Source organism: Camelus bactrianus, chromosome 22 (assembly GCF_048773025.1).
Source record: "Camelus bactrianus isolate YW-2024 breed Bactrian camel chromosome 22, ASM4877302v1, whole genome shotgun sequence".
Lineage (NCBI taxonomy): Eukaryota > Metazoa > Chordata > Mammalia > Artiodactyla > Camelidae > Camelus > Camelus bactrianus.
In genome coordinates, this window is record NC_133560.1 from 18,928,251 (window position 1) to 19,172,043 (window position 243,793).

General features: G+C 38.9%; 1 protein-coding gene across 3 annotated transcripts; it reads left to right on the top strand.

The window, feature by feature from the left end:
- The first annotated feature begins 36,728 nt into the window (after positions 1 to 36,728).
- GABRB2 (gamma-aminobutyric acid type A receptor subunit beta2) lies at positions 36,729 to 243,437 on the top strand. Of its 3 annotated transcripts, none has more exons than XM_074350327.1 (11): positions 36,729 to 37,016; positions 37,676 to 37,901; positions 38,058 to 38,149; positions 39,141 to 39,208; positions 99,567 to 99,787; positions 134,600 to 134,682; positions 199,106 to 199,243; positions 201,067 to 201,219; positions 204,442 to 204,686; positions 209,137 to 209,250; positions 237,438 to 243,437. In XM_074350327.1, exons 2-11 carry the CDS (start codon positions 37,825 to 37,827, stop codon positions 237,783 to 237,785), a joined length of 1,539 nt encoding a protein of 512 aa, XP_074206428.1. In that variant the 5' UTR covers positions 36,729 to 37,016; positions 37,676 to 37,824; the 3' UTR covers positions 237,786 to 243,437. The 3 variants fall into 3 exon arrangements, with proteins under 3 accessions (XP_074206428.1, XP_045364145.1, XP_074206429.1); XM_045508189.2 differs by having other exon boundaries at positions 37,692 to 37,901; XM_074350328.1 differs by lacking the exon at positions 209,137 to 209,250 and having other exon boundaries at positions 36,803 to 37,016; positions 37,692 to 37,901.
- Positions 243,438 to 243,793: the final 356 nt, after the last annotated feature.

Here is a 243,793-nt window from a genome sequence, read left to right on the forward strand (position 1 = left end):
ATAAGTGTTTTTTCAGGGATACATTTTGTCAGTTTTTCTTTCCCCGTCTGTGGCTTGCTTTTTTATTTTCTTACCAATGCTGATGTATTTTCAAATATTTGGAGTTTTCCTAGATAGTTCATTGTCACTGGTGTCTAATATAATTCCATGGTGTTTAGATAACACAGTCTGGGGTTTCAGTGAATGTGCTATGTGCACTTGGAAAGAATGAACATCCTGAAGGTCTTGAGTGCAATGTTCTAAATATGTTAATTAAATCAGAGTGTTTCATGGTGTTATTCAGATCTTCTTGCCTTTACTGATTCTTTTGGCTGTTTTTTTTCAATTACTGATAGGAAATGTTAAATCTCCAGAAGTATTATATGTTTCTCTCTTAAATTCTGTCAAATTTTGTTTCACATATTTTGATGCTCTGCATACAAATTAGGATCGTTATGTCTTGCCAATTGAACTGACCCTTTTTTATCATTTAAAAATGTCTTGCTTCATGAGTGGTGAGGCACTATGTAAGGACGTTTACTTTATCTGACATTAGTATACCTAGCCTAGCCTTCTTATGATTAGTGTTTGCAAGGTGTATCTTTTTCCATTCTTTTATTTTCCACTGACCTGTTTCTTCATATTTAATATGCAATTCTTACAGAAAACACAATGTCCCATCTTGCTTTTGTATTCAGCCTGATAATCTGTGTCTTTAATGGGCATGTTCAGTCCATCAATATTTAATATAATTATTGATATGGTTGGATTTAGACCAACTATTTTGCTATTTGTTTTCTGCTTGTCCCATCCAAGGTTCATCTAAGCTTATTTCTCTTCAGCCAGAACTTCCTTCAGCATTTCTTCTTACGCGGGTCTGCAGCTAACAAATATATATATATATATTACTTTTCACAAAATGCTGTTACTTCTCCTTCATTCTGGAGTTCTACTTTTCTTGGATATAAATTTCTGAGTGACAGGTTTTTCCTTCTCTTAGCACTTTAAATACATTGTTCTTCTGTCTTTTTAAAGCCATTGTTTCTGGTGAGACTTTGGCAATAATTTGTATTATTGTTCTTTTGTTATAATGAGTCATTTTTCTCTGTACTGATGATGATTTTTTCTTCATCTTTGTTTTTCAGTAATTTGACAGTGATGTATCAAATGAAGTTTGCTTTGTATTTGTCACTCTTAAGATTTGCTAATGAGCTTTTTGAAGCATTTAACTTCTGCCTTTAATCACATTTTGAAAACATTTTTTTCTGCCCCATTCTCTCTCTTCGGTAACCTCAAGGCTCCAATTTACACATATGTTAGACCTTTCCATATTACTCCACCGATCTCTGGGTCCTTGTACAACATTCTTCCATTTTTTTCCCCTGTTTTTCAGCTTGGAAAATGTCTATTGATTTATTTTCACCAGCTCTTTCTTCTGTCATCTTAAATATGCTATTAAATGTATCCAGTAAATTTTTTGCTTCAGACATTGTAATTTTTAGACCTTGAATTTCTATTTGATTCTTTTTATAGTTTATAGTTTTCTGCTGATATTTGCTATCTTTTCATGCTTTATGACCTTACATTCCCTTACATCTATAGTTGTAATAGCTACTTTAAAATGTTTGCTAATTCCAAATTCTGGGTCATCTTGGGTCAAGCTCCATTGATTGTATTTTCTCTTGAATATGAGCCATGTTTCCCAGTTTCTTTATATATTGTACTTTGGATTATATCCCAAATATTGTCAATAATTTGTTGTAGAGACTCTGGATTGTACTATGCTCTTATCAACAGTGATTACTTTGTTTTGTTTTATCTGGTTGCTAATTTGCTGGATTCAGACTCCACACACTGTCCCCAGTCTCTGAAATCTCTATTCAATTATTTTAGCCTCGCTAGTAAGCTTGCAGTTCCTCCCACATATGCATAGTTCATGGTTACCTAGATGGTTGGAGTTTATATGACATATAGTAGATAGTAAGGCTCAACAGATGTTTTGAAATTAACAAATAAGTGAGACTAAACCACACATGAGGCAGTGCAGTCAGGCAGACCTTAGTTCAAATTCTTTTTCTGTATTTTTGTTGTTGTTGTTACTTGATACGTCTATCTTGGGTTCTCCACCTACAAATGAAGAGAATAAAAGCTGCTTCTCAAGCTTGAGTTAGAAATTGAGTTAACTAGATAGTGTTTGGCACGTCAGCATGTGAGGACTCTAATTATTATTCCAAGGTTGATCAAGAAACGTTTCATGAGAAGAGTGTACTGTGGAGGGGTTCAGAGGAGGCAGCAGCAATTTTCATTTGGAGGGGAGACTTTTTGGAGTTATTTGGTATTTGAGGTAGGCCTTGAGGGATGGAAATTATTTAATTCAAAATATCTACTTCTAGTTTTTCAAATTTATATATTGTGTACTTGTTCATCTCTGTAGGTATATATGTATGCATATGTATGTATTTATATCTATATTTCCTATAGATGTACCTATAGGTATGAATATCTAGGTATCTCTATATCTTTCTATATATACATATAGTTCTATAGGTATAAAGACAGTATACACATAGATATATGTACATATGCAAGTATGTATATATAGAGCTGTAGCTATACATGCAGTCATGGATATAGATTAGATGTGTCTATGGAAATACAGAATCAGACACACATATGCATTTAAGAATAAACAAAGTATCAAAATGTGATTTAAAAAATAAGTCAAGGACAAAGTCAAAAGTCCTAAGACGTTTGCAAAGCTAAAGATGATGAGGAAAGTCACGAAATGTTTGGGTTAAAGCACTTTCCAGAATTATTACACTCCCTCCGTCAGAGATGAGCTAAAATCAGAATTAGCATTGTGTCTGACACTTGAAATCTGGATACAAACTTCCTTGTTCAAAAGAATGACAAAATGTGTGCCGCAGAGCTGAGCTTTTGCTATGTCTGGAGCTAATCTGATTGTGGCTTCAGATGATGTTCGAAATCCCACTGGTGTTGCAAATAGAATGGTTTATATGAAATATGTAGCTCTTCCTCCTCTGTCATAACAGATTACACCTTGACAGTGTTCTTGATGGTCTGGGAAGCCCTGGTACACTGATGTAAGAGATTGCTGACCATTTTAAGGCAGTGAGAGCTGATAACAGGGAACTACTATTTTGGAGTTCCGAGTTCTAGTGTTGGCTCAGCTACTGGCAGTGCAAACCTACTTAACTGAAAAAGGATCTCTTGTTCATTCCCTTCTGGTTAAAATTGGGAGCAGACAGGGGGCACTCTCATTTGCCTTCTAAATAATATTTACAAAAATGAATTTGTGAACAGTCTACAAAAAGAATAGGTATGTACTATCAGGCTGCAGTAGGTAACAATGATCATGTGGTGCTTTTGGAATTTTTTTTCCTAAATTATATCACATTTAGTAACTGAAGGCTAAAAAATTACTTTTAACCACATAATTAAAAAAATAATGTGTAACTATTAAAAGAAAAATTAAGTCTATTTTCAGTTAGTGATCGATAAGTTCATTAAAACAGAACTTGTAATCAACAGCTAGGAGAAAATTGCTGTTTTGACATTGAAAGAAATCTAAACTGGTTTACATAGTAGCGTTTGTATACTGTCAAAAATGCAGTTTCAAATATACAATGTGTTTGCTTTTACACATAGATCCAGTAATTTTTCTTGACAATTTTAATTTGTTTCTTTTTGATCAGCTCTCTCTTTTGGAAATTTCAAAGTGATGCTTAAGGATCAGGAATGGGGGGGAGAGGGTACAGCTCAGTGGTAGAGAGTGTGCTTAGCGTGCACGAGGTCCTGGCTTCAATCCCCAGTACCTCCACTAAAAACAAACAAACAAACAAAACTTAATTATCTCTCCCCCCCCCCCAAAACAAAGAAACAAACAAACCCTCTTAAAGTATTTCCTTTCATCTAGGACTTAGTTTGGGTTAACTTTCTTAACTGTGATCATCTCTGAATCTAAGCCTGAATTGTTCTATTAATGGCAAGACTACTGAGTTCTATTTTTAGAACTGATTGCAATGAAGAATGATTTGAAAATGTTATCAATGATCCTGATTGCAGAATAAAATTGCAAATTGTTTGCAGAGCTGAGTTTAACAACAGGCTTCTCTCAACTGTGCCCGGAATGATCACAACTACCTCGTCAACCCTCCCTCCTGCTGCTGTGGCTGAAGAAGAATTCATGACTCTGGAACTCTTCTTCCAGAATTTGTCATTGCCTAGCTGTGTGACCTTGGGCATGTCAACTAACTATTAGCTTTTCTGTGTCTTGATTTTCTTCACCTGTAACAATGAGATAACACCTGCCTTGCCTAAGTCACAGGTTTATTGTGAAGATAGGATGAGTTACTATTTGTGAACATGTTTTTTAAGTCATAAAGAGCTATAGAAGGTATTTTATGATCTTGGGTTAGCTTTAAAAAGATATTCCAAAGAAACAGGATCACAAACGGGTCTTTTATGGAACCACTAACTCTAAGGAAGTTCACATAAAAGTAAATGTATTGCAGGCACTAATTCAAGTCCATGAAGTAAGTTTAGCGGTAAAGAGTTAGGCTCTAAAGTCAGAAAGAACTGTTTAAGTCACAGTTCTGTCTTTTATTGACTCTTTGACCTTGAACAAATTAGAAAATCTACTTGAGCCTTCATCTTATGGGTAAAGTGCAGATAGTATCTACTTAATAACCTATTAATTAGGATAGGCTAGGTCAGATTATGCTGAGATAATAAACAACTCCAACATTTTAGCTGCCTCTACAACAAAAGGTTTGTTTTCCACCCCACTTCAAGGGGTCAGCGAAGTGTAATCCTATCACAGACCTTGGAGGAGAATTGGAAATATCTGAAGTCCTACCCTAAATATTGCTGCAAACAAGTTGTTTTAAAATGATAAAATATGAAATGCTTATCCCAATGCCTGGACAGATATCAAGAATTCAATTTTTTTAATGGTGTATTTACTATTATCTCAGTTCATGTACGTTTTACACACAGAAATAATTTTGAGATTTCCATAATCTACACTTGCAACGCCCTGGCCAATGAAGCAGAAAATCAGAGACTCTAACAGAAACTTGGTATCTAGGTTATTCTGTAATAAGGGATAATAATTTCTCTCCCCTTTAAATATATGTTTTTCTCCCCTAAAAAATAGTCACAAAGAGAAGTACTGTGACTGTGAAAATATTATATGATATTGCAAAGCAATTTGAGCTTTTAAGAAGTACCTGTGTGATACGCAGTGAATCTATTTTTTATTGAAAGATAGCCCAGAGCTATCATTCCTGATGCTTCAAAGAAGGGATAACACTTGCAAATAGATCCTGCTTTTAAAATGACTTTGTGGTCCGTCCCCTGGAAGCCCTCTGACTGTTCTTCCATTCTGCATGGAGACCGTGATTCAGGTTGACCCTCTGTGATCCCCAAAATATCCTAGCTTCTAATCCTGATGACAATTACAGATAAGCACGTCAGAGGGAGGAAAAATGAAAAACAAAGGCACTGATGGAGTGACCAGCGTAGTTCTTTGGCACATTCTACACTTACCGGCCATTGCTGTGTACCCTAGATGGTCTGCATACCACCTCTTTAGTTTACATTTAGTCTTACAGTTGTCCATTCTTTCTGAAACCTGATGCCAATTATTCTGGTTATATAAGAATAAATAGAAGAATTACATAAGAATAAATACCCAAGCTCTGTAGGTTTTTTTTCTGTCCAATGTAAAAGTCTCCCATACAAAATCACAAATATATAAATTAATACTATTAAATAAAAGTAATGAATTTTTGGAACCATAAGGCCCATTAAAGGAGAAATGGGTCGTGCTTATTTACCAGCAGCTATCCCAACCTTCATTGCCCGCTCCCCTCCTGCACAGCTCCAGCACAGGCTAAAAATGTTCGCTGAAAAATGAAAGATGATACTTAATGCCAACTCAGGTATCTGGGTGGTTATGAAATGCGAGACAAGCTTCTTGAATATGGTGCTCCAGACTGGGGTGGCAGCAAATAGTATTCTTAATCAGTTTGGAATGAGGAGTTATAAAAGAATGGTTATTATATTCAGTTCCAGCAAGCATCTTCATATTTCCCAGCCTCCCTGCCCCGTGACCAGATGTGTTTAACTATGAGCCCCTTCAGACACATGCACTGGTTTTGAGACGCTTTGGAAAGGACTATTTTGGGGGCGTGGGCACAATTAGATATTCAGTTTTATGCAGGTGTTCCATCTCTGACAGGCTTTTCTTTTCTCACACCCCCCCACCTTCTTTTCTTTTTATTTTTGTAAATCTATTTGTTGAATAGAATTCTGGCCTGGAGAGCCACAGCATTTGTCAGTGGGAGAAGGTGTGGGTGGGAACAAATGTATTTTTCGAGTCACTGCCTCACTCTGCACTCGGAGCACGACTCCTACTGTCAGGATGGATACCTGTGAGCATTCTTCCCTCAGGGGCAAGCTTCGATACTTAATTTATGGATGAGCTCAGCCTGGTTTTAGAAAATACCTCGTGATATAAGACTAAGAATCAAGGAAAAAGATCAAGCTCTCACAGTAGCTGCTTGCTAATTAATCCTGGTGATTAACCACCTGAGAGAATCATCTAAGAATAGCTGTATTGGGCAGTCTTTTTTTTTTCCTCTATCTTTTTTCGCCCTCTATCTATGGCTATCCACAAACAGGAGAAGACAGAGGGTATTTGGAAGCGAACATTTTGACAGTTCCAAAGCAATAATCAAGGCTGGAATGTCTTTAGGGATTTTTGCTTTGGTGGACTGTTCTCTCTCCAAGAGATGCCTTTCTTTTCATTTGCAGTCTTGTTTTCCTTTTGAAATAATTCTGCTTGGGATATCTTCAGATGTATGCATAAAGCCATAGAAAAGATTTGAGATTTTCATAAAGTCCAAACTCTGGAGGCAATGTAATTAATTCTAGATAGCATAATCTATTTCGTTATGAAGTATGTAACCCAAACAGGACTGAAAATTTACAAGTAATGCTTTCATTATATAGACAAAAATCTGAATTGGTCCATTTCAAATCATCTAAAGTATGTAATAATTTATTAAGTAGTCTAAAGAGTTCTACTGCAGGTATATTTGTATACACACATAAATTATAAATAAAACAGACAAAATGTATTGAACACTTGGTCTACGCTAAGCATTATATTATATTTATACACAAACTCCAATGACTTTATGTATTACATTGTATATTCATATATTTATCTTAAATCTAATGATGAATGAGTTGGCTAAAATGGTCATAGAATGAAACTTACTGTTCAATAATTATGAGATGACATAAAATTCTACCACCCAGCGAACTCTGAGAGCATTTCACTATAGTTCACTCCAGATATTTCTGTCTACATATATATATAGAGAGAGAAAAATTTCAAAAATGGGATCTACAGACCATTTGGAAATGTAGTATGGTTTAAAGAGCCTAAGTATGGATTTTTTTTCTCAGTTGTATTACCTTCGTTAATTGTCATGACTATGCAGATGTTTACTCTTTGTGGTCCAGATTCTGCCCTCTGAAAGATCAAGTACACAGGTGTTTCCTTTGAAAGGAACTGCCCTGAAGTTCATCATCCAGCAGTTCATTAGTTCCCTCTGCGGTACAGCAGGAAGATGGAAGAAGCTTAGAAATTCTCCCACTAACTAGACATACGACCTTCAGCAAACATTACCCTTCCCTGGAATTCATTATGTGCATCTATTCAATGAGGGAATTAGAATAAATGACTCTTGAATCTTAGTGACTTCATCTAATCTCTCCAGGGAGGTCAAGGCTTCCTCTCACATACTCACAACCTACCCCTTGGTCTGCTGAGATGGGTCCTGGGAGAAAGGGGCACAAAGGAACCCACTTCCATTCTTTCACTCAACAGAACTTCACTAAGCTCAGCTTCTGTGCTAAGTACTCAAGATATAGGAGTAAACAAGCAGCTATGATTCCCTGTCTAACAAATTGTATGTTCTGGATACTTAAACTTTCCTCTAGTCTAGATGTGAAGGTCACTCTGAAATTCTGGAGGCTCATATTTTGAATATCCAGGCAAGAGGATCAAATAGGTAGGACTGAGAGATAAAACCTAGCTAATAGCAAAGGAAAGCCGTTGGTCTGGCTTGTTTTCTGTGTATCACTCAGTTTGTAATCTATTGTCGTGGTTGCTGATGAGATAGCATTCAAGGATTTAGAGATCCTGAATCTGGTCACGTGCCAATTTTGTTCTTTGCAGCTCTAAAAGTCTATCATATTCAGCTAGCCTTAATATATAAGGAAATTTTCAGTTGTTAAGTATTTATTTAAAATCAGCTACAATACCAGTCAGCATTTCCAGCACTTGGCACATTGTTAGGAATTAATATTATCTTTGTTCAATGAATTAATTTCTCAGGTTCATCTCTTCTTAAAGTGCTCACTCCACACACTGGAACACAAAGGTGAGAGGCAGGGACTCATTTGATCTACTTAGATCTTAGCTAGAACATATGATATGCCGAAAGTGGAGGCAAATTAGAAAAGGAAAAATAGCCAAAGATTACTGTTTGCCTTCTAAATCTGGTGCCTGTACACCCTCCACTGTACTGACCCTGAGTGTTCCTCGAGTTGAGGATAGAACAAAGGCTCTATAGAATCAAAGTTTGGTGCTGTGTTTTTTTTAAATTGATACAATCATTTGTATTGAGCACCTACTATGTCTTAATTATGTTCTACATTCTGCAAATTAAGAAGCAGATATGTTTTTCAATCCCACCCAGTAAGATCTTTATACAAAAATAATCCAAACAAAGCTCAGTTTAGAATGAGAATAGGATAAGAGTGTTATCCCAAAAGTCTTAAATAAATGTTTGAAATCACATCACTATTTTCAATATCATCTGCAATTATGTATCAGAAGACAATCGTATTCACAGATTCGGATAACAGGGTGTTCTGGTCCTTTATTTCATTGCTATGCTTGTTCTTAGCTCTCTGTTTTTCCAAAACTGGTCCTTGATATATGTATTAGGTCCTAATATATACATATTAGGAAGAAAACATCTCAGAAGGTGAAATTGCTGCAGTATTTTTCTTCTCAACCATGCATAATTCGTTTCTTTAGCTGTGTCAGTTGCCTAGGAAACCTTAGTAGGGTACCATTTGATTGGCTGTCATCTTGGACTTATCATGAGCATTCTGAACATAGAGTGAGAGTATCATAGCCCCGGATAAGTTGTTCCGAAGATATAACAATGCATCTCTGTGCTTATTTGCAAGCAGATGCAAACTATACTGAGTTGGAGGTGACATAATGTTTCAGGAAGAACTGTGCATGGTATTTTAAAGACTCTCATAACAGATACTATATAGCACAATCTTCTCAGTACTGCAAACTTGATCTCTTAGCAGGTAGCCAAGATTTGTTTTCTAACCTGTAGTCTGGGATTCGTAATTTAAGGTCCAAATTTGAGATTTGGCGAGGGGGGGGGAGGGGTGGTAATTAGGTTTTTATTTATTTTTAATGGAGGTACTGGGGATTGAACCCAGGACCTTGTACATGCTAAGCATGTGCGCTACCACTGAGCTATACCCTACCCCCTTGAGATTCTTAATTGTAATATTTAGCCAGAGAAGTAGAGCTGTTTATTAAGCCAGAGTATTTTACCTGCTCGTGGTTGAGGATTAAAGTACCTATGATATATTTTCCAGTACTGTCACACTCATGACATAATGTATTTAATAATAATTTTAATATGAGTAATACACTACAATTTATTACTGTTTTTATTTGGGGGGTTAATTAGTTTGTTTAATTTAATGGAGGTGCTGGGGATTGAACCCAGGACCTCGTGCTTGCTAAGCATGTGCTCTACCACTGAGCTGTACCCTCTCCACAATACACTACAATTTATAAACTGTTTCTGGAGCCTATGACCTAGGTAGAATACTTTTAACTAGCTCACTTGAAAGATGAGATATTAAAGACCCAAACACATGAAGCTGTTCGTGTGTGATCACCCAATGGAGAAGTAGCAGAGCTGAACTCATATAGAGGTCGGCTCTCTCTATAAGATTTTCAAAGTGTCCATATCTAACCAAACAGCAAGTCTTTGGTACCTTCAGCTCCAAAATACATCTGAAATCCATCTGGTTCTCTGATTCTCTGCTATCTCACTTTTTTTTTTTCCTTCCAGACCTCCACAGTAGACTCTTAAATGGTTTCCTTGATACAACTCTAACTTCCTAAAATTCATTCTCCCCACAGCAGTCAAGTATTTTTAAAACTTTAATGTAGGTGTATTTGAAGTAAAATTTACATGCCACGAAAGGCACAGATTGTAAAAATACAATCCAGTGAGTTTTGGTAAATATATACTTCACGTAACTACTACCCAAATTGGGATACAGAACATTTTCAGAATTCCAGAAATTTCTCTCATGCCCTCTTCCCATCCCCATCCCTATCCCTCAGAGGAAACCACTATTTTGATTTCTTTCATATGGAAACATGTAAATGAAATCATGCATCATGTACTCTTCTGATTCTGGCTTCTTTCCTCAACAAAGTACTTTTGAAATGCATCCACGTTGTTGCATGTGTGAGAAGTTTGTTATTTTTAGGGCGGTTTAGTAGTCCTTTGGAAGCACTCATCTAAATTTGTTTATCTATTTGACTGTTAATGGATTCTTGAGTTATTTCCTATTTTTTATTATTATGCCACAGTAATTTTTTAGGTAAAATCTTATTTTAGAATAGTTTCCGACTTAACAGAAAAGTTGTGAAGATAGCAAAGAGTTCCTATATACCCCACACCTAATTTACCCTATTGTTGAAACCTTACATTAGTGTCATATATTTGTCCAATAATAAGCCAGTGTTGACACATTATTATTACCTATAGTTCATACTTTATTCGGATTTCCTTAGATTTTCCCTAATGCTATTTCTCTATTCCAAGATTCCATCTGGAATCCAAGACTCCGGAATACCACATTATACTCAGTTCACATGTTTCCTTAGGCTTCTCTAGGCTGTGACAGTTTCTCAGACTGTCCCTGTTTTTGATGACTTTGAGAGTTTTGAAGATTAGTAGAGAGGCATTTTTTAGAATATCTCTGAATTGGGTTTTTTTTTTTTTTCTTATGATTAAACTAGAGTTGTGGGTTTTGGGGGGAAATGGCCACAGATGTAAGGTGCCATTTTTTACTGTATCTTAGCAAGAGTTCATGCTACCCGTATGACATCACTGCGGATATAAAATGTGATCCCTGGGCTGAGTTAGTGTCTGTCGGGTTTCTCCGCTGTGACTTCTTCTTTTCCTCCTTTCCAAAATGTCCTCTTTGGAAGGAAGTCATGGTGCACAGCTCATACTTAAGGGCTGGAGAGTTATGCCTACTTCCTCCCCCACCTTCAGGGGGCAGTTTCTACGTAAATTATTTGGAATTCTTCTGCAGAGGAAACGTGGCTCTTCCCCATTTATTTATTTAATCACTTATTAATATATAAGCATGGACTCATGGATATTTATTTTATACTTTGTTACAATCTAATACTACGTTATTCACTTTGTTCCTCGAACTGTTCCAGCTTTGTCCATCCAGAAGCCTTTCAGCTTGCTTCTGTGCCCTTTGGCATACGTCCACCGTTGTGTATGGCATTCTGTTTCGTTCTCTTTTGTTTTGTTTTCAGTTCTTCTTTGCTTTCTGGCATTACAACATGCTCCAGGCTCATCTTGCATGTACCTTCTCCGGTTCTAGAATCATGCTTTTCTTCAGAGAGTCTCAGCTCCTTCTATGGGGAGAATAGTATTAAAAACCAAGAGCTTCCATAAGCCCATCTGTGTCATTCACAGATTAAAATATTTTAATTGTAATAACATGTAATTTATCATCTTTTTTTTTCTTTCCTGGATGTGTTTTTGATGTGGTGCCTAAAAGGTGATCACCAAACCCAAGGTCACATAGATTTTTCTTCTGTGTTTTCTTCTATTATGTTTATAGTTCTTCATTTTACATCTATGTATATAATCTATTTTAAATTAATTTTTGTGTGAGGTAAAATATCTGTGATTAGGCTCATATTTCTATATGGATGTCCAAATTTTTTTTTCAGCATCATCAGTTGAAAAAATTACCCTTTCAAGCACCACTGGTTGAAAAGACTATATTTTCTCCATTGAATTGCCTTGTGCCTTTGTTAAGCTAACTAAATTTGTGTGTGTCTGCTTCTGAGCTCTCTATATTTTCACATTGATCTATGTGTCCATTCTTTCCCCAAAACAAGGTTCTGTGATTACTGTAGCTTTATAGTTAGTCTTGAAGTATGGTAGTTCAGTCATCCAATTTTATTTTGCTTCTTCAGTATTGTGTTGGCTATTCTGTGTCCTTCGCATCTGCATATAAATTTTAGAATCAGTTTGTCAATATCTATGAAACAGCTTGCTACAATCTTGACTGGGAGAGGGTTGAATCTATAGATCAAGTTGGAGAGAACTGGCATCTTAACAAGACTGTGTCTTACAGTCTAGAATATACAATGCATTTCCACTTATTTAGATCCTTTTCCATCCAGTATTTTTTTAGTTTTCTTCCTACAGATCTTGTGCATATTTTCTTATATTTATACCCAGCTACTTACTTTTTTGAGGGGCTAATAGAATTTTCTTAAATAGGATTTTTTTAAAAAATTTCAGATTCCAGTTTTTTTATGTCTGGCGCAAAGAGTTAAGTTTTGAAACACTAAGCAATGTCACGTTGAACCACTGCACTTAAAATGCAAATTCCTTACTCTGGCCTATAAGACCCAGCCAATCTCTCTAAACTAATCTCAAACCAGGTTACCCTTTGATTCTTAAAACTCAAACTCACTGTCTTTTAAGATTTCATTTCCAGCTTTTTCATGCCTTAGGGCTTTTGGGCTTGTCCTTCATTTTGCCTGTTTTTTTCTTCTTTTAAGTGGTTTTCTGTTTGGTTCTGGCTCCTTTCATCCAGGTCTCAATTCAAATTTTACATGTCAGAGTGGGCTTCCCTAACCATTCCATCTAAAATAGACTCAACTTTCCTTCCGTCACTCCTCTTCACTTATCTTTCAAACCCTTTATAGTACTTATTACTATTTGGCATTATCTTGTTTATTTGTTATTCTTCCTGCTTATTATTGGTCTTTACCCAGATGGAACATACTCTAGATGAGAGTAAAGATTTTGCCTTCTTTACTCACTACCTTATCCTCAGTCCTTGTTACCATGTCAAAAGTATAGTAGATGCCCATGTGAACCTCTTTCAATGAATGATTGCATTTTCTTTTAATAAGAAAGACGCACCAAGATCAAATGCCTCCATTTCAATGGAATCTTCCTTGTGTCCCTAAACTGGAAGTGATTACACTCTGCTCTGTTTCCCTAAGAATGTATTCCTTCTTATGCAATAATTTATAGTTCTGCTTGTTTATATGCATCTTTTGTCTCCTACTGTGCTACAAAAATCACTGAGAACAGGGGCAGTAATTTATTCATCTTTGCATTCTTCATATCTTTTAAAAGAGTATCTTAATTTGAATTTCTAAAAATTAATAGATAGAAAGCGAATGGGCTGGTAACTAGAAGATCTTGGATCTAGTCCATACAGATTTCACCAATTAATCACATAACTATTGAAAACCATCTCACCTCAGTGGGTCTTATTTTACATTGAGAAAATTAGGCTGGACTGGTAATTCTTTTTTTTTTTTTTAATGTTGTGTTAGTTTCTGGTATACAGCATAGTGATTCAGTTATATATATGTATTATTTTTCATATTCTTTTTCATTATAGGTTATTACAAGATACTGATTATAGTTCCCTGGGCTATACAATAGGACCTTGTTGTTTATCTATTTTATATATAGTAGTTAGTATCTGCAATTTCAAACTCATAATTTATCCCTTTCCCAAGACAAGCGGTATTTTTTGAGGAACTAGAATCTGGACAACATATGGAGAAACTGGTCCAAAATAGAAGGGATTCCTCCTCTTATGTCAATGATAAGAAGGGAAGAGAGGATTAGATTGGTAAGTCTTAAACTTTTTTTTTTCTTTTGAAGGAGGCACACTGTCAGTGCTCTACCTGTTTTCCCTGGGAACTCTTTACCACTTCCATGAACATCAGATCCTAGTGAGCTTTTACTCCCAGCAGCTGGAACTTTCCTCCCTTCATTAGAGCACTGCCTTCAGGCTTCCTGAGAAAACTATCTGCAAACTGAGAAAATCAGAGTTATAACCCCCATCCCCACCCCCAGGAAGCCATGGGCCAGTGACTAAGGATTCATGGTATAAATGCTCCACCTTGTTAGGCTTCTGATACCCACAGCCCTGAGTGACAGTTACCCAATCTCCAGAGCTCCCCTATACCATGGACCAAAGGAACCCTCGGTAGGACTCTGATATCTCACCCCTGCTTGGCCTTCTTCCATTCCAGTCTCACTTCCTCACTTGACAACTTGTTTTTCTTCTAAACGTTTCCTAGTGCACCGCTTTCACATGAATCCTCATCTCAGAACTGCTTCTGGGAAACCCAATTTGAGACTTGAGACAGCGGATCAGAGACTCCTTTGAAATTTTGCTAAAACACATGGCTTCTCTTCAGAAAAGAAAAAAAAGTATTCTCTTATTCATGCAATGTTATTTATATAATCCACAGATTTCAATTTAAGAATCTAAATTAACTTCTTGTTCTTAAATTCATTCATTCCTTCAAAAATTTTTACTAAGAGTGTGCTCTATACCTGTCATCCTTGTCATTCCTGAGGACACTGGAGTGAACAAAACCAACCAGAACCTTGCATCTGAGAAGTTGATCTTCACATGGAGGAAAATGATAATGAAATGGGTAAGAAAAAGCTCAGGGAATGGTAAGTGTTAAGATTATTAAAACAGATAGCTAGTGAGCAACTACGTTATGTCTGATGAGGAGAGGAGATCTCTGGGAGGATGAGGCATGTAGGCTGAAATTGGAATGACAGGCAGGAGCCAGCCTTATACAGATCAAGGGTGGTGATGCAGGCTGAGAGGACAACCAGTGCAAAATCTCTAAGTGGGGAGCTTGGTTAAGTCTGAGAATCGAAAAGGTCTGAGTGTCTAAAGCATAGTATACCAAGTAGAGAAATGGTGTGAGATGAAGCTGACGAAGTACTCAGGCACCTGATGATGGAGGGTCAGAGTGAGGAGTTGGGATTTTGTTCTAGGTAAAAGGGGGAGTAATGAGCATCAGTGCTGGTCTTTGGGAACATTTCACTGTTCAGTGCTACAGTGTGGCGTTTGGACTCTGTATTGTAATCGGTTCCATTTTTACCACCTCTTTACTTCTCTTTCCTCACATAGCCCTTCCTTCTCACCTGCCTATAATTTAATTGGTCCCTGGTTCTTCCTAGCTAAGTCTTCCCTTCCAGGAAAAAAAAAAAAATGTAATTGTATAAACTAAAAGTCATCTCTGAAGGACCCTAACTCCATGAATGATGAAAATTTCCCTGAATATTTACACAGATAAAATGAACCAATCTTGACCTCTAACTAGGTCTAGAGTTAGACTTCTAATCAGAGGATAATCCCTTTAAGGTGATAAAATCTTAGAGCATCCAGGATATGTTCCTGCTATCTTCACTTTTATTTACCTTGGGTGGGATGGAAATTTGAATTGATGGCCATTGTTAGCATTGATTTCATATGGATTTAATTTCAAAGAAAAAAGCTACAGATTCTCATTTGCTTCAGTCCCTCAAATTCAGTGGAAGGTTGTCTAAAAAGCACAGTAGATAGGAACAGAATCTCCGATCCAAGCGAAAAAAAAAAAAAAAGTCACACTATGGCTTCTGAAACATTTTTTATTCCAGCTCTTTCACTGGCACCATCATAGTTATTCTACAACTCATGCCCCTTAACAGGAAAGGAGCCTTTCTGACAAAGCAAGCTTGATAAGACAGCTGGAGTTTCTTGGAGAATGTTGACCACAGTAATTACTCTATTTCTGACAGCAGCTGTAAAGTTTCTGTTGCTAGGAATTTAACCCCCAACTAACTGAGTCCAACTAACTGAATTTATATTTTTGCTGACACACACATGAGGATATTACTTTAAAAATATGAGCTATTTAGAATTGGATTAAGAGCATAATGATTTCTTCCTTGATACCCTAGCTTCAAAAGCACTGCAAGTATTTTATATAGCAGATGAAGCAAAAGTGACTCTCTTTAGTGGTCTGCTTGTCCCTGCTCTGGTTTCCATAGTTGCAGGTACCCCTAACATCTAGCCCACTAGGCAAGCAACAAGACATAAGCTGCTTTTAGAGACAATTAAGCTTGACACAATAGGAAGGTAACAGACCAAAATGCAGTACCTTCTCTGATCCCCAGATTGCTAACATTGGATCTAAAATTTCTGTCTCCTACTCTTCTCCTAAATCATCAAAAGTTATTGCTGTCCAACAACCAGCTGCCACGTATTTGCTGAGTACTGTTTGTAAGATACTAAAGACTAATGGATTACAAAGAAATATAAAACACAATTTCTGTCTTCAGAGTTTATGCTACAGATGCAGCCCTGAGCTATGTGGAAAAGCAACTATCTCGAGTAGCTAATAAATTCACAGGCATTGCCATGATCAAGTGTTTTGTATTTAGAGCCTGGCTGCTGTGCAGAAGGCTTCTGAATAATATTCAGATAAGCGACGTGCACCATGTTGTTTTAGGGATTTTGCTGATGTCCAACTGCGAGAATGCAATGCTGCATTGATTAAAGTGAAAGTGTTCACGGGAGTCTTAATAGTTGTAGGCGAGCAGGTAGGTATAGGAGCAAACATTTACTGATCAGACACTACATGCCACGTGCTATACACTGATTACTCCTGGCGCTCTCAGCCATCCTAGGAAGGAAGCGCTATGAACCACGTTTTTACAGAGGAGAACTCTCAGGCTCTCAGACATCCCAAATTAGGAATTCAACCAGAATCACCGGTCGGGACTTCCTTGCCCTTGCCATGATGCCCTGAAACACATCCAGGCAGGCTTCAGGGAGGAGACTGGATCAAAAATAAGTTTAGCACGTGTGAAACCTGATTAAATCACTGAGCCCTAAAGGAAGTATGCATTTATTTTCTGTAAATCAACCTAAAACCTTTGTTCACAGTTCCCCAGCAAGTGGGACCTCACATTGGTTATTTTTATTCCCCCTCTGGTCATTTGTACAGAGGTTGTGAGTTTGTGAAAAAAAAAAAAATGGGCAGGACGCAGTCTCCCCTCTTTCAATGAGTAAGATTTTCCAGTTTACAGGCCGAACTTGGGGTGCTGGCATCTCTGGCAAGGTTGGGAGCTCTGGTGCTAGGGTTCCAGCACCCGAGGGACAACTCGCAACTATCCCCTCCGGCCTGTGGCCCTCTCCAACCTCCATCCCGTTTCCAGGCAGGGGGTTCTCCAGCTGCTGCTGCTTCTCAAAGAGCCAGACTGTCTCCTCCCTCCCCCACCCCAAGAAACCCAGCACAATTCTTCTCAATGGCTTATGCCTCAAGAAAGCAAAAATCAGACTAGGATGTGTCTTGCAAGTCACCTTTTTTTTTTAGCCCAGAAGCAGAAATTGCTCCTGAGACAAGGAGACACACAGGGTCATCCTATCCTTGTGAAATGCATGGAGGATGGGAGGGGACCATGAGGAAAGAAAGCAAATGGGTATCTCATGGAATCATTCTATCCCATAAGCATCACAGACAAGTAGGCATGCGACAGGCCAAGAGAGCTAGACAGGGCATTCTAGTTCACCTGAGATTTTACAAGCCTGCACGTAGAGCCTTGTTGCCCACGTGTGGTTCTACCACCAGCGACGACTGTTTGAGTTTGTCAGAAATGTAGAACCTCACCGTGATCCCACCCCAGACTAATGAACACTAATAAACGTGTTCACTAATAAATGCTGCTAAGTATATATTTTAACAAGGTTTCTGGGGGCTATGTATGCATATTACAGTTTGAGAAGCACCAGCATAGAAGGCAAAAAGCACAGTGTATGTTTAAGTACAGTCAATAGATCATGTGGCTAAAACCGAGGGTTTGTGCGAGAGAAAAAGTGTGACATGGTGGCTAGAAATGGTGGCTGAGCCAGCCAGCACAGAGACTTGACAGCCATGTTTAAGGAATGAGATATTTCCCTGTAGTCATAGGGATCCACTAGAATTTTTTGCACTGAAGAATGACACATTGGAAGGATGGCTTAGGGAGATTTTTCCAGCAATATTGGAAGGAGGATCTGTAGTCTCAAATTGTCTCTGTTAAGATCCCCCCTTCACATCCATCAGACACTTTCAAGCAGACATGGGCTTTTTCAGGCTGCTGGGAGACTATTACATGTACTAACACTCACCATGCAAAGATGTTCCTATTAATAACTTGAAAGAGTGATTTTAGCTTTTGGTGTCACTGGGTTCTGCAAAGAGGCAGTGGGAGCTGTAATCCCAGGGATAAGAGAGGTTGGATGTTCATGGCCACTTAGAAACTAACACCAAATGGACAGAAAATGTAGGGCAAACAGGGTCCTGGGAACACAGTAGACCCATCTTTCAGGTTCCTGAACGCTGCAGCCTGCACCTTCCTTCACCTGCCCTTTGGCGGTTTCACCACTTATTTGAATTCTCACCTGAGGTAGTTCAAGATGCGCCGTGGAGCTCGATGCTGTCATCCTCCTGAAACAGCCTCTAGGTCAGTGGTTTGCAGCCATCACTGCACATTAGAATCACCTGGGAAGCTTCAACGCTTCCCGCCGCCCAGCCATATCCCCAGACCGATCGAACAATTATTCCCGGTGCTTCTAACAATTGGCCAGGTGTAGCTAGAGTCAAGTAAATGCCTTCCAACTGGACGTTACAGTAAAAGAGCAAATACTCTTCCGGTTCAGTGGGTGGGGTGAAATATAATGGTTGCCTTTTGTTAAGTCCATGATAGATGACAAACACTGAGATCTGTGTTTCACATGCATTATCTGAGGCTCAAAGAAAAGAGTGCACTTGCTTACTCAGGAAGCAGTCCAGCCAGGATTCAACTTAAGGGAGAAAGACTTGGAGCCTGATCCTTGGTCCAAATCACAGATTCTGAGAATTCTTTGTGAATTCATTCATCCTGCCTACCCTGAACCAAGGCTCCTGAATACAAAGTATTTTTTTTTAATATTCTGAAAATAATGTATTCTGTGATTCAGTTTGTATATGCTCAGATGTGGTTTGGCATGATGGGTCATTTCTAAATGCCATCAGTATATAGTGTGGTGCCTTGGGTGTTGCAGGCATTCGATACCTGCTTTGTCTTAAGTGATGGAATACGGGATTTCACGGGACTTTGTAAAAGAATACAGAGGCATCTGATTAAATCAATCCTATCACGCCAATCAGCATGGCGATATCTTTTTAACAGCCATTGTCAGTAGCTCCACCTTATTTGGTTCACCTGCTAAATATGGACGAGTCTCTGTATTTTCCATCTGACCTGCTCACTTGACTCAGCCACAATGGAGTTCCTCAGCCTCGTCGGTGTTTTCCTTATATCCGAACAGGGGAGATACCACATTTGCTGTTCTCTCCACTGGACTCAGCTCCTCCTCTCCCCTCTTTCCACCCCGACACCATCACTGCCACTCAGTGCCTGGATAACACCTTCAGATTCCAATTTAAATGTGATTTTTTAACAGCGTATAATGATTTCTCAACACCCCCTCTTCCCATTATTTCCCTGCACTATTCCCCATCCTTTCTTAAAACACATTATCACAACTTGCTTTTATGTATCTACTTGTAGGTTTATTTATTGAACAACTGGTTCCCCACTAAAATGTGTCTTCCTTGAGCAAAGGGTAATGTCTTGCTTTGCACTGTATTTCTAGCACCTAAAAGTACCTTGCACACAATAGGTGCTCACTGTAAGCACTGAATATTAAGTGTTTTTAAGTAGGCAGTTTCATTTCTAAAAATAACACTGTGTTTTTCCTAATTCCCAGTCTTATAAGGGAGCTCGTAATATATACAGCAGCCCCCACTTATCCATGGTTTCCCTTTCAGCAGGTTTAGTTACCCTCGGTCAATGGCGGTCCAAAAACACTGAATGAAAAATTCTAGAAGTAAATCATTCATAAATTTTAAATCATGCACTATTTTGAATAGTGTGATGAAATCTCATGCCATCCCATTGTGTCCCGCCCTGGAGGTGTATTGTCCCTTTGTCCAGCACATCCCGTTCGTTAGTCACTTAGCAGCCATCTGGGTTACCAGATCGACTATCACAGTATTCGTGATTATTTTAATCAATAATGGCCCTAAAGCACAAGAGTAGTGGTGCAGGCGATTCAGATCTGCCAAAGAGAAGCTGTGAAGTGCTTCCTTTAGTTGAAAAGGTGAAGGTCTCAACTTAAGACAAGAAAAAAAGTTGTAGGTGATGTTGCTAAAATCTATGGTTAAAACAGACCTTCTATCTATGAAATTGTGAATAAAGAAAAATAAATTCATGCTAATGCTAAACAATCGCACTCTGAACTGTAAACGTTACGGCCATTGGTACCTGATAAGTACTTAGTTACAATGGAAAAGGCATTAAATTTATATGGTAAGATATTCTGAGAGAGACCACATTCATATAACTTTTATTTTAGTATATTGTTATAATTATCATATTTTATTATTAGTTACTGTTGTTAATTTCTTACTGTGCCTAATTTATAAATTAAAGTTTATCATTGGTGTGTACATATAGGAAAAAACAGTATATATAGGGTTTGGCACTATCTTTGGCTTCAGGCGTCCACTGGGGTCTTGGAATGTATCACCTGAGGATAAGGGGGTACCACTATAATTGTGTTTTCTCACTTTAGTGTTTTCAAGTGTTGCTTAAAAATAAACAGCCAACTCAATATGTAGTATTTCCATTCTGTAGCGTACTAGTTTTTTTTTTTTTTTGAAACCCACTGAACTGTAGGAAGTCAGTTAACGTCCATGTAAAATGCAAGAATATTCCCCAGAGGGATAAAGAAATCAGGGGGTGAGTCCATTTTGAGGCAGGAGTTTTGTGACATGTCCTGTTAATCTAGGGAAAGAATATTTTACTTCAGTCAACTTCCTGGAATTTTTCAAGAAGTTTTTAAAGAACTGGTTAATTTTCACATATAACTACACTACTCTCTTCCAGTAATTCACCTTAAGAGATGTACAGTGATGACTCAGACTCCGTATTTGTTTGCACAGCAGATTCCATTCAGTGCAGAACCAGTGTGTACTCTCCACAACTTTCTATGTTTTTTTTTTCCTGATTTTTATAATCTGTCTATTCATTTAGTCAGTTTACTTCAACGAGCTCTGATAACACGTCTGCAATGTGCCTTACCAGTGCTCCTTGCTATTGGAATGCAAAAGAAACCTCTTACAAAGTATTCAAAGAACTAACCATATCAAGATTAGAGGATAAAACCCATGATTTGGAGTTGGGGAGAGATCGAAGTGGAAAAGCATAGGAGACGGTAATAAAGTGAGATTCGAGCATACAAGGACCTCACTTTAGTATTGTGACAAGCCCACAGCTAACATCGTATTCAATGGTGAAAGGTTGAAAGCTTTCCTGTCAAGATCAGAAACAAAATAAGGGTGCCCACTTTGACCACTGCTATAGTACTATGCAACATAGCACTGTAAGTCCTAGCCAGAGCAATCGGGCAAGAAAAAGAAATAAAAGGCATCCACATAGCTTAAATGACAACCAGCTTGGAAATCATCTGAACTTTGTTTAAATTCTGGTTGATATTTATTAGCTTTGTCAGTTTCCATGGGCACATTAGTAGTTACCTTGATGAGTAGTTTTAAGGATTAAAAGATGCAACGTGTCTCATATAACACTTCTCAAAAATGTACAACTGTTATCTCTGATTAGTGTAAGAAAAGAGCGGTATTAAATTAACAAAGATCCGTGGAGAAGGAGAGGTTTGAAACTGAGTCATCCATTCAGTATACATTTTATTTTAGCCCTATTAATGTGTCAGATCCCTTGGATACTGTGTTGAAGAAAATAGACATGATTTCTTGAATTCTAGGTTTTAACAGGGGAAAACAGACAATAAGCAAATTAAAGGATATAGTTCAGAAGAAAAGACCATGGAAGGCTGTAATGTGATAGAAGGAGACTTGGCCGGAGTTGGAGAAGCACAGGCGCAGACACTCTGAGCAGGTCATGTGTGAGATGAGACCTGGACATGCAGCTCACCACGGGAGGATCCACAGGAAGCGTGTTCCAGGCAGAGGGACGGAAAGGGCAAAGCTCAGAGGCAGGAGCCTGCTTGGTGTGGATGGCCAGCGTAAATGGAGGGCATGGAGGAGAGAAAGTCATTGAGGTGAGGTTCCAGAAGTAATTCTGGGCTCTTAACAGTGAGCTCCTGGAAGACTATGGAGCAAGAGGATTTGATTAGATGGACCTGTTGTATTGCTTCAAGTTTTGCCAGTAAATTATCACTGAAGGGAAAAACTGAATCCCAAGCAATGAGACAAGGAAAAATGAGCATGGCTGAAAATATAAAGTCATCATTTGTCTCAGTTTTTCAATTTAGCAAAGGAAATTCAATGCCATGGTTTTTAGTTTTATTTAAAAGGTACCTATGTCAACAGAAGTTCATCACCAATCCTAATGCCTTCCAGGACTTGTTTCTTCTCTTTGGATTCAGTTTTCTTCCTAATCAAGTCTTAGCCAGACGATTGTGAAAAATCAAGTTCTTATTCCAAATGTATTATATTCTACATGGAGAACCCTCCTAAAAATAAAGTATTAGGGAGGCAGAATTTATATATTTAAACAGCCTGTCTGCTTCGAACTTTTTATATTATTCATCAAGAGACCTTTTAGTTTTTTCCTCTAATTTTCCTTACACTTTTCCAATCTCAGAGGCAGCTTCAGTGGTTTACATATCTGGAATCCACATGCATAGTATTAAAATGTGGTGAGGAATATTATATGCCTCTTTCTAAGTGAGTGGTTATTATTTAAACAATAGATGTTTTCCTGATATCCTGTCCCTTCGCTTTCTTTAAATCAATTTGCAAGAAAAAATAAAATTTTGGAGCTTTCCTAAATTATCAGACCTTTTTCTTTTATGAGTATAACAGCACCACTTTATAATGCACCTTTTTTTTTTAAAGTTTATAGTGGATTGCCAACATGCTTCCCACTGCTTACCCACATTATACTCAGTCTTCCACCCACATAGTCATAGAAAAGATAACTGACCTCCTGGATCTCTGTTTCCGTATGTATGTGAAAAGAAATGAGCTAATGTATGTTAGGCTAGGCACAGTGCTCAACACAGAGTAGGTGCTCAATAAATGAGGATTCCTTTTCCATAGTCCAGAAATTTTCTGCTTGAGTCAGTTTGCCTTACATCTTATATGCTAATGAAAGGTGCTGGAGTTAATAGATCTTTTACCCTGTCTCAGTCCAGGTACTGTTTTGGACATCACAAACTTGTCCCCAAATCCCTGAACTCTATCAAGCTTCTGAGCAGGATAAATGTTTATTTCTCTACCTTGATGACTGATATCACCAATTTATTCTGGGCCTTGTGGACAAAATTCCTGTATCTTCACCCTGTTGATCTAGATTCATCACGAAGGACTGATCTCCACTTGGCAATCTACCTCTTCCTTGGATCACAATTAATATTTGAGATTTTTTTCAATTGCCTTCGCCGTTTGGGTTCTTGTGTAGGATTAAAACAAGAAACAGGCTGACATGAGCTGGAATCTTTATAATATGATTAACTGGTCAAGTGGCCTTGGGCAAGTCCCTTAACTTTTTCCAACCCTTGTATTCTTCTCTGAAAATTGTAGGCGGTAAACCCAAGCCCAGAGACAAATGTGAAAATTAAATGAAGTAAAGCATATTAAGCACTTAGAGCAGTGGCTACCACAATTATGTTCTCAGGCAGTTAGTTAACAATGGCAATGTAACACACACACACACACACACACACACCCACACACACACATAGACAAAGGGAGACAGAGGAAGTGGTATAATCATATTTCAGACCCAAACACTATTACCAATGGTAATGTTAGGATATCTGACCTGGGCAGAATAAGGAATGTTATCACCCACTTTACCTACAGGAGGAAAGGAGTTAAATTACAGCTCTAATGGCCAGAACCAGGGATTTGAGTCAAGTTCATTTGATATGATTGTCAAAGCATTGTGAAGTGCAAAATATTTACCAGAAAAGAAAAAAGAATAAAGGAACAGGAATTCATATCAGCGACCCCTACTCCTCCATGATCTAAATCCTACTAATTATTTAAAAAAGATAAATTGAAAACTGTCTCTCCATCCTCTCCTTTTTGGGATGTTCCCTTCTTCCTCAACTTACACCAGTATATGCACTTTTTCCATCCAAATGAGTGTTCACTTCAATGGAAAAGGATACACAAATATATTTTGAGGGAATTTATGTCAATGTGTTCTAAAACCAAAAAAAAAAAAAGAAAAGAAACAACAACAAAAAAGACAAAAAAATAGATTCTGCTGCTGATGCACTGTAACATTGTGGATTGTCAAAAGTAAAATTGCCTACTCTTGGCATCTTCATTCATCACGTTGCCTAAGCAGAACTGCAATCTCAGAGGAAGTGGGAAGGGGATGAGAAGTGAGAAGTGACATAAAATGATTAGTTCCGCTCCACAGACGCAGAACGCTGGCATGTGAGGACCAAGTCAAGCATCTTAGTTGTGAATTTGTTTGTGAACATGTCTGTGATTTATACCATGAGGAAAAAAAAATATGAAAAGAACATGTAACCACATTTCAGGACTGCCTGTGTTGGTGAAAAAATAAGCAGGCTGCATTTTTTTTTTAACTTGGTGTTATTGTCTTAACAACTTCGTTGAACCTGCAGACGCCCCCGCCACATACTTCCACATGTGTTCCTGTTAATGTTAAGCCTGCTACTAACGACAAAACAAACACAGCATAGTTACTATGAGTCAGAAGAATGTGACATTCATTTTCATTATGGCCTCCCCAAATCAGGGCAGCTCAGCACTGTGGTTAAAAGTGCTGGACACAGACTGGCTGAATGTGAATCTCAGCCCTGTCATTACTTGTCCTGTAAACTGGGGCAAGTTACTTGACCTTACTTTGTCTCAGTTTCCTCATCGGACTCAAAAAATGTTGAGGATGATCATAGACCTACTTCATAGGCTACTCAATTCTGTAGTTGTAGCAAGAAAGCAAGCCTGGACAGTATCTAAACTAATGAGCATGGCTGTGTTCTAATAAAACTTTATTTATAAAACAGGGGGCAGGGCTGGATTTGGCGAGTGAGTCACAGTTTGCCAATCCCTGGCTGAGCTCACAGAATGTTAGGTCTGGGAGGAACTTTAGTGGTGACCTAGTTTGACACCCTCATTTTACGTATGAGACAACAAAGAGACAGGAAGAGGCTGCAACTTGTTGACTTCCTTCTTACACCTCTCCAAAATCACACAGCTAGTGTTAAAAACAAAACAAAACAAACAAACAAACAAAATACTTATTGTTGTCTCACAACTTAGCATATCATTCTTATCTTCAGAGTTCCAATAATGATGTTTTGTTTTCCAGAAGTAAAGATTTCCCCTAGTATGCATCTCAGAGTTTCCCCTGGTCTTATGGCCCAGAAGCAGACCAAGAGAGGATTCACCAGCAAGTAACAAACAGGTAGGGGAGATAAGACAGTGGAGGGAGGGTAAACTCAACAAGGGTGGGGTGTCAAGCAAAAGCCATTCAGAGGGTAAGTTTGAGTCTAACTCCACAAGGGACTTCCGGAGTCTAAGCTGTTTTAAGAATTGCTTTATTTCCCACTGCGGAGTCATTGGTTAATGGGCATCCTGCAGGCTGCAAGCTTTCCAGGTACCTCCCAGCGGGCCAGAGCTGCCACAGCAGCCAGAGGGTAGTACATTAAAGAGGCTGCATGCAGGACTGGCCATAGAATTCACTCCCAAAAATGTGTTCTGTATGTGTGTTGGGCTGGGTAGAGGGTGGGCGCGGATGGAATACAAAAATGATCTAAAGGAATTTGGGCAGAGCACTTCCATTGTCTTCTGCATGACCTTAAGAGCAAAAAAATAAGTACATTAACCTGTTTGAAGTTATAGACCAGAGATCCTTCCCGCAAGCTAGATATTTAGTTAAAATTTCTTGCTTTATCTCTAAAAATGTATATGAATTTTGTATTTTACCTTAACATCTCAATGTTTACTGGAAGGTCTTTCCAGGTCTATGAATTTGTTTTCTATGCCTGTGAGCCTGTCTCTGTTTGCTAAGTGAGTTCATTTATGTCTTTTTAATTTTTTTAGATTCCACATATGAGTGATATCATATGGTATTTTTCTTTCTCTTTCTGGCTTACTTCGCTTATTATGACGATCTCCAGGTCCATCCATGTTGCTGCAAATGGCATAATTTTATTCTTTTTTATGTCTGAGTATTCTATTGTGTGTGTGTGTGTGTGTGTATATATCTCACAACTTCTTCAGCCAGTCATCTGTTGATGGATATTTAGGTTGGTTCCACGTCTTGGCTACTCTAAATAGTGCTGCTATAAAAACTGGGGTGTGCGTATCTTTTTGTATTAGAGTCCCCTCCAGATCCATGCCCAGGAGTGGGATTGCTGGATCACAGGCTACGTCTATTGCTTATCTTTTCTAATGTTCCATTTATACTTCCCTCTGCAAATAGACGGATGAAAGGGGCCAACCAGCGCCTAAGTACCACCAACCCTTAGCTTCAAGAATGAAAAAACAGTAGATGAGCATTTATTTTGGTATTCAGGTTTCTTACACTAAATTCTTAAGTGCTTTTCCAATCTAATTTTAAAAGAATCTGGGATATAGGGTTTCTTCCCCAAGTCAGTTCAACTTCCCTCTAAGATTAAAATGATCTATGATGCCATGCCGTTCCCTTCTAAATATTCTTGTGCCCCTTTCAATACGGAGATGACATAAAAGACCCTCTTGAATCAACAGTGCCATTTACAAGATAGGCAAAGTATTTTGTTTGTTTGCTTGTTTGTTTTCTCTCCTGGTAAAGCTCTAATTATATTTTCCCAGTAGGGGATTTTTTTTTTTTTTTCCTTCTCTATGGCTCCGTAATCCACGATTCCTCTTTATTGTTTCGGTCTGTCTGTGGCTGCTTTCATGCTCCTGTTGCAGAGGTGTAGCCTGTCAAGCCTAAAATATTTACTATCAGGAAAAGTTTGCTGATTTCTGATTAAAATGATGTGGCGACAATTACATCACTGATAAGTGATTAAAAGGCGACTGGGCTCTGGAGTGCTCTACTTCTATCTACATAATGTGAAATCCTCATCCTAATACCGAGGTTCTCCACATCTTGGCTGACGTTGCCAGCCATTCCATCTCTCTACTTTAGCCAGACACGGATTTCCTGATGAAGAAACTTACCTCAAGCTTCCCCATCGCCTGCTAATAACTGCAATAATATTTTACCCATCCTTCAAGGTTCATTTCTATTAGCATCTTTCCAGTAAAGGCTTTCCCTTTAATTCCAGCCAGCTGTGATCTCTTTTTCCTGCAATCTCCTTGGATTATGCTCTTCTAAATTTATGCCTTTCTTGTGATATTAATATTCTGTGGCTTAATCATTTTTGCTAGCCTCCTCACCCTCACCTGCCACAATTTAGCTCCTTGCGGGGAGGAATGTAGTTAATTCACCTTTCTGTCCCCTGCAGAACTGAGCACATTTCCACATGAATTGATACTCAGTATATTCACTGAATGGCTAAATTAGATTCTGACATCCTGTGTCATAAAGATGACCCTGTTGTCTAAAGATGTCCCGGTTCACCTCACATCTCCTGGATACTGATCACTCACACTAGTGACTTCTGATGATCACAGATTCCTAAGAGTTAGGAGGCCCTCTCTTCAGCCTCAACTATGACAATTTGTCTCACAGAACTTTGGCAGATTGTTCCTGCCCGAGTTGTTTAGTCAAAGATTGCCAAATGTTCGCACACTGCCTATGTTATTTTTGTCAGACCCACATACCACCTGCTCTGCTGTTTTATCAATATTTCCTTTTATTTGCTCACCTTTAACTTGAGGTATTTAAAAGAAAGATGATATCAGTACGTTTTATGGAATTCTAGCATTGTTGGCCATAAACGAAATACAGTCATGATGATAAAAACCAATGATCTGCGTCTAAAGACTTAACTCCTCTCAGTCAAAACGGGCAAGTAACAACTTGGGGAGGAAGGTTGATGGCATCTTGGCATCAAACTGAGACTTTCTTATCTATGAATATCCAGAATCATCTCTTAGACTGTCCAGGGTCTACATGCCAACTTCTAGATGAAGTGCATGGCTGGAGCATACCAAATTCCCAAAGCACTCATTGATCCTGGTTGATACATCATTGGCTCCGACAGCTAAATCTTTCCATTCTAAACTGTTAAGATAAATTACGTTTTAAAAAGTGGATATTGATAGTTATTGGTGGTTGGACTTTCTGGCCTGCAAGGGACTTCATTTTATAGAGCAACCACGTACCATAGCCCTCAGCAGGGACACTTCCACTCACAGGTCTTCATCATTTATTTGAACCTAAAACCCAAATTTGTCTTCTCAGGAACTAGGGGCAAAACACGTCTTCACATAGTTTCTATTATGGGAGGATTATGCTCAAACAAATGCAAGGAGAGAGTGGTTACTATCACCTCCTCTTTAGGTTTCCAATTAAAAGAAAATCTTCATTCTGACAGAGTTTGACTAGTTTTTCTCCATTTCTTTTTCTGAAGAGAAGCTTTTCTTAATCACAATGTGACACTTTTAGGATATTGTGAAATGAGGATAATATTAGAACTTACCTCATAGTATTTTGTGAAAATTAAATGAGGTGTAGGAAGGTTAGCATATACATACCAGGAAAGGTCATTTAATAACAGCAGTGGCTTAGGTGTTAATTAAATAGTAAACCAAGGTGTATTTTTATTATAAAGGTGTATTTTTTATTATCTATTACTAATTAAGAAATTATGGGAATTATTTTATATAAATGCTTAGAAGGCAAAGAAGTTTGTTGTGGAATTCATTCCTTCAAAAGTTCATTGGTTCAACAAATACGGTTAGGTCTTATTATGCATAAGTGGAGCTAACTGCAATTATTTGACATTGATGTTACAGTATTTTTTTTACTAATAATAGGTCTCAGTTACCCAAATATTCAATTATTGAGGATCTTTTACCCCTTGCTCTTCTCCCAGTCATTCTTGTTCATAATTCTTTTCATAATGAATTTTCCTATTGATTCTTGCATGTATTTCTTTAGGACTATTTTTAAAGTTTTCAGGGTGATTGTTTCACTCATGGCTATGTGAGTTGCTGGAATGTGAGTAGCAGTTATCTACCCTTGACGTGAATCTGAGAAACCTTGATACATCCATTCAGCCCTTGTTGACCAGTTGCAAGGACACTCATGTAAGATAGATACGGTCCCTGTTCTGGTCATGTCCAAGGCTCCATGTCACAATTTCTTAATCAAAAAGATACGGTTAGTAATACACCTATTCTACCTGCAGTAGACATTGGTGGCTCTTCTCTATTCAACATTCATTCCTCCTCTTCCTGGCGCATTAGCATCTTTCTTTGGATAATTGTTCCTCAGCCATTCCCAGCCCACAAGGCTTGGATATGGCTCAGGACCAAGGGTGAACACAAGCCCATCAATGAGAGCAAGTGATAGGCTGAGGGTAGACCTGTCGCCCAAGCTTCCACAGTGTCCTCTCCTGTAATTTTACCGGAGTTACTGAGTTGCTAATCCTCTCAGGGTTGCTAAACCAGAGCAACTGATGGTCATCTTTGGATGAGAGCCTGTCTGAGAATAAAGCCAACTTTCATAAAACAGAATTAGGAGGTGAAGTAGTTTAATCCTCTGAATCCACCTGTACCCAAAGCTGAACAACATTAACTTTTTCTGTTCACATGACCTTAAAATAATCACTTACTTTAGCTAGTTTGAGTTTGGTTCCTGTCACTCTCAACCCCCAGAGCACTGAATAATACATTTCAAAGAATTAAATGAATAACTGTTGGTGTTTATCACAAAGTGGGCCAGCTCGTAAGCAAGGACTCAGTAGGTATGAGCTATCAATAATAACTGAAATTACAATGTATCAATTACTGAGTGCCTCGTACAAGTTAGATAAATGCACTGTGCTTGGGGAATAATAAAAAAAACAAGAGTAAAAGTTCTTGTAGAATTAGCCAATGGAGATGTTTCCAAAGGGGGTTTAAGGCAAACAAGAATAATACAGAAACAATAAAGCAAGACACTACAATTGGCAAGAAGTGCGCAGAAGCAGGGAAAGTAACTCTGCCTGAGGCTGGAGACAGCTGGAGCTTTTAAGACCTTCACATGCCAAGTCCTTGAACTTCTGGAGGACCCTTGACATATAATATAAAGCATACTAAAATCTATCTTTCCCATATGAAATTTAAATTTGTATAATTACAGACATAGGATTAAATTTTTATAGACATTTAATTAAGGATTAATTAATTTCAACACTGCAGTTTGCTTTTCTAAATTTGGATCCAATAGGTACATTTTTCAGAATTCAAACATTTTTTATGGGCCCTCGCTCTGAAGGCTTGTAAAGCCTCGGCTTTCTAACTGAGGCATCAATTAGAAAAACCAATCCTGGTAGAGAAGCAAGAGGAAAGGCCTCAGATAGTGTGAGCCATATTCTGGAAAGCTCCGTTCTGCACATTGGATTAGCTATCTCTGGCCACCTCTCACTGGCCATCCCTAAGAAACCAGCCTGAGAGAGATTCTGAGAAATTATTCCTTAGGACCACCAGTGTCACGGCGTATACATCAGTTTTGCTCATTTATTTATATTGAGAAGCACACCTCTCTTCCCCTGTGGGTCTGAAGAAGCAGTTGGTAAAAAGGACTTCTCTCCCTTCCCGGCATAAGGGATGTGGCGTTTCCTTGCTGCTCAGACTGCGCCTGTCTCTAATTAGTACCCCCATGGTGTCAGAGCTCAGGTAATTTCCTCCTCTAATCATTTTACCTCCATCTGGGGCATCGGTAATTTCATTTTGTGCTTTGAGGACCACTCTCCTGTACTCTTGAAGATCGATTAATTTGAGGTGGTGCTAAAAGGTATTTTCCTTCAAAAGGTGTCCAGTAACCCCAGCTTTTAAAATTTCCTATTGGTCGTTTGCTAAATCAAATCTTTCTTGCATACAGAGATCCTTTTGTCTGGGCTAAAATTTTATTTCTGTTATATTAACTTAGTGGGTGAGACAATCTGAGAACTGTGGAGTGGACAAATCTGCAGGAGTTTTATATACAAGGTCACACTGTTATCAGGAAGAGCCTGATCCCATTAATTTTTTCTTAAAACCTGTATAATCTTATAGCTACTTAATCTCTGCTTCTGTTTCCTCACACATAAAATGGGGATAATAATAATGAACATTTCACAGCCACATTGTGAGAATTAAATATGTTACCATATATAAAGCATTTGGACTAGCATCCTACACACTGATATTATTATTTTATTATTATTACTACATGTTATATTTTAGTTAAATAGTTTAAATTGATTTCTATGTCATCGGATTTACTGTGGTCAAGAATTCAGTGCTACCTACTGAAGGAGAAACAGTCAGGACTCAGTGGGCATAGAATTCACCTTTCTAATTCTGCAGAGTAGAACCTCATTAACCTATAAGCCCATAATTTGGAATTTATGGTAATTTATGAGAAATTTCAATTTCCAGTGCCTGAGAAGGCAGAGTTTACCAGACAAATAAATAAAGGGCATTTTTGACTAGCATAGGGGAATAAAATTTGATAAAATTAAACTACCCTACGAATATTCTTCAGCACACAAAAATAATTAAAGGTGCATTCATAGATAAGACATATAGAGAGGTTATTTTAAAATGTTCCTTGTTTGTATATTACAGTTGGTCCAAGAAGCCACATACTGGACAACACTTTACCAGTAATTAGTAAATTTGTACTGAAAGCAGTTAATGTATATATTCTTTCCATATATTATTTCTGACTTTCTCCCTACTTTTCCATATTACTGAAATTTCTGCACACTATTTAAAAAGACCCCAATCAATAGTTAAAGTGAGAGATTCATTATTCATTTTAAAAAAGGATAATAAATACAAAGGTTTAGTCCATTTGGCAAAACTTGGCCCATGTTCCTCCTCCGTCATCATCACCTCTGATGCTGCACCAGCAGCAGGAGGTCAGGGAGGACGACCTGCCACCTGCGGGCATATGCCCCACTTGTTCTTCAACAGGAGAAAGGCTATAGCCTTGAACACCCCCTTACCCTCCTCCCAGCTGAACTGTGTGAGGTTCCAGGGAGGGAATCAAGGTGGCAGAGGCACACAGTGGCGTGCCTTTTGAATTTTATACTATAAGCATATAATATCTATTCAAAAAATTTTAAAACATTTTTGATGATTTAATACAGTTGTGTAATCCTTCTCCGTCAGAATATTGTCTTTCCTTGGCTTAAGTCACACCACGGTGGTTTTCCTCTTCCCCTTTGGACCGTTTCTAATTTCACTCTTCTGATTGGCTGTAATCGTCCTTTTCCAGAAGATTCTCTCCTAGATCCTCTGGTCTTATTCTGTTCACCCTCCCTGCAGAAGTCTCATATATTCCCATGATTTAAGTTGTTTGCATCCACAAGATCATCAAATATAGACGTATTCAATAAAATATATGTATTAGGTTTCTACTCTAGGGACTAGGAATTAGAATACAGCAACTAGCAAAACAGACAAAATTCTTGATTTTTCTGAACTTTAATTCCATGCGGGAAGATAGAATTACCATGGACAATGTTAAATATGTTAGATTGTAATATGTTCTAAAGAGAAAAAATCAGACAGAAAGGGAAGTAACGTGTCAGGGTGGAATATGGACATTTGGTCTTGGCCCCAAGTCAGCCCTCAGTTCTGAGCTTAGGTGAATATATCAAAGCATTCAGTGCACCTGAGACGGCTGGCACCTTAAACTTACGATGACCCGAACTGAATGTACTATCCCATCACCTTTCTTCTACCATGACCACTGAGTTGCTCAAACCAGAATGCATGAGCCATCCTTGAATCCTTCAACTCCCCCACTCCCCATATCCCATGTGTCAGAGTTCTCCCACACAACTCTAGATACTTCTTTCTGTCTGCACTGTCACTGGCCTAATTCAGACCAACATCACCTCTCACCTGGATTCCTGCAATCAGAGATCCCTTACCGCCATTACCACCTTCCTCCAGTGTGAGTAAAACTCATCTTGTCACTCCTCTGCTTCAACAGGTCAATGGCACCAAATTGCTCCTGTCCAGCTCCCCCACCACTTCACTCTTGGACTCACTCTTACCCTTGTCCCCTAGTCTTCCTGTTCTTCCTTCATTCTTCATTTATGCCATCCTCTCTTGGGTCTTGCCAAGGATACTTGCACGTACTATTTCTTCTTCCTGGATTATTCTTCCCTCAACTTTTCATCAGGTTAACCCACCTCTCAAATCTCAATTAAAATATCACACCATCAGGCAAGTTTTACCCAAATCTTCCGAGTTGTTTGCATTAATGATGGATTATATAATATCCTATTTTTTTCCCAAATACATGCTACATCTGTTACGACTTCTATATCGCTCTTTACCGCACTGGCATGTAAGCTTCAAAAAGATAATGACCATGTATGTCTGCCTTTTCAACACATCATCCCCAATGCTTGTTAAATAATGTTTGATGCAGAGTTGGTACCCAGTCTATATTTACAGAACAAATGAATAAATGTTATAGCGAAGACAAATAGCAGATGATTAGTGATTGTTGTTACTTGGCATTTACATGCTTCATACTCAGGGATGATTTTGAATCATGATCTCTTAAGAGTACTCACATATTGCCTTCTCCTTGTACATCTGGGATCACGGAGGATGCTCTCCAGCAGCTGACACATTTCCAGAATCCAGCAGTGCCTTCCTTTGCACATTATTGTTCCAATTTTCACATTCCTAGGCAGCACTGTCAGCCAAGTCTTCCAGAGGGATGTCCTAGAGTTGATTCTGCTGTAAAATAGAGACCCACTTTAGGCATAAATTGATCTCAGATTTTGTAACCAGTAGGGATATCTCTATCATTATATTAGCTACAGTTATTATTAAGAAATAACACTGAGACGTTAACACATAAAGAAAATAAATATGATTTTGTCTTTTCTCCTTTTGATTGCTGCTAGGGCCTTTAATACGTTTCCTTCTTAACCTTACCTTAATTCCCTTGAAATATCTGCTCCTCTCTTCTCAGGCTAATCTATATGCCTTCTCAGGATAATTGCACCAGATTTATGTCCACTCTTTATGTCCTTTATGAAGTCTATTAAGCCTTGTTTGCTTTCTTGTTCACTCATTATCCCTTATTCATTAAGAAGTACTAATATTTATTAATCACATGCCAACCACTACACATATATTTATATCATTCTACAACAGCCAAAGGAGAAGACAGTATTATTATTTTAATTTTTGCAGAAGAGGAAACTGAGGCTTAGAGAGCCTGCTCAAGTCACAGATACTAAGTGTTTGAACTGGGATTTGAGCCCAAAGGTCTGCCTCCAGTTTATTTGAAACTTTCAGTGTGCACTGTGCTATTGTCTTACTTGCTGAGATGCAAGTTGCTTTGACTTTAACCCTTTGCCTTTCTTTTCTTGAATTTTCTGTATAGATGAGGTCTTCAATAAATGTTTAACCTTTCACTGGGCTATTATTAATAGCGGATGACAAATGATGGTATTCATGGTTTTGTTCTGTTTATGGAGTTTTGTCCTTTCAACTCAAGCTGAACTGGGCCTAAATAAGAAAGGCTGGTGATGCAGCAAGTGCTACGTGGACAGCTAACCGTCAGAAGGAAACCCTGTTTTAAGGTCCGGAGGAAGAAAAGCTTTCTAGGGCTTCACCAGGTGGTGAAGTTCAAACTGCGCTGGGAATCTTCTGGCATAATGTTAATAATCTAAACTTTACCCCCTTCAATATAGTAAGTTTGTGTAAAAGATTCCCATTGTGTGTGAGTCAAGAGAAAGAGGGAAATGGGCAGTTTTCTTGGGCCACAGGTCTGTATTTTGATTCCTTGAGTCTCAAACCAAGTTAGTACAGACAGGAGAGTTACAGATTTCCATTTTCCCTTCCCTCTCTCCCTACCTCCGTCCCTCCCTGGCTCGCTGTCGCGTGTGCACGTATCTTTGGATGGACTCTAGGACTCGCAGTCGGGTAGCTCGCTACGCTGTGCGCGTGCACAGTCCAGGGGGCTGTTTTACCTGTCTCTAATCCAGAAACTCCCTTTGTCGGTGAAGGCACACACTCTGCCTTCCTGCTCGCCTTCCACCCTACTCGGATTCCCGCCTCTCAGCCCTCCCGCCTCCACGCTTCCCCTGGAGTCATTCCCCCAGCGGCCTCAGAATGACCTCTGACCTTGGCGGAGGAGGAGGAGGGAGGTTGTCAAGAGGCCACTAAGTCGAGCGCCAATCGGACCCGGCCCATGAGGAGTCCCGGGTGCAGCGGCGGGCGCCCCCTCCCCTCCGCAGACTCGGGGCCCGGCGCGCCGGGGGCGGTGCGCGCGCCCGCGCCTCCCGCGGCGGCCGGGGGCTCCACGGGCCCGGGAGCCGCGCTGCACTTGGTGCCTGCGGTCGGCAAGGTCGGGAAGTGGGAGTCAAGATGGTCTGTCTAATACGGTGGCTCTGGAGTGCAATCTCGGTTTTACCTCTAGTCATCTGGGTGACCTTGGGCAAGTTTCGTAGCTTTAGCGCGCCGGTTTCTAAATCCATAGTACAGGGAAAGTGAGATGCTATGCTGGCTAAACCTGGGCTTGCAAGAATGAACTCATGAAGCAGTCCTGGCACGTAGTAGGTACTCAGTTAATATTGACAATGATAGGAGGAGTCAGAAGTTATGCTTTGGGGTCCGGACGTAGGTTTGAGCTCTGAGTTTTCCAGTTATTCACCAAGGAGAGGGGGAGGGGTGGCGGGAGCACCTGCCCTCCCCTCCCCTGCGCCCTCGTTGCCGGATAAACTCAGGAGAACCGGGAGAATCCTTCGTCCCGGGCCGGGGCGCCTTCAGACGGCCCCGCCGCCGGAGCCCGGTGGCATCTCCTGGCGCCCGCGGCACGTCTCTTTCCCTCGAGCTGAGGGAAAATTTCTTCCGTGAGCTGAGTAACTACCTCCCTCTCCAACCCCGGGGCTCGCTCGCTGCTGCCGCTGGGTCGAGCCTCCGGCGGGACGGAAGAGGCAGCCCCGGGGTGTGCGAGTTCTTCCCGGCTCCGGGCAGAGGAGCGAGGACGAAGTGGCGCGGAGACTGCGGGCGGCCCCGGGGCTCCCCCTCGTTTTGCCCGCCTTCTAGGGACTGCTAGGGCTTTGTGCGCGCCGAGGCACCGCCAGGTGTCCGTCCTCACCGCCCGCCCACCGCGGCCGGGGCCGAGGGGCCGGGGACGCCAGCGCCGCGCGGCGGGAGTGGGCGGCGAGCTCAGGCCTGCGAGGTAAGGAGGGGCGCGCGGAGGGGGCCGCACGTGCGCGCGCCTGTGCGCGTGCGCTGAGGGGGCGTGGGGGGCCGGCCGGGCGCGTCCCGCCCGGCCGCCCGCCCTTCCCGCACGCGGTCGCCGCGGGAGCGTCCCTCTCGCCCCGAGCACCCCCAGGCCCCAGCGTCCCATCACCCCGCATCCAAACCCCACCCTTCCTACCATAATTTCCCAGTGCAGCAGCAGACCTAAACCTGGAGAGACAGCACTGCCTTTCTGCTCCCCTCGCCCGCCCCCACCACCTCCTGCTATAAATAATCCGGACTCGCGGGTCAGGCACGTCACACGGCGAGAAACCGGGACCCCGAGGTTTTCTTCTCTGGGAATAGGGGGCATAGGGTGAGGAGGAGGAGAAAGAAATCGCCCGTGAGTAGTGAAGAAAAGCTTGCTCCTTGCCTCCTATGAAAGACCAAGCTTCATTTTATTCTTTTCTTTCTTTTCCTTATTTTTCCGTGTCTTTCTTATTCTCCACGCTACCTCCCCACTCCACTCCCGGCCCCAAATCCAACGCATTACTTAGCACTCCTCCCATTGGTTTCTTCCCTCCCCCCGCCTTCGACTCCTGCTCCCACTGTCCCCTACCCTCCCCCAGCCGCACAACCCCCACCTCCAGCACCCATCTCGCCCGAGGCAGGGGATGCCATGGAAATAAAGTTCAGACTCCTCTCTTTGCCGCTTGCCGAGACCAGAAGTGGGCTCCTGGGCACCCATCTTCCCCTAGCACTACACACCTGCTAGACCTTACATTCCTAATCTGGTTTTGCATATTTAAGAGAAGACACACACACACACACACACACACACACACACCCAAACCCCACAACCCGCGAGGTGCAAAGCTGCCATCTGCAACTACCGAAACTTACCAGACGCTTTCGTTGTTTTTGCCTTAAAGAAAGAACAACAAAGATTTTACTCTGGCTTCCTCCTGTGGGGTGACTTTACTATATTATTCAAATACGTATATATTATAGATATATATGTTTTTTCTTTTTTCCCCTTTAATTTTTTTTTCCTTTAACAAGAAAATCTCGGTCCCAGGCAACCGCTGCTGCCCCTTTGATGTTTTGGTACGCCGTGCGCATGCGCCTCACATTAGAATTACTGCACTGGGCAGACTAAGTTGGATCTCCTCTCTTCAGTGAAACCCTCAATCCCATCCAAAACTAAAGGGATGTGGAGAGTCCGGAAAAAGGGCTACTTTGGGATTTGGTCATTCCCCTTAATAATCGCCGCTGTCTGTGCGCAGAGGTAAGTGTGTCTGTCGTTTCTTTTCCGTTTCTCACTTTGAAGGGCTCTGCCTGCATACCTCTGTGAGCAGGGATCTGTAGTGAGGATGAGATAGATGCTGAAGACGCTGTGCCTCCTGTCTTACTGATGCCTGTTTATTGTCTTTTCTCTCTTTAGTGTCAATGACCCTAGTAATATGTCGCTGGTTAAAGAGACGGTGGATAGACTCCTGAAAGGCTATGATATTCGGCTGAGACCAGATTTTGGAGGTAATGGAGTTCCCTTGGAAATAAGCTACAGCCCAAATGTCTTTTGAGCTTTGTGCGCTGTCTTCCCTCTCCCTCATTGTGGGTTGCATGTGGTGTTCTGAACGTGTCTCTGTGTTACCATATTGAGAAACGGACCCAAACTTAAGGCGGTTTGTCCCTATCCAGCACTTAGATGGTCTTTCAGAGAGGACACCCCCCCACCCAACCCCACCCCCAGCTTGTATTGGTGACTGCTGTCCTTCAACTTCACTGCTTAAATCCTTTGCTTCACTGTCTTTGCCTTGTTGAGATACAAACCTCCTAAGTTTACTTAATGATGTGCCCAGTGAACCTGGCTTACTGAAGGCCATCGTGAACATTTTTGAGGACAAGATGTGCAGACTGTTGGTTGAGAAGTGGCATTAACCCCCTGTGCCCGCCTACTTTGGAAGAGTTCTGGCCGTGATTTAAAGTGGCTGGTGTCTGGATATTATCCAGTCCTGGAAGCCTCAGTGCAGGGGGCAGTGGAGGGTGGGGGAGGGTGCGGGGGTTTGGGGGAGGTGGGGGGGGGCAGGGACCTCTCTTGGTGCAGCCTTAGATACACTGATAAAATACCCATTTAATTTTGCTTTAGACTCTAACAAAGCTCAGAGGGTTAAAACCTGCACAGAGTGGGGGTGCGAAGAATGAGGAGGGGGTTTCAGTACAATATAAAATTCCCTGGGGCTCTCCTGATACCCAGAGCTTTTGTGAGTTGTGTGTATTCTCACGCTGAGACATCTGCATATGTAGACTAAGCTGGAATCCCTCACCCATCCGGACACGTGCTTGTCGGTTCAATAGAACATTTCCCAGAGGAGTACCTGTCACCCTTAAAAAAAAAACAGAGTGAAGAATTTGAGGGTGAGCCGTGGGGAGGGATTTGGGACAGTGTCTCCCGTGCCCGGGACTACTTTTGCTAAGAAAGATTGAAGTTCTGAGAAATCACGTGGCTGGCCATTTTGGTTTGCAGGTCCCCCGGTGGCCGTGGGAATGAATATTGACATTGCCAGCATTGATATGGTTTCTGAAGTCAATATGGTGAGTATTGAGGTTTATGGCTGTGTCTCCGCAGACCTTCATTTGGGGACAGGAAGGAGAAAGGATCCAGTCGGTGGGGGTGGGGTGCGCGTGAGTATGTGTGTGAAGTGGCAGTGAGAGCAGGGGATTTTGCTTTGGAACCCACTGTCTTTGAGCTGGCTCTTTCTGGTCCCTGAGGCTTTTTCCAGCCTGGTTTGAAATCTTGGGACTTGGCATAGAGGGAATAAAATGCATTACACGTTCACGTGCAAAGCGCAGCCACATGCAGGAGAACCCCTGCAGAAGTCACATTTCCTATGGTTCAGTGGGAAACCTGCTTCATCAAGTGATTTTCTGGGTTTGGGGTGGCGTCTCGGAGGAGGGGCGAGGGAGGGTTTTGATTCGACATTTCACGGAGGCTATAACCTGCAAACTAAACTGTAGCAGAGAGGCCGAATAAACGATCCTGGGATTCTGAGGTCCACTTGTTGCTTTTGGAGATGGCCTCTTTATAGCTGATGGCAAACCACCTCCCTCCCCGCACCTCCATCCCCCACCCTCAATTACTCACCTGCTCCTTTAACCCCTCCTGCCTGCCAAAATGCATAAAATAAAAATTGGCCACACTGTTTTCAAAAAGCAGGCTCAGACCCATGTGTCATCTCTGGTCACTTCTGCAATGTTATTCACCGCATGTCCTAAGCTTGTGCAATTTATGGACAGCAGCACTCCTTAGTGGCTACCTCTTTGGACCTGGGGCAAGTGTTAAGAGAAAAAGCCTCCGTGTTCCCCTCCAGGGAACACTTGTGGGGGGTTTGCCTCATGCAGGAGCGCCCCCTGCTGCCCATGTTGGGGCACTGCAGACACATAAGACAATGACAAGTGTCCCAGATACCCCTGCTTACTGGGTCCATTTCTCCAGTGACTTTTCTCCTCTGTGTTTTTGAAGTTTTCACCTTGGGAAAAGTCTCTCTAGAAAGGCCACACTTGAATGTAAGATGCCAATATTACTTTCAATCCTGACAGCACACAGCACATTTTAGAGGATTGTATTATGGTGTGGTCCTGCCTAGAAATGGAATGCACTATTAAAGAAGAGGGTGTCGTGTGTAAAGTTTTATACAAAGCAGTTGTTAGCCTGCCTTCAGGACTTGAAAGTTAGGACATTTTTTAATTCACTCAAGAGAGCCAAATACTGGGTAGTGGACATGCTCTCAGCATTTCACAAACTTTCATCATCCCAGAATTCAAATATAGAGGAAGCTCGAATAACCAGCCCCGCCTCTTATAAAATGTCCAAAGATAGGTGATCATCTCGAGGTACCACGAGCTTATGAAACATCTTATGACTACTCCAGAGGACGTTCATCTATTTCAGTTATGTTTATAAATGACATCTACCTTATGTTTTAATTATTGGGAAAGTTTTTTATGATACAGGCTATAAACACAGCCTCAAGACACTATTGGATGATTCAGAACCACAGATTTCCCACACATTTTGAGACTCCTGTGTAGGTACAGAATATTTCTCTCCTGGGAAACTATTTAACTTCTCAGATATGCAAATACTCACTTCTGTGGGATTTTGGAGGGTTTTTTTTTTTGTCAGTTTATAGTTTGAATTTTATCATAAAAATGCAAAATGTCCTAATGTGGGTACCTGCTAAAGTCCCAGGTAGTTGAGTCTAAATTGTTTTGCTAAAAACAGTGATATGGAAATCAGGTGTGGTTCTGTGTGGCCTCTCTTTTGAATTTTGATTTATTTATGCTTTTTCTTCTGCTACATTTTATTTTGTCGCCTTCCTCTTCAGAGTGTCACGAAAATGGGATTTTATGGCAAAATTAAGAAATATTTAGAATCTAAGGAGATGATAAGATGATTGGACGTTGCTGCAATAGAACTATATCCCAAAATGGCTTAGAGCAGCAGTACTTTTTTCCTTCTTCTTAAGTTTTGTTCATTTTTCCCTGGTGTGCAGCATTTTGGAGAGGTATCAGAGCTGGACACAATGCCAAGACCTGCTAGTCAAAATATAGACCCAGCTAAGGCAAGGTGTTATCTCTTAAGGCTATTTACTGTTGCAGAAAAATCATGGGATGTTGAAAGTGCAAAATACAAATGTCAGGTTGTAAATAGGCCAGGACTGCAGCATTAATGATTAGAACCAAGTGTTAAAATTCCATGCTAGGCCCCCTTCTTAGCCTGCTGCTAACACACGTGGACTTGTCCAGACACAGCTTTACTTGTTGAAAAATTTAGCACTTATATGATTAACAACCATAGTGCTTTTAAATTAATCCTTCAAAGAAAAATTTTGTGATAGACGCCATTTTTAAAGTATATTTATTTGGTGTGAAGCAACAGGTGGGAAGTTCCATCACTGGTGTGTTAATAAAAGAAGACGTCTATGGCATTTTGCCCACTGTCGACAGGTCTAAATTGGTTGGGGTCTTTTGATTAGATTCAGTTGTGAAACAATCGTTGATTGATTATTTAAGTGAAAACTCAAAATTGATTAACACACATGCTTCTGCATTTGTATCCTTTGTGGCCTGCAGCCTCTGGCAATTGTAGCTTGCTTGCTTTTATAGTAGCCAGTCTTCCTTTGATGAACGGTAGGCATTAGGCCATTTAGGTTGTCACTGAGTCATTGGTACCGAAAGGAAAAAAGGCCCATGTCGATGCGGTGCTCCTGGTAAATGACAGTAATAGAATTGAATCCTAGTTGTGCTTCTGCTGCTCAGTCAACCTGAGGGAATTCACAGTCCGAGGGGGCTTGATGTCCTTGCCTGTTAAGAGGGAGTAGTAATCCCATTTCATGTATCTCAGGTGACTACCAGAATTAATAAAGTGATGCAGGTGGAAGTATTGGTGTTCCATCAATGCAGCGTGTGTAAAGGACTGGCTGTCACTAAGGAGACCCAGTGTCCATTCTAAGCCGCTGCCCTGAGCATTCTGGGGTCAGTAGCTTCCATTACATGATCTCAGTTTCCTTATGTTTGAAATCGGAGGGGCATGCCAAATTCACTTCCACCTCAAAGTTACACGTGTCTCTGGTTTGGTTTATGATGATAGCTCTATTGGGTACAAAGAAATTCCAGGAAAACTTGGAAATCCAACATAAGTGTAAGAAAAATGCGGAATTCCTCAATGGCATGCAGTTACATGATCTTAGGAAGGTAGTGATGGTATCTAATTGAGCCATGTGACTCAGGTGACTGCTGGCCTCATGGAAGATCTTTGGAAGAACATGATCTCAATTAGAATGTTCCTGAGCAGAAAGCTTGGCTGTAGAGCGAAGCATTTTTAGATGTCTTGGTTAAATTGGCAGGAATCTTTTTGTTAAGATTCTTTGATGAAAAGTGCATTTTAAGATCCAAAATTGGCTCTTGAGGATTAGGGACTGAAATAACTTTCTCTTCGTTTAAAGATTTCTCTTCATTTAAAGTTGTTTCTTCTTGAAACAACACATTTGCCAACCAACGAGTGAAGCAATATTTCACTTTGGAGGAAAGCATTCTAGTAAACACATACACAAATTACCTTCTTATGGAATGGCGAACGGAGAAAAGGGCTGCCTTTTTTTTTTTTTTTTAACCAGATGTTTTCTTGCATCACCAGCTGCACAGTTGAAAATTCAATTCGACACAAATATTGTTTAGCAGCTACTATGATCCAGCCATGTGTTAGGCCTTAGGGACAGAGCAGTGAGCAAGACTGATTTGTCTCCTGACCTTGGGAAACTTAATACCTAGGCGTTTGCTGTTGTTAATTCTACGTGGGGCCCTAGTATACTTATTTTTTAATATGAATTTTATTTCACACTGAGATTCTTTTTCTATTTTTAAACATTGTTTTGTGGGGGAGAGGAGGTAGTCAGGTCTATCTGTCTATCTATTTATTTTAATGGAGGTGCTGGGGATTGAACCCAGGACCTCATGCATGCTAAGCATGCGCTCTACCACTTACATTGTTTTTATGTTTAACATAAGTATTTTCTCTAAAACTTTTTCTGAGCAGCCAGTTGAGTACTTAGTGATCTGTATCTCCTTTGTCACTTGTTGGCTTCACCATTCATTTGTGATTTGATATTTCACATTGCCTGATATGTTCCATATTCTGTCTTCCTAATTCATGTGTATAAAATACATGCAGACAAGGTTATAGTCTCTCTCTCTCTGTGTGGTTTTGCTCTGTACACAGTGGTTGGTGGGATGTTTGACTCCTGGTGAATGCCACAGATACTGGGTGAACTCTTCATTTTCAGAGCAGTCATTTATTATTATTCACGAGTCATGGTACCATCTATGTGGAAAAACAGAGCATAGGAACTCTTTAGGTTACTATTTGGATCAACCAATGTAGAAAGAATCACAGTGTAGGAATATTAAGTCCTTTGAAATCAGAAATACACAGGGCGCATTGGGAATACAGAGTCCTGAGGTATTATGTAGAAGTTCCTAGGTGGAGATGGGGGTTAGAGGTCTGTGGATAAATATTCCAAGCAGGGGAAAAAAAACAGGAGAATTGCGTGGGATTAGGGATTTGCAATGTGACTTTGAACGGCTGGCTTTGGGAGTGAGCGTGAGGAGGTGGTTAAGAGTTGATATTGAGATCACAGGTGGCGATCAGATGACAAAGACCATTTTTGTAGCCTGCTGAAGTTTAAATTTTGCTCCAAGGGCTGTGGGGTCCCATGGATGGAAGGATGTCCATAGAGGAATTGCTTGAATAGATTCCACTTCTGGAAGATGCTTTTCAAGTATGGAGGGTTAGCAAGACCTCAGGTTGAGAGATGAGATGGAAATCCACTGTAAAAGTCCAGAAAGAACTATGAACAGAGGCAGGGATGTAAAGGAGAGGATGCAAAATCAGGGCATGTACAAGGCAGAAACGACAGGACTTGGTGAATCCTAAGTTTCTGATGGTACCATTTATTGATACGGATGGAGAACACTGAAAGGGCAGCCAGGTTGGGAGTGGGGTGGGGAGTGGGGCGGGGAGTGAGGTGTGTGGGCAGATAGTGAGTTCACTTTGGGGAACATTGACTTTTTTCCACACATGGACTCTGTGGATGGAGACTAGAAAGTATAGGTCTAGAGCCAGGTAAGAAGTCATGACCAGAGAGATGAACTTGGACACTGTCAGAATATACGTGGTACTTAACTGTATGAGTGGATACAATAAATTATGTAGATTTTGGGGGGGTAGTAATTAGGTTTATTCACGTATTTTTAGAGGAGGTACTGGGGATTGAACTCAGTGCCTTGTGCATGCTAAGCATGCACGCTGCCACTTGAGCTATACCCTCCCCTAGAGTAGATGCAATTAAAAAGGGAAAGTGAGACGGCAGCTGAAAACGGAGACCTGGTGAGCACTGTAATTTAAGTGGTGGAATGTGGAACAGGAGCCCGCAAAGGAGATTAATTAAGCAGCTGAGTGGCAGTCAGGGAGCTCAGAGGAGAGCCTGCAGATAATAATGTCTTTGAAGCTGAGGCACAGGAGAGTTTAAAAAGGAAGGAAGTGGTCAGCTGCCTCACATGCCACAGCGATCCACTGAAGTACGTTCTGGAACCTGTCTCCCACGTGTACTAACAGGGGCGCATTGGTAAACGCAGCAAGATGAGTTTCAGTGGTTGAAGACAGCTCTTTTGAAAAGTGTGGATCTGGAGTGAAGTGGGGAGAGGGCAGTGGCTCCAAGCAGTCATATAGCATTTAGAGGAGAAGTTTCTGTTCGAAGGGAGTAGGTTGCAGATACAAAGCCGGAGGTAAGGTGGGGTGGGTGGGATGGGGAGTGGTGAAGCGGGTGAGAACACTCACTGACCCAGGCTTAATTCCCAGCAAACTATGCCTAGAAGCTGTCCTACCCAATTTTAGCAAGCGGTTATGTTGTCTCCTCCTTCCCTCTCTCTTCCCCCTGTCCTCCTCTTGTGCAGTGCCCAACATTTTCCACCATCATTACACTAATCTAAAACGTAATCCCAGTTACTGCTCATTGAGATCTTAACTTGGGTAGGTACCGTACTGATGTACATTGTCTCATCCAATCCTCCTATTAAAACAGTGGTATGGCTGCTACCCACCTGCTTACAAAACAGAAACTGAGGCCCAGAGAGTTTAAGTGACTTATTTAAAATCACACAGCTAGCAAATGACTGACTTCACATCCCTCAGTCTCAGCCATCTGGTTATACTGCACTTTTAGATGTAGCAAGTCCTCGTTTTTAAAAATCATTTTTATTCCTTAGGAGTCTGCTCTGTTGTTTGTTTTTATTTTTATTTTTGGAAACAGTGGGTGGATCAGATCAACTCATTCTCTAAAAGATGTTACTGTTACTCCTCACTCTACCTTGAAAAAATATTCTCATTTCAGGAACATGGTTTTTTTTTCAAATAAGTGCTTTATTTAATGTGTGTAGAATGTAAGATGTGGTTTCTGTCCTTGAGAAATTTATACTTTATATTACATCTGTTGAGCACAGTTTAAACCTAGCAATAAAGGAAGATTTATTTAAGATCCTGAAGAGTTGAGGATGTTTCTTGTATCATAATTTCTTTCATTATGAATGGTGTTGTTACGTTGTCTAATAATTTTTCTGTTGCTCTAGCAGAATGTCATAGAACCATGAAAGCCAATAATTGTCACAAAACGTGGGCTGATGAAGTTCAGGAGCTGTGAACCGTGTCAGTGGTTTTGGGCTATGGGTGGACACTTTGTGAAATGACCCTTTCCCTTTTTCTGTGTTTTATTTTTAAGACCTCATTTTCAATTGAATTTTTTTTTCCAATTGCGAATGCATTTTTGTGATTTCTGATAAACCACTCCTGCAAAGAATTCTTTTAAAGGTGGTTGAGTGTTGTTTCTTCTCTTCCCAGATCTTCACTCCCTCTACTCGGCACAGTATAAATGCGGTTCATTATAAAGATTACATCTCAATAATTACTTATTCATTTGTGTCTAAACAGTGGCGCCACATGATATGGGCAGTGTATGAATCTGTTTCTCTTGGTTAACTCTTAGGGCAGATCCTTTGCTGTTGCTTTGTAGGACTCTGAACAATGCAAGCTTGACTGTGGCATGAAATAAAGGTCTGACTGTGCACTTCCCCTGCAAGAGAAGGAAAGGGAGTGAGATCACTCAAGTTTCATATTTTAGAAGTACCTCAAAGTGTGCTTTAGTGTTCTCACTCCCACCTCATGGTTGAATGCTCTTGGGAATTTCTGTAAGAATGTAAATCAGAGAAAGTGTTTTTCTTAATGTTGTGGTGGGGAGTACTGACTCATTTCTGGGTGGGGCACTGGCTTGTTTTGTGATCGTGCATTGGTGATTGGCGCTCTTGGCATTTGGGGCCAGAGAATTCTTTGCTGTCATGTGCATTGCAAGATGTTTAGCAGCATCCCTGGCCTTTACCTACTGTATGCCAGAGGTCCCCCCGCAGTTGTGAAACCCAAAACTGCCTCCAGAAATTGGCAAATGTGCCCTGGGGGTTGAACGTGTCCCCAGCTGAGAACCCTTGATGATGCAGAGAATGGTGATGTGCTTTTGTCTCCAAGCAACTTGAGAAAAGAAGGAGATTTTCTCATGGAGTAATGGATTTTGGGCTCAATCACCATTTTCATTTATGTTTGGTGGTGCATGGTGACAAAACCAATTTAAAAATACCAACAAACATCAGAGGCAAAAATTATCCACATCCCCATTACATCATTACAACTGTGTTTTAGTTTGCCTATGTTGCCTCCTAGTTCTTATCTGTTTGCTTACCTATTCTTTACCCATTGTACTTTGTCATTTTGCAGAGAGAATGTTATAGTCTGCATTTTCACTCAACAGACCATCAATATTTTTATAGTTTTATGCTTTCTTAAAAAGAATACACACCTCTACTGCTACCAGGGTAAACTGGCGTGTCTTTTTCTATGCCTCTTGGTGATCTTATAAACATGAGTATGCTGGCACTTTGTTTTACTCTTTTTTTTTTCAAAAGGGAATTTTAAAATATATTTTAGAGATTATTAGTCATAATTTTAGCTTTAGACTGTTTGAAAATAAACATTTATTTTTACTTATGCACTATTAACAGTAGAAGTCATATATAAGGTAAATAACTGGGTTTAAATAGCCTATAAATGGAAACTTTTAAAACTTTGCATATCAATTTGACTCATATTTACACAGCTGCTTTTCACTCTGTTTCTATCTTGATATTACTCAGTTTTTCCAAAATCAACTTACATTTTTGGATGACATAAAAATAAGTTGAAATGGACAGTTAAAAGAGGAATAAAAAAGTAGAAAGTGATGAGTTTTTAAAAGGTACAAACACAAGTTCTATGTGTTGCTTCCAATTGTGCATTTCATTTGCAAAATACGTATTTTATTAAACAAGGAGAGATGTGGGCTTATATGATTCTGTCCCTATTTATGTGGAAAAATATGGACGTGTCTTTAATCCACTGACCCTTGCTGGTGCTCATTTTGTAAACATTCTAGTGGCATTTTTTATTGCCAAGTCTCATTTTCCTTGCTCTGTCGTTTGGCACCTACTGCCCGCTTACCTGCCAAGAGGCCTTAACTTAGAAGTAATTGTTCTGGCAATTGAAGATGAAATAACTTTTTTCCTTACACAAGAGCAACAATTAATGAAGTTTTTAAGGTGAAATCTACATGTATCTTAGAAAAGAGATCCACGAATAAGCCATGGAAAAGTATCAGAGATTTTGAGGTGTGTGAACGCAGGGACAGTGTCCGTCTGTGTCCCCAGTGCCTTGCACACGCCCGACAGTTAGTAGGAGCTCCACAAATAAGGGGCGAATGGAGTTGTCGGAGGGGCAGTGGAAGGACTGCCCTGCGTCAGGCTCCCAGGAAGCATTTATTGCGGGCTGCTTCACCGGCACCACACCAGCGAGGCTGTTTTGTGGAAGGGCATGAAATAGTTCTTCCACTGGACCTAAGACTCACTCTCAAGTCGAGCAAGATTAATCTTAATTGCCTGAAGGGGGAGGTGAGGGCTGAGGGTGAGAAGAGTGTCCCAGATGGTGTGAGGAAAGGCTGGCGTATCTTTGTGGTGGAAGAATCAAAATAAAAGGTGGAGATCTAAGTTTTTACAGTGGTCCTCAGACTTTACTGTGCAGCAGAATCCTCAGGGTCTTATATTCATGTTAGTATTTGAAGGACTTATGACCAGAGTCTGATTCAGTAAGTCTGGGATGGAGTTCAGAAATCTGCTTGTTTAAAAGCTCTCTATTCCATTTTTTAAAAAAAGGGGGAAAGGGGAGGATAATATAGCTCAGTGGTAAAGCACATGCTTATTAGCAGGGAGGAGATCCTGTGTTCCATCCCCAGGACCTCCATTAAAAAATAAAAATAAATGAAAGCTGTCTATTTGACTGATACAGGTATTATCTTGGGGCCACTGTTTGAGGAATATTGGTTTTATCGTGAAGGTGGAAGCTAATACAATCACTAATCAAGGAATCTGACCACAGACTGTCCTCTAGTATTAATATGGGTTTTGGGGACAATAAAGATCCAAGTGGTCAGAGTAGGTGGGATTTGGAGAAGACCTCAGGGAAGAGGGAGAGTTGGATTAAGCAAGAAGGATCCGTGCCACACGAATGGATGGAAGATAAGAACAGTCCTGTGGGAGAGTCAGTGGGGGTGGAGACAGTACGGAGAAAGGCATTGCATATTAGCGACAATAATACTGCAAAAATCAAAATTCAGACCTGCAGACAATATTTCACTTTAATGTTCACCAAAATCCAGTGACCTAGGTCACCCTATTTTTTATCCTCTTTTAAAAATGTAGAAAGAAGGACGAGAGGGATTGTATGATTTCTAAGACTGCATAGCTCATATAACTGGGTAGGCACGGCAGGGTGCCTAGTAGGGCAGGACTGTGTCTGGTGGAGCTGAGTTGCATAAGACCTTGACAGCTGGGCAGAGGAGATGCTGCAGTGTCTTGAGTAGGAGCTATGACATGATGAGAGAGTCTTAAGCACCTTCACAAAAAACCAAGGCAGGGGGCGTTTACTAAGTGTAAGTGTCAGAGAGTTGAAAAACAACCATCCAGGTTGGATTTTTATGTTGACAAAATACCCTTTGGAACCTCCACACTGATTTTTTTTTTTTTGACACAAATGATGAAAATAATCATAAATCTGTATTAAAAAGGTTGTGAAATGAGGGGAGGGATGAGCACCTAGGGCAGTGTTTGATGCTAAGAATAAGTAATACTTGCATTGGTTATTTAGTTTTAAGATACCTGAAGAGATCAGAAATACTGAAATTTTAATATATATATTTTAGGATAAATATGGTATGAGTATTCCTTCCTGTTTAGGAAGATAGCTATTTGTTTCGTGGTTCTAGTAGTAAGGTACACTTAACGTGTAGGAAGAATGCCACTGAAATAGCTTCCTACAAATTATTTACGGCTGCCTAATTATAATTCTTGAAGTATATGCTTAAATTTAAGGTCTCAGTGATTAAACGTCTTGATGTTGCTCTTCTACATACAGATCAGTAACTTAGTGCCTAATTGGTTCAAGACCATTGAATCAAAATTTTAAAAAAAAATGTTTATCTGCTGACTTTCACATGTCTCTCTTTTGATTAAATAAGTCATATCTAAAAGTCACTTTTTACTCTGCTATTTAATTATTTTAGGTTGAAATGATGGTTGCACCATGAGAGTTTAACCTCACACTACTTGACTTGCTCAGTAAATGAGTATCTGTTTATTTATGGTCCAATATGTAATGTTTGTTATAAAACATACCCCAAATTAGAGATTTAAAGAATATTTGATAAAAATATATATAAAGTTATAATTTTTTTTATCTCATACTTAAACCTTGATCCCGTGAACATGAGAATATAGTGAATAATAATGGAAAATTAAAGCCTGTTCTGTCCTGCATTTTATTTTGTTAATGGGAAATATTGGATGGTAGGGCTTATAATATAGATAATTCAAAGGTGACTGTTGCCCCGTTTATTCCTACCTTGGAACGTCTAAAGCACCAACATGGGAAAAATAACTTTTTCTGGAGTGTGCCACTCATCCCTTCCAGGAGGGAGCATTTGTTTTAAAATAATTACTGAATCTTCCCGCTTCCTAGGATTGACCAAGGACTCTATTTAACTGAATTGACCAAGGACTCTATAAACAGCTGGCTTTAAAAAAATATGTATACAAAGATCATCTTTAAATATTGTTCATTTTTGTGAGAGTGTTGACATCTTACTGACTATAAATCTTTCAAAAAAGTTTTAAATATTCATCTTAAATGATTTATAGACCATTTTAAAGAATATCATAAAATAAGCAGAAATGTTAAAAAAGTTTTAGATATAAGTGAGTAAGGGCCTTGCAAAATCAAATTACCATTCTGTGTTTTAGGGTGCTCTAAAAAATGAAATTTAGGTACCTTTTCTGTTTGTTTTCTTTGACCTACGGACAAAGAAATTTCAAGACTTATTTTGTAAATACTTATTTCTGGTTTTTATTTTTTCCAAATGAGTGTTTGAGTTAATAGACTGAACACTCTTGAAGTGTTCTCTGATCAGTCAGCTGTGTGAACCGTTCCTCTGGCAAGCACTGTTAAGCCAACACTTTCTTTCGACATTGATGGGGCTGATCTGCTAGGCTGTGTAAATTTGCATCTGGCTTCTGTGTTGGAAGAATGCTCATAAGTGTTTACTTGAATCACAGCAGTATGCCTCTGTGGCAAACGATTTTTCTAACAGAATTCATTAGAGAATGATACCTTTGTTATTCTGAAAGTCCTGATATTTTAAGTACTTGCCAAGTTTACAGACGAAAAGATCTGTAGAATTATAGACAACATGGAAAACAAAAAATTTATTTCCTTTGGACTTATTAGTTGCTTTATTTTAGACTTCAGGTTTTGGAGGCCAATTTTCTATCTATTTAATGAGCCAGTTTTGAGAACCACATTTTAAAATGGCTTTATCTTGTTATTTTTCCAAACTGACTGTGATCGTCATCATCACGGAGACCATTTAGGTGGAAATTTGTTGTAATGGAACTTTCTTTACTTAGGATGCTTTAGTCAAAGTGGCAAAGGTTATAAATGTGCTCTGGTTGTAAAATTCCCAGATTTGGATAAAATACCTCCTAAGTGTTTATGTTCTCATTAAAAAAAAAAAAAACCCACAGTTCTAGAGCTCTGGGCTTCCGGTTCTGTTGTTGTTTCAGTGCACAGTGCCATCATGGCAGGAGCACAACCCGGTGAAATTAAATGCTGCTTGCGCTGCTGGGCTTTAAAGAGAGAAAGAAAAACAAAGTGAGACCCAGAGAGGGAGATGGAAAGAGAGATAAGACATAGGAGGTTCTTGTCCTTGAGGAGGTTGTAATGTGTCTTCAGTAGTTGGGAAATAGCAGAAAGCCTTTTTTTTTTTTTTAATCAAGTATCTGGGTTTTTTGTTTAGTATAAATGAATATCATATAAAATACGCAAAAAGGATTTGCCATATAAGACTGTGTATATAGTCAGGGACTGTCCTTTTGAATTTATATGAATGGAATCAACAATATCAAAGTGCATGTGGATTCTCTTTGTTCTTTTAAGCATTTGATAGTTTGTAAACAAATGCTTTTAAAAAGGTCAGTGGAAAACAGGATTTGAAAAATTGCATTGCACCTTCGACATGTAACTGGGGTGTACTTTATTATGATTAATGACACTGCTAAGAATCACTACCATTTATTGAGATATTTTTACGAAATGAAATGGAATTTTTCAATGACTTACCATTTACTTCTCTAAAGCCTCGATGAAATAAGATGTATTACCACATTTTACAGATGGGTAAACTGAGGGTTAGAAGATTTATGTTAGAACTAAGACAATACAGCCCTCCCTTATTTTATAGCAAGGAAGTGCTGGAACTGTAATTAGAGCCCTATCTGTCTCCTATCCCATTTATTTTGTGTTTTTCTCAAGTTAAAGGAAGGAGAAATTTAAAAACTTGAATGGACCGGCCTCCTTTGTAATCTCACAGAGTAATTGTTAATTCTAGTTTCCCAGATGACTTTTGGGAAACTTACAAAAGTCAAACAAATAGAACATATAGGAAAATCTATAATATACAAAAACAGCCTACATCATTTAGAAATCAATTAGTAATTACCAGTGTTTTGGCATCATTAGGGCTTGTGGATAAACTGAAGATTATGATTTACTTTTTTTCTTGGGTTTGTGGATAAATTGAAGATTATAATTTACTTTTTCTTGGTTATAAATCACCTTTTGCCACTAGGGAATGAATTCAATTCTGGCTCAAAACAGAAATCTGCTCTGAATAAAATGTATATAGTAATCCTGAGAATTAAGAGCAAAATTAGATTTTATGAGAGATTTTGAGAACCAAGGAAATATCAGCCCTTCATATCTTACTTGTTCTTTTAATGAGGTAGAACATATTTCAGAATACTCAGCAAAATGATGATTAGTATTTGTTTGAAATAAAAATTGTGATGCATTTCAAGGTCAATTCAAAAGGCTTGAGTTTGAATACATTTGTGATCCTCAAGGTTGGGAAAAATATGTGGCTTAATGAAAATGTTTCTCTTCTCTTTTTTTCTATTTAATCAAGTATACAATTGAATTGATAAAAATTATGAATCAAATTAGGCCAGCTATATCATATATGTCTAAAAACAATATGTATGACTATGAATATACAAACAAATATAATTTAAAAATAATTACTCAGTTCTGTATTTCTTTTGAATGCAAGCAATCCTTGGACTAAAATATGCCATTGAATTTTTTTTTGAGATTATTTCTATAGTTATTGTGAAAGGTCAGTATTTACATCAGAAGCAGGGACTGAGAAGTTCTGGATTTGTCCTGAATTTGTCACTGATGATAAGACTTTGTAAAAATTTCTTAACTTCCAGTCCAGAGTTTCTATATTTGAAAATTAAGGCAATTAAAGGAGAGAGAAGGTAACTGCCAGCTGTTTGTTATGTTTGCTTTGTAAAAGCAGGTAAATTTGTCATGTAATTTTCTCAAGCGTCTGCAGTTTTTAAATCTGAATTGCTTTTATTACTTATTTCTATCCATTATAGGAAAGTAGGTAATAAACTATAATAAAAAGCAAAGGTCTCTATTAATATCATCACTCATATATATACACTGTCAGCAAAATGATCACTAAACCTTCAGTTTCCTTGGGAATTCACATGCATGTACATGAAATAGATAGTATCATACATTAAGTTTTATAATATGATTTCTGCACATTTTGTGAACATCTTTTGATGCCATCTAAAATTTTTCTACAACATAATATCCAATGGTTGAATAGAATTTCATTGTATGGCTGCACCATGTTTATTAAATCAATCCTCTCTTGATGGACATTATGATTATTTGGGGGGAGGTTTTAATATTATGAGTGAAACTCTATTGAGCCATCCTGTATATTCATATTTGATGCAATTGTAAAGTTTTCCCCCTAAATTCTTAGAAGTGGGATTACTGGACCCCAGAGCTGGTCCATTTTATATATTGATACCTATTACAAAGCTATACTTCCTCTGAAAAACTGCTAATTTGGCAAGTTAAAAATAACGCCAAAATAATAGTGTTGTGGTTGTAACGGCACTGAAATTTACTGAGGAATTTGGAAGGAAATTTACTTCTTAAAGTATTGTTTCTTCCCATCGAAGAGCATACTATGTCTCATCTCTTATACAGATTCTTTTATGTCTTTCTGTAAAATTTTACAGTTTTCTTTGTGTAAGTCTTGCAGATTTCTTGTTCAATTTATTCCCATAGGCCCTACATAATTCTTGTTAAATTCAGTACTTCATAATTTTTATAGTTATTGTGAATGGGATTTTTATATCCAATGATTATTTTTGATTCCTGGCCAAAAGAACAAACGCATATAACCATCCTAGCAGGGGTGTCTTTTAATTTTATAACTCAAGAGTACCATTTCCATTTCAATTTGTGCATGAGGTGCCTTGGATGTTCCTAGCATATTCAAAATGTATATGCAGAAACATTGTGCATTTTTGGCAGTTTGTTATATGTCCAATTAATGTAAACATTTAAAAAATGGTTGTTTTATTTCGGCTTCAGTCTTCTACATAGGATTCATTTACTTTGATCTGTAGAAGCAACACAAATTACCGCGGAGGGCATAGTCTTAAAGGTTTCTTTTCTTCCTTTAACCTTATTGAGTAAAGTTTAGATTTAAAGCAATAAACTCTGCTTAATATATTCCGTTTTTTATTTTGAACATAATAACTTTATGAAAATAAGAATTTTTGGGGGATGTAGTAAGCCAAATTAACATCTAAATTCTGGTATATATTACATGAAGTGTGGTTGACTTAATGACAGATAATTGAAGAGGGGCTATTCCATGTTGAGAACAGTTTTAACACCAGAAAATAATACAGCATAGCTGATACAGTGTGCATGACTGTTGCCACAAATACCTGTTTCAGAGTGAAGAGTTTGCTAGGTTTAATACTACATCTGATGATGGCTTATCCACAGACTCGATGAGCAAAATTTGAGAACTATAAAAGCATTTGCATTATGGCAAATTCTAAATTATGATTGGTTTGACTGTTTTAAATACACTGACTTGTCAATCTGTACAATTGTAATGATCAGTCTTCAGCTAGAATAGTTCAGTTGTGCATGAAATTGAGATTTCTAGAAAATATCTCAATGTCTGTTACAAGTTTGGAGAAAACATACCATATACATTTTGCTAGATTTAGTGACTCCTTAGCTGAATTGTAACTTTTGTGTTGGTTAAGTCAGGCGTGCCATTTGAGAAAAAGCAAAAGCTCAGAAGTTGTAGGAGAAAAGAACTCTTATAAACTAGCCTCACATTGTCAGTAGTATGTAGTGTTTGGCTGTCACACACAGACATACGCACATATATGCATACATACGAAATATAAAACTGAGGATGAAATGGCTATTTTTTTCTAAGTAATTATTTATTACTTATCACCAAGTGTCCACTTATCAGGTTGAACATTTTAATACTGGTAAACTTAAGTTCGATGCAATGAATAGACTGGGATAAAATATGAACTAGCAGTGCCACCTACATCAGCTTGAAAAGACCGTACATCCTTGGGCAGGAAGATGTGCTTCCTGTGACTCAGTGTAGGCAATCTAAAATAAAGCTGGAGTTCCATGCTATTTTGCATGAGTTTACTGAATATATATTTTCCTGTGCAAAGTGAAATGTCCGTATTAGGTGGATCTTTTTGTATTAAAGTATTGCTGTGCTACACTTCAATAAATTCAGACTTGACTGATGTATCAAGAGAGGTTAGATCTTTTGACAACTGTCCCTAAGTTTTGTATATTTTAATAAAAAAAATATAGTACTATCATAAAAAGAATATTTCTTACAGCACAATTGAAAGGGAATACAGATTTATTTCCCTTCTTAAAAGATAATTATGAAATTTTATCTTTAAAGAAACACTTCAGAATATTTTTAAACTGGATTTTAATAAGACATGCATTTGACGATGGTGCTTTTTTTTTTTGGCTAGTGTTGGCAAAAAATATTGATATTTTAGAGCAGAAGTAAACCACATATGGCTGAGTGCCTATGTTTAAGAATAAGCTTTTATTGGAACATAGACATGCCCATCTGGTTATGTATTACCCCTGTCTACCTTTGCACTCTAAAGACAGTTGAGTAGTTACAACAGAAACCATGTGGCCTGCAAAGGCCAAAATATTTACTGTGGGGTCAGTACAGAAAAAAAAAATTTTTTTCTGCTGTTTGTTTTGGAACAATAAGTTCCAAATGCTATGGATATAAACCAGTAGAAGATGTAACATATGAAATTCCATCTCACTACTTGGTTTTCCTGCTTGTATATCTGTTAGGACTTTACTTGAAAAAGGAATGTTCAAAAAAAAAAAAAAAAAAGAATGTGTTAAAGGTGTGCCTTCATGGAGAAATACATTTTACTAAAGCATAATAAGGAAAACATTTTGAGTATTAAGACTGAAATAATTATGGAAAATACTGTGAGGCTCTTTGTCTCGTATTAATTATCTCAGATGTGCTTTTCAACTGTCAAAGATAGTTTTTAAAAAGAGTGATAGCAACTATGTTCAGGTTTGTTTTGTAGCAAATTATGAAGTTTTATGAACTAATAACATACGGATGCTTTTGAGATTGATATAAGAATTCGAATCAAGAAAATCTTTTCGACTCTGGTCTTTGAAAAATTTGAGAAATAATACCATAGTGATGCTTCATGAGGTCAGGGCTTTGTCTGTTCTCTTTTTCCTTTTTTTCTTCTTCTTTTTTTTTTAAATTGAAGTATAGTCGATTTGCAGTGTTGTGTTAGTTTCCGGTTTATGGCACAGTTTTCTTGATTATTCCAGTGACAGCCAGGTCTAGCTCAAGAAGGTTCTGACTCATGGAAGTTACATAAGAAATGAATTCAACTCATGTTAGAATAACCTAAAATTCCTTCTGTTAATTCTTCTTGCCCTTAAGAAGTTGCAGTGCAGCAAAATCATTGTTTTGTTCCGAAGTCTTTATCTTTGCTTACATTCAACCTGCAATTTTTATTCAAGGGTATTTTCGCTGATTTTTCAGAATTTGCTTTTGGAGGTGGTTGTACAGCATGGTCACAGTAGTCCCACAGTTACGTCAGGGTCTGCATGTCAGTGAAGATGACTGTAGGACACACAGAATTCTTCAAAGAGTGCTCCCCAACCTGGCATCTTCAAGGCAGACAGCATTCACTCCTGCAGTTTGTATACTGGAATCATAGCTAGGATTAAAAACCAAAGAGCAGAGACCAGCAGGAGTACCAGATTGTACATAAAGCCAGGTATGAACGTTGCGAATTAACACTTAATAAATATACCATAATATTACATGTAAGGTGAGCAGGAAAAGTAACAGTGAATTAATTTCTCCTATCAGACAAATAAAGCCAAGTTTTAACCTCATTCCTGGAACATCATTATTAATACTGTCTTTGAAGTCGGTTGAAATGTATTTAAAGAACAGAATGAAACACAATCTGGTTTTTATTGCTTGATTGGAACTAAATGCATTTGGTTGTTACTTCTCCAACTGGTAGCAATGTAGTTTTCTTTCCTAAAACTGACGAAAGCAGGTTTACTCGTGAAAATTGATGGGGTGTCTGTTTCACTTCGATGTTTTTATAAACCCCGGCGGCATTTTGTAATAGTTGAAAATCCAGAATCTAGAATTTTGGTCTTCTAATAATGAGCTGTGTAACATGGTCCAAATTACTTAATTCGTTAAGCTGTCCATTTTCTCATCTATGGAGTAGGAGTAGTAATAATATTAGCCTTAAAATATTAATTAAATTATTCTAAAAATTAAATTATTTAATATACACTGAAGGCTTAGTAAAGTTCTTTGCACATAATAAATCTTGATAAATAATATCTATTAATGTTACACACACGTAAATTTAATTTTGTCTGACGCCACAAGACCTCTGACATATTTGTGATTTCAATTTGTACAGAATGGACAGCAAACCAAGGGTAATGCTATCTTTAAGATAATTCTTTGACCACGATAATTCAGTTGTCAAAGAAGCTGTGTGGTAGAAAGGAATTCCAGGGCACTAGGCTGTATTCTAAAGCTGATCACCTACCCTCTGGTGTGTGATCTCAAGTAAGTAATTTTTTCCTCCTCTCTGGACCAGAGTTACATGTCTCTTTGGGAGAGTGGGGAAGGATTGGGTTACTATATCCTTCCAGCTCTGAAATCCTGAAAATTCTGAGTCTAAAAAATTAAAAAAAAAAAAAATTTAAAAAAAATTTTAATTGTTAAATTTGCAACCAAAGTTGGAAAGAACTATTAAAAAAAAAAAAAAAAAAAAAAGAAGGAATTGCTTGTTAGGCCAGAAAAGAGCCGACAAATAGTAGTTGTATTGTTTCTCAGGAAGTGTGCTTCTTTCCCACTGAATGTTTTGCAGTTGTTTTGCAGAAAGAAAACTACTCCTGTAAAGAACTGAGAGTAGAGCTGGCGCTTTGCTTAAGTCTGTAGACCTTTGTGGGCAGAACCCTCCCAAGGTGTTCTGTCTGCAGGAGGAGGTAGTATTTCTGTGAGCTAGTATTTCTGTATGCTATTATCTGTTCCCTTTTCTGAGAAGAATGTTATGGAGGAGCTAAAATGTAAAGCAAAACGCCAGCTCTCCTCTCAGTTCTTTACAGGAGTAGTTTTCTTTCTGAATCCAATGTGTCTAGCCTTAGAAGTGTGATAACACCTCGGAGGCTGCTAAATGTACATACAAGTCAACAAGAGCTTCGTCTTCCAGAGACAAAGATCAGAGGCTCGTATATAGAAAATGACACCCTTCTTTTTGGAAATAGCATGGGATTTCACCTTGGGAAATGCCAGTGCCCTTTACAGCATGACTTTGTAGCTTCCCTTTGCCTTCTGTGACAGAGGACGAGAAAAGAACAAATTGTACGCTTAGTAGTGCTGGAAAGACAACTCAGTCTTCTCCGATACATTTGGAAGTCGTTGTCAGGGTCGTTCTCAGAGTGTGAAAAATTAGAAAATAAAACACCTATGTTTGGAATGCACATCCCTACCTACCTTCAAAGGTTGATTTACTTGCTTTGCCAAGGCAGAAATCTATGACTTTCACATCACAGAGTTGCTCGGATCTCAACACCCATAGTTTGATTTAGATACGGTCTTTCAATTTTATTTTTAATTAAATGTGTGCCACCAAGGCTCTTTCCTGGTTGAGTATAAGTAGTTAGAACAATGATAATACCAATACTAACATTCCGCATTTGAGGATTTTTAGAAGCACTTGAATGTAACCTACCTCATTTGATCCTCCCATCATTTCTGTGGGGTGGACATAACATGTGTTTGTGTATCTTTCCTTCCCTCCCTCTCTCTTTCTTTCTCTTTTTGAAAAAAATCCAGAGTTGCTAAGTGACTTAGTAAAACTTACTCATATAGTTAACTAAATAGCAGAGTTTGAGGTAGAATCTTGATTTTATAGACTCAAATCCAGCATTCTACATACTAATTTAGGAAGCAAGTTAGTACGAATGTATGTATGTATATGCATCACTGGGACATGGTGCTGTGTACCAGAAATTGACACATTGTAACTGAGGGTACTTCAAAAAAAAAAATAATGATAATAATGATTAAAAAAAAGAAGCAGGTTAGTGGAAGTAGAATCAAGGAAAAGATTTGTTAAGGTATTAAGAAAGAGTGATGGAGGGTTTGATGACCAGGGTTAAGGTACTTGGAGCAGGCACCAAATACATTCCTTTAAAAAGCCGATAAACCTAATAGTTAATCCAAAAGGAGCAGCTTGAATTTGCTAAGCATCGTTTGATTTTAATGCCTTGAGTAATCTCGGGAAACCGCTAAAACCAATGGTCCTCCAGCTTTTCTGTCCCCATGAGATTTGCCTAGCTTTGAAGGATTGGCACACTTAATCAAGCATCATAAATCATAGATGTTTCTAGTTACAACCAACAGAGCCGATCTCTTGCAGACAACCCCCCCAAAATCAGTGAATATGATTTGTCATACCTGTTTTCTGAGGCAGTGTATTGCATTGGTTATTGTTTGGCAAGTTTTATTGATCATTGAGGTCTAATGTGGCAAGCTGTGATGAGTTTAGCCATGCTCCCTTTTTTGTTCATTTCTCAGAGGCAAATATGCTTTATCCATGGTCCTAGAGCCCATACAAAACAACAGAGCTTCTCCCCTGGCACTAGCCAGGGTACCAACTATGATAGGATGTATGCATTCCTGTGAGTGGTTTCATAGTCCATGGTCTGGACACGGATGGACTGCATTAACATCTCAAGCGTGTATAAACTTAGGCAAGTTACTAGTTCCTGAGCCTCAGTTTCCTCATCTGTACAGTAAAGTAAGTGTCCTCCTAGAGTTATCACCAATTAGATATGATGGTCTTCAACTTTCTTAGGATACTTCCCGGGTGAAGAAAGCATTCAGCATTCATTAAAAATCAGCTTTAATACATACGAATGTTGGCGATCACAGTATGCCAAAAAAAGAGGGACACTCTTCCCAAAGCAGCTAGGGGAAAAAGAGATGAGATAGTGTGCAGCTGGTAACTGAATATTAAGAATTTGAACAGACTAAAATAAGGAAAAGAGTCTTTTCATTTTGTAACTCCAGAGTTACATAAAGACTTGTTCTTTGTTAAATTAAACCATGCAAATAAAAGTTAGCAAAGCAAAAAGGCATCTTACAAGTTCACCATGTCCCAATCTCCCGATTTTATGATGAAAGAGCTGAGTATCAGTTAGGTAAGCGTTCAAGGTCATAGGTGACTCCAGACAAGTAATCTGACATCCAGCTCTCATAAGCTTCTCCTCCCTGCATACTCTTAGAAACAGCTGCAGAAATACTTCCTAATTATACAGCTCACAAAATCTCGTGGCCAGGTGGGAGGCTTGGTTATTTTTTTTAAGTTGTGGGGAAGTTTTTTCTCTTACCCTGAATGTCCTTATATTGCACTCGATGGTAAATTATCCTAAAAGCAATTCGCTAAGGCCTATTTTCTGCTCCATTTTAATGCAAAAGCTAACATCAATACTGGCTAAAGAGGGAAAAAACAACATTGGAAAAAAGAACTATAAAAAGGAAATAAGATTATGGTATTAGATGCCATTTAAAAAAATCAAATGTATTTTCTGTTCCACTTTGACCTTGCTTTTGCTTGTTGGAAAGATTTCTTTGACTTAACTTTTGTATCACAAGATTTGCAGATTTAGAGAACAAAAAGTGCAGAATGACTTGCAAAATTTTATCTTTCCTCACCTTTGTGCACTTCCAAATCATTTGTCTTCTTCAATTGAGATATTATTTTTTTAAATTTTAGTTTCCCATAAAAATGTTACTGGGACTTTTCTGAATTTAACCCTGTTCTTTTAATCTGCATTTCCTTTAGTAATGATGACCCATTGATTGATTGTCTTTGTGCTTTATTTTATTGATGCCTCAATCTTTGACAGGACTTACAGCTAACAAAATTATTTTTTAGCTACTTTTGTTGCATCTCCAAGGTTTCAGCATGAGGCTCCATTGATTCCCCCCCCACTTCATCAGTAGAGATGGGGTGTCCACTCTTAGTGGTAGAATGATTCTCAGAAGGGTGGGTACCCAGAAGAGATATCATAAAGCCTTCGGTGTAAATTCATGGGTGTGTTTCTAAAAAGAAAAAGTGTACCTGTTCAAAAAAGGGTGGTGTCTTAGTGTAGACCAAATATAATCACTGTACTTCAAGAAAGCAATTTAGAAATTGGAAGGTAATTGAAATGAAGGTATGGTGAGTGCACTCTGTTGGTCTGTATGTGTGCACGGATCAATTTGTAGTCTCTTTTTAAAATGTTACCAGTTCATCTGTGGCTCGTGGTCTCCAGAAGGAAACCTCTGACCTGTCTATTCACCTGTTTTCTAGTATGTGCTAAAAGGTCACAGCAGCTTTCAGAATAGTGACATCTGAACTTAACCTTTCTTTGCAGACTCTGAAATGGCCGTCTGAGCATGTTCCTTACCACTTCACAAGTTCTGCCCTGAAGCTGCATACGGTTCTTTGTTAACCTTTATAAAACTCAGAGTTCGTTGTTTCTGGGTTGGTGTCTAAGAAAACCACCACGACTGTTTTCCACAGTGATTTGTTTCAAGAGTTAATAAATTCCACCTGGAACTAGGTTTTGATACTGGAACTTAGATCAATAGCTTGCGTTATAGGTATGACGCAAAGAATTCTGGTTTAGTTTATAAGTAGTAGTTGGTAATATGTCTTTTATTACATATCTTCTCAAAATACCCAGGGACTTTATCAGTGTCTCCCTTTTTTTTTTATTACCCTGCATGAATCAGAACATGTCTCTGTTATGTGGGTATATTTATAGCAACTTCCAGAAATCTTTGGTTTCTGCAGGATGCAGTGTTTATGAATGGTGTGCTATCAATAATCAACAATAATTTTACGGTCAAGTAACATCACCTATAAATGATTGCTTTATGTTGGGCTCGTAAATATAATAGATACATTTCCAACTTTCACAAACAGATATACTCTTTACTGTATTATGAAAGGCAGGGAAATGCAGAGGGGTTTAATTCATCATTAAAAACATTAATCTCGACTACCTGTTTTTCAGTTAAGTTATAGTCCCCTGGGGTGGTGATGTCCCCAGCTGCAGATCTGGGTGAGGCCTCCTTTTTAGACAGATTACACCTTGGTCTTTATTTTCCTTATAATTTATTGTTGAGATCACTGGAATTTTTCTAGATCAGGAACTCCCATTCGCAAAGGGATTCTTTTCATGCATGTTTTATATTTTGTGTAAAATATTGAGACAATGATAAGCTTTCCCCACGCGGTCCAGAAAGCTTGGCGACAGCTCTTCTCTTCAGATCTACCTCAGTATTCTCTCATGAACAGATCGCACATTTGCAGTTTTATTTTGTCATCTCTGAGTTATTTCAGTCACCCTTACTTCTCGCCAAAGTTTGGATAGGTTATGTTCTAGACTCGGCCCTTTAAACAGACCCCTGTGGCATTAAGGCGCGATTCTGTGACTTAATCTGACCCATTTGGCAGCCTGGATATAAAGAGCGATGCGGTCGGTGGGTCCCTTTAAGTGCAGCAATGCTCAGCCAGATTACACTGGGCATCCGGAGAGGGATTTTACATCCGTTTCCCCTCCAGGTTTTCTTCCAGGCTACAATGAGGATGAGCGGCACAGACATAAAAATGCGTGTGTGCTACCTTCTATTACCCTACGTGAGTTCAACCAAAGTCGCTGGGGAGAACTGTAGTTACCCGCCATACTTATAAGTCAGGATCAAAGTAAATTAACTCTTTAAAATATAACTCATATTTTTTTTTGTTGTGACCTCATCCTTTGTTACACAAATTTATTGTCAGAGAGAAACTCAAATTTGAGTGAATCCCAGCCCTGAGGACCCAGTGTTATATATCCTGTGAGATCTAGAGTCTTTTATGTTGCCTTTGGCAGATATGACCTTATTAATTCTTGCAGAATGATGTGGGAAGACTTTTTTTCTCAGGGTCGCTGACCTAACTCCTTGAGAGATTTAAGAGGGAAGTTTTTCTTCCTCTCAAGGACACTGTCATGGTGACCACATATACCCGATATTATTCATCTTGTCCCAGTTCTTCCTCCATCACAGCTGTCTTTGTGAAAAATTTGGGCACAGACATCTAATGCATGGTTCATAGAATGCTCCTCATCTTGCCAATTTCTGCCCTGTCAATTCATGTGTCATACCATAGTAACTGCCTGACCCATCAACATTCACTCCTAGGGCCGAATAGGGTCTAGCAAGTTATCTGAAAAACTGATTCTGCTTTACAGACATGGAAAAGGTGAGCTATTGACTAAGTGAGAGGAGGTGAGATGTTCTCCTAAGTATGGATTGTGGCTAGGGACGGAAGTAGAGACATCTCAAGGACTAGGAACTAATGGATGTGAGTGACGGTGCTTTTCAGTCCCTTGAGTCAGAGCTTCATTTCTGTCTTTGTCTCTGTCACCTGGGCTATCGATAGCAGTCTGTTGTGCCTTTTTGTTTGGATTATTTGAACATGGATGGAGCAAAACATGTTACAGGACAAAGTCAATTGCAATTCCTTAGTAAGAGTATTTGGTGAAGTGTGCTGGACAGTGATGCTTGCAAGAATAAAATCCATTGTGTTGAAATCTTCCTCACAGACAAGAATTAGGTCTTCTCTTTCTTTGTAAGCTCCACAGCACTTATATCAGAAGAGTGTGGCGTATTAGAAACAGCATTGCTCTTGAAGTCATAAAATAGCTGAGCTCAAGTTCAAGTTCAGTCTTCTATGAATTACGTATGTTTATGTATGTTTGGGGAGGTTTCATTGCCTTTCTTATCCCCACTTTTCTACTCCATGATTTGGGCACAGAAGTGATCACCTTTGGTCACTGTGATGAAATTGTACATGTCTTCTGCAGAAACCACGGTATGTTTCCACGTAAGAGGAGTTTGGAAGTCCGGCAGTCCCGTACCAGCTGTGAAGCCACAGCTGATTCACATAGTTTCCTCAGCTGCAAAGCTGGGGTAATGATAATATCTACCTCATGGGATGGTTGTGACGATTAAATAAAAGAATCTATATAAAGCCCTGAGTACTTTACACTTAGTAACTATTAAACATTCAGTACATATTAGCTAAAATATCAAGCAAAATATATGGCAGAGCAGGTAGGATTAGTCATCAAAAGTAAAAGATCTTCAACTTAAGTACTTGTATATTCGGGTTATGCTGGTGAATATTATTTTGCAGATGAGGAAAGTGAGACTGAGCGATAACGTGCAACTCATATAGCCACTCCACTAGGAAATGCTAGGTTCAAGACTCAGTCTTGCAAGCAATACTCCGTGCTCATTTACTAAAGCAGCTGCCGCTTGACAAACTCCAGGAAGTAGCAGGCAGACGAGTTACCCAGGGATCAGGCCAACCTTTGCACACCGGGTTAGCCCTGCCCTGACTTCCTCACCTTCCTTCCCAGTGTGCTGTACCGTTTGCTCTTTCATTCTTCTGAAATTACGACGTCTGTTTTGGACGCCTGTTGATTATTTCATAAACGTGTTTTCCTACCTATAAAGCAAATATGTTAATGGGTTTCTCCTGAAGCTATTTGAGAATTACACGTTTAGTATATTGAAAATGATCTTAAAGAGTTCCAGCCACAGAGTAGGAATTCATAAATTATTTTTGTTATTAACAGAGAAGAGGCAAATTCCTTTATCAGCTCTTCTGCATGTGCTTCTAACCTTTAGCTCTAAGAAGCTTAGTTAATACATTTGCATGGTAATTAAAAATCAGTGACGTTTAAAGGAACTTAAATCCAGTGTGGGATTAATGGGCTATGTGAAGCATGCCAGAACTTAAATATTTTGTTTAGCTAATTACAGTGCTTAGGAAAAAAAAGAACAGAGAAATCTGTAGTAAAATTGAGTTCCTCACAGCTACACTTGTATGTAATCGTATACTTATTCATTTCCCAAAGTACAAAGCTCTGTTTTGCAAATTGTCTCCTGGGTAGAATGGAACATATCTTTCAATGATAGACTCATATTGCTGAAAACAAAAGTTTTATTTTAACTTTGATTTTCTTTTTGCATTTTAATGTTTGTTTTTGCACTCACAGTTAGTAGAAGTTTAAATATGGTTTAGAGAAGTCTTGAAGATTTTAATGTAGAAGTGATTAGGAGGATACTTTTAGGTTTTAAAAAATGTCACTTAAAGAAGAGGTTGACTTAAGAGACTGAGTTATCTTTCCAAGCCATATTTCAAGTGAACTCAGTAGCAGTGGAAATTAACTGGTCTAAATGGATAGAGTATTACTGCATATGGCAGCATCAACAAATATGGATTAATGATATTGTGATGGTTAATTTCATGTGTCACCTTGATCCTAACTAATGCAAGTATAACATCTACCCCTTAATGAACATTTGCTCTGCTAAGGCCTTGGGTTAAGATACATTGCCTTATTTAAAAGTCATTAATAATTCTGAGACTAAGGTGTTTTTAATGTGAAGAAACTAGAGGCCAGAAAGAGTAAGCCATCTCCTACGCTCACACATCTCATAAATAGAGGGGACCAGTTTGGCCCAAAATCTAAGCTAAAGTTTGAGATGAATGGAGTATGGAATGGTGGGTGGATGTTAACTTTGGGTGAGGAACCTGGGAGACGTCAGAGCACTATAGAGTTGTCTAAAAGGTCAAAATTCGACCGTGACTCCTCTGTACATAAGTTTCATAATTAGTGCACAGTATCTTGCATGCACATTGAGGACTATTTTCAGACAGTCATTTTGTAAGAATGACTCCATTTAAGTGTGTATGTATGTATATGTATATATATATATATATATATATATATATATATAAAATTTAATGATAGAAACAAGGAAAGAAAATTTACTTTCTCATTTTTATTTTTATTTATTTTTTCAACAAATACTCATTAAGCATTTGCTCTAGGGCAGAAACTCTTCTATATGTGTTTTATATTTAGGAGGTGAAAAGATGAACACAACAGACCAGATTGTCTATATTATGATATTTCTTCTAGTACAGGAGACAAGCAATAATCAAGTCAACATGCAAATAAGAATGTTATACATTATTCTGTGCAGGAAATAAACAGGTGGATGATGAGAGAGTAATTTAGGGTGGAGGGACTGTTTTGGAATAAGGAGGGTAAGCCTTTCCAAGAGGTTACGTTTAAGCTTGTGATGCAGGGTTGGGAGGATGCCACCACTGGGAAGAGTTGAAGGAAGAGTGTCCAAAACTGTGGTCAAATAATTAGCAAACACATCTGCAACTGTGTAAGCAGCAGTGTCAGGTGATGAGCATATCATTGTGTTCTCTGGAGCTGCCATCATGACGTTCTGGAACAAAACCACTCTTGGCTAACATTTTTGGCATAGAAGGAATATAATTATATGAAAAACATTTGCCTTTTTATTTTAAATGAAATATAGCTCAGAATGCCTGACTTTGAACTGAATTTGTCTTTGGAAAAACAAACGATGAGGAACCCAAATTTCAGTAACGTTATAGGTCATCTTGAGCCTCAGTGTAGTAGGCATTTCCAGTAGGTGTGCTTTTTTTGTTGCAATTTCTTTCCATTGATGGTTGGTTTTTGTTGAGATCTACGGCTACCTGTTAAAGATGAGAGTAATAGAGATTTATCTAAACCCTAGTATGTTGCTATAAAATCCTGTTGGAAATTTAATGTGTTTGGTTTGGTGATATTAATCGTTAATTTTTCAAAATAAGAAATATGTAATGAACATATGCTAAGAATAGTGTTTGGGAGTATTTCCTATTCTGGAATATTATTTTGCGTTTGTTGGCTCTGTTTGAATCGAATGCTTTTCTTTTCAATTTAAGTGATGAGGACTTTTTTGATTCATAGCTTAGTAAGAATAGCTTATGTATTACATAACTGGATGATGGGAATTATCAATGTTTAAACTTTGTGCACTTCTCTATACTTTTGAAGTTTTTTCCCAAAGACTTTGTATTTAACAGCCTGAAAAAGATATACTTTTGAATGCAAAATAAAAGTCATATAATCTATATAAGAGCAAGATTATTCAGATGTGTTGATCTGTCTTTTTAACCTTCCTGTTTCTTTGGTTTTGATATACAGTAGTGCAGTAACCTCTGCCATCAGACGGAATCTACTCATGAGAAATACCCCTATCATGATGTGTTTAGTGCATGTGTGAGGTTGCTACTTTCTCAGTCATTGTACACAAGCCCTTTTGTTTTACCATGAAACTAGCTATGGCGTGGTATGAGTACATACAGTCAAAGTCCCGATAGCAGGATGGTTGTTACCATAACCTTCTAATCATTATCTTAACAATTGTGGGGTGTAAGGGATATGTTTCTGAGCCTCTGGCAGTTGTTACTATACCCTTAAAAGACCAAAGAAACACGTTAGAAGATGCAAACATTTGGGCATATTCAAGTCATCATAAAAAATAAACTTTTCTTCCGTCTTGACTTCTTTCCATAATGATTATTTTTTAGCAAAGCTTAAGTGTCAGAAATAGTATAAAGTTGCAAATTAAAAAAAAAAAACAACTAATATCCTGGAGGCGATAGTGGAAATCTAGGCTTTAAATAATTAAAATTCACAAATACTGTGTAGGAAAACTTTTTAAAGAGTTTACTGGAAGAACCTTATATTTTTGATTCGTAGTAAAAAATAAAATGATTTTCTGAGAAAGTAAAAGCCAAGCTGAATCTCAGAAGAGTAATCATAAATTCGGGCCATAGACAAATGATGCCAGGCACAACGCGAAGAGGGAATTGAAGGGGGTGGTATTAGAGGCGGGGAGGCTTTAGGAAGTAATGCAAATGGCTGAGTAGAGATGATGGTGGCCTTTCCTAGGACAGTGGCAGTGGGGTATTTATCCAGTGGGCACTAGCTGTTGAAGGCCAGTGCTTGTTCTAATTGGCCAGTTTGCATATCATACCGAGTATAATAACTTTAGCATGATTCTTGAGAAGAGGTGATGTGAAGAGAGGATGGAGAAATATTTAGGAGGAAGTGTCAAATAATGATGCTATAAGCGCAGTCACCAGCCTGGGTATGTGCAAGGCACAGCTGATCCTAAGGAAAGAGTCATTAACTCTTTCTGAGGGTGTTAGAGAAGACTTTTCAGAGTGTGGTGTCTGAGCCAGTTTTCCTCATGTGAAAAATGAGATGAAGACTTCCCAGGGAAAACAAACAGCAGGTGCCCTCTTTGCAGAGTAACAAGACTGAGTGTGATACTCAGAGACGTGCACGTCTGGTGGGCTTTGCTAAACCGCACTGTACTCAAGAAGAAGGCATGGTAGAGATGTCACTGGAGAGCTGTTTTATCTTGTGCAACATTGGGGTAGATGAAAGTCATTGACGTTCACTCTGCTAATTATATTTAAAGCATTTTGTGTCTGATATGTACTGGTTGCTGAGCTGCTTTCACAAAGAGTGAGTTGTCCATGGCATGTTTCGTGTCTGTTATTTTGAGGCTTAACGCAAAGTGAATGAAATAAGAGCGATCTGGCACTCCATTTATGGAGTGTTGCCTCATTTCTTTATATAGCTTTCTGTAATGGAGTTAAGCATTGCTGGATTAAAAAGGAGCCACAGAACCTCTCCAAAGAGAGAATAGCCTAGAGAAAATTAGGTTGCTCTGACAAATTAACTCTACCTTACTTATACAATGGTAGTGTACAGATTTGCATGCCTTATGTTGATTATATTATTAGAAAGCTTGGTGATTCCAGGGCCACGTACAAAGATGACCAAAAATATGACATGTGAAACCAATGAAGAATGGAGAGGGGGATAATTTGGCTCATGCTATTTATTCTGAATTGGTGTCAGGGCCAGATAAAGGGTACTTAGCTCTTTCTCTACTAACTGCATCCTTCAGGTCTCTGTGTTCTGCATGGAAACCACAAACTTGGTCCTATTTTTTATTTAGAAACCTGGACAATTTATCTCCCCTGCTGTATAGTTAATTAAAAACTACTTATTTAAATTTGTTTTAATGCCTGTCTACTGGCTAAAGTGACAACTTGAAGGGAGAGATGTTGCCTTGGGAGATAGGAAGTCTGGTATTCTTTGGGGCACAATAGTGCAGTCATCAAGGATTCTACGCTTTGGGTCAGAGAAACTGGATCCAAAGCCCAGCCTCCATCTCTCAAGCCTCATCTATAAAATGGGGACAACATTGCTACCCACGTCAATGTTATCTTAATTTACTTATCACCCCTCTCCCCATCCAGAGCTCAAGCTTTAGGAGAACAGGGACATTGACAATGTTTGTTACATGCCTACAGCTTTGCTTGGCACACTACAGGTTCTTAACTATTTGTGGAATAAATGAATTAATAGGCAACCTACATAGCTGTGTAGTGTTTTGTGAGGGTTAAATAGGTTTATATCTCTAAAGCTCTCAGCACAGTGCCTCTGACGGAGTAGGCATTTAGTAATGGGAAAAAAAGAATCTGTTTTTATTTAATAGCCAGTATTAAAACAATTTTTCATCTTAAAACAGCCTTTGAATTTTTTGTTCAAGCCTTTTTGTGCAGGTATGTTTCCATTGCTCTTGGATAAATGTGCATTCCTAAGTGGGGTTAAGTGGGTCTTGGTGTGGCTGCATGGTTAACTTTACAAGAACCTGCCAAACTATGCTCCAAAGTGGTCATTTCATTTTACACTCCCACCAGCAGCGGATGAAGACTTGGTTTGCTCTACATCCTTGCCAACCGCTGGTGTCATTCTTTATAAATTTAGCCACTCTGGTGGGGGTGTCGTGGTATCTCACTGTGGTTTGAATTTGCATTTTCTCTGGTGACTAATGCTGTGGAGCAATTTTTTCATATGCTTATTGACTAGTTTGCATATCTTCCTTTGTGAAGTGTCTGTTTTAGTCTTTTGTTCATTGTTAATTGGGTTGTTTGTCATTTTATTGAGTTGTGGCAGTTATGTACACATCCTGGTTACAGCCTCTTCCAAGTTATACATACATCCATATGTGAATGTGTATGTATTTTTTTTTTCTCCTAGTCTGTGACTTGCCTTTTCATTTTCATAGCAACCTTTTTTTTTCCTCTCAGTAGTTTTATTTCAAAATAATTTTAGATTTACAGAGGAGTTTCATAGATAGTACAGAGAGTTCCCAAATACTCTTCCTCTAGCTTCCTGTAATGTTAACATCTTATATAACATTTCTCAAAACTAAGAAATTAACATTGGTACAATACTATTAAATAATCTGCAGACTTTATTCAGATTTCCCCAATTTTTCCACTAATGTCTTTTTTTCTGGTCCAGAATACAGTTCAGGGCACCCCATTACATTTCATTTTCATGTCTACTTAGTTTTCTACAATCTGTGATCGTTTCCTGGGCTTTCTTTGTCTTTCAGGACCTTGGAAGTTTTTTAAAGTCTGGTTATTTATTTTTATGAATACACCTCAGCTTGGGCTTAACAACTTTTTGATGAGCAGAAATTGTAAATTTTTGGAGTTCACCTTATTGATGTTTTCTTGTCCAATCAATGCTTCCTGTGTCCTGTTGAAACGGTCTTTGAGTATCCAGTGGTTGCAAAAATATTCTCCTTAGTTTTCTACAAGGAGCTTTATAGTTGTTGCTTTTATGTTGAGTTAATTTTTCTCTATGAATTGAAGCAGGAAATCAAGGTTCTTTTTTAATGGATAACAAGTTTTCCAACATTATTTGTTGAAAAAAATTGAATTGACCCTTTTCCATTGTATTGCTTTGGTGCCTTTGTCAAAAACTAAAATACATAAGTGTGGGTCTCTTGCTGGATTCTGGTTTGTTCCATTGCTCTTGTTTGTCTCATGTGGGTATCACCACTGTGATTATTGTGGCTTTAGATCAGGGGTTGATCAACTTTTTCTAAATGAGGCAAATAGTATTTTGGGTTTGCAGTCCAGGTCTTTCTTAAAATTATTTACCTCTGTTGTAGAGGGACAGTAGCCACGGATAAATAGTTAAGTGCGAGGCTGTTGCTGAGTTCCACTGAAACTTTATTTACAAAAGCAAGCAGCCAGCCTGTGGGCAATAGTTTGTTCCATCCTTGCTTTAGAGTAGGGCTTGAAATCAGATCATGCAAGTCCTCTGACTTGGTTCTTCCTTTTCTTAATTGTTTTGGTTTTTTCTAGGTCCTCTGCAAGTTCATATAAATTGTGGAATAAGGTTATTAACTTCTGGAAAAAAAAAACTGCTGAAAGATTTATTTTGATTGCATTGAATTTACATATCAATTTGGGGAAAATTGATAATATTGTTTTCCAATCCACGAGCATGACTTAATTCTTCATTTCTTTTGGTCTTCTCTGATTTATCTCATAAAGGGTTGTGTAGAGGTATTACACGTGGTTTGTTAAAATGGTCACTAAATATTTTGTGTTTCTGATAGTTTTATAAAGATGATATAACTTTATTTTCCAGTTGTGTCATTTTTTTTAATTTTAATTTTTTAACTGAAGTATGGTTGATTTATAATGTTTCAGGTATATGGCAAAGTGTTTCAGTTATACACATGTATGTATGTATGTATATATGTATATATATATACACCTATATATATAATTTTTCAGATTCTTTTCCATTATAAGTTTTACAAGATATTGAATATAGTCCCCTATGCTATACAGTAGGTACTTCTTGTTTATCTAGTTTATATATAGTAGTGTGTATCTATTAATTCCAAATTCCAAATTTGTCTTTTCCCTCCCTTCCCCCTTCATATCAAAAGTTTGTTTTCTATGTCTATGAGTTTCTTTCTGTTTTGTAAATAAGTTCATTTGTATCACTTTTTAGATTCCACATAGAGTGATATCATGTGATAATTTGTCTTTTTCTGTCTGACTTACTTCACTTAGTATGATAATCTCTAGGTTCATCCATGTTGCTGCAAATGGTATTTCATTCTTTTGTATAGCTGAGTAATATTCCATTTTCTTTACCCATTCATCTGTTGATGGACATTTAGGTTGCTTCCATGTCTGGCTATTTAAGTAGTGCTACTGCAAACATTGTGGTGCATTATCTTTTTGAGTTCGAGTTTTCTCTGGATATATGCCCAGAGGTGGGATTGCCAGATTATATGGTAAATCTATTTTTAGTTTTTTAAGGAACCTCCATACTGTCCTTCATAGTGGCTGCATCAATTTACACCTCCCACCAACAGTGTAGGAGGGCTCCCTTTTCTCCACAGCCTCTCCAGCATTTATTATTTGTAGACTTTTTGATAACAGCCATTCTGACTGGTGTAAGGGGATGCCTCATTGTGGTTTTGATTTGCAGTTCTCTAATAATTAACGATGTTGACCATCTTTTCACGTGCCTGTTGGCCATCTGTATGTCTTCTTTGGAGAAATGTCTATTTGGGTCTTCTGCCAGTTATACCATTGTTAACTTTGCCTTCTGTGAGTTTCCTAAATTCCCTTATCAAACTTAGTACTTTTGTTTGTGGGTTCTTTAGGATTTCCTATGCACATAATCATGTCATCTGTGAATAAGGACAGTTTTATGCCTTCCTTTTTAATCTTTATGATTTTATATATATTTAACTTAGTCATTACAGTGGCTTCCATTTCCAATATAATATTTGATATGAGTAAAAGTGATGATAGCAGAGACCCTAGCTTTATTTTCTGATCTTAGGAAAAAATAAGTAAGTTTTTGAATACTAAATATGATATTATCTGCAGATTTTTCAGAGACATATTTTATTGGAGGAAGAAAGTCCCCTTCTGTTTTTAATTGCTGTGGGTTTTTTTTAATCATAAATTGATGCTGAGTTTTCCAGCATGCTTTTTCTGAACCTATTGATATGATCATATTATTTTTCTTGTCTATTTTGTTAATGAATGGAATATATGGATTACTTTTAAAATATTAAAGAATGTTGACATGCTCAGGATAAACTCCATTCGATCATGCTGTATTACCCTTTTAATATATTACTAGATTTTATTTGCTAATATTTTGTTAAAGATTTTTGTGTCTATGTTCATGTGGACTATAGGTATATACTTTTATTTTCTTGTAATATCCTTTACTGGTATCTTGGTATCAGAGTTATGCTGGCTTCCAGATAAGACTTGTGAGTATTGAGTCTTCACCTATTTTTCTGAAGTTGTTTACTTGAAATTAATAACACTTCTTTAAATCTGATAGAAATCACTAGTGAAGCCACCAAGTGTTGTACGGCCTCTTTATGTGTAAAAATTTTCACTATGAATTATTTTATTTTATAGTTACTGAGTGATTTATATTTACTCTTTATTTTTGTGCCATTTTTGTGAGTTGTCTTTGTAAGTGAATTTGCTTCCCTTCGAGTAATTTGGGAAATGTATGCACGTCAAGTTGTCCTTAATATTTCCATATTTTTCTTTTAATGCCTTGAGGCTTTATAGTGATATTTCCTTTTGCATTCCAGAAATTGGTTGTTGGCATTCTCTCTCTCTTTTTTTCTCTCTTCTTCCGCCTCATCAGAGTGGCTAAGAGTTTATCAATTTCCTTGACATTTTCAAAGAATCTGTTTTTCATCTAAGGAATGTTTAACTATTTTCCATCTTATGGATTTCTTCTCTTACATTTATTATTTTGTTCTTTACAATTTGTGCTTGATTTACTCTTCTTTTGATAATCCCTTAAGGTAAATCTTAGATCATTCAATTTAAATCTTTTTTTTTTTCAAATATAAGCATATAAAAGCTTTGAATTTCCCTATAAAAACCACTTGGTACGCATCCTACAGATTTTGAAATGTTCTGGTTTCAGTTATCATTCAATTCAAACTATTTTAGTATCTATTGTGTTTGCTTATGTAGTCCATGAGTTATTTAAAAGTATTTTAATTTCTTAATATTTTGTTATTTTTCAAGGTTTTCTTTTAATGGTTGCTCTTATTGAAATCTAATTTGATTCTGTTGTCAGAGGATGTAATATATTATATATATGTACATATATATATTTTTGAATGCCCTGACATAGTTTATCTTGGTGAATATACCATGTGCACTACAAAAGTGTGTATATTCTCTCTGGATATAGTGTTCTATAAATATTAATTAGGTTGTCTTGTTTATTCATTCACATCTTCAGCATCCTTCTTGATTTTTTGTTCTCCTTTATCTATCAGCTGCTGAGAGAGGGTTGTTAAAATTTCCAACCATAGTTATGGATTAGTCTCTCTCTCCCTAAAGGGAGAAACCTGTCAGTTTTGCTTCATATATTTCAGAGTTCTGCAGTCAAATGCATACACAGCTCATGCTGTCTTTTTGATGAATTGATGCTTTTACCAGTGTGACATTCTCTCTTTATGTTTAGTTCCATTCCTTGTCTATAAGTCTAATTTGTCAGTTTTTAATTAGCCACTCTAGTTTTCCTTTGGGTAGTGTTAGAATTGTATGTGTATATGTATATTTTTTTCATTTTTTTCTCTCTATATCTTTATATTCAAAATATGTCTCTTTATATTCAAAAATATGTGTGGACAGCATATAATTGAGTCCGTCTTTCTCATCTAGTTGAACAATCTCTGTGTAAATGGAGTGTCTGGTCTACTTACATCTACATTCAATATAATTATTGAACTATTTGGGGGCTTAAATCAACCATTTTGCTATTTCAGTTCCATTTATCTCATTTGCTTTTTTGTTCCTTTTTAAAAAATTCTTCTGGCCACATTTTAAATTTATGGAAGGTTTTTTTTTTCAGTTACATCCTTTCTTCTCTTTTTCAATTCCAGGACATCTAATTGATTTTTTTCTTAAATAATAATTTCTGTATCTCTGCTGAGGTGTTTTTTTTATTATTATATCCATCTTTTCTTTTGAATCAATGATAATAATTATACAAGCTGTTTTAAAGTCCTCATTTAAGAATACTAAATGCCACCATACTTCATGCCATCTCAAAAAAGAATGCTTGATCTTCATTTACTGACTATTTTCTCTCCTGTTTATCAGTCATTTTCCTATTCCCCCTAGTCTAGTAATTTTTAATGCATATTACACTTTTTTAAAATGCTACATTACCAATAGTTTAGATTTTGTTTTCTTCATTTAAAATTTCTTGTGTTCAGATAGGTGGTTACTTCACTAGCGGGTCAGTTTGATGTTGGCTGGTTTTTAGCTGTTTTGCTTTTTGGTGGGGGTGCTGGAGTAGCCTGACTCCTAAGGAAATGACTTCTTTGATTCTCAGCTGAATAACTAGAGTTTTCCTCTGGCAGTCTTTATTCTCTGGCTCATTGAAAACCCAATGTCTGTAAATCCTGCCCTGGGGGATTCCCGCTTAGCTCGCAGACCCCGGGCGCTTTCTCCTGCTTCCCCGACGGTCGCTCCCTGCTTCACGTGTGCTCCCGTCTGCTGCGTGCTTTGAACAGTGCTTCCAGGCAGGCTGTCTTGGTGCTGATGAACCTCACTGCCTGTGTTTCCTTTCTTCCAAGGAAGGCAGCCCTGTGCTGTCTGGTGTCCAGTACATGGACAGAGTTGCCTCATGCTTTATCTAGTTTTATAGTTGTTTAGAGCAGGCGGTGAAGGGAAGAGGAACACGAGGTATGGCAACTTAAGTCTAATCCCCATTTGTCCTTAGCTAGAAGCAGAAGTTAGAATCGATTTTAATCTCATGTTGCTCATGTTCAAGGTAACTTTCGACTTGTAGATCATTCAGTTTGTTCATTTGCACATACATGTATGCCTTCCATGTGTATTGTAATAAACAACTTGTCTCTTTTTTGGTGACTATGTTAAATAATGAAAGTACTGATATCTTAAACAATCTGTATACTTTTGTTTATCGTCATTTGCACTGGAATATAGGTAAATCATTACCATAGTGAAGTTCATTGTACCAAAAAGACAACTTTATTTTTTCACCTTATTTTATATTTTGATTTGGGTCATGTCTTTCTCCATCAACTGTAGTGGAAGTTACATTTAGGTTTCCGTAACATAATGGAAAAATAAATACTTTTTATAAATTATATAAAATGTTTTATATACTATATTTTATTTCTTCTAGTCAGACTTAGAGTAGCACCAATGCTATTGCATTTTTAAATAATATGGTTATTTAAATGCCTGCATTTTTTTCTTGGAAGGTTATGTGTCCGTTTTTCAACAGTGGCTATTTCTAAGTGGTGTGTTACGGTTTATTATTTTCTCCATTATTATTTTCTGTGGTCTCTAGTTTTTCTGTAATTACTGTGGATTATTTTTAATAGAAAAACAAATCTCTTTTCATTTTGAGAAAAATAATCTTATCTAGAGACAAAATAAATTGAAATATTAATGTATATATATGAACAGCTACTATGTGCCTTATGCTTGTTGGCTATTTTGAATGGTTAATTTATTTGACTCTCCCATAAATCCTCTCAGGTAGGTACTATGCTCACTATTTTATTAGTAGGAAAAAAAAAGAATCAGAGAGGTTTATATAACTTGTCCAAAGTCAAATCATGTAGCTGGTAAGGAGCAGAATTGGGTTACTTCCATTTTCTCTGAATCATTCAGCTGTGCCCACATTGCCTCCCTGAAGGCAATTTTGTGGCCTCTTGTCAGTGGCCTATCAGCCTTGGAAATGGGAGAGTGGTGGGTGCTCGTCACCACGCCTAACAGCCCTGACTGTTAGCTCTGCTTTCCTGCGTGGGCTGTAGGTAGCATCGTTCTAGACGTCTCGTTAGGGATGGAAATGTGAAGTCTTCCTTGATTACAGAAAGTGCAACGTGAAAGTTTACAGCAGTGGAGCGGAGGAAGCACACCCAGCTTATCTGCTTCAGCACACTTGAATCTTCCCCGCTCGCTAGGGAGGGACGGCATCAGGGCAGGGAACTGTGAAATGCCTTGGCTGTGTGCTGCCAGCTCATGAGGGGGTCTCACTCTGTTTTAGAACGGCATGTTTCCTTGCAGAGTGTGCCCCTGACTTTATTTCTGGTTCAGCTAAAAACGTGGTTGAAACCCCACTAACACAAGCAGAGGAGTCTTCCACTTGTGGCCACAGCTTTAATCATTGAGCTTTGAATACTGTTCAGCCTCTGGAGTATGAGGGACCACTATTTTGTGATGTTGACATTTAATTTCTCAACGGTACATTGATAGAGCAGAAATTCAGGGTGATTCAGGGTGATTCAGGGCAGCCATCTTTACATTTGTCTGTAGAAGAATAAACAGTAGAAACAAAATCTTTAAAATGAGTGGAAAAGAAACTTAAAAAAAAGTTCTAATGGCATTAAACCATTCGTTTGTTTTCATAGTATTCTTTATAAATCAACTTGCCCTTTCTTCTATAGTCTTTTATTATGGAATAATACTTGATATTTCTTTTCGTATTATTTTTATTTTTGATCAAACTCATAGGATTCAAACAACTACAAATACTGTAAATAATAGGAACTTCTCACCAGCCTATAAAGTAAGGCTTATTTCAGAAAGTGTCCCTATAATGTGTCAGTTGATCTAACATTTATTTAATCACACATAATAGAGTAGTACTTGGAAAGTGAATCTCAAAGTATTCAGAAAATGAGGATTATGATTTTAGAAGTAGCTGGATGTTAATTTGTGGTTTAATATGATGTGATTTGGGGCTTCAGCTAAAAAAGCAACAGTAACAACAGCAAACACTTTAAACATGGAATATTTTGTAGGCCCATTAAAATGTTAAATGCCAAACTATAGAGAAGAGAGTGAGGAAGCTAGAATCAATGAAAAAGACTTTGTATAAACTAGTTTTCTAAATTTTCTCTACCCATATACATACAGAGTTATACAAAAATTGGTAGTTTTCCTTTATTTTAACATCATCCATTAAAATGTGATAGAAATATATCTTGAAATATGCATAGCTATTTATGAAAAGAAAAACAAAACTGGATCTGAATAATTTTATAAACACACATTTTCTTGTTGGAACCAATGTTATAAAGACACATTGATCTGAAAATACAATAGAATTTACATCAAAATCTCAGTGGGTTTTTTTTAAAGAGAGAGTGAGGCGTCCTTCTCAAATAGTAAATTTCTGAATTAAGTAGATCAATGAAGCTTAGTCTATGAAAAGATGGCATTTTGGATCAATAGGAAAAGGATGAACTATCTAAAATGATTAATGGCAATATGATAAAACATGGAATTGGTAAAGTAGAAGATTTTTTTCTTACTCTTCTAGAATCAGGGGAGGGAAATCCACTTAGCACACAATGTTATTATCTATGATCTGTAAGCACCTCATTTGTAACAATTAGGACAGAATATTAAAATGAGAAGGAGAGACATTAATGGCAAATTAATATGTGAAAAGTGTCTCAGTCTCAGCGATATTTAAAGGAATGATAAATTAAAGTAATAAAGAGATACCACCTTATTTTGGGGAGGTATTAAAAAATTAAAAAATCATTAGTACTCTAAACAATTCAAAACACTGTTGCTGCTGGCTGTTTGACTGTATCTATCAAAATTAAATCTGTAACTCGATGCAGCGTTTACTGGGAATGTCTATATTAGTGATGCAGCTGTCTTTGATTTAGGAATCTACAATTTAGAAATATTAGCATTGATGCAAAAATACATGTTTGCAATGACCTATTTTTCAACATTATTTTTAATACAAACAATATTAAAACCAGTGTAAAAGTACTCAGTGGGGGAATGAATGTATAAATTTCTGTAAACCAACACAAGAAAAGATTAGGTAGAAATAAAAAAAAAAAATAAGGTGAATTTACATGTGCTCATTTGGGTAGCAATGAAGGAACGTCCCTCCTTCTTGCCCTCCCCCTCTTCTTTCCCTGCTTTCTCCCCCACGCCTCCTTCCCCACTTCTTTTCTTGACTTCTTTCTTTAAATTACGGGGCCAACAGTTACATCTTTTTAAAAACCTATTTTCTTGTCATGGGTAAATTCGGTAAATATTACTTTTATTTTGCAGTGCTGGCTTTATCTACCCTCAAAAAGCATTTCCCTTTAATGAAACAAAAAAGGTTTACGAATGGGGGATGGTTTGATGTCGTGTGATACCATTAAGAACCACAATGAAATTTTAGTTTGAGGAGAAGTTATAAATAGGTGTTACTCTGACTGCTATTTGGAGATAGACCTAGAAGAAGTAACTTTTTAGAAATAACTTAGGATCAATATACATGTGAGAAAGCAGGATACCTCTTGCCTTGAGAATATTTTAGAGAAAAAGTAATTCACCAGGAGGCAAATATATGTTTTATGTTCTGTTATCTCTTTATCAAAATTTAGTGTGAACATGGTATGTGAGAAACTTAATATAAGGCCATGGGAACTCTATTAGGTTACTCATTAATTTTAGATTCATGTTGCCTCTTTAATAAAATTGAGATACTTTTTTTACAGCCTCAAGTATGGAGTTTGGGCGGATCGTAGTAATTCTGCAAGCTTACCTAGCACTTACCCTGTGCTGTGCGGTATCCTGAATGCTTAATGAATAGTATGTCAGTAGAGCCTCATGCTGGTTCTGCCAAGTAGAATTGCTCATCCTCATTTTATAATTCTTTGCAAGGGTTTAGGAGATACCTATGTAACTTACCCAAGCTCACACTGATAATAAACTGTAAACCATCTTTGTGAACCAAGTTTGTCGGGCTCTAAACATGAGCTCTCTACCTGAACTCTCTATAAGTGTTTCCAGAGAAGATTTCTTTCAATGTTTTAATTGGAAGATCTGTGTTTGTTCTATCTCCCAAAATGCCTAGCCTAGTGCTGGACATACATACAGTTTATGTTTTTAAAAGCTGCCTTTGAACATGGCATGTAGAATCCAAGACAATCTTAGATAATTTATTTGTGAAATTGATGAAGACTTTTAGCCAGAGGGAGTGCAGGTGGTAGATGACTTAAATGGTTACACAACTGAACACATTTGCAGCGGAGATCATTGTACACCCCCAAACTACTGAAAGTATTGATTTGTGGGGCAAATTTCATTTTTTCTAAAGTCTAGGAATCACCTTCCATGCTTAAAGCACAAACATTGGGTTTTCTGACCTACTGCAAAAAGCATTTTCCTATCTCTTGCCCTGTAATCCATAATGTCAGACCCCTGTTACGCTTTAGGGGCAACATTTGACTGATCTTAGAACTCACGTCTGTGAAAACAGTTCCATCTCACAAAGAGAAGCCTGTAATCTTTTAGTCATCAAATGGAGAGCTTTTCAATAAGCCTACCGCTAAGCATTTGGGGGTGGCTTTTTGTTCGTTTTGCGTCTCAAAGGGTCATTCCTTGACGACATAAATCCTTCAATGCAGTTTGTTTAACTTGGTTTGGAGAAAAAAAAAACTTGTAAGACAACTTCAGCATTGCCCAAGCCTGTGACCTGACACATTGTTTTCTCAGTGTAGCCTGAGTCAGTAATTTCACTTGGATGCTGTACCAGTGAGAATATCAGATGTTTTAGACAAATTGCCTGGATTTGAGTTCAGGTTCCCTCATTTCCTACCTATGTGACCTTGACCCATTTATTTTCCCTGTCTGTCCTTTGGTTTCATCATACGTGAGAATGGAAGGTGGTGATAATAATACTGACCTCGTAAGGTTGTTGTGAAGATTAAATTAGTTGAGATAACTATGGAAGTTGCCTGGCCCAGAATATGTGCTGCATAAATATTCCTTATTATTATCTTCCTCATTTATGTTGTCTTTTTCACGGGTTGTAAAAAAATCTTAATACGTAATGTTGAGGATTATTCTGTCCTCATCTGTATTAGGATTATTGCAAGATAAATAGTTGCCTACAAAACCAGGCTGATCATCTCTGCAGGGGAGAAACTGTAATTAGAAAGCCTATTACTTACAGCTTTGTTACTCAGCCAACCGATCTTCTGTTCTTTTGACGGGTGTTGGCTCTTCATTAGCGTCCACGGTTCCAACCATCAGATGATGATCTGCTTGAATTACAGTGTGTCTTACATCTCTTTAGAAGGCATTTCTGGTCTCTAGTAATATATTGACCTTTTGACGCATTATCGAAGGATAGGCGCTTAACGTAATGTAAAAAACAGTTATCCTTTGCACCACCACAAGAAACTAGATTCAGGTTTCTGATCCATGAGTTTGCAAAGTGCTGTGTCCTGGCTGGGAGTAATGTCTATTGCTTACTCTACAGCCATGGCATCAGTTTATACCTTTTGTAAACATTTTGTTCTGAAGAGATACTACACAAAATTAGTAACAAAGCAACAGATAAACACGTTTCGCTTTAGGCTGGAAAAGAGCTTTTTTTGGTGCTGTGCATACTGAATGGATTAGACAAGAATTGAGAAGAGAAATTAATTTTATCGCTTGAGGGTAATAAAAAAGATAACTGTAATGTGGGGGAAAAATCAGCCATTTTAACAACTGAGAGATTACCTTTAAACAGTCTGTAATCAAAAGCCAATAATCATAAAATAGTTAAGAGGCAATAACTTCTTTCCCACTCTATGGGTTTTACCGGTATCTCTTCAGCCATAAAACTATATTTATACCTTCATTTCTCACCAAAACTGCACAGCTGAAGTGAGATGATGAGCTATAGGTGAAGAAGAAAGACCGCAATGAGAGAAGCAGGAGATGGGCTGGGGAGGGGAGCTTCCTGGGTCTCAAACCTTGTCCGGGGACAGGACCTCAGTGCCTGCCTCGGCGCCTGCCTTGAAGAGGCTCTTGAAGCTGCTGGTGTCTTAAGGTCTTTAGAAGAAAGTGAGAAACTAAAACTGGAAGGAAAAATCCCAAACTGCTGTACCAGGCTGGGCTCTTCTGCCCCACCAGCTCTCGGGTTCTCCACTTTGCATCCAAACCATCGTGACCCCTGCAGCATTAGTTCCGTGAACAGAAAAAGCCCTGGAGGAGGGACAATGACTCACTGGTTCATTTTTTACAAAACTGGTCATTTGTTCTTGTGCATGAAGGTAAGTGGAAAACATACATATGCATTTAAATGGGGGCGGGTGTGCGCTGTCCTCTTCAATGCCATGTGAACGATGTGATCACAGTGAAAAAGAGTTTGTTCCTCAGAGGAGGGGTTGAAGTTGCTATAACCAGAAACTGAAGAGGTGGAATCCGGACAGGCAGAGGCGACAGTGGCAGCTCCTCTGTCTTCTGAGCTCTAGGATTGTGCGTTCCGGTGCCGGACCTTTGCACGCGTTATGGTGGCTTTGGAAACAGACAGCCCTGAGCTTGAACCCTGCTCTGTCATTTAACTGCACCCCTTGAATGAGTAACTAAATTCTCAATTTCCTAATTTTCAAGCCATAAGGATACTATTACACTTTGAAGTTATTGTGGAGGTTATAAGTGATTTATATGAAACATGAAATGCTGTGTTTTGCATGTATTAGGCCCTTAGTGTCGGGCGATGGTGGCGGGAGCAGCGGTCGTGGCGGTGATCCTCGTGGCACTTATTTCTCACTTCAGCTCTCATTACAGTGAGGATCTGCTGAAAATCTTCATCGGGTATTTCTGTCTTCTCTGCATCATTGACATCTACATTGACGCTCTGACAAGGGATTTCTTTTTTTTTTTAATCCTATGTCTGCATTATACTGCATGGTAGGCTATTCCTTTTATTTTAAAGCAGACATCTATATTTTGACAGGGAAAATATTTAGATAATTATGTCTTCTATAAGTCAAATGTTGCTCCTTAAATTTCTACCTATTAGCCATGGTTTCTCACTTCGGAGTTACACAGAGATGGTAATCTTTTCCTCTTCCAGGTAATGGCTTTGTCAATGTATGGCCAAGTGAACCTACAGGAACATTACTCCTTTTCCCCTGGATGTGTTCACACAGTCTCCTGGAACTGCTCCTCCCATTGCAGGACTTGGGGTTGTATTTCCTTTTGCTGTTGTATTCAGAAGTGCTTTATCCATCCATCCATCCATCCATGCGTTCAGTCGATATTTTTGGATTACTGCTTCCTGCTATTCATCAGTGGTGCCAAGGATATTTATTACAGCGGGTCCAGTGACCAGGACAGGGACAAGGTCAGGGTTCTGCACAGGCAAGGGGAGACGATTGTAGTAGAGGAGGAGAATCAATCGTTAGAAAAGACTCTATTGAAGAAGTGTTGTACACCTCAGGGCTTCAAGAGCTCGTAGGAGGTGCGCAAATGATGGGGAGATGACTAGGTTGGAGGGGAAGGGAAGAGTCATACAGGCAGAAGAAACAGCTTGTGCAGAGGTCCAGCTGTTGGGAAACCTAGCAGATCACGGAAATTAACTAAATTCAGTGTTCTGAAGAATAACCTCTGAGCTTGGACATTTCTGCAGATGGAACTGAAAAAATATGCAGATCCTGACACGCACACTAAGTACTTTGATGCTAGACTGAGGAGTGTAGATCACTATGGCAAGCATTATAAACGGGGTAGCGGCATGATCAGAATTGCATCTTGAGACGTGGTCCCTGGCAAAATGTGGAAAATAAGAGAGAGGGAACAAGACTGATTGCAAAGAGACCGGTTTTAATAATACAGGGGAGACACAATGGTGACCTGTGTACAGTCTGGAGTCGTGGGATGGAGATAAGCAAATACATCGTGTGTATGGTATTTACATAAAGGGAACTTCTTACCATGAAATTTGCATGTTCTTTTAGATATTTCGTTTTTTGCATAGCCTAGTGTTTCTATAAAATGAGTGGTGAAAACAATGAGCATTATTTTTGAAAAGTTTCCTTGTAGAAAAGGAGTGGAAGGAGGATTTCATGGACCTGGAGCTGATTTTTTTTTCTTCTCCCAGGCAGGTACCTTCTCCTCGGTGACTCATCTCTGCTTCTCTCTTGTACTTTGAAAAGGTGGACCATTCCTTCATGGAGAAGTGTCCACTTATACACTGTTAGCCACATGATGGGGGATCTAATGCAGGCCAGAGGAGGGAGATTTAGTAAAGAGATTTCCTAAGAGAGAGGAAATAAACATAGTTGATGACGCCTTTTAAATTCAAGAACAAATGGAAAATACATGTAGATGTCTTCAGGAAATAAATCTCTCTCTCTCTAGATGTATTTTGGGTTAATTTTTTTTTAATCCAGGAACAGTTGTAAGGAAACTATCTGGGTAAAAATTTGAGGATTGGATCAAATAAGGTGGACATAGTGATCACCTAGTGGGTGTGGAGCATGCTTCAGTGAAATAAAGCTCTGTCTGTTTTTAATCTTTTCCTTTGTTATTAAGTCATAGTTGGTGACAAATTTCTCAAGCACATATCAGCTACATTTTTAAAGGTAAAATCAGTTTTTAGTGTCTCTATGGGTGAAAATAATAGGAAAGCATGTCTTTTATAATTGTCATCATCCAAAAGTGCAGTACCAGCCTTGCCAGGTAGAGATTTTTGTTACTGGACATATCCAAGCAAAATTTGGGTTACCATCTGTCAGGGATTTGGGAGAAAGGATCCTTTCATTAAAGAAGAAGGTTGGAATAAGAAAATAAAATCATAATAATCCTACCACTTCTAACAACTTATTGTATTCTCATCCAGATATTTTTAGGCTAACTCATAAATGTATGTATGTTATGCCACAATTAAACTAGCAACAATTGCCACCTTTCTATTTCAATGTGTTAGCTCCTATAATATACCATATTAAAATTTTCCCCAAGTTTTTGAACAATGGGCTTTTCTAAAGCTGAGTTCTGAATCCAGGATTACACCATGCATCTGAGAGTTATTCATCTTAAATCTATTTTAATCCACCCCAATCCCCCCCCCATTTTTTTTTTAAATACTGACTCAATAAAGAGATGAGACAGGATTTTTGTAGAATATTTAACCTACTGTTGTGTTTTTAAAATTTTTGTTTTCTTGGCTGTATCTTAATTTTTAATCATGAAATCCTTCCCATTTTTTTCATTCAGAATTATTTTTGAGACATAATCATGTGTTAGGTCATCTGCCTAGTCCTGGGAATACAGCAGTAAGCAAGACAGAGAAGTCTTGTCTTGGGATAGCTTGCGAGCTAAGAAGGAAATAAAAAATCAAGAGGTCTTTTCTAAATACCACAAGAACGTTACATGTAAACGGGGAAAGAGTTGGGAATGGTGCTTGCTGTAATGGGCGAGCATTTCTCAGTGAGTCTGTACAACTAATTCCTATTTATTAAGTGGCCAGTGAGTTTGAGAAATTCTGGGTTAACAAGATTAGTCAGTTTCTTTACTGTTGGATTTCTCAGAGCTAGTAATAAACTAATATGGGTAGTAAATCTCTAAGGAAAAAAGAAAACAAAGAATATCGGTAGCGTTTCCCTAATACGTTTGACTGTGGCACACTTTTCTTGAGAAACATCTTAGTGGAGCGTATTGTGTCTGGGCTGGTGATGTCTGTGCAAATTCCTAGCACAGTCAAGGAGAAATACTGTACAAAAGTCAGGAGATTCTGAAGTCCAGCAGAATGCTTGCTGTCTACTTTTTCAGCCTTTGCAAATGGCAGTTAAACACGGAACAAAACCCCCAACTCAAAACAGTCTTCCCAAGCTTCTAAGTTCAGTAGGGCATAGTTCATCGCTTGTGTGAAGTATGGGAGTGTGGCCACAGGGCGTACCTCTGAACATGCATCACATACATACAAAACATTTCAAGGTATGTGTTTTGAAAGGGGGTGGGAAGGGATAAATTTGGGAGTTTGTGATTTGCATATGTTAGTCACTATACATAAAAATAGACCAAAAAACCCCCCAAATTTCTTCTTAAAGCACAGGGAACTGTATTCAATATCTTGTAATAACGTTTAATGAAAAAGAATGTGAAAACGAATATTATGTATGTATATGCATGACTGGGACATGGTGCTGTGCACCAGAAATTGACACATTGTAACCAACAATACTTCAATAATAAATAAATAAATAAATAAAAATTTTAGAATGGACAGAAAAAAATTTTTTTAAATAAAAGAATTAATATGGTCATACCTATGTCTCTGAGGCACCACCCTTTTTAAGGCTAGAATGTTAGGTTCAACCATATGTAGGGGAAGGTTACTATGCTCTAAAGAGATTTGACAGGGGCCCAAAGATCGACTTAACTTGTACAGAGAAGGCAGTTTCAGGATTAACATATGTTAAAGATGCTTCTTTATGCCTCTGAGACAGCTTGAGAAAGAAGAGTTAAAGTGAGAAGGAATGATGTTGGGCTTTGAAGGCTGTCACAGTGACTGTCTTGCTACAAATTCATCCAAATTCTGTCTTTCGGTCAGGAACCAGTCCTACTACCGCGTGGAACCGGAAGATGACAGGAACACTAGCTGGATAGACGCAGCAGAATAGTTTTGGCAGATCTCCTTTTTTCAGAAAGCTTATAGTTCAATTTTCTAAATCTCCGAAACCCAGGCACACATGCACACATTGTGAAGGGCACGTTTCCCTTGCCACCTTCCCACCCACATTTTTGGGAAGGCATATTAACATTGAATGAGGTTTGGAAGCGGCAAAGCTTACTGTTCGTGATGAATTACGAATTCTCTTCCCTCCTGAGAAGGGGGAGAGAGTACAAGATGATGTGGGGGTGACACCCAGGGGTCTGTCTCTCCCCAGTCCTTAAGTGGCTACACGGCTGTGGGAGGAATGACCAGTTTCAGGGTTTCAGTTCCGTCATATATAAATTTAGAGGACTCGACTTCGAATTAAGAGCCTCCCAGCTCCAAGAATTGGCCTGTCCGTAATGACCTGGGGATTCAGGACCATTGCTGCCTCTTGGATCATTTACCTTGGAGTCTGAGGAAGATGAATGGCTGCGTCATTCCGGTTTCCGACTGTGACTTTTCAGTTTGATGTTAAGCATTAAAAGCACATGGACAGCTCTGCCTTCAAAGTCCCTGGGATCAGAATGTGCGTATAAGACTCTTACCACATTGTTATTAAAGCTAACCGTGCTCAGTACCAGATGTGGGGATGGAATGAACTGTTCATCACTAGCAGGTTTCTGCTTTCGGTGAAGTAAGGTACATTTCTTTTCACAGTAGAAAAGATTCCAAAGCCAGTCCTATTCTAACTGGTATTTGTGCATAATGTATTTTTAATTGCCATTTATATGTTGACTTTGAGGAAGTCAGACATTCATTTTGCGGTAGAACAGGTCAGTTAGTTTATCATCAGGCCCTGGTATATCTCTGGCAGTTTCTTTCCTCTTCCAAAATAAGTATGTGTGGTCATTAGAAGGGGACTTATAGTAAGAGAAGGTGCTGAAAATGACAATAATTTTCATGCACTGAGTCCCTGTTCTGTGCCAAAGCCTATATACAGATATGTATATATGTGTGTGTGTGTATATGTATGTGTGTATATATATATATATGTATGTATGTGTATATATATATATATATATATATATATATATATATATATAAAAATATGAACTCTAAGTCTCACTGTGGGTCTGCCAGGAGGCTTTTTCACTTGTCTGGCCATATTTAATAGGTGATTCTGTTCACCTCATTACCTTTAATCTCTGTTTTCAGGGAGGACTCGATTTAGCACATGAAATACTGTACTTAAAACCTGGGCCTGCGCGTGATACTTGGCATGGCACTAAGTACAGGATAGGTAACCACGTGTTGGGTTACGTGCGTTTGTTGCCTAAGCAGATGTGTATTTATGTCATTACAGATGTATATGGAGTGGAAATGTAAATTTACTGTTGGTTTAGAAACCCAAATGGATAGCCTTTTAGCTCGGTGCTAGTGAGGCTGTTTTGTCATCGTTTTGAGTGTGCTAAAATGAGAAGCGTTATTATATTCACCATCAGACTATAAACCTTTATGCCCTTCTTAATGGATACAAGTAGCACTTTATAAGTTTTACGAAGTGTACCGATGGCCCGGAGTTGACCGAGTTTCCCCTGCGAGAGCATCTCGTTTGCTTCAGCACTGGTTCCTGGCCAGCGTGTTTTTGGCTCGGTCAGCTCAAATCCTCTTGAGAAGTAGGTGCAGCACAATGTACTAAGTAGTCAGAAAATGAGAAAATATATATTTTTTTAGTTTGATACAAGAGAAAAATAGCTATCTTTTTACCGTTTGTTTTATTTGCTTGTTTAAATAGTGACTGCCCACACTGAACACTTACTGTACCAGATGTAGAAGCTGTCACGTGCACACTTTCATTCTTGGAAGCATCTTGCCAGACAGGCATCATTTTTCCAACTTGCAGAGGAGATTGCCGGACCCCTCTGGCTGGAGGCTGCACAGGGAGTTAGTAATCTGGCCTCTGCATCTCCAGTTCTGTCATGATCCATGAATTTAATAATCTCTGCAGCGTTAGGCTAACGCCAGCTTCTGTGATCAACCCCCAGGTTTCAGTGACGACACAACAGAAGTTTATTTCTCACTCGTTGATTGAGCAGACCAGTGAAGACCTTCCTGTTTGAACAGGCTGCTTTCCTTTCTGCTGTGACGCAGGGACTTGGGTTCTTTCCTTTCAGAGCTCTGTCATTCCCCAGGGTTGTGAAAGAGAAGAGAGAGGGCCTCTGTGGTCTGAGAGTGACACATTGTACAGGCTTGCATTTGATGGGCTCAAAAAGATAATGAGCAAGGGGGTGGGGAGGGCAGCGAAGAACAGTCCCAAGCGTGGCTTTATAAAACACAAGGATTAAGAAGTCTCGTGTGTATGTGGATGTGTGTGTGCATGTGTGTCCCGGGTAGGATGGGGTCCTCGTTTATAATACTGAGAACACGGCATTGAAAAATACACCTAAAGGAGAGGTCCAGTGTGTTCATGGTTACTTTGGACAGTGATGTTTTGAGCTATTTAAAATTTCTTCATATCTTTACATAGTGTCCAAATTTTCTATAATGTTTTATGATAATAAAACCCAGTGAGCACATTTTTCAAGGTGACTGAGGGCATTCTTACATAATTGTGCAGGGCCAGGACTAGCGTGGGGTGTCAGGGTCTGCAACTGGAGAAGTGTCGTCAAGTCCTGACTCTACACTTGCAGAAGGCAGCGATGCGGTGGGTGATTATGGAAAACAGTATGGTGGTTCTTCAAAAAATTACAAGTTTCCCCCCCCCAAAACGGGGGGCTGCCACTTCCACCCCAGAATTGCTGGACTGTTGGTGCATTCAGTGGATGTTAAGATGTGATGCAGAGAGAGGCAGTGGTAAAGCTCTGTACCCAATGTCACTTTCATCTCAAATGAAAAAAAGAAAAATCGACTTTGCCTCCAAAAGTGATCATATGCATTTCTGTTTCATCTCAGCACATCAGATATTCTCTTGGAAGCCTTGACCAAGCACATTCTCTTTGCTCTGCCTGGGTCTGCAAAATTGGCCTCCTTCTCAGCTTTCTGCAAGCTTGTCAAAAGTATGAAAACAGTGATATGTACTTATTTTAAAATGTCCTTTCTTGTTAATACCGTCAGATCTCTTCCAGAGGCTGCTGCTTCAGAGAGATTGAGCCTGTCCCATGCTGAGCAGAACAAAAATAAGCATCTAAAATATTGAAAAGGGTCTGCTTAACAGCTCGTGTGTCTCTCTGTCTTATACTTTTCACTTTTCCTATAAAAATCTCTGCTTAGATGGAAAGTAAAAAAAAAAAAAAGTCAAATAAGTTAGGACGGGCTCTACCCCTTGCAAGTAGGCATAAGTCGGATAAATTTGGTTGGAAGAAGAACACATAATGTGATGGAGTCTGCATTATAGTCAGCCCTGACAGATGCTTGTGGGAACCTTTGTGAGATGTTTGTCTGTCTGTTCCCTGCTCCCCAGTGTCTGTTGAAAAGTTGTTCTTTTGTAAGCAGCTGATTAATGAACCATAGGTGGAAACTTCCTGGGGGATCAAAAAACGCAAGAAGCTTCTCGTAAACAATTTCATTTTGATGTACTTAATAACAGTGTGCACCACTGGCGAAGGTGCCCTAGGCAGAAAATGGATTCTTAAAACTTGGATGGCATAGATTTCAAAGATCATTTTCGAGATGGCCGTCAGATGTCCCACATCGGGCAAAAGTCAAAATTTACATCAATGATCACTCGGTGAACTTGGTTTGAAAACAGAATGGTGATATGTAAGCAACTTCTGATATTTAAGGTGACTTAAAAAAATAACTTATTGGTGTCATGCTGATGAGGCATTTATGCGATTTTCCTCGGTGATTTTATGTGTATATGTAGTTTTCCTGATTAACTTGATCAAACCAATCTCTCATTACCTGGTAGCAACAGAGACTTTGTGATAGTGAGATTTTTACTTAGTGCATTTGTGCACAAGGAGAGAAAAAGAATGGTTCTAGCTTTCTTACAGTTTACAACATCTCGTGAAAAATAAATTGGAAGGTTTGCTAAATAACTGTGTAGAAATCCAAAATTATAAAGCAAGTGATTGTTTTCTTTGCAAATGATTCATTTTCCCACACACAATACCTTAGCTAATTAAGTGTCCCTAAGATAGTTTTTTTCATTGTACAATTCAGTAGCATTAAGTCTATTCACATGATTGTGCTTCCAATCTCCAGAACACTTTGCATCTTGCAGAACTGAAACTCTGTCCCCATAAACAACTCCACCTTTCCTTCTCCTCCCAGTCCCTAGAAAATGCCGTCTTATTTTCTGTCTCTGTGGATTTGATGACTTCAGCTACTTTATAGGAGCAAAATCTCTTTGTGACTAGCTTATTTCACCAAGCGTAATGTGTTCTCAAGCATTATCCATGTTGTAGCATGTGCCAGAATTTCCTTCCTTTTTAAGACTGAAAAAGAATCCATTGTATGTGCCACATTTGTCTTAACCATTCCCTCGCTGATGGGCATTTGGGTTGCTCCCACCCCTTGACTATTGTGAACAATGTTGTTGTAAACACGGGTGTGCATATATCTCTTCAAGATCCAGCTTTCCATTCTTTTGGATATATACCGAGAAGTGGGGTTTCTGGATCATATAGTAGTCTTATTTGTAATTTTTTGAAGAACCACCATACTGTTTTCCATAGCAGTTGCATTATTTTGCATTCTCACCAACAGTCTACAAGAGTTCTAATTTCTCTACATCTTCATCAACACCTATTATTTTCTTTCTTTCTTTCTTTCTTTCTTTCTTTCTTTCTTTCTTTCTTTCTTCCTTTCTTTCTTTCTTCCTTTCTTTCCTTTCTTTCCTTTCTTTCCTTTCTTTCTTTCTTTCTTTCTTTCTTTCTTTCTTTCTTTCTTTCTTTCTTTCTTTCTTTCTTTCTTTCTTTCTTTCTTTCTTTCTTTCTCTTTCCTTCCTTCCTTCCTTCCTTCCTTCCTTCCTTCCTTCCTTCCTTCCTTTTTCCTTCCTTCCTTTCCTAGTTATAATAGCCATTCAATAGATATGAGGTGATATCTCATTGTGGTTTTGATTAGCATTCTCAAGTGACTTGTAATGTTTAGCGTCTTTTTATTTACTTATTGGCCATTTATATGTCACTTTGGAGAAATGGCTATTCAAGTCCCTTTGCTCATTTTTCAGTCAGCCTTATTTATTTATTATTGAGGTGTAGGAATTCTTTATACATTCTGGATATTAATCCCTTGTCAGATATGTGATTTGCAAATGTTTTCTCTCATTCCATAGGTTGTCTTTTCACTCTCTTGAGCTGTGTCCTATGATCCACAGAATATTTTAGATTTTCTGTACTCCCATTTGTTGCTAATGCTTTTGATGTCGTGTCTAAGAAACCATTTGCAAACTCATGTCCTGAAGCTTTTCCTCTATGTTTTCTTCAACTTTAGATCTCACATTTTCTCTTAAATACATTTTGAGTTGCTTTCTGTACATGGGTAAGGTAAGGTCCAATTTCATTCTTTTGCACGTGGATCTCCACTTTTTTCCAACATCGCTTCTACCTCACTTTTTGGAGAGGGTGGAGAGAGAGGAGGACAGAAACAATGTTGGGAAATGATGAGTCAAAATCAAAACTGGCAGTGAGATGAGGGTTGCAGAGGCAGCTCAGTATAGTACTAAGAACATGGGCTCCATCACCAGAAAGCCCCCGGGCCAAATTAAAACTTAGAAAATCATCGACTAAATGAGATCAGGAAAGTCACTCGCCTCTCTGTGTTTCATATGTGTCACCTGGAAAATGGCAGTAATGAGAATAAGGATCATGATAATAGCAAATGTTTGCAGAAGACTTAATCTGAGCCAGACATTCTACTCAATCAATTTCCTTGGGTAAACTTATTTACTACCAGGAACTATTATTTCCTTTGTTTTACAGAGCAGGATGTCTCAGGGAGGTGACATAGCGTGTGAGAACAGCAGCTAGTACCTGTTATATCTAGCACATAATGTATAGGGCTGTTGTGATGATAAATGAGACAGTAAAAAGGGTTAGACTAGGGCCGTGTTAGGCATATATAAGGGACAGACTAATTAGATAAGTTGAAATAAACTTGTAAAATAATTACAAAGCACAAAATAAGAGGGAGCAAATCATACATACGAAGTGTATTTTTAATGTGGATTATCTCAGGGTGAACTGAATACCCTGGTGAGGGTATTGTGTATTAAGGTAAGGGACAGAGATGACCAGTTATACTGACTTGATTTTTTTTTTTTTAGCCATCCTTAGACTGAGTCCTGTTATCACTGAGAAGGTAAATCCATAGCAAAATGCAAAATGAACTAAGCGAAAATAGTCGGGAAGCTCATTGCCTTGACCACATGCATTTTAGTTTCACGTACAAGAAAATCATCACTTCTGAACTTGAATTTCCCTTGTGGGTGATCTGAGGTGCAGCTCTCATGTCCCGAGTGTGTCTCTAGCAATTAGTCAACGCTGCTACCATGTACTTCTTCCAAAGCGTTGCAGTTGAACATCTGGTGTGGCGGCTTCTGCTAAGTGGAAGCTGAGTTTTACTCCATTACCGTTCTAGTTTAGGAGGCTGGGGATGTGGAAGTATTACCATGACCTATAGTTGGGCCAGCAATTTGTGGGCTCAGATGTGGAAGACAGCATTTTAAAGAACTAGGCTTTACAGGAGGGCCAAGAAACAAGATTAATCGCCAAAAAAAAAGCTCAAGATTTTAGCACAATTGCAGCAATTTTCAAAGCTTGGAGAAGGTGGTTGCATCAAGCAGGTAAAGCGAGTTAAACGACTCACATACTATCAGGGATGGAAATAAATCTTAAGCCCTGATCAGTAACAAAAGGTAACTGTTAGGTGGTGGTATGTCCTCAGATGGCAGACCAAACACTTGTGAACCGACCCCTACACCACCATCTTCTCCCCAAACTGAGAAATAAGGAGAAAGCACAAAGACAGGGGAAAATGACATAATTACACTTGTCAGTTTCCCCATCTACATAAACACGCTTTGAAAAAAGAAAGGGGAGTCTCTGTAGGTTCGAAGTGGTGAGGTCTCCAGGCAAGAAAAAGCACACGGGCAACCGTGGCGATAAACGAAGGTAGGGAGAGTGCTGAAGCTTTGTAGTGGAGCAGCCGTCAAGTGCAGGTGGGGATACAGGCCTCCCCAGTGCACCAGGCAGGCTGGAGACCAGGTAAGATGCTGAGCTGTCCAGACTGGAAGTCTGTACCAGAAGCAGGGACCTGCCTGTGGCCAGAACAGTGTCACTAGACTGTGAAAGGAGTAGGTAGACAGACTGAGCCTCAGGAAGATGTTTCTCATTATTTAGTGATAAAATGCCTTAAATGGTTTATGTTGGTATTTTCTTCTTTTGGTTTATCTTATTAACGGTTAAGCATTGTCAAGTGACTGAATATGTCCATTCATGTTGAGGTGAATGAAGAGAAATAGGTAAATTTGGAAAGGATGCAAAAAATAAAAACCCAATGGTTATTAAACATCAACCTAATAATTGTATTGCTTTCATAGTCCTAAAGTATCTACCCCAAGATATCTGTTGATTACAAAGGAGAGTAGGAACTTCACAGTGGAGAAACGTGGCAGAAACAGCCTAAACCAACTGTTCCGAGATTAATATCGTCCCCAGTGAGAAGACATGTTGACATTATGTACTCCTTATATGATGGGTACAATGTTTCCGTGGTGATATTCTGGCCAAACCGTATAAGCTCAGTTTAACCATGAGCACACATCAGACAACCACAAAGCGAGAGACATTCAGCAAGATAGCTGACCAGCACCTTCCAGTGTCTGAGTATCATCGAAGACAGGGAAAGATGGAGGAGCTCTCAGTGACGGAAGGAGGCTGAGAAGCAGAAGAAATGAGTACAAGGTGGGGTCTTGGACTGGATCCTGGAACAGAAAAAGGACATTAGTGAATAAATGGATGATATCCTAATAAGGTCTGCAGTTTAGTAAATAGTATTATGTTAATGTCAACATTCCTGGTTTGATATTGTTCTCTGGTGATGCAAAATGTTAATCTTACAGGAAGCTGTGTGAAAACTATACAGAAATCCTCTGTATTTACTTTTTGTTTGTTTGTTTCTTTTAAACTAAGAAGTTAAACTAATTGTAGAAAGAAATTTAAAAGAAAGCAGCAAAATGAGGAAATGTTTTATATGGATAGATATCTGTGAAATATCCAATAGCAGGAGGTAACATTTTCAGCAGAAAAATGTTTATAGAGCGAGAATAGGCAACTCACCAAACGTTAAAGGTAAAAAAGGTAAGAAACACATAACACAAATTATTTCGTACCGTGTACTTTGTGGAACACTAAGCCAAAGAAACAGGAAGAGTGTGAATCTTGCTATTAGACAATGAGTTCAAAGACAGCAAGAAACAATCACAAAAAGTATTTTAGACATTTAGAAGATTTTGAAATGGCAAGATGCGTTTGCAGACAAAGGCAGCAAGGCATTTCTTAGAATGGAATTATTTTATTCCTAGGGATGGCCTTGAAAACTTCCTAGTCCAGTTGCTTCTTTGGACAAATGGGCAATTGTGAACCTGTAACCTTCAGTGGTCGTCCTGTCAGCCCAAACTGATGGGGCCATGTGTCTCCTTGATTTGCATGGAGGTGGCTTATTTTGTGCTTCGCTCTACTGCACCCCCCACAAGTGTCAAAGCACCTCTCATTTACCCCAGTTCCAAAGTTAATTAGCTTTAGTTCTTTTGAGTTGGAAACAGAGACCAGAGAGAGAAATTTCTCTTTCTCTTCATTCATCTCAACCAAGGTTACAGCAGAGGGACAGGGAAGTATTAGAGTGAGGACCTGGGTGTGTTTGACCCTAACGACCATGGGGTTTTTTTGTTTAAGCAGTTTTAAAACTTTTTTAAAATCTACATGCAGAAAAAAATGCACTCATTTTGGTGTATTGTCCTATGCGTTTTAACAAATTTCCTGAAGTTGTTCACCACCACTATGGTTAAACTGTAGAGCACTCCTGTTACCCAGAATCATCTCTTCATGCTGACCCATCGTGGTCCACCTCCCCTCCACCTCAAACCCCGGAGAAGCAGTAATCGGTTCTTTGTCCCTGTAGTTTTATGTGTTTCAAAAATGTCATATAAATGGAGTCATGTAGTATGTGTTCTTTTGAATCTGGCTTCTTCGACTTAACTTTTTTTTTTTTTTTGGAAACCAGTGATGGTGTTGAATATATCAAGGGATGCCCTAAACATTTGCTCACAGGTGTGGGATCACTAGGCCGTTATGTCAAATATGTGTTAACTTCATAGGAAACTGTCCAGCTGTTTTCCAAGTGGCTGATGCTTTGTCCTCCCACCTGCAGGTATGAGTTTTAGTTGCTCTGCACCTTCAGTGGCACTTGAAATCATCAGTTGGGTTTTTGGTTTGGTTTTGTTTTACTTTGAGGGCTGCACTCAACCTATTTACTTACATAAAACTTAAAAGTTTGGAGACCACCTACCTATGGGATGTGGGAATGTCCTAGCTCCAAATGTCACATATACAGTAATGAATATGTGGGTCTCACACTCAGAAGAGAGATCTAACTTAGGATCTAACTTGCTTGCTCGTTTATCTATTTATTTATTATTTATTTACATTTGCATGTTCCAGGTGATCCTTTTTTTTTTTTTTTTTTTTTTTGATCCTGTTTATTTGTTGAAACTGTTACGGTTTCTCCAATCTACTGCCTTTACACCTTTGTCAGAAATCTTTGAGCATATTTGTAAGAGTTGATTTTTAGGTTCTACTGTTTTATTGACCAATGTTTCTATCAACACTATACCATCATACTCTCTTAGTGTAGCTTCCTAGTCAGTCTTGAAATCAGTGTGAGTCTTCCAACTTTGTTCTTACCTTTCAAAATCATTTTGTTTATTCTCATTCCCTCTCTTGCCATATGAATTTTAGAGTCAGCTTGTTCATATCTACAAAAATCTTGCTGAGATATTGATTGGGATTGAATTTTATCTGTAGGTCAGTTTGGGGAGAATTGACATCTTAACAATACTCACTTTTCAAATCCATGAACATGGTATGTCTTTCCATTTGTTTATACTTTTGGCTACGTGTGTGTGTGTTACCTTAAAAAGATAAAAGAGAGATTAAAAAAAACCCAAATAACTCGCCATTGTAATGGTTTTCTTCATATTTTGATTATCTGACTAATCTGCTTATTAATTTTTACTTTGCGTGGTGCTTAGGTAGTGGCCTTTTTATTCTTTCCAGGATGGTTAGTTGTAATTAGTGGGAGAGAGCACCTGTGTTAGGTTTACTCCGTCTTCTTTGACACTGGAAGTCAATTGGTTTTAGTTGTGATTATCTAAGTCCGTCTTGCATGGTGATGCCGTGGAATACAGAGCACCCCAAAGTGATTTACTTGTTGTTGTTGGGTTTTTTTAAGTTTGAATAAACCAGCTGTGAGACATCTTCCTGGAGGTAGGGTTGTTAGACGGATGTCAAGGATGTGTTTTCCACGTGGAAGTTCAAAGGATTTATCTTGGGGGCATCAGGGCCTAGGAGAGAGGGTGGAACACAGAACCATTCTTTCCTTTTATGTCCAGTAACATTTATTTCAATTCAGGAACTCTTTCCTTTCTTGACAGTGTCATGATGTGTCATTTAGAAATAAAAGGAATGAAAATTGATGTGACAGTTAGCAGAGTCACCAGGGTCTGTCTGGGAGCATTTCTTACCAGGCACTGCCTTGCTGACGAATAACAGGAGTTAGCATACGAACCAGGATCTCACAATATTACCATTTATTTAGCCCAACAGTCTCCTGTGTCCAGACACATCTCAGCGTCAACTGACTGATAGGCTCCAGCACCTTCCAAACTGTATTGTTTCTCCTAAATCTTAATAGGGCTTTATTAAGAGGGCTTAAGAAGCTTTGTATGCTAATAGAGATAATAATCAAATTCTCCGTTTTCTCTCCAAGAATTAGAAATCACTAAGTAAGTGTGTTCTCGCAAGCACAAAGTAAATTGCCTGTTTTATTTATGGTCCACTTTTTAGGCTACCTGTGATAAAAAGACAGTGAAAAATATATCTGGTCCAATTTCTTTTTTCTAGTTATAGAAAAATTCTACAATTCATAAGCCCTCAAGTTTGCTTTCATTATAAGTCAAAATGTTACGCTAGAGAGCCTCCGACTAATACTTAACTAAAGCAGAGTGAGGCAGAGCAGTTCCAGAGCACTGACTAAAGGAATCCACTGAAGTAAATTTCACTGACAATTATTTGATGTACCTTCAGGATATTAATATTATTTTATTAGCAGTTTGATTCTGTACTTCTTATTCGGAAATCATCTCTACACTGACTTTTGAATGAGATCAAAATTTGTCTGTTCCTGAAACCAAGGAAAATATTCAAAATTTTTTTGCAAGAGGATTATACTTTTCCCGTGAAGCTGTTTGATGTTTTTAGCAGGGTAGTATCTTGCAAGTTATATTTTAAAACTGTATAACCAAATTAAGATGTTTAAATCTCAGCAAGGGTTGGAAAAACTCAGGGACTTCATGGAAATTGAACTATGTGTTTTGTCCACAGAAGTATGCAGGTATGTGCCAAAATCCAAAAGCATACCTTATTGCCCATTCATTCATTCATTCATTATTTGTGCCCTAGGACTTTGCTAGCTTTTAGGTTGCAGACATGATTAATACATGATGCTAGTTTTATTTTTTAAAGCCCTCAAGTGGAGCATTGTGAACTGATTTTGAAACAGAATGGTAATTATCCTTTTCAGATGAATATTTGGTTCTTCATTTAGTCATTCAGATGAGGGTGAGAGAGCAGTTACTTTGTACCCATAGGCCTCTAATGGATAAAACATGTCACACTATATATGCAAATGCTTTACTCATAATATATAGCTTTTTGTAGTTTGCAAATTCCATGTGAGTTATACATTTAATTGTCACAGTAACCCTCTGGTCGGATTAGGGATGTTTTAAAAGCTCCATTTATAGTTCATGGAACCTAAGCAAAAAGAAGTTATGGAAATTCGCATCGTAGAAGTAGCTGGGGAAAGCTGGCGCCTGGGACCGCAAGACCAGTGCTCACTTTATGACAACCCACTATTTTTCACCAGGGAAGAGCCTCGCCTGCTGATCCTGGCGTTAAAATTCTCATGCAGTACTAACTGAGCTAACACTCTTCAGATGGCTGAGAAGCTGCGTCAGTCTCAGTGTAACTGTCACCTCCTCTAGGAAACACACTTGACTAGACAGATTAAGATTCTCATTTATAAACTCTGACAAATTACTGTTGTAATTCATTGACTACTTTTTACAGTTAGATTTATTTTTTAACATTTTTTGTTGATTTATAGTAATTTTACAATGTTGTGTCAAATTCCAGTGTAGAGCACAATTTTTCAATTATACGTGAACATATATATATTCATTGTCACATTTTTTTTCTCTGTGAGCTACCATAAGATCTTGTATATATTTCCCTGTGCTATACAGTATAATCTTGTTTATCTGTTCTACATTTTGAAATCCCAGTCTGTTCCTTCCCACCCCCCGCCCCCTTGGCAACCACAAGTTTGTATTCTATGTCTATGAGTCTGTTACAGTTACATTTATATCCTCCCCTCAAAACAGTCTTGTACACCCCACTTTGAGAAAGGCAAATTAATTATTAAGTCATTATTCCTTGCCATCTTTCTTCCTGGGTAGTATGTAATAAATATCATAAGGATATGATCTTTTCACTTGTGAATTTACCGTGGTACCTGGCACATAGTATGTGCTCAGTAAAAATGGGTTTAGTAAATTGCTATTTGCCTATATGTGAATAGTATATATTCATAGTGTTGGGCTTATGTATTTTCTTTTCTTGTGAATGGTAAAGTGTGTGTCTGTCCCAAGTCCATTTAGGTACAAAATAACCTTTTTTTTTTTTCTTCTTACTTTCACAGGATTATACCTTGACAATGTACTTCCAGCAAGCCTGGAGAGATAAGAGGCTGTCCTATAATGTAATACCTTTAAACTTGACTCTGGACAATAGAGTGGCAGACCAGCTCTGGGTGCCCGATACGTACTTCCTGAATGATAAGAAGTCGTTTGTGCACGGGGTGACCGTCAAGAACCGCATGATCCGCCTGCATCCAGATGGGACGGTCCTTTATGGCCTCAGGTCTGTAGCATCCGTTTCAAACTTGAACTTTTTCTGAACAAAATAGTCACTGCTTTTTATTGGAGGGAGATCTATTGTGCTGTTTTCCTTACTCCTCCTTTAATTCTTCCGATAAGCAGTTAAACCTCCTATTCAATACACATCTGGGAGCTTAGGGTAGCATGTTTACAAAGGGACTTATCCCCAGCTAAGCCTAAGTTTTTCTGAATTATCTTCCAATATCAGCTGCTGATCCTAAAGCTGCTTTCTTTAAGGAATAGGGATAATATCAAAATAGCTTAGACGGGGTTCCTTTAAAGTGGAAAAAAATACAAATGCCAAATACGTGTTTGAAGGCGGCAGATGCTCTGTTTCATAAATTGTTCCTGAGCCCTGTGAACTGGGTCTGGTCCTCTGAGGACAGGAAGGCTTTCTGTGCCTTCTCACCCTCCGAGGAGCAATTAGACTTGCAAATAAATAAAGCCATCATCTCATGTTTATTAAAAATGAATTTACACTCTTAAATGTACCTTTATATCAGCAAAGAATTGTGATGTTCTGCTCTTTGGGTGAAGATGGATTGTAAGATATGACAGTTTCTGCTTCTGAAGTTTGTTTTGTATTAGAAGCAATAGATGAGGGGGGAGGGTATGGCTCAGTGGTAGAGTGCATGCTAAGTATGGACAAGGTCCTGAGTTCAATCTCCAGTACCACCACTTTAAATGAATAAATAAATAGACATAGTTACCTCCCCCTGCAAAAAAAAAAAAAAAAAAAAAAAAAAAAAAGAAAGAAAGAAAAAGAAAAAAATGAAAAAGAAACAATAGATGGTTCCCTGGGGAAAAAATGAACAAAAAAGATGTCTGTCTTACTCTGAAAACACTGCCATGTAAAGAAATCCTCTACGTTATTGGGGAAGAAACTCTGTCTTCTGAAATGTGCAGTTGCCTCTCATTTATTCTGTTTTACATCAACATCTGGTGACTTTATCATAATAATGATGAGAATGATAATAGTGTTACTCATTCACTGAGCACTCATAGCGATCTGACATCAAGTGAGTTCGTTCCATGCATTATTATAGTTAATCCTTAGAACAGTATCGTAAGTTAAAACTGTTAGGATCTTGATCTCAAATGAAGAACCTGAGGCCGGTGCAGCTGGTCCACGATCACAGAGAAAGTAAGCAGTGAAGGTGGGATGTGAATCCTGTTCCAAGTTCAGAGCCAGAGCGCTTAGCCATTGCACTGGCATGGGCCTCCCTCCCGTATTTTTTCTTATCTATTATATCACATTTTTATTATCTGCTGTATTCAGCCTTCCTGACTGGTGCATTGTCTTAGCTCCCTGTGAACCAGCTTCTTTCTTTGTTTATCGTATTTGTAGAGAAAATGGAATTTGGTTATCAAGGGAGGGAGGGAGGCACAGAGAGAGCACATTTGTGCTCGGTGTCAGCTGCTGGAGGTAAAGAGATGGATTGGCTACAGGCATGGCTCACATCCCGGCCTTAGGAAATAGAGAAGCAGTAGAAAGATAAATAAGTTACCGGGCAGTGTCTGCAAAGAGTTCACCAAAGTGGTGGGATTTGAAAGTACTAATAGAAAGGATTGTCTTAGCAGATACATTGTGCTAAACTTCTTGCTTAGAATCAACCACAAAACGTGGTATCACAAAGACCTTGATGAGATGGTGACCACATGGGCAGTGGAAGGGTTCAGAGAGATTGTGGTTCGCATGTTTAAAGACTTAAGCGCAGAGAGAGATCAGAACCCTGAAGAAGGCAGAGAGAGGCATAGAAGTAATGCTACCCATTCAGCAGGGGATGTGGGAGGAGAGGACTGGAAAGTGGCAAGTTTGGGGTAGGCATCTCGCCCAGTGTTGGATGCATTTTGCCCATCAGATCTTCACAGCAGTCATGCAGAAATTACCTTGTGCCCTTCCTTTCTTTTGAGGACACCCACTTTAGAGCAGAGAACCAGCGGAGTTCTCTTTGTTATACCCAGCACTGACAAACCACCTACACTGTGAATGAACTGAGTAAAGACTGCCAATGAATTCTGACTGAATGTATGCAAAGTTGGAGAGCTGGGAAAAATCAGCAACCGCCAGAATGTTTTTGAAATTGAGAGGGAGAAGAGAGGACCGATATTGATGGTAAATATGGCTTCTTTAGATCATTAAGCCAATAATTAGACCAAAAAAAAAAAAGGTGATAGCTGTTCCTTCTTATCATTAAAGCCAACTGGACACCATTGCTGTAGGTCATCCCTCTCAGCCCCACTTCCAACAGGGGCTTGACAAAACACGCAGGTTGCCGAACGCATCTGACATGCATAAAATCAACACTGTGGACTGAGAAGGCTCATGGATTGTGATTGTTCTAGCAGTTGGGTAGTTAATCCTGGAATTTGAAATTGATAAGAGGTTTTTTTTTGGAAATTTATAAATGCTCCATTCCAATTTTTTAATGAATAAATGAAACAATTTATTTCATGGCTGAAATTTAACACAGGCCAGAGATCCCTTCTCTACAACAGCAATTCCATTGGCAATGCATAAGTAAAAGGAATTCAATTACAGTGACTACTGCTGGGTTGATTCCGTTCTACTTAGTTCCTCCTCCTACTTACCCAGCCCCCACCCCAGTCGTTCCCTGTTGCTGACAGTTAGTAAGACATTTATCTTGTGTCTATGTTGAGTAGTGGCTGCATTTAAAATTGTAATAGTGTTAAGACTAGTAGGTAGAACTCATTAAAGGACTTAGCCTGCAGTTGTCACTGTTACCAGAACGTTGCTTATAGTATCTCACTGAATACTGACTTCATTCCTACAACGTGGGCCCTAATGTTTTTTCCCCCATCTTACATGTGGAAACAATGGAACTCATGTACAAAGTTACACAGCTGCTGCACAGTGGAGCATAGTAGTTTGAATGCAAAGATGTTGCTCTTTGTTGCCATTCTGCTCAGCTCCTTAGGTGCTGGCAAGTGGGAATAAAGAATGGTAGAAAGCACCTGAGAGCATGCAGGGGAAAAAAAAAACAAAGATAAAGAAAAGTTAGATGGAAGCAACTTCCACTAAATCCACGGTTACAGGCTTTATTCTAGAGAAAGTCCCCGGAGAACGGCAGGCCTGCGTCTTCTATGGACGGTGCATCTTCAGGTTCTGAGGTTCCCTCCAGTCCCCATTTACCGAGGAGTGACTTTTGCTCTGTGCAATCCTGGGACACAGACAAAATCACTGCAAAGAGTTTGGCAATGGCAAGGTTCATCAGTCAGAGTACGGGGAATTGGAGGACACCCATGAAGCCCTTGGCATGGAAAGCTGGGACAGGGAAGGCTTTAAACACCAAGGCAGTGACCTCTGGGCTAAGTGTCATGCATGTTCAAGGCAAAAGCAAAGGACTTAAGTGCCTCTCCCACTGAGATGCACAAAGATTGACAGAGGAGTAGGGCAGGTAATTCAGAGGATCTGAATAAGCCTCTTTTGTAGAGTTTCCCTAGTGAAATTTTCAGGCATTAAAGCGTATTACAAAATAGAATAGTATGCAAAATATTAATCCTTGTTGAATTCCATGGTCAGAAGATAGCTGTTTGTCATGCTATTCTTTCAACTTGTCTGTGTGTTTGAAAGTTTCCATGATAAAATTTGGAAAAGGAAAAAAAAAAAAATGGCCTAGGCATCTCTGGTTCTAATTATCTAGGAAAGAAAACTCAAGATTTAAAAGTCTACAGCCAAAGAATGGTATTTCTGATCTCTTGGAGGTAGAGAATTCTCTGTAAGTGACATCTATTTTTAGTCGTTGTGTCTGAAAAGGAGGTCATCTCATCTCAGAGGGTGCATGACTCAGTGGGTGGGATCCACGACCACAGACGAGCAGGCTAAGCCATCACCCAGGGAGGAGTGGTCACAGCTCTGCACGCAAAGCTTCAGTGACCTCCGTGTGAAATCATCCTTCTGCACAGGTGTGCCCGTTGCTTCTGACTGTGTGCAGTAGGAACTCTGGGTCTACTTATGTTGAAATAGTGTATTTAGATGGCATGAGCTTTAAGGACCGGTACCCAGCTAATCGACAAGCTCGCATTAAGGTATGGTGGCTTTGGGAAGTTCAGAAAATGGAGATTGATGTTTAGAAATGTGGAAAATATTTTAGGCATTATTGCTGTAGGCTAGGCTTAACGATTTTCATTCTGATTGGATTTCTGTTTCCCCATTGTTAAGAATATGGGTTGGCAGCTTACTCTCAGTTACTCCATTGCTCTTCAGGTTGATAGTCATTTTAGAAGCAGAGTTCTGATGCTGTGCGAAGAATGGACACAATTGGGCAATGCAGCCAACTTCCTTAACAAAGCATTATGATAATGGGACTAGTGTTTTAGTTTGGACTTTTGTCACTGACTTCTCGTTGAATGTTAAATATCTTCTTCAGGTTTTAATTTCCTCAGACATATAAAAGGGGGGATGAATTGGATAATGTCATTTTTAACAACCCAGTTCTCCTCTGAATCAATTATTGAGATCAATGAATGTAAAAAAAAATTATAATCGACATCAGACTGGATAATGAAATATGTATTTGGAGTAGCAGCCATTGGTAGATAGTTAAGTGCTGTTTTACTATTTAATAAATAAATGAATGTTGGGGATATTTGATACATGAGCAGAAGGCTGGGGCACAGAAGGCTTTAGATATCAAGGCAGAAGTTTTATACTGTAGAATTTTACTCTGTGTATCTTTTCGGGATTCTGTGAAGACACTTCTTTACCTACAACAAAAAGAAAAAGAAGAGCAGGAGTGAGCCTGTTTGATTGAAGAGAATGTGGAAAATCTAGGTCAAGCATGCCTAAAACAAGGAGGGAAATGACTGAAAACCTAAGAGGACTGTCAAGCAGTTTTGAGGACACAGACTTATCATGGAACCAGTTATCTCCAGCCGTTGCATCTGGCAACATGAGATGAAGAGTAAGGAAACTGGATGCCTGCCTTGAGACCCCAGCAGCCACGGCAGCCTTTAAAAGCTTCCAGGCAGCCCCAAGCCCAGTGCCTCATTTGTAGCATGCCCTCAGTAACTCTCATTTCCTCAAGAGCTGTATGGTTTCTCATAAGCCAGGACTTTTCCTTTTATTCTCATCATGTTTCATCATACATTTGTTTTCTCAACTTCGTTTAAAGAGCTATGTCTATTGAGAAATGAGTGGATGAAGAAGTTGTGGAATATTTATGCAATGGAATACCACTCAGCCATGAAAAAGAATAAAATAATGCCATTTGCAGCCAAATGAATGGACCTGGAGTTTGTCATTCTAAGTGAAGTAAAGCCAGAAAGAGAAAGAAAAATACCATATGATATCACGTATAGGTGGGATCTAAAAAAAAAAAAAAGACAAGTGAACTTATTTACAAAACAGAAACAGACTCACAGACATAGAATATTTAACATAGAAAACGAACTTATGGTTACCAGGGGGCAAGGGATAAATTGGGAGTTCGAGTTTTGCAGATACTAATTACTATATATAAAATAAACAAGTTTATACTGTCTAGCACAGGGAACTATATTCAATATCTTATAGTAACCTATAATGAAAAAGAATATGAAAATGAACATACATATGTATATGTATGGCTGAACTATTACGCAGTACACCAGAAATTGACACAATATTGTAAACTGACTATTCAATAAAAAAAAATTTAACAAGATCTATAGGAATAATTAAAAAGGTGATGAATAATGCTCTTTTTTAAGTTTAAATATGTAGTTTGTGGCTAAAGAATAAAAAATTCTTAAATATAGATTCTTGCCTTCACTCTTGGCTAGTCGATAGCTCAGTTATACCAATTTGATCATAAAATCAGACCCCTTTTTTTTTTTACAGTCTTACGTAGATACTTCTGTAGAAGCTATGGCTGGAAGTGGGGAAGGACATTTTCTGGGGAGTAACCCAGCTGTAAAAGTGGTGACCATGGACTTTTCATTGACTTGGCGGAAGAATTCTTAGTAATTTATAAGGGAAACATTTTGAACAGATTAACTGTATTTTATTCCAAAATAAAATTGACCCAACAAATTATTTTCAGAAAAGCACTTAAAGGAAGAGTGACATAGCAAATGTAAGATTTTTGCTGATGAATTCAACTCAAGCGCCAGCAGGTAAAAGTCAGGTTTAATCTGGTGTTGATACGACGTCATAATGTGTGTTAATATAGGTATAACTTAGACTGTTATTTACTTAAGATAGGAAATATTTATTAGATTTCAGAAAGCAAATGAATAATTATACTGATCAGAGAATCAAGAGATGTACCTTCTAATATTGCATTAGATTCTTATAATTGATTCTTATAATTATTCATTTAAATGATTTCCAAATTTTCTTCTAGCTCCAAAAATAGGATACTCCTGTGATTTTGCTAGCGTATGGCACGTAGACCTGTAGGACTGCCCCCTTGGTATGTGTGCAGCAGTATCTAACATGGTGTTTCAGTGCTTTAGCAATTGTAGTTACTTTCTTGGAAAAAAAAAATCTTCTGATTAATTAAGAAAGCAAAAACAAAATCATTGCCTTCAAGTATACAAGAAAACCTGAATTCTCAACTAATGGCATCTTCTTGTGAATATAAAGATGCACATTTTTATTAAGATTTAGAGCCTGAATCCAAATGGACTGCATATTATTTATGCTAAGGTGTTAACATTATATCATAAATGCATTTTATCACGTTATGAAAACTCTTCAACGAACACACTTAAAACACATTTCCTGTTATGAGATGTTAATTAACTGCTATTGAACATTCAGAAAATGCCGTTAAGTTATGGAAATAAAATTACCCTTAATCCTACCACCTGGATTTAATCCTTCCTGTACCTTGCTTTATACGATTCCAGATATTTTTCTAGTAAGAAAGGCTATAGGTGGTTTGTCATAAAAACAAATTCACATTATACATACTATTTTGTGATCTTATTTTTTTCTTTAACAATGAATGTACCATAATCATGTTTGCCATGTCAATAAAAACTCTCTTTGTCATTCTTTAACCGTTATAGGTCATATTTGAGATATATTCCCTTATCCAATATAGGGTATGGTTTATGGTTTTGATAGAAGGTAAAGTATGTAGTTGTCATTATAAAATGCAGAACTACTCTTTAAAAATTTTCTTAATATTTTAGTGACAAACAGCCAAATCTGTTGGTGACACCATTTATAACCTTATATCTGTGCGGTTGTTAATTTGTGGTGTCATTGGTTAGATCAGTGGCTCAGGAGATATTCTGATGCTGATTTTATTAGGACAGTTCTTATGGAAGGGAGTGACTTTCTTATCCTTTCATTAGTAGCTGCCCCATCTAAAAATAGCTGTTTGTCTTTCAGTGTTGGGGTTGGGGGAGCCCTTGCCTTGATATGTCTGTACACCTCCCATGTGTAACATTAGGTGAGAAACATGTCACTTCTGATTAAAGGTTCACATTCTCAAAGAAAGATTCCACAGGAAGCAGAAGGCAATTCAGCCACCTCCTGCTATGTATGTTCTGTCATTGGGAAAATGGCAAAGGATAATGTTAGCCTGTAATGAATTTAGACAGGCATGGTTTATTAAATTTTATCTTCTTCCTCTGCGCGTAAAGCTTGACCACAGGATATCAGGCAAGCAAGTAACTGAGTAGCCATCTCACACTGAAATGAAGTCTATTAAACATTCATATATCATTTTTTTACTTGGATTTCCTAATTGGTGTAATTCATTTTCATAGAGAGATTGAGTGAATGCACTTTGTCAAGCAGAACAATAGAGATTGTATTAAGAATGTCATTTCTGGCTGGAGTGTGAGTCCCTGTGCTCTAGGTTTCTCGGGCTTCCAAGCAGGAAAAATCACTTTACTCTACCTCCATCTCTGTGGGAAAAGACACATTCGTCCTCCTTAAAGAGCTGTAATTAATTTTTAAAAGGAATTTCTTGCCCATCATTTTTTCCCTATAAAATTAAAATAATTTAGATTAAAGTTAACTTTATTTAGAAATAATTTAAGTCATCTTCAAGTTCACCTTCTTGATTATTATAGAAAGAAGAGAGAGGCTCAGAGAGGGAAGTGACTGTGCCTAACATCACACAGACAATTGATGGCAAAGCACAGAGCAGAATCTCAGACTCCTGTCGCCTGATCCAGGGCTTGTTACCGTTCCTGCTGCTGCCGGAGTTCTTTGGTATCCTGGAGTCATTGTCGTCTGACTGACCTCAGCCAATAAGTCAAATCCAAATCGAAAGTAACAGAATTAGAATTACACGATTCTTCAGACCTTAGAAATGGAGGCAGGGTGTACTTAGTGGTCCTGAGAAATAATCCAGGGCTCTTTTTGTTGCCACATTTTTGCTGGATTTTTAGGGGGAAAAAATTTAAAGAGGAAAAGAAAATCCGCTCGACTTCTTTTTCTTCAGTATCCCTGACTCATCACATTCCTGTAATCAATGGGTCTCCTTTGCTACCAGTTTGGTGGATCCCTAGTTGTCCCCATGTCCGTTGATCTCAGTCTAATGAGAGCTCAAGGTAGCAGAACTGAAACTGAGGATGTGAAAGGGCTGTGGTGGAAAAGCTGAGTGGTCAGAGACTGCAGGGCTTCCGGGCGGAGAAGACACCACCCACACTCCCAGCCAAGATGCAGATTTTGTATTGCAGGCTCAAAGAATGAGTACAGTGGTGCCATCGAAGTGGGTCTTGTCTGCCAAGAGAAGTAGCCATTGAAACCCACCGAGGACGCACCATTCGTTGGCTTGTCAGTGTCTCTGTGCACAGCATGTTCAGAAGCAACAGCTGCACACTCCTGATTTCACTAGTAGTGAACTCTCAGGGTCGTAAGAATACTGGCAGCATGGAAAGAGGCAGATCTTTTATTTTATTTTGTTTTATTTTTAAGAAAAATTTTTCCTAGTGGATGATGAAAACTGATGGTATCATATGTATGCTTCTGTGTCTGGGTATATATTCCCATTCATAGGTATAAATATACACATATATCCATTTATAGATATGTATATATATGTGGATACATGTTTTATATATGAATAGAGGCAGTATTTTTTCTGTTTGTTTAATATTAAAAAATGAAGAAAGCAGAAGGGACCCCATTAAATCAAACTTGAAACAATACCAATTGTCCTCAGCATGAGTTTAATGATAAAGTTTTCTCTGATCACATTTGTTGTGTCTTTTGCACCACCCTGATTTTGTGGAATTAGTGAATTTTCTGGGCAGCTTTTGCTGGCAACTTGTTTATTAGCAAATAAGCAAAATAGAGAGCTAGACCAGATAGTCTTTGTAATGAGTTCACTCGTGGTAGAGTTTTATTTACACAAAGATGTGTTCAAAGCAAATATAAATGAACACTTGTTTAATTGGGATAGTTGCAGTAGTGGTCTTAGTAGCAGGAATAAAATTTATTGGGTACTTTCTGTATGTCAAGCCCTGAATTATTTATATTAAGCAGTCCTGTGAAGCAGGCTATTATTACTGCATTTTATGAGGAAACTCAGGCTCTGGGAAAGTAGGTAACTTGCAAATGAGTTTCCAGGCTCGGTATTGAATTCAAAGCCCCAAGATCTCGGTCACCTTCCCAGAGATTAAGAGAACACAGTCTTTGTCCAGGTAGATGGACTCAAAAGACTCTGAAAATATTGATGGAAGGAGGAGAATGGAGAGTCTGAATTTCCAAGGCCCTTGAGAGAAACTTCCAAGAGTCATTCATCTCCCTTCCGGAGAGATTCTCAGAGGCGTCACTCCTAAACAGACGAGAACTGCTCTCTCTCAGTCCTGAGCAGGACTCCGCAGTAGGGAGCCGGGCACTGTTCTTGGCCAGCTAGTAGCTGTTCCCGTGCGTACAGGACCGAGAGTTTATTCCTCAGATCTGATTTAGCATAGTCCCTCCCCCTTCCGTCTTTTATTCTTGAATGGGTTTCTGCTTTGCAGCTGTTTATATGCGGGAAGTTATTTTTTGTTTTGCTTTTCTGAACACCGGCATTCAAGGAAAAGCAGTATGCACAAAGTGTGTAATTTGCGGTAAGGGGACTTTGGAATTCTCTCCTGTTTCACAGTTGTATGTAGCATATTGTGAAGTTTCACGAGGGTTATAGACTAGGGGAAAGCAACCACTGATTAGATGAAGTCTCGATTTAGTTAGGCAGAGATGTAGGACCTGAGTGAGGGAGGCCGCTGAGGCGCCCAGAGACTCTGAAGGTCACTTGCTAAGTCACCCTGTCCGCAGGCTTTCCTGCGGCATTGAAGAAGGTCAGTTCCTCCTTGATAATCCAGGGAGTGGTTCCCCAAGTAACCTGTTCAGTTTGATGTCCAGGATTTATAAATATTCTCTCATTGAGATTTTTGACTCTAACTCTAGCATCAATATGCTCACCCTGGAAGGGGAAGCAGAGAGCGCACTGAGCCATTGGCCACGCCTCTGACTATCAGACCACTGGGAAAGTACCTTGTCTACCAGACAATCACAGAAGATCCTGGAGTACACTGAAGAAAATCTGTATTTATATTCTGGAACAAGCGAAAAATATTTATTTCATAGGGATTTATCTCAGTCTTATTTTCCATGGGCAGAAAAAAAAAAGCAAAAAAAAAATTACACAACCTCTGGAAATCACCTCCAAGTTATGTTTGGTGAAAGACTTTTGGTCAAAGTTTAATTCCTTGATTTGCTAAATGGCTGGTAAGGTAGGATTTCTAGCTCATTCTTACCTCTTTATTCTGGAGGTCACAAATAAAGCAAGCCAAACCACTGTCATAGGTTAATGAGCCAAATCACAGTCACCACATTATGAAATGCTCAAGCTATTTTACTTCTGAGAAGTGGCTCATTATCTGCACTCTTACGGGCGGAATAAAAGGCAACAAAATGCCGAATGGACATAAATCCTTGGAGGAAGGTTCTAATTCTGTGTTGCATTGTCTCCCCTAGCCGTGGTAGAGGAAGTAATTAGGACTTTATATTTCAACAGCTGTAGCAGGCTAAGGGAAGCCACTGAAAAGACCAGAATAAAGACCTCAGCTTCTTCTGGCTTGTTTGGAGCCTGGGTTTGGGACCTGCCTGCCTTGTTGCAAGGCCTTCCTCTGTTACTAACTCTCTTTACTCCATCTTTCTGAGCTTCGACTCCCTCATCAGGAGGATAGGGCTTTATAGTGCCCACCTTACAGAATTAACTGGGGGGATTAAGTGGACAAATGCTTGTCAAGCATTTCGTAAAGTGCTTGGTACATATTGCATTGTTTGCAAAGATGAACTGCTGTTACTAAGATTGATACATGTATCTCACTTCCGCCTCTTCTGCTGTTTCCCATCATAATCAGTGTGAGGTGATACTTGGCAAGAGGAAATGGTGGTAGTCAATCCTCATTACGAACTGACACTGTGCCAGGTGCTGGGGATACACAAAGACAAATGAGACATTCAAAACTTGAGACTCAAAACTTCGGGGCTTGTGGGAGAAGAAGATACATAGTAGATGAAAGATGTAGGATAGGACGGTGGGTAAGAGCCAAGTTCTGGAGTTTGTTTTTTTAGGCTTCGTGGCTTTTTAAAAAGTTAACTAAGGGAGGAGGGTATAGCTCAAGTGGCAGAGCGCATGCTTAGCGTGCACAAGGTCCTGGGTGCAATTCCCAGTGCCTCCTCTACAAATAAATAAATAAACCTAATTACCTCCCCCCAAAAGTTATCCAATACCTCTAAACTGATAATACAAATATTTAGCTTACAGGAATATGGTCAAAATTAAATAATATAGTGCGTGTAAAGTAGCTGGCACACAGTAAGTGCCCAATAATTCTTGTTGCAGTCACTACCGTAGTTACCGAGATACTCATAATAGTCAGAATTAACTGGGTACGTGCTGTGCACTGTGCACACATGGTTTCTTTTAATCCTCAAATTATACAATCTGGTAGATACTGATATCCTTCGGTTTTTTAAGAAGAGGAACCTGAGGCTTGGGCAAATTCAGTAACCTATTCAAAGCAGAAAAGCTGTAAGCGTCAAAGCTGGGAACGGAATTCAGACGTTGAACTCCAAAGCCCACGCCCTTAGTGTTTTAATGGGTTTAATGCAGAGAAGTGACCCAGTGCTTGGGCTGGGAGGTGGCAGAGCAGACGTGGACACACACAGAGTCTTCCTTGGACTAACAGCTGAATGCGGTTATTCATTTTGACTCCCTAATGTTAGAATGTCTGTGTCGTGTTCCAAAGGGAAGCTTGAGAAAACACGAGTAGCTCTAATTTATGTTTAATGAAACAGAGCCATTGTAGCGAAGTGAATTGCTGAAACATTTGTTTCATTTACTCCATCTCTTCATCCAGCCCACTACTGAGCGGGCACCTCTGTTTGCTCCAGGTGGAGGGTGGAGGTGCAGGAGGGAATAAGCCAGACCAGCTTGCACTTAGTGAAGGAAACACTTTGATGATTTCCATAGTGTAAACACTCCATCATGCCTGACTTCAAACTAACATTGTTAAAAGTAGAGCTACCGTCAAAAAAGATATTTAAGGATCAATATGAGGGCTGAAAATTGTGATGAATTCTATGAAGAAAATTAAACAGAAGGAAAGGTCCGATGACAAGTAGCTAGAAGAGAGAGAGACAGAGTCCTGTTTTAGGAGGTGACATCTGAGATGTTATTTGTGATGGCTGATAGCAGCTGACCATTCCAGTTGGAAAGTACAGACGCAAAATGGTCCTAAGGGCAGAACAAAGTCATGTACTCACAGGGAGAAAATTTACACCGCTTTATCCGAAACTTTCTGTTTCCCCTGTTTTACATTACTACATTTCACGCTCTTTATAACTAAATGCATTTTTCACTTGTTTACCATTCTTGTTGGCCTCACTCCACTAATGGATCAGCTCCACAAGAGCGGGGGCCTCTGTTTAATTCCTCGCTGTATCCGGGCATCTCGATGTGCTCGTCTAAAGGATCAATGAAGAAAATATTTGTTGAATAGAATGTGTGTGTAAATGAATTAGTAACTGCAGTATCTTCTATTTGATCAGTCCAACTGCCTGACTTTTTTTATCAGCTGAATGGGATCTCAGGTCTCATCAGGGTTTATCCCCTCAGACTGACTTAACACTCTGTCTTAATTCAGGCACTCATGCAAAATCATATCTCACGTTGTTAGACAATGGATTTGCATGTGGAGGGACATTAAAAGTTTGAAAGAGAAGCACAAGATCAAATAAGTAGCATTTAAGCCCAGCTATCAAAGATGATTATGTGTTGATGAGGTGAGAAAAAAGTCTGATTGTCCTACCTACATACTGTGTGCAATTCTGTTTTAGTGAGGGGACCTACCTCAGCAGTGAGACCCGTGTGGGCTGGTGCCAGTCTCAACAGCTGATAAGAAGAAGGCATTTTGAAAACAGAAACAGAGTCAGCAATTGTCATGAATTCAGTTTCCCAGGTTGTGACTTACATACAACTATGAGTTGGCAGTGTAGACGTTTCCTTTGGCACATGGTGTCTTCTTCTGTTCCCTCGCCATTTGCAATCAGTGTGGTATTTTAAAAGATACATGGAGATGTGACGGTAGAGGGAATTGTATCAAGGTGGAATTTAGGTGACCCATATTAGCCTTCTATCACAGGATGAATCAATGAGAAAACACTTACTAATGAGAGCTAGCTCTTTTTAGACACACAACTCAGAAAATTCATTACCGTTGAGTTCAAGAGGGGCGTTCTATCCATGGTAACCAAATAGCGTATGACTAGAAATGTTTATAGATTCTCATTGATTGTAGAGCAGCAATAATCATATTCTTTGCTTAGCAGAGAGAATGTCTCTATGTTACTTGGACTGTCTCATCTGTCCTTCAAAATATGTGTGTGTGAGTGTGTGCGTGTATGCACATAGGGGTGCACGTGTGTTTTCTGTGTTTGTGTGATAGAAGGCAGGGCCAACAGTGGGAAGTTTGATTACTGCGTGGGGAAAAGAAGCACTTACATTTGCTCAAAACAATATTTTTATCCCGAATCGTAAGTATTCTAGCCCATTTGCCTGGAGTCATGGGTTGATTTTTCTTTTGGGAAGTGAGATATGAGAAACACAGTGATGAATCTTACGTCCGTGTAAAGTATGCTCATAGAGTGATAGTGAGGAACACTGCCCCCCCCCCGGCTCTTGCTTAGCTCATTTAGTATTCATTTGAATTGTGTATTTCACTGCTACACTAATGTTACTCAATAAGGATTAATTCATGAAGCTTTGTTAAGTTACTCAAACTCTACACAGTCCATCATCACCCCCTGATAAGGAGATGAGACAAACCATAGATCTAGTCCTTGTCTGATGGTTAGCGGAGTTACTCTCAAGGAGGAAACATCTGTGTTCACTGCTTGGGTGGCTGGGGGCCCGGCAGGGATATGCATTGAAAGAACAGAGTGGGAGAAAGGGGAACCCTCCTCCACTGCTGGTGGGAATGCAGTTTGGTGCAGCCACTGTGGAAAACAGTATGGAGATTCCTCAAAAGACTAGGCATAGACTTACCATATGATCCAGGAATCCGGCTCCTGGGCTTATATCCAGAAGGAACCCTACTTCAGGATGACACCTGCACCCCAATGTTCATAGCAGCACTATTTGCAATAGCCAAGACATGGAAATAGCCTAAATGTTCATCAACAGGTGACTGGATAAAGAACATGTGGTATATTTATACAATGGAATACTACTCAGCCATAAAAACTGACAACATAACGCCATTTGCAGCAACATGGATGCTCCTGGAGAATGTCATTCTAAGTGAAGTAAGCCAAAAAGAGAAAGAAAAATACCATATGAGATCGCTCATAGGTGGAATCTAAACAAACAAACAAACAAACAAACAAAGCATAAATACAGAACAGAAATAGACTCACAGACATAGAATACAAACTTGTGGTTGCCAAGGGGATGGGGGGGAAGAGAAAGACTGGGATTTCAAAATTGTAGAATAGATAAACAAGATTATACTGCATAGCACAGGGAAATATATACAAGATCTTATGGTAGCTCACAGAGAAAGGAATGTGACAATGAATATATATATGTTCATGTATAACTGAAAAATTGTGCTCTACTCTGGAATTTGACACAACATTGTAAAATGATTATAAATCAATAAAAAATGTTAAAAAAAAAAAAAAAAGAAAGAAAGAAAGAACAGGGGGAAATCAACACAGGAGTGAAAATGAACCTCTCCTAAACCCCAGGCATTATATAAACAGTGTTCTACTCTCAGAGACCTAGTTCCAAATCATATGGATTATCAGACGTTCTAATTTGGAGAAACTTAAGATTCTGAAATCACCTAAGATGCAGAGTTTAATCTGTGCCACTGGATAGGTTTTAGCTTTAGTGTTTGTTCGATTGCAAAAAGAAATCTCAGACATCTTACAGAAGGAAGAGTCTGTATTCCTGTGTTAACTTTTCCTTTTTTTGTGATTTTTATTCTTTTCTATTGATCCTCTGGGGCTTTTGTTGTTGTTGTTGTTTTCTATCATGAGTGGAATGCTTGGCTCCATTTCATCTTTTGTAGTATTTTTAAGTTGTATAAAACCAAATTACTATCATTCAGGGACACTCTTCTTTAATTTCAAAAAGCTGTTTTGTCCTTGCAAGTTTTCAGCATCTGTAGGCATGGACAGGAGAGAAGAAAGCAATCTGTAGAGCCTCATCTACAATAGGTCATGACTGTGGATGCTGACCCCTAGGTTTGGGTGGACCGTGGGAGGAAGGGCAGGGGAGGGTTTGATTCTCTATTCCAGGTGCCGTCAGCTGCTGCAGACACAGTTCTGTTCAGGAGAATGTCAGGGTAAGGGCTTACCCACGTAGATAGCATTCACTGCAGACCAGATACCGAACGTGAACTTATTCCTGATATGAGCCGTGACATTTCCGTGCTTTGAAACGTGGTTTCCAATTTCTCGTTTATTTTCCCCACTGCCCTGTGATCAAGAGAGCTGACTGAATCAGGAGGGATTTGGGGACACCAAACTTTCTGACTTCTCTGGATGGCACCATCTGCGTGAACAGATGGTGGAACATGTCACGGGGCTAGAGGGGGACTCCAAGATCCAAGAGAAAAATGAGAGAGAGAGATGAAAAGGGAAGGCAACGGCAGGGTAGAAAAGATGCGTGTCAGTGGCTGGGGATTCTTCGTGATCTGACTCAGCTAGTGGTCACTGAGTGGCTGCCACCCGTGGTGGAATCCAGAGATGCCCAGAACAGTGATGCCCTGCGTGTGGTGTGGGCAGATTGCTCAGCCCTGGGAGTGGGCACACACCTTCTTCTCTCTGTTCTGATAGGGAAAGTCTTCTGGGATTAGTTAAAATTCCCCGTGGGGGATAGCACGGTTTCCTTTCCATTCAGCTTTCCATGTGGTCATTGGCCGCCAAATATGGCTGCGTCATGTGTTCTTGTAGTAGAAGATTCTACACAAGACTGGATGCGTCATTGTAAATGCACAGCACATACTTTTGCTCATGGTATTTTATTTATTTGCACATTTCTTTATTTTTTCCATTCACCCGTTTCCTCGCTCAATCATTCATTTTAATTCACACTTATAGTAAAGTAGCATGACTATAACTATAAAATATATTTTTATATTATTTAGTTATAGTAGCATAAAATATATTTATTAAGTAAGTCTAGTAGTGCCGCACACTAATCTAAATGCTTTACATGCTTTAACTCCAAGAAGTATGTATTTTTACACAAGAGAAAAGTGGACCTCAGAAAAGTTGAGTAATGTCCCTAAAATCAAACAGCTGGTAATTGTAAGGCTGAATATTGATCCAAGTCTACTTGACTCCTGAAATTACTCTGTGTTGTCCTTTTTTTTAACTTTTCTATAGACACATGACATTTTAATTGACAGAATATTCGTCCTCATATTTGAAGCTAGGAGGGGTGAATGATTTGTCTTCTTACCTATAGTTCCTACATTACAGAAAAAATAAAATCCCATAAGTTTCCATTTAATCCACATATCTCATAAATAAGAAATTGTGCTCTTAATTATTCTATTTAGAACATCAGTGTCCCATAGCTGCTGGATCTATAAACCACACAGTCTGCCAGGGTTGACAACATGATTATTACTGTTGTGAAGTCATGTTTTTGTAAAATGATGAGACACTGGAGGTTTAAAAAATGTTTGAGTCTGCTGACTTTTGGGTGTTTTTGCTCTTCTTTTTCTAATTCTTTTAGCTGGTGAGTCATTCTGCCCACCATCTTCCATGGACTTATTCAAGAAATGTCATTTCTGACTTTCTCTTCCTTCCCTCCCTTCCTTTCTTTTAATAAGAGTAAGAGTTTGTTTTCTGGATGCCTAAATCATACGTGTTAGTCACAGAAAACTTGGGAAATAAAGAATTAAAGAAGCATCAAATATTAGAAGAAAAAATACTTGCATAGACACCCCTCATTAATAGATTAGGTAGAGTTCCCTTCTGTATTATTTGAATTGTTTTTCAGAGAAAATTGTGATTATATGTCCACTTTATAACTTGCTTTATTCACTTATTATTATGGGATGAATATTCTTTCATTTTTCTGCAGTATGATTTTTAAGGCTACATAATCTGTCATATTTATGGGTAATACGGCTGTATGTTGCCAGCCTCCATTTTGGAATATTTTAGGTGGGTTTCAACTTTTTACTATTTTAATGCTGTCATTAACATCTTTTATGTTGATTTTCCATCTTTGAATTATAATTTTCTGTATTTAGATTTGATCATGCACTCCCCTAGTTAAAATTCTCTCCTGATTTGTAGATTTTCCAAAATAATTTTGTATAATTTTCATAAGGAAAGTAAAGCGCTATTTTTAAGAAGAGAAAAAAATTCTGTAAGAGTCACTAGACTTGCTGTAGTGGATTAAAGCATATGAACATTTTGAGGCCCTTAATGCACAGCATCTCTGCAGCTGTGCACTGTAATAGTAATAGTAAACTGACTCTGACCCAGGTAGGGAGTGGGGGACACGGTTGATGATCAACCAGAAAGGCAACATGGAGAGAACTCTGACGCCCTCACTTCTCCAAAGTCATCTGATTTCACTGGGCCACTGTTGCCTTCTTTGTCAAGTGGTTATAATATTTTATCTGCCTTCAGGATGCATAGTTACCTGGGGCCCCTAGTTCTTATCAGATGAAGAAGTGTAAAAAAAAAATGCTTTCCAAGTAATTAGATTGGGGTGTGTGTGTGTGTGTGTGTGTGTGTGTGTGTGTGTGTGTGTGTGTGTGTGTTGGATGTGGGGGAAAGGGGGGCAGTCATATGTAAATTGAGACCTGAGGGAAAACTTAGAGTTCACCAGGTGAAGATTAGGGAGAAGAACAGGGAAAGGGATTCCAGGTAGAGGGAACAGCATGTGCAAGGAAAAGGTAAAGGAAGAAAGACAAGGATTTCTGAATAGGTAGAGCAGGGATGGTGAGGTAGTGAGCTGTCAAAAGTGAACTATAAGCTGGAGAGGGAAGAAGGGTCTTTTGTTGGTAACATTTGGGAATTTGGACTTTATCTTTAGAGCAAAGGAAGTAACTCAGAATTTTAATCAGGGGAGTGCAGATCAAATGTACATTAACTCCTTTTTATGACTCAAGGAACAATTTAAAACCTTTGAATTTTTAGGAGTTGACTGTAAAGACCCTTTATCATGGCACTGAAAATCTGAAATATTTATTACAAAGCAGCAGTAGATAAAATAATATACATAAATATTTGCACAGTATAATACTAAATTTTTCTCAGTTCAAAAGGAAATCTGGGTATACTTCCTGCCTAAGTCCATAATACTTTTCCCTAATATTCAGTAAATGCTTGCAATGGGGCTCTTTCCTGTGAAATTTCACATGCCGTACAGGAAGAGTTGATTGAAACAGTTCAGTACTATTTTCATCAAAATAAATATCAAGCATTTGAAAAGATTTGATGTATATTTTAAGGAAATCTATAACTTTTTCTCCTTTTTTCATAAAGAACTCATGGATAGATTAATGATAATTTTATTTAAGCATATAGGAAGATAAATACTGCTTTATAAACACTTTTTTCAATAGTCTATAAATATACCCATAAAGTATTTCTAGGAACAATTTTAACAAAGGCAAGAAATGTTTAGTTGATAAATAATGAGAAATTGATGTGAAGTGGGCAATTAGGAAAAATAATAATGAGAAAAATTGTTACTGTTTCTTTGTGACCAGAGGTGACGTTTGTCAGAGAATTACTAGAAACTCCATATAAATTAGTAGAAGTGATTTTTGCTTCAACACCTTGGGTGCTATACGTTTCTCTTTTACATACTTACATACCCATGGATGGAGAAACATTTGATAGTTTTTCCCTGAACAACCTTTTAACACGTGGTACCTGCTGTAGCATATGTGTGTGTATTTCTTACTTTCCAGCTTCTGCTGTGTGTTTTCCTTTCAGATCGCCCCACGGGCATAGAAAAGCGTGCAGGGAGTCCCTGTGAGCACATCTTGCCAGAGCCCTCCACACATAACGTCATCCCCCTAAAGTATAAGCATAAATCCCAGAAGTAATGTTGAACCCCGAAAGCCAAACACGAAAGGGAGCACACTCGGAGTACTCCTTTTATATCAAGTTCAGTGGCAGGAAAACTAATCTAAGGTGTGAGAAGGAAGGAAGGTGGTTACCGTGGGGAAGGGTAGTTACTGGAAGGGACGTGAGGACGGCTTCTGGACACCAGAAATAATCCACACCTTCTGGGTACGTTACTCAAGGATGGTTATCACCGCCCCCTCCCCGAAATTCATCAAGCTATACATTTATAAATGGAGCACTCCTCTGGACATGTATTTCAATAAAACATTTTAAAAGGTTCTGTTTCCATTAAGAATTAAAAAGTTGGCACCCTTTTATAGTGACATATGTCCAAATGGGCCTCTGGAGGGCAGGTATAGGACTCTCAGAATGGAGGAGTGTCTGTATACCGTCTCTGTGAGATCTCTTGAAGGCACTGCTATTTACCATATTTGATTGGTTCATTGCACCAATCACTCATCAGCCTATCAATTTGGCTTTCAAAAGAGTCATTTCTCTCAAAGATGGAATAAGTTCTTCAGTATAAATTGTGTTTATCTAATGCCCGTGCAGTCTTACGTTCATATGAAAAAGAATGATGATTGGACCAATATATTTTGAAAGCCTACGATGATTCTTTTAGCCTACTGGTATCTGCTTTGGGGCAGCTCATGTATCTGAGCCAGGGTCACAGACTCAGACCTCCCCTGGGGCTGGTGGATTACTGGATGAAGAACATCTGCAAACGTGCCATAGGGAAGAGTGGGCACTTAGAAAATCTGGAAAACGTGCATTCTCCTTAGAGACATTCAGACTCATATTTTTCAAGCCATGTGCTGACCAACTGAAAGGAGTGGTCGTTCAAATTCAGCCTCTGGTCCGATAGTTTGGCCCCTAAAAATATTAGCCTGTATGTAACTTGTTCTGTATGTAGCACGGACCAGCTCTTCAGACCGGTAAAACACCCCAAAATTTTATTAAACATTTCATAATTAATGAACACCAGTCTTAAAAATGGTATGAGTTCAGCAGGAACATATATCAAATATGACACTAATTGTTCTTTAAATATACAATAGTGTTTTCCAGAATTGAGAAAATTTGCCTTAGGAAATGACTAATCTTAGATATTTATTTTCAAATGAGTCTGAGGATGGACATTCTACATTTCTCAATACTTTGCGTCTCTTCTTTGAAAAGCCCATTATTAGAGAAAGCAGTATAAAGATGGTACAGAGGAAATCTAGGAAGTGCTCTTTATTGTTAGGTAGTTTGCCCACATAGTTTTTGTAGGATATTTACTAATTGTTACAAGAAACACAAAAGGTATACTTAACGTCTTCCCTGTTGTCATGGAGTTTACTGTTTGATGGAACATCCCTGCCAGTTGTGTAAAATGAAGGTGTAGATACAAATTTGCTGTTCTAGACTTGACATAAATTTGTATTACTTTTAAATAAAATGCCCCCCTACTATTTGTATATCCAAAGCGTTACTTGCAGTATTTTTTGCAATAGTATTTTTAATTGCTCCCTTTTTTCTCATTACAAAATACTTCACCATTTTCCTCTTGACCTCATTCAGAGTCTTAAAATAGATTATAAGAGTGATGGTAAGTGCACTTACCACGTATTTAACACTCAGGATTTGCAGGCCGTTGCTCTAAGTGCTTCACAGACATCATTTAGTTTGATTTCTTATCGGCACCGCTATAAAATAGACATTTTCATCTACCTGTTACAGAAAAGGAGACTGAGAGAGGGCTGAATAACGTCCACAGTGTTGCAGAGCTAGAAATGCCAGGTCCTGATGTAAATCCAAGACTGGTTCCAAATATTATCCCACCTCTTTTCCAAAAATGTTACTTTTGTGTCTTTCGGAGTCGCAGTTGTAAATCCAGGAGACCGCTCCTGTTCTGTTACAAACCTTTCTTATTTCCCCAACTCATTAATCTTCTTGAAAATTTACAGTGTCTCAGAGTGTTTCCTCTAACTGCGAACTGACTTTAACTCACAATTCTACTATCCTGTAATTGACTGCATTTTAAAGGCAGTCAGTCTTAATGACAATACCACGTTTAACCCCTCCTTACAGATTTCTGCTTTACCATGGTCTGAATGTTTCACTGATCTATATTATAGGAATGGTAGAGGGGTGTATTAGTCATTTAATTGGCTGTTACCATTGCTGAGTTTTAAATTATGCTTCCAAGGGAAATTGGCCTCAAATGCGCACATTAGAACATCTGTTTCTAATCGATAAACCATTCTTTTGTGACTTTCTTGAATCAATGTTTAAAACCAAGTTTCCTGACATCATCACTCATGCTTGTGTGTGATGGCATATTATCCAGCTATCCAGTTCCATATTATCCTTCAGCAACTCTCTATGCTAGACACAATTATTCCCATTTCAAAGACCAGAAAACTGGCCTTCTCAAGGGGCATAATTGGCAAACGGTGAGCGCTGGGGTTTGCACCCACGTCCGAATGGCTGAGTGACTCCCCGGACATGTTCTTTCCTCTCTGCTGCCCTGAAACCAAGAGAACTCATATTCACACTTGGTTTTTGGTTTTTTTTTTTTTAATTTTTAAATTTTATTTTGACTTGTGTTCATTAGCCACGTTGTTTCCCTTGAGGCTGTAATGAAAAATAATCTAAAATGTGAAGACGTGCATTAGAGAGACGAAGGTTGCACTGAAACCCCTGCAGCTATCCTGGCACCGGGCACGTGTGCTCACTGTTCTAGACTGAGCGGAATAAAGCCCTAACCTCCAATGAGTTTTAGTTTAACCTTGGACAAAGTTACCATTGGTTCAGACCCGGGTGGGGCCTGTCACTCACTCTCTGTGTCAGTTGGAGTGAATCACTTCACGTCTCGGACGCTTGCTTTCCTCATTTACACAATCACAGGGGCTGCCTACCATCAGCCCTGAGGACACGCCCCATCCGTAGAAATATTTTCTTGGACTAATACAGTACTTTTCAAAATTAAGGACGTTTTATTTTAAAATGTATATTTCCTAGTTATCATTTAGAAAAGTCTAAATGTTAGAAACACTGGGCCTGACTTCCCACATGACAACTGTCAGCTGAAGCTGAGACAGGGATACCCTGTTCCGACAGGGTGTGTTTTGCTCATTTCCGCACAGTTCCCACCATTCCCTGTTGCCTTACGTAGAGCTGACTCCTCCTGCTGCAGAACCCTTAAGCCTGACCCTCTGGGATCTGGCTTTGTGACACATCCATCAGATTTAACTGCCATGTGATGTTAGCGCTTTGTTTCATATGATGTCATACTGTGCTCTGCAGGTTTCAGTGGACAAAAAGTCAAGTAGCTGGCCTGGAACTGAAGGTCCACCACTGCTGGCCTTCATCCAGCCTTTCACCAGGGCTGAGTCTCAGCAAGTTTTCTTAGCACTCGTGTTGCTGGAGCCACCTTACCCAAGTGCCCTGGCTCTGAGCACATGCTCACAGTGTTCTCTGCTCAGTGGAGAGCCCTCCGAGCTGCAGTCTGTCTCGCAGAATCTTGCACATCCTTCATCCCCTGCTAGTGATGGCTCGTCTTGATATTCCAGCCTTGTTCCCATCTCCCAGCTTGGAGGAAATGATAGCTCATTTTCTCCGCAGTAACTACTTCACCTTCCAATTATCTCCCTTAGTGGAGCTCTTATAACCCAAGTTATTCATACTCAACCCACAGAACTGTAATGATAATAGAGGTAAAGTTTGTAAGATGCTTACTCCGTGCTAAGCAATATCTGTGCATTGTTTTCAGTCCTCGCATCCATGCTAAGTGGTAGTGGTGGTTGTGCTGTTAGTCTTACGGAGGCTCAGAGACTTAGGGCTTTGCTTTAGTTGCTGGAGTTTTGATCCAAGGTGACATAGCTAATATCTTCCCACATCAGTGCACCTCATATCTGGGCTTTGATTTGAAGGCTCTCAAGGCCAAAGACTACATCTTTTTTTTTATTCTTTAATTTTTTTTATTGAAGTACAGTCAGTTACAACGTGTCCATTTCTCGTGTACAGCACAAGGTCCCAGTCATGCATATATATATATTTGTTTTTATATTCTTTTTCATTAAAGGTTGTTACCAGATATTGAATATAGTTCCCTGTGCTCTACAGAAGAAACTTTTTTTTAAATCTATTTTTATATACAGTGGCTAACATTTGCAAATCTCAAACTCCCAAATTTACCCCTTCCTACTCGCATTCCCCTGGTAACCATAAGATTGTTTACCATGCCAAAGACTACATCTTAGTAATTGTATTAAATACCTTCTTCAAGTCTTAGTAAGCACCATGCAGAATATAAGCTCTCTATGGATAAATTAATATTAATCAATTCCTTTATTGTCATTCAGGTACATTACAATTCAGAGGCTGAATACCTTTCTCACATTCATTGACCAAGTGATGATAAACCTGGAAACTCTAGGTTTTTAAATGTATAGATTATCCAACTCAAAATCCTTACGTTCTCTCCAACTCCCTATCGGTGGGAGACATGAGACATTGCATTCCTCTCAGGAATGGTATGTATTTGGCAGTTATTAGTCTCTTCTTTTCCTGCAAGGAAGAGACAGTCTCATATGCTTTGGAGGGTGGGGTGGGTGTTAGGGAAGACCAGGACGCTATTGAGAGAACAAATACGGTCGGTTGTGTCACCGCGATAAAGTGTGTCTTAATCACTTAAAAATAATTGCTCTAGAAATAATTACTCATTAGCGACATTATGGTGTTACACCACTACAGATGCCTTAAGTAACGTGAACGCTGAGCGTGACAACATTGGATGTTGCATCCCAGTGCTCTGAGAACGGTCGTCAACAATCCTGTTAGTAATTACCCGAAAGAAGTATATCTTTACCTAGCCGTGGTTGTCATTAAGCCTGCGCTGAAATACTTTAATGTTTATAGGCTGTATGACACCTCTTCAGTTGTTTAATTACCTTTAGCAACTCCTCAAGTTGCCTGTTTTATTAAACTAACATCCATTTCAAGCCAAATTAGCAAAGGTGTGCTCAGGCTGCAAGGGGATTTAGGCAGTGGCTTCAGTTGCTGGAGATTAAAGACAGAGGCTGCTTTAGTGCACCAGAAAGTACAGACCGTCACTGGGACCGTCCTGGGGCCATGCTCAGGGGTCCCCTCCCCATCTCCCTGACAGACGAGCCTCTTCTTTACACATCATTTTCCGAAACGGAAGTCTACCATCCACCCTGGGGAGCTGTTTGATTATTTTATAGCCTTCACTATCAGCCACGTCATCTTTCTCTTTAACCTAAATCCTCTGTGTCCTTCGTGTTATAATTTATGGCCACAGCCTCCTTCTTGGAGCACGGAAACAGTGGACCATCACCCCCGGGAGCCCTCCAGGCACATAGAGGCTGCTCTTATATCCATCGGTCGGTTCTGTTCTCCAGCCAGAACAGCCGAGCTTATTCAGCCATTTGTTAAACAATTAATTTTCCAGGGTTTAGTACTCTGTAACATTTTACTGAATTATGAAGCCATTTTGCCATATTTTTTTAGAGAGAGAAACAAACAGAGAGACAGAGAAAGCAGGATGGTGGGCTGGGGAAAATATTCCGAGCACGGCCACTCTGTAACCTGGCTGTCCGTCTTCTCATTCTTCCAATCCTGTTCCCATCTCCCAGCTTGGAGGAAATGAAATTATCCATATGAAAAAAGGCATTACACAGCTTTTCCTCCTGATACCTTCTGTTATCGATTTTCATTTTTCACCCAGGAGTTGGATGTGCTTGTCTTCAGCCTTATCTTTTTGCGATGTGCTGTAATAATATGTCAGTGACCTATATTGTAAATTGTCTGTCATTTCCAGCAGAAGTGTTAATGTTCTTTTCTTGTGAGCCTTTTCTGTTTCTCTGAAATCTTTAAAATGAGCCCCAGGTTTCTTTTTTTTTTAATGGTTCACTTTATTTTGCTTTAATTCTTTATTTAGTCAATTCAACTTCTTACTCAGTATGCCATCATTTGGGTACATGGCAATTTTTATTTTCTTTCCCTCTTTTTTTCAAACTGCCCAGCATGAGAGATGTGTTTTGGGGAGAGCGTTTTAAGTACTTTTTTTTTTTTTCCAGCATAGCTTCTAAATTGCTTGTGTTAATCAGTCTTCAGTTGTAAGGGGTTCTCTGAATTTCCGTTAACGCTTCTGAAGAAATGAAGTGATTTTCACAAGGAAGGCAGAGGGAAGTTAGTCTTACTGTGTTTGGATGAGACTCTCAGGGTCATGCTTGCATAGTATTTTGAGTAAGTAATTGTTCAGAGGTCAAGAGGACCTTTTTGTATTACAACAGCTCCTCTTTGTGTGTTGGCTCAAGGTCACACAGCAAGAGGCAAAATCAAGACAGACGAGCTCTCAGGACCACTCGTCTCCCAGGTGTCTGTCCTTGCCCTCTGTACCCCTACGTCTGCGAGTCTTCCGTGAGACAAGCAAACACTGTGCTCACCCCCCTCACTGTCACATCACCATCCAGAAAGTCTGTATGGGTTTATAATTCTCCTGGCAGCGTGCGTGCGTGAGAGGGGCTGTTTCCCTGCAGAATCTGTAGTACTGAATATCATCATGACTTTCAGTTTTTGCTGATCAAATGGGCAGTAATCCTCATGGTGTAACTTTTTTTTTGTCTTTTTTTTCTTACATGATGGTTTTAATTTTTAAATTCGGTTCTTCCAGTTTTATTGAGATATATGATTGACATGCGGCACTGTAGAAGTTTTTAATATAAACTTGTGGTTTCTCATGGTATGAAACATCTTTTCCACAAATTTGGTACCTATGGTAGGTGAAAGGCTTAATTCTTAAGTAGTAAAAATGCCACTGAGATGAGAATCTTTAGCTATTCGAGATCGGAGTGACAGAAAGGTCTGAGATGGCGGTGTCGGTGGCTTTTATTGGAGTCTGAAGCACAAGCTGAGTTGCCAGTATGTGACAGGAGGCAGCTCTGAGTAATTTATTTTTCGTGTTTGAAAAAATAACAGCCGCAGTAACAACAGTAAAACCCATTTTGCTTTACTGGTTGAGGTTATCACAATTGCAACCATGTACTGCAGGGGAAGTGCGTCTGAGGGCATGTTGGAGGCTCAATCAACCACAGAACATGTTTCCCCCACTGACCTTTTAATAGAGTGTATCTTTTTCTTAGACATCAGATGTCAGCTGCTCAAGGAAGGGGTGTGTGTGTGTGTGTGTGTGTGTGTGGTGATGGTAGAGGAGGGAGGTGGTTTAAAGGTCATTTCAGCCCCACGTGGATTTCTCTGATGGCCGTACTCCCGCCAGAACTTCCGTGTTGTTGGGCCAGCATCCAGCACCAGCCTCTTCCCTTGTCCAATCCTGTTTCCTCTCCCTTTCTTCTGCAGGTAGTGATCCCTGATGAGCATCCTTCAAGGTCTGCTTCTGGAAAACCCAATTTAACATAGACTCCCTGAGACTCATAGGGAGGCAGAAAATAATGAATAAGCAAATACATACACAGACTAATTTCCAATAGTGACCAGTGTTACGAAGGGAATAGAAGGAGATGGGACAGTCAGCAGTGGTCAGGGAGGAAGGACTGCTTTGGCCAAGGTGGGGGGAGGAACCTTTTTAGATGGGCTGTGACAAACGGAGACTGGAGTCATCAGAAGGCAGCAGTTCATTTAAGTTCATTCATCCCCTCCCTCATCCCTAAAATCCCAAGACAAAGGACCCAGGAACGGAATGCTTTCAATTTTTTTTGACAGCCTCCCTAGAGACACTTCCGATTTTAAATACATTTCTGTAATATATTCTATCAGTCAGGGGCCCAACAGGAAACAGATGGCATAGTGAAAATGGGCTAATTCGAGAAGAATGGAATAAAAGGGTAATTTACAAAGAGAAGGAACAGCACCCCCTCCCTCGCAGAGTTAGGACCAGCCATTGCCGTGCACTCCCCAGCGTCCCAGGCTTGGAGGGAAAGAGGAGGAAATAGTCAGGGACCTGGGACCCGGTTCCCCTGGTCTCACTGTCTCCCCTCGCCCAGACTCCTGGTCTGCTCCCTGTTGGCCAAATCCAGCCTGAGGCCAGAGAACCAGGGAGGCAGTTTTGAAGACACCATCTAGTGTCCAAGGCCACAGAGCTTGGCGGTTAAGGGTGGAGGGTGGATCTGGAGAGGCAAAGGAAGACACCCAGCATGGATGTGTAGTTGACGTTTTAAAATAATCCTGGAGTGGCTGTGGAAGCAGTGACCGCAGACCCAGGTGAGGTTCCAACCTCAGTCTGTCCCCGACTAGCTATAAATTAAAAAAAAAAAAAAAAAAAAAAAAAAAAGTTAGAAGGCTGAAATAAAATTGGAGAGCTTATTCTGAAGTGTATGTCTCTGATGTGTCTGTTGCAAATCAAAATAAAATATTTTAAATATGTTTTAATGAATGCAGTGAAAAGTATCTGGCCTAGCTAAATGTGGTTTTAAATTGTGAAAACAAAACAAAACAAAACAAAACAAAAAAATCACTGTTGAAATCATTAGAGTCCCAGCTCTGTGTCTTTCCAGTTGGTGAGTGGACCTGGTTCAATGAAATCTCTTAAAGTGATCTGAAGCCAGATTGCAGTTGTTAGGTTGTGAGTCAAAAAAAAAAAAAAAAAAAAAAAAAGATTGCTTTTTCTCAGGGACCCAGGCTTCCTTTAAGAAATAACCTAGAAAGACGAGAGGGCAGTCTCATTGCTGAGATAAGCACGGGGTTTGTGGATGAGACCATCAGTAACATGGAGACTCACGGTAAACAAAGGACTGACTGTGGATCGGTGTGTCCCTGTCTGTTAATACTCTGAGTAGGATGTACATGCTCACAGAATGAGATCTTGTTCGATGCTGCTGTTTGGATTCCATCGGCATGTTATTTAAGGAAATGCCTTTTATAATAATACCTGAATTTGTAGCAGAGAAGCATCGCCTTTAATGGGCGGGGGTATCTTTGCAGAGAATAAAATTCCAGAAAAGCAGAGAGTCACAGAAAGCCACGCAGCTGCAGCAGAGTAGAAATGGCTCTCATCTGAGAGGCATGATTTATCAAATGGGAATATGATTGCTAACAATCTTACTTTTTTTGTTTTTGGTGATTACAAAGTTGAGCAGAGGGGCACGTGTGACACTATATGAGGACTTGTGAAGGGCTTTTAAAAACAATTATGCCTGAGTGTTGGGGATTTTCATTTAAGCTGGAGGCCTCTGTGGAGGTAAATCAAGAGCACAGGCTGGAAGGAAAGGGCTGGGGGAGACCTGCAATCTGGGGAGACTGTTTAGTGGGGCCCCTAGGGGAGAGGCCTGTGTTTGCTTGTCTGGGGTGGGCCAATCTACATAATTGGCTAAAGCAGACTGAGCAGCTGTGAAATACAGAGTTTGAATGTGTGGGTAAAACAAAATTACAAAATATACAGGGTCACAGAACGTGAGATGTATTTTCATAGCATTATAGAATTTTCAGGCTCATTTGGGATCTAAGAAATCGGCCCGTCCTCCAGAGATGCCAGTGACTTTATCAAGGTCAACTAGCTAGTTAGTTACCGCCTGGTCGTTAAGTATGTGGAGACAGCCTAGATTTAAGTCTCAACTCCACCACTCACTCTGCAACTTTTGGAAAAAAATTACTCCTACCATTCTGAGCCTCAGTTGTCTTACCTGTAAAATGGGACACCCCTCGTGTTAAATGAGATGATACATTTCAGTAATACTAGGTGTCTGGAACATAGTGAGTGGTCAGTTAACTGGAGGTATGTTTTTTATTATCAAGAATACCAGAGCTGAGGTCACCTAACTCCTACAGCAGTGTTCTGTCTCCTCTACAGAAAAACAAGAACAATCCCAAGAGGGGTATGTGTGAGAAGTCAGTTTCCCAACTAAAATAGTTGTAAGATACAAAATAATGTCAAGTCTTCTTGAAGATACTAAAACAAAAAAAAATTTAAGTACTTTTGGAGGAAGCGATGCAGATGGACATTTGAGCACTTTTCAAAATTTCTGTTAATACTCTCATGCTTAAATCTAGCCATTGGACGTTCCCCCCAGCTGAAGTCTTCACTGTCTGGCTTACAGCTCGCAAACTGTGTATCAATACATTTTTTCATAATTGACCTTTCTTTTAATATCCTAATTTTTCTCTGTTAGTGATGCCTCCTGATACTAAAGATTTCCTTTGTTCTTTGTGATTAGAGGAAGTTGTGTGTTTAAGGAAATGTACGTTTTGAACAAAGTAAAAGCTGTGAATTAGCGCAATATGTTTTAAATACAGTTGGGGATAAGGCATCTGATTTTCTTAAGAAATATACAAAGATGTTGGAAAAACGGTATTTTGGGGGAAGGGGGTGGTCTGGGATAACTGGGTGGTTGTCAAGATAAAGAAATCAAAGAGAGTAAAAGTCCAAAGTCACATCTTTATGATCCTTGGTTGAAATCCTGGTCAGTATGTCATGTGTTCAGGCCCATGTTTGACCATGTTAACTAGCTCCTGAAGGCGCCCTTGCAGGGTCTGCTGGAAGACCCCAGTGTGTCCCGTTGATGATTCGGACTTACTTCCGATTGGCTGGGGTTGGGGGGAGGGGCAAAGACCTCTATTAACCTGCTTAATAACTATCTTCAGTCATATTCAAACTTAGGCTGATATAGTAGCATCATGAAATCTTAGGTAATGACACTAGAACATATCAGTTACGGCTTTAATGCAAAATGCTGGCATAACTATTGTATGTCTTGATTTTGTAGACGCTTTTAGCGACTCTTAGAGCCATGCTACCTACTTAGTTTTCTTGCACTGTGTCAGTATTGTATGACATACATCATTTTTTGGATGACAGTGCCCAATGGCTAAGGATTAAAAATTTATCTAGAGATCTCTTATCCCAGTGGGGATGTTAGCATTCCCCAAAGGTGCAATGGTATTCAGCCCTGAAGAAGACACCTGTCTTCTTTTAACTACAGAGGACTTGCTCCCAGGTACATTCTGGCGGCATCATTGACTGTTTCCTCAGATTGAAAAATGGAGCTGTCTTCATATATGTCACAATGGTCTTGAAACTGAATCAGGATCCCTGCCTAATGAGTCGCTGGCTTCCCTTCAAAGACTCCTGGTAGTGGTTTTGAGTAATTTAAGGCCCATTAAGGACACTTATCAGGATTCAGAAAGGCATGTTCATGAAAAGCCCGTTAAGTGTATTTGTTGTATTGACTTATTCCTAGAGAAGCTTAGCCCTGTTATAAATGAGAACGTCCCAGAGGATAGATTTTGATGCTGATCATTGACCTTTTCTGAAAAAGATTCATTCCAGGGTAGCTTCTTCTATAAGGATGATTTTGACTTTTAAATTTGAGAATTTTTGTACATAAATTAGACACTTAATATAGAGAATTGCTTCAGAATCCTCAGTTTGCGACTACTTAGGACCGTGGCTGTCTTTGTTCTATGTTATTGTTGTTATTAATATTTTTTTAATCTTGGGTTAGTGACACATGCCAGCACCTGGCAAAATGCTTGCGATACAAATAAGACGAAAATAGATGTGGTTCCTGATCTCACTGAGCACCTAGAAAACATGCAGGTTTATTACATATGTTGGTACATTGTCTTAAAATTTGTTGAAAACAGTTTCATAAACACATGGCATAATGATTCTCTTTGCACATCTATGTGCAATCGCGCTGGCACACGATTTACATAATATTTTATGGCTCTGCTTTGCTTATAAGTGTGTAAATAGTCTATGTTTCTTCATGTGTACAAACATATATGTGAGTACTACCAAGTAACTGCTGGTTAACTGAGTTATCACTGTATTTCCTAGTTAGCAATGAGCAATAACAGAAGATGCAGAATATTCTGAGTTACAGCTTTCTTCCTACTTTTTATCATCTCACAACAAAGCAGGAAGGCGAGCTTTTTTTCTTTTTTTTTCTTTTTTTTTCTTTTTTTTTGCTGAGGGGAGGTAATTAGGTTTACTTACTTATTTGATTTTTCAGTGGCAGTACTGGTGATTGAACCCAGGACCTCAGACATTCTAGGCATGTGCTCTACCACTTGAGCTACACCCTTCCCCCTAGGAAGGCAAGTTTTTAATTCAAGTTTTCAGAGGCAACCAAGTCTTGGAGAATGTAATGACTTGTCCCACGTCATTCATCCTGGTCTGTACAATCAGGATTCCAAATGTATTGTTTTGGCTACAGAGTTTCTGCTTTAATCCAACAGGAGACACAAATGCTTATAAACATCAACTAGCACACATTTATAATTTTTTCTTTAGTTTTGCGAAGTATATTACAGCGTTAAAAAAACTGAAACATCAGTGTAATTGTGAATGTTGTTGATGTGAGAAAAACACTTTCTTCATACTTCATCTTTAAAACATGAGTAGAAACCCATCGCTTCTGCGTTAGCATTAGTCAATTTATTTTTCTGGTTCACAACACTAGTTCACAGATGTTAGTTGCCATGAATATACATCAGCAGAATGTGGGAACCACAACCTTAGGGGCAGTTGCAAATTCCACCTCACTTACACAGCCGGGCATCTGTTTATGGCTGTCCTCTTTTATCGTATGTGTTCCCTTGTAACTTTTGGGTTCATTCCATCAAATGAAGTGAATTTTCTCTAGAGTCTCGAGATGGAGATTGTATCTGCTGTCTTACGTAAATAGCATGAGAATTCCATATGCCCACCATGTGCCTAATTTTATTTCCTTTGAACGTTTCTCTTCTACACCATACAGATTCCTGTATGTTAGTGGCAATTCAGATTGTATCTACATGGTAAAAAAAAAAAAAAATCAGTGGACTCGTCAAAAATTTAGCCAAGTATCACATAGCCGAAATAAATTGTCCTTTTTTAAAACTCTGAGTAAAGAATGTGACTGTTAATTTTTGTATAATTTTTAGAATTTATAATATATAGGTAATTGATCAGTCCCATTGAAAGCAGAAACAATCAGTTTGATAACAAGAAAAATTCTGGTACTAGTTAATATAATGCTAATTGAATGGATTATAGTTTACTTACTGTTGAAAATATGAAAAGAATCCCTAAACCTAAGACACATTTTAGTTTAAAGAGAAGAGAAATGATGCAATAAAGTCACCCTCCAAATGAAAGCAAAACCAACGGCTTGACTCTTGTTAATTCATGTGTTATCCATTCAGTAGATACTTGCTGATTCCCTCATGCTAAGTAGAAAAAAGCCTGTGTCTTTCAATGGCTTAAATTTTACTGGGAGAAATAGTTTTTACAAAAGAGAAATGAGCAAGATAATTTCAGATTGTAATCATTGCTGGGGGGAAATGAACAGCTTAGACGGAACATTAGTAAAGGCATCTGCTTCGGGTGGGCTGCTTAGAAAAGGTCTTTCGGAGGAGGTGAGTTTTGAGCTGGAGGACCAGCTGTGAGGTCAGGGGACACATGTTCTAGGCAGAGAGAACAAAGGTGAAGGCTGGAAATAGTGAGGACTTGAAGCGTCAGAAGGGAAGGAAGGGTCAGTGGATTCAGGGCACAGTAGGCAATAGCCAAGACTTCTGGATTTTTTTGGAAGAGCTGCTAGCATTTTTAAAGAGAAGAGATAAGATCTGATCTGTGCTTTTCAAACATCTGACTGCTGTGTGGATCAGGGATAGCAGGGAGGCAGGTGGAGAGGCTGGGAGACCAAGATACTGTAGTAACATGGAGGTGAGGCAGTGGCCCCATAGATTCTGAGGGAGGCAGTGAAGATGAAAAAGGGCCAGGGCAGAGTAGCTGACTCCTGGTAAAGGAGAGGAAGGAATTTAGGATGAAGACTAGCCCTAGGATACTCACTCATCACTAAAAAGAACAAAAATTAACAGAGCACAGACCTTAACAAAGCAGTCATCAAACTACAGCTAAAGAGGCATGAACTCCATACAGTAAGTCAATTGTTTGTCTCCATCCTACCATGGGGGAGTGGGACTCTCACACCTAAGGAATTTCCTAGAGTCAGTCCACCTGGACTGCTCGCCTGAGCTCTGTCCAAGACCCTTTAACGAGAAAGGCTGAGCTGTGAGCTCTTTCTCCCAAGCTGGGGCTGCATTTACTTCTCTGTTTCCAACATGTAATACAGTGTCTCTTAGATTTGAGTTAAGCCACAGTTGGTCAAATTTAACACTAATTTCTACTCTTAGTTTTTTTTTTTTTTATTCCAACAGACATAAAGGGTCTATTATGTGTAGGTTTTCTTTTATATTCTTTACATAAAATATTACATTAATTCATACAGAAGCTGTATCAGGTAATTATTGTTAATAATGTCTCCTTTCATAGATGAAGCAACTAAGCTTGGTTAGGAGATATTAGCCATCTTGATGTGTATCAGTGAGGCAGGATTAGAATTCATACCTATGTCTGTTGTGTTTTAAAAGTTGTGCTTTTTCATAACATTGTGCTGCCTTGTTGATCAGAAAACATGGTGATAAATCATTTAGGGCTGTGTGTTTTTTGGCTCTTTCTTGTAGGCCTTCTTCAGTTAGTGAAAAGTGAGATTAGTGAAAAATGATGACAGAGAAATATAAAGACATTAAAGAGACACATTCATTTCTCCCTGATAAATTAATAAAGGTACCTTGTGTTCTAGATGAACAACTCTGCCAACCAACAGGAGGAAGCTCTCTAATAGGCCGTGAGAATCTCGGATTATTCAGGACAGAGCCAGTCAGGTGACAGATGAATGGCGAATATCGTGTGTTCTGCTAATGCGCTTGCAGAACACTGCATTATGTATAGAAAGGTCAAAAATGATGGATCAAAGCCAAGAGTGATTGACAATTAGATAGATTTTAGGGTCTTGAGAAAGAGAAAGGAAAACAATGTGGGTGTAAGAGTAACATCCATGTTGGTGTTCTCAGTGACCTGTGATGGCTGTAAAACAGAGTCCCGGGACACCCCTGCCGTATCCCCAGGACATTCTGGAGAATGGGAGCTGCCTTTTTAACAGACATTCCCGGGTGATTTTGGTACCAAGTAGGTAATGGACCCCATCATGGGAAAATACTGATTTAATCCACTCTCTTTAATTTACAAATCATCATGAGGCTCCTAAAGGAAAATGGTTATCCAAAGTTGTAGCACTTTTTTTTTTTTTGGTTAGAGCTTAGACTAAATCAGTCTCCTAGAGGTCCAGTTCTGTCTTCTTTGATACTTAGATTTAATTTTTCCGACTCCAGTCACGGACAAGCTAACAGCACGTACCCTTGATATTTCTCTTCTAGAATCACAACCACAGCTGCCTGCATGATGGACTTAAGGCGGTACCCACTGGATGAACAAAACTGCACCTTGGAAATTGAAAGCTGTAAGTTTTTCTGAGAATCTAGCTTGATGCACTCGGCTTTGAGGTTCTCCTTCGGCGTGGGTCTCCGTCCTAGGTTCATGTCTGGACCACAGGTCCTGCAGAGGTTGTGCTGGCACACTCAGTTTGGTGGAGGGGGGCACTCACAGTGTCTTCCCTCGGTGATGCTTCCACTCTCTCAGTCTCATCTTTAAATCACTGGGAGAGATGTGTAGAGAAGCAGTAATCTCGCCATGAAAAGAAGATGCTAAGAGTCTGGAAAGAGACCAAGGGCTATTTTGGGCATTTATTATATAGAATTGGTGTCAGCAGCTGCCACAGACTTGGGAAAATAGGTGGAGACGGCAGGATGACATGAGATGTCCTCGCTGATCTCGTCTCTCACAAACGTTATCGCTGTAATCGCAAAATAATCGTGTCCTCTGGATTAGCTAACACATTCACAGGGTGTGGATTGGTGGAGTGTTTTTTTTTTTTTTTCTCCGAGGGACTATTTTCAGTGTCTCAGATTTATTTTATATTCTTGCGAAAGGCCATATGATGAGCATGTGATCAGTGCATGTGTGTTTATTCTCTTTTCCTGTGCTGACCTGTTTTGCAGCCTTCGTGCTTTTCTAGGTCACGGTTTCCACATGATTCTTTGATGATTCAGTCGCCTACCCTGCTGGGTGGCCTAAAGCGTTGATTTCATAACCCATCTCTGGGAGGTCGTTTGAGGTGGGGAAGGATTTTGAATCTTTTTTTTCCTCTGTCATTTCTTTGCGATGTTTTCATACCTCAACCCACCACCAAGCAACTGGAAGCTGGTGACTTTCTGTGCAACATCCTAGAGAGTGAGTAGCTTGACCGCCCTCAGCCTTTGGGAGGAACTCTAGCCGTGGCAAGCTGTGCAATTCTAAGTCACTGCTCAGAGCAGAAATACAGCATTTCTGACACATGGCTGGTACTTTGGCTCATTTCAAAAATTAGCTTTGAGGAATAATTACATATACACGCTCTTTTTTGAAGAACCTGATTTCATGCTTGTATTTCTAAGCTATCATTATTTTCACATTAAATCTCTGCCATAATGAACTGTTTAAGGGGGTGGGGAAGGGAAAGTTGGGAGTTCGAGATTTGCAGATACTAACGACTATATATAAAATAGATAAACCACAGATTTCTTCTGTATAGCACAGGAAACTATATTCAATATCCTGTAGTAACCTACAATGGAAAAGAATATGAAAACGAACATATGTACGTATATGTATGACTGAAACATTATGCTACACACCAGAAACTGACACAACATTTTAATCTGACTATACTTCAGTTAAAAAAAAAACTATTTAATGAAATTGGTCTATGGGATTTTGGTGGTTATTTTTATGTAGATATCTTTGGATAACTCTGCCTTTTCCTAACTTACGATACAATTTAGAGCATAATGTTCTTCAGAACTCAAATTCTTTGGTGGTTTCAAATTGTTGATGTAAGGACATTTTGAAAAAAGTGTGTTGCTCTGCTACTAATGAAGTTTTGTGGTAACAGCATTTTTTTGTGTTAGAGTATTTAGGGTTTTCTATATATAAGATCGTGCCACCTGCAAACAGAGACAGTTTTACTTTTTTCTTTCTAATTTGGATGTCTTTTTTTTTTTTTTTTTTCTTGCCTGATTGTTCTGGCTAGGACTTTTAGTACTATGTTGAATAGGAGAGTGGGCCCTCTTGTCTTCTGATCTTGGAGGAAACACTTTCAACCTTTCATTATTGAGTATGATATTAGCTGTAGGCTTGTTATTTAATGGCCTTTATGACCTTGAAGTACATTCCTCCGAACCAATTTGTTAAGAGCTTTTATCAAGAAAACACGCTGAATTTTTTCAAATACATTTTCCTGCATCTGTTGAGTTAATCGTATGACTTTAATCTTACACCCTGTTAATGTGATACATCACATTTGATGATTTGCATGTGCTGAACTATCCCTGCACTCCTGAGATCAGTCCCACTAGCTCGTGGTGTGTGATTTTTTCATTGAATTTGATTTGCTAGTATTTTGTTGAGGATTTTTGATCTCTATGTATCAATGATATTAGCCTGCAGTTTTCTTTTCTTGAGGTATCCTTATCTAGCTACGGGGTCAGGGTAATTCTGGCCGTGAACAGTGGGATGGGAGCAGCCCTTTCTCTCTAACTTTCTGGAAGAGTTTGAAAATCATTGGCATTGATTCTTCTTTAAATGGTTGGTAAAATTCACCAGTGAAAACATCTCATTCTGGGCTTTTCTTTGTTGGAAAGTTTCTCATCACGGATTCAGTCTACATAATAGTAATTGGTTTGTTCAGGTTTTCTATTTCTTCGTGATTCAGTCTTAGTCGATTGTATGTTTCTAGTAATTTATCCATTTCTTCTTGGTTGTTTTATTTCTTGCATATAATTGTTCATAGTAGTCTCATGACCCTTTTCATTTCTGTGGCAGCAGCTGAAATGTCTGCTCTTTCATTAATACTTTTATTTATTTGAGCCCTTTCTCTTTTTTTCTTTGTCTAGCTAAAGATTGATCAATTTTTTTTATCTTTTCAAATAACCAACTCTTAATTTTGTTAATCTCTTCTTTTATAATCTTTTTCTTCTCATTGTTTTCCTGTTCTCTATTTTATTTATTTCTGATTTAATCTTTATAATTTCCTCTTCATGTCAACTTTGGGCTTACGTTTTTCTTCTTTCCCTGGTTCCTTGAGGTATATGTAATGTTAGGCTGTTTATTTGAGAACTCCCTTTTTTTGCTGACGCATTTGTTTACAGCTATAAGCTTTCCTCTTGGAACTGTTTTTGCTGCGTCTCATAAGATTTGATATGCTGTGTTTCTACTTCATCTATCTCAAGATATCTTTTAAAATTTCTCTTGTGATTTGTTCTCTGATCCACTGGCTGTTCAGGATTGTATTGTCTTATTTTCACGTACGGGTGAATTTTCCAGATTTCCTCTCATTGTTGATTCCCAGTTTCATACCATGCTGGTCAGAAAAGATACTTGATATAATTTCTGTCTTCTTGAATTTTTTTGAAACTTGTTTTGTGACCTAACATATAATCTATACTAGAAAATGTTCTGTGTACACATGAGAGGAGCGTGTATTCCGTTGCTGTTGGGTGAAGTGTTGTATGTCCGTGGGGCTCATTTCGTCTATAGTATCGTTCAAATCAACTGCTCCCTTATTGATTCTTGGTCTGGATGATCTATCCGTTGTTAAGAGTCAGGTATTAAAGTCTTCACCTATTACTGTATTCCTGTTTATTTCTCCTGTTAGTTCTGTTAAGTATTTGCTTTATATATTAAGGTGCTCTGATGTTGCATGAATATTTACAATTGTTTTATCTTCTTGATAAATTGACCTCTTTATCGTCATAAAATGACCTGCTTTGTCTCTTGTGAACATTTAAGTTTTAAGTCTACAAGGTAGATTTTAATATTTGTTTTTACAACTAGAGAAACAAACTCAAGGAGGTGAAGTGGCTTGCCCAAGATTATGCAGCTGCTGATTGGCACAATGGCTCTGCACTGATGTGGTCATTGATAAGTGACTTACTTTAGTAAAGCCCCTGATTTTGTAGGGACCAGATGAACAGGAAGATCCACATTCTAAAAATTGAGCAAATAGCCTATCCTTATGAATAATTGGGGCATATTCATATTTAGCCAGACAGGGAATCACTGTTATAGAGAATAATGTATGGTGTTATATTAATAAGGTGCATGATATCTAGGCTTATTATTGTAAGTCGGTAGTTAACTCATCATGTTGAAATAAGTTTAGGATCCTATCCCTTAAGCTCTGAAGATTGTGCCTGACATTTTACCTTATTTATCATTTCTTTCTGTTTAGCAGACTCTAGGCATTCTTTCATTTCTCTCTTCCGCCCCCTCTCTCCTCCCCATTTGTCCCCACTTCCCTTCTCTCCCTCCTTCCCCTTCCTGCTTCCCCTCCTTACTTCTCTTCCTCCCTCTCTCAAATGCAAATGAGCCAAATAATGGCATTACTAAATCATTACCACCTTATCTCCACATCAACAGTTAATATATTTGTATCCAGATAGGGTAATAAACTTGATTCTGGGAAGCTTGGAGTAGGAGAATATTAGGATTGAGTTTATTGTTCATTCATTCATGATTGCATTCATTCAGGAATTTATTTGTTCACTAAATATTTGTTGGGCACTAATTATTTACCAGGTATTGCAGTAAACTCTAGAGACATAATGGTGGACAAAAGAAGACGGTATTTCTGCCCTCCTTTATTATGATAAGGAAGATAAAAATTATTTCAATAAATATATGTATGTGTTTAAAATTGGATTAGTGAAAAGCGCTCTCAAAATAAAACGTTTAATTCTGTAAGATCTTAAAGATTAGAAGAAATCTTGAAATCAAGTGCTGAGGAATCTAGAAAGTCAGTATGGACTCCTCTTCTCTCTTCTAGGTGGAAGGATGGAGAAGTTCTGTTGTGGATTAATGGGATTTGCTGAACTAAATGGGCCCTGATAATATTTAACACTAAGCAGGCAATGAAACTTAACTGCCAATATAAAAAGGAGAACTCCATTCCCAGATGTTTCCAGTCTTTTCAAGTAGATCCAGCCTTCCTTACTTTATACCTACGTTTCTTTTTTGTTGTTGTTGTTATATATGTATTTTTATTGAAGTCTAGTCAGTTTACAGTGTTGTGTCAGTTTCCCTACAGCACAATGCTTCAGCCATACATACACATGCATATATTCGTTTTCATATTCTTTTCCTACATGCTTCTTTTATCTGTGTTGTCAGCTACACCATACCTGTCCACATAATGTATGTACATGTCTGTTATGTTTCTGAGTCTCTCATTCAGATTGGAAGAGGGATAATGGAATACTCACCTGTATTTCTAGGGAAATGTCACCCTGAAAGCACCAGATGACAACGAAGTTACAAGCTAGCCCGTGTAAACAAAGCTCTTTGGAACTTTGCTGTTTAGGAATAAGATGAATTCTCGTAAAGAAACAGTGACTTGTCCCAGGTGTACTGATGCTTTGAAATACATGATGCTGCCAAGTATAACTGAAGAGTATTAGGACAAGACAGAGATTTATCTCTTTTTTTTTAAATGTACGCAGTTCATGTCACGGTACAAGGACACAACTTTCTATTATACTGCAAGGCCACTTATTGTGGTCCATTCAGAAATGAAAAGTAGTGCAAAGCGGGCGGCGGTGTTATTGTGTGTCTTTGAAATGGGAACAGTTAGGGGGCTACACCGTGTGCTAAGCCAGTTCAGCTTCTCAGTACCGACGTCACCTACGTGGTCCCTCTCCCCTGCTCAGCAGGGTCAGGCTGTCATATACAGTCTTCATCTCCATCTCCAGGTGTCCACGTGGGACATGTGAGCTCCTTACCTGAAAGAAAGTATGGAATTCTCTCACCTGAAATCCATTGACAGGCCACTCACATTACCAAAACCCCAAAGTTTCCTTTTCCCCCCCTCATGTATTTGTGTGTTTTTATTTCAGCCCGTCTCTGGGTGATTTGGACTGGACAGCCTCCGTGTCTCAGAGCATGCGATCCACGCTCTCATTCTCAGTGGTGCTGGTTTTGCAGTCAGTCTGAGCCTCAGTGCCACCTACAGTGGGTTAGAGACTGTGTGGCGTTCTCTGTCACAGACGGCTTCACAGGGCTATGCCAAGTGTTGACTGAGGCAGCCCTCAGGCATCTCCTTTTCAGGATCTTGGAGGAAAAAAAAAAACAAAACCCTACTACTGCTCTTTGTGGCAGCATCAGAAACCAGTTCTTGCTGGCCTCTCACAGTCCCTGACCACCTGTGTGACACTGAGCAAGTCACCCTACTTAGCTAAGCTTCAGTTTCCACGTAGGTCACGTGGAGATGTTAATATCTACCATCGTGAAGCTCTTGTGAGGATTACAAAATGCATATAGATAAAGAATCCAGCACTTTGGTTGGTACATGGTGGACATCTGCTTAAACAGTCCCTTCAGTAATTCATAATTATTATGATCATACTGATTCTGATTATTGTATCTAACAAGTTCCACACTCGTCTTGAGTTTGAGTAAATGCAGCCAAGGAAAGCCCCAAAGCACAGCATTGCCCTTGTCAACCTTTGTAAGTCTTACTCTGACCCTTGCTTTTATTTTCCAAGTAAGTTTTGTTATCTGTAGGGCTGTCTCCTTCCTCATAGAATGTCTCAGCCAGCTGTGCTTGTACAGATACAAAGTACAAATTAATTTCTTTTACTTCTGCCAAACAGGAAAAGAACGAATAGCGAGCTTCGAAATCCAAAGAGGGAGATTTAGAAGTCTTTGGGCGTCAGTACTTGGGAGAAGTAAAGGGATAGTTCACTTTTAAATATAATCCGTTTATGGTCTTGTTAACATTTAAACAGGTCCAGACAGGACAGTCATCACCTGCTGACCATCTAAGGCCTCTGTGGTCAGTGTAGGAAAAAGGTCCCTGTGGGTGTGTGGGAGCCGGCATCTCTTCTTAGACGTGGTCAGCATGCTTTAGGAAGCAGAAAATGTACGTGTGATTGTTGTCATCTTACTGAATTCCAATTGAAGATCAAATATAAACATCCTCCTGTTAGGATGCTGATGGAATAAAACCTCTACTTCCTTGCCAACAATTTCATTCTGAAGTCTTATTAAAGAGGTCAGTATAGATTGATGCATTTCAGCAGCTTGAGATGTTGAATCAAAATGTACTATGTCACAGATCCAGGTTATGCTGTGTGCTGGCCAGTATTTTGGTAGGTGTCCATATGGTGTTTTTAAGAGCTTAGAAGGAAAAAGCACTGTGTTTCTCCGCTCGTAGAGTGAAAATTGATGACACTTCAGAGTACGTTGGTAGGTTAAAAATGCCTTTCACAGAGGACATGGTGATGAGATGGGGGTCTGAGCTCATGATGGATAGTGGGGATGTCTGGGGTGGGTTCCTCAAGCTCACGGAACAGGCCACGTAGCTTCGTCGCGCTGTGATTTCTCATCTGTACCATATTGGGACACCTGATGAGTGACGACAGAGATCTCCGTGCAGGGCTTGTACTGGCATCCCCCTAGCAGCTGTTCTCGTCATAGCACCGTTATCATCATTTGCAAAGTACACCTGGAATATTGTGCTCAGTTAGAGGCACACCCTTTTTTAAGATGGACATTTAGCCACCAGGCAACCAAAATGTGAGTGACACGTACACCATGGAGTGCGAAGAACCAGTGGAAGGAAGACATGGAGGGAGGAGGGGCACACCTCCCTGAGGAAGGGAGGCTCGGAGAGGCGGGGTGGTGATATGTGTTGAACAGGGTAGCTATTTTCACATCACTACAGAATTTGCTCTTGAGAGAGCAGACTGTGCTGCCCTAGGGGCAAAACTAGACTAATGGTCAAAGATGCCAAAAGGCAATTTTGGACTGAAATTTAAAAAAAAAAAAAAAAAAAAAAGGAAAAGAAAAGTTCATAGCAATTACAGCTCGTAACAAGGCCGGTCGGTTGCTGTATGCTGTAAAGCCATTTTCCAGGAAAGAAGGAATTCTTGCATTGGGCCAGGGATGGGATGATATGATTTCTAAGGAGCTCTGGGTTGATGGTTACTCAGCACCAGCAAAACATATGTAGGACCTTGGTTTAAGGACAGTTAGGAATTCACTGGTTTACATGAGGATGAAGATCCCATATGCGTGTACCTCTGAGAACAATGCTGTTTAAGAAAAGATGGAAATCACATCCCTGCTAAGATTTTAAGTAGAATGATGTGTGTGTTTTGCTGATAGCCTGTTGCCCTGCTGCTAGCCATCTTTCTTGTCTCAGATTTTCCTCCCAGAAATACAGTTTACAGTTGTGTCTACCACATTTTCTCATCTATCTAAAGAATCTGGAACCCCCCAGAGGCTTTTGGAACCTCCTTAATGCTTTCAGAAGCATCACAACAGAAGAAAACATATGTGTGCATGTGTCTGTGCCTGTGGGTGGTGGTGGTGGTAAATGATGAAGCTATGAAATATTTTAGGTGATCCTCACAGTGTTTCAAATTAGGAAAATATTCTTGTGACATTCTAGTAAGGTTTAGTCATTACTGCTTATTGAGGGAAAAGCAAAGAGCATTACAAAGGCTCCGTGGTGTCACTGTATACACATTTAATTCGAACCACTGTCCTCTTTTGATATTTTCTTGAGTTTCATCTAGTGCTGTGGAAGCGGGGGTTGGTCTTCCAGTGTGGAAATACACTGTTGGATATGATCTTCATTGAACATTCGTTAGTCCCACGTGACCATAGACAAGCACCAGCTGGTGTGTGTAGAACCCCTGGGACTTCATGCAAATATTATTTGTGACCTTCACATATATATCTGGACCTTAAGACTTCCATCCTTAGAAAGTAGTGACTTAGATATAAAGGGTGCATCTTGATACTGAGTAAGAGAAATGAAAATAGTGAACTCTACAGTTTTTTCCCCCATAGTAAAGAGAAATACTTTTTTTTTTTTTTTTTTTTACATTTTTCATTTTCTCTTTCTGTAGTCTCTGTTTTCTCCTTCTGAGATTCCCAGTAGGTAGATCTCGGATCGCCCACATCTACCTGCCATGCATGACTCTGAATTAAAACTCACAGATTTTTTTTTCTTTCAAATTAGTAGTATTTCTTTTACTCTAAAGAAAGTTTTATTAGCATTATATTTTGGCAATCGTATTTTCAGTTTCTAGGAGCTCTTCCTGATGCTTCAACTCCTTGTTTTCCGTAGTCATGTGTCCTCTTTTGGAACGTCCTTTTCTGTTGAAAGGACGTCAGTTTATTTCACAATTCCTCTTCTGTTCTCATCTGTTTCCTTTTATGAGGAGGTGTGTCTGCTTTGGTCTTCTTAACATGGATGGTTTACTTTATACACCTGCTGATCTTGGTAGTCAATTCGTATTTGTAAATAAATGGCTGGTTTGATCAGGTCAAGTCACTGATCGAGGAGTCTGACCTGTTGTGGGTTTCCTCAGCACTGCTCTGAGATTGTCTCCACAGCCCGCTTCCTCCCTGAATAGCGCGAGGTGGGCAGACAACTGGACGTGCTGATCAGACAGCCCCGCTCTTTAGGACGGTGGGCTGGGACCTTTCACAGGTCGCCGAGGCTCATCTGAGGCATAAGCACTTTAGATTATTTCACTCCTGGAAGGAAATGATAGAACCACAACTTAGCGTCTTTTCTTTTTTCCTCCATTTGCAGAGGTGCCTACGGCTGTCTGGGGTTCTGTTCTGGTTTTCTCTTCAGCCCAGTGTCTAAACTCGGCATCCAGGCAGCCCCTGAGGTGTCCAGGGAGCCTTCATCCAGCACTGTCTTGCATGCAGTCACCAGACCAGTGGTAGACGGGTGAAGACTGGTCTGCTGGTTTCAGGAGGGTCCTACTCTGAGCTTCCTGACTGAGCCTGCAGATTCTCCAGTGTGTAGGTCCTCAGCCTCGCCGCACATTAGATTACCTGAGAGTTTCTAAACGTCCAAGTAAAGGGGCCACACCACAGACCTACTGAGTCAGTCATCTTGAAAGCTCCCCAATGTGATGGCAGTGAACAGCCAAAGCTGAGAGAGAGTACTCCAGGGTCTGGCCTGACTGGGCACGAGAGCCTTCTGGAGGGCTTGTTAAAACAGATCTTTGGGTCCCATCCCTGGAGTTTCTAACTTAGTGGGTCTGGGGCGAGGCCTGAGGATTTGCAGTTCTCACAGGTACCTTGGTCACGCTGATGCTGCAGGGGTGAGGACCACCCCGTGACGTCAGAGCTCCAGGACATCAGTGAGGAGATGGGCTCTCTCCTCTGCACGCCCACATGGAAAACTTGTTTCTCCATTTGGTTTTCTGGATGTGCAGACCCTCACCTACCTCCTAACTTCTGTACATTTTCCAAAATTCCTGGCACTCTGGTGGCATGCTTTCCTATTTGCAGTGCCATTAGAGATTTTTACTGTTCCTTCCTTTTATAGTTACTTATGTGAGAGTCAAGTAAGGCAGGAAGGGCAAATGTGCCACCTTAAACTGGAGCTCTTCTTTTACCGATACTGAGGTTTTAACTGCCTATATGATTTTCAACCTCATCTTTAAAATTTAAAAGCACATCATGAATACCTTGTTTTCTGAAATTCTCTCTCATAATTTGTAGTGTCTAGTATTGTGCATGTGGCTGAACTATAATTTATTACACCAGTTCTCCTTTGTGGAACATAAGTTAATTCTACTAGTTGCTCTTCTTCTTAATGTTATAATTTGTATATGATCAAAGCTGTATCGCTAAACGCAGGTATGATTATGTATGTGTGGAAATAGGTATATGGCTCTTCCGTCCAGTATAATATATAATGTTAAGTGCCAATTAATTAAAATCAAGTGAAACTGAGAAGTTTCATTTTCAGTCTCTCGGTTGCTCCAGGCATGTACCATGTGCGCAGGAGCCGTGGGTTTCTGCCACACCAGACACTGCAAGTATACGGCACATTTTCATCATCTCAGAAAAGTCTGATACCACGAATCCATTAAAAAACCCACAGAAGTTGTGAGTAGCTACAACTTAGAAATATTAAACTTTTTGAAATGGTTTTATAGGAAAGGTGCCTACTTCACACTTGGCTTACATCATGGTGACATCCTGTGCAATTCAGAGGTTGACACGGACCTTTGGACATTTTTTTTCTAATGTAAAATGAATGGATTAAAAGCAAAAAGAACTTACTATGTAAAGAGCATTAGAATCATTGTATTCACTATAGGCCAGCCTTTGAGCCAATAAGACAGCGATGCAGGATGGCTCTTTTATAAGATGTGACTATTTTTCTTCTCTTAAATACCATCCCTTGTGAGATTCACCATTACATTAATAAGAATAGTAAAATTCTACAAGGAATGTAGTCACCTCTTGGTAGGTAAATCCTGATTTCAGAAATGCTAAACACAACAACATGAAAGGAACACCAAGTGCATTAGAATGGAAGAAATACAGTTTTGGTTTTTTTTTTTTTTTAGTTATTTTCTTAATTACAAAGGCATCCATGATTTTATTGTTCCTAAGCGAGCAAATCAAAAAGAAGCAAAATTCAGCGTTATCAGATTAGTAGCTCCCAGTCTTACCGGTGAAGACCTACCTGCTTGGTTCATTTTGCTGAACACAGCCGTTAGGGTGTTTCTGACATGGTGTACAAAGTGAAGCTGTTTGTGAAGTGTGTGTGTATGTGTGTGTATGCATAACCTCTGGCCCAAAAGGTAGAGAGTGGGAACACGTATCTGCATTATCCTGGCCGTGACCAAGATTTCCATGTGAATCAACAGGTATCTTTGGAATCTAGAGTTTTAGATACAGAGAATTTGGGGAGAAATATTTTAGCAGTAAATGAGATCCCTGATTAGATTTTTGCTCTGTAGCATTGAAAGGACGTCAGAAGAAATAATATGCAAGAGCCTGGTAAATTGAACACACTGGCTTCCATCCCTCACCTGTATTAAGCTGACTTGGTAATTAAATGAGCCCAGAGCCCAGGAGCTGCTCACCCCTTTGACCACGAGGCAGGCACAGTTGTGAAGTTTGGGAAGAGGTTGGCCCACACTCAGCTTGCAACTCAAAGTAACAGCAAGGAGCAATTACCAGAAAACTGATTCTCTTGATGGGTTCCTAAAGATGAAGCATTTTCTTAAAAACTAAATGAGTGCCTAGGTCCCTCAGGGCCCTGTGTGTTGGTTGAGGCTCTGCTCAAAAACTCACATCGAATAACATTTACCTTCCTAGGGTCACAGCCGCTTTCTTTGAGGTTTCCAATGCTCATTTATTTCCTGCTTGGAAATTGCCCATTAGAGCTAAGAATGCAGTTTCAGTGCCAGCTGTGTGTTATAAATTTTTCGGTGGCAAATCTCCTGGAGGGAGGGTAGTTGGGGTACAAGCTTGTTTACTTGGTTTTCCTTTAGGCTCAAGAAAGGTGCCAACAATGCTGCCATCCCACAAAAACTCTCTTCTCGGCTGGACTTCACTTTATGCTCGATCCTCATTAAGTGAAAATGCCACGTTTGTGGCCTTCTTAGCATTTTTATTGAAGGCTGGAGAGCACTTTGTGAAACCTGATGTGAACGTCAGAAGCCAGGGGCAGAAATCCACCCACAGACCTTCCTGAAGCATTTCCAGAAGACTCCTGTTCTTGTTTGATTGTTGCAGCCCAATGTATTGCAGCTCAGATCCTGAACGTGGCGCCCTGTAGTACCACTTGAAGATAAGTTCCTTTCAGGGGGCTTTCAGTCCTGCAAATCCAATACCTCTGTCTTTAGGATAGCCTCCAGAGCCTCCCATCTCTCCCTGCTCCCACCTCACTGCAGCTGGTGCCATGATTTTGTATTTATTGTTGCCAAGATTGTCACCACCGTCATCCATGATAGTCACTGCCATTTATTTATTAAATGCTTACTTTGTTCCAGACATGGTGTTGCGTATCTTCAGACATGCTCTCACCTAAATCTATTCACCTGACAGCCACCAATATTATTTCCTCTTGACAAATGAGGGCACGGTGCCTTGGAGAAGTTGCGTAACTTACAAAGGCCCCACAGGTTAGCTGGCCAGTGTCTAAAGAAAAAAATAAAATCCAGTGTAGCTAGTTTAAAGAGAAAGAGACTTATTTGGCTTGCAGAATTCTTGAGAGGACTGAAGAACAGACCGTAGGCTGAGCTTTTAGATATGCTTGCCAGAATCACAGCCCAGCCCTGCACTGGCAAGGTGTGTACTGCTCCCAGAGGAGTATTGTGACTGCCTGCTGAATAAACGGGTTCGTGTTCTAGCTGCTAGACCGAAACCACGCTGCCTCTCAGGTAGGCTGTGCTGATAACAGATGTTTCGTCCCTCTCTCTCCACTCAGTTCGGTTCTGAATTCAGGTCTCCAGCCGGGGCATCTGATTGGCAGAACCTGGATGACACGCAGAGCTGTAGACAGACGTGATACTGGGCAACGTAGTTAAGTCAGTCTCCAGGACTGGGCAGGGCGGCCCATGTCTCTAACTGTTCCACGTATCATTTCCTTGTTTATAACCGTAACAAAGTGAGTGCATTTCTCTTCGTATTATAAATAATTTATTTGCAGTAATCTATCCGTAATAAATCCTACCTACTGTTGATGTGCTCTCAGTGGACATTTGTTATTTTCTTTGCCTGCCCCATATCGGAACCCTATATTTGATCTGCTGTCACTGTCCTGAAATTCTTTTTTTTTTTTTCTGTTTTACAATGTACATATATGCACTGTTCATTGTTTGTAAGAACAGTTTAGAGCTTTAGCTTTTTAAGCTTACATAGTTATCAAAGGAATAAAGCCAACCACAAAATAAAAATCAACAACGCAGTAATCCAATCATAAGGGACTCACTGTCCTGAAATTCTTAATAATTTGTGAGCAAGGGGCCCCTCATTCTAATTTTGCACCCCACAAATTAAGTCCCCAGTTCTGCTCTCAATCTCTCTGCAGTAGACCTGCTGCACTGATAGCAGAAGGGTGGGCGCTGGAGTTAGGGCCAGGAGATGCTTCCTAGCATGGGAACATGACCTGGGACTCAGCCCGCTCTTTGAGATGACTAATGAACCATCTGTGAATGCCGAGTCTCTTGGTTCGGTGGTCTGATCTCTCTTGTTTCTTGCCTTTGAACCCTGGAAGAGCAGGATTTCTCATTACATCTTATTGATGTCTGCAGCCAAGTTCTGTGGGTCAGTCCCCGTTTTCCTTCTAACTGGAGAAATAATCCAGACATGTTTACTTAAATCTTGCCTGTATAAAAGGAGAGAAAGGGACTCTTCTTGTTGTGGTGTCCCAGTTTTCCCTCTGGGCATGATTCCTAATGATAATACTACATAGTCTTTATTGGCTATGAACTTAAGTTCTCTTTGCCATGTAAGAATTCAGAATTTACATTTTAATAGAACAAGGTCTTTTTCTATCCTGTGAAACTGTTCCACATTCTACCTACCCTTACTCCCACTGCTCCACCCCAGGAATGTGTATCAGTGATTAAAGAAACTAAATGAAAGCTGTTTTGCAAAAAGTCTACCCTGCTAATGCATCTCTGATATCACAGAGTTTTAAAAACCTGTCTTGTTAAATTGACCCACTGTTCTTACCAAAAAAAAAAAAAAAAAGAGGGCATGGTTTGCCATTTTATAGCATATGCTCCTGCTTAACAAAGTTAGCTGAATCAAACCTGTCAAATGCCAAAGTGGAGGGTATTAAATTTCAACAAAATGTCAGGAGAGATGGGGAAACTGGTGAATTTAAGAAAATCTGTCCTAAAGATTGCATTTCATGTTTCTTTCTGCTTAACTTGAGGTGACATATGGAAGTTTAAAAATATAACCTAATGATGTGTCTTTATGGTAAGAAGTTTACATAACCTAATTGCCACAAAACTGTCATTGCTGGTTAATTTATTAGAGTAATAAAAATATGTTGTGCTCTTAGAACTTAGCTGGAATGAATTCTGGCTAACAACACTGATGGGCCCTGAACCACAACTTTTCTATTTTTGACACCTGTTTGAAACCTGAGAAGATGCACATGGTTAAGTATGGGTATAATATTCTTAAAACATTTTCCTCGGAGGCCTGGTGTGGATGCAAGGACATCAGTAAGCTCAGGACAGTGCTGAGAGCCTTCTGTTATGCATGGGAGAAGCCTGTATGTAAAGGGTTGGGGAAAAGAAATAGAGATTAATGTATTAGCTCTCAGATTCCACCCCAAATTATTTTTGGATCTTTTTTTTTTTCTGAAATAACTTTAGATTCACAGAAAATCTGCAGAGATAGCACATAGAGTTCCCTCAGGTTTTTCACCCAGCTCCCCCTAATGTGAACATTTTTTCAAAACCACGATACATTTATCACAACTAAGAAATTAGCACGGTTAAATTCCGATTGGCTAAACTAGTTTTTATTAAGATTCCACCGGTCTTTCCATGAATGGCTTTTTCTGTCTGAGGCTTCAATGCACACATTGCATTTGGCTGTCACACCTTGTTCGTCTCTTTCAACATGACAGTTTCTCTGTCTTTCTTTTGGTTTCATGACCTTGGCACTTGGGAAGAGCACTGGTCAAGCGTACTTAGAAAGTCCTTCAACTTGGGTTTGTCTCATATTTTCTCATGATTAGACTGGTCCACTCAAACATTTAATTTACTTCCTCAAGAAAAAACACAAAATCCAGTAAAGCGGACTCCAAGGAGGGGAAGAGCCAGGCTGTACTGAGATATTTCCATTTGAACAGGTAAAGGCCAATATGATGTAACAGGACTAATTGTCTATTAGTTTACACATTGGTTTCCGTTTATCATAAGGAAATTTTATTTTACAGCAAACTTTCTTCAAAGGAGAATAATACCGAGTAATATGTGCCAGGCACCAAGCTTTATGTATGTTGTCTAATTTTATTATCAAAGTGACTCTGTGAATTAGACATTATTATTATTATTATTATTATTATTATTATTATTATTATTATTATTATTATTATTATTATTATTATTACCATCCTTATCTTGGAGTAGAGGAAATTTAAGCTCCAGAAAAGTTTCAAGAAGTTCCCAGTGGCACGACTTGCAACGCCTGTGAAATACATCCTTAAACCTATGTCTTTTTGACTCTAAAATCCATGCTATTTATTCGTTTAGCCATAAAAATTGAGATCCTCTGTAATTTGTTCCTCCTTCTCTGAGAGGAGCCCATATAAAATATTGTAATCAAGATCTATTCCAGAGATTTTTAATTGAGTTATCCCAAATACTGATATTGTATTGATGAAAACTTCTATGGAAAGCTTCCTTTCATCGATATTGATAAAAACATACTCTAAAACACTTCCTTTATCTCCCAGCCCTAGTCATCTTCTTCTTCCTCCTCCAGTTCCCCTTCTCTTCCTTCGTCTCCTTCTTTTTCTCCTCTTCCTCCTTCTTCTGCCATCCTCCCCACCCTCCCCCCTCCCATCTCTTCCTCTCTCTCTCTCTCTGTATGCACACATGTGCATTATGTGTGTATTTATATCCATGTACCTATAATCTATCTACTATCTACATAGTTACCTAAGAATATAATACTGAATATGAGATCTATGAAGAATCATGTTTTCAAAACTAATCTCATTAATTAGTGAAATTTCCTTGCATCAGCACCAAGACGATATTGGTTTAAGTCCAGATTTTTTGCACACTTTTAATACGAGTCAGTAGAAGAAAGAACTTAATATCTTAGAAGTTTATTCATCTACAGTGTTGACATGGTGCATCCTACTAAATTGGATGATCTGGATGACAACACATTAGTAAAACTGTAACCTCTAATAGTTTTAAGCATTAACTTGGATGTATCAAATCTTGTGCTGTTCCCTTGGTCTATTGTTAGAACCAGTGCACTGAATTGAGAGTTCCATATTGTCTAGTTCAAGAATTCAGTTTTACAGATAAGTAATTAATATTTTCAGAGTCATTGAGCTGGTTAATGACAGAATCAGGGCTGGAACATTGTGTTATAAATCCCCTCCTTCTTGATATTGTATGATTCTGAAAAAAAAAAGTTAGATATTGGTAAAAAATAAAACTTTCTATTTATTCTGCACATGTGATTTTAAGGGAGGAATTATCCAAGGCCGATAGTACACCACATAGGTATTATATATAATTTTATTTCCATTTTTACCAAAAGTACAGCAAAATTAGTATATTTTTATTAGCATAGTTAATAAACATGTCACCATTGAAGACAAATAAGAATTTAAGGACGGCCAGAGATTTGGTGATACATAGAAATTTATGGTTTTTGATTGGCACTGAAAATATTTTTGAAAATCTAAGACGTCATCTGATTTTGTGGAGGATGTTACATGGCATAAGACTGATTAAGTGCATAATGGCCAATGTGTCTCGTGTTATCTATCTTCTAGAGTTAAAATAATCAAGAATATTGCTTATTTCTATAAGACAGCTTTGGGCCAACAAAAATGTGATTTGTATAATACAGAGTCAGAATCACAAGCAAATTATGTATCTCAGTTTGAAAAATATGGATAGGCTATAAATAATAAATTTGTGGGGAAATTCATCTTTGAATGGTTATTTTTAACATGTTAGCAGAATAATTTTTAAAGTCCTTTACTGTTGACATCACTGATGAATGTTGTTTTGAAAATCTTTTCTGCTGAATCTTCCTGAAATACTTTTTACAAGTTGGAATCAAGGGAAGGCAACTAATCTATGTGTCATATATAGATACGCTGCGCACGTAATAAAATGACTTTAGAAGAATGTGTGTTGAAACACAGTTTCCCACTATCTCAAATCCTCCCATGGTTTCTTAGAATTATGGCCAAGAAGTTTGCTCCAAGTGGACCAAGACCGACTTTAAATGGAAAGATACATGTTCTAGTTTGAGATCTTAAATCATAGCTCTATTGTCTTTGTGCTAATCAAACTACATTTTGGACTTTGTCTTTACAGGAATGCTATTGGCTTTGTGTACCAGTTTTATAAGGTTTTATTTAGATTAAATCCTTAAAGCTGTTAGGATTTGTCTATTAATATGTCAATTTAATCACGTCTAGTTCATTTTTTAAAAGCATGACATTTAAAGATCTCTAGATATTTTAGTAGTTTATTTATTTAAACTAAGTATTTCTTTATGTAATATTACATTTGACTTTGGACTTCCTAGGTTTAAGTATTAAGTTTAAGCTGTACTGTTCTTTCCTACAGGAAAACGGTTGACATGAAAGAGGGAGCATTAGGAAGATGGATTCTGTGTGGTATAGATACTCTGTACCCTCCACACAGCTAACATACACCAGTGGTTTTAATATGCATGCTTTATGAGTCTGTAAAATCCATTATAGGACTGTGTTTGACAAAAAAATAAAATTTGACAACGTAAATCTTAGAAAAGTTTTAGGTTGCTTTGATAGCCTCAGAAAATACATTCTCAACAGAATGAACTAGGAAACATTGGGCTGGGAGAGGCTTGAGTGAGTCCAGCCTCTTGGTTCCCCAGGAGAGATCTGATGGTGTTGGTCCTTTGCCTGTCTTGGTTGAGAAACTGCCAGGACACAGGAGACACCAGGTGGGGGTGAACAAACCTCTTACACCAGCAACCTCAACACAATTAATGTACATTGTCTGGAGGACACTCCGCAAACATGCACGGTCGGAAATTCACAAGACCAGGGACAGAGGGAGCCTAGCAGCCAGTGCCTGCCACAGGATTAGAAAGTGGACATTTTATTTTATTTTAATTACAAAAGATGACATTTGTATTTGTCTATGATATATAAAGATAAAAAGTAAAATATAAAATTTTTCAGCCCTTTCTCCTGCCCTCCAGGGATAACCAGAGTTAATAGACAACTATACAACTTTTTTCTGTGCACACTGCTCTGTTAACCACGCTTTCGGTGTTATATATGTCATGGAATCCTTCAGTGTCATTACTAATAGATCTCACTCAGTTTTTTCAATACTTACCTAATATTGCGTGATATGGACGTGCATAAACTGTTCAGTCTTTATCCCGCTGATGAACCGTTAGGTTCCCTCCAAGTGTTTACTCTTGTATGGAGTGGCGTCAATGAAAAGCACTGTCCACCTGTCTTGTTACTCTTTTGCAGTCTTTAGGATATTAGATGAATGGAACTGAATTTTCTGGCTGAATGGTGTATCTCCACTTAAGATATTCATAGAGACCACCATAGTGCTCTCTAAAGAACTGTGTAAATCGTAAACTTACAGCATATTTGATCAATATTAAGTGTTTTTGCCAGTCTGATGGGTAGACACTGTTTTCTCTAATTAACTTGCATTTTGCCCTGACCACTAGTGGATTTAAATATCTCTTCAAGTGCTGATCAGATATTGATATTTATTCTTCTATCAAGTTTTGGCCAATATCGTGCTAGTGTTTCATCTTTTTTAAATGTTTCCTTCTTTTTATTCAGGGAAGGTTCATAACCTTTTGTCCCATATTCACAAAGACTCTCTGAGTTCGTCATTTGTCTTTTCATTTGGCTTATGGTGAATTTCATTACGGAGAAGCTGCCTTTTTTATGTGGTCTATTGAGCTAGTCTTTGGATTCCTTACTTTTAAGTGTTGTGTTTTTCTCATGGTATTTTGCTACCCCAAGGTAATAAAAATATTTTCTGTATGATCACATATTTTCTAAACTGTTGGTATAACCCAGTATTTCCGAAACAAGTTCAGTTGTTTACGTCTTTTGGCAGAATTTTAAAGAGAGGTCAGCCTCTCAGGATGTGTCAGAAATAGTCCAATCACAGGAGCAGAGGGAGTGGACAGTCTAACGTTAGCAAGTGCGTGTAGTGTTTTGGGGTGCCGAACTAGTATTTACTTTCTGGACCGTCTTTAATCTAGAGACAGCTGAATAGTATTAAAAATGTCTTTAAGCTATTGATGTGGCACTACATCACAGTAAGCTCCTTCAGGCTGGGAGCGTCTGTGTGGAAGGCCACGTCACTGTTTAAAATGTTGGCAGAGATTCCAGGGTTAAATAAATCCATAAGGGCCACTTAGGTTAAGTGCAAATTTCAGATGGTGAAAATGATTGTTCGGGGCCCCACTGCATCAAACCACAGGTTGGTAGAAGCTGTCTGGTGGTCTATTTTGGTAGAATAATTTGATCATGAAGGGAGAGCAGCAGAAAGGAAGCAGTTTCAGTTGGGAATGTTCAAGAAATATCCAGTGAAATCCAGGGATTTATGCAGCTTTTGAATATGTTATTTCTGTAAGTTACATCCCACCACACAGATGACAGACAGACAGACACACACACACACACACACAGGTGCAATAGGTAACCATTATTAAAAGCTAATGATAATGATAAGCACTGCTGTATACGCTTTACTTGACTTAATCTTACTTGATCCTCATGATAAGCGAATCAACAAGACTGCTATTTTTCTCATTTTGTGGGTAAGGAGATGGAAGTGTAACAAGGTACATCACTCACCTAGGCTGGCACAGGTGGAGTGAGGGAGGCGGTTTGGACACTGGCACTTTGATTCCAGAGCCCAGGTGCACAGCCACAGCGCAGACCACCAGGCCCCTCCGAACAACTCCAGTCTGAAAAACTGACAGGGAACATTTGCGTAGCACTTCAGGTTTGTCTGAGTTAATTTTGCAAACTTCTTCCCATTTCAGCACGGCACAGTATAAACATTCAGTTAATATTTGTTGACTTAGTAAAAGAACTTTGCTTTCAGATTTTGTGGGTGTGGGGATTCCTAAACTACTGAATGCTGCTAACAAGCTATGATCAATTTTTCTGTTTTCCATTTTGCCACCCAGAACCTTTTCTCCCACCTCTTAAAAAAAAAACAAAACCCAACCCTCAAACACTAAGGAAAATGTAAAGTAACTATTTCAAACATCAGTGACTAAGACTGTTTCTGTTTGCTTCATAAAGAATTTTTCAAATGAGAAGACCTCTCTCTGTGCGTCGCCCCTACTGAGAAATAAATGAGGAGAGAAAAGTTTTCTGGAGAAAAGTGTTTCCAGAGAATTGTTCATAAGAGACTTTGCAGTAAAGACTTCAAGAATGATCGATGTGCTAGAATTCAGTTAGAAGTATGTGCAGAGTGTGTAAAGATACAGATACACCTGGCAGATATTTGGGAATACCCATCCCAGCTTTTGTGGTGGGGGCTCTTAGCTTATATTTAAAAAAAAAAAAAGAGGAAATAAGAGACCTGTAGCTTTCTAGAAAAGGTTAGAAATGCTCAGCAGCTCTGGCTGGGTTTTGTTCATTCTCCAGTTGACTTCACGGGTGTCTGGGCTGCGGTATGTGAAGGGGCAGCAGGTGTACTACCATTTTGAGAGTAGAAAATCAAGGGAACAGCCTGGAGGATGAAAGAAAAAAAAATCCTAGCCAAAGTCAAACGAAGCCCACCATCTCTCTCCTGCACCCTCTGCTATACAAGAGACGGTTCTCTTCCCAGCTCTCAGGATTGGGATGTTGGGCGGGATGGGAGGGAAAACATAAACTCCGTGAGGAAAGACTGCATCTGTGTGGCTCCCCTAGTACAGGGCCTGCCTTGGAGGAATCATTGGATACATGTTCGTTGTTGGCTTAAAAAAGCTCTTCTCTCACTTCGTCCCTGGGCTTTGGCACAGTTATCCTCCGTAATGCGCACTGTCTCAGGAGCCGGAGTTGCCTTCCAGGAGAGAGCTCGTTAAGAGCTGAGATTGTCTCTTATCCGTAGCAATACTGTGGACTTACATTCCTGGCACATGGCCCGAGCTGTCAGTAAAAAGGCGATGGATGAATCAATGGGTAAATAAGTGAAATTGATCACTTATACTTACCACTCAAGGAGCCTTGGACAAACTCTTCACTTTTCTATGAGATCTTAATTATACTAAAGACAAACTGAGAAGGATGTTCCAGTCCACTCCATACCCTCTACCAATTAACACCATCACATAACAGATGAAAACTCCAGACACCCAGCTACATTCTAATAAGTTAAAGATACTAAGATGTGTAGGAAAAAGATACCTTTAAGAATGCATTCTTTATTCCACACTTATAAGGTTAATTTTACAGTTGCCTCTGCAATTAAACCGTTCCATCTCTTTAATTATCTAGTTGACTGCACATCTTTCTAATGAAATGATTCTTGAATTTGGAGAAACTAACCTTTATCAGAATTTGAGAACCACCATAAGTTATCTCCCAGAAAAATACATCTGTATTCTGTAACAAATTTTTCCAGAAAACCTCAGAGCTTTTGCTGAGCCCTTGAAGACTCCCCCAATGTTAAGGAGCTTTATTATAGATGAGGAAATTTCAACACTGCATATTTGATGTTATTATTTGTAATTATTTTTTATACATCATAATATTATAACATGAGGCTAATTTATTGGTGTTTTGTTTAGATGACATGATGGTTGCCTCAAAATATTCTGAGGTGAGGAAGAAGGTTGGATGAAGGTTAGCACTGCCCAATAAAAAGTTTCAATGATAGAAATGTTCAGCTGTTTTGCAGAGCCGCACTGTCCTGTATGGTCCTCACCAGCCACGTGCAGCTGTTGAGCCCTTGAAATGTGACTGGTGCCCCTGAGGAACAGAACTTTGTGATGTTATTTAACTTTAATCAATTAACAAGTGGCAAGTAGCTACTACACTGAACAGCACAGAAGCAGATAAATGCAGCTGGCCACACAGTGATGACGCTTAAAGCTGGGTGATGGGAATATGACTGTCACTTAAACTGTTGTCTTGTTGATGGGTTTGAAATAGTCCGCAATAAGCCAGTAACAGAAGGACAAACGCTGTTAAGATTTTACGTGGACGAGGTCTCTAAGATAGTCAAAGTCATAGAAACAGAGTAGGATGGTAGTTGCTGGGGGCTGAGGGTTGGGGAAATGGGGAATTCACATTTAACAGTTTAAAAAGTTTCAGTTATACAAGATGAGTAAATTCTAAAACTCTGCTCTACAACATTGGGCCTATAGTTAACAAAACTATTGTACACTTAAAAATATATTAAAAGGGTATATCTCGTATTAAATGTTCTTATGACAATAAAAATAATAATAGTTTTCTAAAATTGAAAAAATACTAAGAATATTGAAGGTAATCCCCCTTGAATAGACAAAAGGAGAGGGAAAAAATTAAGTCTTTAAACCTGATTTCTTTTGATGTTCACACACACAGAGCTCCCTCTGAAGGATGAGGAGAGGTTGGTTGAATTCTTGGCCGCCTGTCCTTAGAAGAGGTTGCCAGGAGACTGAAGCAAAGGGGTGCATGGTGGGGCTGGTTGGCTCGGGGTCTCCACAGAGTTGCTTGAGTGGAAAATGGAAGCTTGGTCTGTCAAAGTGCAGAGAAGGCCTGTGTGACCAGTGTGCAGAGTGAGCGTGGAACTGTGATTTAGAACCGAGCCCTGGGGTTACCACTCCTATTATGTAGAATAGACAGAAACATAACGCTGTAAATGCCATGAATAGGATTAGATCCTTGCAAGTCATGTGACAGTGAAGAGGGCTGGGAAGGAGCACGACCTGGCGTGAAAGGTGATGGAGGACGCATGGAATCAGAGTGATACTAAATGGTTCTTTACCCGGCGAGGAAAGAGCATGGTTCAGAATAAGCAGAAGTATTACTGATATGGAATCGTTCACTTACAGGTTTAAAGACTATGACCCAAATAGAGGATTTAAAAGCTCAGGCTATAACCAGTAGAAGCAATGGAGGATAAATGGGTGTGTGCTGGACTAGGAGATGGGGGGGCTTTGATTTTGCACCCCCTCGGATCTGATGCGTGTGTAAATAACTTTGAGAAAGTCTCTGATGAGATATGTCCTTGTGCCATAACAATGTACTGGCCAAGCTTTTCAGGTTGGCCCTAGAGGCTAGAGCTCTTCCTGGCAGGGAAGGGGAGCTGAGCCACGTGGCTCTGATATTTGTCATCATCAGTCACTTGTAGGCTCCACTCCCTCCTTCTCTCCTTCTTTGTCCCTTCCTTTCTCTTCAGTGTCTTAGATCAAGTATATACAAACGAAGTATTTTTTAAAATTTGCTCAGGAAGGCTGAGATTAGATTGACTGAACAGCTCTTCACTGTAGGTGTGACAATATGAAAAAGGAAATGAAAAGGAAACCTCATATGCAGCCAGATAATATATCTCATTAATAATATTAATGGATTAATGTGCCTTGAAAATGCACATACTCTACTGTGTGTTTGTATATATATTGTCTTAGTTGATCTGCATGCCAGATTTATGAAATAAAAACTATTCTAATTTAATGGAAGAGAAAAAAGAGGTTTTGATCTAAAGTACAAAGCTAAATATAATAAGACAGACTGAGCTTGAATATTCGGCTACTCCAAAGCTCACGCCCTGAGGCACTTCGGTATGCTTTTTTATTTCATCTTTAGCTTAGAGACTCCTAGAGGGTATCACTCTACCTACCCCCTGACCTGTCACCAAGTGTCAAAGGACATTTTTCCTTTTGTAAAGAGTATGCTGAATGTTGACTCACTCCCTTTAAAATAAAGTCCATCCCCTCCCACAGAGACATGGCCTCATCCTAAGAGCACAACCGGTCAACCATGTTGAAATACATCTCTGTGCAAAATAAATGCACTGTGCAGCCAAGCCACCTGTAGACTGTCCCCCTCACCCCTAGCCCCCTGACCTGGGTGCCTCTCTTGCCTTATCTGTGTAGGAGGGCACAAGTTCCCTGCATAATCTTTGCTTCATCCTGAGTCCTTACGATGACTGTCCTGTTGTGATGGTACGGCGGGTAGTGATGGCTTCCACTTATTGGGTACCTCATGCATCCGAAGCACTACACTCAGTGCTTGACACAGTGACAGTAATCCTCACAGTAGACATTGTGGTCTCCGTTTTGCAGTTGTAGAAACGGAAGATCTGAAAGATGAAATGATTTGCCTAAGTTCACTCAGCCTGGCAAATGCTAATCCTGGGATCTGAACCCAGCCCTGCCTCGTATCAAAGGTCACGTTTCTTCTACTGGAAAAGACTAAGACTATGTACAGGAGAGGTTGAGAGTCCCCCTCAATCTGCCGTTTGGGTACAAGCATGTGTCTTTCAGCATCTTCTCTTGTTCTGAGGGTTTGTGAAGTCGGGTAAAGATCTATTTATTTTTGAGACAATGACATTTTCATATCTTTCCTTTGAACCCCGTCTTAATTCACCCTCACATTCAATAAAGCCCATTTCTTTTTCCCCTTGTACAATCTTGAGAACAATTGATCTCTTGTCACATCGTGTTACACCCACACAGCCAGTTTATTTCCGCCACATTACCCAGTCTCGCGTTCTGGTCTGGTGTGATAAGCGTGTGTTCACCCTCACACTTACATAGCACCATGTTGTCAAAAGTTTCCACATTACTTACAGCTTGATTGAACTCACCTCTAGACACTCTTTATTTCCTAATTTTCAAAAGTCAGATTTCTTTTTGTCAAGAGCATTGCATGCCCTGAACAGAAAGGTTAGTGACTCAGCATTGCTCCTGAAATTTCCCCCCAGCAGTCGCAATGCAGCTCAGTTCTCAACTCCCCAGGTTAGAAGCTGGTACTTGTGAATGCAGTTGGTAAAAAGCTGGTACACTTGGGTTCCAAACAGAGGGATATAGAACATTGGAGCATGTCATTAAGAAAACGAAAGAGAAAGGAATGTATAAGGTCTAGAATTTTGATAAGCTACAGCGAAGGTTATCTGGTTTTTCATGAAATGATAAAAGTTGCTTTCCATTGCCCGGGTGATAGTTCATACTCTCAATAGTAAATTAAGTTCCTGAAGAGGTAAAATTTTGCAGAAGGATGTTTTTACATAATAGAGCAGTAGAATAATGCAGACCTGATTCCATTAATATTAGACTGTGTTTCAGAGGATGTGTTTTGTGTGGTCCTTGGACCACTTGTATCAAACTGACCTAGGACATTTGCTTAAAATGTAGACTTCTGGACTCAAACTTAATGAATCAGACCTCAAGCCAAAAAAAAAAAAAAAAAAAAAAAAAGAAAAAGAAAAAGAAAAAGAAAAATCACTTACAAGGTAATTAAATGAGGTGAACTGTATAAAATTGGCAAGGATTGAGCTCTCAGTATTTCTTATGCATTACTGAAATTGTGTCCTTTGCCTCTCTTTTTGTATTCTGCCACTTTCCTCCTTCAGGCTTTTTTCTCAGTATTGTTTCACATTTGCTCTGTAGAAAGAATGCATTCAACACTTTCACACTGTGGCGCATGCGCGCGCGCGCGCGCGCACACACACACACACACACACACACACACACACACAGTGGTTTCACAGGTTACCCCTCCCAGGAGCTGCACTTACAATTTAACATGTGTTAAACCCTAATCTTCATTTCAGCCGAAGGAATGAAGCACTAATGGTACAATTTAAGTCAGGGAGAGGAAATAATTGGAGGTTGTGGGCAGTGAAATCTTATTCTAATGGATACTAGGAATAATGTATGGAAGCCTTCTCTATATCTAGAGAGTATTGATTCATCATCCAAAAAAACTTCAGCACCTGGAAGGGTAGAACCATTGTGATGGAGTGGAATGAAATATGAAAATGTTATTTAAAACATTTCAAGAGGGATCATCTTGTAGGTATATTTCTTTGTGATAGCCATGTGATTGTTTTTAAAGACTTGAAATGTCTACATATAGGATCTCACATCTTGGAGAAAAGAAAAAGCAAAACTGTTAAAACTCAGGAAATTCAAACACACATACACAACCCTGCAGTAGTGATTATTCTCAAAATATTTAGGAGGTGTGTTTGAAACTCCTTATAACTTCCACAGTGTGAAAATGAGGATCGAGACTTGTGTGGCTGGCTGTTTGGGTTTTGTTGGTGTTTAGCCTCCACATGTGTTTATCTTACTTAGATGCCGTCCTCGCCTTGCCGTTTTAGTGGTTCTCCATGTGCCCAGCGTCTGCACAGAGAGGGCCGGGTAACCGTTACATGAAAGGCTGAAAGTGTGTTTTATATGTGTCTGTGTCCTTTAAAATGGTAATTAATGTCATTTCTAAGTGCTTTAAATCAGAACGTAAGAGAGGGTGATTTAGTGAAGAGTGGTAAGAATGAGGTCAAATTTCTAGTCTAGTTGCATGATTCGAAGGTCACTTCTCTAGAGGACCTTATCTTTAAAAAGGGACTTTTAGCTCGCTCTCCTGTGAGCTGTGTGGGTGGACCCCTGCAGAGGGGGGTCTCATGTTCAAAACTCCATCGGGTACTCTGCCTTGAATTAAGCTACAACTGATTCTGTTGTAATAGCTCCCGATTTTGCTTCAAAATTTGACTCAGTGCTTTTCAAATGTCCTACGTATTTTGTTATTAAGACTTAGGGGTTTGTGGTATTTTACCTCTAACGGCTATACCTTTCAAACCAGGGCAATTGTAATCTACTTATATCAAGTTTTATTTTTAGCAAAATAGGACCAGTTTAGGGAAATGACTTTTATGCAGTCTCAGAAATTCTCATGACTGCTTTTGCACTTGTGCAGCATGGTAAAAAACATCACTTGATTGCTGTTAACATAAAGCCGTAAATGGTACAGTTGGTGAAAACATATGTTTGCCCTCAGAATTACATTAAAAAAAAATTGTGTGGCCTTAATCCAAATACGTCTTGCTATTAGCTTGTTTTAAGGACTAGAGTAGGTTCATTGGGAATTGGTTTAATTAATAGGTATTGTAGGAAATAAAGGTTGATGCGGAAATAATGGCTTCTTCCCTCAGGAAGTTCATATTCCAGTATACTTAAGACTGAATATTTTTGCTTTCATGATTAATACTAACAACTGTCACTGAGTATTTACTGTGTTACCCAGTTACATAATTTAGCTTTACTTAAGCCACACAATGACCACCTATTAGATATGATTATTTGTCCAATATACACATGATGAAACACAGCTTCTGAAAGGTTAAATAAATTTTGCAAAGGCATAAAACCAGTAAGTCTGTTCTCTTAAATATTTAGCTTCAAAGGTCCCAAAGTTCTTAATCTCAAAGAAATAGAGAGTAGAAAATTTGAAACCAGAATCCCAAGAGGAAAATTCTAACTGGATTTCCAATATAAACAACATTATACATGGTGGTTAAAGACTTAGCAGTAAGTTTAATACTATATTCAGAGAAATTATGAGTCAAAAAGGATTTTGTGAGCTGACCTGCAAATGTAGCCATTCTCTGTATTTGTTATAACAAAGTAAGTTTTACCTGCCAAATAACTGGTTTATAAATGTATTAAGGGCTTTCTTTCTGTAATAAGAAAAATAAGTATTGTGCTCTCTGGGCTTCTAGACCACATGTAACATAGCCAAAATTAATCGTTTAATAACACCTTAAGCGTTTGTATCTTGATACTTTGTGCAAATTGCTTTCCAGCTTAAAGTAGCCCTTGACATCAAAGAACTTGCAGCCTGGAACAATTCTTGTTCCTTTCTCTTTAGGAGGCAAGGGCAACTTTGCTTTGTGCTTTTTGTAAAGGCTTCAAATAGCTAAATAGCAGAAAAATTCTTGTCAGGTAGGATGATTTCAGCTGCATTTATTGCTGAAAGTTCACTTTTCTCAGTGATGTGGATTTTAATCTCTTAGGAATGGTATCGTATGTTCCATTTCTCCCGCAATAAACATTCTCTGTAAAAGTGCCAATTCCTGAAGATGAGCCGTGATTAATACCCTTAGAGAGCAAATCTGAGATACAGAGGCCCTGTTCCTCCACTGGGGTTTTCTGTAATGCTGGCGGGCTACTAATACTTATTGCATTTGAGTACCAACCTGCATGCACACTGTTTAGACCCTCAAAACTCAAAAAAGGGTAGTCATGTCCATATTCAATTTTTTTCTTTTTCTGGTTGAGGTATGGTTGATTTACAATTATATTAATTTCAGGTATACAACATGGTGATTCAAAATTTGTATCGATTATACCCCTTTGTCCATATTCATTTTTTTAAAGATTATTTACCTAAACTTCAGAGCTTGACAGTTATGATTTACAATTAAAAAATTGCTGTATTTCAGATGTGAAGCAGAATAATTAAAATGTCCCTTATTTTAGGTAAAGCTTTCAGTATTATCACTGGGACAAGTATATTTTAAAAACTTGACTTAGCTGCCCTAGATTCTGCTCCTACTTTTTATTCCTTTTTCTCTTTTTTTTTCTTCTTTCCTTGCCTCTTTATTTACAGTTTCCTTATGTTATATAAAAATTCCTTGCTATGTATTACAAGCCTGCCTTTTAAAACATTTTAATGTGTTCAGTAAATATTTATTTCCCCAAATGTATCCCCTCCACTTTGATCACATGACCCTGCAGTGGAATTGACCGTGATTATAGCAGTAATTAAAATGCATTGTGGGAAATGTGGAGTGTGGGAGTTTATATTGTTTTTTATGAACATTCATGATGTTGATAATGTCTTTGATATTGGTTAATGTTAAGGCAGGAAGTATTGTTTTTACCACAGAGAAGTTACATTTAGTTATAAATTTATATCCAGTTAACCTATTGGCTGATTCTTTGTTAAGTCCAACAGTACTGTAAATATCGTTACATAAGTAGCAGATGAGACCAAAAGTTTAGGGATTTCTGCAACTTCTCCCCCCTGAGTAACCTGAATATCTTCTTTTATTCTGATTTCAAACGACTTACAACTTAGGAAAGAGGCGTCCTTTCTCATCTTTTCACATTTGGGCTTGATTTCCCATGTTTACCTATGTTGGACCTTATTAGCCACGTCCGGTACTTCTGACGTTTAAATCCATCTCTCTCCTAGAGTCCTCTTGCCACCATGACTGATCCTAGTTCAATCATTTGCATATATGGGACGTTGGATCCATTACCATCATCTCTATTATTAGCCTAAACTAAAGTTAATTAATGCTCTATCTACCAAATCATCACTTGTATCCCAGAGGCTTCCCCCTCACTTTTATTTTTGATTTCTGCTTTTAAGGTGTTTGAGGCTATGTCTTTGGGATACTTGATAAATGATTTCACATTTTTTAAATGTGTTTAATTTTTAATGATGAATGTAGGCCTGTCTAAATGATTAAATCCTGTGGTTTTGGTGGAGAAAATAGAAAAAAAAAATCAAGATGCATACTTCTATCTTTTATCCAAGGTGATAGTTCATCTCAATTATTTTTTAAGTAAAAGCAGCAACAGAAAGTAAGGTACCCAATGATATGGTCAATGATACAACCTGAAACAATGACAGTATTTTCTAATTATAGACAAAAAAAAAAATAGTAGGATTTTTTTTCTGGTTGGTTAAGAATCATCATTCTAAACATTATCGTTGATATGATAGCTGACATTCATTGAGTACTTTTTAAATGCCAGGATATTTAAGGGCACTATCTTATTTAAACCATACAATGGACTTGCGTTGCCCCTGTTTTCCATATTAGGAACCTGAGATCTAGAGAATTCAGTTCAAAGTTTCCCTAGCCCCACAGATGTGATGGGGCTGATGACTGGAAACCAAGTTTGTTGGACTCAAAAACCTTCACTTTGACCTTTGCTAGAATATAAGAAGCCCTTTTTTTTTAGTTAAAGAATGGTATAATGGGGATTTTTTATTTGTGCAAAGGCAGAATCACAAAGACAAATTGCTGTGAGGAGCAGGTAGAAAACATCGTCGAAGGAAGCAGGAAATGTGAGGACTCAATCGCATTCTCTTTCTAAAGGAGGGAGCGATTCCTCAGCTCCAGGTGATGGCTTCCAGGAGGAGACACCAAGCCTCTATTGCTAGATCTTCTGACTTTTCAAGGGAAACTAGACAGCTGCTTTTTTAAATTGAAATATAGTTGATTTATAATGTTGTGTTAGTTTCTGGTATATAGCATAGCGGTGCTGTTACACATATACACACACACATATATATGTATGTATCCTTTTTCATATTCTTTTTCATTATAGGTCATTGCAAGATATTGAATATAGTTCCCTGTGCTATATAATAGGACCTTGTTGTTTATCTGTTTTATATATAGTAGTGTGTATATGTTCATCTCAAACTCCTAATTTATCCCTCCTCATTCTTTCCTGTTTGGTAACCATAAGTTTGTTCTCTGCCTGTGAGTCTGTTTCTGTTTTGTAAATAAGTTCACTGGCATCATTTTTTAAGATTCCACATATAAGTGACATTAACTAGTTGTCTCTGTCTGTCTGACTTACTTCACTTAGTATGATCATCTTTAGGTCTATCCATGTTGCTGGAGATGAGGATACCTAAAACTTTATATGAAATTATTGTAGAGCAACATTTGTCTAAAACAATATTTAGTCCCCTCGCCAACAATTTGTAACCTCTCCCCTAAAGATTTAAACATGATCTTTTCCTGCTTTGTGTTTTGAAGTCATTTGTTTGATAAATAGCTATTGAATACTTACTGTGGGCTATGATTTATGCTCATGTCTGAGAACTAGCTCAGCTCCTGCACTCAGATAGCTTCCTGCATAATGAAGGATGTAAGAAGCAAATAAAAGCAGTTTCTAAATCTCCTTTTTGTGTTTCAGATGGAGCTAGATACCATAAGGAATAATAAAACATATAAAACATGGTTTTTCTGGTCTACCAGGAGTATTCATTCATTTATTAAATCAACAAATCTTTAAGTGTTTACCATGTGCCGAGCACTATCCTCAGCCCTGGAGAGAAACAGTTACAAAAGACGTCTTGCCCTTAAAGAGATTAAGTTCTACTGGAGATAAACATATGACATGGGAGGTGGTAATACACACCATGAAGATCATAACTCAAGGTGTGGGAATAGAATAGAGAATAATAGAGAAAACGTTGCTAATGTGTGTATAGTTATCATGGAAGGCCATTCCAATAAGGTGATACTTGAACAGAGACCTGAAGGAAGTTAGAGATTGAGCCATGTATATATTGAGAAAATACTGTCTCCAGAAAGAAAGTAAAGTGCATGCAAAGGCCCTGGGGAAACCAGGTTGAAGGCTGTTGGTGATGAGAAGAGATCTGACAGCTTGGACAGAGTGGAGTTTGTGGAAAATGATTGGTTATTAAGTATATTTAGAAAGAAGTTATCAGTAGCATATGCTGCTGGGTTTGATGGGTAGCTTCAGAGAAATGAGGAGTCAGGGATGACTTAGCAATTGAAAGAATGGAGGTCTCATTAACTGAGTTGGGGACGGCTCTGTGAGGAGCAGGTTTGCTGTAGAAATCAGGATTTCCATTTCGAAGACGTTACGTTGGAGGTGCCTCTAGACATTCAAGTCTGGGTGAAATATCGAGGAGGTAGTTGGAAATGAGGTTAGAGCTCAGAGGAGAAGACTTAGCTAGAGATGGCAACATGAATAAGAGAGTAAAAGAAGGAACTCCAGCCAGTGGTGCAGACTTGAAGGACCATGGGTGTTCAGAGAATGAAGACATGCTGAGGGTCTGAGAAATCTGAAGAAGGAGCTGTAGAAAAAAACACAGTTGGAGGCAACAGTGCCCTGACGGGCATGGAAGATACAGGTGAGAATAAATCGATGAGAAAGAATCAGAAGACTGGGTCTCCCATCGTTCAGGACACAGCTGGATATTTCTTTTTTTTTTTTTTACATTTTTTATTGATTTATAATCATTTTACAATGTTGTGTCAAATTCCAGTGTTCAGCACAATTTTTCAGTTATTCATGGACATATACACACTCATTGTCACATTTTTTTCTCTGTGAGTTATCATAACATTTTGTGTATATTTCCCTGTGCTATACAGTGTAGTCTATTCTACAATTTTGAAATCCCAGTCTATCCCTTCCCACCCTCCGCCCCCCTGGTAACCACAAGTCTGTATTCTCTGTCTGTGAGTCTATTTCTGTCCTTTATTTACGCTTTGTTTTTGTTTGTTTGTTTGTTTTTGTTTTTGTTTTTTAGGTTCCACCTATGAGCGATCTCATATGGTATTTTTCTTTCTCTTTCTGACTTACTTCACTTAGAATGACATTCTCCAGGAGCATCCATGTTGCTGCAAATGGCATTATGTTGTCGGTTTTTATGGCTGAGTAGTATTCCATTGTATAAATATACTACAGCTTCTTTATCCAGTCACCTGTTGATGGACATTTAGGCTGTTTCCATGTTTTGGCTATTGTAAATAGTGCTGCTATGAACATTGGGGTGCAGGTGTCATCCTGAAGTAGATTTCCTTCTGGATACAAGCCCAGGAGTGGGATTCCTGGGTCATATGGTAAGTCTATTCCTAGTCTTTTGAGGAATCTCCACACTGTTTTCCACAGTGGCTGCACCAAACTGCATTCCCACCAGCAGTGTAGGAGGGTTCCCCTTTCTCCACAGCCTCTCCAGCATTTGTCATTTGTGGATTTTTGAATGACGGCCATTCTGACTGGTGTGAGGTGATACCTCATTGTAGTTTTGATTTGCATTTCTCTGATAATTAGTGATATTGAGCATTTTTTCATGTGCTTTTTGATCATTTGTATGTCTTCCTTGGAGAATTGCTTGTTTAGGTCTTCTGCCCATTTTTGGATTGGGTTGTTTATTTCTTTCTTATTGAGTCGTATGAGCTGCTTATATATTCTGGAGATCAAGCCTTTGTCGGTTTCACTTGCAAAAATTTTCTCCCATTCCATAGGTTTTCTTCTTGTTTTATTTCTGGTTTCCTTTGCTGTGCAGAAGCTTGTAAGTCTCATTAGGTCCCATTTGTTTATTCTTGCTTTTATTTCTTCTAGGAGAAAATTTTTTAAATGTATGTCAGATAATGTTTTGCCTATGTTTTCCTCTAGGAGGTTTATTGTATCTTGTCCTATGTTTAAGTCTTTAATCCATTTTGAGTTGATTTTTGTATATGGTGTAAGGGAGTGTTCTAGCTTCATTGTTTTACATGCTGCTGTCCAGTTTTCCCAACACCATTTGCTGAAGAGACTGTCTTTATTCCAATGTATATTCTTGCCTCCTTTGTCGAAGATGAGTTGACCAAGAGTTTGTGGGTTCATTTCTGGGCTCTCTGTTCTGTTCCATTGGTCTATATGTCTGTTTTGGTACCAATACCATGCTGTCTTGATGACTGTAGCTCTATAGTATTGTCTGAAGTCTGGGAGAGTTATTCCTCCAGCCTCTTTCTTTCTCTTCAGTAATGCTTTGGCAATTCTAGGTCTTTGATGGTTCCATATGAATTTTATTATGATTTTTTCTAGTTCTGTGAAATATGTCCTGGGTAATTGGATAGGGATTGCATTAAATCTGTAGATTGCCTTGGGCAGTGTGACCATTTTAACAATATTGATTCTTCCAATCCAAGAGCATGGAATATCTTTCCACTTTTTAAAGTCTTCTTTAATTTCCTTCATCAATGGTTTATAGTTTTCTGTGTATAATTCTTTCACCTCCTTGGTTAGATTTATTCCCAGATATTTTATTACTTTGGGTGCTATTTTAAAGGGGATTGTTTCTTTACTTTCTTCTTCTGTTGATTTATCGTTAGTGTAAAGAAATGCAACTGATTTTTGAACGTTAATTTTGTAACCTGCTACCTTGCTGAATTCTTCAATCAGCTCTAGTAGCTTTTGTGTGGACCTTTTAGGGTTTTCTATATATAGTAACATGTCATCAGCATATAATGACACTTTTACCTCTTCTTTTCCAATTTGGATCCCTTTTATTTCTTTCTCTTGCCTGACTGCTGTGGCTAGGACTTCCAGGACTATGTTGAATAGGAGTGGTGATAGTGGGCATCCTTGTCTTGTCCCAGATTTTAGTGGGAAGCTTTTGAGTTTTTCACCGTTGAGTACTATGCTGGCTGTTGGTTTGTCATATATAGCTTTTATTATGTTGAGATATGTTCCCTCTATACCCACTTTGGCGAGAGTTTTTATCATAAATGGGTGTTGAATTCTATCAAATGCTTTTTCTGCATCGATTGAGATGATCATGTGGTTTTTGTCCTTTCTCTTGTTGATGTGATGTATTACACTGATTGATTTGCATATGTTGAACCAGCCTTGTGTCCCTGGGATGAACCCCACTTGGTCATGATGTATAATCTTTTTTATGTGTTGTTGGATTCTATTTGCTAAAGTTTTGGTGAGGATTTTGGCATCTATGTTCATCAGTGATATTGGCCTATAATTCTCTTTTTTTGTAGTGTCTTTGCCTGGTTTTGGTATCAGGGTGATGGTGGCTTCATAGAATGAGTTTGGGAGTATTCCCTCCTTTTCAATTGTCTGGAAGAGTTTGAGAAGGACTGGTATGAGTTCTTCTTTGTATGTTTGGCAGAATTCCCCGGTGAAGCCGTCCGGTCCTGGACTTTTATTTGCAGGGAGGTTTTTAATTGCTATTTCTATTTCCTTTCTAGTGATCGGATTGTTCAAGTGTTCAGATTCTTCTTGATTCAGTTTTGGTGGACAGTATGTTTCCAGAAACTTGTCCATCTCCTCTAGGTTATCCAGTTTGGTTCCATATAGTTTTTCATAATATTCTCGTATGATATTCTGTATTTCTATTTTGTTTGTTGTAATTTCTCCATTTTCCTTTCTTATTTTGCTAATTTGTGCACTCTCTTCTTTCTTCTTTGTGAGTTTGGCCAGAGGTTTGTCGATTTTATTTACTTTTTCAAAAAACCAGCTTTTGGTTTGGTTGATGTTTTCTATGGTCTTGTTAATCTGTATTGTATTTAATTCCTCTCTGATCTTTATTATTTCCTTCCTTCTGCTGCTTTTTGGGGCTTTCTGTTCTTACAGCTGGATATTTCTAACTCATAGGAATCAATTCCAAAGATGGTTTTCCTTCAAGAGAGATGGAGAGAGACAGAGAAATGCTGCAGCATGAAAGTAGAAAGAGTTAATAAACAGTGGCTGATAAAATGTGTTCTCTCAACGGAACAGTGGTTGAGAGGTGGATTTTTCAAATGAGGGTGTCCTTGGGCACGAGCCCCAGAGGAGCACAGTTCCAGAGTTAATGCAGGTACCAGTGCTGTCAAGTGTATTATTTGTCGTTTTATTTTTTTTTCTTAGTTTTATGAGTGTACCGAAATGTGTGGTCTGTTTGAGATGCTTCCGTAAGTCACAGACTTGGTGGGAATCTGTGGGGGGCATTTAGCCCAGAAAGGCAGACCATGTGTGTCTGGGACTGACACCTCTCTCGTGTATGAGTTGAGAAGGGACCATTCCTTGGGTCTTTTTTTTTTAAGACTACTTACCCATAGTTACTGCACTTGGATGCCCGTGTCCTTCTGTAACACATATTTGCATATGGAATTCCAGTTTGTATTGGAATTTCCGAGAAGGAAAAAGAACACAGGCAGCCACCTATACAACAGCAGGTGCATGAGTCTGGAATACGGATGCCCCGGCACTTCACAGCCTTGACTTTCCCCATAAACAAGGGTTCTGCGTTAGCGCTTTCTTCCTAACCATGGCTAGAGCTGCTTATTTCCCTAGTGGAGGAGCCCTGTTCCGATGCTGTTAGTGCAGGAGAGCTTGGTGCACGCGGCAGAGCAGGGAGGGGAGGAGGCTCGGGTCACGCTGCCCGGATGCCGACCAGGCCCCCATCACTGCTTCCGGAACTGGTCCTTTAATTGCCTCATCTGTAAAACAGAGACTATAACACCCAACTAGAACTGCTGTGAACTTTAAATGAATGAATGAATCTTACAAAAGCTTCGGTATTTGGAACTGAGGAAGCATTCTATAAATATTAAATACTTTCACTATGATGAATTTTATCTAAATGATGTCAGTAGAAGGAAGGCCAGGTACATGAATGCTTTCCTTACAATGAAGAGAAATATATGGAAAGAGGGAGCCATGAAGATTGCCATACCTTAGTGGATGTTAAGTTATTCTGTGAATGTGTTTCCTAGACTTAAGAACATATTTTAGAAATGACCCAAAATAAGGGCCACAATTTCAAATACCTGTGGAACTTAGAGAGGTAAAGAAAATAAAGCTGACCATGCATACAGCAGAAGGGTGGAGGAGGGGGATGGGGACTGTGGAGAACTGAGGAGAGTGCATTTCCTCCCTTCGAAAGGGGGCAGGCAGCATCGGCAGCCGATGGCTGTGGCCACGTAGTGCCATCCTGTGCAGGAATGTAATGCCACTGGGGCCACATTCTCTGATTTTCCAAGGAGAACTTGCAAATTCAGTTACGTGAAATTAAGATTCAAAATGTGAAATTAAGATACAAAATTTAAAAAAAAATTTTTTTTTAAGTAATGAGGGTGGTTCCAAACAACACACTCCAGGTGTGGTTTGATCTCTCTGTCACCTCTGGGTAAAATGGTAATAAAAAAAATTCACCAGACAAGAAAGAATTTGATTAGAGAGCTAATCGTTAAATTCATCTCAGTAGAAAACATTTGTATGGCTCTCCTTTAAGGAGGGCTTGGGGAACCTGTTCCCCTCCTTAACTCTTAGCCCTGATACATAAAGTTCTCTCACTCAATATCCTATTTAAAAACGCCTCTTCTTACTCTTGTCTCTGACAACCAGCTCTGGAATAAGGTTCTGCTGGGTAGGCTGATTATGGTTCTGTTTTGCTTCATCTCATCAATGCTTTCTTTTCAAAGAAATTCAAACCAGTGGGTTTTAAAAAATTCTAGTGTCCAGGATGCATTAGTGGCTATTAAAAGAGATAAGATTTGCCTTGTCGTCTCTTTAGATACATATTTTAGAAACTTAGAAATAGCCCAAAATAGAAAAGATAGATGATAATTAGATACATAGATACAAGGCTAGATACATAGATATGATAAATGGATGGATAGTTATAGTTGTAGAGATATTGTTATTACAAGACAGTTGTCTGTGATTTAAATATACATTTAAATAAATGGTCGTTATTTTCACCTTGTCTTTTAACATTAAGGTCATTCTACAAGTGTACTGCCAAGAAGGTTTCTGCCCAGATTGTAGCTAAGAAGCAAAGAAACTGTCTAATAATAACAATATCCACTCTTTCATATTCTGGAAATTGATTTTTTGTCAGAGAGAAGGATGGAGACAAGAATATAGCTTAACACACCCTGGGTCCCCAGTCTGACCAGCTGTCAGAGCTTAAAAAAGGAAGAGGTGAGAAAAGTGTAGGAAAAACAACCTCAGAACTCTTAAATAATAACATACTGCTGCATGATTTTTCTGAGCACAGCCTAGGAATATTATCCCATGCCTTCTAGGAAATCCATAGCAAAGTATTTCTTACAACTGAAGGCTGGTGTTTCTTGTTCCCATCAGTGGCTCTTCCAGCAACCTGGCCATCAAGGGGGTATCTTTAATGGCCACATGGCAAGCTCTTCCAAGTTAGATTCTCCAGTGAGTAGTAAAGGAGGCTGCTGCCTAGTGACTTCAGTCTCATTGCCACCTCCCTGGGAGGAGGATTCTTAAAGTGTGTGGACTGCTAAATTACTACTTTATTTACAAGTAGCAGAAGATTTAATTCCCTGGCTACAAGATACTCAGTGCCCAGTCTTGCCAAAATGCCAAATTGAATGCTGGGGAAGAAAGGAGAGCAGGTTTTCTGGGATGATCCACAGCTGATGGGAAGTTGTAGAACACAGTTTCCTCTAGGCACAGTGACAGATTTACAGAGGTTGGCTGCAAAGTCCCTGGCACATTTTGACAAATGGAGGTGGTAGATCTGTTCACATTTCTCTTTCTAGATAGGCCATCCCAAGTCACGTATTCTCCTAAAACAATTTTCAACTCTGCTTTCACACAAGGCAGATCTCTCAAAACTAGTGGTAATTTCAGATTTATCAGTGTGGTGATTGACAAACGGAGCTAAGCCTACCTCTCATAAAAGGACAAGAGACCAAATGATGCTTGGTCTAACTCACTTTGTTCCTCCTTTATAAAATCATTCCGTTGTTTTCCTGATTGCAACTTGGCATTTTTTTTCCCTTTTCCTTTTTGAAAAGGAAACATCTTCTTGAAAATAATGTATTCCAATTATCATGTGCTACTGAACTAAGTTTCATTTTTGTTTTTTCTTTGTAACTAGCCTTATGATTGTTAGCCCTCCTGGGGACTTCATTACAGTGAGCTTAGCTATCACTGAGGTGGTAGATAAAAAACTTACCAGAAGATTCTAGACATAAGCTGGTCTGCAGCAGATTGGAAGGAGGAGACTGGCAAGCAGAAACAGCTTAATTGATTGCAAAGGATAAGATCTGAAGAGACCAAAGAAACTTCTTTGACATCATTAATTACCTTCCCAAGTTAAGTGCACTGTATGAAAGCCACCATTTAATATTAAACTCTGAAAAAAGACAAATGGGAAGATAAGCAAATGTACTAAAGAATATTGTTTTTGAGTTTTCAGATCAATACTAACATGGTTAAATGTTAATTATTGGAGAAGACAGCAATCTTGTAATGAAAATGCTGTATGTAACTTGGCAAATCCATCTCCGAGGGCAAAAAGAAACATTCCCTCCTCCCAGGTATATCACTGCCCAGTTTCTTTTTCTGCAGCTTTATAGAGATCTAACTGACATGTAGCATTGTATTAGTTTAAGGTATAAAACAATGATTTGGTATATGGACATGTTACAAAACAAGTTCCATAATAAATTTAGTTAACATCCATCACCCCTCATAGTTACAAATATTTTGTGTAATGAGAACTTTTAAGATCTACTCTCTTAGCAACTATCACGTATACAATACAATATTGTTAACTGTAGTCACCGTGCTGTATGTTACCTTGCCAGAACTTATTCATCTTATAACTGGAAGTTTATGCCTTTTTGTCCCCTTAACCCATTTTCCCCCACCACCTACTTCTCATTTCTAGCAACAACCAATCTGTTCTCTGTTTCTGTGAGTTCAGTTTTTTGTTTTTTTTTTAGATTCCTCATATATGTGAGATAATGCAGTGTTGGTCTTTTTCTGTCTGACTCATTGCATTTAGTATAATGTCCTCAAGGTCCATCTATGTTGTCACAAATGACATGGTTTCCTTTTTTATGGCTGAATAATATTCCATTGTGTATATATACTACATTTTCTTTATCCATTCATTTATCAGTGAGCATGTAGGCAACTTTCCTATCTTGTCTATTGTAAATAATGTTGCTGTATACATAGGGGTGCGGCTATCTCTTCCCAATAGTAATTTCATTTCCTGGATATAGATATAGATATATAGGTATCTCCATCCAGAAGTGGAATTTCTGGGTCATATGGTAGTTCTATTTTTAATTTTTTGAGGGCCCTCCATGCTGTTTTCCATTGTGGCTACAGTCATTTACATTCCTACAAACAGTGCACAGAAGTTCGTTTTCACCACGTCCTTACCAACACTTACTATCTCTTGCCTTTTTTATGACAGCCATTCTAACTTGCGGTTTTGATTTGTATTTTCCTCATAATCAGTGATGTTGGGCATCTTTCCATGTACCTGCTGGCCATTTATATGTCTTCTTTGGAAAAATGTCTATTCAGGTCCTCTGCCATTTTTAATCACGTTGTTTCTTTGTTATTGAGTTGTGTGAGTTCTTTATGTATGTTGGATATTAACTTCTTACCAGATACATGATTTGCAAATATTTTCTCCCACTCCATGATTGTCTTTTCATTTTGTTGATGGTTTCCTTTGCTACACAGAGTGTTTTTTTCTTTATAGTTGGATGTTGTCCCACCTATTTATTTATTTATTTTTTGCTGTCTAATTTCTAATGACTTCTAGATAAATTCAATTCCTGAATGTCAAAGACTGCAGCTTCCACTCTCCTCTTCTCTCTCTCTATTTCTGTCTCTCAGAGACAGAGAAAGAGACAAAGAGAATCTCATTTTCCCCCTTCATAAATTCTGTTTTTATTGTATGATATGATATTTAAATGATCGGACTAAGTCATTCGTTCTTTCCAGTTTAAAGGAAAAGTTCAATTCTGTCTTGTATAAATTTTATCTTTACAAAATGCGTGTATGAGAAATCTGCAGTATATATGCATTCTTTAATGTATATTCTTAGCTACGTGGTCTAAAAATAGAACTGCTATTTAAATATTATTTTTAGAGAAAAGCATTGCTCTTAAAACTCCTTAATTGAGAACAATCCAGTGGTATGTCAGCAGGAGCTGCCATTTCCTCTGCGGGAAACCTATTTTGCAGCATAGCTTTGGGCATGCGGATCTATTCCAGTCACACAAGAGAAACCGGGAACTTTATCAGAATGTCTGAGGCAAGTCGTTCTAACAATAAAACCTAAAGAACTGTGAAGGCAGGCATCCCCATAGTTAGACGTTGCCAAATGTAGACCTGCAGGTCTGTTGGGACCTATGGGCATTACTTAATTTACAACCCTTTTAATCAGGTCAATCTCTAGCTTCTCTTTTTTAAGAAAAACAAGATTTGTGGACCCCGATTCTGTCATAAATATAAAAATTGGTATACACGATACTACATTATACTTACAAACACATTTCTAAATGTGAAAAGTGTACCTCAGGCAGAGATGAGACAAACAGTAGCCTATTGACGTGGAAAATTGAAGGGCAGAATGAATTAAAATAAACCTCACTCTTTCCACTTGATCCCTAATAGGTTCTGCAAGTCCTCCATCAGGATATCTTTTAGCTTCTTCCCTTGTTCAACCCCACAGATACTTCTCCAGTCTAATGCCTTTGTCATGTCTTCTTTGGATCACAGTAGCTTCTTACCCTGGCACTGAAAAATGAAGTGCCCCCCGCCTCCTGCCCACCGCAAACCAGGTGGGATATTTGACTAAGTCAATCAGCCAGGTTGGAAGACTATGCAGCAGGCATACAGGCAGCCTCAACTCCACTCCAGATTATTATCAGATAGATTTTTTTCCAAGAGAAGTTAGAAATCTCTCAGTATTTATGTGTTAGCAGTAAGCAATGTCTGTGAGGCAAGCCCGACCTGAGGTTCATGGTTGGCATCTGGTGACCCCACAGCTCCCTGCTTTTAGGTTTTTCTATCTTCCACTGTAATCTCTGAAACTTGACAATATAAATCTTTCTACAGTCATGCCTTCCATTATACTTTGCTGCTGAAGAACTTAAGATGGATTTCATGGCTTCCGATATCAAATCAGAACTGCTGTTCCAGAACTCAAGATCTAAGTGTACAATTTTGATTTAAAAAAATGTTTCCAGTGAGTGACGGAGAACCCATCAAAGGCTGTCAGACAGGAAGGTGATACGGTCATTATTGCATTTAGGTAGCTCACGTATGAGCTGTCGGGGCTGGCTTTTGGACACAGGTTATGATACAGGATTGAGAACTAACTTATAAGTTAGCCCCAGTTTAGGAAAGAAAAAAATTGAACTGATGGGTTGGGGAGTTCGGGGTGAGTAGGAAGTCTGTAATCATTAGAAAAGGATCAATGAAATTTAGGAAACAAGAGCAGTTCAGGTGTCAGAAGTCTCAGTAATGGGAAAGGGCTTGGGACATGATGGCGCCAACTGCTTCCTCTGCGATCTGGCGATGGATTCATTTAAAAGACAGCTCATTTTACTTCCTGTGTGTAAGACATTGTGACATCAATGCTTTTCTGCTTCACGTGCATTTTCTCATTGAGTATTTGCAGTAGCCTTGTGAGTTGGGACAAGCTCTGTGGGGAAGGGGTATCTCAGAGAGGCCGTGTCTTGTCTAAAGCCACAGGCTTGAGCAGTACTTGAATCTGAAGTAATACAGTTGTTTCCCAAATCCTCGTCTAGTAAAAATTTTACTTCACCAGTTCTGCAAAGGCAGATACTATGGGCACCGTAGATATCTGCCACATTTGTCATTCTTTGTCTGTTTTCTATATTCCTTTTCATATTCTTTTTCATTATAGGCCATTACAAGATATTGAATACAGTTCCCTGTGCTATACAACAGGACCTTGTTGTTTATCTATTTTATATATAGTAGTTCGTATCTGCAAATTCTGAACTCCCAATTTATCCCTTCCTACCCAGTTTCCCCCTGTGGTAACCATAAATTTGTATTCTATTCTGTGAGGCTGTTTCTGTTTTGTAAATAAGTTCATTTGTGTCTTTTTTTTTTTTTTTTTTTTTTTTTAGATTCCACAGTAAGTGATATCATGTGGTATTTTTCTTTCTCTTTCTGGCGTACTTCACTTAGTATGCCAATCTCCAGGTCCATCCATGTTGCTGCAAATGGCATTATTTTATTCTTTTTTTTTGTGGCTGAGTAGTAAATATTTGTCTTTAATTGAGAGAGCTCTAATTTTCCTCTCTTTCCAAATATTTTTTCCTCTGTACTTTATCTTTTAAATATTTTAGGAGATGGAAATGAGTGTGGGGGGGAGTGCTGTGCATGTGAGAATTGGATCATAAATTAAACAGGATATTTGTGTGAAGTGAGGTCATAAAGTTAAAGCGCAATTTTGGGGGTAGGGGAACTGAGACTTACTTGTGCGTAACAGACAATAGATTTGGGATTTCTACATTAGGTATCTGTGTACCATGAACTGCATCTCTGCTGAGTGGCCTTACTAAAGACAGACTATGAAGTTTCATTCCAGATGAATCTCGAAAATTTCTCATTAAAATGCTGCCTTATCTTTGGAGGAGACATTTAATGCTGTGACATTCTGTTCCCTATTTCTTGGTGTTAATGTTGTGAAGCTAAACTTGGTCTTGGGATATATATGTGGTTCCCACTGAACTTTGAAACAAGTTGTAACGTTTTCTGATACTCAAAGTGACATTTCCTGGGGTGTTTTGAAGATAAGGAAAATTAGGCTTTAAATAATGCAACTGAGAAAGACGCAATCTATAATAAATGCCTATGTGCATATTAATTGTGCTGTTAGTAGGAAATTGGTGGGGGGGTTGAGTTAAATGTAACAAACAAATTGCAACATGCAAGTTGGAGTGGACTGGAAAAGAAGTCATTGCTTTTGGAGAAAAAGAATTGCTAACTCATAATATTTTGGCAATCACAAAATATGTGATTGGTTATCTTTACCATTTTATTTGGATTTTCAACAACAACAAAAATAATAATGTCTAACAATGATTGAGCTCTTAATCTGTGCCTGGCCTCATACTCGGCATTTTCATATGGGTTATCTCATTAGGTCTTCCCAGCAATCCCATGTGTCTGAATTCAATAGCATTTTAACGTATTTCTAAAATCGTATACAGAAAATTTCTCTCATGTTTACAACATGAAATAATTTATAAAAATGCTAAATTATGAGGTAAAGAAATTCTAAGAATGGAGAACCGAGTGTGGAATATTGATATCAAGAGTTTCCTATTTAGGAACTTGAAAGATTAATAAAGTAGAAAATGTGTTTATTATTTCTCACAGATTTTTTTTTTCCTTATGGGTAGAATATGTCTTAGAGTAATATCTGAATTTCTAAAAGGGTAATTTCTCTTCAAACAGCATTTTGCTAATCTTTATCAACAACAGAGCGGTTAACGACCAGTTCATCCTAGTCACCGTGCCCTGATTTTTCTATTAAAAATGGAGCGCCATTCATTCATTCATGTATGCACGCATACATCCTTTCAGTTCAGGACTAATTGAGCACTTAACATGTGCTCAGTGGGACAATGGTGAATGTTATTCTGCTCTCAAGGTACCCAGATGACTGGCATTTGGAGAGAGATTTTTTCTTTGCTTAAATTAGATCTCTGCTGATTCTGTGCAGATAATGTCAAATGATTGGTTCTAAATTTATAGTCCTTTGTGCACATTGACTTGAATGAGATTCAAGTATCTAAATGTGGAGAACAATCACTTGCCTCTTTCATAGCTAGGAGCGGTGGCAACATAGAAACCCTCAGATGATGGAGAGATAATAGATATTCTTTGGTCACTGCTTCATCAGCAGCGTTCTGCCTTGGAGCTAGCGGTGCCAGCCATGCTTTTCATTTTAGATGCAGTTTTGAAAGAGATTCCCTTTCTATGACTGTCATTTCCTTTCGAAATGGTTTTTTGTATTCTTTAGAATCTAGGTTACTTTTTATAACATTGAATCTCTGGGGAATTGGGCAGAACAAAATGCTCCCTGACGTAAAAGTGCCAACTTAGCAAACTTTACAGAACTCATCCTGGATGGCTTGAGAACTTTTAACGCCAGCTCACTGGACACCTGATGTGCCTCATACTTGCCAGGTGTGGGCAAAAAGCCCACCGAAGCCTGACTCCAGCCCTAAGAAATGTCCCGAGTGTCAGATTCCAGAGACAGAAAGAAGAGGCATTCACAAATCCCACTTTGCAACAAGAATAAAGATGAAATGACATCATTAATTCTCAATGTCTTCATGACACTGTGATCTCAGAGGCTCATGTGCATCTGACTTGAACAGGCAGTTCATAGGAAAAGCTCCAATGCATGGTGAATTTAAAACAAACAAACAAACAAACAAACAAACAAACAAACAAAAATGCTTTAGAGATAGCCTGGCAAAGGATAGAATCCTGGCTCTGTTGATTGGAGCAAATATCTTAACCTCTCTGTACTTCTGATTCTGCATCTGTAAAACTGTGATAATATTATTTTTCCAATAGGTTATTTAATGTATATAAAAATGCCTGATTATTTAAAAGAGCCTCTAGGTTACTAAGACATGGTGGTGGTGGCGGTGGTAGCAGAGGTGGAATGTATCTAATGAGGTCATATGATGTGTATTATGCGTGAGTCAGACATACAACACTAGTGTATTAAAAAGTACGTCAGAAAATAAGGCACACGGGCATGAAGTAATTATCGAACCAATTGAAGTACTTTATAAAAATGCCAAATTTTGTTTTCAAGTTATTTAGGAGAGGACGCTTGGGCTAGAGATGTCAAGTCTTCCTGTACGAAACTATGTAATCTGAGCCTCGGAAACTAGATATGCGAGAACAAACGTTTGTTGACTCTGACACTTTTTTCCATATGAGTGGAATACATTTCAGAGCCAGGCAGAGCGAGGACATGAACCAAGGCTGTCTGGTGCTACGTCTGCGCTCCAGAGCACGTGTTTGTACTTCCTACTGACTCTTTACCTTACCAGGGAGCTTCCTTTCAGCTATTGCTCTGAGCCTCTCTTAGTATCAGTGGTTTAATATGTCTAAACCCTTCTTCATCTGAAAAAGTATACATTTGTGAGAATGACCACAGACTTGAAAAAAATCTATGGGAGTATCATTAGATTGTGAAAGCATCTTCTAATAAAGCCCAGAAAAGCTTTCTTGATCAAGACATTTTAAAAAAAAAACAACTTACTGAATGGATCTTTGGAGCAAGTCACTTTATCCTGTAGTATAACATAAATATAAATATAAATATAAATATAAATATAAATATAAATATAAATATAAATATAAATATAAATATAAATATAAATACAATAGTTTCAAATGAATTGGCAAGAAATCTGCCTTATTGTATGTAATAATTTTAGTGACTACAATAGTGCTTCTTATAGATTTACTACACATTTACTATCAATCTTGAGAACTGTATTAAAAGAAGAAATGCTTAAAAAACTAAATTATTAGAATTTTTTTTCTTTAGGGTAAGAAGATAAGGGCTTTGTTATCAGTCAGCTAGCAGGATCTAACTTACGTATTTGAGGCAAAGCTGTGTTAAGAATTATTTTTCTATTTCTCTCTTAAGGCATTCTGCAAGTGTGTGTGTGTGTGTATGTACACATATACATATTGTGAAGTATAAATGTGAAATGGGTAGATAGAATACATTTTAAGATCCCTTTATAGTCAAATGTTATATTTATATGATCATTCTAGTTGTACACATTCTGGATTGTCACCATTTTGAAATTCAGCAAAGAGAATTCAGAACCATTCATTCTGTTTTATCAAGTACCTACTAGGTGCCATGCATTCTTCCAGGCAATTGGGATAGTATGGTGAACAAAACAGAGAGGGAAGTAAACCAAAAATCTATGTGAACTTAGTTTTCCTATTTATTTACCTGTGTTTAGATTATTTAACACATAAACTTTGAGGAAAACCTTACAGATAATTAAAAATACAATTACTAAATAATTCAACTACGTATATACACACAGTGTTTTCCTATGTAGATTTATATATATGTATATAATCATTAAAAATCATGTTTTTGTAGATTTCCCACTCAGTATACATCCATGTAAATTAAGGTAGTATGGATGGTAGAACAAATAACAAGATAAATGTTATTCCAAGATTACACACATACAAAATAAATGTTTAACACATTATATATATATTTCTAAATGGTATTTTTATCACTTGAGTAATCTGAGTAAACTGTGAAGCTGAGAAAAGTGAGTTTTACTCAAGCAGTAGATTTTCCTCCTTCGACTTATTAAAGTTATAAACAAAGTCATAAAGTTGTAACTTTATATTAAAGTTATAAACAAAACTTATCCTTTGATTCCACTTGTTTTAGAATCTTCTTTGGTTGGAATTGCCTAATGGCAGTAGCAGAACTAGCCTCTTCAGTTACTCAGAAAACCCAGCAGCTGTCCCTGTTTCTAGGAACCTAACATTTCCTAATATTCCATTGTGTCTTATCTGTATGCTTCCTATATAAAGAAAGAAGGGTTCCATTATGACTTAAATGCTTCATATGCTGCAGAAACACCACGAGGTAACTACAAAATAAATAAATAAAATGTAAATGAAGTAGTCAGCAAACAAGCCGTGGACTGGAGCTTAAATTCCAGCTCTGTTCTCTACTAGTGCTATGTCCAGGAATAAGAAAGCCAAATTCTGCTCATGTTAGGCAGGGAGGGTGTAGCTTAGGTGGTAGAGTACATGCTTAGCAGGCATGAGGTCCTGGGTTCAGTTCCCAGTACGTCCTCTATAAATAAGTAGCTAAGTAGACATAATTACCTCCTTTCCTTCCAAGAAAAAGAAAAATAATTCTGTTTGTGTTGCTTTTATCTCATTTTTTATAGTGGAAAATTTCAAACATTTATAGAACCAGAGATGGTAGTATAATGAACTCTCATGTACTCACTCCCCAGCTTTCAACAGTGTTATTTAATCTCTATGCTTATCCTGAACCAAATCTCAGAGATCGCATAATTGTATCAATGAGTGTTCCTGTTGTAACACCAAAAGATAAGGACTATTTTCTAAACATAAATAAGTATCATTATTACACTCAACAGTTTACAGTAATTTCTTAGTATCATCAAAAATTCAGCAAATATATTCATCTCTTTTTTCAACAATTTGTTCAAACCAAGATCCAAATGTTATCCATACAATGGTAATCAATTCTGTCCCTTAACTGATTTTTAATCTATAATTTATTGCCTCCCTTTTTTCTGATCATTTTTATGTTGAAAAAACTGAGTCACATCCTCCTTTAGAGCTTTCCACAATCTGAAAGATTTCTGATTTCATTATTGTGTTATCTTTTAACATGTTCTTATCTCTTATTCTTTCTGTTTCCTGTAGTTGTCTTTTAAATTAGATCTAAAGGCTTAATTAGATCCAATTGATTGGTTTTGTTTGTTTGTTTGTTTGTTTGTTTTGGCAGAATACTTCATAGTGAGAATTGCCTTTGCATCAGGAAATATATAACATTTGACTGACTCTTTTTTTGATAGCAGCCTAGATTTTTAAAACTTGCAGAATGGTCATATTTTTATTCCATTGTTCTATCTTAATTAAGTAGCTGGAGTATTCCTAGAGAAAAACAGTCCTCTTCTATCAACTATTTGAATATCTCGAGAATAGGAAAAGCAGAATAAATGCCTGATTCTTCCTCTTTATTTACCACTTTTCAAAATAGTGAGTCGGCTTCCTCCAGTGATGACCATTGAACGGCCTCTGTGTGAATGTGTGTGCGTGTTAACAACTCATGGATTTAGACATATCAGAGGTGTTTCAATCCATTGCAGAAACTGTCTTTGCTGATGTTCAAATCATCTCCTTATTTTTGCCAGTAGGAACCTGTTGAAGTTGAAACCTGAGCCTTTTTGATATACCCTGGCATTCTTCTTCCTTCCTTCCTTCCTTTCTAATATAAGACGTTCTAGGTTCATCTTGTACATTTCCTGCTCCGGACGGGGAGTCAGCCATTTCCCTAAATAGCTGTAGTTGTTTTTCATGGGGAATTATAATTAGAGACTACAATATAAGCAACACAGGTGCTCATTGCTACAGGGTGGGTCACCTCTGAGGCCTTTCCAGGGCCCAGATCCAGAACATGCATATTCTTTTTAAAATATTTTTAAAAATAAAATACATCATGAATTCTTACAAACTTACTTATCCTGTTGTTCTTTGCGGTGTAGCTCCTTTCTGCCAAAATGAAAAGCCCTGCTGTCAATGTTTCTAATAGTTTATAAACCAAACTGGGGATAGAAATAACTCATTCATACGATTATTTTGAACATTAAGAAGTAATTTAAAGCATTCATGGCATTTGACATGTAGCAAAGTTTCCGTAAACAGACTGTTGTTATCATTTATCACTATCATCATCATCTTCAATATTCTAGTAAAGATCTGTCTTCTTACCACCATCATGCCCTATGAGAAACCCTGTGTCTTCAGAAACTGTGTGTGCATGTGTGTGCGTGTGCGTGTATATGTGTAAGATGTGCCCGAGTCCTTTCAGCTGCTGTAACAGGATACTATACACAGTGTGGCTTGTAAGCAACACACATTGATTTCTTGTGGTTCTGGAGACTGGACATCCAAGTTGGAGGCGCCATCAGTTTCAGTGTCTGGTGAGAACCCACTTCCTGGCTCAGAGATGGCCGTCTTCTCGTTGTGTCCTCCATGGTAGAAGGGGTGAGAGAGCTCTCTGGGTTCTCTTATAAAGGCACTCATCCGTTCGTAAGGGCTTCACCTTCATGACCTGATCAGCTCCCAAAGGCCCCATCTCCCAATCCCGTCACATTAGGGACTGAGTTTCAGCATACAAATTTGGGGAGGCTCAAACATCCATGCAACTTGTGCTCTTGAAAAGGTATTTCATTTCAAACTTAGCTACAGTGCTTTTAAAAATAATGAAGCAAATCTCAGGCTTATAGAAGTTTATCAGTGTTGTTATGCAGAGGACCTAAAACTGTACATTATATTTTCAGCACTGCATAATAGTGAAGGACCGGGAAGATGACAAAGGTCAAGCAAAATAAATATTTCAAAAATTGTCTTTTTTGAGCTTTGAATACATAGACGGTTTTCTAGTACATCTAACTGGTGAATCCTTAGCAGTTTTGGATTGTCTTCTTAGATGGGCTAAGATGAATTAGTGGATTTTCCCCCCTTCCAATGCAAAAAAAGGACAGCAACACATAATGGCGCCCTAGATTTTTAGTATTAAAACATCAAAATAAAAAATTGCCACCCACAGATTTTCCAGGAGGCAAAACTCTTTCCGTATAATTCTATATTCTGTTCAAGGCTTTTTAGCTACAAATTTGAAAAGCCCACTTCAACTGTCTCAGGTAAGGGACACTGACTGGTCTACCTTTAAATTCATGACCATAAACTTCAAGTAAGACTAATGCTCCTGGATTATATCTGCCTGGTCCATTCATCTCCCTTTTCTCCTTCTTACCTTCTCCACCCCTTGTTACGTTCTTAACACCTCCTCCCTCATTACCACTCTCAGCTGAAGACCTGACATCCCACTTCGCTAGGACAGCTGAATCATCATGGGAGAACTTAGAATATGCACGCCTACCCGCACACCTCCCCACCCACCCGCCTCCCCACCCACACACCTGCCGCACCCCTGCCGTTAGCATGCTTCCCTCTAAATATAATCCCTTCCTCTTGCCCACTCAAGGGGTTGACTCTAGCAATGTGTGCTCCCTCTCCTCCATCATCCATTTTGAGTTCTCTGCTGATTACTCCCGTCAATGTGACAAACATGCCATTATTATTTCTTCCAACTAACAACAACAACAACAACAACAACAAACCTTTTTTCTACACAATCAATGAACCCTGCTGTCTACCATGCCACTTCTTTTTTTTTCCCCTTTTGTGGCAAAATTCCTTTAGTCATCTGTTCTCTCACTGTATCATAAAACCATTCCAGTCTGCCTTTTCCTTGCACCACGCCACCCAAACTGCGTTTACCATGGTTGACAGTGACCATGGATAACTCAAATGGGCTGTTCTCACTTCTCATTGGGCACAGCCTGTGACATATGGCAGGATCACTTGACACGACTGATTACCCCCTTCTCCTCAATACATTCTCCCTCCTTGATTTCACTGACTCCCCCTAGATTTCCTTCTTACCTTACTGCTAATTCTTTCTCAGGCTCCTTTGCAGCGTCTTTCTCTTCAGCCTGAATTCTTCATGCAAGAACACACCAGGACTCAGTTCTGGGGTTTCTTCCCAATCTGCATTCACCTCTCTAGGCTATCTCATAAAGTTTCATGGCTTTAAATGTCATCAATATGCTGATTGCACCCAAATATTTATCTCCAATCCCGTCTTCTCTGCAAAACATCAAACTGCATGCATACAATTGTATGTCCAAAAGTGAATTCCTTGTCTTCTCTTCAAAATCTGTACTGTATGCAGCCTTTCCCATCTCTTTTAATGCCAACTCCATCCTTCCATTTGCTTAGGGCAGAAGCTTGGGTATAATTGTCAACTTTCTTTCTTTCACATCCTACATAGAATCCTTTTTAAGGCTGAGATGTCAAAATATTTCTAAAATTCCATCATTTCTCACCACCTCTTTTGTGTCCACTGTGCTGTAAGGTAACGTTATCGCTTACTTGGATTGCCACAAGACTATTCTAACTGGTTTCCCTTCTGTAAACTTTCCAACCCCCATATAGATCATTCTCAACATGAAAGTTCGAATAATTCTCTTAATACACGTGCCAGATCTTGTCGTTTCTTTGCTCAAAGCCTCACTTAAAGTAGAAACCAAATTCTAAACAATAGCCTCCTTGATTCCATATGATATGCCCCCCTTTCCCCAGCTCCTCTCTAACCACATCTTTTCTTCATGCACCTTCCTCATTCTGTTCCAGCCACACTGGGTTTCTCATTGTCCTTCCAATGCACCAGACGTCATCCCAGCGTTGGGCCTTTGTGCCATCTGCTCTCTCTACCCGAAATGCGCTTCCACAGAGAGGCTCATGGCTAAGCCCTGCATCAGAGTTGAGTCTTTGTTCATATGCCAGCTTTCCAATGAGGCCTACACTAACCACCCTATTGAAAACTGCATCCTCAGTGCCTTTCCAAGACTCCACATACTTCTCACCGTACTCTACTTTCTTTATTTGTCCACGGCACATATAAATCATGTTACTTTCTAACCAACTACAGAATTCACCTGTTTGTTTTGCCTACTGTTTACTGTCTATCTCCCCTCCTACAATTTATTCTCATTGAGGGCAGGTGTATTTTTTTTTATCTTTTTTTTAAACCAATGTGCCATAAATGCTGAGAACTATTCCTGTACAGAGTAAGCATTCAATACATATACATTGAATGAGGGCACAACAAGCAGTCCCAGAGACATCCCCAAAAAGGATGTCTAAGATTATTTCAGAATATCCAGGATTCCAAGGATGGCCGGGATTCTTTGGGAAGTGGGACCTACACAAGGCTTTAGGAACCAGAGTACCTGTCTGTCCATGTCTCTCTCTGCCTCCCTTTGATTTTCTCAGGTGTCCCATGTACCTTTTCCCATAGTATCTGTGCACCATTGTTCTGTCTCTGCATATTGACTCCTTCTGTTTTCTTATAGCCAGTTACGGTCTCTTTGTTTCTGTTCTCCCCTCCCTTTCCAAAGCATGACCTTTTCATATCCCACTGGTAAATATACTGACTCAGCCACTCAATATTTGGATTTCAGATTCTTAGCAAAGGAATAGGATTGATCCAACAAAGACATCCATCCAAGTATTGCTGGCCGTGGCTGAGACGGGGGTACAGTTCACGTTCAGCGGGGGCTGCGGAGGGCAGCAGTTCCCACTGAAGTTGGCTTTTGGGTGGGCAGAGAACCCTATATGTATCCACTATAGTCATCCTCTTTAATACGCTGTATCTCTAGCATAAGGTGTCGAGAGAGATAGAAGACAGATTTAGCTCATGTAGGGTCTCCTATATCATGTTGTTACTTTAAAAAATTAAATTATCCTGGTGGGTTTTTGTTACAATAAATCTTAAAATACGGTGCCCAGTTAGCCTATTCAGTGATCTGTTTCCTTAAGTTTGAGTAGGAGTAGGTTTGCAAACTGTAAAAATGAAGCAAAACATAAGTCTTCCTTTGCCTTCATCTGAGTGTATTTGTGAGTATGTGGCTCTAAACTCTGGTATTAAATTTTATTCACCTCGTCCTTGTTTTTTTTTTTTTTTTATGGTTAAAACCATATATCTACCATGGATATATGGAGAAGAAACGGGGTTGACAACAAAATAAGGAAGGAGAACTAAAGTCATATGTCCACAAAATAATAACAGAAGTCTGTTTTTGAGTAAAACATTTTTTGTGAGATAAATAAGACACTTTATAAAAGTGTGACCACTGCAGAAAGCATGAACCGAAAGGACCCATTTCTCTGTAGTATGAATACTAAATAAATAATCCTCTGTACACTTTGTTTACATGTTACAAAATGGCAAAGAACCTATCTAAACAAAAAACCATCAGGATGTCTTCCTATCTGTGTTTTTATACATGTTTGATGTGGTTTGAGTCCAGTACTTTTTAAAAGCCAGTTATTAATCTGACAGATTTTAAACTTCATACCTACTAAAGATGCTTCTGGTTTATCTTTTAACACAAGCAGATGATGACACCAATGTTATCTATTACTTAGATATTAATCAACAGAGTTTACTGATCCATTCAAACGCATTTATTTAGCATCTACTGTGCACCAAGCAGCATCCTGGGTGCTTTATTTGTCACAGTGAACAAAGCAGGCCCATTCCTACATTCCTGCCCTATAGGAATGGACACTGTAGTGTAGAGACAGACAATGGAATAAACAAATCGAGAAGCTCATTCATGAATGATCATTTACAAAGAAAGTTAAACAAGGTCAAAATGTGGTGAGCCGGTGTTGTGGGGAGGCAGGGTGACAGCTTGGCAGAAGACGGGGAGGCCAGGTTTGTGAGGAGGTCACGGAAGCTGAAACCTGAATGAGGACTAGGACATCCAAGGGACTCCCGCACGGGGGCAGAGCAAGGCAAATGCTAAGACACAGAAGTGTTCACAGAGCAGAGAGAAGGCCAGTGGAGTCTGGGCAAAAGAGCGAGGGAGAAGTAGTGGAAGATGACTTCAGAGAGGTGGTCAGGACCAGAGTTTGATCACATAAGGAGGTTGGTTGGTTTTATGTATAAGATAAAATGAGAAGCCATTAGGAGATTTTGAGCAGAGTGACATGGCCAGAGTTGCTCTCTTAAAGCTCACTGCCCACCCTACACGGTAGGGGAGGGACAGCGGATGCTGGGAGACCAGGTGGGCAGCTAGAGCAGGTCTGCAGGCAGGAAATGATGTCGGCATGGCCCGTGATATTAGTAGTGAGAAATGGAAAGAATCAAATGTGTCCATTTTGAAGGTAGGGCCCACAGAACAAGCTTGAGTTTGATTTTAGAGATATGGAAGTGACATATTTGCAGATACAGATGCCTTAAACCAGAGGAGGGGTCCATTATTTCAAATATCCATCAACTCCCAAGAGTATAAAGTCCCATAGGCCCCAGGCTCTCCCACATCTAAGAATGTATAAAGATACGTATGTCCTAGGACATTCTTCAATTTTTTATGGAATGTTTCAAGCTCTAGAGCAGAGTTTCTCTCTGTGCATGAAAGTGTGGTCCGTGCATCAGAATCAGATGGTACATTTACTAATGTGCCTCCACGGTTAGGCTCTCTGTAAGAAGGATCCACAATAGGCATATTTAACAGTTCCTGGAGGGGACGAGTTGGCTCGCTAACATTTGAGGACACTGCTGAGGTGAATCACTCTTTACGTCCTAGAGTTATTGTTTTAAATACGTATTTGCTCTGTTGGTAATAATAGTCCTTTATTTTTCCCTCTCATCATAGAAACCATTTGTACTATAAAAACCATAGTGCTATAAAGATAATATGTAACGGTTTGGAGAAAACGTCCCCTTGAATCTGAAAATCATTTTGCTCCAGTCAGAAAATTGCCCTATTATCTACAATCGCATAATCCTTGAGGACTAAGTAAGTGTTAGTAGTTTGGGTTTTTTTGTTTGTTTTGCTCTCTTAAATCTTTGTGGAAAGTTTGCCTCCGTGTTGGATACTGAAGACTATCTAAGTTCTATGTAGGAAAACTGTAATTAAAAAGTTGATTTAGGGGAGGTGCCGAGATGGTGGAGAAGAGAGACTCACAGCTTGCCCTCTCCCACCAATACACCAAGAATTACATCTACCAACCCACTGAATCACACAGAGCACCTGCTGAACTCTGTAGAGTGTCTCTCACTTTAAAATACAGGAGGATTCTCACAAAACCCAATAAACAACAAGTTCATGCTGTATAGCACGTGGAACTATATTCAATATCTTGTAGTAACTTATGGTGAAAAAGAATATGAAAACAAGTATATGTATGTTCATATATGACTGAAGCATTGTGCTGTGCACCAGAAACTGACACAATATTGTAAAATGACTGTACTTCAATAAAAATATATATATCCAAAAAAAAGTTGTGATTTAGACTGGTAGGATTAGTACAAGGTACTAATCAAATCAGATCAATAGTATGGCCAAATCAAAGGTATAGCCTTAGTTATTTTTTTGAGATTCAGGCAACTTGTCTGGGACAAGCTGAATTGCAAATATTCCAAGTGCAAATGTTAGAGCCACAATTTGGGAGGCTGGCAACAGCTCGCACAAATCACCTGAATATCCCCACCATCTTGAAAATTTATATTTGTTTTTGGCATTTATTGGTTTGAAATCACTGGCCCAGTTCCCATTAGGTTAGGATGAATGCAAAGCTACTGTGTCTGTTAATAACCAGTAGCAGAAAGAAGGAACTTCCGCAAGTTTCTAACCAAATTGGCTTTACCCAATTTGAAAAGCAAAGTAATGGCACCCCCAGTGACCATCAAATCACTCTACAAGTATGGAAATCTGCCTCTGTGATTTATAAGATAAAAATTTGTGGATTTGGGTGATAAATTTACCCAAAATACACTTTTTTTTAATCCATCACAATGTCATTATTCCTGGTGTTAGTTCTTGAATTTGAACTGTTCCAGATATGGGAACACATTCTCCAGTTCAGCATTGTCTTCAGGACATACATATCCAGTTTGCTTGACCCCTAAAGCATTTGAAAATCTCAGTCCTTGCTTGACTACCAAATGTTTTAAGCCAGGTACAGATAGTATGTGACAAAAAAAACATTAAATCAGTTTCCTTCCTTTGCTGCTCTGTTCAGACCCTCCAAGAGAAGAAATATTACTCTATCATGTATTAAATGTTGTGCCTATTATTTATTGAAAATAGACATTAGGTGATTTGCCCACTTCTGCCTCCTCCAGAGTGAGTACTTAGTAGCTTTGCATGGGGGATGAACAACTGTTTTCAAACTTGAGTTGAACCTTCAGGTAACATTTGGAAGCTTGCTTTTTTGATTATGTAAAATTAAAATATAAAGACAAAAACTTAGCTTTATTTTTAATTGAAGTATAGCTGATTTACAATGTTACATTTGTTTTAAGTGTACACCATAGTGATTAGATATTTTTATAAACTATACTCCTAAAGTTATTATAAAATACTGGCTATATTCCCTGTGCCATACAAAATATTCTTCTTAAGTGATTTATTTTATACCGAGTAGTTTGTACCACTTAACCCCTTTCCTCTTTCTTGCCCCTCCTCCCACCCTTTCCCCACTGGTAACCACGAGTTTGTTTTCCGTATCTGTGAATCTGTTTCTATTTTGTTATATTCATTTGTTTGTTTCATTTTTTAGATTCCACATATAAGTGATAACATACAGTGTTTGTCTTTCTCTGACTTACCTTACTAAGCATAACGCCCTGCAGGTCCATCCGTGTTATCACAAATGGCAAGATGCCTGAAAGGCTGGGTTAAGATGGAGAGGCGGGGACCACTTCCAGCATCAGCCTGACTTCCTCTGCCACCCCTTGTTAGAAGGCAGATGGGCTGGTGTAGCAGTGGACGGCATCTTATTACACAGCTGTGCACACCTACTAGGCCATTCAGTTGGCCTTGTTAATTTGAACATCTTCCATTATCACTCGTGAGCTAACAGACTCGTCAGTGTTGCCACATCTCCTTGTCACCAGGGAGCATCATTCCTCTTGAGCTGTAGGTACTCACTGCTTCTGGAGGCTCTTGTGGCAACTTGGTTTCCCAAACCTGTCAGCTCAGAATAAGTCATTACCAGAGCGTCATGGCCCCTCCGAGGATGCTTTTTTTTTTTTTCACCTAAGAGTGACCATATATATTTAAAGTCAGCAACATCAGGAAGTTTCTTTCAACACAGAGCCTTTGCTTCATCTTGGTAGCTCCCTTTTATGGGCTGGTACCAGCAGCACTGCCTTTTTTTAATTTAAAATTTTTTTGCATTTTTTAAAATTGAAGTGTAATCAGTTGACAATGTTGTATCACTTTCTGGTGTACAGCATGGTGTTTCGGTCATATGTATATGTACATATATTCCTTTTCATATTCTTTTTCATTATAGGTTACTACAAGATACTGAATATGTTGCCTATGCTATACGGTATAAAGTTGTTGTTTATCTATTTTATATATAGTAGTTAGTATCTGCCAATCTCAAACTCCCAATTTATCCCTTCCCAACCCCTTTCCTCCTAGTAACCATAAGTTTGTTCTCTGTGTCTGTGAGTCTGTTTCTATTTTATAAATAAGTTCATTTGTGTCCTTTTTTGAGATTCTACATATAAGTGATATCTTGTGGTATTTTTCTTTCTCTTTCTGGCTTACTTCACTTAGAATGACGATCTCTAGGTCCACCCATGTTGCTGCAAATGGCATTGTTTTATTCTTTTTCATGGCTGAATCGTATTCCATTATATATATAATCATATATATCATATATACACACACACACACATACACCAAATTTTTTTAATCCACTCATGTGATGATGGACATTTTGGTTGTTTCCATGTCTTGGCTATTGAAAATAAGCATTGCCTCTTTTTAATGACTGTGAGGCTGGTGCACAGGAACCACACATCCCAAGACATGAATGATGCTCAGGTTTGCAGTCCTATCACCTTGCAGCTCAGTACATGGCATCTGCTCATCACTGCACTCTCATGAGGGCAGGGATCTGGAGAACCACATCTAACAGGCAGCATGTTGACCATTCAACTCAGCAAGCTTGTGTGAGCGCCACCCTTAGTAAGACCCATGTTAAGGAGGAGAAGCGCCACAGAAGTATCAGACACGGTTCTTCAGCACCCAGGATAGTCTAGTGGCTGAAACCCACGCCTCCACAAGTCCCCTGTTGCAGAACTGGCTGTGAGATCTGTGTGAGCAGAGATTCAAGCACAGTGCTACAGAAACCTCAGGGAAGGGAAGAGCAAGGGATCCCCACTGAGGGAGGAGAAACAGAGTCTTGGGAAAGGTGAACTTTGAGATGGGCCCCAGAAATGTACAGAAATTCGGTGTGAGAGGGAAAACCATTTCAAGGAACTGAAGTAATTTGAACCAAAGCCCAGAGGTCAAAGGGTTACCAAAGAATGTGGGCAGAAGATGGAAGCTTTGGAAGAGGAAGACGTGTAACAGAAGATGGGGCTGCCAGGTAGAGTTTTGGATGCCTGACTGAAGAATTTGCATTTAACCCTGAACCTCCTGAGAAGGCCATCAAGAAGTTCTCTGCATTTTTGTCTTTTCATTTTGTTTTGTTTTGTTTTTTAAGATATAGAAATAGCATCATCAATCTGTTGAGAACAAAATAATAATAGCCACGTGTGTAGCCTGGATTTTAGAGGAAGGGGGAAGATCTCAAAGGTTGTTGACTCGTCTGTTGAGGAATACAAATAAAAGACGCAGAGCGCTGATGGTAGAGTGGAATATACTTAGTCCTCGTGAGGCTAAATATTCAAATAAAACTTGAATGAGTACAGATTTACAGAAAACCTTTAGACCTGGCCCCGTCTCCCTATTCTCTTCTATTACCACCTTATTGGTGAGCATAGGTCACAGATTATTCAAGAAAACCAGACCCTTGGAAAGTGACACCATCAGAAGCATCCCCTCTTGTCCCTTATAAGAGAGGCAGAACTGGGAGAAGAGGTTTTAATTTTGGAGCTTATGACACCTTGGTTCAGAAGAAACATTCTTCTTCTCTGGGTCAGAGTAGACATCAGACATTCCTTTCCTGACTTCCGTGACAAGGTGAAGACTTTCTCACTCCATAAAAACTCCTAATCCCTCACTGTACGCAGGATGGTCCATGAACAAGTAGCATCCTCACTACCTAGGAGTTTATGAGAACTGCAGAATCCAGGCTCCATCTGCTTAATCAGTGTTTGCGTTTTAACAAGATTTCCAGGTGATTTCCATGCATATTAAATTTGAGAAGCAACAGCCTTTTTGTTTTTAGGTAAAAGTTCTCGTGCTTTTCTATATTCCTTCGGGAACGAGGGCTCATGCACGTGGGAAAAGTGAGGTTGGGTGGCGGAGAGGAATGCTGGTAACCATAACCCCATCTAGTTCTCCTTTCAACCCCGAACCATATATAGAGTGTAAGGCAGCGCCAGGCACGCAAGGGCTTTGTAAATCATAGCTGCTTTTATTGTTGTTGTGGCTGTTTTTTGTCCATGATTGTTATTTTCAGTTAATTTCTCTTACCTGGACCAACAGTTTTGATTGATTCAGCTCTCCAAATACAAGAAAGCTTAAGAAGCGTTTCATGGAACTAAAGTGGCAGGAACAGCCACCAGATCACCCTGCTCCCATACGGAGATGGTAAATACTGAGTTTTGCCTTGATACTCAAAGACAGAAACGATCTTTAAATCACTATATCTGACATTCTGCTTGACTATGATCAGTTTCCTGTTCTCTTACATCATACGGTTTGAATTTGAAAACGACAGTAACACAAAAAATACGTTACCTTTGATGTGGGATGAATGCTGGGTCGTGTGGATGGTGTCCTTACTAAGATTCCACGAAGTAATCAAGTCTGACCCACCCCAGGCCAATTATTTTGGGCCGCTCGAGGTCTAGGAATGATTTTACAGCAGAACACGTGTGTCTGGCAGTCCAGCTAAAGAGCAGGGTGAAGAATAAGATGCAATTCAGGAGTCTGAACAATCGGTCAGAGTGTCTTTGGAACACTTTCACTGCTGAATTTGAAGAATTGTGACCGACAAGTGTGTGTCTTTCTCTCCCTCTTGAAAAAAAAAAAAAAATCCCTGTAACTTTAATTGGCATTGACTGTGCTCAGTCTTGACTTCTGTATTTCCTACAGGCCTTTACGTGGAGTGGAGTCCATTCTGATTGTGTACTGATAGGCCTCTAATCGTGGTCACTGAGTTAGTCATGAGAAGAGTGCTTGCATTCTTGTCAATATTGTAAATGGCAGTCCAGTTGACCCTTGAACAACGCGGCTGTTAGGGGCGCGACCATCGGAGCAGTTGAAAATCCCCATATAAGTTATAGTGGGGTCTCCACACCCACAGTTCTTCTGCAGCCACAGTTTTACATCCCTGGATTCAACCAACTGTGGATCGTGAAGTACTGTAGTATTTACTATTAAAAAAAATCCTTGTGTAAGTGGCCCCATGCAGTTCAAACCATGTTCTTTAAAGGCCAGCTGTACTGTTAGCATTGCTATATTGAATACGATGCAAGACAAGAAATAGATAACTACCCTAGAACATTTAACAATCCAGTTGAGGAGCAAAGTTTAAATAAATAACAAGAGAATAGTAAGTCACTGTAATTTTCCAGTAGGAAAAAAAAATGGTAGCATTGATAATTCAGTTAATTCTTCTGAATGTTCTCATTGACCTCCACTGTTTAATATCTTGGTACGAGTTCATATTTTTTGCATAGTAAAATCCTTCTAAAATGTAGTATTTACTTAGTAGATAACAAAATAAACATGTAGACTGTCAGTAAAGTGAGAAAAAACTTTTTAAAATGTAAGGTTATGTAATGAGATATGTGACAATTGTGGCAACACGTTCAGTTATTATATATGTTTTTAAAATGACATTTTTGCTCCTTAGATCTCATATAGTGTACGTATTTACCTATATGTCTCATTTACATCTTATATAGATTTATAAATTTACTTATTTATCCGTCCTGATCAGAAATTTGTAACATTCCATACAGTTTCAATTCCTCCAGGTAAATTCCAATAAATTAGTATTTTGGTTTATCCATAGGCCATCTGAATTTATGTGGGTTACGTTTTTAATGATAACAATATGATATAATTTAATCACTCCGTTTCTGGAATCCCATGAATAAAATATAAAAGGCGAATTTAATTTGCAAGACATTAATGAGGAGCGTCAGTACATCTCATCCTTCTGAGAACTTTTAAAAGATATCTAATTATTTTTTTACTCATTATTATTATGAAAGCTGTGAAAGTCAGGTCACATGTATTTGCATGTGTTTTCTTTTATTTTTTAATCACACTGAGAGACTGCTGAATATTCCTTCAGAGAAAATTCAAAGAAAAGAAGAAAACTAGGTCTGTTCTCAGCTAATCCTACACAGTATGTTGAGCTGGTTTCTGAACTTGGCCACCCTGGCACTGTCATGGATTGTTGGTCTCTCATCTCCAGACATCGATGATGCAAGAGCATCTATTTGCTTTCCATCTGCAGCCTTCTATACTTGGTTAACCCAAAATGAGGTCAAGAAGGTTGGGGTTTTAAGCCCAGCAGTAGCCAAGGAGTGTATAGAATAAGCTGCTTCACTGTGTCGGATTCCAAAATCTTAGCCATCAAAATAGCCTTCAAATGTTTTACTTTCAATCCCAGATACTTTGGAGAGTTCTTTAAGTGGTATTAAACAGCTGAATTTCTCACTGTGCAAGTGCTTATATGTGTTCGTGAAATAGCAGCCAAGTGGCATGTAACTAAATACAAGTTTTTATTATTTTAAATAATTCTTACCTAAAAAGAAAGTATGAGCTAGCCTTTTAGAGCACTACCAGGTATTGTTCCAAAGCATTTTCAAGAAACAGCTAGTTTTTCCTGCATCACAACTCTGTGAAATAACTATTATTATTAAAATTATTATCCCAACTTACAGATGAGAAAATGGATGACAGAGAGAGGTTAGGTAACTTGACCAACTATTACATAAGGAGAGATATGTAATGAAGAATTTTTAGATTATTCTCAAGGGCTGTATTATCATTGGATGACTTTTTAAAATTCACTTAAAAGATATTTATTTAATGCCAGTTATGTACCAGGTACTGTGCTCGGAGCAAGAGAAAGAGATAAAAACGTGATGAGTACCTTTCTGATGCCAAGCATCCAGATAAACAGCCATTCCCCAAATCCACATGTGTATTAAATAGTTACTTTATTAATTCAATAGGTTATCCCAAGTACCTAGTCTCTGCTGGGTATTGTCTAGCAAGAGCCGTGTCAAATGTCTGACACTTTGACAGAAGTCTGTATTTTATTATAATGATTCTACCTTTAAAACAACCGTTAGGCATCTCCTATCCAGCTTTATTGAAATGCCATTGGTATTGCCATGCTTCTGCCTACAGAGAGCTTCTGTTATAAGATTCGTAATGATGAACAAAAGAAACTAAATACTGACCACAAACACGCTCTTCACTGGTTTGGAAATTGTGAGTTGACTTTTCTCTCGGTCTCTTCTTACAAAGATGGCAGCATTCTAGAAAACTGTTGCCTTCTCATTCCCTAAATACTGTTTTTCATGTTTATACACAAATTCGTTTTGACATTTCTAGCTATCTAGCTTGATTCTAGGAGCAAGTTGACCTTCTTTTGTTATTTGAAACTGTTTTATCAAAGGTGGGCTTGTCTTTGACGCTAAACGATTTCGTAACTGAGAGTTGTGTGCCAATAACCAGTGAGAAACAGGATTAAAGTTGAGACGAAGTCCTGGAACGTGAGGGTGCCCACAGCCACGTTAGGAAAGTCGCAGTCAGGCCAAGAGTGGTCATCCTTTGGGACAGACACCTGAGTTCTTAGGTTTAGGTAGAGAATAGTAATGGGGCAGGTTAATGGGGAGTGAGAGCTCTTTTCTGAGAATCAGCCTGCTGAGCCGTTCACTTACTACCTGGACTTGACTTTAAAATCATGGATAATTTACTTTTACATCAAAGACATTCTCTAACAAAATGAAGGGCTCTAAATCAGACCATGCTAATAAAAATGTTGGTGATATGTAGTCTATTTAAACTCCACAATTTTTTTATTACAATGCAATTTACGATGTTTGCAAGTAAATAACCCTTTTTAAAATCATTAGCTATTATCCAAAAACCTATCACTATGGAACTACAAGTTCAAGTTCTTAATAACTCTTCCAAAAAACTGTATTTCTGTATCAGATAAAGATGGCTCCTCTTTTGGATAAAAAGGACTTCAGATTTCTAGAAAAGTGAAGACACTGCTGGAGCTGTGCTATGGTTGATGTAGTTTCTCAAATTGACAGTATTGTCATTCTTTGAAAAATAATTTGTTTCTGCTTTTTTTTGGAGATTTGACTTTCTTTCTTTGGAAGAAATGTGGTTTATTGAAAAATCCCAAGAGCTCAGAGTCAAAGACTTGGTGTTCTAGTCCTCATTGTTAGACTAACTAGTCATGTGTCAAAAGGCGAAGAACTTAAGCAGCCTTTCATTTGTCTGTTGCTTTTGAAACTAGGAGAGCCGTATCTGTCCTGCCTACCTCCTAGACATGTTAAAACTCAACTATCTGGATGCATATGTTATCTGAAGAGATAAATGCGATATACAAGTACAGTGTATGCTTTGGCGGGGGATTTGTGAGGGATAGATGCGTTTATAAAAATACTGATATTCACTGAATTCCATTGCCTGCTTCCCCGTACAGAACTGTTTACAATGGAATATGTGTTTATTCACTGCAGTTATGTGTGCCTACTCATTAGAATATGTGTGTTTACCCCACTCTGCCCCATGGATTGAAAAGATCATTAACAGAGGACATGTTTTCATGATCCGGAGTCCGAGCCCCAGCAACTCTGCACTGACGAGCATAGTAGGTGCCCAACAAGGAGTTGTCGGATGAATGGAAGCACCACCCCCACCTCAAATGCTCTGTGCATTTTCGGTGTACACGATACACTTGTGCTTACACCTTAAAACTCTCAGAACTGTTGTTGTTTAGAGTTTTGTTTTGTAGGGCAGTTTTTTTTGTTTGTTTGTTTGCTTTTCTAATTTACGTATGCTGCAAAATCAAATTTGGAGATCATGTCTACGAGTATTAGAAAATTAATGACTCATTTCTTCATAATCTCTTCTCTTCTGGCTTGAAATCCAAATATTTTGTAATTCAAATATTTCTTATTGGCGGGAAAGGGTTTGGTACCATTTAATGCGGTACAGATAACTTTCAAATGATTTTTTCTTCTGTTGTCTCAGAGTATCATTCAGGGTTATGTGATAATGTTTGAGAGAATGAGATTCATAATCAGATAAACTTAGCTTCAAGTCCCAAACGTATCATTTCCTAGTTGCAAGGCTTAATACAAGCTGTTATTGTCTCTCTAAGCCTTTGTTGCCTCGTATGGGCCTGATTACACTTCCCCGCTGGGACTGTTGGGAGGGTTAAAGGTGCTTGGCATGGTACCTAGCACATAATAGCCTTGAGTGGTAGCCATTAACCATTTACACAGTTTGTCTTCTAAACAGTCTCTTTTTCCTGTTTTGTTTGTCTTTCGTGTGTCTGCATATGTGTGTATATGTTTCCTTTTACAGATGGATATACAACTGATGACATTGAGTTTTACTGGCGTGGGGATGATAATGCAGTGACAGGAGTGACAAAGATTGAACTTCCACAGTTCTCCATCGTAGATTACAAACTCATCACCAAGAAGGTTGTTTTTTCCACAGGTTTGTATCATGGGAAATGGTTAAGAGAAAGGAGGCGTCATCATATTTTTGTCAGAAGTGTTCACCTCTTTCAGGATTGGGTCCTAGGGAAGGACAGTGACTCCAGATGCGAACCCTCAGTTCCCCATCAAGCCCGTTTGGAACCCGTCCAGTTATTTTCCAGGAGGCACTCTCCAGCAAAGCAAATGTCTCTCACTTACTAGAGAAGGGGCTAATTGTTGGAGATGGAATGCAGGAAGAGAAATGAAGACGTGGGTCAGAGTTTTTCCTATAGCTTCATGCGTCCCACAGAATTGATCGTAATTCTTTGAAACATACTGGGGACAGCCAAGTCACAGTTCACTCAAGTCTGACCACAGTGAAATCCTCTAAAGACAGCAGGGGAGGAGAACTCCACACTTTTCTCAAAGGGTGGAATTTCATTATGTAGTCCTACCTACTGTTTCGAAGCTAAAAACTTTTCTAGATGTAGAGGTTATTCTGATGCCTTCACCATCCTTACAGTCCAGTATTGACTTCAAATTTGGTTTCATCAGCACAAATTTTTAACAAAAAAAGCCCAGGAATGTGATAATTTGCTACATAGTTATTAAAAGAAAAAATAATAAGCCCATAGGAATGTCCCTCTTTATACTTTTATTATTGAAATTAATCCCTGAAGCACAGAAAAAGCCAATACTGTAACTATAGATTTTGAGGGGAGGGAAGTAATTAGGTTTATTTATTTTTTTTTAATGGAGGTACTGTGGATTGAACCCAGGACCTCATGCATGCTAAGCATGCGCTCTACCACTGAGTTATACCCTCCCCACTTTAAACTGTAGATTTTGAAGTGTCCTTCTGCTAAGGACTCAGACACTTCCTGTCCCTGAAAACTATTTCAAGCAAGAATACAAAGTAGCCTCAAGCTTTACAAAAAGAACAACAGAAACTTTGCCTGTGTTTGCGGTCCTCTGAACCCCTGAGACACTATGGAAATGAGTTCCTACTTAAAATATTTTTACTTCAGTATTAATACACTTGCTTTAGCCCAAGAGGGCTAGACAAGGCTTTCTTTCAATTAGTAAGAATACGCACCCACACACACACTGTTTTTCACTGTGACTCTTTCATGTTCTCAGACTGTGTTCTGTTATGTATCTCGTTTAAAGTGTAATTCCCTAGATCCACCGCCATCAAAGGATCCAGCTTCAAGAATCTGATCCTGCAGTTACATCTCCCACAAATACTGCTCAGGAAAAGTGACTCTCCACCTTTTGGTGGGTCAGGAACCTCTTTAGAACTTCGATGGAAGCAAGGAAATTAGAAAAAAATACTGCATGCACATGAAAACCTTCACAGAATTTCAAGGAGTCGCTGCACGGACTGAAGCCATGCCGCTGATCCTCGGCTTAAAATGCATCCTCGGGCTTATGGAGAGATTTCTTTCACTATAATCAGAGTGTGCAGCCTTATTCTTATATAACCAGGAAAAAAAAACTTATAGATTGGACTTGCTGAGAAACAGTTAAAGGGGGAACAAAGGGACTGTCCCCAATTGTCTTGTCATCACAGTTGGAGAGGATGAGAATCTTTCATTCTGTGTAGGAAACTGAGCAGGGAAGAGCTGGAATTCTTTCAATCACTGATGAGTGTGGGATATATCAAACACTAAATCCTGCTAATTAAAAGCCCTGCTTTCTCAGACTACTTTTGCAGAAGAAAGTGCCCTTCACCAGAAGCTAAAATTGAATTTAAGAAAGATATACAAAGTTTATAAGCCTTTAAATGAAAGTATCCTATAAATATTGGTTGATAACGATGTTTTAAAATTGTCTTTCTAGGTTCCTATCCTAGGTTATCGCTCAGCTTTAAGCTTAAGAGAAACATTGGTTACTTCATCCTGCAAACATACATGCCTTCTATCTTGATCACTATCCTCTCCTGGGTCTCCTTCTGGATTAATTACGATGCTTCAGCTGCGAGAGTGGCATTAGGTAGGCGTTATCTGACCGCTTGGCGGCGTTTGCCTGTGTGTGCACACTCACTTGCATGCCCATTCCTTACCTTCAAATTTGTGTTGCGTGTCGAGACCACAGTGCACACATTACGGGAGTTTGGCTGTGAGGCTTGGGGTGATCTGATTCAGCGCTAAATCAATTAAACATGAGTTAAAACTCTTTCATGTCAAAATTAGGTAACTGTATAGCTGTCGATAATGAAATTAGTCCCATCAGCTTGATATTTTTATTGAAGCATAGTTTGTATAATATTGCTTGATAATTGTTCAGTTTTTATCTGTGTTCCTTACCTGGGATGAGCTCTCTTCCATCTTTTTTTTTCCCGCCTGAGCAAGAAACAAAGAAATACAATATGTAACTAACCAATGAGCAGAAAGAATTCTAAAGTCTTATTAAGATTTTGGAGTAGCATGGCAGAGGGAAGGACTCAACCAAGTAAGAATATTGGGAAATCATTCATAGCATCACTTATGCTTGATGTTTTCCATTATTACACCAGAAGAAGAGAATAAATCATACTTCATGGGTATTTTTATGTTACTAACGCCAGGTATAGTAAATTTATGATCTTTTGTACAACTTCATTATTTTGAGTTCTGACTAATCTCTTTAAAATTTTGAGCTGTTAACTGCTCCACCGATGTATCTCAGTTCAATCATTACTTCCTTAGCAAAGTCACTCATTCATTCATTCAACAAATGTTTGTTGAACACTTACCATGTGTCAAACATACTAGGCACTGGAGCTAAAGCCAGTGCCCTTCGAGAAGTTATGTTCTAGCAATGAAAGATAAACGATAAATTTATTTTGCATGTAACATGGAAATTATATAATGTAATAAGTCCATAGAGGGGAAATAAGCAAGGTAAGGAAACGGGTATTCCTGGGGATGCAGTTTAGAATAATCAGGATAGACTTCGTTCAGTGATTGCCAGTGGAACAAAGACTTGAAGAAGACCAAGAGCCAGGTGAATACCTGGATGGGAATATTCCAGTGTAAGGAAAAGGCTCTGAGCAGAAACGTGCCAAGGAGGTCAGCAGGGTGGCCAGGGCGGTGGACACAGAGTGAGTTCAGGAGGAGAGAGAACATCGGGGAGAGGGGACGGAGAGATGAGGAAGTGGTCCAGGGGCCATAACAAAGGCTTTGCTTTTGTTCAGAGTGAAAATAGAGTCACTGAGCAAAGAAGTGACATGATTTCAAATACAGACTTTTTGTGTGTTGAGATTAGATTATGGTAGTTCATGGAAGGAAAAAGTTATGACCCCTGGACTGAGTCACATCTGCTGTGATATAGTCTCCTAAAATACTGTAGAATGCTCCTTGGAGACCAACAGCTGTTATGATTTCTATTTACTTGGTTCGTGATGTCCTTTTTCCTCATGGTACTGAGGATACCTTGGAGAAGAATCCATATCTAATTTTGCTTCTGTTACATCTGCAGTTCTCACACAGTGAGTGGTGTTCAGTAACTATGTGCTGAATAAAGGAATTTATAAATATCCTGTTACTCCAAAGTGAAACTCTATTATCAGTTTTATGTCTACTACAGGAATAATAAGTTATTTACTTTTTAAGAGAAATTTTTTAAATGTCTTTTTATGTGAGCAGTTTATTACTAGGTCAGAAATACCTTAAAATGAGATTTAGATAAATAGTAAAATCAGCATTGTCAGTTTTATAATATAGATGTGATACTCATGTCATACAGGATAATCTCTCGTTCACATAATGAAGAGAAAAGTGAAATTGGAAAAAGTGTCAAAATGACTAATACAGAAAAGATATGGGAACTATAACACACCTACATCTGAAGCATGACCATAGGTTTTCCTGACATGCTGAGAATCAGACGATCAAGTTTATTTATTTTTTGTATCTGCTTTATAAATATGTAGAAAAACAAGACAAAAATTAGGATCTTATTAGAGAGATAAAATTAAATCAGAAAATTTATGTTGCCAAAAAAAAAATTGTAGAAAAGAAACTTAACTTTTGGGCTATGTAATTGTATAGTGTTTAAGGACACAGGTTTCTGAGTCAGAGAGATCCCAGTTCAAATGCTGACTTTACAATTTACCATCTCTATGAACTTGACCTTTGAGGTCAGTTTTCACATCACGTTTTTGCTACAAAGCTGGACCTTATCAAACTTGAGACTCTGGGCTCCCAGTGCTTTTAGCCAGAGTATCTCTGTCTGTCCCTCTCATTACAGCCTTGAGGGAATAAGCTCCCCACTGCTGGGGGTGCTCCCTCGACTGCACAGACAGTCATTACCTGACCCAGCGTGGCATTTCCCGTAAAGAGTCTCATCATTCTTCTGTATTATTTCTCTGTGCATTGCGTGCCTATATGCCCAACCCAGAAACATGAGACTAGACACCCGCTTCTCTGTTACTCTCCACCTCTACTTTCCATCTTTTTGGAATCCCTTGTTCGTATCATCTGTATCGTCCATTTGTTGATTTCAGTACTGTTACAGTTATTTATTTCCCCTTCAACACTTAATTTGTCCCTGACGCCTCCCTCCTCGTAACTGGTCAGTGGCCCCACGTGGCCTTCAGTTTTCATTTCAAACTCCGCGTTAGGCTCTGTGTATGTGGCTTTCTATCATGCAGCCCTTACTTAGTCCTCACTTTCCTCAACATGCTTCCTATCATATCCTGTCAGTTACCCACATTGAGTTTCTTGAAAAGGTTTATCTTTTGATGGACTGTGTACTTCCACCTCCACAGAGCACCCATTTAAAAAACTCTCTCCACCACCAAGGCCCTTAGGCCTGCTGTCACTTTTGACCTCCAGTCCTTGGTTGCCAGGTAACCCTTACTCATTATTCAGGACTTAACTCCAAAGTCCACATTGCCTGATCTCTTCCCCACCATATCACAGGCTAAAACCAGGATTTTCTCTATATTCTCAGCTGTATATCGTAGCGTTTAATTTATATCTCGAGTCCCCCACTACAGACATAACTATAAATCTAAAAATAGAATTAAAGAAAATCCCCCAGAATGATTAAAATTTACTGTAAATTAATAATTTATGCATATCTCCAGGCTCTAACACAGGGCTACTATGTGTAACATGTGCCCAGTATGTATTTTGCAGCATATCTGAATAAGTGAAAGAGTAGTTAACCTTTACAGCTGTGATGAAAGCAGCAAGGAGATAGGAACATTATGACTCTCATTTTTTCCAGGAATTACAACTGTGCTAACAATGACCACGATCAATACGCACCTCCGGGAGACGCTCCCCAAGATCCCCTACGTGAAGGCCATTGACATGTACCTGATGGGGTGCTTTGTCTTTGTCTTCATGGCCCTTCTGGAATACGCTTTGGTCAACTATATCTTCTTCGGGAGGGGGCCTCAACGCCAAAAGAAAGCAGCTGAAAAGGCTGCTAGTGCCAACAATGAGAAGATGCGCCTGGATGTCAACAAGGTAGGTTCTGAGGGCAAGCCCTCCTTGCTTCTTAAACTCAAAGAAGAATGCCAGCAATGTAGGCTCATGGCCTTGTTTAACAAAGGCGAAAACCAAGGCCCAGGGAAGACAAGAGTAATTTCCCCCACATCACAAAGATAATTAGTGATGGAGGCACAGTTAGGGCCCAAACTTAGGACACAACATTTAGACGCCCTTTACCTTAACACTAGGATGGTCCAAACCAGAGTCATCGGAGAACCCCCTTTGCGAGCTTTTCCAGATATGAGTATAATGTGTGCTATGATTCACTTTATGTTTGTTTACATTTACTCACTTTATTTAAATTTCTTTCAAAAGGAAATTTCGTATCACTTAAATCAGCATTACTTTCTGGAAGGTAATTTTGAGTATAAATAAATAAAAATGAAACTATGTGATTAAATTCTAGGATATGCTAAATTAAGGCTCTGGGCCTGATCTCTGCATTCTCTTTCATTTAAAAGGGAGATAAAACAAGTGCAGACATGTATTAAAGACCCATCCACAACCAACTGAGATTTTCTCCTTGAAGTCATCAGATGGATAGAAAGAAGAAGTGAAAGGGGAAAAAAGAGTAACTTTCTTTTTAAGTGACAGATAATTACTTAATGCCTTGCACATGTACCACTTAAAATCGTTGGAGCATTTGGTACAAGAGGCCACTGTCTTGCTTAAGTCAGATAGTCAAAGAACAGTTCCCACCCAGTCGTACATGCAGCTTATTCTTCAAAGCACTGGTTCTCAACCTGGGGTGCCCAATTGAATAATTGGAAACGCATTAAACATACTGAAGCCTGCGTCCCTTCCCCAGAAATTCTGATTTCATTGTCCTGGGGTATGCCTGGCCATCATAATCCTAAAAAGTTCTCCAAATACTATTCTAATTTGCAGCCAAGATTTAGAATCTCAATTCTGAGGGCTTTTGACAGCATTTCCAATAGATTTTTGACAGTTCTTTATTCCCAAAATGTGACTTCACCTGGCTTCCCATTACATAACTTTCTGAACTAAACAGAATATCTACATATGTATTTTCCCACAGTCCAAACTTAGACCCTTCAAAATAGACAAGAAAAACAAGGTCTTATTTTAATATCTACCATAAATAGCATTTATAAAGTAGTACATAGTTTTGGATTTGATAAATAGTTCATAATGAGGGAACTGGGACAACAGTAATACTTTTAAGCCATCTGGAATTATTAATCATCCAATAATTATTTAATTGACATTTTAATATCTCTAACTTCAATTTAACTCCAAGGACAGCACACCATAAGTAATTTCTGCCATTGAGTTTTATTTGGAGCAAACCCACTGGACGTCTCTGAGTCACTAATATTTTCCACATATCCATAGGTCTGATATTTGATTTTGGACTATTCGCTAATCAAAGGCACTCTTTGCCAGGAGATAACATTTGTTATCATATAAATTTTAAATATAGCCCTTGAAAGCCAATGAACCATGGGGCCTAGGAAGTTTTCGATTTCTCTTCGGTGTTCCAGGTTTCACTTATTGGAATCTGTTAATAGATTCCAAGCTAGCATTATGACTTTCTTGGGCTGTCATATGAGAGAATGCTTTTTAAGCCCGTTCTATGATTTTCCTGATAGAGTAGCTTTAGTAAAGAAAAGAAATTGAATAAATAAATAAAAGTATCTCATAGGACGGCAGTTTGAAATGCATTGATTAAATCAATTGCCTAATGCAGAGCTGACTTAAGATAACATCCGATCTCCTTCCACTTTCATCTACCTTGTTTTTTTCATACCAATTTGCATTTAAATGATAAATTTAAGTAACAGAGAGTGGCAGTTTTATAGCAAACTGAACCGGGGGAGTTTCAACTAGTTTTAGATTCAGTGTACTGAGATGGAGGTGGGGAATGGTTCACTGGGCAGGTGCCCCTTTAGTGATGAAAAACCCATCCTCTTGCCTGAAGTTGGAGCCACAATTCAGAGCTTAGAATATGAGAGAACAAAAGAGACAGTAGAGTTCTAGTCTGGTGGGGTTCTCAAATCACAGGTGATTTTTGCCCCCGAGAGGACCACTGACAATGTCTGTAGACCATTTGGATTGTCAACACCAGGAGGAGGTGATTGCCACTGGTATCCAGTGGGTAGAGCCAGGCGTGCTGCTAATATCCTGTCGAGTACTCAGCAGCCTCCTCGTGACAGTCATCCAGCCCCAGATGTCAATATTGCTGAGAGTAAAAAGCCCTTCTCTGGTCCAATCCTCTGGTTTCAAACACGAGAGAAATATAAGGGGCTTGTCTTGTTCTTGAAACTTTACCCACAGGTGGCTTCTCCACTTTCTCTGATTGGCTCGCATAACATCAAAGTATCAGGAGTTCTAATTTAGTACAATGGTTCTCAACAAATATTTTGGAGTCAGGTTCAGCATTTACCCCCCATTTAATAGTATGACAATAGGCACAAAAAAAAAAAAAGGAAAAAAAAGTCTCTCTGGCCCTTCAGTCTCCTCATCTGTAAAGTGGGGTTAATTCCTCTCTCATCGGTTATTGTGGAGATATGCTAGTATGTAGAGAGGATAACCCAGTCTCCAGTACATGATAAGTACTCAGTAAGTGATAAATACGAATAACATGTCATAAATAATAGGCATTACTACATTTTAAAAATAAAATTTACAGTCTTCAGACCTATTGGCGACACTTGCTTGTGTGTTGTGCATGCAGTGTAAAATGTGGGATGTAATCCCATCCCTGAAAAAGAGCCTTGTCTGCAGAGGCATGTTTCACGTTGGAAGTTTTAAAGTCAAAGCAGGGAAATCATTTTTCAACAGGCATGAACTGTAAAATCTGTAGTCCACCAACTTCAAACTTTGTTAATTATTTCTTAGGCTAGAATACTTGATTAGATTTTTGAAAGGTGACCATCTGACATTCCAGACTCCCACTTTTTTTTTTTAAATCCAGCATGAAGAGTTACAGGAGCTCCACTTAGGACTCTGATTGTACAACGCTTTCTTTTGTGTCAGCATCATGAATAATGCCCCTGTATTTCTTATCAAGAATATCCCTTCTTTTCAACTGGAGTTCTACGGTTTTTGGGGGTTTTTTCTTTTTAAAGATCAGGCACATCTAATCAACTAAGTATTGTTGGATGATCTGGAGAAATCAGTCACTAGGAGACAGGTTGACTTTTTCAGTTTCCATTGATGGTTTCCTAGAGACAGAAGCAGCATGTCAGATCATCTAGAGTGGCTTTTAAACTGCTCTCTGTCCTCAGGTCAGAGAGGGATGAAAATGGGAAGCCTAGCCAGGTGGGAACCCACTCTTGCTTCAAAGGCATACTTCCACATTTTTCTAATCTCTTCTCTGTGTTAACCTTCCTGTATTTAGCAAGAGTATCTGCAGCTCTTAAAACAGTTCTTAACCTGTCATTTAACTGATGCAAAAACTAAGCCTCGTAAGAAAAGTGAAATATCCAAGGTTGCATAGCAAGGTAAACAAAATTTCTGAGACAATCCTCTGTGCAAGCAACTGAAAAAAGAATATAAAATTAAAAGGCTGATTCCACATATTCAGTCCATAGTATTCAATTCAGTTAACTTCTCCTAAAAATCCCATCTGTCTAAAAACAAGAGCATGGCTGACAGGCAGTGTTACTTTCACAGTTGTCTCCATGGTGACACATTAAATTATAAAATACTACAATTTTTAAAAATAAACCTCAAACCAACAAGAGTTCTACTGAATATTTTCCCCAAGTGACTTCAGGAGTAGTTAAAAAAAAATATGACCTCTATTCTAGGGTTATGAGAGTCCTCCTGTTATCTTTTGCATTCTTCTATTTATGTGTGTGTGTTTATAGAATTTGCTCTTAATTAATTGCACCCACTTTTCTAGCTCATGCCTTCAAGTTGCCAGCTCTCCTTTTATTCTTTTAAGCTTTGTTATTTTCCTAACAATAACTAAGTTTATATACATATTATATATATATATATATTTGAGAATTTAGTTAACTTCTGTCTTTTCACCGCTTTGATTCTTGTATATCTGAAATGCCGCCAATATCCTTATTGTATTGAGACAACCACAATCACCAGTTTTCCAAATAAAGCTGCACCAAGAAAAAAGCTCTCTGTTGGGAGCCATTCTTTATCCTGCATCCAGGGGTGTTGCCAGTCTCTGTGTTGTCTTTATCCATTGTGCTTAATTTTTTTGTGTGTTATGCAAAGTGAGTAAGGTCTTTTAAATTTAATTATTTCTAGTGCTTGGAATTAGATTTTTTTTAATGATACATTAAAAAAAGATGTAAGTTTAGAAATCCTTATCTCTGTTAGCATCGGTCTTTATCTAAAGGCCAGTAGCATTTATCTATTTCCAGTTTACTTTAACCACTGATCCTAATCTAGTGGCAGCAGTCGACTTAATTAGCACGTTCTCTACTTTGTCTTCCAGATTTTTTATAAAGATATTAAACAAAATGGGACCCAATATCGATCCTTGTGGGACCCAACTGGAAACCTCTCCCCAACTAGACGGACTACCAATTACGATTTCTCTCTGTATACGGTTAGATAGCCAGTTTTTAATCCATTTATTTGTTATTTCTGTTGGAGCCAATTTGTTTAGCTGTTCCCTTTAAAATAATGTATGGTTTGTTTTGCAGATAACCTGTAGACTTGTGTCCACAGAGCCATGGGGATAAGTTAAATGTTTTCATGGGACCCTAATGGGGTTTTTTTCTGTTGGTTTTTTTTTTTTTTTTTTAATGTGGATGTGATGAGCACAAGCTTCAATGTTCCCCTTGGTCATTGTGCCAGAGAAAGAAACCAAGTGGATCATATTTTGAGACTCCTTTTCATTTATATTGAGAGGATAGAGTGTCATTAAATACTCTGGTATTTCTTAGTTTTCTTGTTGTGTATCTTTTGGTGAGTGGAATATGTGGAGACATATATATAGTCCTCCTGTAAGTTGGTTCAGAATTCAGAAACCTTTATTTTCTGTCCGAGATTATTAATTCATGTCTGAGAATGTTACGTTTGCATCAAGTCCTTGTTCCTTTATTGTGGTTTATATTTTACAAATAAGTATTATCTTGGCTGGCGCAAGGCTATTATAATGATAGGTAAGAGGCAATAATTGAGATTGTTTCTTGTCAACACTCTTGACTTAAATGAACGCCAAAGAAAGCCCACTGGGGGCGAAAACGTAACAGTGTAGTTTCTGAATCTTCATGTGTTTGCATTTTGTAATTGGCAAATTGTCATTCATAGTGCCCTCCAAAGTGGAGAATGAGGACGATGGTGATGAAGATGATGGTTGTCCCCATTCCACGTTATCATCCGCGACTTGCCTCTCATTTGTCTGTAGTTCTCTTTCTTGGTGAAGCAGTGAATGATGCTGAATGCTTGCGAATCTTTCCTATGAGGACTTGATGTCAGATGAGCTGCCGTTATTGTATCTTTAAGTATCACGTTCTTATTTTTGTGGCTCTGACCCCAGATTCTTCAATTCCTCATTGTTAATGCCTTTGGGCTGAGAGATAGGTGTGGTTAACCTATTAAACTGCTAGCTTGTTTTGGTATTTTAAGTTGCTTTTTTAACTTTGTTACTTGTGTTATACATAGCCACAGAGTCTGATAAATGGTATTAGGTAGATTCCAGGAGAAGAGATGTTTGAAACTCTGTTAATCACTGTTGTAGTCTTGATCCCCTGAAACACCCAGCCCCTACTAAGTCTGTTTTCTCAGCCTGTTTCATTTGTGGGGTTGCTGCTGTTCTTGTTTTTAACTGAAATCTCTGTTGTTGAAATTGAAGTGGATGATCTGACTGGGCAGCGTTCTGGGTGGAAGAAGATATGTCTGACAGTTGGAGTTCGGGTTTATGATGAAAACGGTTGAACAATGTTGTGTTTTTCAAAACCAGAATGAAAGTATACTGCATGATTGGTCTATAACTGGGTAAAAGTTACATGAAAATTCAGGAAAATCCTCAGATGTTACTTGAAAGAAAATTTGCCTCTTTGGTGCTGTTTTCAGCTGCTGGCTTGAAAGAGTTCATGACACTTTCTGATGCCGTGATTTGGACTCTGATTTGTCAAGAACTCTTTCTCTCTATTTCATAAAACATTATGTTAAAAAAAAAAAAGAATGATTTACATTGAAGTATGAATCTTAATGTCTTCTGCATTTATAATATTTTTTGTTGAATATGTCTTTATTCTGTCTTTTGAATTCTCCTTTAAGTTCATAAGCAGAGTATGAATTAAGGACTAGTATTCAAAAGTTTGAATGATGAGCTATTAAATCTGTAACCTGTAAAAACATCAAAATTATGTTGACAACCCTCAGAGGCAGTAGAGTGCACTAGGAAGATGGTGGCTGTTAGAGTCAGAATGAACTGGGTTCACGTTCAAGTGTGGTTATTTATTAGCTGTGTAACATTACACGTGTTTAACTTTCATGTTCCTCAAATGAAAACTGAAACACTGATTTTTGCCTCATGGAGGTGCTGAGAGGATTAAATGAGAGAATTTGTTAAGGGCATTACCCAGGACCAGACAAAGAGCACTCAATACATAGTTGCTATTATTCTGGAGAAGGGAGCAGTGTGTATCTTTCTCAGGTTTTCTTGTTTTAGCTCTATTACTATTTTTCTGATTATAAAACTAATTTGTAATTGTTCTTTAAAGAAAATGTGCAAAAGGCAGTGAAAACCATCTGCACTCTACACCCAGATATAGTCATTCTTCACATTGCCCTTTATTTACACTTAGTGACATATTTTTATATAAATAACTATGCTCTGCTATTGTATACACTGCTATTTTCAACGTACCTTTTTTGGTCTTTAAGTATCAGTCTTCATCATTTCTAACTACAAGACATCGTATTGAATGTGTGTACTATAATTTATATAATGAGGACCTCTTTTTAGATATTTGCAGGGTATCTAGGTGGGCTTCAATTATAAACAAGTCTGAAATAAGTGTCCCATGCTGACATGTTTGCACACCATGGATTCCTAATATATTTCTTAAAGTAAAATTTGCAAGTCCAAAAGCGTGCGCCTTTAAAATGGTGATACGTGTTGCCAGATTGTTCCTTGGAAAAGTTCTACTGTAGTTTCCATATCTATGAGAGTGTAGCTGTGTACACACACACATACACACACACACCCTACACACACACATCACCCACCCCTAAAATAATGAAGAAACAGAAAACTGATGTCTAACTGTTTTCCGTTGTGAAAAGTTTTACAGAAATAGAGACAGAAGAATCCAAAAACCCACGTGCAGTTTTTCTCTTCTCTGTCCAAAGCCACAGAGAATAAAATGGCAATAGAAAGACAAAAGACAAACAGTCAACACCCAACTTAAACTGAAGCTGTGCAGAGGGGCAGAGAGGCATGAGGAGGTTCAATGCTGGTACATGCAAAATCCAGGAGAATCTACCCAAGCTACATTTGAGCAAGTAGAAGAACCCTATAGAAAGGTCTACATCAAAATGAAGCATCTAAACAAGCAGTGTAGCAGCTGTGCACAGAAACTACCAAATGACATTCTATCTCTGTCTCTCTCACTTAGTAGGAAAAGAGAGGAACTCAGCATGCAAAAGACAGATAATGACCCTTCACTGAAAAAAAACAAGTCAGGATGTATTAAAATTTTTCATAACAAGTTTTTTTCTTGCTAGAAAGTGGAAAGAGATATGAAACAAAAGATCAAGGTAAACAAGAGACTATAAAAAGAAATATGATGGGAAAGAAATTTTCATAGACACTAATAACTGAATCTAAAATACTAAGGAAGAAAACCAGTATGGCAAAAAATAGAGTAACACAAAGTTCAGGCTGTTGAAAATCTCACTGAAGGCAAATAAAGAGATGTCGAGATGAAAGCCACTTAGAGAAAATATAATACAGGACAAGTATAGCAAATTACAAATGCAAAACCTTGATGTTAGTGAAGTATAGAATGGAAAAAAATGGAGTAGAAAAAATATTTAAATCTGTTATCAGTAATTCTAATAATGATAATAATCAATACTTGAGTGTCTTATATGTGGTTAGACACTCTATATACATGATTTCATGATATAGTCCTTATTATGACTGTATGTTGTAATCATTGTAATTTTACATATGATGAATGGAGACTCATAGAATGTAATTAATTTTCTTAAGATTGGACAGCTGAGAAAATATGACTGGAGGATACTCTCTTAACTACCCCTCTGTACATTATGTATACACATCTGTAATGAGATTAATCAGTAGGCCAGAGGATATCCTGGGTTCCAAGGTAAAAGTATGCAATACCATTGCCACCTTATTATTCTTCTTCTCAAATGACTAAACTTCCAGCCAGAAAAAGTGAATGAATGACAAGGAAGGAAAAAAATGCTAAGTCTCAAACATTTTTATAAGTCAATGGAAAAATGTTACAGGGTTCTGAGGGGGAAAAATATAACCTAGGATATTATTGATATATACAGGCAAAAGAAAGATAATCTATCCTCAGTATGTGGAATCTAAGGGAACATAGCATCCATAAGTCTTATTCAAAAAATATATATATTATAGTTTGATGAAAAAATAAAATCCAGCTCCCAACAAAAGGTAGTCAAAGTAAGGAATTTTAAAATAGGAAAAGCCAGTATGCCAGCATTTAGAACTAGAGGTAGCTTGTAGAACTAAAATTATATAACCCTAGAAATTAAAGTTACAGAATAAAAGATAATTGAAACATTTTCAAAAACTAGATATTGAAGATAAGTAAAAAGAATAAATCAGAATAGGTATTGCTGATGAGGGAGAAAGTATTTGTTTCCTAATTCATAGCAGTGACTCAGTATTTACCTTTTATTTTGAGAGTTTATGAATCAAGAATTTGAAGATCAAGGATATGTTTAAAATTAATATAGATAATTTCTATGACTGTGTTTTTCAAAGGGTCTACCATAGACTGCCTACCTTAGGGTCACCTGGGATGCTTGGTTAGAAAGTAGATTCTACCTGAGATATAAATCAAAATCTTTAGTGGGAAAGCTGAGGAACTGACATTTTTATTTCGCAGATCTTTATGGTTTTACACTAAAGCATGAAAGTCTGAGGACCATTATGATAGAAGAATCAAAAACTGACACTTCATCTTATAAAAACTTTAGGTAATAAGACAGAAATAGAGAGAGATGAGAGCAGCATTATTTACAATAGCCAAGATATGAACGCAACCTCAGCGACCATCAGTAGACAAATGGGTAAAGAAGATGTGGTGTATGTATGCAATGGAATATTACTCAGCCATGAAAAATGAAATACTGCCATTAGCGACAACATGGATGGACCTAGAGGGTGTTATACGAAGTGAAATAAGTCAGAGAAACACAAATACCACATGATCTCACTTGTGGAATCTCAAAACAAAACAAACAAATAAAACAATATGAAAATAGACCCATAGATGCAGAGAACAAATTGGTGGTTGCCAGAGGAAGAGGGGTGAGGGAGTGGGAAACACAGGTGAAGGTGAAGTGGATTAAGAGGTAGAAACTTTCAGTTACAGTCATGGGGATATAGACAGCATAAGGAACATAGTCAATGATACTGTATAACTTTGTTTGGGGACAGATGTTTACTAGACTTATCATGATTATTTCAAAATGTATACAGATGTCAAACCATTATGTAGCACACCTGAAACTAACATAATATTGTATGTCAACTATATTTCAATACAAAAAGATGTGGATAACGTAGGTGTAGCTAGACATCAGAATAAGGATAAGGACATGTAGAGCAGAAATTAAGGTGACAGAATTAAGACCAAGCTTGTCTTAACTGTTGTAACTAGAGCATATATCAATCCACCTATCAAAAGAATAAGATTCACAGATTAAATCAAGAACTAACCCAATAAAATGCTATTTATTAGAAATATGTCTAAAGTAAAGGTATGGGAAAATATTCTACATAAAGTCACAGGCAAAAACAAACGAGGTAAACAAATCCAAGGAAAATTGAAGATTGAATATTACTACTATATAAGAATGAATTGAAGTTAAAAAAATATTGACTGAGAAGTATTTTATTATTATAATCTAGAACAAAGACATAATCATTGGTCAGTATTTCATATATGATTCATCAAATTAAAATTGAAATAAAATCCAAATAAATTTAAATGATTGGAAATAAAAAAAGAAAATGACAGAAACATTACCTAAATAGTATATTTAATAAAGTTTATTAGTTGTGTAAACTCATTTTTATATGACTTATGTACAGTTCATGTAATTTTTATCATGTAGATATGATAAAAATTAATTTGAAGAACATTTGGAAAATAATAGCAACTTAAAATACTACAGGATTAATTCTAAGGGATGTGGTTAAAATAGTTAATAGTTAGAAAATTTTAGTCTCAAAGACATCTTTAGGAAGGAATTTTAAAAAGGAAATATAACGTACAGTTCAAGAAGTTAACAAAAGAGCAACAAAATATCTAAAAGGAGTAGAAGGAAGTCATTAAGATAAATTATAAGTTAACAAATTAGAACATCAAAACAAAGTATTTTATTAAAAAGTCAGTTCTTTTAAAAAAAATTAAGTAAAATAGGGAAATAATTGACCAAGGAAAAGATTATTAAAGAAGCAAAGAGGGAGCCAGTACGGATACACCAAAATAGAAATGTATTTAAATCATAACAATCACATAGAAAGATGAAATTAAAGGAAAACTATGCAACTATGTTAGAAAATGTAGTTAAAATACATGACATCCTTAGAAAATATAAGTTAGCAAACCTGCCCCTAGGAGACAGAGAAAACAAAAGTAGATTAATTACCAAAGATGAAACTAAGAAAATTGACAGAGAAATTAACTCCCACTCCAAAGGGTCCGCTGGCCTGGAAAGTTTCAACCATAAATGTTGTCAAATAGTAAAAAGCAGGTCCCTTCCATTGGTATTTAAACTTCAGGCAATCCCAGCAGGAAAAAGAGAAAACTTCTAAATGATTTAGAAAGTAGTATAACGTAAATAATGTGCTAAAACCGTATCTGGAAAAAAAAAAAGTATATAAAGGAAACTGGATTCACGTCACTAATGAGTATCAGTGGGGGAAACAATAATCCTTAAATTACCTTGTCACACTGAATCCAGAGAATAGTACAAGCAATTGCATACAATATAACCACAAAGTGTCATTTCAAAATAAAATTGTGGTATTATTTACTATGTTAGTACGTTGACCAAGTGAAAAGTTTTACATCCCTTTAATAGATACCAAAAGGTTTTCAAGGGTATCTGTTGAATTCGGTGTTCATTCTCAGTTATAAATTTAAAATCCCTTAGGAAATTGGGAAGCGATGGCTGTTTCCCTGCTATGGTTTTCTCTCTAACCAAAGACTGTCTCGTACCTCTTGTCCAAGGGTGAGACAGCAAAGGCAGGAACAAGAAATCGATGCTCACCGTCACTGCAATTATTTAACTTCTTCAACATTATTAGCCCTTGAAATTACATGAGAGCAAGTAAGAAATGCTGGGAAAAAAAAATTCACTCTTAGAAAAAAAAAAAAAATTGTCTTATCCAAAATCCGAGAGAATTAACTGGGCAAAACTTAAAAATCATAGAAGTTGGGGACGTTCCATAGCTTTTCTATGTGAATAGTGTATAGACAACAGTAAAAAATATAACGAAAGGGAAGAAAAGTGCCCTTTTTACCAATAATAAGCATTTAATGAAAGAAAACTTTTTTTTAAAAAAGAAAAACTTTTTTTTAAGAAAGATCACATTTTAAAGGAATTGGTTCTTCATAAAATATTCTGAGTTTAGTGTAATCTCATTGGTTGACCAACTGGCTTCATTTGGAGTTGGGGTGTTTTTTAGTGGTTTATTTTAGAAATTTGAAGCAGTAATTCTACGGTTTGTTTGAAAGAAAAAAAATATGTAGGGAGAAACAGAAAAATGAAAAATAGTAAGAAAAGAATAGCTCTACTGGAAGTTTGAATAAATCATAAAACCCCAGAGATTAATATTGTAGAGTGCTGCGTCAGTGCTCTTTAAATCTAAAGAGAGTAGAAGCTGACTTAGAAACACAATAAATTTAACTTCTTAATAGAAGTATCATTCCATATCATGGGGAACATGTGAATTATTTAAAACAGCAGTGACCACCGGATGACCATTTGGGAATATTTACATGTAGTACCATGTATCTAACCCAATCCTTCTTCCGGATTAAATTCTAGAGGCATCAAGAATCTAATTTTTTTTTTAAGAGGAAAGGGCAGAAAACTCATGTATAACCATTTTAATAAACATGGATAAGGTAAAGCAAGGCAGAAAATCTAGAATCCAGAAAAGGAGAATAATATATTTGACCTTGTAAAAGTGTTCATTGTTTATGTTTTTCTTTCCCTCTTACCATTCTTATCAGGCAAACCTTTCCAAAAGTGAACTTTAAAAAAAAAATATTCTTTCCAATTACATTTGTAAAGCACATGATTATTTTCACTTACATAAAAGTTAAAGATGTAAAAAGTGAAAACCATCTGAAACTCACAACAATATATTATAATAATTCTCATATATCTATTACATCTTTGTGTTTCTATATGCACAGATCCTTTTCCTCACTCTCCCTTCAGCAATATTGATTATTGATTGCTCTTTGTAATTTATTATGGGTATATCTCATTTTAACTTGTATTCCTCACATTTTTTAAACAACTGAGTAACTTTTCCTGTATTTATTTGCTATTCGAATTGGCTTCCCTGCAAATTGATTGTGGTTATTCTTACCCATTTTTCTAGAGTTCTAAGGATAAGACATAATTTTTACCATTTATCAGTATGTGTGCATTTCAGATATTTAGCCTAAGCTCTCATTCATGCCATAACAAGTTTTTATTTTTCTATGATCTACTTGTTTGTCCTTTTGTGATTTCTGGGTTTTCTAGAACGCATAAAAATTCCTATGGAATCTCTAGGTTGGGCAGATGGTCTTCTGAATTTTTCTGAAAGTTTTTTTCTTTTTATACTTAATTCATTGTTTCGTGTTTTTCTTTTAATCCATCCTGAATAATATATTAGTAGTAATACAAGATAATGGTCAGCTTTCTATTTTTCCCAGGCACAAAATCAACAGTGCAAGTGTCACTATATTATTTTGTTTTTTAAATCTGTTCTCCCCTTGGTTACATTTGGAGGACGGGATGGTAGGAATAATTCTCTTTTTTCACTTTATATCTTTCTGTAGTATTTGAACTGTTAACAATGAGTGTATGTTACTTTTGAAATTTAAGAACGTGCATATGTGTGTGTGTGTGTGTGTGTGTACATACTCCCATCTGATTTGCCGCTGTGATCCTATCATCCTTCTGTTACATTCTTACACACACTCACACACACACACACACACACACCCCATCCCTTCCACACACACACACACAAACCACACACAGCACAATTTCCTACTTTTCCCAATGCTTCATGTATTACTTAACCAGAATAAAGGTAATTACATGTAAATAGCACATGCTCATTTCTGATAATGACTGCTTATATTATATTCTAATAATAATTACTGTCGGAAAGGAAAAAAGGGAGGGAAGAAGAAAGAAAGGGAGAGAATGGTGTGAGCAGTAACTGCTGCCAAGCCCATGCTGTCCAGCTTTCTTGTCGATGTTGTCACCAGCGATTCAAGATTCCAATGACAGTTAGACAGAGACCTCTAATATTTTTACAAACCTTGGACGTACCTGTAGCAACACTGCTCAATTTCCTACAGATATGGTTCCTCATAAAAAAAAAAAAACAACTTAATTCTCTGAAGTTTCAGTGCTGATAGTTAAGCCCTATTTGTAATATCAGAAAAGTCAACCTGCCTTGTAAAATAAAAATCTTACCTTAAAAATCATTTGGTTCTAGAATGTTTACTGAGCATTCTGGCCTGAAATGTATGCGTTCCATAGCCTACTTTCAATTAAACCTATTATCATTTATTTCTACTACAATGACTTACTAATTTAAAATTTACAGACACTTGCACAGAGTATGTATCATGCTCAGGTTAAAAACCATTTTCTTTAACAACTTCCCATTTGAAAAAACTGTGGAAAATGTTTATAAAGAAAAATACTGTAAAATAATTTCCTGGCTTAGGAACAACTAAAAGTACTTTAGATCCAACTTTTATTCTAAAACTGACTCATCTGAAAAGATCTATTTCTTATATTAAATAAATGAGGACGTAAATTAAATAGTAAGCTGCAAAGTAAGTGGTAAATAACTAAGCAGGCCAGTCCATTAGATTATAATAATATTGTGCCCCAGTGTAGTATTTATACTTTTTCAGTCTTATGAGACCTCATTTAATTATCTCAAAAACCACCACAAGCATAGAGGGTAGACGTAATCCCCATTTTATAGATGAGAAAATGTAGCAGACACCTAGGAAGTCATCAGGGAAAAAATTCCCCAGGACCAAAGCCCCGTGAATCTTCCCACCATGTTCTTTTCTGCTGCCCGGTCAGTTTCTCTGGGAAGCCCTTCTGTTAACAGTGAACTTGGTCACCTCCTGTCCTGCAAGGAGGCGAAAACTTCCTATGACTCATTTCTCTTCAATTAGGCATTTTCCTAGAACAGGGGTCACAGGCGAGGAATTAAATTTTGAAAATATACTTATTCTGTCAGTATACACAGGTCACTATGTACACTAAATAAAACGTAACAAACAGCATAAAAAGTTCCTATGTGATACATTGTGGTTTTTCAAAGCATGCGTAATACTTTGTCTCTGGTTCGGATCCCCTTCTAGAACATGAAATACTACGCCACTCACATATGTTACATGTTGTTGTGTCAATACTGGGAATCTAACCCCCTTTGCAGTGAGTTATTAACAGTCTTTCAAGAGCAAAATGCACTAGTGTTCAATTTTAAGGCAAAGATTCACCTTTTAAAGTTCACCTGCAGTTCGTATGATACTTACGTATACTAGAACATTTCTTTTCTTTTTTCCTCTATAAATACCCATCAATAAATGGTGGTGTATTTTGCATTTGATAAAAATCTCAGATTCTAGGAAATATAGTTAATAATCTTAGTATCATGAATCCAGTTGTTACTGAGAAAGCTCTGGAAAGATTATGAACTGTTGAGAAATAGAAAGAAGACTATGTTCCAGGGGCATCTTTGGGAACCAAAGACTGGCATTTATTTTTTATTAACCATCTCTCTATTACTATTAAAGTATTTTGTAGAAAAACAAGTACAGTACCTCCAGCATCCCTGTGTTCCTAAAGAAGTTAGGAAATTTTATGGCCTCTGCTGAGAAGAGGTTTGCAGGATTGCTTGATCCTTGCTTAGCTTTGGCAAAGTGCACCTGGGGAGACATAGCCAAAGTGGACCCTGACACAGTTTCGTAAACTTCCTCAGCAAGAAACAAGCTGCTTCTTTGCCTCTCCATACTTCTGCTAGCTTCTGCTGCAGAAAATTTCTAGAAGCCGGACCAGCTTCAAGGACACCAGAGCTGGCTTCCCCCCCGTGAGTCACAGGGTACGTGCTTCCTCCAGGGATGCAAGCATCTCTGAGTTGTAGAGGGCACGCCTGCTGGCCCCGGGCACCGCTCTGGGCGTGCACTGCAGTAACGAGGTCTCAGCAGTGAAGGCTTCCTCACAGAGCATTGCGTATATCCTCAGCCCGTAATCAGGGAGGTATTTGGTTCAGCAGTTTCAAATGTTTGGCCCCCTGACGCCAAAGACGTGGCTTTCCGCGACACTTTGCTCCCCTCATTGCAGGCAGCTGCAAGATAATGTTAAATTTCTCACAAGGAGCACCGATTTGGAAGGAACATCACAAACGTGATGCTCATTGAGCAGGTACTTAGCGACGTATTGCTCCCAGAGAGCAGCGTGATGGTGAAGAGCACAGGCAGACCCAGCTTAACCACTGTCACACTTGATTCTGGATTTTGGATTTTGGATTTGAGACAGTTCTGAGTTCAAGCCCCAGGTCCATCACTTATTAGCCGTGTGAGTGTGGGAAAGCTCCGTGAGCCTCAGTTTCCCCATTTATAAAATGGGGCTTACAGCTCTACCCTCAAAAGATGGTTTTAAGGATAACAGGAGGAAGGACACAGAAAGTGGTTGGCTGATGAGCAGCATTAGATAAGCAGTAACTCTGTTGTTGATGTCAACCATGGAAGGGGTCACCAGCGTAGAACTCTGACTTTTCCTGGCTCTTTAGATCTGTTTCTAAATTCAGAAGCACTGTCTCTCCCAGTCTGCTGTAGAAGTCCACTGCCCCTGTAATATTCTTCCAAATTGCACGAAATAATCAGAAGAAGTAGAACGTGGCACAGGCGATACACGCTACTCAGTTTCAGAGGAGGGAGATGTCCCCTTCAGGTGCCTGTTCGGGAGGAGCTTCACAGAGCGAAAGGTACACTGCATCCCCAGGAAAGGGAGCAAGGAGCTTCCCAGACAGGCTGTACACGATGATGGTAGAATAAGAGTAGTTGAACCCTTGAAAGAATATTAAGGGATCCTCTCATTTTATAAATGGCAAAGCTGATAACCAGAGAGGGGGAGTGACTAGTCCAAGGACACACAGCAATTAATTCTTGGGCATGACCTGCCCATTGTGCAGCACAGCCTTTCATTCCTTGATTTGACGACACATAATAGTTGGACCTGCTCCCTTTCTCAGCCTCTCACATCGTTCCAACAAAGCACTCTTGAGAAATGTTAGTAAACAGGAAACCGTTCTGGTCTATTGGAAAAGTTTTGGGTTGTTTTTTTTTTTTCCTGCTCCTCTCCACTGTGTAACATTGAGCAGGGCACTCCCCTATCTGAACTACTAATATCTTTTCAAAGCTGACATTTACCGAGAGCTTACAAGTGCTCTGCTTGAATTATCCTTTACCATCCACTGTCCCATAGCAACACTTTATAGGGGGTCATCCAGAGACCACAATGTTGGGATCACTAATACGTTAAGAAATACAGATCCTCAGACCCACCCCTGGATTTAACTCAATCAGAATTTCTGTCAGCCTAAGAATTTAAATTTTAGCCAATTTCCCAAATGATTCCAATGCTCGTGAAAGTCTGAAGCTTGCTGATTTACGAATCCTCTAAAATTCTAGCAATAAAAGCTCAAGTCCAGAGAGAAGTAACATACTCAAGCCACACAGCTAGTAAGTGGCAAGTCTGGGATTTGAACCCACGTCTTTTCTTTTTTTTTTTTCTTGAGACTTTTCAATATTTGACTTGGAGTCTAGCTGAGATGTTATTCTTTAGCAAAGCATCCCAGATTGGCAGCTGGGTTTGATGTTCTTTCCTATTTTCCCAAACTCATAATTTTGCTCATTTCTTAACTCAACCTTCAGCGTATGTGTTGTGAAGTTCAGTCACTTTCATTGTTCAGCCACCATGGGCAGATCTGGGAGCTGACGGTCACTGGGAGTTAAAATGGAACAAAGGGATGTTTGACAAGGTGGTGTCGTATTAACAGCAGCTCCCTAGTGAGAGTTGTTTGGGAGGGTGGATGGTGCATTTGGCAAGTTCTCACTGGGACAGCTCACCATGTAATTGACTAAGTGCACAGAAGCCACAGATGTACCAGAGATTTCTGGCCAAGGTGGATTTCATGGTTCCTCACTGGCTCAGACTCCCCCTGAGGGTTTAGTCAGTACCTTGGTTGTGATTAATAGAACATTCTGAAAGGGGAGCTCAAAAAACATCACCAGTTAACTTCTGCACCCCTTTACTGTAGAGAGGATGGAAGATTTCATTTTGTATACTTGGAGAGCTACCCAAGATTCTCGAAATTTTTCTTTTTCTTTCTTTTCTTTTTGGAAAATTCTACAGTCATTGATATTTAGAACTTTAAGAGATCCAAGAGATGATCTAACCCAGTGCTTCTCAATCTTTAATGTGCATGAAAGCTACTTAAATATCTTGTTAAAGGGCAGATTCTTATTTGTTAAGTCTAGGGTGAGGCTTCAGATTCTTTATTTGTAACAAATTCCTGGTGATGTGAAAGCTGCTGGTCTCTGGACCACACTGAGTAGCAAGGATGGAACCTAGGGAAGGCAGATGAGTTACACGTTGAGTGCCACACTTGAACAGCTAGTGATTGCTGTCTTGAGAACTAGACTAAGGCTTCTGTGGCTGACGCTGGGGCCAGCTGGTCAACTCACTGTCCCTATCACAGGCTGAAGAACAGGAAACCTCACCTCAAAAGATTCTTTCTCCCCTTTTTAATCTTTTTCACTTAACACCCCTTTTACTTTTAGTTGCATTTTTACAGTGTTGTTTAGTTCCTGAGTTTTTGCTTGTTTTGTATTCCTTATTAAGGTGTAATTGACATAACATTGCATTAGTTTCATGTGTGCAACATAATGACTCGATATTTGTATGTATTGCAAAATGATCACTGCAATAAGTCTGGTTAACATCCATCACACATAGTTACTTTTTTATTGTAATGTCTCATTTTTATATGCAGAAACTGAAACACAGCAATGTTAGTGACTTGCTCAGGGTCATATAAACAGTTAATGGTAGAGCTGGGACTGACTTAAGCCAGAATGTAAACCTAGATTTCTCTCTCTGAGCTGCACCTTTTAATCACAGATTGCATGTGAAGCTATTTTAAAATATTTTCCCCCAGTTCCATCATTGGCAGACCCAGCCGCCTAGCTTAGTGTCTGAAAAGTTTTGCAACTTTGGGAAAAGAATTTCTCTGGGCCTTAGTTTTGTTATCCATGAGATGGAGAAGTCCTTGCCTGGTCTTTCAAATTTATTCTGATGTTGTGGAAAGCAATGAGAGAAAAGATACAAAAGCCATTTGGCAAAACAAAAGTGACTTAAATAAATTGAGGGCATTTTTTTTATTAAAATTGCTGTAGGATAATATTAAACTTTTCTGGTAGATTTATTAATTTTGGAAAAATAAATGTATTTCCATGCATTTACCATTGTCCTAGGCTGAATGTTCTTTGAAGTGATTAAAGATCAGTCCTTTGAATTTTATTAATGAGGCCTTTTGGATTTTCTGCCCACCTTTTATATATCTGGCTTGTGCAGAGTAAGAACAGAGGCATGGAGGAGGGAGGTGGGGGGGAGAGCGCGCTCTAGCCAGCCAGCCAAAATCTTGTCAGTGATGCCTTCTTGTTCTGGGCTGCCAGGAGCAGCAAGGCTCCCTAATTCCTCATTCAGATCCAGAAGGGGAGATGACGATTTTATTTGTTTATTCCAAAAGCCCCCAACAAACCTTTCCTTTTTTTTCAGTTGGCTCAGTTGATTTAGGCCTTCCATCCCTAAACCAAACCCTGGCCAGAGGAGAGGAAACAGCAAGACTGGCTGAGAGCAGTCAGGCCCGCAGCTGGACAGGGGATCAGTCTCCACTCTTGTTGCAAAGGGGTGGGATGGATTCAGCTGTCACATCCACTGCAGGGAGCTAATGGGGAAAGATAAAAGTCAGCTTTACTTGCCTGTATAAATCAGTGAATTTATATCTGCCCCACCCCCCTTGCGGAATTTTTAAGTTGTAAGTGTCCTAGCAGTGGTTACGTTTTGTTACACACCTGATTGTGGGCCAGACATGGTGTTTGGCTCCTTAAATATCTTATCTCAATCTTTAAACAAACCTTTCTATGATGTAGAAACCTTTCTATGATGGTTCACTTTAAAGATGAGGTGATGAAACTTCATTTTAAAGACGAGGGAACTGAGGCTCAGCTGGGCTGCGGAACTTGCCCCAGGTCACGTAACTAAGCAATAAAGAAGCTAGAATTCAAAGCTGAGTGGAAAACTCCTCTCTTCAAGACTTAATTAAGCATATAGATGTTCTTATCTACACTGAGATTGAAAGTGCTGTGCACAGAGATGATCTTCGCAGTGTAATTTCCTATTATCACCATCATCATAATGAAGCTCTCTTTATAGACGCATTTAATTTGGGGAAAGAGGGACTTATTCCCCATAAATACATGAAGCCGGAAATAAAACTGGAAATTTAGTTCTTGCTGTTAGGTGCAAGCTCTTCCTTCCACAGTTTTTGCCGATCCTGTTGGCAAATAACAAATGGAGTATTTTGAGTTACCTCTCGCCTCTGCCCACCGTAAGGATAAAGAACCAAACAAGGGCCCCCAAATTATGCATTAGGAAGAAATGTTATTCGCAGTTTCTTTTCTCAGGCCTTTGAATAGTGAGGTCTCACCTTTACATTGTTTCCTGGGAGACTGAAACTGGAGGATTCATGCAGGAAGCTCCCTGCCAACACCCCGTAGCAAAGAGAAGCCTGTCTTCACTCATTCCTTTCGTCAAAAGTGATCAAACCCTTGCTGTGTGTCATCCTCCGTCACCACTGCCAAGGCCGTTTAAATTGTGAAAGGCTTACCGTCCTGCACTTCTCCCGATCGTGACATTGCTCAAGTTCAGTTCCTTCCCCTGCTTACTTCTATAATTAAAGTTACTATTCCGTGAGTTAATCAAATAGGGCACTGTTTTAGGTGCTTTATGTGAATTATCTCATTTAATCCTCACAACAGCCCAATAAGGCAGATACCCTTACACCTTTTGTTACACTTGAGAAAAACTGAAGCTCAGAAAGGTTATGTTGCCCAAGATGACAAAGCTCTGTGACCTTACCTTTCACCCCAGTCTGCTTTGAACCCAAGCAGCCAGGCTTCAGAGCCCGCTGACCCCTCAGCCCAAATAAAGGTGAATGCTGACAAGTTTACCCTGGGCGTTCCTGCAGCCTCAAGGTGAAGAGTTTAGATATTTGTGGCAGCTAGTTTTAGAGTCTGACCTCTCATTTCACAAAGTGGCTCTTCCTAAAATGCAGTTAAGCCAAAGTTAGAAGGAACTGTCCAGAGAGAGAAGATAAGGTACTTCAAGTTGTTTGACTTGGTGCCTACTGACTAGGGTGTTGTGGAGACCTAGGGGCTCCCTCTGCTTTCCCACTTCCTTTCTCGGGCCTGAGAGGGCTGTGTTCCCTCTGGCCCCACCCGTATGTAAGCCAGGGCTCCCCTATTTCTCTCTGTGCTCAGCCCCGACCTCTGACCTGTCCCTGCCCCTGCCCCCCGATCTTCCACTGCCCCTTCACCCTCACGGTGCACACTCAGATTTCCTAAATGTCCTCCCAAGACAATAGGGAATTGCACTCTCTCAAGGGAACACGTAATAGGTGCTGGTGTTCCATCCGTCTTAAGTGTGATGACTCTGAAATCAGACTGTCCGCGTTCATATCTCAAACCCTTGTTTTTTCATCGTGTCAATTTCAGCAAGCGACTTAGGCTTTTTCAGAGCCTCGGCTTGCTCCTCTATGAAGTGAGAGTTCATCAGAGTACCCAGCTCAAACGACTGCGGTGAGGGAAAGATGCCATGATCCATGCGGCGCACTTGTAAGTGTGCCCGAGGTGTAACATACAGGCCCACCTAGTGCCAACTGATGGTATTATCTGCTGATTCAACAGATACTTCTTGAGTCCCTACCAAACATGCTCCTTGCCCTCAGAGAGACCATATCTTAAAGGGAAGATGCACCTTAAACAAATACCTGTAGGAATAATATATAATTATCAATGCATTAAAGGCAATGAGGGAAGTGTCTGCATTGCTGTGAGAGCATACGTCAGAGGACCTGATGGATTGAGGTGAGATCAAGGAAGACTTCCTGAAGGAAGGGACATTTGAATGAGGTCTGAAAGAGGCAAGATGCGTACGAGTAAGGAAGGATAAACAGGGATCCTCCTAGTCCCAATTACCTGATGAAACAAATGTTAGAAATTCCTTGATCCTGTTCAAACAGCTGTATAGTATTCAATATCAGTCGTGTTCAATTAAGAAACTGGTGCTCAGACATACTTTTGTTGTAATTAGATGTCTGCTGTTCATATAGACATTTGTTCTGTAATCGCACTGCTCTTAGCATTATTTATTTTGCCCTTATTATATACAGTGGGTCCCTGCTTACAAGTACACACTTTATCATAGTTACGTCTTTTTAAATTACTGCTGTGCATTTTTTTAAGCACAGCTGCTAGGCCCAGAGCTAGTTACTAGTAAATATGTGTCGAAACTCCCACTCACAGGACTGAGTAATCAGTGTGGAGCCGTGTGCCCTCCCCAGCAGCCTGCCTCTGTTCAACAGGTTCATTTTAGTTAGCGCCGCCCTCATGCCCCCTGCCATCCAAGAATGAAATGAAACTCTAAATCCGCAGAAGCAAGGGTCCCTGGCTGTGTGCCCTGCACCTCTTTGGAGTTGAATGTGGTGCTTCTTTCTGTTACCGTTTGTTACATGTTCACGGGAATCCTGCCCGTATGGTCTGCATTAGGTCAGCTCTCTGTTCTTGGCCAAACTAAGTAAAAAAAAAAAAAAACCACAGGAGGCAGCAGGAAGGTTCTGCGGAAGGAGATGCATTAAAACTTATAGATGCATTAAAACATTGGTCCCTTGTCTAAGGAGGACCGAAACCGAACTTTGACTTCTTTGCCTCCTAGCTGAAAGCTAAAAACAGATTGTAAGCTCCCTCTGACCCAGACCTAAGGTGGCGGGAGGTCTGGTACCTGCAGACCTCTCCTCAGTTAGCTCATGGGACAAGGCTGCGGTCAGTTTTCAAAACCCAGAGCCAAGAGGAAGCTGTGAGTCTCCCGATGACCTGGGATGATTGGATCACAACCTTTAAGTCAATCGTGACCTGCCATTAAGTCTTGAAATTTGACCTGATCAACCACTACATTTATTACTCACTCCCCTGGGTTTTGGAAGATTATGAAGAAGAGGGGTGTGTGGCGGGAAAAGCCATGCCTTTTTGCTCTTAGCGATGTGCACAGGCATCACTCTTGGCACTCTGTGTAAATCCCAGGGGAAAATGTAGCTCCTCTTCTGCTGAAGTTTACCCTTAATTCCCCTCCCTCTACCCCTACCCCTGTGCACCGTCACCATTTGACTGGAATGTCTCCAGCCTTGCAGAAAGAAACCAAAACAAATGTCCTCAATGGTGTTATTTTCAAATGGATTGGAGAATTGTGAGTTCCTAGTTACACGGTGTGTATAAAAATCTCTAGCAAGTCATCACCCATATACTTGGAGTTGAGATGAACCAGCTAATGAAAAGATTAGGTCAGCCGTCTCTCTCCAGCTTGAGACTTGAGTCAATAATTCAGATGAAAATTGAACCAGAACAAACCTTTACCTCTCAGGATATAAGCTCCCGGGTGCCAAACGTCTTTTTTGAGTTACCGGGATTCAGTACACAGATTCTCGCATCTACCTCTGAAATGTGTCAGAATTGGTCTTTGGGCCTAGGTAGGCTCCTTGTAAAACCTGGCTCCGTTCCACACATCCTGAGGATGTGTAATAATTTAAAGTGAGTCCTTCCTTTGGAGGAAAGAAATGTCCGTTAAAATTATAGATTATTAATGTAGTTTCCTTTACTCTTTCCTCCTTCCAGGGATTTCAATATGATCTCAATTTTTTTTTTCCCCAACTTTAGCTGAAAGTAGTGGCTTGTACTTGATTCAATTAAGAAGCAGAACCAAAACAAATTTTACCAACCTTCTGAAAGTATTCAATTCATCATATATTTTATTAATTGTGCTTTATTACGTTTCAGTATATAGCAGTTCAAACGTCCTCTTCTTTCCCCCCAAATTTAGCATTCATCCTCCTATCTCAACCCAAATATTATTTTAAAAATCGGTCATCTGTGATTCACATATCATTCTCAACGAATTCCACACAAATTAACACATAAATAGAAAGTAGTAATTGTTCAAGAGAAATGAGTTTGATTCTGTGAGAGTAAGAGGCAAGGAAGAGATTAAGGCCCCAAAATTAGGACAGCTCCTTAAATTCAAGCACAGAAATCCTGCAGGAATTGGCGCAGCAGGGCCTCCCACGGTTAGAAGGACAAATCCCAGCCCTGGATCAGGATCACAGTTTGCGAGGGAGCTCCCACACTCAGGCTTTCTGGCTCGGTGCATTTTCCGTATTCATTATTCCTAGGTTATGCCACACATTTTTTTTTTTAAAGTAGTTAAATCAGTTGGTAATTATAGATGAAATAGAACTGAAAGGCAGACTTTCAAATTAAATTTGAAAGGAATTGGATGCATCAGCCTGTGGACTGAACCCTTAGGTGTGATTTAGACCACCAAAATGCTGTTTAAATTTTTGAATGTAAATGTCCTTCAGGCAGGCCTGTCTTTTCTTTTTTCTTTTTTCTTTTCTTTTTTTTTTTTTTTTTTTTTGCAGCAGGGAGGTAATTAGTTTTGTTTATTTATATGGAGGTACTGGGGATTGAACCCAGGACCTCGTGCATGCTAGACATGTGCTCTACCACTGAGCTACACCCTCCCTGCCAGGCCTGTGTTTTTTAGTTTGATTCGCTACAGGGCCAGCCTCTTCGTCGTCTCCATGACGCCTGCTTCATGCTTTCATATGATTTCCTGAGCCAGACTTGAATGTATGATCCTGGACTTGGTCTTACCCTCTCGGTAATTCAATTTAGCAAGTTTTATTTTGAATATTCTTTACCAACCGTGGTGTACAGTAGGGGCCGGACATGGTAGTAGGGACGTGTGCACAACAGGACACAGGCCGCACCCACGTGTTTGCCAGCCTGAGGGAGACGAAGGTTCAGTGGGATGGCAGCAAGAGGGTTGACCCTGGTGGAAGGAGTTAGCAAAGACTTCCCTAAGTCCACCTAAATTTTCTAGGAGAAAAACACCGAGGCCCAGAGTGAGCCAGGACTAGATCTGGCTCTCGTTTCTGAAGTCAGCGTTCTTTCTATTCTGCTTGTGTCAGATGGGACAGGGACCCACAGGTGAGGGACCAAAAAGAGCCAGAGCTTCAGACCACTGCACAGCCCACGCTTGTTGAACGTCTGCATCCAGCTGGTCGTGTGTTAGTCAACGCTGTTATTAAAGCCGTATCCTCTGGGGCCCTTTGGAGAGAGGATTTGTACCCTTCCCCTTCTGCTCCTGAGATCTGCCTCTTACGTCCTCTGCGAGCTTCACTATCACGTGAAACAAGAACATAAACCCTCTGCAAGCTCGCTTGATTTATCCATGCGTCCAGGTGGATTTTTTTAATACACATTTTTATTGAAGTAGAGTCAGTTTACAATGCTGTGTCAATTTCTAGTGTACAGCACAGTGCTTCAGTCATACACGAACATACATATATTTGTTTTCATATTTTTTCACCATAGGTTACTACAAAATGTTGAGTATAGTTTCCTGTGCTCTACAGTATAAACTTGTTGTTTATCTATTTTTTATATATATTAGTATCTGCAAATCTTGACATGATACTATGTATAGAAAACCTTGAAGGCTCCACACAGAGGCTATTAGAGCTGATAAAACAAACTCGGCAAGGTGCAGGATAAACATCCAGATATCAGTGGCTTTTCTTTACACTAACAATGAAATAGCAGAAAAGGAATGTAAAGAAACAGTCCCTTTTAAAGTTGCATCCAAAAAATAAAACGAAATACTTAGGAATAAATGTGATAAATTGGATTTTTTGGTAGTTGCCTGAGGCAGCATCTTGTGATGACCATAGAGTCAAGTCACACAGGGGACCCAGCCATAAAGCACAAATGCATCCAAATGATCCCTTAACACAGAATCCATTTACCAAGGAAACCTTGAGATGTGCGCTCACGTGGTCTCCTCATGAGCATGTAGAAACTGAAAATCAAGACGACAACTCAGTTGTTCATATCCTAAAGCCACTTCATAAGTGTTTTACCCCAGAGTGAAAATATTTAGTAGACGTATACACGGTTTGAGTCTGCAAACGTAGATTTAAATGATTGTTTTGCCATTTAACCGCCCGTGAACTTCTGGATTTGGGTGGGAAGGGCTGTTTACAACGTGCTGATAGTGCCCACTCCTCATAACAAGGTGGTGAGATTTCAGACACTTACAGTAGCTTCATAGAAGCAAAACAGGCAGGGTAAAAACAATCTCAGCCCTTTTATTTTTCTACTGGCTTTTATTAAAGATGACCATCCTTCTGCAGCTACCTGGTATTTCAGCAGGATTCTCTTATTATTTATATTCCAGTTCTAAACTCCGCTCTGGTTACTATTTCTCCATTCAGTTTGGCAGAGGGATTCCAAAAGTCAAAGATTTTGACCTTCTCTTGCCCTCCTAGAACCCCCATGTGACACTCTAGTTGGGTAAACTTTCTTTCACCTCTTAGAATGCTGAGTGCGTGCTAGGTAAGTTCAGAGTGTTTTTCCCTTTGGAAAGAGCGCTCTGGATAGTCCCGGGTGGTTAACAGTTCATTGCCTTAGCATTTAAAGGTACTCAGGTCACAGTGTCAATTCATGGAAGACAAAACAAGGTCTCCTACCCACACACCAGTCATAGGAGTTGAAAATTGCAGAGTTAGGATTTCTTGGACTTTTTGCAATTTCTCGCTCCTGTTTTGATGGTTATGAGTGGTGAACTGGGATTTAAAATAGCCCCATTGCTCCTTTTCAAGATGAGCATGTGATGGTCACTGAGGGGTGCAATTTGTTTCTCTATAAAAGACAATCAGACAAGGACATGTCTCTAGAACATACACTTAGCACTGAAAAGGGTCCAGGACAGGAAGCCACAAACCTGAAGCCAGTCCTGGAATTAGTTATTTGTCTTAAAAAGAAGGTCCACTCTTCATTGTGTCATGTTTAATCTTTCAAACAAAATGGAACTGGGTTAACCAAATGTGTTTCTCTTCTTTTGGGAAAAAATGTTGGGTGGGGAATGGGAAGAAGGGAGATAAGACCTCTTAATCCACATGTTTGACACGAGTTTGCCATTGTGAGAACAGTCAGTGCATGGGGCAGTCTGGAAGAAGGTCCCAGAGAAGTCCATCCCCCTGCCTAACAGAACAGCCACACCAGCGTTGCGAAAACTGCCCTCGTTCACAGAGGATCATTCATAGGAGGCTCCGAAGTGCTGGTGCGAATAAATCAGTCTGTCTCCCCAAATTTCAGCATTTCATTCTCGGTTGATAATAATCACAATAATTCTAGGCAAAGCATAATTTCAATAGTAGATTGTTGAATGGAGAATAGGAGACATTTCTATTGGCATTAGCCAATAGGGCCTGTCCAAAAACCCTTGTTATCAAAAATGGGTACTTGTGAGTTCAAAGTCGACTCTGGAAAGCAAGTAGTGTAGACCTTTGGACTAAATCAAGGCCTATAGCAAGCTCCTAGCAAAGACAATTCATCTCCAGCAAATGACAATTTATTCATTAATCTCTCTCTTTCATCAATCTCCCTTCATTTATTTTTGGTTTCCTTCTCTCTCTTGTTTTAATGACCATCAATAACATTCTCGTGGCTGTTTAAATTGGTGAAAATGCCAAGACAAAAAGGTTGATCGGAATATCGTTACGCTTTCCAGAGCAGTAGAGATTGCTACGTGGTCTTTCAGATGAGTTAAAGAGGAACTGTGTCCCGTTCACGTCCTAACCAAAGAAGACACGGTTTAGTGGTTTCTCCTGTGTCCCCACGACTCAGATGATGAGAAAGGCAATTAGAAAGGACATTTGGGCATGTCTGGAAAGCTTGGGGTGGAGACACAATTGTAAAGGTTAGCTAAATTCGTGTGACAGTGTCTGTTCCTTCCACTTCCTGGAATCTCATCAGCTAGGGACAGCCTGGTACGGAGAAGGCATTCCGAGTCAGGACTTAGAATTGGAGAAAGTGTCCTGATGGCCAATTGCGCGGTTTCATCATAGGAGCAAGACGAAGTACTACTTGTTAACTGCTATCCCTAATTCTCAATGTTCTCATTGTTAAAATGAGAGTATTAATAGTAACAATGACTTCCTTATACATTATTGTCAAGATTAAACATTACAACTGTATAAGGGCTTTACCCAGTGCCTGCCTCCAGTACCTAATGAATGGGCGTCACGGGTGTTCTCTGGCCGTGAACGCTGCTTCTCAGCTGGGTGGTGCGGACTGTGATTAGAGCTTCAGCTTTCTCAGTGTTTCTCGAGGCCTCGGCTGCTGTTTTATGTAGTCCTAGCCCAGCAGACCAGTCGTTCTCCAAATGTGGGTCTCAGCCCAGCAGCCCAGCATCACTTGGGAACTCGTTAGAAATGCAGATTATCGAGCCTCGTCCCAGACCTCCTGACTCAGGAATTCTGGAAGTCGGGCGCAGAGATCTGTGTTTTAATAAGGCTTCCAGGGAATTCTGGTGCATATTAAAGTTTGGGAGCCACTAAAATTATCATGCCTCCCGTATATATATTATACCTGCCTACTGTTACTCCACCCACCAAACCACCATCTGAGTCAAGCTTCCTTGGCTGGTTTTAGGAGATTCTGGAGGCCATGTGGAATATTATTGCATTGAGATAATCATCAACAGACAGGAATGACTGTACAATTTTATTACTTATTAGTAGTAAGAATTTAATTAACTCATGTCATTTTTTCTGAACTTCAGTTTCCTGTCCTTGTAAAAATGGAAATACAGCCTCTTCTGCAATAATGCAGTAGGTACATCCCTCAAAAAAAAAAAAAAAAAAGAACCTCGCATCCAAAATTACCATCCCCCCAAAAAAAATTCAAAGGAGAAAATAAGGAAAGATAATTGCTGTTCAATTCCACATTCATAATTAAAAAGTTATTTTTCTTTAATTTAAACAACAAAAGTGATTAAAAATAAACTCTACAGATAGTTTACTATTATAAGCTAAACATAATAAAGTGAGATTTTTCCCTTTTATCATTTGAAATATGTATAAAAGAGCCTGTTGAAACACATATAGAAAGCCTTTACCCTTGACCCTTGCTCCCAACACAGTTCACATCCTTTGACGGGAAAAGAGTAGGAAAGAGGACAAGGGGAAAACAGGAAAGTGTAGCCGGTTGACCAGCCAGCCATGAACCTAGGAGCTGTTAGGTGCTTTTGGTCCCAGCCAGAAGGATTGAAACCCAACACTGTTCTGCATATTGAAGATTGTATGTCTCTTAACAGATTTCCCTACTTTCAATCTGAGTTGCGAAAACTTCTTACTATAGGTGGAACATCTCTAATTTCTTTCCTGCCCTGCCTATGTTATAGGGTTGTTGAGATAGGTAAATGAGATGAATTATATCTCAGTTAAGATTCTTGGAGTCTCAAGTAATAGAAAATTCAACTCATGCTTAAGCAAAAAGAGAGAGAGAGAGATGTATTCTCTTGCTTAACATCAGCAAGTCAGGCATGTCTAGATACCGACACGGTGTCATCAGGTCATGGAGTCTCCATTTCTCCCAAGGGTGGCTCTTTTTCCAGTTAGAATCTGCTCTTGCAGTGGAAGCATTTTAAACGATTCAGTAGATTCAGGGCGACATACTTCTAAGTACAAATCCAGTGGAAGAGTTTGAGAGTCTTTCCTCTGGTGTGCCCATCTGAAGGCTCACTGGTCATGTGCCCATCACTGAAACCACCACCATGTCAGGATTGCTCTGATTGGCTCCCAGCGACTCCAGCAGCACAGAAACTGAGTGGGGAAGTGGTGGTTCCTTAAATAGAATTGTTGCTAGTGGGGCTGATGAACATTGAAGCCACCGACGTTCACTCTGTTTGCTTGAAAGTGTTGGCGTTAACAGGACTTTACATTAGCTCTCATCTTTAGTGAGGTGTTTAAGTCCAGAAACTCTCCTCTACCCGTCATTAGGGAGAATTTTGCAGGCCTACCATCCACAGAGAGGGTCTTCCTTTGTAAGCTGTAGAGTGCTACGGGGGCTCGGGGCCACGGCTCCGCCTTAGCACGGCCCAGTGAGAGACCTGACTCTAGTTCCTGCTCTGCCACCTCTTCACTGTGTGGCTTGCGCTAAGTCTCTTCATCTTTCTGTGCCTATTTCCTGAGTGTGCGATCACTGGGTATCCCCAGAACTACAGGGAAACTGAAAGGTCAGTACGTAGAATGCTTAGTCCTGGCTGCTAGTTACTACTGACTGAGATCCCGTCCGTGGGATCAAAACAGGGTGTCTGTCATGTGCGTAGTCCAGCGCACCATGGAAAATGCAGTTTCCAGATCTCAGGCACCTGAGCCTGCTGCTCCAGCAAGAGACCTGCATAAATAAAGGTGGAAGCCTTGGAGCAGGGCAGGAGATTCAAGAAGCAGTCCCACGCGGTTCCAGTCTGCAGAATGGTGTCGCCAAATCGAATGTACCTCGTTGACAACTCGCAAAAAATTTAAGTGAGGCGCTAAGTGTCACCAAATTAATTTCATACCATCGGCATTTATTTCTGGAGCATCTGCTGTGTACCAGGCACCATGCCAAGTGCTTGAGGATCCAAAAATAAGACAAACCTTGTGCAGAAAACCAGTCCTTCAGGGAAGGACTAGATGGGGTCCTTGGAGCAGGATCTCAGGGCTTCATGCCAACATGCAGCCTAGTAAAACTCCTACCTGCTTGAACTCCTCCGTGTCTTTGGTAACTGAGAAATGAATTTAGAAATGAAGATGGTTATACTTTACCCTTCTCCACAGCTTCATGATTATGGGTAAGAATTTTCTGGAAAGATGTTTTTTTTCAGTCAGGTTAATTATTAACCTTAATTGAGACTGTACACGCAGTCGTGTTTTGAGGTTGAAGTATGCTAATGTGCCAGTGAGCAGCAGCCCTTCATAAACTGATACAGACGTTCAGTACTCCTCACCCACCCACCACTCTCCCACCTCAGCCTGGGACCAGGACTCACGTCAGGGAGCTGTATTCCTGTTTTCTTCTACTTTCATGGTTTCGAGTCTTATGGTCTTTCATCCATTTTCAGTTAAATGGTACAGCCGCTGTGGAAAACAGTGTGGCAGCTCTTCAAAAAATTAAAAATAGAATTACCATATGATCCTGTGGTCCCACTTCTGAGACTATATCCAAAGGAAACAAAATACTAACTCAGAGATATCTGCACCCCTGTGTTCATAGCAGTATTATTTACAATAGCCAAGACATGGAACCCACCTAAGTATCCACCTACAGATGAATAGGTAAAGAAGCTGTGTATACACACACACACACACACATACATACATACAACAGAATATTATTCGGTCATAAAAAATGAGGAAATCCTGCCATTTGTGACAATATGGATGGACCTTGAAGGCATGATGCTAAATGAAATAAATTAGACAGAGAAAGATAAATACTGCATGATCTTACTTACATGTGGTATCTTTAAAAAAAAGAAGAAGAAGAAGAAAAGAAAAACTCATAGAAAAAGAGACCAAAAGAGATCAGATTTGTGGTTATCAGAATTGGAGGGTGTGAGAAGGGGAAATTGGAGGAAGGCTGTCAAAAAGTACAAACGTTTAGTTATAAGATAATTACTAGGAATGCAGTCTACAACGTGATGACTGCAGTTAGCAGAGCTCAAGGATATAATAGGGAAGTTAACAGAGTAAATCCTAAGAGTTCTCATCACAGTTTTTTCCCCTTTTTTTTTTGTTGTATCTATATGAAAAAGTGGGTGTTAGCTGAACCTTTTGTGGCAGTCATTTCACGATAAATGTAAATCAGACCATCATGACATGAGTCTTAAAATTATAAAGTGATAATATGTCAATTATTTCTCAGTAAAACTGGAAACAAACAAAATAAAAGATAGAAAAATAGATAAGCTATTAAAAAGGATTGACAATCAATATATTCTGAGTCTTCACCAAAATAAATATACTCTGTTATTGGTAAGAGTTTGTTGCGGTTAGGTTTCATTGATTGAAGCATTTGAGGCCTCTTAAAAAATAAGACACACAAATCTTCTCATCCATAATCAAAACAAAAAATGTTCCGTAATCAGTCCATTTGGGGGATCAAGATGTCAGTATTCATCCTTTACTTTTAACTTTGCTGAGAAGAAATCATCCAGGAGGAAAAAAAGGGTCACTCTATCTGCACAGTCACTTAATTCTACTCCCTGGGCCCAGAATGCAACTCAACACAGACAATGTTGGGCTAACTCTTAAATTCCGCCTGCTTCCCCTCCTTTGCAAGTCAGTTTCTCCCTCCACCACCCACAGTCTGTTCACCTGTTATTTTCAAGTTCCTTGTTGCCCTAAATTCTGCTGCATTTTGGCAAGCTGCATGCTGCCTGCATTTTTATTGTCCAGAACTCTTCCTTTACCCTGTTTATTTTGACACTGCAAACGGAAAGTGACAACCTGTAACTGTGGGCGCGAAGCATCAACTGAGTGAAGTTATAAAAAAAAAAAAGCTGTTTCTGGCATTTTTATCAAGTGCTTATTTAATAAATGTTATCTACTGTTTTTACTTCTAGTTTGATCGGGAATTCATCTATAATTAGGCTACTGTTGTATGCACAATTCAGCAATTTATCTCCTAACACTCTTGCATACGTAGTACAGCTTAATTTTGTATGTATTTGCGTCAAGACTGTAACTGCTTTGGAGGGGGTCATGCCTTCCATTTCTCTGCATGCCCTAAGTAGAAACCATGAAAATGGTCCCAACAACAGTATATTAAGCTGTTACATCATTACAGCTTTCCTCTAGGACTGGATCGTCATACCATTAAAAAGAAGAAACAAATGAAACTCACACTGTTTCTAGAGGCAGATTCAAATTCTGATGCTGTCATCTCAAAACCAGTTCTCTCGACCACCGCGATAAATATCTAAACTGCCCATCGCAGTGCCTTGTGTAGCCATCACCAATAAAGGCTGTTGTTTCTGAACGTCTTGTTCAATTCTTCTCCCCTGCAGATGGACCCCCATGAGAACATCTTACTGAGCACTCTCGAGATAAAGAATGAAATGGCCACCTCCGAGGCCGTGATAGGACTCGGAGACCCCAGGAGCACCATGCTGGCCTACGATGCCTCCAGCATTCAGTATCGGAAAGCCGGGTTGCCCAGGCATAGTTTTGGCCGCAATGCCCTGGAGCGGCACGTGGCCCAGAAGAAGAGCCGCCTGCGGAGACGCGCCTCCCAGCTGAAAATCACCATCCCCGACTTGACTGATGTGAACGCCATAGACCGGTGGTCCCGCATCTTCTTCCCGGTGGTTTTCTCCTTCTTCAACATCGTCTATTGGCTTTATTATGTGAACTAAAACATGGTCTTCCGTGGGAAGCAAGGACTAGACTCCTCCTTAAACCAGTTGTCCAGCCTGACGTAGAACGTGGAAAACACATCAATCCAGGACAAAAGTGATGCTAAAATACCTTAGTTGCTGGCCTATCCTGTGGTCCATTTCATACCATTTGGGTTGCTTCTGCTAAGTCATGGAGACACTAAGGTCCTTGTGGTTTTCCAGTTAAAAGATGCGAGCGATTTGTACACGTGCTGGCAAGACTGAGTCTGAGTGTTCCAGCTTATCTGCTTAGTCCGCAGCCTGTACCAAGGGGAATCACTGAGAAGATATTCTAGAAGGCTTAGTAGCATCCTCAGCCATTTTGCTGAGAAGTGGTCGTACCCAGAGACTCCGCATCTTCATCCCCCAAGGTTGGCACGCTCTTGAGATGGCTCTGTGCGTGTGGAGCATGGTCTGCAGTGCCATGCAGACATGCTTACTGAAGATGGTCTGTGCCTGTCTTATTAAGTTAATTCCCACCGGATTCTAGAAGGTTCTTGTGTAATTCAAACAGGATAGGGAGAGTCAAGACAGAGACTCAGTAAACCTGTTTGGCCAGTCTCTAATTTGCTTGAGAATGAGACTCAACTACAACGTCTTCCATTTTGACATTTAGAGATGGGGAGACTCCTGAACATTGTCACACGTGGTAGCCAAAGACATTTTTCTAAAAGGCTATTTCCTAGGCGGTTAAAATGAGAGTTAATAACCCAGTGCAGAGTGGAATTCCAGAAGCGACTGTTGTGACAAAATTAAAGCAAGGGAGCAACATGACCCTTATCAACCCCTTGCAGCATCTGGCCTGCGCTAGTGCAGTCAGTGGCAGAAGGGAGCGAGAGAGAGGGCTTTTTCCTCCAAATGCACAAGCTTCTGACAGCGGCTTTTCTAGTTTATCTCATCAAAAGACAGCCCTAAAATAGAAAAGTTAGCAGAATTAGAAGTATCTTAGGTTACACTGGGAGTCGTTCAAATATGTGAATACACAGCACAGACAAAGCTAGCAAGCAGGAGGCGTCTCAGTCTGAGCTCTCTCTGCAACATTTTCCTACAGTTTATTTCTGAATTTAATAGGATATTTCTAAAGAAGGATTTGTTTGTTTCTTTAGAGGATTCCTGGTCTTTTCCAGTTTTTCATGCGTCTGAAATTCTGATTATATTCTTAGGAGACAGGTAAAGTAAGGCTTTGGAGAGACTGAGAGAACCATCTTTCCTCATAGGCAGTGACGTTCACCTGTATTATCTTTCATAGCAAACAGGACTGCAGAGATTATGTGCACAAGTGGAGTTAGTTTGTGAGTTTGTCGGGTCTGATTTTTTAAGAGTGCTTTCATTGTGTGTGTTGCAATCTGCCTAATCAAAAAAAAAAAAAAAAGGAAAAGTCATGGAAAATAGGATAACAGCAAAGCCACATTAGCACGATGAACGTTCTGAGCCTCAGTTGATACTGCAGAAAAATACATAGCTGATGATCAGGCAGGCACGAGGTGGTGTTTTGACTCAACTTTTCAATTATGTCATTGTGCATCTTTCTATACTGATTGGACATACGCGTTCGTATGTTGGACAGGAAAGAGAATAAGCTAGTATATTTTATTTCTGTCAATGTGAGGTTCATATTTGCCTTTCTTGGAGAAAATAGTGAATTGCTCATTTTTCCTGGAAGTTTGATTTGATTGAACTTTTTCTTGGAGGGTGACTTTGCTATTTCTATTTACAAAACAAACAAAAAAACCGCTTCTTTTCAGAGTAACACCCCTAACTGTGCATAGTAGCCAAGGCCAGTATCTGCCTGTGGATGAAATGTATGTTTTCTTCCCCTGGTGATTCAGCAGTTTGGAATATGATAGAGTCCTGCTGCCTTTCTACTCCCACTATCAGAGAAAAAAAAAAAAAAAGGATTTAGCATCCAGCTTTCTGAATTTGCCCCCAAGATGGGAAGATATTTTTTTTTCACCAGCATAGGAAACTCTGGCCCTTATTCTTTGATTATACACTTGAACACCTCTGAGTATGATCTTTGGGCAGAATCCAACTGGCATTCTGCCCCTGGGCTCAGAGCAGAGATTCCTCAAGTTTCTCCAGGGACACACTTTTCCTTGGGCAATCATTTTGGAACATCACACTAATAAAAGTGCCTGCCCCTTGTTGCCAGGGGTTAAAGTTTGAGTAGCATATATCAGGAAGGAGCAAATTCATAACTCAGGTGCACAACTCCAAAATGCCATTCTGGAAAGGTTTTTCTAGAGATAACCCAGAGCTCAAGTCTAGAAGTGGGCTCTGATTTGCAATTATCATAAAAGCCATACAAATCCTTGATGTCGTCATTTATGGTTAACCACACAAAGTTGATGTCCAAGGAAGGCAACGGAGAAATCTAGATCAAAGTGCAGAGGAGCAGCTTCGCAGCATGAGCCTCAAAAGCATATGACCGGCGATTCATTTCTGCTTGTAGTGATAAGAAGATTCTAGGGAGAAGGAGCAAAGATAGGACCCTGAAACAGATGTCCTAGAGCGAAATCCACATATTGGCATTCAATAACCACGTAGGTAGAAAAAACTGACTCATCCTGCCCAGAGATGACAGTAGACATAGAACTTATTCTTAAACTCTATTTTTATTGTAGTTGAATTGGCTTGTAGTCACCAAATTGGGGGAGGGCCAGGGAGGGGTGCTAGATCTTTTAAGTCTTCAAAAAGACCAGTCAGCTTGATACCCAGTGGTTACATTTAAGGACCACAAAAGTGTGTCTTGGCCGTTCTGAGATGGTGTAACTATCAGTTTATACATAGATGTATAGTTTTTCTTTTCATTATAAAACAGCCAGATAGCCAGCAATTAAGGTGTTTTTTCATCTTTGTGAAATTCATAGGCAAATTCTGACTCTAAAATGCACAGTCTAAATGAAATCCTTGATCTCAATCTGTATATATATATTGTACATGACTGCTAGTAGGTATGAAATGCATTTGCAGAATCGAAAACTCATGCAACATACTCATGTGTTTGCATAAGGAATGTTACAATTCTTTCTACTGCAATTTAATAACAGGGGAAAAGACTTAAGCAGTGCCATCTAGACCTTTTCTCATTTCTTCAAAAGCAGTGCTAAGTGAAAATAACAATAATAATAAAAACGGTAGAAACCAAAAGACTTTACATTCTAGCATTAGGAACACACACACACACAAAACCTGTCAGCTTACAAAAGCACAACACATAGAGAAAGTTCAGCGGAATGCGGAATGGGGAGATGAATTATGTTTCTTTTAAGCAAGACCTGCATTAAATTGGCGACGAAGACAATTTCCATTTTCAATAGGTAACTGCATTCCAGTTTTATGATTCAATTCTTACTCAACCACAAAAACAGCCAACAAACGACAGGTCTTACAACATATCTACGTGTATATATGTGTATATATAGATCCGTATAAACATACATATATATGCATTCATATGTTGGGAAACAAAAGGAGTAAGCTAATATGTTTTATTTCCTTTCCTTCCTTAAACCAGTAGATAAATATTTTTAATTTGGCAACCAACAGATCAACATACTGAAACAAGTGATACAGGGTACTGAGCACTTCTCTATCAGCAAATCGATGCCTACCGTTCTTGGGAACCACTGCACAGTCGGACACTAATAGTACTGTACCTCAGAACATGAGACCAACTAGTTCTCTCATCGCTTGTCTACCTGTTCTCTTTTTCAAGGAAACAAATAGCATTGTCTGTTGGTGATTGAAAAACAGAAATGTCTTAAGAAAACAAAAATGATAATAATAAAAAAAAAATTCCTCCTCGGAGGAGGGAAAAAAAAAATTATGAAACCCCACCATGTTGGTTAGGGCAAATACTCTCAACTGTAGCAATCATGCCATTTTGCTAAGTGTACAGAGTACGTGTAATGTGCGCAACCATAACTTTCGCTGGGCGTGTGTAAATACTGAAACAGATTTCTTAAATATTTTTAACTCCTAATTTGTATTTTATGGTAAGGCAACGTGCTTATTCTGTTTATGGCTTAATTTGATGTGTTATTATGTAAATAACTAAACATGCTGTAAATGAATAGTCAATAGATAACAAATAATGATTTTAGGTTTTTTTTCCCTTGATTTGTATTTATTTTTTACTAAGTACGGTTACTGCTGTGCCCCAGCAGAGTCATTTAAACACCCTTTTGCATAGATGGTTTGCGATCCCAGACAGAAGGGTTTCTATTTGCTGTCACACACACACTGACACACAGACACACACTCAAAGACTTCCACTTGGCTGCTCAGTCCTCCCACTCTTGCCCCCTCCGTGGGAAATACTGTAGTGTTCATGTTGTCAAAGTGACACCCAAGAGAGAGCCTTAGAAATGGCAACTGGGAAAAGCAGGAATGAGCATTGCTCGCTTGATAGAGATTTTTATATGTAAGTATTCAAGAAACCAAAGGTCATAAATCTCAGTGTTCAAAGAATGGGAGTTGATACTGATGACACTACAGGAACTAAAAATGCTTATTATTCATACGTACTCCAGAAATGTGTTCCACACAATCCATAGGGAAAACTCTTTCTTTTTAATAGTAGCCTTTTTGTCCTTAGATAGTATTATTCCTTTCAACCAAAGACTCCAGAATTAAAAAACAAAAAAAAAAAAAAAAAGGAAAAAGGAGGGGAAATGGGGGGGAGGGGGGGAGACACTGCTTCACACAAAAGGTTTAAAAAACATTTTTCAAATACACTAGGAACATTGTAAAAACAAAATATGGTAAGGAGCCAACAGAATGCTAATTAAGATACTGCCCTAAAGAAATCATTTAAGAAAAAAAAAAGCACTCTACAATATCTATTAGCTATTTGGAAATTGAAGTAAAACATCTCTGTAGATATATAGATACAGATACAAAATGCTGACATCAGATTTTAACTTGCTTCGAAAATTTGTTTTGCGATAAAGATAAATATGATCCAAAAGTGAAGAAAAGTGAAACTTTTGTGTTTTTTAACTTTCAAGCCAAATAGCTCTCTCCTGTCACATGTCCAGTAATCGGACGCCCACGTGTGTGTCCTGGCACATTCTGAAGCAAGTTGACAGTTCCACCAGCTTGTATCTTTCTCTCTTTAGTTTAGTAATCTGACTTCACCTATGGTCATTTTAAACACATGAATTCAAACAAAGTTGAAAATAATTTAAATTCCATAATATTTTTTTAAAATTTTATTTGCATGGGTGTTTAAATAGTTCTGTTACCATGACTGTCCCTGCACAGTTCTGAACTGTCCTTTTATAAAAGTGACATTCTAGTTTCTTCACAATGTAGTGATTATCAGCCTTACTAATTACCTTGTAGCCTTTGTTAATATGCACATAATGCACATTTTCCAGTGGCTAGAAAATGCAAAACACCCGTGGGTATCATTGCATCTACCTTCATGTCTTTCTAAAAACAGGACTACAAAAATCTCTGGGATACGTGAGGTAGTATCAAATGAGGATTATCAATGAGTAGCACATAAGAATTATTTTCTTGAATTTAAACTTACTACAACCAGTTTCAGCATGTAAATATATAATAATGTTGGCTAGTGTGTAATTCTTGAACTAAGAAGTATAAATAAAACTTTAAAAGATGTGTGTATGTGTGATTTCATTGGGCTCAGAAATTTTTTGATCTGTTAATATGAGTTTGTAGAATGTAGCTTTTGCGTCAAGCAATGAAAAATTTAGGAGCTCGGGATCTGCGGTGGGACCGACTTGAGTTTGAGCTGTGACTTGTCACCTGTCAGGTATATGATTGTGCATCTACTTAAAACATCCGACTCTCAGTTTTCTTATCTGAAGTAAAGATACCATTGTACCTCCTTCGTAGGGTGTTACACAGATGAAATGAAATAATCCATAAGAAATCCTTAGTGTGGTCCAAGATACATGTTAAGTGATGTGTCAACAGTACGCACTATTGTTGCTGTTGTTAATTATAAGCACTGC

Coding starts and splice junctions, on each gene's coding strand:
- GABRB2 (XM_074350327.1), top strand. CDS start 37,825: ATGTGGAGAGTCCGGAAAAAGGGCTACTTTGGGATTTGGTCATTCCCC. Junction 37,902..38,057: donor GCCGCTGTCTGTGCGCAGAG/GTAAGTGTGTCT, acceptor TTCTCTCTTTAG/TGTCAATGACCCTAGTAATA. Junction 209,251..237,437: donor ACGATTTCTCTCTGTATACG/GTTAGATAGCCA, acceptor TCTCCCCTGCAG/ATGGACCCCCATGAGAACAT.